General features: G+C 43.6%; 2 protein-coding genes and 1 pseudogene across 2 annotated transcripts; 1 reads left to right on the top strand and 2 right to left on the bottom strand.

The window, feature by feature from the left end:
• Window positions 1–2,982: 2,982 nt before the first annotated feature.
• On the bottom strand, window positions 2,983–160,708 carry LOC115465643 (annotated as a pseudogene).
• A 22,189-nt stretch (window positions 160,709–182,897) lies between these two features.
• Window positions 182,898–207,970, bottom strand: VSX1 (visual system homeobox 1). Its single transcript, XM_030194869.1, has 5 exons — window positions 207,583–207,970; window positions 206,541–206,619; window positions 195,936–196,059; window positions 183,342–183,522; window positions 182,898–183,157 (listed from the first exon to the last, which is right to left on the bottom strand). The coding sequence occupies exons 1-5, from the start codon at window positions 207,968–207,970 to the stop codon at window positions 182,898–182,900; spliced, it is 1,032 nt and encodes a 343-aa protein (XP_030050729.1).
• A 32,286-nt stretch (window positions 207,971–240,256) lies between these two features.
• Window positions 240,257–243,316, top strand: LOC115464503 (histone H3-like centromeric protein A). Its single transcript, XM_030194870.1, has 4 exons — window positions 240,257–240,465; window positions 241,499–241,623; window positions 241,728–241,805; window positions 242,052–243,316. Exons 1-4 carry the CDS (start codon window positions 240,315–240,317, stop codon window positions 242,184–242,186), a joined length of 489 nt encoding a protein of 162 aa, XP_030050730.1. The 5' UTR covers window positions 240,257–240,314; the 3' UTR covers window positions 242,187–243,316.
• The last annotated feature ends 27,776 nt before the right edge of the window (window positions 243,317–271,092 follow it).

The following is a 271,092-nucleotide window of genomic DNA, read 5'->3' on the forward strand; positions in this document are numbered from 1 at the left end:
CCAATGAGTGTCTGCCCCGCCCGCGCTCTCTCTGTAACACAAACTGTGAAGGAAAACACAGCAAAGCAGGAAATCAAATCGCTCTCTTTGTAACAGTGAAGGACTCAGAGGGGGGAGGGGAGAGAGGGCAGAAGCCCTCACTATCTCTGTAACACAAACACAGCACAGCAGTAAACTGAAGGACTCGACTCCCGGGGGGAGGGGACAGACAGCACAGGGGAAGGGAGAGAGGGCAGAGGGCAGGGACACACACACTCCCACATGCACACAGAAGAAAACCTTACTAGCGCCCATTTCATTTGCATCAGAAACGGGGCTTTTTTACTAGTTTATCGTAATGCATTATTTCTGTCAAATTGGACTTATAGACTGAATAGTATAATGATTAGGTGAAAAGTTACACATTCTGTTCTTTGGCAAAATGATAACCTGTGAAAGAGTCACCTGTTCCCCCCTCCCCCTCTTTGGCATTTTCTGTTCCATAACTGAATTCAAAGGGGCAGACGATCTGCAAACTCCAAGATGGAAACTGTACAAAGCAGATCGTAGATAAACCAAACAATATATTTATTGATATAGTAAAAATCAAAATAAAATATGCATACAGTGGATAGCCCGACACAGGCCGTGTTTCGCCCAACTGGGCTGCTTCAGGGGCTAGAAAAATGTTTCCTCACTACCAGTTTAGAGACTGTTCATATGATTTCAGTTGCTCTTTCCAAAGCATATCCCGTGCTTGGTAGTGAGGAAACATTTTTCTAGCCCCTGAAGCAGCCCAGTTGGGCGAAACACGGCCTGTGTCGGGCTATCCACTGTATGCATATTTTATTTTGATTTTTACTATATCAATAAATATATTGTTTGGTTTATCTACGATCTGCTTTGTACAGTTTCCATAACTGAATTGGCCTGTACTCAGGCTATGGCATCTTAAGTCTAGCGTAACCCTAGTAGCGCTCTAGAAATGTTAAGTAGTAGTAGTAGTAGTACATTCAAAATTACCTGGAGAGACTCCCTTTTATCACCATCTCTCCTCTACCATCTAGCTCAGCTATCTAAGCTACAGTAATCAGCCAAAGACAAGAAAACATGGTTTGAACCCAGTAAACATGCATCTTGAAACTGGCCACCGGATGGCAGCACTGCTCAAAAGCTTGGAGCTCCCATCTTCCCTGGGGGTATGGGTGGGGCTGGAATGAACTCTGCTTCTGTGGCTTTCTAAGCCTCACATCACTTTTTATAACCTTTATCACATACTGTCACTGTAAAGTGCTCAGAGGAGCCATGCTTGGAATTCTCACTGCTATACTACACAAGTCTAAAATAGACACAATTCAGCAAGGCTATACATTTATTGAGAGGCTGATTAATGTGACATGCACACACAACAACCAATTCTCGAAAGTGGGTGCTAGATTAGATGCCAAAAAATAGTGTGCTGTGGAAATTCTATAATGGCATTTGCGCACCCAGATTCCGTTATAGAATTCTAGTGTAAGTCTGCATTTACATGCCAACATTTAGGTGCAACCACATGCATGGTCTGTAACAGGCTAAAGCAGGGCTGCCGAGAGATAGAACTGGGCCTGAGGCAGGGCCGCCGCAGCCATCACCACCTCCCCCCACTCAGGCCGCAGGTGCCACCGCCCCCCACTTGGGCCACTGCCACCCCCCCAATCGGGCCACAGCTGCCACTGCCTTCCCCTCTCAGCCCATACCCACTAATGCCCCCCCCTCAAGCTGCAGCCGCCCTGCCCCCCTCCACTCGAGCTGCTACTGCCCCCTACCCCTTACCTTCCTGCGTCTGCTCCTCTCTCGGTCTGTCACTCTCCTGGTTCTGTGTGTCAGGATCGGGTTATCACATTAACGCAATCACCCGGATCCCAACACACTGGAGCAGGAGTGAGATAAACCCTGGAACCAGGCCCCCCCTTGGAAACCGGGCCCGGAGAATCTTGTCCCCCGTGCCCCTCTCTTGGCAGCCCTGGGCTAAAGTGCGCACGCCTAAATGTTGCCAATTACGCGCATAATTTACAGTACTTTATAAGTTTTGTGCAAACGTAATCTGCCCATGCCCTCCTTGCAGTTACTTGTCACAGAACTAGTGCGCTACCTGATAGAACAGTACCTAAATGCAGTTACGCATGTAACCGCCAATTTAGGTACCGTGCGGCACATAACTGCATCCATCGCATTGCGTGCCAAATCAGTGTGCAATTTTGTGTGACAGATTGTACAATTAGGAGGATATTTTCTCACTGGTCCTTATTATATTCATGATGAATTATATTGGTGCATTTTAGCCTTTTTAAATATGCAAATTGTGCGCACAACACAAAACTTCAGAGATTAGTATCTAATAAGATAATTTGATAAGATGATTCTAGGAAGCTTGAGGTATTTTTTCTAGTCTTGTGTAGTAAATTACTCATCAAAGTATACAAGATCTGATATAATCAAGAACAGTAGGTCTGAAAAACAAGAATATACTAGGACAAGTAGTAATTCTCATGTAGTCATCTACTTCCCCTAGTTTGTCACCTTAATGTATTCTTTCTAAAAATATAATCATGCAGGAGTACATCCAGAGTATTTCAGCCCACCTACCAAACTAATCCCTCCAGCAGCGCTAGTTTGTTCATATGCATAAAAAAAGAATTTGGGTTCAGTCCTACAGCTCAGGTCGTAGTGGTATGGATTTGGTTGGGTTCCTCCCAGTGGCGTAGCCACAGGTGGGCTTGGGTGGGCCAGGGCCCACCCATATATGGCTCAGGCCCACCCAACAGTAGCACGTGTTTAGTGGTAACTGGTGGGAATCCCAAGCTCGGCCAGCTGAAAATTTTCCCGATGGTAATGAAAACGCTACTCTCCATGGCACTGGCACCTGCGCATGCTCAGTTTTCAGTGCATGCCTGCTGCCAAGGTGGAAAGAAGTGTTTTCCCACCAGCTGAGATAATTTTTTTTTGGAGGGGGGGGAGGGAGAACACTTGGTGCCCATCTAATTCTTGCCTAGGCCCACCCAAAATCTGTTGTCTGGCTACGCCCCTGGTTCCTCCATCTGAGTTAGGCTTAATTACATCTTGGAGTTGACAAATTCAGGCCCACAGAGGAAGTCAAAAACTGACACTACTGTCATGGCTCCTCGATCAACAAAGATGTGGTCCAAGCACGAAGTCTTAGAAGGAGGCAGAGCTGAAGATGGAAAGCAGCGGAAAGAGAAAAACCAGCCAACCTTTCCATCTTCTCCCACACTGCCCAAAAAAGACAAAATTTGGAATCTTTCCCAATGAAACTAACTTGTACTACAAATATGCCCTCACCATCCAAAGTCAATAAAAGCTACATGTATGCCCTGTACTCAGGATAAAATTGCACAGGAACATCAATGATTTGTATGAACTATAGTTTTGTTTTTCCATATTTAAGGCTTGTGAAGTAAGAGAGACACAGAATCCTCCTGTTACGGAGCAGATTGATCACGTTTATATTTCTGAAAGGCCTCTAATATTTCTGCAACAACAGTAGGATCATCTAATGTCGTTATATCTCCCAGATCATCAGGCTCATCAATAATGACTTTCCTCAGCAATCTTCTCATAATTTTCCCAGAGCGCGTTTTAGGAAGTCGTTTTACTACCTGAGGAAGAAAAGAAAACACCAGAATAAGAAAATGAATGAGTGAAAAATGTAGAACGTGATGAAATGGAAATGTTAACTAAAATACATGGGGCCTAATATTCAGTGTTTTGCTGACCGCCGCCGGCATTATCCCTGGAAATTCAATGTCAGATCATGTTTGGGCTCCGGCATTGAATTTCTGGGTATATGTAGCCAGCGATAAAAGTGTGATATTCAGCACTTAACCAGCTATGGTGAACCACATAAAGATAGGTCTCACTTTTATGCGGTCCTATTAATGCGGTTGCCTTGGCCGTTAAGCGGAAGTTTATGCTCTTTTATATGTATATTGTGATTGTAAAACTATAAAATAAAGGTAAAAATAAAGATCATGGAAGCAAAATTCTAACCCGTGAAAAGAGCCATATGCTAGACTTGGTGTTCTGCAAAAGAGTAAATATTTTTGAGAAAGAGGCTGTTGGCATTGATATTACACCCTAGCATAGACAGATCATTTTCTAATAAAATATTCTATAGCCTAAAACAGATGGCTGGCCAGAGTTTGGAAGGAAATCTGAGACATGAGAAATTTAACTGCTGAGCGTTTCCTGGAGGCCTTAATCTAACCCTATGTGAATGAAAAGCTGACTACGGTGTCGGAATAGGTTGGCATCTTGAATCCACACTTAGCAATGGCATCTGAAAAAAACAATGTCCCCATAAAATGTTTTATGCACAAATGATCTTCTTGATTCTTCCCATAACTACAGGTCCTTAAGTGTCAAGGATGTAAACTGGAAATAAAAATATATCTCACCCAGATGAAGACAAGCTCAATGTAAAAAAAAAAAAAAAAAAAAAAACACATGGCAATATAACGCCAGAGCTTAACAGTAGTCAAAAACAATATTTCTCGCAATGCATTGAACAGGTTGCAAATTCAACCAAGCAGCTAGTCAAAATAGTAAATAGTCTACTGCAACCCCCACAACATAACCAGCCTTCCCAGTCACAACTGACCAGCTATGATTTTGCCACTTTCTTTGCCAGCAAATTAACGGTTTCCATCATGACCATTGCACAGTGGTGGCCCTACCAATAGGCCAACTGAGGCAGGGGCCTCAGGCGGCATTCTTTATGGAACGATATCTTCCCCCTTTCCTTCCTCAATTCCCTTCCCCAGCCTACTTTCTTTTTTTTATTTGTTTTTCAAAAGTTGGCGGTGGCAGTGATCTCCATATGCTGCCCTGCTGCTGGCATCAGCATTTCCTCTCTGACATAACTTCCTGTTTCCTCAGAAGTGGGGCGCAGTACAGAGGAGATGCCGGTGCTGGCAGTAGGGCAGCATATGGGAATCACTGCTGCCTTTTGAAAACAACAACAAAAATAGAAGGTAGGCTCAGGGAGGAGGGATGATTAACTCAGTAGTAAAGTCTCACATGGTAACCAGACAGTAATGATCTATGCGCGTCAAATGCTTAGCACATGCCCATTACGCACGTCCAAAAATAAACATTATTTTTGGACACGCATATTGGACGCGCACCAAAAATGAAATTTCCACAAGAGCCACACGATAACTCCATTTTGGCGGGCATAGACGCTTATGTGGCTTAGTAAAAGGGCCCCTATATCTTTGAAGTGTCTAAAAAATAAGTTGGTCCTCTAAAACATCATCACTATATATATCTATATCTATATCTATCTATATAAATATATAATTAGCAAGCCTCAAGTCAAGCCTTACCAGTAGCAGGTCCCTCACTTTGCAACTCACTCCCAGATAGGCTATGTCTAACTCAAGACTACCCCTATTTCAGGAAGCAGATGAAAACCTGGTTGTTTTGCCAAGCCTTTAATGCCTGTGACAACTAACTAGCCACACCTGGACTAGCTTGTCACACATGTTATAATTAAGACCAGTTCCACATAATTTTTTCAATTCAACATATAATTGCCTTAGTTTAGCTACCCCAGTATCTTTGTCCTACCCTTCTTATCTGATTACATGCCTGAACTGAACTTGCTCCCCTCCAGCTTCTTTCCCCTCCCTCTCAGCTGCATATTAAGATGTTTCATTGTATTGTACTGACACTGTGAGAATTATATCCATGTTATTTGAATGTTCTTCCATGCTGCCTATTAAGATGTTTTATATTATATCTATGTTATATGAATGTTCTTCTATGCTGCCTATTGTATTCTGTTGACATTTGTCATTGTTACAGAAATGTTCTACTGAGCTGTTTTAATATGCATATTTCTGATTCTTATGTTCAATGGTCCCACTTAGGTTATTCATACCTCTCACCTAATCGCCTTTCTGTTTGCCCAGTTTCACAGTTGTTTATTAAGTTCTTCGACCTTTATCACACAGCACTCTTAGTAGTTTATCATCAGCAGTTTCATTCATGATGCCGAAATTAAGTACGCTTTTTTCACACATTATCTTTTTTTTATTCTTTACGTAAACTCTTTTTACATCATAGTCATGAAATGACACTTTTATATTGATTCTAGCTCTGTTTTTATTTTGATGACGCTACACATTAATATTCAACAGCATGGAGGTAAGCAGAGCAGTGCTCCCTATTTAACCTTGTTTGCATCAATGTATGTTAATTTTTATGTTACAATTCTGCTCAACTGCACTATAAAACATTTATGTATCAAATAATTTGGGAATTCGCTAAATGTTTCATTCTTTTATATATTTTTATATATTATTCTTATTTTTGTACTGATTTGTTCATTACTTTTTAAATCTAACTGTTTTATATTTTATTTTCTTAGATTGAATATATGTTTTTTTTACTAGACCCCTGACACGGGCGCTTGGTCGCTGAAACATGGACCGTGTCAGGTCCAGCTAATAAAGAGCTTCCTTTGTCCTGTTCCTAAAGGTCCACTTCTTGCTTAGTTTTGGTTTTTGACTGTACTACAACTACTATTTAACATTTCTAAAGCGCTGCCAGGGTTCCGCAGCGCTGTACAATTTAACAAAGAAGGACAGTCCCTGCTCAAAGGAGCTTACAGTCATAAGGACAAAAATGCAGTCAATCAAATTGGGGCAATCTGGATTTCCTGTACTCAAAACCCTCTCTTTTTTGCTTTGAAAACAGCCATGGCCATGCAGTAAGATTGCTCTTACCGTGTGACCTTGAAAGGGGGAGCACTTACCACCATCCACTGAGGTGGTGGTAAGGGCTCCCGCACTAACCTGGCGGTAACCAGGTAGCACGCAGCGCCGTCTGATTACCACTGAGTTAGCGCTGCACTAAAAATTACAGCCCTATTTTCCCCAGCACGGGAAATGGTGCACACTGGGACTGGAACTACCGCCAGTGCCCGCATTGAGCCGGTGGTAGCTCCAGATTAGCGTGCGGTAAGCCTGCGTTGGACTTACTGCCACTTTGTAAAAGGGTCCCTCAATGTATTTTAGCCTTACATTTTGTCATTTTACTATTGTTACCTTTAGTAGGGCTGTACTAAATATTCAGATTGGATTTGGCCCCAAATAGTGACCCAAATATATTATATGTATTTGGCCAAATAGTGATTTAAATTCTAATACGAATAATCCAGGGCTTTACTGTGCTAAATCCTACTGCAATAAACACTTGATCTCTGATTTCACATTGCTTCTTTTATTATTTGTTATGTTGAAGCTCAATACCCATTATTCGTATTCTGTATTCGTATTCGGCCAAATAATATTTTTCATTATTCGTATTCCGCTGAACAGTAAAATGTAATTCGTAACAGCTCTCTACCTGTTAGCACAATGTAAGTAGCTTATGTCCAGCTATACCTGACTGTACATTGCCTTGAGTTAATTTCCTCATAAGGGTGGTTAATACATCCGTTTCTGTTCACTATTTTTTGGCTACTAATAAAAATCATTTAAACATACATACATAAAAATAGCCTGCTCGAGCCCTTTCTATAAATGTGTTTATCAAGAACCTCAAATGCATTGTGTAAGAACAGTATTTCAGTCCATGTTTGATCAGAACTTTGGCATATATCTTACAGCTGTATTCACAAAAGACTTACCAGAACATGATCAGGCATATTTTGCTATTTTGGAAGCAACTATCAACTTGAGCTGTTCTTTCACCATTTGTTCTGTGTGAGTTACATTATCTCTTATCACTATGAAGGCGAATGCAGCTGAAAGAGAAGTAACCAAACACATTACATAGTATTTCCATATAGTGCATAAAGACAATGAAACATTTCATCATTAACCAAATACTTAAGTTTTTATTTAAGACCATGGATGCAAGATTCATTGTAAGTACAAGTTTATACGCTCTTATATATTATGTATATTGTGATTGTACAACTATAAAAATAAAGATCATGGAAGCAAACGCTATATTCTATAACTATCTATATATATGGGCTAGATTCTATGGCCTGAAAATTCTGCGTGGGGAAAAAAATACACTTGGGCGTATTCTTTAAAGTACACCTAAATTTTATAAAATAGGTTTAAATTTCCATGCAGTATATAGAATACGCCAGGCAGCTCTCCACGCAACCAAATGCAGTCACGGCCATTTATGTCTTACATCTATGCAGATGATGTGCAGCTACTCATACCCAATGAACCTAACTTACCTACAGCCTTGAATAAACTGATTACCTGTCTAACATCAATTAAAGAATGGGCTAAACACAACAAACTTTACCTGAATCCAAGTAAAACCGAGCTTCTCTGGGTCCCTAACACAAGTGGATACAAACCTAACATCAAAATCCCTTTTAGGAAGTATGAACTCCCCCTCAAATCACAAGTCAGGAACCTTGGAATACAGTTAGATTCACACTTACACTGATTCCCCAAATCCAAGAAACCTTCAAGAGCTGCTTCTACTATTTGTGACAGCTACGCTGCCTCTTTCCTTACATCGAGAAGGTAAATCTTATCCCAGTTGTACATGCGATGATAACATCAAGACTGGATTACTACAATGCACTATACAATGGTCTGACTATAAAGAGCCTGCACCAGCTCCAGTTGATTCAGAATGCAGCAGCAAGACTCATAGAAGGTTGCAAGCGACGAGACCATATCACACCATTTTTGCAAAAACGTCATTGGCTACCAGTACAATACAGGGCAAAATTTAAAACTCTATGTCTGATCTTCAAGGTCCTGAAAGGAAATGGCCCTGAGTACCTGAAAAATAGGATGATACTCCACACACCGCCAAGGACACTAAGGTCCTCCCAAGGACTTTCACTAACCACACCCTCTCCAAAAGACATTACACGATGTGATACCTGCAAGCGAGCTTCTCCGGAGTAGCCCCCACACTCTGGAATGCACTGCCTGAAAGGCTGTGCTTAACACAAGACTATCTCTACTTCAGGAAGCAGGTGAAAGCTTGGCTCTTCAACCAGGCCTTTACTGGAAGAAGCAACTAACTCATTAGTCTCACTCACACACACAAGGAGTGACTCAGGCTGCATATACTGCAGCAGGACATGTTTATCCACTCCTACCCTAGCTCAGATATTTAACCATTTCTCTGACCTCATGTGCAACTTTCTTTAAATCAATCACCTTACTTTCTAACTCTCCCTACTTTCTTACCCTTCTATATGTTACATCTTTGCGTTATCCTTCGCTATCAATTATGTTCTATTACGTATTGTGTTGACATTGTAAATAGTATACCATGCCATTATTTTTGAATATTTTTACTGCTGTAATTGTCTATTGCTCATGTTTGCTCTATTCTTACTTGAGTGAATTCCTTCAAAAAGGCGGTAAATAAATAGTAATAATAATATTAGGCGTAAATCCTGATGCCTAAATGAGGTTAACAGTGAATGTGTTTTATAACAACGTGCATAGATTTTAGAAACACCCACACCCTCTATTCACCTATGCGACTTAGAATTTACATGAACCATGGTACAGAATACGCTTAGTGAGTTCTGCATGTAAATCTTAATTAATGCCAATTAGTTCTAATAATTGCTTGTTAACAACCAATTGACAGCGCTGATTAGCTAGTTAAACAATTAAGATATGTGCATTGTTATAGAATATGCTTCGATTTCTGCGTGGAAATTAAGGCATGATATATAGAATCAAGCAGTAAATACATTCCATCCAAAAAAAAAAAACCTCAGGTATGTTTTTCCACCAGTTTCTCAGATTATTCTTTGGAATTGTTTGGCTTGTGGTTTAGAGACACATGGATTCCTCAGAGTCAACATTCCTAGTCTGCCTATTCAGTTTTAGAAGAACAAATATCCTGGAATCTGATCTAGCTCATATACTGTGATGCTTCCAAACTAAACTGCAGCCAAAAAAAAAAAAAAAAAATCAGGAAACTAAGACATTTTCCTGGGAAAAATGCCAGAACAATAGCAGAATTATACACCCAGTGGTTTTCAAAGAGTTTATTCCAAACCACAGCCTCCTAGAGCCAGAAGCATGGTGCTACATTGCACAGCTTTTAGAAGCTGCTAGCTCAGGTAGAAGTGGTTTCTCAAACTCCATGATAACCTTTGAGTGGGTAATTTTGTAAAAGGCTGCCTAACGTGGGCAGCAATTCAGTGTCGTAGCCAGACTCAGTATTTTGGATGGACCCAGAATTAACTTAGATGGGCCCTTCCATGCCATGACCCCCATCCGGAGATATAAACAAATTATAGGTTTTTTTTCACCTACCCCTCCTCAGTGGCATCCCTGCATCTGCCCACCTGCCGCTGAACCCTGTTCCTCCCCAGTGTACCTTTCAGGCATCCCAGCAACTGCAGTGATTAATTGTTGCTGCCTGCGCTGGCCCCGCAGGCTTCCATCAGCCAGATCCCACCAGACAGGAAACAGGAAATGATGTCAGCGAGGGCAGGACCCTGAACTATCTCCATGATCCTATAAAAGTCGTAAAAAATTGTGCATGCAAATTTAGGCGCATTCCTAATTTGCGCAAGCAATTAAATAGAATAATGAGCCAATTAATGTCAATCATTGGCTTTTTAACAAGCAATTATTGGCACTAATTAGATTGAATTGGGACTTACGCAAGTAAAGTTAGGCACAGGAACTGCGCCTAAAATGTATGCATGGTCCAAAAAAGAGTGTGTGGAAATGGGAAGGTCATGGGCATTTTGAGGCTGAACTGGGGTGTGGTTTTGAGTTACATGCGCATTTTCATTGGTGTATGGCCACGCCTAAATTTTTCATCATTCTGGAGAAGGACTGCAGTTGGCTCATAGAATACCATTTAATCAGATACTTTTTGGTGCCAACTTTTTATATAGAATCTAGCCCTACAGGACTTATGCACGCCCTTATAGAATACATACTAACAAAATGTCCCAAACATTTGAATTTCCACCAGATTTTCTATAACTGCAATAACACCTCAGTTTATTCAATTTTTTATGGGGATCATCAGATCTAATGCATCTCACACCATATGAACAGCCTTGTTCTTTCTTCACAGAAAAAATGGTTGTGGTGCAAATCTTCATAAGATCACCCTTCTTTTCTAAATTTCTCTTTACTTTTGTTGTTATTTTACATATTTTAGTATCTAATTACCCAAATTAGTTTGAAATGGTAGTATTAAATGGTGTGACACCTTGTAACTCCAAAATTCCACAATCAGGATCGTTTCTAATAAATCAATAAGGAACCTCAAACCTCCTCATAGGGGACACACTGCAACATTAGCTTAGTCCACTATTTTAATGAAGGAGTAGAATACTATCACTGGTTCCAGTGAGGAGAAAGAAGAGAAAAAAAAAAAAACAACCGCAAAAACTCATAACTACATGAGAAAAACGGATGGCATAAAAACTCTCCTAAGGAGTTAAACAAGGTGAAACACCCCTCTTCCAACCAAGTGTACCTTGCATCCCCCCAAACACACTCATCAATTTAAAGCCTGGCCCCTAAACCTAGACCTGCTCGCCCAATTTTTCAAAGTGAACAAAATAAACAATGTCTTTAGGAAAATCGCAGGCTTATCTAACCCGCACAGTCTTTGCACAAGTCAGTTTTCCACAAAAACCAGTCACTTATCTGCTTGTTGATAACTCCAGGCTCGGTTAGTTTTGTAAATCCAGGCTGATGGTAATAAAAATGGAGAAGACATTAGTCCCTGACTAAGGAGTTTCACCTTGTTTCACTCCTTAGTCAGTGAAGGAGAAAGAGAGTTTTTATGCCATCCGTTTTTCTCATGTAGTTATGAGTTTTTGCAGTTGTTTTTTTTTTCTCTTCTTTCTCCTCACTGGAACCAGTGATAGTATTCTACTCCTTCATTAAAATAGTGGACTAAGCTAATGTTGCAGTGTGTCCCCTATGAGGAGGTTTGAGGTTCCTTATTGATTTATCAGAAACGATCCTGATTGTGGAATTTTGGAGTTACAAGGTGTCACACCATTTAATACTATCATTTCAAACTAATTTGGGTAATTAGAACTTAAATTAAGAAGGTTTGGAATTTCCCAGTTATTTATATAGAGTATTTTCTAACATATTTTAGTATGCCATGACTGTGCAGTATAACAGCATTGTTTTGCTATAACAAAAGTGCATTTTAGTACAAACTTATCTTTGAAAAACGGCAGCTTTCAAGCGCAGGAGAACCTCCGCCCTTATAGAATAGCACTTAGGGTGCTTATGCATGTAAGTGCTATGTTTCCTTGCACTTACACGTACAAAGGGAAACATAAATGCAGGCGCCTATTTATAGAATTGCCTCTCATGTTTGTACCTGAGGCAATGGAGGCTTACATGACTTGCCCAAGATCACAAGAAGCAGCAGTGGGATTGGAACCAGGTTTCCCTGGTTGTCAGCCCAGTGCTGTAACCACTAAGGCTAGTTCTCCACTCCAAGGCTTTTTTATGCACATAGAAGGGCTCTTATAAAATTACAACAAGGGTTATGTACATAGAAATATGCGTTTGACCAAGAAGGCATGTGCTTTTATGCAACTCATATGTAGATATGTTTGGGGTGGACAGTGGACAGAGTCGTGATATGAACATAAGAATAGTTATACTGGGTCAGACCAATGGGCAATCTAGCCCAGTATCCTGCTTCCAACAGTGGCCAATCCAGGTCACAAGTACCTGACAGAATCCCAAATAGCAACAACATTCCATGTTACCAATCCCAAGGCAAACAGTGGCTTCCCCATGTCTGTCTGAATAGCAGACTATGGACTTTTCCTCCAGGAACGTGTCCAAATGTTTTTAAAACCCAGATACGCTAACCGCTGTTACATCCTCCAGCAATGAGTTACAGAGCTTAACTAGTCTCTGAGTGAAAAAAATATTTCCTCCTATATGTTTTAAAAGTATTTCTATGTAACTTCATTGAGTGTCCCCTGGTTTTTGTACTTTTTGAAAGAGTGAAAAATTGATTCACTTTTACCCGTTCTACACCACTCAGGATTTTATAGACCCCAAACTCAGGATCATATAGACCTCATGTACACGCAAACATTAATCCCTACTCTTGAGTAAACATAAATGTCCAGACCAATGTTGGCATTATTCTTGCCATTATGGTGCTAGTATAATACAAAGACATATATGAACCAATATGTCTTCATAAAACAAGTGCCTGCTTGACTTTCACCCAAGGGTGGCCTTTGGTAAATGATCCTCTACAAACATACTTTTACCCACATGAACTTGAACTTTGGGAATTTCATTACAAAAACATTTCCAAGAGATCATATGATATGCTAGTTGGAGAAAGCAGAACTTGAGCTTCACTTTGGGGTCTCCTGTGGCCCATCTCAATTATCCCTTTCATCTTTCATTTAATCTCACTCTAAAGACAAAATCTGAAATGCATAGAAGTTTATGGACAAATTTGGTAAGATCTGATCCGGCAATCCAGCTTATTTTCGAAGGAAAAGGGTGCCCGTCTTCTGACACAAATCGGGAGATGGGCGCCCTTCTCCAAAGGGCGGCCAAATCGGCATAATCGAAAGCCAATTTTGGCCATCCTCAACTGCTTTCCGTCACAGGGATGGCCAAAGCTCAAGGGGGCGTGTCGGCAGTGTACTGAAGGCGGGACGGGGCGTGGTTAAGAGATGGCCGTCCTCGGCCCATAATGGAAAAAGAAGGGTGTCCCTGACGAGCCAAATTTACTTGGTCCCTTTTTGTTCACGACCAAGCCTTGAAAAGGTGCCCGAACTGACCAGATGGCCACCGGAGGGAATCAGGGATCACTCCTCTTACTCTCCAGTGGTCACCAACCCCCTCCCACCCAAAAAAAAATTAAAAAACATTTTTTTGCCAGCCTCTATGCCAGCCTCAAATGTCATACCCAGCTCCATCACAGCACTATGCAGGTCCCTGGAGCAGTTTTTAGTGGGTACTGCAGTGCACTTCAGGCAGGCGGACCCAGGGCCATCCCCCACCTACATGTTACACTTGTGGTGGTAAATGGGAGCCCTCCAAAACCCACCCGAAACCCACTGTACCCACATCTAGATGCCCCCCGTTATCCTTTAAGGACTATGGTAGTGTTGTACAGTTGTGGGTAGTGGGTTTTGGGGGGTTTTGGGGGGTTTTGGGAGGTTCAGCACACAAGGTAAGGGAGCTGTGCACCTGGGAGCAATTTGTGAAGTCCACTGCAGTGCCCCCTAGGGTGCCCGGTTGGTGTCCTGGCATGTGAGGGGGACCAGTGCACTACAAATGCTGGCTCCTCCCACGACCAAAGGGCTTGGATTTGGCCGGTTTTGAGATGGCCGCCCTTAGTTTCCATTATCGGCCATCTCTAAGGGCAGCCATCTCTAAGGTTGACCCAAATGTTGAGATTTGGCCGTCCGCGACCGTATTATTGAAACAAAAGATGGCCGCCCATCTTGTTTCGATAATATGGTCGGGGACGCTTTACGGGCCGTCCTTAGAGATGGGCGCCCTTATAGATGTTATCCCCCATGCAAAGAGGTAAATTGGAGGCCTGATCACGAGTCATGAAATTATGGAGGCTATTAAGTTACTACCCCGTACGAAAACACCAGCCTAGAGTTCTGTTGGAATTTTGTCAAATGTTTTCCCCAGTTTTAACTCCATACTTATCTGCAAGAGGGTTCAGCAGGTGGGTCCTTCTTAGAGGCAAAAATAATAGTAATCCTGAAGCCTGGTAAGGAATCCCGCTTCACTAAAAATTATAGGCCAATATCTCTAATCAATGTGGACTAAAATTATTGGAGAAAAATATAAATTCAAAACTAACAAATTACAGGGTCCTTTTACTAAGCTGCACTAATGGAATTAGCATGTGCTAACAGCACAAACTAAATGCTAAGAAGCCATTGTATACCTATGGTTTTCTTAGAATTTAGCATGTGCTATCATTAGCACGCACTAAATCCATTAGTGCACCTTAGTAAAAGAACCCCTACAATTGGAGGGCATATTGCATTTTTTAGACAAACTTGTACATTATGTACATTCCTTATTTATACAACACAATTTTGGTATCACATGAGTACCAGTATAGTTTTGTCTGTTTGGTTTATATTTTCGTATATACATTTATTATTTTGAAGATGATCTTATTTCATTAGTTTGCTTATAAAAATATCTTTTTATCATTGAGTATTAATAATTATTACTTTCATATTAATTTACATAATTTTATATATGGATATGTATTTGCTTTGTGCTTTGGGAACTTAAAGATTGGAGTTTAAAGGAGGAATTGTAGTTAGTGATAGGCATACATAGACAAATAGAGAGGGAGATGCAGTGTCAAAAGCTGCTGAGAAATCTAGCAGTACTAACATTGAGGCGAATCCCTTGTCTCGGTTTCTGTGAAGATCATCTAGCAGGGATACGAGGATCGTTTCTGTTCCATAACCGGGTCTGAATCCAGATTGACATGGATCTAGCCAGTTACTCTTTTCTAGCCATTCATTAAATTGAACACAGACTGCTTGTTCTATGAGTTTCCCTAGAAACAGGATGTGGATACTGGCCTGTAACTTTCAAGTTTGTCCTGGTCAAGGTTGTTTTCTTCAGCATAGGGCAAACCACTGCCCTTTTAATGCTGTTGGTAGTTGTCCATTAGAAAGAGAGGTGTTCACAATTTTTGTGGCGCCTTCTATAAGGCCTATACTTGCCTGTTGCACTATCTTTGATGGGAAGGGATCAAGGGAGCAGGTAGTTGGTCGAAGGTCTCTTAGGAGTTTGTCAAGGCTCTCCTCTGCTTGGTTGAATTGGCAGCCTGTGTAATGCATTGAGAGAAATACTGTTTTTTGGTTGCTGTTAAGGCTTGGCAGTACTTTGCCATGTGCTTCCTGCAGTTTAACCTGTCTTCATCCAGGTGAGATTTGCGACATTTCCTTTCCAGTTTTTGTCCTTCGCATTTAAGGATCCGAAGTTCTGGAGAAAACCAAGATGAGCGTTTGTGAGTGAGGCAAAAGACCTTTTTAGTGGTGCTGTTTTCTCTAAGGCAGGGGTGGGCAACTCCGGTCCTCGAGAGCCGCAGGCAGGTCAGGTTTTCAGGATATCCACAATGAATATGCAGCTTATAGATTTGCAAGCACTACCTCCATGGTATGCAAATCTATCTCATGCATATTCATTGTGTATATCCTGAAAACCTCACCTGCCTGCGGCTATCAAGGACCGGAGTTGCCCACCCCTGCTCTAAGGTATTGGCTAAGTGTGTATTCCAGATGTCAACTTGTTCTGACACTGTTGTGTTTCATCTATATGTGGATAGTCCAAGGCCTCTAGGAAATTCTCAGTGGTCAGCTTATTTTGTCTCTGATCTCCTTCCAAACTCTGGGAGGTGCCATTTGTTTCAGGTGGTCACTTAGAGAGAATTTAATTAGAAAATGGTCTGACCATGATAGGGGTGTTATTTCAATACTGTTATCCCAGAATTCTGGGATATCCACCCCTTTGTAGAATACCAGGTCTAGTATGTGACCCTTTTCATGGGTTGGAGAATTGATCACCTGTGTAAATCCTAGTGCTGACATCGTGTCCAGAAAGGCAACTGTGGTGGTATCTGGGGTTTTGATGTGTAGATTGAAGTCTCCCATGATCACCAACCTAAGGTAATTCAGGGTCACTTGAGTAATCAGGTCTAGGAGTTCTTGCACAGATAACATGTTGTTACGAGGTGCTCTGTATACCATGATCAGCCAGATTGGCTTCTCCTCTTCAAGTTGGATTAAAAGAGATTCTGATCCATGTAGCTGGGGGATGGATATTCTGTGCAGTTTGATTGTGTCCCAAATCAAGACTGCTACCCCTCCACCCTGTCTTCCTGGTCTTGGTTGATGTTAGATGTTGAAACCTGTTAGGCATAGTTCAGCCAGTGGTAAACCCCCACTTTCATCTATCCAGGTTTCACTTATTCCTAGGATGTCAAGATGCTGTTCGTTTATGGCATCATAGATCACCAAGGATTTCTTTGCAGCTGATCTGGCATTCACCAGTCCTATAGTTCCCAAGGGTGGTCTGGGGGTGCTGTAGGTAGCTTTGGTGTGACAATGAGGTGATCTTTTAAGTACTGTTATGTAGATGTTTGACCTCTTGCACATTTGCCTTCTCTGTGGTTTGTGTGGGTTATGGTTTCCTCTCCCACACACCACTGAGATGCTTGCATGACACATTTTTGGGTCAGAAGCTAGTTAGGCAAAATTTCACTGGGTGGTGCTGCAATCCACTCTTTGGGAGTACACCCTGTAGATCAGCAGTCTTCCTAGATGTCAATGCAGGGTTAAGGCTTTAATAGCCTGAAAGAACAGACCTTTTAAAGTTGTAAATTCAGACCAGGCCTGTGAGATCAAAGTCTTCCATCAAATAGAGAAACAAATGGCTGCACTTAGCACTTCTTTGTGAAATTCTTGGAGACAGTGCATAGGTTTCCTTTAGTTTTAAGGAATCTAAAAGATTCAGAGCTATAGAAGTAGATTATGTAGTTAAATTAAAATTTTTAACTCACGGATTGCAGGTATGAACTTTAGAGTTTCTGGTTCTGATATCCTTGGATGGTCTAATTGATGCAGGTTGCTATTGGCTTTTTCTTTATTGTCCCAGAGGAAGGCTAGATGTAAATAAGGATCCAGCTCCAATCTCAGTGCATGAGGAGAGTTATTTAGGGGAGATAAAATTTCCTTTCTCCAGCCAAAAATAAATGGAAGACGTTCGGAGTAAAATTGAGGACTGGTGCCTCAACACAGACTAAGCAGAAGTCAGTAAAAGTTTGGGTTGTAAATAAGCAGAAAATAAGCAGAAAATGTAGTTATTTATTCTAAGTTGCAGAGCCTGATGTGAACCCAGCCAGCCAGCTCAAACTCTTCTGCAGGTGTTGCAGTTCCCTATTTTAGTACTAATAGTAATCATTTCTATAGTGCTACTAGATGTATAGAGCACTGTACACATTATATGCAGCATTTTCTCTGTCCCTAGTGAGCTCTCAATCTGAGTTTTGTTTTTTTTGTACCTAGGACAATGGAGGGTTAAGGAGCTACAGTGGGAATTAAAGTTTTTTTGAACCCAGTTCCCCAGGATCTCAGTCCACTGCACTAACCATTAGGCTACTCCTAAGCCCTAGTAAGAACACAATACATAAGATTTTGGTTAATTCCCTTTGGAAGGGGAAAAGGCTCAAATCCCCTTTGCTTTATTAATTAAACCAAGGAGTAAGGAAGCTTTTAGATTTTCAGACCTACGATGGTACTGCACTGTAATTAGTTTACATCATATACAGTACATGATGGATACAAGGTACCTCTCATTACTCGGACTGACGGTTTGGAACATCTGACATGGGCAAGTGACACTTCAGGCATCCTTCATACTTTATCCCAACTATTACCAAAAGTAGTCATGTCTCACGTATTAATCAAATTTGCTAGATGGGCATGGTGTCAGCTGGGGAAAATATTGGGATGTAATGTAGAATGTACCCCTTTATTACCAATCAGAGAAAACCTGGAATTCCTACCTGAAAATCAGAGAATAAGGGTATAACCTTTTTGGCGATAATTCTTGAGGAAGAGGGTACTACTAAAACATTAATCAGCTACAAGAATTTTCTTTACCTGTAAGTCAGTACTTTTCATACATGCAGCTACAACAGGGGTTTTCAACCCAGTCCTGGGACACACCTTGCCAGTCAGGTTTTCATGAATCCACAATGAATATGCATGAGGCAGATTTGCATGCACTACCCCTCCACTGTATGTAAATTTATGTGAGACACACCTTGCCAGTCAGGTTTTCATGATATCCACAATGAATATGCATGAGGCAGATTTGCATGCACTACCCCTCCACTGTATGCAAATTTATGTGATGCATATTCATTGAGGATATCCTGAAAACCTGACTTGCTAGGTGTGTCTTGAGGACTGGGTTGAGAACCCCTGAGCTAAAACATTATACATCGGGCTGTCCAAAGCAGTGCTTACAGGAAGTGATTACCCAAGCCTGCCTAAACCTCCCCTGAGCTAAAACATTATTACTTCGGGCTTTCCAAAGCAGTGTTTACAGGAAGTGATTACCCAAGACAGACTGCCTAAACCTCATACGGGAGATTTCCATACCACTTTACAAGAGCTTGAAATGGAATATAATTTTGAGGGGCTAGCTATAAAACGGACAAGGTAGTGGTTACAGTGGACCAGATGAAGAAAGCTATAGATATCACAGATAATGTTTTATTGAGGGAACTACAATATAAACTGTTGGTCAGGGCTCATATACCTCTAGACTCAATTCTTTTGGAGTCAAATTCTTATGGACCTAACGGGGTTTGCTTACTGGAGCTGGGAGGGAGACAGGGGAGCTTGAGTGAAGGTCTTAATTTGTTTATGCAACAGGCAAACCTGTTAGTAGCCAAATGTATTTTGGTGAATTGGAGGAAGGAAAAGGCCCCTACAGTTGCCCAATGGTGAATATTATTTCAGATGATGATGATAATGGATAGAATAGTAACATAGTAAATGACAGCATATAAAGACCTGGATGGTCCATCCAGTCTGCCTAATAGTCACTCATTTTCAAGTCATGATTAAACCAACAATGAAAGTGATATAAAATACTTGATCATTGTCTTTCTTTGGTATTTCTGGTACATAGACCACTGAAGTCCTCCTGGCCTTTTTAGTTTCCAAGTACTGAAATTGCCGTCGAAGCCCTATCCAAATCCATCTTATCAATTGTGGGACACAGACCGTAAATGTCTGCCCAGCGCTGTCCTCATGTTCCAAATTACTGGAGTTTGTCGAAGCCCTCCCCAGCCCATCCTTAACCGGATTGCCATATACGGGACCCAGACATTTCCTCCAACCACCTTCAAAATGGGCCAAATTCCAGAAGAAATGGGAACCATTTTGGAGCTCATTTTCTCAGAGGCAGGAGTGTGTTACTTCTTTTAACTGAAGCTTAGCATGTGCGCTAACAGAACTATTACATACTAAATGCTAAGAAGCTTACAGGTATAAAATGGGCTTCTTAGCATGTAGCGTATGCTAAGCATTAGTAGAAGGGCCCCTTAATGTCTTAGTGTTGGATAATTTCTGTGACTAGCATTTCACTGTAAGATAGCAGATACTGTTCCATGGGTTTATGGGAGGGGTAGCGAAGAGGGAGGGGTTCGAGGATATACGAATATATCCTAACTTGAGGCAAACTAAATGATTGAAAGATGCATTTATTAAGTTACAGTTAGCAGGACACCTGCTAAAAGTTGCATACTGGTGTCTGCATGATAAGAACCAACACTTGAATTCTGCTCAATTTAAATTCATATGTATGTTAAGAACTGGTGATTACATTGCTCAGTTGTTGTATAATGTTACTGATGCACCTACAAAATAAGATTTTAAAAAAGCATAAATCTCTGTTTTGTAAATGCTTTTTTAAAAAAACATATCCCTTAGTTATACAAATATGTGTTGAACTTTTTCGGGATCTTGCCAGGTATTTGTGACCTGGATTGGTCACTGTTGAACACAAGATGCTGGGCTTGATGGACCTTTGGTCTGTCCCGGTGTGGCAATACTTATGTACTTATGGTTTGATAAAAAGTAGAAAGTAATTTTTTTCTTACTTAAAACATCTTTGAGTAAGCATGCAAAGGCTTTGCTGTTTGGGTTAAGTGTTAACAGCACCATTAGAACTTTTGTGTGGCGGCCTACAAGGGGAAAATGGCACCTTCCTGTCAGTCAGTATTCCAAGGCACCTGATGAAAAAGGATATTTAACTTTCAAGGGGTGAGATGAAGTCCCAAGGGCTATGGCCAGGCTAAACTCTCGGCATACTAGAAAGTTGCCTAGGATGACAACTAAGGGTTTGGGGGGAGGGGGAGGAGAGGGAGGTGACAAACAGCAGCTGCAGACAAAGCAAAACAATACACCTTGACAGCCACAAAAACTCAAAAACCATTAGTAAATAACTTTTACCTGCAGGAAAAATGGGTAGTTGTCAAATGGCTTAATTAGCCGGGTATATTGCTTGTGGAAACTGCCCTCATTTCCCCGGATTCTATATAGTGCAACTTGAATTGCGTGTGCAAATCCGGTCCTATTCTGGATTTGCACAACAATTTAATCAGCTTAACAAGCCAATTAGACCACATCTATAGATAAATGCGGTTGCACAGCAGGTATGCTTAGGGGTGGAGGTTGGGCAGAGCATGGGCAAAGTCACAACCTACATGCCTAACTTATTAAATATATGCATTCATACTAGAGAATTGCACGGGGACAGAAATCTTATCCATCCCCGCCCGTCCCTGCTAGAATCTCACCCATCCCCACCCATCCCCGCAAAAATTTAATCCATCCCAACCCGTCCCCGCAAGAATTTAACCCATCCCCACCCATCCCCGCAATAATTTAATGGTACATAAAAGAAAATTCTGGTTAGCTCCCTCAGTCTCTCTCTGGATTTGAGCCACATCACTGTAGGCAAGGAAGGAATGGAAGCTGAAACTTAGTACACTCTGGTGTGCACATGTAAGATTTGTCTCTGATTTCTGGCACTGTGTGCTGAGAGGTCACCACATGCACGCGCCAGTAGGTCAGGTGACATCCGATGCTCTTGCCTGTGTCAGAGCTGTGCATCAGCCCGGGAGCAAAGAGGATTAATTGTAACATAGTAAGTTACATCAAATAAAGACCTGAACGGTCCATCCAGTCTGCCCAATAGTCACACTCATTATCAATTCATGATTAAATCAACGAGTGTGATATTATATACTTTCTTTCGTGTTTCTGGAACATAGACCATAGAAGTCTATCTGGCCCTATACTTATGTTCCAGCTGCTGGAGTTCTTGCTGTAGCCCACTCCAGTCTATTTGTCTTCTCATTTGTGGGACACAGACCGTAAAAATCTGTCCAGCACTGTCCTTATGTTCCAGCCACTGAAGTTGCTGTCTAAGCCCTTTCTAGCCCATCCTAAACCAGACTGCCATATATTAGACACAGACCATACAAGTCTGCCCGGTATCGGCCCTAGTTAATCACAGCCAGAGTCGCCATCTAAGCGTCACTTGACACATCCACACACATGCAGCCATTTAAGGTTAGGATTTTTATAACTTCCATTTTCTAATTAGAGATCCTCTGTGTTCAACCAAGCCTTTTTGAATTCCATCATCATTTGTGTCTCTCCCACCTCCTTAACGGAAGACTTTCCACATTTGTGCTGTTAAAGCAAGGAAGAAGAGGAGGAGTAGGAGACAGCACTCAAGGTACTCGGTAGATGAGAGGCTGATGCAGTGCAGCATACACTTCCACAGGAACCCCGCAGAACTGCTTTCATCACCGTGGGCACCGGGAACCCTGCAGGACCTGCTTCTGTCCCCGTGGGAACCCTGCAGAACTACTTCCGTCCCTGCGGGAATCCCGCGGGATTCTCGCGAACCCCGTTCCCGTGCAGCTCTCTAATTCATACTTAAAGTATGCACCAACACTGACATTAGCTTTCAAGAAGGCTTAATGACTGCCCTGTCAATCTAGGCACAGTTTCTGCAAGATGGGTGCCCACGGCACTTATTTTCGAAGCATATGGATGTCTCAAAATGGCCAAATGGAAGTCCATATGCTTGAAACATACAAATCCCGATTCTGCAAAGGCAGAAAAGGTATGTCCAACACTGCAGTATGTCCAAACAGCAATTACCGAATGGTCCAAGCCTAAAAAGAAGGTTGTCCTAAGTTAGACCTGTTTCAGTCATGTCCAGGGTACAAAAAGATGCTCTGATTGAGCAGCTGACCACTGGAAGAATTAAGGCATGACACCTCCTTAATCCCCAGTGGTTGCTGTTTCTCTCCCTCTCCCCTGAAAATGAAACTGAGATACCAGGCTCCATGACAGCTTCAGGTATTATGGGCATTCTTAACAAAGCAGGAAGTACGTTTGAGGAGTAATCTAGTGGTTAGTACAGTGGGCTGTAAACCAAGGGACCAGGTTTAATCCCACTTTAACTCTTCATAGAATTAAAAGACCCATCCAGTCTGCCCATCCTCTGTAACCCCTAATTCTTACTGTTCCTAAGCGATCCCACATGCTTATCCCATGCCTTTTTAAATTTTGGAACAGTCCTTGACTCCACCACCTCCACCGGGAGATCATTCCACGCCTCCACCACCCTGTCTGTGAAATAATACTTCCTTAAGTTACTCCTAAGCCTATTCCCTCTTAACTTTGTCGTATGCCCCCCCCCCCCCATTCCAGAGCTCTCCTTCATTTGAAAAAGGCTCTCTTCCTGTACATAAATGCCCTTGAGATATTTAAATGTTTCTATCATGTCTCCTCTCTCCCTCCACTCTTCCAGCATATACATGTTGAGGTTCATAAGCCTATCCATATAATTTTTGCATTCAAGACCGCTTACTAATTTCGTAGCCGCCCTCTGGACCGACTCCATCCTGTTTATATCTTTCTGTAGGTGCGGTCTCCAGAACTGCACGCAGTACTCCAAATAAGGCATCACCAGAGACTTATACAACGGCACTATCACCTCCTTTTTCTTGCTGGTCATGCCTCTCTTTATGCACCCAAGCATCCTTCTGGCTTTGGCCGTCGCTTTTTCTACCTGTCTGAAAGCTTTAAGGTCGTCAGACACAATCACCCCCAAGTCCCACTCTTCCTTCACACACTGAAGCACTACACCCCCTATACTGTACCGTTCCCTCAGATTTCTGCAACCCAAGTGCATGACCCTGCATGTTTTGGGATTAAACCTTAGTTGCCAAATATCAGTCCATTCCTCTAGCTTTGCTAGGTCCTTCCTCATGTCATTCACACCCTCCAGGGTGTCCACTCTGTTGCAGAGTTTAGTATCATCCGCAAAGAGACAAACCTTCCACAATATCGCTCACAAAGACGTTAAAAAAAGCCAGCCCTAGGACCGATCCCTGTGGTTCTCCACCGACGACCTCCTTTTCCTCAGAGCAAGCTCCATTTACCACCACCCTCTGTCTCCTACCATTCAACCAATAGGCAGCCACTATGGATGGGATCCCCGAGGCTCTAAGATAGGGGTATCCTGAAAACCTGACTGTCAAGGGGGTACTCCAGGATTGATTTGGGAAACATTGCTATATACTCCTTCATAGTCCTATGCAGTCTGCCTATACATACCAACTAATAAGCTCTACAGCAGTGCTCCCTCAAAGCAGGGTACACGTGTGCAAACACAAATCATGAACCTGCCCACACAGCAAAACGTGGAGGCTCATTTTCAAAGCACATAGACTTACAAAGTATGGAACTTTGTAAGTCTATGTGCTTTGAAAATAAACATCTCGTGCACACAAGAAAATATTGAGACATTTTAATCAGTTAATAGAAAGCAGCACAGAGAAACTGAACTATTTGCAACTGGTGCTCTGCCAAGTTGGCTGTTAAGATCCCATCTATAGGGTGACGCTATAATATTAATCATAGATTGTTAAAATTTAATAATGACAGTGTCGCCAGCAAAGTTCTCCCTAAACTGTGTGATTCTGTTTTACAAAGCCCTGTTGAAAGGGTTTCTCTTTTCTGCCTGTTAAGAAGGTCTGTATATCACACCAATGTAAATAAATATGCCGTTCCCTCTTTACAGATTAACCCATGGTGCCTCTTTACTTTGTCAGCTCTGCAATTCTGTTGCTTTAATATTATCTTTAACAGATAAAGCCGCTCCTCCTCCCTTTCTCCCTATCCAGTTCCTCCTGAATACATTATAGCATGTCGCCATGACACCACTAAATCCAAGTCAATCTCCTCCATCACAGCCTCTAGATCCAGAACCTTATTTCCCATACTACGGGCTTCCTTTCCATTGAAAGAGATCCAGCTAATGTGCATTTATACCATAGAATTTAAATGTCTCTATTATATCTCCCCTTTCCCATGTTTTCTCCATGGTGTATATATTTAGGTCTTTTAAGTCTGTCCCCATAGGCTTTTTATTTTATTTATTTTCTTATCCACTTCTTTCCCCAACTCGCCTAAGCCCACACACACAGTGGCAGGTAACCCTGGAACTAGATTCAGCTCTCCAGAAAGAAACTGAGCAAATTAGTAACCCAATCACCAAGTACATCAGCAGCATGCTTTGAAACCCTTTCCCTACACAAACAGCAAGAAATTCTGTTACAAATCTGTGCCTGATGGAATACATTTTTTCCCATGCAATAATGAACCTTTTTATGGCCATCCAGTCCTGGCAAGCGCTTCACAAATGCCATCACATTAGTGTCTGATTTACAACCATGCTATGGTCTAGTTTCAATGGAATGCATTAAATAAAACCAACTGGTAGTAGTACTGGGCTTCCTTCCAGCAGTATATATAACGGGCAGTTTTTCAAGAACTACAGAATAATAGGGGAGAGAGAAGAATGGGCAGGGCCGCTGAGAGACTGGACCGGGCCTGGGACAAGGCTGCCCCCCCCACCCGAGGTCGCCGGGCACCCCCCTCCACTCGCCACCGGGCCCTCTGCACTGACCTTAAGCGCCTCACCTTCGAAAGCGCAGCAACAAGCAGCGGCAGACCACTCCTTCCTTCTGTGTCCCGCTCTCGCGGAAGTTACGTCAGGCGAGGGCGGGACACGGAAGGAAGGAGTGGTCTGCCACTGCTTGTTGCTGCGCTTTCGAAGGTGAGGCGCTTAAGTTCAATGCCAGGGAGCAACGGAGGGCGGGCGGGCCGGACTGCAGCGGCAGCGCCGGGCCGCCCCCGGAGGCCCGGGACTGGGGAATTTTGTCCCCCCTGTCCCCCCCCCCTCGGCGGCCCTGAGAATAGGCATTAGACACATGCATGCATACGCATTTTAAAGAACACCCTTAGAAAGGAATGTTCTATGGTTCATGAAGTAAATCTTTCCAAATCTTGTTTGCTCATAGGAGTAAAGACCTGCAATTGAAATAAAGCCAAAGATAACACATTTTGTATTGCTTTTTTTGTTTGCAAAGCAATACAGCACTCAAATCTTTTCAGATTTATACCTCATAGACACCGTTGCCAACTCTTACTGTCATGTTTTCAGCTTCACATACTGGGCTGGTATATCTCTCTTTTAGATAAGCCATCCTTGGCATCTTGAAAAGACTCTAGCAAGAAAACTCATGCAAGCCCTATGGCACCGCACAGGTTTCCATGATGAATGGAAGCCCCGTTAGGAGGGTGGTAAGAGCTCTCAGGAACCGCAATTAAGTTTATTATTGGAGTTACTGCTGCAGGGTAGGCTGCTCAAAAGGGCAACAGATTAGACAGATAAGCACACAGTGAAGGTGAAGGGGAGGTTCCTTTCACTGGCTTCTTTTGGGGACCTCCATCCTTACTCTCCCCCATTGCCTATGGTCATCCACAATTTAAATCTGGCCCTGTATATATCCTGACTCTTGGAAGATTTTTCCCCATTCAATCCAGTACAAGGTTATTAGGCTTCCTAAGTGAACCTTTAGCCTTATACCTCCTCAATTAACTTCTAGGTTTCTAGATCCTTCCCCACCCTTCTGAGATTATGATAGGCACCAATAGTTCCTTGAGTTTGTGTGACTATTAGGACCTATTGCTTTTCCACCCTCCAGAAGCTGCTGCCCTAGAGAACTGCCTGGATTGCTTAATGGTTAAACTGGCCCCTGACTGTAAAGGATCTAATCTCTAAGAATGACTGGGTGTAGTGGCACCACCAAGCTTTCAATAAAATGTCCCTCTCCAGTACAACTAATATGCTTTCAATCAACTTTTTTTGTTAAAAAATCAAAAGGCAGGGAAAAAAAAAAGAACCCTGATCAGATTTCCAAACCTGTGGTCATCCTGGCTCACGGCCTACTCTGCTGGTATATACTGGGTCTCTGCAATCTGGATTTAGGTTTTTCCTTTTGTTCTGTCTGTTGTAAAACAACTTATCTAATAAAAAAGAGTGAAACTAAAAACACAGGACTTTAGAAATTGCTGAAAAACATACATCAGCAAAGAAAGTACACAGATGTTCAAACAGGAAGGAAGTGGTGGTTAGAGCAGTGCAAAGAGGCTGCAGAAATTCAAATACAAACTACTGTATTCTGAGAGGATTAAGGATTTTCTGATTTTGCACCAACATTTACCCAAACAGAAACAGATTTTACAGGGATGTCAGATAAGCAAGCAACAGCTACAGCACTCCCATCATGCTCCTACCCCCCCTCAATACAGAACTGCTTCTACACTTCCCACAAAAAACAAGCGAGAGGCAGTTCTATAAAGAATACTGGAGTGTGGCATCCCACAGGGATCACCCCTTTCCCCTGTACTATACAACATGTTGATGGCTCAATTAGTGATTTGATTGCTCTCTGAGGGGTACAACACACATATATGTGCCGACGATGTGGCCATAACCATACCTTTTGATTCGTCACTACAGTTTATGGGGCTCATTTTCAAAAGAGAAGAATGTTCAAAAAGTGGCATAAATCTGCATTTAGATGTTCTTCTCACAAAAACATCCAAATTGGTATTTTCTAAACCAATTTTTAAATGTTTTTCTATGAAGTCCATCAGAAGTGCGTTCAAATCACAAAAGGGCGTGTCAGGGACGCTCCTAACACTCGGACGTTTTTCTGCCATAATGGAACAAAACAAAAACATCCAGGGCTATAAGGACATTTATGCGTAGACCTGTTTTATTAACAAATAATCCACAAAAAAGTGCCCTAAATGACCAGATGACCACTGGAGGGAAACAGGGATGACCTCCCCTTACTACACCAGTGGTCACTAACTCCCCCAGCCCCCCTAAAATGTGATTTAAAACATTAATAACCAGCCTCCATGCCAGCCTCAGATGTTATACTCAGGTCCATTAGAGCAGCAAGAAGTCCCTGGAGTAGTCTAGTGGTGGGTGCAATGCACAGTAGGCAGGTGGACCCAGGCCTATAGCTCCTGCTACCTGTTACACTTGTGGTGGAAACTGTGAGCCCTCCAAAACTCACCAGAAACTCACTGTACCCACATATAGGTTCTCCCTTCACCTATAAGGGCTATTGTAGTGGTGTACAGTTGGGGGTAGTGAGGTTTGGAGGGGTAAGCAGACAAGATAAGGGAGCAACGGTGAGATGTGTACCTGGGAGCATTTATTTGAAGTCCACTGCAGTGCCTCCTAGGATGCCCCATTGCTCTCCTGGGATGTATGTACGGTCAGTCTACTAAGAATGCTGGCTCCAGCCTCCTCCTACATCCCAATGATTTGATTTTGTGCGTTTTTCACTTGGACGTTTTTATTTCAAAAATGGACCAAAAAGATAAATGCACAGAGCACAAAAACATCTAGAAAATAGCCATTTTCAGAAAAAAAGAGAAACTTTTCTGTTTTGAAAATGGCTATATTCCCCACGTTAATTTTAGATGTCAAAGTTGTACTTAGATGTCATATTGAAAATGACCCTTCACATCCCAGGTAATAGAGGCTGGTATTAATATTCTTTCTAGTTGGGCAACTGCTTTCAAATTGAAACTAAATAATGGTAAACTAAATTTTTAGTATTGGGGAACTCCTACAAACCTTTCTTAGAAACCACTATAACAATTCAATGAATATCTTTTGAGCTAGAAAATCTGCTAAAGACTTGGTATTATCTTTGATGAGAACTTAACTCTTGAACCCCAAATTTGTTATTTTTTTTGTTACATTTGTACCCCGTGCTTTCCCACTCATGGCAGGCTCAATGCGGCTTACATGGGGCAATGGAGGGTTAAGTGACTTGCCCAGAGTCACAAGAACCTGCCTGTGCTGGGAATTGAACTCAGTTCCTCAGTTCCCCAGGACCAAAGTCCACCACCCTAACCACTAGGCCACTCCTCCATTCCAAATGAAATCATTTACAATGAAAGCTTTTAATACCCTGAGAAAATTAGATCTTTTTTCAACCAGTCGGCTTACAGGTTATTGGTACAATCTCTTGTTCTATCACTTTGGACTACTGCAGTGTTCTATATGTAGGTCTAGATGAAGGCCTTCTTAGGGCAGATCCAAGATGGCTGACAGTGCATGATTCAGGCTGGCTGCTCTGCTGTTCGTGTACCTGAACTTTACCCTTGTGCTGCTGGGATGCCGAAAAGGAGAGGGAAGGTTAGGGTATCCCTACCTTCCAGGCCAGGCTTCCATTATTTAGTTTGGGTTGCCTATCCAGGACCAAAATGGAGGTCTCCTCCCTGTTCTGCCAAGACAGAGGACATCAACGGGGCTTTAAGGGAGCATTTTGCTCAGCCCGCCTTGCGAATGCCTCCAAAGCCATTGGCCGCTAGCTCTCCTACTCCTCCCTCAAGTGTGGCCAAAGCATGGGCGGTACCCATGGAGAGCTACACAGGCCTCCAGACTGGAGCATCTGGTGTACTGGTTGGAGGTGATGGCAATGGTTTGATACACACAGGGGCTGCAGGGGTAGCTCTGATTGAGGCTGTGTTCCTGCAAGAAGTCCCTGTGGAGACTGGGCTAACTGTTGGTGGAACATCGGAGGAAGCTATACCAATGGCAGGGTTGGAGTCTGAGTCAGAGATCACCTTGGCTTCTATATTGAAGGCAATCAATACACTGTCACAAATTGTGAGTAGTCGGTTGAACCAAATGGTAAAATCTGCCAAGGTTGTGTTTGCACGGGTAGCGAAAGTGGAGAATTCGAGGAAAATTATTGGCATGGAAGGTTCTTTGAAAGAGAGTAAAGTCCTGCAGGCTGCATTAATTAAGACCTCTGTGGACACTAAATATAAGCTTGAGCAAATGGAAAATCAATTGATAGCATATAACCTTAGGTTTTTAAATTTTCCTAAGGTGAATTTAATGTCTTCAAGGGAACTATTTAAGAAGTATTTAGTGGAAGTGCTACAGCTTTCAAGTGACTCGATGAACACTATTAATAAGATCTATTACCTTCCTTTCAAAAAGAGACAAGTTATGAAACCTACAGATGTGTCACCTAATGCAGGTGTGGTTCCAGTTTCTCCAGATAGTCTGAATATTTCAGAATTTTTGGAAACATCTCAGGATTTGGTGGATACTCGCATGGATGGGCTAGTAACTCAGAACCCCAGCAGGGACAGCTAAAGAGAGGACCAGTGAAGGTGGAGGCCTCTGGGGCTGCACTAGGGGCCCAACAAGGATGAAGGCCTCCATTATGCGATCAGCACTAGGGGCCCAGCAAGAGAGAAGGTTCCCTAAGTGTGGCCAGTTCTAGGAGCCCAGTGAAGAAGGACAGCCGGTCCTCAGAGCTCAGGGAGAGCTTCCAGGAAGCCATAGTGGGAGCAGGCTTATCTAGCCTGGGATCCAGCACAGCAACCACCAAACCAAGAAGTCTCCTGCAGGAGAAATGAGATGAGGGGACTGGGAGAAGGTGGAACCTTAAGACACTCAACCACACCCATACTCTGTTTAACTAAGCAACAGAAAAGAGTTTACAGCTACTACCTTGGCAGCAAGACTGACAGGGTGTGGGCAGTGTGTGAAGGACTAAATAAAGTCAGCCCTGTTCACAGCAGTTCTTCGTTTTTAAAAATTTTTCCTGTGGAGAGAAGAGGGTAATCCCACCCACTAACGCTTTTCTTCCCCAGATATAGACACCAAGTGCCAAGTAAGTAAGGAACTGACAGAGACTGCCCTCAGGAGGCTACTACTACTTAACATTTCTAAAGCGCTACTAGGGTTACGCAGCGCTGTACAATTTAACATGGAAGGACAGTCCCTGCTCAAGGAGCTTACAATCTAAAAGACAGGTGTACAATCTAAAAGACAAGTGTAGAGTCAATCTGATAGGGCATACTATATTTCTCGAAAGGTTAGGTGCTGAAAGCAGCATTGAAGAGGTGAGTTTTAAGCAGAGATTTGAAGATGGGTAGGGAGGGGACTTGGCTTGGCGTAGGGGTTGAGGAAGATTGTTCCAGGCATAGGGTGAGGCAAGGCAGAATGAGCAGAGCCTGGAGTTGGCAGTGGTGGAGAAGGGTACTGAAAGGAGGGATTTGTCCTGAGAGCGGAGGATACGGGCGGGAACATAGGGGGAGATGAGGGTAGAGAGGTAGTGAGGAGCCGCAGACCGGGTGCATTTGTAGGTAAGGAGGAGAAGCTTGAATTGTTTGCGGTATCTGATCAGAAGCCAGTGAAGTGACTTGAGGAGAGGGGTGATATGAGTATATCGGTTCTGGCGGAATATAAGACGTGCGGCAGCGTTCTGAACGGATTGAAGGGGGGATAGAAGCTACAGTTAGGTTTGGCCCCGGAGCTCCCAGTAAGGTGGTCGTTACACGTGTATAACTTATTAAGCATGAAACATGAAATTTACATTCTCTGTGGCTGGCAAAAGTGTTGCACCTAAACTCAATACACATTTTTCCATGAGGTAGAAAACACGTGAACTCTCCCCAGCATTCTTAAAATTTTATCTAGGTCATGAATGAGGTCCACAATCTTAGCAACAAGCATGCACGTGACAAAGTGATCGACATACCCACCTTCTATCTACATGTATAGTGATCCAATCTCTAACTAAAATGAGCATCCTAATCCTTCCCTCTTAGCATGTCCTGGCTACAGGATCACTTCTTGTCTCATGAAGGTGATGCTCTCCTTTCAGATGATCTCTCTCCTCCAAGGCAGCACAGAGGTTGCCAGAGTGGAGGTGGGGCTTCTATGTCCCTGTAGGTCTCCTTTACATACTTCTCTTTCTGCCTCAGTTCCTCCAAACCTGCTACTCTAGCTTCCAGAGATCAGACATTCTATGAGAAACAAAAGTTATTTGCACTGAGTGCACACATACGACCACTAACCAACTAGGAGATAATCATATATGAGGCACTCAATGCGAAACACTGGCCAGCACCTATTTCATGCTGGTCTGCTCTTGCATGTTAGTACTGGTGAGTTGTTTACTTATTTAAAAGTTGCAAATGGAATAGGGACAGGGCCGTGCCAACACGGTAAGCGAGGTAAGCATGGCAGGGGGGCGCTTCCCTCTGGGGGGCACCGCCGCACCATGCTCACCTCACTCGCCCTCCCCCCAACATCCCTTTTCTTTTTTTTTCCTTTTTAAATGTACCTCCGTAGCGGTTCCGGCAGCGCAGCGTCAGTGAAGGAGGCGGCGCTCCCGACGTCGCTAGCCTTCCCTTCGCTGTGTTCCGCCTTCTTCTGACGTCATTTCTGACATCAGAAGGCAGAACACAGCGAAGGGAAGGCTAGCGACGTCGGAAGCGCCGCCTCCTTCACTGACGCTGCGCTGCCGGAACCGCCACGGAGGTAAATTTAAAAAGAAAAAAAAAGAAAAGGGATGTTGGGGGGGAGAGAAGAGGGCGGGCAGTTGAACAATGGGAGCGGGAGGGCAGGGGAGAGACGAGAGCATGGATGCGAGGGGGGGAGTCATGGAAGGGAGAGAGGGGAATTGCTGGAAAAGGATGAATGGAGGGGGCAGGGGACAGAGGAGCATGGATGGGCATGGATTGGGAGGGCAGGGCTCAGGGAGAGAGGGGAATTGCTGGAAAAGGATGAATGGAGGGGGCAGGGGACAGAGGAGCATGGATGGGAGGGCAGGGCTTAGGGAGAGAGGAGAAATTGCTGGACATAGAGGGGAGGGAAGAAAGATGAAGGAGATGAAATGAGGGAAAAGGAAGAGAGGAGAAAAACTGCACATGGATGAAGAAAATAGGCAGAAGCTGAGGACCAGAAATGAAGAAGAAAGGAGGAAAGGAAAGAAATAAATGGAAAGGAAGCCCTGGAAACGGAGTTAAGAGGACAGATAGCAGCAGAATCAGATACTGGGCCAGCATGATCAGAAAAAGAAAGTCACCAGACAACAAAGGTAGAAAAAAATCATTTTATTTTCATTTTAGTGTTTGGAATATGTCCACTTTGAGAATTTACATCTGCTATCTTATTTTGCAATGTATAGCAATTTGTTTCTAAGAATATTGCTGACAATTCCTGTCAGTGTGGCAAGTGGTGAGTGAACATTTTCACGGGGGGGGGGGGGGGGGGCGCCGCGCCGCGGCCAACTGATAGTCTGCAGGGGGGGCACCAACTGACAGTCTGCAGGGGGGCACCAGAGACCCTAGGCACGGCCCTGAGTAGGGATACCTGAACTAATATAATGAATGTTTTGGGGTTTTTTGTGCTTGTGTCTCATTGAACTGCAAATAATTTGTTATTTATGATAAATCACTTGCTGATGAAAATACTCTGTGGTAATAAATTTTCCTCCTGTACTCAACTGGGATAACTGGTGGTTACAAATTAAAAGATGTGCCTGGGGTAGGTGGGAGTTGGGGGGGAGAGAAGGTGGGAAAGAAGACTAAATTGAGGCCAAAGAATTTAAGACCCTCTAACCAATCTAATACCTATCTTTTAATGTTCTAGGGCTGTAACAACTAAGATTAAAGTACAGCAAAAAATATATGAAAAAAGTGAGGACCTGAACTTTAGAAGGGCTGTTTAGGCTGTCTGAAGTACCAACGCTTTCTAAATATCAATTTTATAGGAAGCCCAGTCTTTATATATATATATATATATATATATATATATATATATATATATATATATATGGGGAAGGGAGAGGAGAGATGGGTGAGGTGGCATTTTTTTTCTAGGACCATGGCAGCCCCTTTGAATCTCTCCCTGGGAGCATTTGCTCACATGCTAGCAGAAAAGTTAATATCATCTTTGGAGATGTTATCTGTCCAGGAGCAGCTTTGGAAATTTCCCACAGGCTATATTATTCATCTTGCACAATAATAAGCATCTCAGTCTGTACGCAATTGCATGCCATGCAGTTCATCATTACAGTACACACTAGGCTGAATGTTTTTGCGTTAAGCTGCATTATTGGCAAACAGCACACATTATTACCAATTTAAAAAGTGAATGGGCTGTGTCGGCATTAGCACATGGCAGGCACTACTGCAGCTTAGTAAACAGGGGGGTTAGTTTGGAAGAAAATTTCCATAATAAAGACCTAAATCACCATCTCCAAAATCCCTCTTGTGAGAATAAGAGCAATGGAGCCAATGTTCAGCAGGGATGGACCTAGAAGTTATCTGGGACCAGCACCAGTGCCTGGATAACTCTCTGGGCAAGTAGAACCACAGAAATAGAGAACCCATCTTACCCATATAGGTCCTGGTGCTGAATACTGGCTAGTACTCAGATAACTTAGGCAGACCCGAATACTCAGTACCAGTGCCCAGATTATATCCAGCACTGAATATCTGAGTCAAATTCAGTTTATGGCAGTCAGTGCCTTACAAATTGCTGACCACTGCCGGATGATTATTAGGCCCAACATTTTAAACCTTGGATGGGGTAAGGCAAAAAAAAAAAAGGATTTTCTTCCAATAGAAGCAGAGTTGACAACTTTGTTAAATTCCAGCCCAGCACTCACGAGCAGTTCTTCCTCATGACGCTGTTTAGGAACTGAAATTATCACAACTGAAAACCAATCTCCACCAGATTCTGTTATGCTCCATTACCTTCTCCTTTGATGTCATGAGGGAAACCAATTACAGCTGATTCGGGCACATCAGGATGTTCAGCCTTTAAAAAAATATATAAAGTGTTTCCATTAGGATCAAGAAGAGCACATGAAAGAGAGAGCTAAATTATAAAACCATACAATTGTATGCAACATATTGACTATCCCCCAACATTCAAAGCTATTTAACTGGCCAGAAATGGCCGCTGAAGAATTAAATAGCGTTTCAGCGTGAATATTCAGCGTGAGATAACTGGTCATCTCCGCTGAATATTCGTGATCAGCGTCAAAAAGTTAACTGGCAATATTCAGCGCTGATCGTCTAAGTTTAGCAGGCAAATCAGACTGCATAAATAGCAGTCCTACCTTTGCCCACTATTAACATAACCGTTTAGCCAGTTAAGTTAGCACCGGCCAAAAATCCCCCGGATATTCAATGCCAGTCACCGGAACCAGCCCGGAATTGAATCTCTGGGGTCAGCGCCAACTGTGGCACTTATGCAGGCTGCCTCCCGCCGGCTGAATATTGGCCACTATGTTTCTAAACAAAACCTGTGTTTATTGCTTTTCCCTTTTATTGTTCAACTAGTAAAAAAGGCCCATTTCTGTAGGCAAGGAAACGGGCCTTAGGCAGGCAATTCCCCCCCCCCCCCCGTGCTACGGCCCCCTCGAACCCCCCCCTTTCGCGAACCTGTCGTTCTCCCCCCCTGTGTCAGCGAAAACTGCCGCCACTGCCGCCGTTGTTGTGCTACCTTCTCTTCCCGTAGGTTCTTCAATCATCTTCTTAGAAAGTTTAACTCCGTGCGGAGACGCACGGAGTTAAACTTTCTAAGAAGATGATTGAAGAACCTACGGGAAGGGAAGGTAGCACAACAACGGCGGTGGCGGCAGTTTTCGGCGTTCCGGGGGGGGGGGCATCGACAGGTTCGCGGGAGGGGGTGGGTTTCGAGGGGGCCATAGCGCGGGGGGGTGACAGCTGATTCCGAGGCAGTAGGAGGAGTAGGGAAACACGCTGCGCGTGTTTCCCTACTCCTTCCCTTGCCTTGGAATCAGCTGTGTTGACGTCAGTGACGTCCGTGCGTGTCTGCCTCGCAGACCACTTGCAGCCAGGGAGCCACGGTCCCAAGCATAGAACGTTGGAGGTGAGAATTATTATATAGGATAGTACAAATCACCCATCACTTGTACATGGTTTCCTGCCACTGTAAAGCAAGTGTCATAACACACCGGTGTGTCACATCGAGCTGAGAGGTGTCACAAGAATTTGACAGAGACAGCAAGCTCATGTACCTGGAGGCTGGAAAGAGCACAAAATAGGGAGTCAAGTGCTTGAAATCCCCATCACTGCTTCCTTTTTATACTTTCCTTCCACTTTTGGTGATCACTGCTGCTGTTAGTCCAAGCAGAAAATGTCCACCTCTACTGCCACCAGCCTGGGCTGAAAATGCTACATCTTGTACCCTTCCCTGTGGTCGCAATCACTGCTGTTGGCCTAGCCCAGAAATGTGGAATCCTGCTCCCTCCCCCATGGCCAAGATTACTGCCACTGCTGTCTGCAGAGGAGGAGATGGTCTGAGACCCACCCCCCCCCCCCTCACCACACACACGCCTCCTTTTTTCCAATTGTGATCACTGGGTAGAGGAGGGGACTGATGGGGGAAGAGATGTCAAAAAAAAAAGAGAAAGGGGACAGGTAGCATGGGGGAGAAGGGTGAAATGAGTATGGGGTTAGGTAGCCTGGGAGAAGTTTTAAATAGATTGAGTGAGCCTGGGGGCAGCATAATAGGCTAAACTTGGGGAGCTTAAGAGAGAAGGGATGAGCCTGATCCAGTGCTGTCAATACATGAGGATGACCCTAACAAATTCATCCATAAGGGTGTGAGCACCTAAATGTGGAAGAGATGCATGTAACACAGCATTCTGTAAATCTATCTCCCATAGGGATACCAGTAAGCTTTCCTCAGAATCCTTACTAGGTAGTTATGCATTCACCCCTTCCTCCTTCATCAATCTCTCATTGGCAGACCAAGTGTGTTCCTGGAACTCTGAGATGCAGATGGCCTTTGACACTCTTGCTCCACTTGTCTCTTATGCCCCTTTGATCAATCGTATGCATATAGAAACAAGGTTCACTTCAGAACTGCGACAAATATAGCAACAGCTTTGTAGGTGGAACAAAAATGGCATCATGAGCCAACCTCCTCTCATCTCACCACACATAAAGCACTGGTATGTTCCTACAAGGCCACTCTTCTATCTCAAAAAAGGGACTACTGTTCTACTCAAATTTCTAGAGCTCCTATGCCATCTAAGTTTTACCAAATTCATCGGTCGCTTACAACCTTCTGTGCGCCTCAAAATCCCACTTACACAGTTCCTCTTCTTTGCCCTTGACACCAGCTTCATTATCATCCCCTTCTGCCACACATCAGACTGGTAATACTCATGTTTCTTCTGGCATTATTGAAGTGATGGCAACATTAGTCTTCCTTCATTTCCACAGCTCAGTAGACTTGTTCAGTCAATGAAACCTACTACAGCACCACATGACTCTCTTCCTTCTCACTTTGTCAAATGTTTCCGGCCTGCACTCTTTCCATACATCCACTCCATGGGGTGGTTGCTGACAGCTGGAAGTCTGCTTATGTTCGTTCCCAAACTAAGGACCCATCAAATTTTCACCCAATAGCTAACCTCAAATTTTTGGCCAGATTCACTGAGTCCATAGCTCACCAGAAAACTTCAGACCTGGTCTTTAAAAATCAGATCCTGCATTCACATCAAACTGACTTTTGTCTCAGTCACAGTATAGAAACTACTATGTTTGGTCTCACAACTTAAATTTGCTATCATATTGACAAGTTCCAATTTGTACTGTTGCTATCACTTGATCTTACAGCAGCATTTGACTCAGTGGATCACTCTATCCTACTCTCTCGTCTATGTCAGGCTCGGCTTCGGGGTACAGCTTATAGCTGGTTTAGTTCTTACCTCAATCACCGATTAAAATGTTTGTGAAAAATTAAAACTGAGTAACTTTAATTTCAGTAATGGCTTCTAAAAAAACATAAAGGAAATTCTGTTATGAGTAATTTTTCATTCCCTTATATTATATTTAACAATGAATACGCAAAATTACCATTGCATCTTCAATTTCTGCAGTCCCCAGACGATGGCCACTAATATTTATGACATCATCCATCCGGCCAGTTAACTGGTAATAGCCTTCTTTGGATCTATAAGCACCATCTCCAGTGAAATAATATCCTGTAACAAAAAAAAAGTATTAATCTCAAAACATGGTTACTTTAAATATGTTGTAAGGGAAAACAAAGATGGGCTAGTCTGGTAGCTCAGTAGCAGTACTGTCCAATATTCAATTCCCAACTTTTGTCTTCCACTCCCTGGATCAGTTAGGGTTGAGGATGCTACAGAAGCAGAATTTACAGCCCCTGGAGGAAAAGGGAGTCCCAGTCATCATGCACGTGGAGGATAATCTGTGATTCTCTTCATGAAGGCAATTAATAAATCCCAATAAATAAAAAAATTTAAATTAAATAAATAAGCAATGTTGCTGACCTGTAACAGATGTTTTCTGTAGACAGCAGGATTGATTAGGTTCACAAGTAGGTGATATCATCCAACAGGGCAGGGACAGAACTACTCTCCCACAGCTCAGCAGTTCAGAACATGTGTGGCTCTTCTCCCACAAAGAAGACTCCTCAGTTAGTTCCAAAGCTTAAAGTGGTAGGGTCTGTGTGCCTGATCAATCCTGCTGTCTATGGAAAATGTCAGCTTTGGAAATATCAATTTCTTACATCTTTTTATTTTGCTCAGCACAGGAAGAAACACTGCTTTTTCCATTGGAAGGCAGGACTGAGTTAGGCACACAAGTGGGTGACTTCTATGCTTAGGGAGGCTCATTTCGTTATACTCTTCCAACTATAAGAGCAGCCTACACTGACAGAACTTGAACACAGCCAAATTAAAAGGTCAATTAAGCCAGAACGGCTTGTCCAAAGGGACACTCTGATACTGAAAACTTAGTCCAGACAGTAATATGAAGTAGAAGTATGGTGTGAAGACCATCTGGAATTGTTGGTCTTAGAGCAAGCCACCAATGGGAACAGCAACAGTAGCTTTTGATGCTTCAACATAAAAGCCAAAAATGTCTGTTCTTGGTTGCGTCCTGTTGCAGAGGATAGGGCACTTCCTTAGCCATTTTCTGAATGAACCTCAGAATGATTGATTGATGCAATATTTGATAGACCGCCCGTCATCAAATTAGATAGCAGAGTAATTTTGGCGAAGTATCTAGATAGTTTGTTGAGGAGGAACTAAAGCTTGATCTAGAAAAGTCATGCTATCTCTAGGTGAGTAGGAGCCAGAATGTTTTGTCAATTGTGCTTTCTATTGATAGTGTTTTTTTGGGGGTAGGAAGGAGGCCGTAAAGAACTTGGGAGTGCTACTGGATAAGGATTTGCTACTAAATGATCAGATCACACCTGCGGTACTGGTATCTTTTGCTAGCTTGTGACTGCTTCAGCATATATGCCAGCCTTTAGATCATGGGAATATGATATTAATATATGCCCTCATTACATCCAGGTTAGATTACTGCAATAGTTTAAATTGCGGATGCTTAAGCATCAACTGAGGAGATTGAAACTAGTGCAGAATACTGCAGTGTGTTTGTCAATGAAAAAGAAACTGATGGATTCTATTTATCCAGTGCTGGCAGAGCTTCATTGGTTGCCATTGTGTTTTGGATCCAATTTAAAGTTTCAAGCTCAGTTCTGGAATAGCCCTATTTACTTGCAAGATTTGCTTCAACTGTATGAACTACCAAGAAGGTTGAGATCATCGAAGCATTTGTGGTATATTGTCCTAGAACATGTAATATGTTGGTAGTGAAGTTATGATTTCAGATGCATTTGCATATCTTTCAGGAAGAAGTTGAAAGCATGCTTTTTTTGGTAACTTTATTTTAATTTTCCTTTGCATACATCACATAAATTCCACATTACAACACATCTGTATCAATGAAAATGAGTATCCACCTATACCTATATATTCAGCTACTTTTTCATACCAAGCTACTAAATGGTGGAATTCAGGGGTGTGCTGGTAAATTTTTAACAATGGGCTCTCTCTCTGGGCATAGCCGTCCCTGAAATTTGAGGGGGGGGGGGGAATACATTCCTCTCTCTCCCCTCCCTTGTGCGGGCACGCTAGGCATACCTTTGCCAAGCCCCACCAGCCAATAAATGGACTGCCACCATTCTCTGCTGCTTGTTTCTGGCTCTGAACAGCATGATGGAACCTTCTTGCGCTTGCATGAAAAGTCCCAGCCTGATGCTCAGAGTCAGAAACAAGGAGCAGGGAGCAGCAGCAGTCTATTTACTTGGCTGGTGGGGCCAACATCACTGCCAGCAAAGTAAAAGAAAATTCAGGAGGGGGCCCAAGACCACATTTTGGGAGTCAGTTGTTAAAGTAGCCATGGGGAGGCCTACTTTAACAACCGGCTCCAAAAATTCTTAAAAACTTAACAAACGGCTCTTGTGAGCCCATGAGAGCCCGCTCCAGCACACCACTGGTGGAATTCCTAGCTACTAAATGGTGGAATTCCTTGTTGAAAAAATAAGATCCCAACATGATTGTTTTTTCATAAGTTTTTGAAATTTTTCCTTTTCAAAAAATTTCTGTCAATTGATCCTGGTGCCTAATCTCCCCCTTCCATTCTCCCTATTATACTTTATTATTGAATTGTTTATATATTTATGATTCTTTCCTTTTTGATATGTGTATATGTGTGGGTTTATGTATTTTGTTTCATATTTTGTAATGACTTCTTTTTAGCTTGTTAGCCACACTGAACTCGAAATGTGGGGTATAAATGTCATAAATAAACAAATATACACCACCATAAAGTGGCTTAAATATCACAATAGTACAGTGGTTCCCAAACCTGGTCCTGCAGGCATCCCACCCAGCCAGGTTTTCAGGATATCTACAATGAATATACATGAGAGAGATTTGCAAGCACTGCCTCCTCTGGTGCTATTTCCTGTTTTGTGTGGGCGGGGCATGTCACAGGGAAGGCCCCGAAGCAGCCAGGTTTGATCGTTGCAGTGTTGCTAGCAGAGGGGGGAATGAAGGGGAGACAGAAAAATACCAGCAACCCTGGCCCCTGGACATTGGCTGGAGTAAGGTGGCAGGGGAGGGGGTAAGGGTTGCATTGCTTGGGCTTTGGGCTGGCCTCTTATATGGGGCACCAATGCAGGCAACTCCTTGGCCACCAGCGTGAGGGGGGGGGCTTGAGAGGGGGATGGAGGGGCTGGTTCCCTGAGGCCCCTCATAACTACACCACAGCCAATCACACAGCAACTCTAAAACCTGTCTTTTTTTTTTCTTTGCACACAGCTAGAAAGACATATAGGTTGCTGAATATAATCTCATACCCAGGCTTGTTCAGTGCTTGTGTGTGAAAAAAAAGTAGAGGAGTGGCCTAGTGGTTAGAGCACCAGTCTTGACATCCAGAGGTGCTGCTCCTTGTGATCTCGGGCAAGTCACTTAACCCTCAATTGACTCAGGTACAAACTTAGATTGTGAGCCCTCCAAGGATAGGGAAACACCCAGTGTCCTTGAATGTAGCTTGAGCTACTACTGAAAAAGGTGTGAGCAAAATCCAAATAAATAAATAATATAAATAAATAAATAGTCATCTAATGTTCACTCTCTATTAAGTTACCAGAGCTTAGGGTACATGTAATCTGAGAATGCTATATTTAGAAGCAGAATTTCCAGTTAGTCATCCTGGACATTGGTCAAGTTGAAATTCTCTCCCTTAATGTACAACAGTGTGAAACTTCTCAGGAGAAAATGAAGTTTTAGTGGAAAGTTGTTCTCTCTAAATAATGGATGGCCCTTGTTCCTTCTCCTATTGGTTCTCATTGCTTCTCAGCCTTTTGTAAGTGTAGGTTCAGAGCTATAAGCTGAGGATGGGCCCTTATTAGCCTTTTTGGTTGGAACTGAGAAACTGTACAACACAGGGAAGTTAATACCTTATGTGGCAGCATGGCAAGCACAAATGACACGCACACACACCGGTTGCAAGCAAAAGTCAAAACATTACACAAAGGGACGATAATCATCTCAATTACTTCACAAGCTTAGTCCTTTTAATTAGGGTCTCTCTCTATATATATAGTCATAGGAAATACTCACCTGGCTCCTTGCCAGGCCCAAACACAGTGGTTTCCAATGCTGTCTAGGCATACACCAAAATCAGGTACCTCTATATATACTTCAAGGTTATCTCCTACTTTAGTAGGGCAAAAGTGAAATGCAGGGCATGGTAAGAGAAGTAACAGTGTTGGATTCGCTGGGAAAGAGTGATCATAACATCATCAAATTTGAGCTGATATCTGGAGTGAAGTCACTAAGGAAATCTACTGTAGCAGCATTTAGAAAGGGTGACTATGACAAAAAGAAGCTAAAAGGGTTGGCTGCAAAGGTTAGGATTTTAAAGCAGGCATGGACGTTGATTAAAAATATCATTGTGGAAGCCCAGACCATATGTATTCCACCTATTAGCAAAGATGGACAGAACAGTAAATGACAGCTAGCATGGTTAAAAGGTGAAGTGAAAGAGGCTACTAGAGCCAAAAGAGCATCCTTTAAAGAATGAAAAAGGATCTGAATGAAGAAAATAAGAAGCAACATAAGCACTGTCAAGCTAGATGCAAAGCATTGAAAAAGAAATCTAAAAGAGAATATGAAGAAAAAGTTGCCACGAGACAAGAACTTGTGGTCACACCATTTTCAGTTACAGCAGAAGCAGAAAGCCTGTGAGGGAATTTGTGGGACCGTTAGATCATGAAGGAGCAAAAGGGGCACAGAGGGAGGACAAGGCCATAGCAGACAGACTGAATTATTTGCTTCGGTTTTTACGGAAGAAGATGTAAGAGATCTACCTGTACTAGAAATGGTTTTCAAGGGTGACGATGCAGAGGAACTGAAAGAAATCTCGATGATCTTGGAAGACTTACTGAGCCAAATCAACAAGTTAGAGTGATAAATCACCTGGACCGAATGGTATACACCCCATGGTACTGAAAGAACTCAAACATGACATTGCTGATCTGTTAGTGATCTGTAACCTGTCATTAAAATCATCCGTAGTATCTGAAGATTGGAGGGTGCCTAATGTAACGCTGATATTTAAAAAGGGTTCCAAGGGTGATCCAGTGAGTCTGACGTCAGTGCCGGGAAAGAAAGTGGAAATTATTATAAAGAATAAAAAATTATGAAGCACATAGAGGGGCATAATCGAAAGGGACGCCCATGTTTTGCTGAGGACATCCTTGCAAAACGTCCCGGTGAAAGGGCGGGGAAATCTGTATTATCGAAACAAGATGGGCGTCCATCTTTCATTTCGATAATACGGTTGGGGACACCCAAATTTTGACATTTAAGTCGTCCCTAGACTTGGTCGTTTCTGATTTTCGCCGATAATGGAAACTAAGGACGCCCATCTCAGAAATGACCAAGTCCAAGCCCTTTGGTCATGGGAGTAGCCAGCATTCGTAGTGCACTGGTCCCCCTGACATGCCAGGACACCAAACGGGCACCCTAGGGGGCACTGCAGTGGACTTCAGAAATTGCTCCCTTACCTTGTGTGGTGAGCCCCCCCCAAAAAAAAACCAAAACCCACTACCCACAACTGTACACCACTACCATAACCCTTACGGGTGAAGGGGGCACCTAGATGTGGGTACAGTGGGTTTCTGGTGGGTTTCGGAGGGCTCACATTTACCACCACAAGTGTAACAGGTAGGGGGGATGGGCTTGGCCTGCCTGAAGTGCACTGCACCCACTAAAACTGCTCCAGGGACCTGCATACTGCTGCGATGGACCTGAGGCTGGCATAGAGGCTGGCACAAAATATTTTTAAAGTTGTTTTTTGAGGGTGGGTGGGGGTTAGTGATCATTGGGGGAGTAAGGGGAGGTGATCCCCGATTCTCTCCAGTGGTCATCTGGTCAGTTCGGGCACCTTTATGTGCCTTGGTGGTAAGAAAAACAGGACCAGGTAAAGTCGTCCAAATGCTCGTCAGGTACACCTTTTTTATCCATTATGGGTCAAGGATGCCCATGTGTTAGGCACGCCCAAGTCCTGCCTTCGCTACACCTCCGACACGCCCCCATGAACTTTGGTCGTTCCCATGACGGAAAGCAGTTGGGGACGCCCAAAATCAGCTTTCGATTATGCCGATTTGGGCGACCCTGTGAGAAGGACACCCATCTTCCGATTTGTGTCGAAAGATGGGTGTCCTTCTCTTTCGAAAATAAGCCTGATAAACATGGTTTAATGGGACAGAGTCAGAATGGGTTCAGCCAAGGGAAGTCTTGAATCACCAGTTTGCTTCATTTTTTTGAAGGCACGAATAAATGTGGTATAGAACAGGTAAAAGTGAATCGATTTTTCACTCTTTCAAAAAGTTCAATGACCAGGGGACACTCAATGAAATTAAATGGAAATACTTTTAAAACAAATAGGAGGTTAGCTTATCTGGGTTTAAAAAAAGTTTGGACAAGTTCCTGGAGGAAAGATCCATAGTTTGTTATTGAGATGGACATGGGGGAAGCCACTGCTTGCTCAGGGGTAGGCAGCATGGAATGTTGCCACTAACTGGGTTTATGCCATGTACTTGTGACCTGGATTGGCCACTGTTGGAAGCAGGATACTGGGCTCAATGGACCATTGGTCTGACCCAGTATGGCTACTCTTATATTCTTATGTTCCCTTTCTGCCATATCTTCAATCTGGCAGGGAACAGCAGCACTAATAGAGGGGCATAATCGAATGCGAACGCCCATGTGTAAAAATGTCCATCTCCGGAGACGGCTCCACGAAGAGGCGGAGCGAACCGTAAAATCGAAACGAGATGGCCGTCCATCTTTGACTTCAATTATACGGTTCGGCCCGCTGAAATTCCATCATTTGTGTCGACTCTAGAGATAGACGACACAAATGGTGAGATCGCTGGACCTAGAGATGGCCGTCCGCGGTTTTCATCGATAATCGAAACCGCTGCCGGCCATCTCAAAAACAGACCTAATCCAAGTCATTTGATCGTGGGAGGGGCCAGCATTTGTAGTGCGCTGGTCCCCCTGAGATGCCTCTATGCCAGCTTCAAATATCATACCTAGCTCCATGACAGCAGTATGCAGGTCCCCGGAGCAATTTTAGTTTAGTTGGTGCTGCGCGGGACCCATGCAGAGAGCAAAAATCGGAAGAAAAAAAAAACATGCAAGTGCAGTCAGGGACGTCCAAAAAAAAAAAACATGCAAGTGCAGTCAGGGACGTCCAAATTAAAACAATAGTAATAGGGGGATTCGAACCAGAGCAATTTTAGTTAGTTGGTGCTGTGCGGGACCCATGCAGAGAGCAAAAATCGGAAGAAAAAAAAAACATGCAAGTGCAGTCAAGGACGTCCAAAAAAAAATGTCCATCTCCGGAGACGGCTCCGCGAAGAGGCGGAGTGAACTGTAAAATCGAAACAAGATGGCCGTCCATCTTCGATTTCGATTATACGGTTCGGCCCGCTGAAATCCCATCATTTGTGTCGACTCTAGAGATAGACGACACAAATGGTGAGATTGCTGGACCTAGAGATGGCCGTCCGCGGTTTTCATCGATAATCGAAACCGCTGCCGGCCATCTCAAAAACGGACCTAATCCAAGCCATTTGATCGTGGGAGGGGCCAGCATTCGTAGCGCGCTGGTCCCCCTGAGATGCCTCTATGCCAGCTTCAAATATCATACCTAGCTCCATGACAGCAGTATGCAGGTCCCCGGAGCAATTTTAGTTTAGTTGGTGCTGCGCGGGACCCATGCAGAGAGCAAAAATCGGAAGAAAAAAAAAAACATGCAAGTGCAGTCAGGGACGTCCAAAAAAAAAAAACATGCAAGTGCAGTCAGGGACGTCCAAATTAAAACAATAGTAATAGGGGGATTCGAACCAGAGCAATTTTAGTTAGTTGGTGCTGTGCGGGACCCATGCAGAGAGCAAAAATCGGAAGAAAAAAAAAACATGCAAGTGCAGTCAAGGACGTCCAAAAAAAAATGTCCATCTCCGGAGACGGCTCCGCGAAGAGGCGGAGTGAACTGTAAAATCGAAACAAGATGGCCGTCCATCTTCGATTTCGATTATACGGTTCGGCCCGCTGAAATCCCATCATTTGTGTCGACTCTAGAGATAGACGACACAAATGGTGAGATTGCTGGACCTAGAGATGGCCGTCCGCGGTTTTCATCGATAATCGAAACCGCTGCCGGCCATCTCAAAAACGGACCTAATCCAAGCCATTTGATCGTGGGAGGGGCCAGCATTCGTAGCGCGCTGGTCCCCCTGAGATGCCTCTATGCCAGCTTCAAATATCATACCTAGCTCCATGACAGCAGTATGCAGGTCCCCGGAGCAATTTTAGTTTAGTTGGTGCTGCGCGGGACCCATGCAGACACCAAAAATCGGAAGAAAAAAAAAACATGCAAGTGCAGTCAGGGACGTCCAAAAAAAAAAAAACATGCAAGTGCAGTCAGGGACGTCCAAAAAAAAAAACATGCAAGCACAGTCAGGGACGTCCAAATTAAAACCATAGTAACAGTGGGATTTGAACCAGCCACCTTTTGATTACAAGACCTGTGCTCTAATCACTGCACCACTTATTCAGTTATCTAGACCTCCTTCCCTTTCCATTAAGTCCCTCCAAGTTTCTATCAGCCAATCACAGCTCATTTAGCTGACACTGATGTAAGGTAAATGAGCTGTGATTGGCTGACAGAAACTTGGAGGGACTTAATGGAAAGGGAAGGAATGTCTAAGTAACTGAATAAGTGGTGCAGTGGTTAGAGCACAGGTCTTGTAATCAGAAGGTGGCTGGGTTAAATCCCCCTATGACTATTGTTTTAATTTGGACATCCCTGACTGCACTTGCATGCTTTTTTTTCTTCCAATTTTTGCTCTCTGCATGGGTCCCGCGCAGCACCAACTAAACTAAAATTGCTCGGGGGACCTGCATACTGCTGTCATGGAGCTAGGTATGGTATTTGAGGCTGACATAGAGGCTGGAAAAAATATTTAAACAGTTTGTTTTTTAGGGTGGGAGGGGGTTAGTGACCACTGGGGGAGACAGGGGAGATCATCCCCGATTCCCTCCGGTGGTCATCTGGTCAGTTTGGGCACTTTTTGGAAGCTTGGTCGTGAAAAAAACAGGACCAACTTTGTGTGGACTAAATGCTTGTCGGGGACGTCTTGCTTCTTTCCATTATCAGGCGCGGAGGTCCATCTGTTAACCACGCCCCGGAACGCCCCCGTCCCGCCTTCGCTACAGTTTGGCCACGCCCCCGAGAATTTTGCCCGTCCCCGTGACGGAAAGCTGTTGGGGCCGTCCAAATTCAGCTTTCGATTATACCTGTTTTTGAGGCGAACGTCCATCTCCCGATTTGTGTCGGAAGATGGGCGTCCGTCTCTTTCAAAAATAAGTTAGATAGTCTACAATGAGAATGCAGGCATCTCCTGTCGAACTCTGAACCACATCAGATGGTCTTTAAATTTTGGAGCTCGAATTTTCTGTGCTCTAGCCAACACCATTTCCATGTGCTAAAAATTCAGCATTTTTGCAGGATCATTTGTGTTCTGCCCCTGGGCTGCAGGGGCTTTCCTGGCACCTTCTGGTAGTGGTAGGGAAATAAATATCTGCTCAAACATGGCAGTCAGAAAGCTCACCAGATTGCCTTTCTCCATCCTCTCTGGTACTCTCATAACCCTAATATTAATCTCTAGGATCTATTTTCCAAATCATCCAACTTCTGTATCAGAGTCTGTATCACCAAAGTTTGAGAGCCAGAATCTCGCTTTATTATAGCCATCTTGTCTTCTGTCTCAGATACTCTCAGCTCCATGTGATCCACTCTATCTGCCATCTCCTTTGGCTCAGTCCTTACTCCTCCTAATTCTTCTTGCTCCTAATTCTGCGGTGATCTCCTTTAAGGTACTCATTATCAAAATCAGGATCAGACATTAACAGAGGGCTGCTGCTCTTTGGTGAAGTGAGGTCTGCTTTCTGCAGCGCGCCACTCTCCTCTGCCTAGGGCTCACCCAATGCCACTGCACCATTTTGTAATGGAAAGCACTCCTGCATGGTCAGTTGCCGTGCAGTTTTCCCCATATTTATTGTCTGTGCTGGCATTTTAGTTGCTCTTCTCATTCTTTGTCTCATGAGCATACCAGCCTCAGGAAGACTCACATTTTTGTTCACCTAGGCAGCAAAAATATCTATTTTAGCAGCATGCACAGTGGGAGATTCCATGAGTCACGACCTTCCTTCAGCGCACTGTCACCAAAAGTCTCAGATATGCCAGTATTCTAGTCATTTACATGCATACTTGGCACCTAAATGGAGTTCTGCCAGCACCTATTTTTTTTTCACTGTGTAACACTGAAACTGTGTGCCGGCAGAAGTCCGCTCTCGCTCCCCCTGCGCCGTCAACCTGGCTACACTTCTGCTTTATAGAATTACCCCCTTACTGGTCCAAGGGAAGGCAACAGGGAGTTCTGCCTGATAGGCTTTTAACTTCTATTTCTGTGAACCATTTTAGAAAGAAATGGTAAAACAGCACAAGAAAAAAACCCCAAAACATTTAAGACAGGAACCCTGGAGTGTGGAGCTCCGGTAAAAGGCTGCAGCTGGGTAGGGGCCAGCTTGGTGTTGTCTTTTCCCCTGATTAATATCCCTCACCAAACTCATTCTGCTCAGTCACCGTGGCAACAGACCTCAGCTGGGGCCAAGTACCTTTCATAGGCCTGCAACCATAGTTCCTAAATCCTCTCTGAGGTGCTCTTATAGGGTTACCATATGGCTCCAGAAAAAGGAGGACAGATTGAGCCAGCCGGGTTTTACTTCCATTGCTTTCCATTGAAAGCAATGGAAGTAAAACCCGGCTGGCCCAATTACTTCCATTGAAAGCAATGGAAGTAAAACCCGGCTGGCTCAATCCGTCCTCCTTTTTCTGGAGCCATATGGTAACCATGCACAATGATGGGGACTCCCTCCTCCTCCAGGGGCTCTAAACATTTCCTCTGCAGCATTTTCTACAGATTTGTGGAGCAGAACATCAGACCCCGGAAATGAACCCAGGTCATTTGAACAGTAATGCACAGCACTGACACTGAACTACTGAGCTAGCACACATCACAAACTCTTTGAAAATAGCACATTTAACTACTCAATAAACTGCCTTAAGGGTGTGCTTGATGATGGATTGGAATGCTGACAGTAACACAGTAACAGTAAATGACATCAGATAAGCAGATAAAGATCAGTATGGTCCTTGCAATCTGACCAGAAAGATGGCCAAGGTTGCACCTGCTGCTCTGTGCAGGTTACCCCCCCCCCCCCCCCTATGTTCTCTTTCTTTTTTTTTCTTTTATTTGTATGCATGATTTGTTTTACTTTACATGGAAATAATCTGGTCGATATTCAGCAAGGGTAAACGTTTTTTTTAATGCTTACCGTCACCAGCTTAAATAAACCTGCATATTGAATACTATACCATGTGCAGGCACCAGCACTACGTATCTGGGCCTGACCACATAGGAAGAAACGAACAGGACTTAAGCAGTCACGGCTGATATTCAGTCAGGCACCCTTATAAGGGTATTTGACCAGGCCCTAAGCACCCTGTCCCCAATTCTGATCCCTCCAGAACAGCAACAGACATTCCACATCCAATCCCCCCTCCCACCCCCCTAGAATTGCAACAGAACCCCCCTTCCAATTCCCCCTCCCTCTATCCTACCCCAGTACCTCCCTCACTGCTGGTTCCAGGAGGTGGGGAGGGGGGGGGGGGGTCTGAACATATCAGGCCAGTACCCGTGTTATGCACATGCTGGCTGATATTCACTGCACTGTCCAGTTAAGTGCTGCTAAATATCGGCAGATAGCCAGCCCCAAGCAATTTAAGCCCCTCCTGCCCGCTTAAATCACTTTGAATATCGACCCCTATACTTTTACTCCATCCTCTTCCCATATAGGGATCCTTTGTATTTATCTCATTTCTTTTTTAATTCCTTCACCGTTTTTATCCCCACCGCCTCCTGTGGAACAACATACCATGCATCCACCACTTTTGCTGTGAATGTCTTGTAAGTTTATTTTATAGTTGTGTGTAATGGATTTTTAATGTGTGTACATTGCAGCAAGCATTATTCATAGATGCAATTAAGAAATACAATAAATGAAATGAAACAAAATATTGTGTTTCTGAGCAACTGCAGCATATGATATGATGCTACAGAACAGTTCTCTGAAACATTCGTGCATGATCTTTACACCTGGCACTTTTCTGCTCTACTCTTGGGGGAATTCTGTACAAAAATGCTGAAAATTCTACAAAGAGTTTTTAAAATACTGCACTTTGTAATTTTTGTTGTGTAAAAGTTTCCTATCATGAACCCCTCAGCTTTCTCCTTGCCATAACAGTCTCACTCCCCAATTAGCTTGACCCCCCCCCCCCCCCCCATTTAGACTTCAACTCCCCCCCAACTGCTGCCAGGTTCAATCCCCAGTATTCTCTGCCCCCTTTCCAAGGTGGATACCCCCAACTTTCTTTTCACTCCCTGGCCCCCAGAAAGATTTCTCTCCTCCCTCACTTCTCTTTCCATTCTTCAATTTTTCAAGCCCTGCCCTGGTACACACAGATCCCCATAGCTCTCTCTCAGGCTCCCCCAGCACACAAATATCCATAACTCTGTGACCACCCACACACACCTTCATACAGACCCATTGCTCTCTCTCCCTCCTCTGGCACTTCCCAATCTACCATTCTCTATCAATCACTACCCCTAAAACATCCCCTCCCCACAGCATATACCTCACATAGCACTCTCTCTCTCTCTCTCTCTCTCTCTCTCTCTCAATGACCAGCCCCTCCCCCCATAACTGAATCCATCCATATATTTCTCCAGCTTTCTCTCTTCTCCCTATGGCACTGGAAAAAATTCCATATTAGAAATATACTTTTAACACTAGTTATTAGGCTAGGATTCTAGGATGTGATTGGCCTCTGGCTTTTTACCAGATGTGCATTACTTCAGTGTTATAGACTCGAATAAAAGAGAGTATGTTGTTACCTGACACAAACTTTCAGGAAGAGAAAACATTTTAAGTCATTTGTATTTGAGTAGTAACCAGCTTATAACCCCAATAAATAATGGGCATTCAGATGGTCAAGAGGTGAAGGATAATATCATGGAAGGTATAAAACATATGTATGATGTCATTAGTAAACTAATCCATGTACCTGAAATAACAAATCTTTTTTAATGTATTCTTTTGATCCTTTGTATTCAAGATGCCAAATTCCCTATATAAGGGACCATCTAGTGATCAGAATTTAGAGCATACCTAGTCTAACATTAGGCACGTATGTTTTCATATATCGATATTGATTTTGTGTATATTTATTTACAGATTGACATCTCCATCTGCACATACTTCCCCACCTCCCTCCCCCTCAGCACAGAAATACCTCCCAGCCCCCTCCTCCCCGGGGCACAGACACCCAGATCCCCACCCAGCCCACTCCCTCTGTGGCACAGACACCCAGCTGTCTGTCCCTTCCATCCCTACCTCCAGATCTTTCTCCTCTCCCCCATCCTTACTCAATCTATTGCAGACACCCACTCTCTTTCCTTCTCCCTCACCCAACGCAGCATGTCTACTCAAGCATGAACCCCCTGCCCAGCGCTGATCCAAACAAGAAGAAGAGGAAGACAGCAGCTGAGAATCAAGCTATGTCTTCCCCCTCTGCTGCTTTGGCACTGAATGCAAAAACTTGGTGGATCCTCGCAGTTCAAATTTTGCATTCAGCACCAGGTGGCCTAGGAGCAGGATGCGGCATGATGTACAGTCGTTCTCCTCTTCCTCTGCTTGTGGTGTGTGTGCGCGTTGTGTTCATATGTTTCGTGGGTGCTGCAGGAGGGGGAGGGAGAGGGGGATAGGGTTTGGGGTGACAAGATGGCGGGGATGCCACAGAGTGAAGATGTGTGAGTTGCCACTGCGGTGTTATTCCTGTGCATAATTCTGCAAAGGAGGAGAATTCTGCCCTAATTCTGAAATACACAGTAGTGCAGAATTCCACCAGGAGTAATACTCAAGTTCCTGTAAAATAATCCTTTAAGGGGGCTGTGAGACCTCGGACAAGGGTTATGGGGTGGCCCTGGAATAACTCAGCCACACAAGGCATATAAAAGTGAAAGTAAATGTTTTTAATCACGTGAGTCCTGGGAGTTGTTGCCTCACAGGACAGGAACATCAGATGCAACAGTTTCTCTTATTTAGTAACAGTCTTCAGTAGGCCTCTGGCCAGCAGGCCAAGCAATCTGTGGCTGGTGGCCCCAAACACTGCCTGTAAGTTCTCAGGTCTTCTGGGAACTCCAGTCTGGCTCCAGCCAGACCTCAACAATGCTTGCATGTCTTAACAAGAAACAAAGTTGGCTTACCTCAGCCAGGACACAGCAGTTAAACGTATTCAGTGAAGGCATAGATTTGAGCTTCAGTTTTTCTTTCTTGGGCCTCCCTAACCTCAGCTTGGCCCTGTCTTTTAATCTCTCAGGTACTGATTCCGTCCCTTCCGGCTCACTTCCTCCCACGGCGGGATCAGTGCTCTTAATGTAGCCCAGGCTTGAATGGAACTTTTTTTTAAAGGTGAGGGGCAGAGTTCTTTAAACCCCCTCACAGGGGCAAATGTGGGCGCCAAAATAAAGGATGCTGATCGCAAATTCTATAACAGCATCTGGGCACCCAGATTCCATTACAGAATAGAATGTCTGCATTTGCATGCCAACATTTAGATGCTATCACTTGGTGTAGTGATAGAACAAGTAGAAGTGAATCAATTTTTTACTCATTCCAAATGTACAAAGACCAGGGGACACTTGATGAAGTTACATGGAAATACTTTTAAAACAAATAGGAGGAAATATGTTTTCACTCAGAGAACAGTTAAGCTCTGAAACTTGTTGCCAGAGGATGTGATAATGGATGTTAGTATAACTGGATTTTAACATGGTTTGGACAAGTTCCTGGAGGAAAAGTCCATAGTCTGTTGTTATTGTGATAGACATGGGGGAAACCACTGCTTGCCCTGGGATCGGTATCATGGAGGTGCTACTATTTGGGATTCTGCAAGGTATCTGTGACCTGTATTGTCCACTGTTGGAAACAGGATACTGGGCTGCATGGGGTCACATGACGTCCAAAGACATAATAATTTAAATGAGATTCTAGCTTCCATGGGTAACAGGTACAAAACTATCAAGATAAGGGTTATATGATTGGTTTCTTCACACCTATAACCAGCCTGGCAGCTGTATGAATCAACTGAAGCGCTAAGGTTACAGAATGAGGGGGGCTGACACATATATTTAACATACTGTGGTATCACCTGGTAAAGCAGTTACTGTTCTCACCTGGATAGGCTGTGAAATATGCTCTATATATCTTTGATGATCTCCATACAGAGTCCGGGCCATGCCAGGCCATGGCTGAGCAATGCACAGAGCACCAGAGACATCACCACCTTGTACAAGTTTCCCCTGTAGGTCAAGGCACATTAAAACACATCAAAACATCAACCTGAAACACCAAGGATCAGTAATCAGCATAGTTACTTCACAGGCTTAGTCCTTTTAATTAGAGTCCCTCTCTCTCAACATAGTCACAGAAAATACAGGGCTGGCTCCTAGCCAGGCCCAAACACAGTGGCTCCTAACATCATCTTGGGCCCCATCTGGGCATACATCAAAATCAGATACTCTCTGGATATACTTGAAGGTTATCTCCAATCTTGGCAGTCTTCCTTACACGTATAATTACCTCCCAGAGGCTGAGTTGAACACACACAATTTCCTACCCCATTTGTTCTATGTGTATTACAGTCGTAGGGTAGAGTGTTCCCTCCATGTTCCATGGTTGATCCTTCCCAAAAGATGACAATATCAGAATATATGTGAAACATAAAAGCATTCCACTGTTATTGTCAACCTTTGGTAATATCTGATCTGAAAAATGGATGAACACAACAACGACACTATTTTATCTCAAGATGGATTTTTAGAGGCATTATCTGGATAATGCTGCTGAAAATCCTCACTGACAGCCCCAGCATTCCCAGCACTATTTGGATGGTGCCAGGGTAGGCTGGGATGGTGCCAAGGTGAGCCAAAAGTTGTCAGAGTACCTCCAATATTCAGCACTAGTACCCAGATAGCTGTTTGGACAAGTTAGGACAGCAAAACAGGCACCGATGTGAGTGGTACATGGATTACTACCCTTAAGCAAGCAAAAGAAGGATGTAGTTTCCACAATGATGAAATGTAGATGAAAAGCAAGGAAAAACACCAAATGATGGAAAACGTTTTCATGCTATTCAGTCTTTATTTAAAACATGCAGAGTATGGCATAAAGAAGTCCATGGTGAATAACATTAATCCGTGGCACAAAAGATTGGACACTGCCGTGTTTCGGCACTAGGCCTGTGTCAGGGCTCGGCGGTACTACAACAGAACATCTAACAAACAAACCATGAGCTTAATACAAGTAATCAACTTAATGCCAAAACATATATATATATATATATATATATACATGAAAAATAATAAATAGGTAAATGCATAATAATCAAATCTTGCATACCACTAATATTTTTTTTTACATTTGTACCCCGCGCTTTCCCACTCATGGCAGGCTTAATGCAGTAAGCAATGGAGGGTTAAGTGACTTGCCCAGAGTCACAAAAAGCTGCCTGTGCTGGGAATCAAACTCAGTTCCTCAGGACCAACACCCACCACCCTAACCACTAGGCCACTCCTCCACTCTCCTTGTTTCACGGTCCAGTGCAGTTACATTCTAGGTGAGACAAAAGCCGATAATGTTAGCATTAGGTATGAGAACAATTAGAGACCATTGGTGTAATGAATGAGACCAAAAACATTATAGGAAAGGATAATGTATGATACTATGAAGTAGAAGTCACGGATTGTTATGAAGCCGTCCTTGGGAAGAGAAAGGTTTTTAGCCTCTTCCTGAAGCTAAGGTAGTTATTTTCTGTTCTGATGGCAATAAGTAGTGAGTTCCATATTTTAACTCTAAGTATAGGGAATAGAGAGGTAAAAATCTTCTGATTTCGAATTGTCTTTTGAAACGGTGACACTATCATCAGTTGTTCTTTCAGTCTGATAGACTGGACCAAACGTAATGAAGTGGTCTTAGTAGTTCAGAGGTGAAACCCTGTAAGATTTGAAAAACTAAACAAGCAGCTTTGAACCTGAGTCTTTCTGCTATGAGAAGCCAGTGCAGTTTGTTAAGATGAGTTGAAACACTAGTATGTCTATTCAATCTGTATATTAGTCTAGCAGCTGTATTCTGTACGATTTGCAGTTTTTTCTGATATTGACACTTAATACCAAGAATAGAATGTTACAGCAATCCAAGTAAGGTAGGACTAACATTTGGACTAGTAGTGCAAAGGCTTTTTGGTCGAAGGATGATCTGACTAGACGTAGCTGACTCATTTTGTTGAATAGTGTTTTCTTCCACAGCTGGTTAATATTGGAAGAGGAGTGAGTGAAGAATCAAGCAAGACCCCTAGTACTCTAGTTTCAAACTCAACTGTAAAGCTTTGACCACTGGACAAAGATATTAATGATGGGACCTCAACTCCCTGATTTTGGAACCACATGACCTTGGTTTTTTGCACATTCAATTTCAGTTTATTGGTCAGAGCCCAGGTGCTAACAGCAGTCATGCCATTCACCTCAGACTGAGTTGTATCTTTGTTTGATGCTGTCACTGGTAGGAGAAGCAGGATGTCATCTGTGTAGGATAATAGTAGTTCAGTAAGACCTGGGTGTATTGAGGCAAGGGATGACAAAAAGAGATTGAACAGGACAGGCAAGAGGAGATCCCCCTGCAGTTAGGAATAATATAATTTAACATATGCTTCGAGCCACCATTTGCTTTTGTGTGTTTCTGGGTTCTTGTTCTCAAAGTAGGGATTTGGGTGGGACTGGGATTTTTCCTTTACCTTATTTAAGTTGTGTAACCTTGTTGTTTTGGTAATGTTGTGTTTCTAATTACGCTATACTTAATAAAAAGTTTCTTTATTAATAATAACTGTAATGTGACAAAGAGAGGGGGAAACTATTAGTGGGATTTGAACCCACCACCTCTGGATTACAAGACCACAGCTCTAACCACTCAGCCACAACTGTACTTGTGTTTTTTTTGCTTTTATTAATAATAACAACATATAAACCATGCTAAAATACATATGCAATGAAAGTGTATAAAAAGGAACATATAAAGAGAATAATCATATAAAAAAATAAATAACATAGAGCCCATATTTAAACCAATGCATGTCACTGGGCTCATTATTTATTTATTAGGATTTATTTACTACCTTTTTGAAGCAATTCACTCAAGGCGGTGCACAGCAAGAATAAGTCAAACATAAGAAATAGACAATTAAGCAGTTGTTACATTTTTTCAAATTAAAAACGACATATGTTTTTGCTGTCCTCTTCCTTCTTCAGCATTATATTCATGTACGCCATTGCTTTGGTTTTTTTAGAATTCCCCCGACATTCTAGTCCATTCAATCTTTGTTTACCAGGGTCACAACTGTGAATTTGGGTAGATTCTCATTATCATTTAGATTCATGAGCACTTTTTATGCCCCTATTTATACCTAATGAGCCCACTGCATGCACTGGTTGCATATGGGACTAAATTCTATAAATAGTGCCTAAAAAATCGGCACCGACAAAATCTGCTTAAGCAGTATTCTATAGGTTGAGCCTAAAGTTCAGCGTGGTTTATAGAATTAAACGCTTAAGCGAAGAGGGCACACGGTAAAGTTATGTGCCGCCATTTGTACCAACGAAAATGTGATGCAAACGTCCGCATCTACATTTATGTGCAGAGCACCTATATGCTATAATTCACATGTAACTCAAAACCACACCCCCAATCCACCTGGAAGTGCCCATGACCCTCCTATTTCCACACCCCCTTTTTTGGCTATACGTAAATTTTAGGAGTGGAATCTGCCCTAACGCAAGTGTCAATTAAATCTATTAGTGCCAGTAATTGCTTGCTGAAAAGCCAATTTATTGGCACTAATTGGCTCGTTATTATATTAAATTGCACATACAAATCAGGGCCATTCCTATATATGCACACACTCAATTTTTGACGACTTTTATAGACTCAGGGGGATGGTCTCTACATTATTTATTTTTTATATGACTACTTTCTTTATATGTTCCTTATATACACTTTCGTTTTGTATTTTTAGCATGTTTCATATGTTAAATTATGTTATTATTATGTTAGTTTTTATTATGCATTTAGGGGCCCTTTTATGAGAGCACGGCAAGCCTACCGCTGGCTTTCAACGCACCATACTGCCGGGCTCCTAGGGGACCCCAGCACTAGATCCGAACCCCACCATCCCAGTGGTAGAAAATATTTTTGTATTTTCTAGCACCAGGCGCATGCCCAATGGTAATCGGGCAGCGCACACCGCTGGGCTACCATCGGTGCCCTTACCACCTCCTAAATAGGAGACGGTAAGGGCTCCCCTAGAAAATGGCCACATGGCAAGTGTTTAACTTACCGCAGATATTTCTTTCCTTTAAAGAAAAGCCTTTTACTAGCAATGGTAAAGGGGCCTCAGCGCACATCAAACCAGTGCACTGCCGCCACTGCCACTATAGGGCCCCTTTTACTGCCGCTTTATTTTTTCATGTATAGATAGATAGATAAATAGATAGATAGACATACAATTTGGCATTAAGTTGATTACTTGTATTAGCTCATGGCTTGTTTGTTGGATATTCTGTTGCCCTACCGCCGACCTCTGATGCAGGTCTAGTGCAGAAACATGGCTGTGTCCAGTCTTTTGTGCCATGGATTGATGTTATTCACCATTGTCAGGATACACCTAGCCACCGCCTGGGATTACCCCGTGGCCACTTAGAGGGTCTATCTCCAGCACATCTCAGGTCCCCCTGCACCTGCCACTTGTACTCTGCACTAGCACCCTCCTCCCACTGACTGGGTCATAACTGCCTCTGGGCGAGTCTCCCACTTTCAAATTATCCCCAGTGATTTCTAGGTTACAAGGGTCACATTCCCCAGGAAGCACTCACAGACCCAACACACAAACCACCAGGATTCTTTATCACTCCAGATAGGCAGAGGCAATAAACTGAAAATTGTTTGTCTTAAAATATTGAACAATTAACAGAAAAAGTGCAATCAGCAAACAAAAACAGGTAACTGAAATATGGATCAATTATAAAACTATCTAAACATTTGTACCTGGGAAGATCAAGACATATAAACTGTTCACAGAGCCTCAACAAACAGATCCTACTCTCTTTTCTTCCTGGCTAAGACTGGCAAAAGCTAGTACATTACAAATGAAATTGAACTCCTGGGCCAATCAGAGCCCAGAACAAGTTTGAAAGTATACTGCAGACAGCCTTTCCAAAAAGCTTAAACAAAGAAAACAGCCTTGGTTCTGCAGCAGCTTCAAAACATAAACATGAACCACCTTCTGGCCAAACTAGAGAAATACACTTCAGAAAATACCCAATACATTTTACAGGCTTCAAACACACTGTTCTGTCACAACCATTGACTTCTTTATGCCATACTCTGCATGTTTTAAATAAAGGCTAAATGGTGTGACAACATTTTCCATCATTTGGTGTTTTCCCTTGCTTTTCATCCACATGGATTACTTCCCAGTCTTATATCCAGGTATTCAGTGCCAATATGCAAGTAGGCCAGGCACTGAATACTGGAGGGGGGCGGGGGTTATAAGGACACAATGTAAGGTTTAAAGGTTGAGTCATTTTCTGCCACACTGAATATACTGGTGATTAACAAACACTACAGGAGCTCTATTATAAGTAATACCAACCATCTATCATCCCCTTCATATTCCATACTGTTATAACCCACTTTTCCTCTTAACATTTCTGCAGTGTTGCATTTTAAAGAATAAAAACACCATGTGTAAAGTGAGATTTACAAGAGCACTTTTCCAAAACTCAGTCCATCAAAAGCAGTTTTGAGAAAAGTAGGTAGCGGCTTTTGGACTGAATGAGTTTTACACAGAGTATTCAACACAAAGTAATTAAAAAATACCATGGATTTATTGAGTTTTGGCAAAGGAATAAAATACAGTAAATGAATCTTGCTTTTATGAACAAAATTAATCGCATAGCTCATAACTGCAAAAATGGACTGAGTTTTGAAAAGTGCTCTTCATATGTGTACAAACAATAGTTTTAGAAGGGGCTTTACTTATACACATATGTACCTGGCGTGCACAGATCTGAAGGAGGCAAGTTTGGGAGGACCTTAAATTTACATACACATTTTTCTATTTCACAACAGAAATAAGAACACTTATAAAGCTCCCTGTTGCCATTTACGGCTGCTCCGAGGAATAAGTAACCGTCAGCTTGCGGTCACTTGGGTTTGGAGGAGCAATTGAGGGGGGAATTTGGTTACCTTACAAGCTGTTCAAATGCACTAAAAACAACAAAAAAGAGAGTTTTGGACCTTTGATGCTCAACTGGCTCCCCCATGGAAATGCAGTTTTGCAAAAGCTAGTAAGTTGCTGACACCATGTGCAGGCAGGGAATTTTGCTACTTACCTATACAAAGCCTTGACTGAAGCTGCTCTTTTTTTTTAATCTATTGCTTATGTAAAATGGCTGTTCCCACTATATAATGCCACCTCATACATACGTTTTTCCTGTGGTCTTATATGTAGTCAGCAAATTATGAATGTCCCTACTTGTTTGATGTCATTTTTTTCAACCGCGATGGGGAAGGGAACTTGAGGGTGAATGTTCATGTTATTTTTTGTGATGCTGTTGTACCCCTACTTCAATCATTTCCACTGGAGACAAGACACCACATATGAATTTAAAATAAATAACCCTACATAACGTATAAAAAATTAGGCACTACATGGCTTTGAAAGGTGACAGTATTACGTGGAGGGGCATAATCGAACGCGAACGCCTATCTCCATGGGCGTCTATGTCCGAAAACGGTACGTGAAGAGGCGGGACAGACCGTATTTTCGATAAAATGGATTTTTTCAGCTGGGCGTTTGTTTTTTTTTGTGATAATGGAAACTAAAAACCCAGCTCAAAAACATCCTAATCCGAGCCATTTGGTCATGGGAGGGGCCAGGATTCGTAGTACAGTGGCCCCCCTGATATGCCAGGACACCAACTGGGCACCCTAGGCACCCTAGAGGTCAGTGCGGTGGACTTCAGAAAAAGCTCCCACATGCATAGCTCCCTTACCACGGGTGCTGAGCACCCAACCCCCCTCCCCCAAAACCCACTACCCACAATGTACAACACTACCATAGCTCTTAGGGGTGAAGGGGGCACCTACATGTGGGTACAGTGGGTTTTGGAGACCTCCCATTTACCAGCACAAGTGTTACAGGTAGGGGGGGATGGGCCTGGGTCCACCTGGCTGAAGTGCACTGCGGTACCCACTAAAAGTGCTCCAGGGACCTGCATACACGCAGGCCTCTAGGACTTGTTGCTGCTATATAACATTGGCACACCATTGACACCTGAAGACTAATTCTCCAAAAACGTCCTTTATTGGAATAAGCACGCTTACTCACAGTTAACTGCAGATCAGAGGTTGTGCCCCACTGGCAACGAGTCTCCCTGGTACTGAGATGAGCAGTAGATCAGAGCTTCAGAATGCTGTACAATGCCCTCTTTCAGCTACATTCAAGGGAAGAACTAAGTTCTGTAACGTGGCTAACACGTGAAGGGATCTAAAACTGGCTTACAAAAATGGCCACTATCTCATGGACTACTGGAAACAAAACAGGGCACACTCTGACCCAGTAAGCAGGGAAAAGCACCATGGGACTAGAGCCTACCAACTACCAACATCGTGAGCATTTGCCACAAGCTAGTGGAATCACGGAGCCCAATACTCTACACCCACATAACAGAAAAGGTGTCACACTCACCCGAGAGCCACATCAGAACCAGGGAAAGGCTGTCACAGGATAGAACACATTCTACTGTCATGGAGGTGGGTACGGCATTTGAGGCTAGCATAGAGGCTGGAAAAAAAGTTTTTAAAGTGTTTTTTTTTTGGTGGGAGGGGGTTAGTGACCACTGGGGGATCCAGGGAGGTCATCTCTCCTCGGCCGATAACCATGCCCCAGTTCCGCCTTCACCGCGCCTCCAACACGCCCCCGTCAACTTTACCCGTTTCCACGACAGATTGCAGTTGGAAACGCCCAAAATCGCTTTCGATTATACCGATTTGGGCGCCCACGGGAGAAAGACCCATCTCCCGATTTGGGTTGCAATATAGGCGTTTTTCTCTTTGATTATAAGCAGGATAGCGATCCAATACTGCTACTTTGGGACAGTAGTTGAAATCATCCATACTTGGGGGATTTATCCTGGAAATGAATCTATCAGCGAATACAGCTGAACTATACAAGATGTGAGGTGGTTTAGGGGTTCTTATACTAAGGTATGCTGAAAAGTGGCCTGCGCTGGTTCATTTTTCAGCGCACCTGCAAAAAAGGCCTTTTTTTGTGGCAGAAAATGGACATGCGGCAAAATGAAAATTGGCGCACGTCCATTTTGGGCCTGAAACCTTACCACCACCCATTGACTTAGCAGTAAGGTCTCACACGTTAACTGGGTGGTAATCATCAGCGCGCGTACAATACCGATTACCAGAAATTTTCTGGCACACGTAGTGGGTGCGCATAAAAATGAAATTACCACCCGGGCCACGCAGTAGCCGGGCGGTAGTTCCAAACTGGCATGTGTTGGGCACATGTAGGCACCTACACAGCTTAGTAAAAGGGCCCCTTAGTAACTGTGATAAATCAAAATGATTTTGACCCAACATGCCTTGCTTAAATGGGCTAATAATGCCACCTCACTCTTCTCTTTTAAATATAACTAGCTGTTCATAATAAGCTTAAAGGTTGCATTGCCAAAAACAGCAATAGACTTATTTGATAGCCAGTCTGAGGCAATTCTATTAATGGCTGCATGCAGTTACACCCTATGCTCGCACGCGCGTCACCCTAATTGGCAGATATGTAATCTACATAGTACTGCGTAAGTGCTATGATGTGTAACTGCAAAAAAGTTTTAGACAGGGACAGAGCATTAGTGGGCCATGGGTGTGGCACCGAGTGATGTGTGCAACTCGTAGAACACTATCAGTTGTGCGCGTTGCATGGTGACTTAGCTGCATCCATTTATACCAGTCATTGGCCTGGTGCCTTCACACCTAACTTTTAGTGCACCAAAGTGGGTTTACACTAGTATTCTATAACATGTAAGTGCCATTACAGAACTGGTATCAATTGTGCCCCCTTGTAGCACCTAAATGAAGGTGCTAGTCACTTATATATGCCCTATATACCACATGCATCCTTTATCTTATGTCCAACCAGAGAACTTACTTTTCAGACATGAGTACAGGCTTAATCCCAAAGAATGGTCTCATAGCCATAGCTGGCACAATCTCAGCCCCTTCCTCTGAAGGCCTCGGGGCAATACAGATCCCACCTGTTTCTGTAAGACATGAGGGAAGGCAAATTGAGATAGAGTCACAATCTCTTCCATATGGGTGAACATGACTTTACAGAATTACACCTACTGTGGTCAAACATCAGCATTTATACACTTCAAGATTGAACCTGTGTTATCAAACTAGAGATATTAATTTGGAAAATACAAAGATAGGGTGAATTCACATCAGAATATAGCTTGGCAGGTTGGTTCAGCTGTGCCTCACTGATTTTGTATCTCCAATGCATGGAAAGAGGAATACAATAAGAGTTAAAGCCCATCCTGCCAGAAGTCAAATATTTTTGGGAGAGAGAGAGACAGAGAGAACCCTTCCCAGAGTTTTCTCCCTTTTATGGTGGTGAAGCCACGCCCAGTGCATCCCAGGATTCACTGGGCAGGGCTGGGTGCCGCCATATTCAAGGCAGCGCTGGAAGAGTGTACTACTCCCTCCTCCAACACTAAGGTATGATGGGAGGGGAAGAGGGCCACTAGACCACCAGGTTTGGGGGACTTGGTTTGCAGCCCATTAGGCCAGGGGCGTAGCCAGACCTCGAGGTGGAAGGGGGCCAAAGGTGGGGGGGCACATTTTGGTCACCGCCCCACTGCTGCCCCCCTCCGCCGCCTCACCATCCCTCCTCCGCTGCCACTGCTGCTGCTGTGACATCTTGGCTGGCGGGGGTCCCTAACCCCTGCCAGCTGAAGACCGTCCAGCACTGGTCTCTGGCGCCACCACATTGCCTGCCCTGCTCGCTCTTCCCCTATGAAGTGCATCATGCACCATGTCATGTGGGGTCTTTAGTCCGAATAACAAAGCTCAACCTTTTCTGATTCCTAATTCTTTTTATCCTCCCCTTTTTACCACCATTTCTATTATTCTTCAGCCAAAGAAACTTAAAGTAGCATAAAATTAAGTAAAAAAAAAAAAAGGCAGTATTTACACACTGAATTAAAAGTGTCTATATTTAGCCAAAACATTCAAATGATTAAAAAAAAATCACAGTGCTTTTAACAAGAATGGATACAGACAGCATAGACACAGCAGACAGAAAGAGTACCAAAATATTTAAGAGTCTGGACCGCAACCTCTTTTAAATGAGACTTAAAATCTAAATGTATATCCTTGAGGAATGGAAAAACAGGAGATAGGATAAAGACATTTAAAGGAAGAAATGTACCAGAAACAAGTGTTTTTCAGTGGAAAGAATGTTATAGAACAGTTCATGATATGAGGTGCAAAGATTGAAGGACTCAGTTGTATCATAAGGGAGTACTTCTTAGAAAAAATAGTGGATGCATGGAATAGCCATCAGTGGTGACAGGGAAAAATTAAAGGAGATTTCAAGAAAGCATGGGAGAAGCAATGGGGATCCACAACTGAAAGGAAATGGTGATAAAATTAAAAATCCAATAGGCTCTGGGTAGATTTAGAGAATGACACAGGGACAAAGTCTGTTCCCGTCCCTGCCCCATCCCCCTGGGTTGTGACTCCATCCCCGCAGGTCCTGTCTCCGTCCCCGCCCCATCCCCGCAGGTCCTGTCTCCGTCCCCGCCCTGTACCCACAGGTTCTGTCCCCACCCCCGCTCCGTCCCCATAGGCTCCGCCCTCATCTGCAGAAGCCTCGAACAAGTATGATTTTTATATTTAACTGTGCAACTATTGTGTATAAATTACAAACAGAAAACAATAATAACAGTGAGCAGCTATAATAACCCTCCTCACCACCACCCTCTACCCTTCCAATCCCGACAATAGCTGATTTCTACTACCTCAAGGAATCCTAATCCACCCTGTTAAAATGTCCAGGGGTACATAATACAACCTGTTCTGTATGCCCTAGAGGAGAGAAATATGCCTATGGAGCACTGTTATGATTTTTTAATCTGTGGATGAATAAGAAGCCATCAACAAGATGTGCTGGTAGCAGGATGTACAGGATCCCCCATACAAATTTTGCTATTGGTGGCCAGGATGTTTGCTTGTTTTTCAAAAAATCAAAATATCGTTGTCTGCATCACTCAAACATAAATAACTGTCCAGTTCATTAACAGGCTTCAAAGTCAAAAGACACAGGGACAAAGTTTGTCCCTGTCCTCGTGGGCTCTGTCCACATGCCTGCCCTGTCTCCATGCCCGCCCTGTCGGCTTTGTCCCCATCCCCACCCTATCCCCATGGGATCTGTCCCCCCCGTCCCCGCAAGCTCTGTCCCTGTCCCCATCCCCGTGGTTACTGCGTGTCCCCGTCCCCATGTCATTCTCTAGTTAGATTATCAGGAAAGTAAAACAGGCAGACCAAATGAGTTTAGTGGTCTTTATCTACCGTCATATTTTGCCTTTAGTTTCCATTAGGCATATTTGTGGTACAAGATAGTAGAACATCTTAATCTAGCAGATTAGAAGATCTAAAACAAAGTAATTTACTAGGGGAAGGCCATGTGAAAGAAAGCTGATTGATTTCTTTAACTGGATAACCAGGGAAGCAGACCAAAAGACAGATCTGATCTACCTAGATATCAGGAGCTCCATTCCTTTCAAAGGCATTTGCACTGTTCTGCTTAGAATGCTTCTACGTAAACTTGGCCACCAAGGGGTAAATTTGAGGGATAAACTTACACATTTCCTGAGCAAAAAGCAACAGAGCAAGGCAGTAAATGTTGTTCACTAGGAGAAGGCAGTGACCAGCAGGGTGCCAAGTCTGGTTGAGTCCTGGTGCCAGTTCTTTTCAACTGTTCTGTACGAATGCTCCAGAAGAGTTAGAAGGAAAGGTATGTGTTTCTGCATATGGCATGAAGATCTAACAAGCACACGGAGAAGTGGTGAAGTGTGTGGCAGATAAGATTCAATGCAAATATGTTGCAAGTACTGAGAGCAAAAGCTGCCTCTGCTAGTGAGTGAGCTGAATTTGTGAGTATTGTTTTCCTGGGAAATTTTGGGCCCCTTTTACAATGTGGTAGTACCTGTACCGCTGCTTTGCCGCGCGTCATTTCGGCACTACCGCCGGGCTACCCAGCACGTACCATTTCCAGCACTTAAAAATTGATAAAGGGGATGGGATGACTTCCCTATGAGGGAAGGCTAAAGCATCTAGGGCTCTTCAGCTTGAAGAAAAGAAGGCTGAGGGGAGATATGATAGAGGTCTATAAAATAATGAGTGGAGTGGAACAGGTAGACGTGAATCATTTGTTTACTCTTTCCAAAATACTAGGACTAGGGGGCATGCGATAAAGTTACAAAGTAATAAATTTAATATGAATTGGAGAAAATGTTTCTTCACTCAACGTGTAATTAAACTGGAAATCATTGCCAGAGAATGTGGTAAAGGTGGTTAGCTTAGCGGGGTTTAAAAAAAGGTCTGGATGCTTTCTAAAAGAAAGGTCCATAGACCATTATTAAACTGACTTGGGGAAAATCCACTGCTTATTTCTAGAACAAGCAGCATAAAATGTATTGAACTTTTTGGGGATCTTGCCAGGTATTTGTGACCTGGATTGGCTATTGTTGGAAACAGGATGCTGGGCTTGATGGACTTTTGGTCTGTCCCGGTGTGGCAATATTTATGTACTTATGTACTTATTTTTTAGCACTGCGAGCTTACCTGGTGGATATCAGGCAGCCCTGCGCATTGCCCAGTTACTGCTCGGTTAGCGCGGGAACACTTACCACCTCCTACGTGGATGGCGGTAAAGGCTGTTCCGGGAAATGGCCGCACATGAACCAGCTCACTTACCGCAGGGCCATTTCCCTTTCCCAAAAAATACCCTTTTACCTGCTGCAGTGAAAGGGGGCTTCGGCACACAGCAAATCCATGCGCCGACACTACCACAGGGTCCTTTTTACCGCAGTTTGTGTCTTAAAGCTTGGAAGAAAAGAAGAGATGGTAGAGTAAATTGATTAATTCTGTGTGTTATTTTCTTAAAACAAAATAATGCTAGATTATTTCAATGTCTGACGACCTTAAAAATGGTTATTACAGGTGTGTAATTGTCATGAAAGAAAAACTAGTACACAGATACTGAAAGGAAGTTTGGATGGGCCCTGGTATAAGAGTTTGAGGAGACCAGCCTCCCCAAAACACGGTAAAGCTGGTTCAGGTTGACTGACGCAACAACTGGTCACTCTTGTTCTGCCTTTCCTTAGCTAGTCCTCCGGTACAGCCAGCAGCAGAAAATGTGCTTAATTGCACGTCATTCCCTGCAGCCACCATTCCTAAATCTTAGGGTGTAATTCGGGAGCAGGTTGCTTGGTGGCAGTGATTGCTCAATGCTCTCATATCTACTAAGCATAAGGTGATAAGACAGCTCCATGCCATTAGGCACAAAATAAGTCTTATCTAGGTTGACTCCCTTTTAGCTATGATCTTGCTATTCCAATTAAAAAAAAAAAAAAGTAGCACAACACATTAACAGATGCAACAAGGTAAACCAACATCTAGCTCAGGGGCTGATACTCAAAGCCATGCACAGATGGGCCAACAATGCAACAGTAATGTAAAGAAATGGCAAATTGAAGCTCGAAGCAAATCGTATGCAAATTTTATGCGCTGTTAAACTGTGTTGTTAAAACAAAAGTGGAGGGAGGAACATGCCTGGTGCATGCACACAAAGGTTTTAAGGTAATCGCGGCTGTTGTGTCCATTCCCAGACAAAAAATGGAAGTGTCAGCGGACACCTGCACTTTTTTTTCAAGTAAAAGCACACTTCCGCGCCTAAATATAAGCCTTGCAAAAATTCCATGTGCTAGTAGTATGTGTGAGGCTCATATTTAGGGGTCCTTTTACTAATGTGTGCTAACAGATTTAGTGCATGCTAACGATTAGCATGCACTAAATGATAAGACGCCCATAGGAACATAATGGGCTTCTTATTTAACACACTAATCATTAGCACACACTAAATCTGTTAGCACACCTTAGTAAAAGGACCCCTAAATATGAGCCTCACAAATATTACTAGCACATGGAATTTTTGCGAGGCTCATATTTAGGTACAGAAGTTTGCTTTTACTTCCAGTTTTGCTCGGTCATGTGCACATTTGTTAATTCCCGCCTGCCTTTACATAGTAACATAGTAAATGACGGCAGATAAGACCTGTACGGTCCATCCAGTCTGCCCAACATGATAAACTCATTTACATAAAACTTGTATGAGCCTCCTTCCACTTGTGAAAGAAGACAAAACCAGCAGTTCAATGTGAAAAATTGACAAGAAATCCACTCCTCAAAACCTTCAATGCAGCCCCTGAAGTGGCGAAAACTTTTCGGTGTTATAGGCCATCATTTCCTTCTGTGCATTGCAGCGCTCCCGTCCGTGCATTATGAAGGAATACTTACTAACCTCATTAACTACCATTTAAACACATTTCAATACAATCTGCAGCCATTATTATGGCTCACGTTAAAACCTGTGCTTGAGCCCTCTGAGCATTCGGCATAGAATACTGTGCACGCAAACCCTCGTTAACCGCTATTTACGCTCGTAGTAGTTTTGAGCATTGGCCCCTCAGACTGCTATCTGTTCATTCATAATCAAGACCTACTGACTTATGAACAAAACAAAGAAAACTTAATTGTGATTATTTCCAGGGGTACAACTGTAGTTTCATAAACCAATGGGTATAATTTTTGAAAAGAAGGGCGCCCATCTTCCGACACAAATCGGGAGATGGGCGTCCTTCTCTCAGAGTCGCCCAAATCGGCATAATCGAAAGCCGATTTTGGGCACCCTCAACTGCTTTCTGTCGCGGGACGGCCAAAGTTCACAGGGGCGTGTCGGCACCGTACCGAAGGCGGGACTGGGGCGTGATTAAGAGATGGGCATCCTCGGCCGATAATGGAAAAAAGAAGGGCGTCCCTGGCGAGCATTTGGCCGCTTTATTTGGTCCATTTTTTTTTCACAACCAAGCCTCGAAAAGGTGCCCAAACTGACCAGATGACCACCAGAGGGAATCAGGGATGACCTCCCCTTACTCCCCCAGTGGTCACCAACCCCCTCCACCCAAAAAAAAAATAAAAAAAACATTTTTTGCCAGCCTCTATGCCAGCCTCAAATGTCATCCAGCTCCACAGCACTATGCAGGTCCCTGGAGCAGTTTTTAGTGGGTGCAGTGCACTTCAGGCAGGCGGACCCAGGCCCATCCCCCCACCTGTTACACTTGTGGTGGTAAATATGAGCCCTTCAAAACCCACCAGAAACCCACTGTACCCACATCTAGGTGCCCCCCTTCACCTATAAGGGCTATGGTAGTGGTGTACAGTTGTGGGGAGTGGGTTTTGGGGGGGCTCAGCACACAAGGTAAGGGAGCTATGTACCTGGGAGTCCACTGCAGTGACCCTAGGGTGCTCGGTTGGTGTCCTGGCATGTCAGCGGGACCAGTGCACTACGAATGCTGGCTCCTCCCACACCAAAGGGCTTGTATTTGGTCATTTTTGAGATGGGCTTCCTCGGTTTCCATTATGGCCGAAAACCGGGGACATCTCAACATTGGTCGACCATCTCTAAGGTCAACCTAAGGTTGAGATTGGGCGTCCCCAACTGTATTATCGAAATGAAAGATGGATGCCCACTTATTTCGATAATACAAGTTACCCCCCCCTTCACCGGGACGTCCTTAGAGATGGGCGTCCCCGTTCGAAAATGCCCCTCTAGGTCTGTTTTATCCTTTAGAAATTGTTTTCAGCAAAAATTATTATTATTATTTTGTAGTTAACAAAACAGACCAGATATTTAAATGATTTTATTGGCCAGGAGAGGCATTATATGTGTTTTTACAAACCGTGCACATCCCCTGCACGTAACATGAATGGGGCCCTATACTGGTGTATTTTTACTAAGACGCGCTAATTGCAAGATTAGCGCATTTGTTTTTAATACTTTTTCTTTCTTTTTTGCAGGTTTTGTGCAGTAATAATGCCTGCAAGAACCTAACAAGAAAAGTCCTTAATATAAATGTATTAGTTTGGCAATTAGCATGTCTTAGAAAAATAACTAGTATAGTGCGTATATATGTGGGTGCCTTATAGCAGTTTATTTTTACACAGGATCACAATTTGCATGAGTTATATGTGTTTGTGCATTATGGGCTAGATTTTTAATGTGGAGCTTAAAAGATTGGCACAGAAAAAAACCCCACTTAAGCAGTATTCTATACGCTTAAGTGGAGAGGTAGTGCATAAATTTAGGAGCCGCCATTTGCACCAACAAAAAGGTGCAAATGCCCACGTATAAATTTACATGCAGAGCACCGTTTTCTATAATTACGCAACTCAAAACCATACTCTGATCTGCCCTGAAATGCCTATGACCCTCCCATTTCTGCACCTCCTTTCTGCAATATACGAGGCGCCTGTCAAGGTTTCATGTGACTTATTATTGATCAGTAAATGCTCCATCAATCGATATATTATAGAACATCTATTGATTGACCCCTGAAGAAGGCTGATACAGCCGAAACACGGACCGTGTTGGGTCCTAATAAAGGTTTTTCTGGAGCATCTTACCCTTGAGTGTGGTGACTGATCTGTTGACATTGGGCCCTCTCCACCCCCCTTTTTTTGTTGCATACTTACAAATACACACATTCATGTGTGCGTTATCTGTGGACATTTATGCCTGCTCCTGAGCTGATGTAAATGTCTGTGGCTTCACTTCAGCTGCAATTTATGCAGGATTTGTGGTTGTATTTTATAAAGATACATAAACATTTATACGTCTTTATAAAACAGGTCATACAAGTGCCTTCTTGTCCTCCCAACCTAGGCAATCTTTCTATAAAATTATCAAAAATAATTTACTTTGCAACTATGCCTCCACTCTATCCAACTACGGCCCAGGAAAACCTACACGCAGACCCCCAAAAATTCTGCTTATGGTGCCTTAAGTTGTGCGTGCTAATTTGGCCGCATAGCCAAATTGTGAGCACAACTTAATTAACAAGCCAATCAACGCTGATAATTGGTACTTAATTAGCAGCACTAATTGGCTTTAATTAGAATTAACACAACAACTTTCTAGGCGTATTCTATAACACAGTGCACATAAATTCTAATCTGCGCAGTCAAAAGGGGCGTGGCCATGGGCATGGAGTGGACGGGTTGTGGGCATTTCAAAAAATGATATTCTCTACTATAGAATATACCCGATCTGCGCCTAACTTAGCCTGGTTTTAGGTGGCCTAAATGGGTGCGCCTAAATTTTTAGTCGCAAGAACAGTGCATGAGCCTATTCTATAAACTATGCCTAACTTATAGAATCACACCAGCCATGTTTTTTGGCACTGATTTTTAAGGCACCATATATAGAATTCATCCCACATTGTGTAAAAGTAGGTTTGCTCTTTCCATGAGCTCACTTTCTGCATGTGTATACCTACCACGCAATGTTACAGGAGCCCTTTTTCACATGAAAATGACACTTTACATAGAAAATGCTTTTCACTGTGACCAACTTTTGTTACTGCAGCCTTTTGCAGTTCCTAGACAGGCATAACAGATTAGAAAACATAAGAACAGAACAGCTTAACTTATAATATCAACTAATCAGTAGGTTAGTGAGCAGCTGGAAATTACAATATTGCGCCAACACAGCAAGGATAAAATGCAAAAGATCACAATGCATGCAAGAACATTGTCTACCAGCAGTCATGTACTCCCATGATAAGAGTTTACCTGTTTGCCACCAGGTATCCACAAGGGTGCACCTGTTCTCTCCACCACTTTGTAAAACCATTCCCAGGCTTCATGGTTGATGGGCTCTCCCACTAAAACCAAAGTAAAGAAAGATTAAATACTACTACTACTTATCATTTATATAGCGCTACAAGGCATACGCAGCGCTGTACACCATACACAAAGATAGTCCCTGCTCAAAGAGCTTACAATCTAGATAAGACAGTACACAGACAGAACACTTAAGGGTAAGGGAATAGAGAGGTGAGGATAAAGGACAGGGCAAGTAAGTTAGGAAGCAGTGGTAAAGAAGTGGGTTTTCAGTTTTGATTTGAAAATGGCCAAAGACGGGGACAGACGCACAGGCTCGGAAGTCCATTCCAGGCGTGAGGTGCAGCGAGACAAAAGGAACGGAGTCTTGAATTAGCAGTACAGGAGAAAGGGATGGATAGACTCTTTACTGCTGCACCAGGAACACTGTGAATTTTTTTTAGATACTGGTCTGTCTCCTCACTACTCGTAGTGCTGAATATGGACATGGGTATCATTATGTATGATGTCTACAGCACCAATGAATGCAAACAGTGCTACATAATACATATGAGAGAAATCCCTTCTCTTTGTAGAGTTTACAATCTAGTTAAGACAATATACAGGACAAAAAAAGTGCTATGGGAATTTCAAGAATCAAGGAAATGGCAAGTCAACAAGGTTGTTTTAAGATTTATAAGGAGCCTCAGAAAGGTGGCTTTTAGACTGAATTTAAATAAGATCAGGGAAGCGTGGTGTATGAACTCAACAAGCTTTTTCCAAGCATGCAGTGCAGCAAGATGGGAAGCGCAAAGTTAGGAAGTTAGCAGTAAAGCAGAAGAGTGTAGAGAAGACTGATTTGTCTGATGAACAAAGTTCATGAGGAGTGATATAGGGAAAGGTGAGAGGGGAGAGTTAGTGAGGAACTTCAAAAAGTTGAATGAGAGAAGCCTTAACTAGATGTGGAAGCGATAGTGAGTCAAGGCAGTCCCTGAAAGAAGGGAATGGCTTGCATAAGGAGGTAAGGGGTGCAAAAGAGCAAGTTAAAAAAAACTCGACCACCCAAATGTGCCAACAAGCCATACAGTGTAATCAATGGCAAGATCTGACTTTCACAGATTACATATTCTGTTAACTGCACTTAGCAAAATGATTTTTCACAAATTTTAAGTCAAGCATTAGTGTTTCAAAAAGATACATATTTGGAAGATGAAAATCAGTGCTATACACAAGACCATAGGTGTTGCTTACCTGAGCCCAGAGTTCTTAGGCTAGACCGGTCGTACTTCTTTACCCAGCTGTCTTCATATTTCAGCAGCAAGCGGACAGCAGTGGGTGCACCATAAAACTGATTAATTTTCAACCGCTGACCATCTCCCAATATCGACCTGAAAACCCCCCAAATACATACAGTTAATCAGGTTATGGTAAAATGAAACAAACACTTTCAGTGTTAAACAGGGGAAAAAACCCACAGAAAATTAATACAATACAATTGTACCTTGCTTATATTCCACCATTACAACATAGCTGCTTCATTGTAGTTTTCCAAAAGAAAGCCAGTCATTACCAGGAAGTTGCAAACATTTAAAAAGATTATAAAATTGTACCTCCAAGATAAGAAAACCAATGCTGACTGGAAAATTACAAACTATTAAAAACCACTCTGAAATTATGCTTCCAAAAATAAGTGATAGTGTGACTTGGCAAGGCAGAATGGAACCCTCAGAAAACACACCAGACGGCAACGTAAGGCCAAAAAGGAAATCTTTATTACTATGTGCAAGGGAAACAAACAAGCCTGTTTCCTCACAGGTTCAATACTCTTCATGGAAGTCTCTTAAACACAGGCTCACTTTCAACAGTCCACCTCTGGTATGGCTACTGTCTTCCATATACAATGTGGTCATTACTCATTGTTCAGCAACCAAGGGATTATGAGCCTACCTTGACAGTCTTCTCTCTTACAAGCATTCAACTCTGGAATTCCTCACTCAGCATACAAGGTCTGGGCTAGGGCCACCCTTCTTCCCTGGAACTCCATCAGGTACCATAGCCTAAGTCAGATCACCTTATGAGGATTCTTTCCCTCAGGACCTCTCCTAGACCTCTTGCCTCGGGGCCTCTCTGATCCACTATGCTCCAGGGCATTTGACTACCTCCTGGCCTGAACCCCGCTCCTCAGACTCTGCCTCTGATATGTCAGGTTTAGTGCCACCTGCCACAAGGTGGCTGAACTGCAACCTCAGTGCGGGAGTGTTCCTAGGGACACCTGCCACTATACCACTCACTCCTCAATCTATGAAAATCATAATCTGAGTAGACCTAATGTCTATTGGTAAAGATGCCAAATTTTTGTTGCTTGATATAAGAATAAAGAGGTGAAAAACATGTTTATATTTTATATTTCCTGTTAGTGGAAAATGAGTATTAAACCTGACTCCCATTCTGTAATATTTTATGCAATAAAAGAAAGATTGATAATCCAGATGTTACAGTACACAATTTGGAGATTGTACGTGGCTCTATAGGTACCCAATGTCCAATCTAACTTCCAAGCACTACATAACAATCTAGCTGTAGTATTTTGTGATGTTTGTAATTGTTTTTTCAATTTCTCGGAGCACAGCACATAATAATGTTATAATAATCTAAATAGGAAAGGATAAGGTCCTGGATAATAATTTTAAAAAGGTCAAATAAGAAATACTTTATGTCTCGACATAATTGCTTAAGTTTCCAAAATACTATCCTGCTTAATGAGTTAATGTAAGCATCAAAGGATAGGGCTGAATCTAGAATAACTTTTTTAAATTGGTTTTATTAGGAAGTATATTATCTCTGAGGGTCAAACCATTATAGGTAGGAGTTTGAGGAGGAGCCTAGGCATAGCATTTTAGTGTTGTCTATATTCAACTTCAAACAATGCTCGGAAGCCCATCTTTCAACTGTGTCAATACATTCTCTTGCACTGTTAGATATAACATTTTTACCTGTAGACAACACTAGAACAAGCAGGGTACTGTCATTTGTGTAAGTGCAGAGGTTTACCTGTAGTTGAGTCAGAGCAGTTCCAAGAGAATTCAAAAAGATATTAAAAAGAATCGGAGAAAAGGGAGAACCTTGAGAAACTCCACAATTTAGTGTCTCTGACTTTTTCACTCTATAGCTTCTTTCTTTTAGAAAGCCTTTAAACCAATCAAGTACTCTTCCCAATTTCACCTAGCATCTGCATCATAAATGGGTGGCTCACCAGGTTAAATGTGGCTGATAAATCAAATTGTACAATTATGGCCTGGTGTCCCCTATTAAGGAAATTAACTCTATTGAGATCCATTTAGAAAGGATGGCTTTTACATGTGGAAATGCCCTGAACACGTAAATAGTGATTTTAGAAAGCTGCTATTTACCAGCAATTTCTATACATGTTGACTAAAGTTGCGCATAATTCTGGCTGTGCAGCTGAATTGCGCACATAACTTAATTAATGAGCCAATCACTACCGATAACTGGATCTTAATAAGCAATTAATGGCACTAATTAGCAATAACTAGAATTTACGCGCACTACTTGCTAAGCCAACGTTTTTCAACTGGTGTGCTGCAGCTGCTTCCCAGGTGTGATGCAGGGATCCCAGAGATATGCTGCATCTTCCACCCGCACTGCATGTGTCGTTCCCCCCCCCCCCCCCCCCCCGCCTGAACTGGCATCTTTTACCCCGTGCCCCCCCACCCGAATTGGCATCTTGTACCCGCACCCCCCACCCGAGCCAGCCTTTCACCCGCACTCCCCACCCGAACTGGCATCTTTCACCCGCACTCCCCTACTGAGATCCACCAACATTTTATTCCTTTCCTCCTCCCCCAATACTCTTCCAACCTTCTTATTAAGTACCAGCAGTGTCAGCGATCAAGGCAGGCCAATCCTGGAAGTTTTCTTTCTGCAGCTCCCACTGTCTCTGATGCAACTTCCTGTCCCCGCATAGGTGGGAACTGCAGAAAAGCTTCAGGGAGTGGCCTGCCTGGATCGCCGGTGCTGCTGGCATTGAATGAGAAGGTTGGAAGAGTGTCAGGGAGAGGAGGAAAGGCATAAAAATAGTTGCAGGACCTCGAGGGGCAGGTGGAAGATGCTGTTTCTCAGGAGCGGCGTGGGTGGAAGATGCCAACTCAGGGAGGGCACAGTGGAAGATGTCAGTTCTCGGTGGGTGGGCACAGGTGGAAGATGCCTGTTCTGGGGATGGAGGACACTGGTCTGGGTGGAAGATGCCTGAACTTACGGGGAAGAGAGGAAAAAAATGTTGCCCATCAACTGAGCAGAGCAGTACAGGGTGGGCAAGGAATAAAGATGCATGACCATGAGGCAGGGGGAGAGAGATGCTGCTGAGGGGGAGGTCCAATGGAGCAGAGAGATCAGTGAGAAAGAGAGTGGAAGAGAGGTTAGAGTAATGGAGGGAAGAAGAGAGAGATACTGAGGGTTGGGGGAGGCAGGTAAGCAGAGGGAAGAGTGGGAAGTCGCTGGACCCAAAGATGGAAGAGAAAAATCATGAGAGATGCCTGCCCTTGGATGAGGGGAAAGAGCTGGGCAGTAGAGGGGGCAAGGCAGAGGGGAGGGTGGGACAGGCTGCACATGAAGGGAAGAGAAAGGGAAAACAAGATAAATTTGAGGAGGTGGCAGAGAAATTGATGAAAGCTGAAAGCAAAAGATCAGTGCCAAACAGACTAAGACATTAGATGAGAAAAAAATGGAAAGGAGCATAGGCACCGGTATAAGAGGCTTGGGAGGCTAGCCTCCCCAGCCAGAAGTGCAGCAAGGGCGGGGCGGGTACAGCTCGTGAACATCTCCCTCCTGGCTCCCTCCCCCCCCCCCCTCCGACTGTGCACAACGTCCCGATCTTTACCCCCCCCCCCTGTCCCCCCCACTAGTGCGTGCTGCTCTCCCCCTCCACTCCTGTCACGTCGTCTTTCAATGAGGCTTCCTTCCTGTATCATCAGCAGCATCACATGATGTAAGCGCCGCTGCTTTCAGCCTGCCCCGAAACCTTCTCTGGACAGCATCCCTCCTACGCGGGAAGTTGTACAGAGAGTGCTTCCAGGGCAGGCTGAAAGCAACGGCACTTACATTATTGCTGCTGCTGCTGCTGCTATGGGATGGAAGCCTTGAAGTTGAAAGACGACGTGACAGGAGCGGAGGGGGAGAGCGATACGGTACCGCACTAGTGCCAGGGGGAGGGGAAGCGATACCAGACAGACAGACTGACCAAGGGAAAGGGGGGTGGAGAGAGGATGTGAGATGCCACATCTAAGGGAAGAGGGAGGAAGGAAAGCAATGGCAGGACATGGGAATGGGAAAAGGGGGTGGAGAAAGGAGTGATGGAAGCAAGAAGGGGAGGGAAGAGAAAGGTGGGATGCATGAGGGAGAGGAGAGATGCATGAGGACGCTGGAGGAGAGAGAGAGAAAGTGGAAAAGTGCAGGGGAGAGCAAGAGGGAGATGGGGAGAGAAAGAGGGGACATGGAAGAGAGCAGGGGAGAGCCAGAGAGAGATGGGGAGAGAAAAAGGGGACATGGAAGAGAGCAGGGGAAAGCCAGGGACATGGAAAAGAGCAGGGAAGAGCCAGAGAGAGATGGGGAGAGAAAGAGGGGCCATGGAAAAGAGCAGGGCCAGAGAGAATGCTGGATGGAAGAGGGGTACAGAGAGAGAGAGATTAGTGGAAAGATGGGGGGGAGAAAGAGGGACATGGGCAGGAGAGAGAGAAGCTGCTGGGAGATACTGGGGGAGACCCTAGCTGTCAGATGGAGAAATGCTGAATGAAAGGAGGGAGAAAGAGGGAAAAGCTGGAAGAGAGGGCAGAAAGAATACACTGGACGTAAGGGTAGGGAGGGAAAGAGGAAAGACACTGGAAGGATGGGGATAGAGAGGACATGCTGAATGGAAAAGGGTCAAGAGAGAGAACTGTTTAGAAGGAAGGAGATATAGAGGGAGACAATGGATGGAAGGAGAGGGAGACAATAGACAGAAGATTGGGAGAGGGTAATGGGTAGAAGGATGGAGAGAGAAAGAGGGATGACACTGGATGGAAGGGTAGGAGAGAAGAGGGAAGGTGCTGGACATGGATGGATGGATGGAGGAGGGGAGGGAAGAGAGGAGAATCTGGACATGGAGGAGTGGAGGGCAGGGAACAGAGGAAATGTTGGACAAGGATGAAAGGAAGGAAAACAAAGGAAGTACATGCATATGGATGGGGAGGGGAGAAATGCTGGATATGGATGGAGGGGAAAATTGCTGAATTTAAGGGCTGGATCGGAACACTTTGAGGGCAGATGCTGAAACTGGAAAAAGGATAGGGACAGGGCTACAGATGGTAGACAGGACGCATAAGGACACCAAGGATGCATAGGACAAGGATGGTGGACATGGTGAGAGAAAAATATCAAATGGAAAGAAGACACTGGGACCAAAGCGAATAGAAAAACTAAATGATCAGACAACAAAGGTTTAAAAAAGTATTTTATTCAGAATTTATTAACTGGAATGTGTCAGCTTTTGGAAATGTGCATCTGTGATATTTTGCATGTAAGTTTCAATTTTTTCTAGTATGCTGCATGCTGAGTTGACTTCTTGAGGTAACTTTCCAGTTTTGCCTTCATATCTGTTGTGTCATGTGTTTTTCATGTGTAATCAAGGTGCAGTATTCTACTAGTGTGTAGTATTTACAGCCCTTTTGGGGGGGGGGGGGTTTGTTTCACTAGTTTTAGAGCCCGGTGTAATTACAGTGCTGCCTTTCCACGCATAAGGTTGTAGCTTGTCCTGTCCTTGGAATTAGTGCTGTTATGGTTTGCTAAAGTTATGAGTATGTTTTTGCACAAGTTTGTGTATAGTGTTTTGCAGTGGAGAGATTGTGTATTGGCCTTACTGAGGTGGCACCAAAACACCAGAGCCTAAATCACGACACACTACCTCTTGAAGGATCTACATATAGTTGTTAATAAAAAGAGCTCATTGTGAACACTATCCACCCTAAAAGGGTGTTTTGTGGCTCTACATGAGAATTGTGATATTATGATCCCTTGTTTCATTTTCCATATGGGTGGTATATTGGTGTCTTAGGGTCTGCCTAGTGTTATGGTACAGCAAGGTTCTGAGTGTGTTTTTGCACAAATTTGTGCATAGTGTTTTACAGTTGAGCGATTGTGGTTAGTATATGCTTTGAGCAAACCACTTTATTCTTTGACATATGAAATATCTAATATCTAAATTTAATAAAAGGTATTAATTGTGACTTATTTTATTTATTTATTTTTTCTGTGTGTTATCAGACAATTATGGATTTAAGCTCCACCCATGGCTCCACCCCTAACCCCGCCTCCTTTAGCCTCCCCAAACAGTTGGGCCACCGACCGCCTATGGAAAGGAGGCCCTGGAAACAGAGTTAAGAGCACAGACAGAGGAAAGCAGAACCAAAGTCTGGGAACAAGATGATTGGAATAATAAATTTACCAAACCACAAAGGTAGGAAAATGATTTATTTTCAGTTTAGAGAATGAATTATGTTAGTGTTGAGCATTTACATCTGTCGGCTTTATTTTGCATGGTACATGAGGACATACTTGTGGTGTTGCAAAACATGTAGAGTCCACTATCTCTGCTTTCAGTTTTTGTCTGCATGTTTTTTGCGGTTCCCTATTTGTATCAGGTGAGAGTCATGTTTGCATCTACAACTGAGGTGAAAAATTCTGTGGTATATGGTGTCTGTGTAGGAATCTGTAACAGTCCGTCCTGCTCCAGCTTTCCAGTAGCAGGTACTGTAAGTATGTAAACCGCTTTTATAGTTGCAAAAACCTCAGAAAGGCGGATATCGTCCCATTTCCCTTTCCCTATTTGAGATTCTAGATGGAATGTTGCTACTATTGAGATTCTGTTGCTACTATTTGAGATCCTAAATGGAATGTTGCTATTCCACTAGCAATATTCCATGTAGAAGCCTGCCCTTGCAGATCAGCAACGTGGCATTGCTGATCTGCAAGGGCAGGCTTCTACATGGAATGTTGCTAGTGGAGGAGCAGCCTAGTGGTTAGTGCAGGACTCTGATTCTGGGACTGGGTTCAATTCCCACTACGCTCCTTGTGACTCTGGGCAAGTCACTTAACCCTCCTTGCCCCTGGTACAAAGTAAGTACCTGAATATATGTAAAGCGCTTTGAATGTAGTTGCAAAAACCTCAGAAAGGGGTATATCAAGTCTTATTTCCCTTCCCTAAATGTATTCTTGCTCATGTAAATGGCACCAATATGACTAAGGTATTCTGTAAGGGTGTGAGTAAGTGGTGTAGCTCATAAATGCAAGGGGGGTATTCTAGAGGTGAAGCATAGGAGGGACACATCAGGGCTGCCAGTTACACACACGTAGAGAATATGGTATATTACTCATGCCCTTGCCACATTAGGGAACCACAGTTACGCCAGGTATAGAGCATGTAAACATTAGGCATGCTTATGCTAGGTTAGACAGCAGCATTCTACACAGTGTCTGGAAAAAACGGACCCCTTATACAGTTTCAAAATACTTTGAAATTGTTTAAACTCCCCCCCCCCCCCCCATATTCAGCGCTATTTAAGTGAGCAGGAACAGCTCCCAGCTAGTTAAATAGCACTTAACGGCTATCCGTGAATATTCAGCTAAGAAAGGTGGTTATTTCACGCTGAAATTCATAGTCAGTTAGTGCAGTAGTGCACCCCAGTCAGTCAGGTTTTTGGATATCCACAATGAATATTCATGAGCGAGATTTGCACTGTTCATGACCCTCCTATGCTTCACCCTCAAGAATACCCCTTGCATTTATGAGCTATGCCACTTACTCGCACCCTTACAGAACAGCGCTTAGTCATGTTGCTCCCATTTATATGCACTTTACAGGCTGCAAAAAGGTGCTTTCCCATCACTCACTATCACAGCTCAGTAGGACATTTCTGGGATACATTTTGTAACTCTGCACTCAGTGATGCCAATGTAAGCAATCTATCCTTAAAGAAACACAGCCTTGGCTTTCACCAGAATAGATAGTGGTACATTGGATCCAACTTGAAATGCAATGTTTCCTCACCTGGATTAGGGTACAGCGGAGTGCTCTCAAACAAAACAGTAGTGGCTCCATTGCAGAGTGGGCCATATACAACATAGCTGTGCCCCGTGATCCAGCCAATATCTGCCACGCAGCAAAATATATCACCTTGCTTGTAGTCAAACACATACTGGAGAAAAAAAAACAGTCATAAAATATGAGCAAATCTATGTAACTTACAAACATAGAAACAGAGAAAAAAGTAGGCAGATAAAGACCATATGGCCTATCCAGTCTGCCCATCCATGCCATCTACTCTCCCTTAGAATCCTATGTACTTGTCCCAAGCTCGAATTCAGATACTGTTTTCTCCACTATTTCCGCCAGGAGGCTGTTCCACGAATTCACCACCCTTTCCGTGAAGAAGTATTTCCTCAGGTTACTTCTGAGTCTATTCCCTTTCACCATCATCTTAAGCCCCCTCATTCCACATAAAGGAACAATTAAGTTTTCTCCCCTCTGAAGAAAATGTGACTGTGGCGAAATGGTGAATTTTCCAGCATGTGAATTGTAAGAATATTTCATGAAGTGTATTTCTCTAGTTTGGCCAGCAGGTGGTGCATATTTTATGTTTAAAGCTGTTACAGAGAAATGACTGTTCCAACTTCTTTAGTTTAACACAAAGAGTAAGTAACCTGCAGTGATGTGGCCAGCTACTTTTAAAAAATGTTGTTCTGGGCTCTAATTGGCCCATGAGCGCAAATTCAGTCTGGAAATACTGGATTTTCCTCCAGTCTTGGTTTGGAAGTAGATAGAGAAAGACCACTTTACTGAGACCCTGTGAGCAGTTTATTCTGTAATCTGTGAGCAGATATATTCCTGTACTTCCCAGGCGCTCTCCAGGTAGTGGTCTAAGTTACAGGGTATGTAGCAAGCAGAACCAGGTGCAGAACGGGTGTATAGTCAGTCACATTAAAGGCTTGGGAGAAGAGCCAGGGTTTTACCTGCTTCCTGAAGTAGAGGTGCTCGCCTGGATGGGCCCCTATTTTGAACCTATTTTATCAGACAAAGGCACTTTTATCATATAAGCCCTAGATGCTGCAGAAATCACGGCTGAAAAGAAGCCACAGCCATTTCCACCTATTCGGCAGAAGGTGTAAATATTTGCACATGAGCGTAAACATTTTATAAAGTACGCACATAAATCATGATTCTGCCCCTGAATACGCTTACACTGAAATCACGAACATGCTTTTATAAATCATCCCCTGTACATATAGCGTGGCTGAATAGGCCAATAATTTGAAAGACTATGTTAGGTGCTTCAAATTATTTAGCAGATGTTCTGCTAAAAATGGACTTCAGTAACAACTGGGAGCCAGAAATCGCCATCATGGGCATATATGTAACAGAGTTTTATAAACTGAATTTCAGCAGGGAGAAAAGCTTTAGAGAATGGATTCTGTAGCAGAAACTCATTCCTACTGTGTGTTTCTAAACATTTTATAATTTTATCATGGCAGCAAAATGTAGGGTTTCATCTTCAGCTGATAGTTTTCGTTGCTTTAACTTCATCCTATTCTGTCCTATAAACAAACCCATCAGGAACCAAAAAACATTTCATGCTACAACAATGTTTGGCTTCTATCCCGAATACTATCACTATTTTCCGTTTAGCTACTGGACAGTGGCCAAAGTGAGACTCATTCATGCCAGGTCTGAATATGTTTCTTGCCTACTGCTGGCTGCATTCCCTGGCAGCTCACAATTGTCAACTCTTCGTCTGCAGATTGAAGACGGCAACATTTTAAAATCCAGAACCAAATTCTGGATTGAGCTTAATGTGGGAGAGATGTCCAGAGGGGAAAAAGTATGAAGGTTTATCGATGCCTCTAGAGGTCCATCTCTGATGGGTTTAGCGACATATCAAAAAGTTTAGAAACAAGGATCATGGTTTGACATGATGTCAGTCTGTGCTGCGATGAGTAATTTTTATTAAAAAAAAAAACTCACAACAGCAGGAAGCTGACTGACTGCAATTTTTGAAGTTTTCCTCTAGAATGGTAATAGCTCCATTAGAAACAGCAGCAGTGACGTAAATGTGGCCCAAACAGCTCTTGCCCCGAGACGTAATCTCTGCCTTGTCCCTGTTTTGGGCAGTGGCGTAGCTACATGGGGCCACGGGGGCCTGGGCCCCCCTACATTTCCTCTGGGCCCCTGGTTTTGCTGGCGTGGGGTTTTCAAGTTGTGCACACATTTGACAGCTCCAAGTCGCAAACAGTGACCGATGCTGAAAATGGGATCCATGCATCTCATTTGCAACCCTGTAATTTTCCCTCAGCACCCATATTTAATGGGAGCCACTGTGCATTGCCCCTCAGTCACAAAAAGGTACCTTAAATGACCAGATGACCATTGGATTAAGGCATGACCCCCCTTACTCCCCCAGTGGTCACTGACCCCCTCCCACCCCCCAAAGATGTGAAAGAAACAGTGCATACCAGCTTCTATGACAGTGTCAGATGTTATGGCCAGTCCTATTAGAGCAACAAGCAGGTCCCTGGAGTAGTCTAGTAGTCAGTGCAGTGCACTGTAGAGATGGGGGACCCAAGCTCATATCCCACTCTAACTGTTACACTTGTCATGGAAAGTGTGAACCCTCCAAAACCCACCAAAAACCTAATGTACCCACATATAGGTGGTACCTGCATCCATAAGGGCTACAGTTGGGTACAGTAGGTTTTTGGTGGGTTTGGAGAGCTCCCCATACAATTAAGGGGGTAATGGTGAGATGTGTACCTAGGACCTTTTATGTGATGTCCACTGCAGCACCCCCTAGGATGTCTCACTGCTCTGTTGCTATGTCTGTGTGGCCAGACTACTAAGAATGCTGGACCCCATACATCCCAATGGTTGTTTTTGTGTGCATTTCCCTTGGACTTTTTTTTTTTTTCCAAAAATGGTCACACAAGAAAAACACACTGAGCACAAAACATCTAGCAAATGGCCATTTTCCAAATAAAAAGAGAGACGTTTTCTAGATCAAAAATTGCTATGTTTGCCACTTGATTTTTGGACGTTTCAGCAAAATCGGATTTAGACGTCATATCGCTAATGCCCCTCTATAGCAATAAACTTGACGCTCTGAGAACTGTTAAAGAATAACTTTATTGCCTGTGATCCACTTCACTGCTTGTTTGGCCAGTTAAAGCCACCAGTATTCCCTAAATACCGTATGAGAAGACGACTAGGATTATGGTTTGTCCATTCAGACTAAGTCCCTGATTCACCATGGCTTTTATTCTCATTCTGTACCTGGAAGAACAAAACTCTATGAAGCAGCCCTAAATAAAAGATTTTCATCTGTATCTTTTTCTGAAAGGTCAAGCAAACTGATTAATAATTACTAATGCTTTATTTACTTGTAACTAATAAAAGTTTTCATTTATACAGAAGTCATTGACAGAGAACTATCCAAGAAACAGAATACCTGTTTTCACGTAAACTTTGAGAAGCAAAAATACACTTTTCTTTCTCCCCTGATAAAATTTAGATACCTTGTGGGTCAGAGAGGCATACAGTAGATACCCTGCCTGTGTGTGGACGATCCCTTTCGGCTGTCCTGTGCTGCCGATGTATACAGCATGAAAAGCATGTCTTCACTATTCATGCTCTCAGGTTCACAGGTAGGATCAGCCTTTTCCATTTCCTAAGGAGGTGTGGGAAGGGGAGGAGGATGGACAGGGGGGGGGGGAGGGAGAGAGAGAAAAGTATGCTCTTTAGTGTTAGTCAGGATACCTTAACTGTATGCATATTCCTGAAGAATTCAAATAAAAAACAGGAAAAAAATAATCTCATTTCCATATGAAGCACTGAGACTAACTGTGTGTATGTTTCAACATAGCCAGCATTTAAAAAATAGTACAACCACAAACACACACATAAAATATAAGTACACAGGTAGAGAAAGGCATCTAATTGAAATGAACAATACCCCTTCCACATAAACCTATTACTTCAAACTGTACGAATTTTACCACTCCAGTTATAATTAAGTGTATTTCTACCCTTATCCTACTCTGTATTGCTCACTACAAGCTGTAGTCCCATCCCCAGAGACTTATCAGCCTCATTGGGATTACTTCTCTCTTTATGCAACTATATATTCGTCCCAGGGTTGAATTCTCTTTTCCGGAACCTTATCAACTTCCTTGCACCCATGTTACTCTATTTTCCACTCTGTATATATTCCCGGAGTTGGTACTCTCCTCTACGGAACCTGTAAGCCACATTGAGCCTACTGCTATGCGGGAAATGTGGATACAAATCTAATAAATAAATAAATACATTACCATACCTTGTTTACCAGGCACAAAGGTTAATTCTATAACTTAGCGTATCTCACTGGAGACGCCATACGCCAAGCACCATTTCTATAACAGCATCTGTGCACCAGATGCTGTTATAGAATACTAGTGTCAACTCAAATTGAAATGCCAAAATTTACTCCAGCTCTTTGGAAGGTGTAAATGGGCGTGCCTATGCGCCACGTAAACTACGTAACTTGTAGCATTCTCTATGTTATCCATATGAGTTGGAGAAACACTCAAAGCTCGCTCATGCTCTACCTACGTATATGTCCTCTTGTACTCCACGCTATTGTGCTTAGTCACGACCTTAGAGAATGGCACCTAGTGCATTTAGAGGTGCCAAAATCGTAGGTACATACCTGACATGCGTAAATAGTGTATAAGTGTTAGTGCCACATTATAGAATTGCCCTAAAGGAGGACAGTTTTATAAAGCGGTGTTTGAGACCCTGAACGAGGGTTGGGGAGTGGGCCGTAAAATAACACAGTCAGACAAAAGGGTGAAATAAAATAAACATTTATTCAAAGGAAACCTCGGTCCTGTTCCTTTCACAGGGCCCGAGATATAGAGTAGGGAAACTCCTTCAGTTCAGTGCATTCAGTCTTAGCAGGCCTCTGGAAGTAGATCAAACAGCCTGTGACTGCCGGGGTTGTCACACCCCAAACGCAGCTGATAATTCTCAGTTCTCCAACAAGGTTCAGGTCTGGCTCCACCCAATGGGTTGGGAGTGTCAATGGGGATGGGTGGATCTGGATTGGGGGGTGGGAGTGTGATTGCAGGGAGGGGTGTGGAGTCTGGATTAGCCCTGCAACCCCTTTAATCTCTGGCCAGGGAGTATCGTGTCGCAGCTTTGAGGCCCGCTGCTCCCAGGCTGCTGGAATAATGCCGCTTGTGAGGTGCTCACATGAGAGTTAACACACAAAAAACATACAAAACAGATTGGCAATAAAGAAGAGAAATGATTTATTGGTAAATTACCCGATATGGCCACGTTTCACCCACAGACTTCGGCAAGGGTAAAGCTAAAAAGGGATATTGACAAACTTCCCTACTAGTTAAAAATGAAATTCAACAGCAAAAGCCCTTCTCTTCAAATGGACAGAATTTCCACTCCTCAGCTCCTCACACATTTGAGCTGAGGATTGGAATGCTGTCCGTTTGAAGAGAATGCTGTTGTTTGGATTTCATTTTTAACTTATAGGGGAAGTCTGTCAGCATCCCGTTTTAGTTTTACCCCTGACGCAGCCTGTGGGTGAAATGTGGTCACATCAGGTAATAGTACCAAAAAAATGCTTCTTTTCTTTATTATCGATCTGCTTTGTATGGTTTTTTCTGTGTTATCTGTCAGCAGCTCCTTGCCTCTTATTGTATATCTTTGGTCATATAGAGTTATTCATTTACCATAGGGGTCAGCAACCTGTGGTACCGAGATACAGCAGGTTGTTGAAACCTATGATAAATCAAAGTGCGGTAAAAGTTTGCCTTTTAGTGCTCCTTGATAACTTCCCCCTTATTGTCATTTATGCACATGTTCACATACTGGTACCAGGTAAATGACTAAAGTGTCAGCATTTACGTGCATACCTGCCCCTTAAATCTAGAATTACCCTGTGTGCTAGATTTACTAAATGGTACTATTGTGATGGCGCTTGTGAACACACATTAATGCATGTTATTTACCATATGTACTGGAACCTATTTACAAACAAACCGTTAATGGTGTTAGCACACTCTAACACAATAGCACACTTTTGTACATCTAGCTCTTTATGCAACGAGCCAACTAATTCACTGAAGATTTTCTCCCACTGTGTCTATAGCAAAAGTACTCAGCGGACAGGCCTCAGTGTTTGCATAAACAAATCACACACCCCCATCTGCAATGGTATGCCCCAGGTGTAAATAACAGCTATAAATTAGCTTTGTGCTTTACACCTAGAAGGTGCAATGAAAAGTATTTTGTTAAATGCATCTGAACCCAGGCCTACCTTTAAGCTTAATCTATAACATGGGCTTGCTCTTAACTGTAACTTTTATATGGCCTCACAATAGTAATCCAATATATATAACATTAACCACAAAAAGCAATGGTATGACACCCTGGGTTAATAAGAACACCCTCTCAGTCACTCATTCATGTCCCTTGTGCAACTGAAGGGAAGATTTTCATGTTCTAAAATGTATTATGATCTGTTTACAGATTAAGGTTTTATTGTGCCAAATGTGATTTAAATAAATATTGTACATTGAGTACTTTTTTGTAGCTGCAATGCTGCTGGATTAGAGAGCTGCATGGGAATGGTAATTGCAGGATTCCCACGGGTAGGGTTACCATATGGCTCCTGAAAAAGGAGGACACATTGATCCTGTCCGGATTTTACTTCTGTTGAAAGCAATTGAAGTAAAACCCAGACTGGCTCAATATGTCCTCTTTTTTTCTGGAGCCATATGGTAACCCTACCCACGGGTATGACTTCCAGAGCCAAAAGAATCCTGCGGGAATGGCAGAAGTCACTGTGGGGTTCCTGTGGAGATCATAGAGGTTGCCACGGGTTTCCAGAGAAGCTACTGGAGCCCCAGAATGAGGCTTGGAACACTGAGAGAGATTACTGGAGCTTTGGCTCCACTGCTGCTTAGAAATCAAGGCTTTGCTGTTCTGCAGCTATCATATATATGTTTGCTCTAAGCTATCTTGTCAAAAAGTTGGTGCCAAATGATTAATCTGAAATAGTTTGAGCCTTTAAGAATAATTGAATCTGCTCTAAGAATACATTCCCATCCCTAATTTACTTTGCATCCTTAGTGTTCGAAGTACCTGTGGTACGGGTGGGGATGGGATAGATTTTAGTGGTACAGACGAGGATGGGTGAAATCTCTGTCCCTGTGCAAACCTTTATTCTGGATTGAGTTGGAAAGCAGGGAGGGGGTGTGGGGCCTCATTTTTCAGAGAGCCAAAGAACAGCAGAAGTGTTCCCCTAACAACGGTCCACAACATAGCAACAAAAAGAAAGGGGGCAGACCAGTGGGTTCCAAAACAGGTGGGCTATTGAAAAACAATAAAATAACTCAACGCAATCCTGTGCTTTAGCAGGGCCACCGAGAGGGGGGGGGGGGGCAAATTCCCCGGCCCAGGCCTCCAAGGGGGGTCCAGCACCAGGATCTCTCTCTCTCTCCTGCTCCTTATGGGACCTGGGTGATCGCGTCCTGACAGGAGCAGGAGAGAAAACTCCAGAAGCTGGGGAGGACCTGAAGACACAGCAGGACCTCTTTGGATGGCAGGGGTCCCCCCCCCCCCCAGCAGAAGATCTTCCTCAAGCGCTGCTCCTCACTTGCATTGCCTGCCAAGCGGCTGTTTTCCCCTCAAGCTGCGCATGCTTGGTTTTGAAACCGAGCATGCGTGATGTAAGAGAAAAGCAGCCGCAGGGGGCAGGCAATGCAGCAGAGGGAAAAGCAGCACTGGAGGAAGGCCTATTCTGCTGGCAGGGCCTCGGGATCCCCACCAGCCAAGGTATTTGCAATTCTGGTCGTGGGTGGGAGGGCTGGGGCTGCGTCAGCGGTGGCAATCCTGGGTTGGCGGCAGCGCCGGCGATCCTGGGAGGGTGGCAGCAGCAGTGATCCTGGGGGGGGGGCAGCAGCCCTGCCCCAGGCCCGCTCAGTCTGTCGTAGCCCTGTTTTTCAGCGCCACGTGCGCCTTTTTCAGGAGTCAAATTTATTCTTATGGTCCCTGCTGCAGATAACTCAAGCTAAGCTTTAGTAAACAACCCCCTTAAAAGATCTACTGCTGCTCGGTTCTACACATGAACTACATGATAAGCTGTACATTCAGAACAAAGAACACACTGTTACACTGCACTAAAGATTGCTAGGTCTGAATGCACACTGTTGCTATAGAAGGTCAACATACCTCTTCAGAGGTATGTCAAGGCTGCCCATGTGGACTTTGTTGTCTGTCCTATGGGCTACAAAGACATGCTTGACCGTTGGACAGTTCTTCACGGCTTCATCCACAATCTGCTTCAGCTGTATGACCTGTCCTCCTCTGACTCCCTGGTTCTGGGTGATGATGGCTTTGCATTTAGCTAACAGGCAATGGGGAGACACATTAGTGGCATTTTCACTATCTACACATACAACATAGGCAACCATACTAAATGGGCCTATCCCTAGTCCCTGCCCCTGCTCCCCAATAAAATGCCTTTTCTCCATGAAATAAAGAAAAAATAAAAGAGAAATGTTGCTTGGACAAAAATCGGTTGCCAATTTAACTCAGAATAACAATATTATTGCAGTCTTGACTATATAACACTCAACTGTCTACAGTAAGATGCTGAATGAAATGTGGCCTAGTGGTTAGGTGGTTTTGGTCCTGAGGAACTGAGTTCAATTCACACTTCAGGCACAGGCAGCTCCTTGTGACTCTGGGCAAGTCACTTAACCCTCCATTGCCCCAGGTACAAATAAGTACCTGTATACAATTTGTAAGCCACATTGAGCCTGACATGAGTGGGAAAGCGTGGGTACAAATGTAATAAAAATAAAATAAAAAAACATTCCACTAAACCTAGTACCATACATGGCTTGCTGTACTGCAATTCTAGATTTGCTGCACTAGGTCTGAACCAATCTGAGGCACAAGAATTTTTCCCCATCTCCATGCGCACACCCAAATCCATGTTTACCCAAGGGATCCTTACAACCTCTGCCATACTGCTGAGGTTCTTTAAACGTCTTCGTCTTCCCCTCCCCCTCCCCCTCCCCCTATCTTTTCCATCACCAATTTATCTTGCTCTTCCTGAACATAAGATACATTTTCATAGTTCTCTTCAAGAGATAAGCAAAGGGTCTCCCAAAGCTACCTGGATGTTAATCATTGTTTATGAATGTTTCTTCCAGGAACTTGTCTGAACCTCTTTTGAATCTTGCTGTACATGTCGTCTTGACCACATCCACCGACAAAAGATTCTACAGTTTGTTTTCAGTCTACTGGTTGTTAATTTCATGGTGTATTCTCTTGTTTTAGTGTCCTATTTTTAACTGCTCTACCCACTCATGATTCCATAAACTTATCAAACACCTTTTCAGCTGTTTCTTTTCCAAACTAAGGGGCCCTTTTACTATGCCGCGTAAGCGTCTATGCACGCCCAACGCGTGACAAAATGGAGTTACTGCCCAACTACCACGTGGCTCTTGCAGTAATTTCATTTTTGGCGTACGTCCAAAATATTTTTCATTTTTGGGCATGCATAACAGACGCGCGTCAAGTGGCATTTGGCACGCATAGGTTTACTGCCTGGTTACCGCATGATCTTTACCACTAGATCAATGGCTGGCGGACCCAAAATGGACGCAAGGCAATTTTCATTTTGCCACACGTCCATTTTCGGCAAAAATTTTAAAAGGCCTTTTTTATAGGCAGCTAAAAAATGGATCAGCGCACACCCAAAACCTGTGCCTACACTACCGAAAGCCATTTCCAGCACGCCTTTGTAAAAGGACCCCTAAACAGCCCTAATCTGCTTAACTTTTATTCATAACAGGGGTTCTATCTCCTTTTACATTTTTGACACTATTCTCTGAATCTTTTCTAGTTCCATTATCCTTTTTCAGATGGGGCAACCAGAACTGCATGCAGTACTCAAGGCACAGTCACACCATAGGCTCAAACAGAGGCACAATGAAATTCTCCTGATGTGGAAGCCAGCGTTTTTCCTCCATTACGTTTTGAATAACATCTAACATTTTTTATGGCTGTGGCACACTGTGCTGAATATTAATATACTGCCCACAGTGATTCCAATAGCTTTTATGGATGCTGACTTCTAACTCAGAACTTACCATTTTGTACCTGTATTTGAAATCATTTTCCCCCATGGCACCACATTGCATTTGTCCACATTATATCTCATCTGCCATCTTACTCTCATAAGATCCTTCTATAATTCCTCACAATCCTCTATTGTTTGAATAATTTTGTGTCATCTGCAAATCTGCTGACCACAATTGTTGCTCCAATCACCAGATTATTTATGAATATGCTAAACAGCTCAGGTCTTAGTACAGACCCTTGAAGAACTGCACGACTGACCCTTTTCTAATTGGAAAACTACCCACTTAGCACTTCCCTCTGTTTCCTGTCTTTTACTCAGTTTCCAATCCACAATAGGGCACTGTCTCCTATCCACAAGATTTTAATTTCCTGAAGGACTTTATCAAATGCCTTCTGAAAATCTAAATACAAATGTATCAACCAGATCACTTTTATCTAGTTTGTTTACATTCAGCACCAATGTCAAGCTCACCACTCTGTTGCTCCCCAAATCACCCTTGGAGCCCATTTTAAAAACTGGCATTAGCCATCCTCCAATCATCAGATACTGTGACTGTTTTAAATGACAGGTTACATTACTAAGAACTCTAGGGTGAATATCGTCTAGTCCTGGTGATTTATTATAATTTATTTGTCAGTTTACTATATTGTGAGGAGCATTTTTTATATGATGTCTAAGTCGGGACTTTGGATGTTTGGCGCTATACAACCCAAATTTAAATAGGAAATATAAACATTTTCGAAATATCAAAATGTCTATCTTTTTTTTTTTTTTTTCAAAATGGCCATATGCAAGATGTATTTGTGCTCTGTGCGTTTATCTTTTTGGTCCATTTTTGAAAAAGAAAAAAAGACCAAGTGAAAAACGCACAAATCAAGCAACTGGGATGTACGAAGGGCCAGCATTCTTAGTAGACTGGCCACTCTGACATCCCAGGAGAGCAGTGGGGCACCCTAGGGCACACTGCTGTGGACTTCGTATAAAAGCTCTGCGGTACACATCCCACCATTACCCTCTCCAAAAACTACCAAAAAACCTACTGTACCCAGCTGTACACCACTACAATAGCCCTTATGGGTGAAGACGTCACCAATATGTGGGTACAGTAGGTTTCTGGTGAGTGTAGGAGGGCTCATACTTTCCACCATAAGTGTAACAGGTAGAGTGGGATATGGGCCTGAGTCCCCCTCTCTACAGTGCATTGCTCTGACCACTACACTACCCCAGGGACCTGCTTGCTGCTCTAATAGAACTGGCATAACATCTGAAGCTATCATACAGGCTGGTATGTACTGTTTTTATTCACATCTTTGGGGGTGGGAGGGGGTCAGTGACCACTGGGGGAGAAAGGGGGAAGGTCATCCCTAATTCCCTTTTTGTGCCTTATTTGTTCTAAAAATAGGTCTAGACCAAAACGTTGAAGTTGTAGCCTAGACATTTTTGTTTTGTTCCATTATGGCTGTAAAATGTCCAAGAGTTAGAACCCAAGCCCACCCTTATCCCACCCCTGACATGCCCTGATTTAGAAGCACTGCAAACAAACTGCATAGATAAACGTCTGCAACATAAGTTTTGAAAATACCGATTTGGACATTTTGAGAAGAAATGCGTCGAAATGCTGCTTTATGACACTTTTTGGACAGTTTTCTCTTTTGAAAATGAGCCGCTATATCTGTTAAATTTATAGTGACCAGGTTTAGTTGCTTGAATCATCACCATCAAAAAGATTTCTGTTTCGGGTATGACCCCAGTATTCTCCTCAGTATAGACCAATGCAAAGAATTCATTAAATGTTTTTGTTTTCATCTTATCCTTTCTGAGCACTTCCAATCTGCAGATGACACAATATTAGTCAAAGCTGTTGAACTGCAAATGGAGAAGTTGCAGGAGTACCCTGTAAGATTGGAAGACTGAGCATCAAATGGCAGATCAAATTAATATGAACAAGTGATGCATTTAGGGAAGAATATGGAGAAATTATGTCTTACCTGATAATTTTATTTCCTTTAATCTACCAAACCAGTCCAGAATGAAACGGGTTATGGCAATCCACCAGCAGGAGACAGAGAAAGAAAGTGATTTTCCCTTAAAAGGTATCGTGCAGCTAGAATGTTCAGTATTTCGAATAGCCAAGCAAAAGTGCTCATGACCCTCATGATGGCCAGTATAAGAAAATCTGAAATAAAATGTGGCAATCAGGTCACAGCTTGAAGAACTAGTGAGGGCATATACTCCACTTAGCTTGAAGAACTAGTGAGGCAAATACTCCACTGGCATACAGGTATTTCACTGATTTTGCATCCCATCTTTTGTAATTATATACCTATTACACAGGTACAAAATACAAAGATTCTAGGTGCATACGTAGATGAGTCACTTTCTTTCTGCCCCTGCCAACAGATTGATTAGGAAAATTCACTGAATCACCCCATTTCCTGATTCCTCAGCAATCAATACCCTTGTACATTCTTTTGTAATTAGTAGATTAGTAGGTTGCAAAGAGCAAATAATCAAGAAACTTCAGACAGCTCAGAACACTGCAGCTAGACTCATATTCGGTAAAACAAAATACGAAAGCGCTAAACCCCTACGAAAAAAGATGCACTGGCTTCCACTTAAAGAACGTATTATGTTCAAAATATGCACCCTAGTTCATAAAATTATTCATGGAGATGCACCAGCCTACATGTCAGACCTGATAGACCTACCACCCAGGAATGCTAAAAAATCATCCCGCACATTCCTCAATCTTCATTTCCCAAATTGTAAAGGTCTCAAATACAAACTAACACACGCGTCAACCTTTTCCTACCTGAGCACACAATTCTGGAATGCGCTGCTGCACAAATTAAAAACGACCTATGAATTAGCTAACTTCCGAGTTCTACTGAAGACTCATCTCTTTAATAAGGCATACACAATGATCAACAAATATAAACTCCTACATGCACATCCAAAACTGCCGCTTCTATGTCTACCTGCCAAAGCACTACCATGTTTTCTCACTATCATGGTACCCAAGATCCTTTAGCTACTACTAAATGTATATTTTCTTATATAACTCTTATATATTTCTTAAATATTTCTTAATATGTTTGCTTGTTAATACACTATCATGTTTTATCATTATCATGCTACCCAAAATCCTTCAGTTATTACTAAATGTATACTTTTTCATGTACTTCTGTTACACATGATGTATTGTAAGCCACATTGAGCCTGCAAAGAGGTGGGAAAATGTGGGATACAAATGCAACAAATAAATAAATAAATTTATACCTAGGTCTTAAAACTTAAGATATTAGAACACAGCTATAAAACTAATTACTGGTAAGAAAAAATTTGACCATGTCACCCACTTCTAAAAATCGTCCATTGGCTTCCACTGCACCACTGAATTATTTTCAAATTTTTGATACTGGTATACAAGATTCACCAAGCAGAAGAGCCGCCATATTTGTCTCGATTACTGATTCAATACACTACTCCAAGACAGCTTCAATCTTCTCCCAGAATTTACTAGTGATACCAACATTTTGTGAAATCATACATGAACGTACTAGGAAAGCCATATTTTCAGTACAGGGTCTAGAGCACTGGAATAGACTACCGCATTCTCTCTGAAATCAGACTTCCCTTCCAGGCTTCAAAGCAGAACTTAAGACATTTTTAGTCCCCGATGCTTTTTCCTAATGTTCTCTCAGGAGTGGCAGGGAATAGAGCCTGAATGGATTCAAAGCCCTACAGCATCTCCCTTTTTCTCTTTCCCTTCACCTGGCATATCAACATTGTAGTTCTTCCCCTTTTCCCCATATGCATCATGTGCTGTTATTATATTCATATCCTAATCCTTCTCACTATATGTTTAGTATGTAAGCTCTGTCGAGCAGGGACTGTCTCTTCATGTTCAAGTGTACAGCGCTGCATACATCTAGTAGCGCTATAGAAATGATAAGTAGTAGTAGTAAGTTGCCTAGACACAAACTTTGATAGGCAGGATAGTAAACCTCTTGATAAACTTGAAACTTTATTCAGGAGATGTGCAACATTTAGGCTATAGAAACAGGCAAGTAGAAGTAATAAGATCTGCAAATATGATCTTGCAGAACAAAACCCAATAAATACAATCAGGGCTTGAACTGAAGATTATGCATGCATTCTCAAAGCCCTGATGTTGGAGGCAGACTTGGACGTTGTTGCAATCACAGAGACATGGCTCAATGGTTCCCATGAATGGGATGCAAACATACCAGGCTATAATCTATTTAGGAAGGATAGAGAGGGTCGTAAAGGTGGAGGAGTAGCTCTATATGTGAGAAATGATATCACAGCAACCGAAATGACAGGGACCTGGGGTAAGGAAGAAGCGATATGGATCACCTTAAAAAGAGATGATAGAACCTCTGTACACGTGGGTGTTGTCTACAGACCTCCAACACAATTGGAAGAATTAGATAAAGACCTGATCGCAGATATTCAAAAGTTGGGAAAGAAGAGAGAGGTGCTGTTGCTGGGAGATTTCAATCTGCCGGATGTAGATTGGAAGGTTCCGTCTGCGGAATCGGAAAGAAGTAGAGAGATTGTGGATGCTTTCCAAAGTGCTCTGCTCAGACAAATGGTCAGGGAACCCACGAGGGAGGGAGCGACGCTGGATCTGGTGCTCACAAATGCGGATAGCGTGTCAAATGTCCGAGTGGGTGCCCACCTGGGCGGCAGTGACCATCAAACGGTTTGGTTTGATATGACGGCTGAAGAGGAGGGTTGCCACTCAAAACTCAAAGTCCTGGATTTCAAGCGTGCTGACTTTAGTAAAATGGGGGAATACCTAAGGAGGGAGCTGATGGGCTGGGAGGACGTACGAGAAGTGGAAGGACAGTGGTCCAGGCTGAAAGAAGCTATAAATAGGGCCACAAACCTTTATGTAAGGAAAGTAAATAAAAGCAAGAGAAAAAGGAAACCGCTATGGTTCTCCAAGCAAGTGGCTGAGAAAATAAAGGCAAAAGAGTTCGCATTCCAGAAATACAAAAAAACTCAAGACGAGGAACACGGGGAGGAATACCGGAGGAAACTGAAAGAAGCCAAGAGAGAGGTACGTCTGGCGAAAGCACAAGCGGAAGAACAAATGGCTAGAAAGGTAAGGAGGGGTGACAAAAATTTCTTCAGGTATATTAGTGAAAGGAGAATGACTAAAAGGGAATTGTGAGACTAAAAGATACTGCAAACCGCTATGTAGATAATGATGAAGAAAAGGCAAATTTGCTAATAGATACTTTTGTTCTGTTTTTACTGAAGAAAATCCGGGAGAAGGACCACGATGGACTGGCAAAAGTTCATTTGAGAATGAAGTGGATATAGCACCGTTTACGGAAGAGAGTGTGTATCAACAACTAGAAAAACTAAAGGTGGACAAAGCCATGGGACCGGATGGGATCCACCCCAGGCTATTGAGGGAGCTCAGAGAGGTTCTGGCGGGTCCTCTTAAAGATTTGTTTAATAAATCCTTAGAAATGGGAGAGGTTCTGAGGGATTGGAGAACGGCGGAGGTGGTCCCTCTTCACAAAAGTGGTGATAGGGAAGAAGCTGGAAACTACAGGCCGGTAAGCCTCACTTCGATTATTGGAAAAGTAATGGAAGCGATGCTGAAGGAAAGGATAGTGAATTTCCTGGAAGAAAATGAGTTGCAAGATCCAAGACAACATGGTTTTACCAAAGGGAAATCGTGCCAAACGAATCTCATTGAATTCTTTGATTGGGTGACCGGAGAATTGAACCGTGGACGTGCTATAGACGTAATCTACTTAGATTTCAGCAAGGCTTTTGACACGGTTCCCCACAGGAGGCTCTTAAATAAACTGGATGGGCTGAAGATAGGACCCAAAGTGGTGAACTGGATTAGGAACTGGTTGACGGACAGGCGCCAGAGGGTGGTGGTGAATGGAGTTCGCTCGGAGGAGGGAAAGGTGAGTAGTGGAGTGCCTCAGGGATCGGTTCTGGGGCCGATTCTGTTCAATATATTTGTGAGTGACATTGCCGAAGGGTTAGAAGGTAAAGTTTGCCTATTTGCGGATGATACTAAGATTTGTAACACAGTGGACACCCCAGAGGGAGTGGAAAACATGAAAAAGGATCTGAAAAAGCTAAAAGAATGGTCTAAGGTTTGGCAATTAAAATTCAATGTGAAGAAATGCAAAGTGATGCACTTAGGGAGTAGAAATCCAAGAGAGGCGGTGAGAGTCTGCTAGGTACGGATGGGGAGAGGGATCTTGGGGTGATAGTATCTGAGGATCTGAAGGCGATGAAACAGTGTGACAAGGCGGTGGCCATAGCTAGAAGGTTACTAGGCTGTATAGAGAGAGGTGTGACCAGCAGAAGAAAAGAGGTGTTGATGCCCCTGTACAAGTCGTTGGTGAGGCCCCACCTGGAGTATTGTGTTCAGTTTTGGAGGCCGTATCTTGCTAAGGATGTAAAAAGAATTGAAGCGGTGCAAAGAAAAGCTACGAGGATGGTATGGGATGTGCGTTACAAGACATATGAGGAGAGACTTGCGGACCTGAACATGTATACCCTGGAGAAAAGGAGGAACAGGGGTGATATGATACAGACGTTCAAATATTTGAAAGGTATTAATCCGCAAACGAACCTTTTCCGGAGATGGGAAGGCGGTAGAACGAGAGGGCATGAAATGAGATTGAAGGGGGGCAGACTCAAGAAGAATGTCAGGAAGTATTTTTTCATGGAGAGGGTGGTGGATGCTTGGAATGTCCTCCCGCGGGAGGTGGTGGAGATGAAAACGGTAACGGAATTCAAACATGCGTGGGATAAACATAAAGGAATCCTGTGCAGAAGAAAGGGATCCTCAGGAGCTTAGCCTAGAATGGGTGGCAGAGCTGGTGGTTGGGAGGCGGGGCTAGTGTGGGCAGACATATACAGTCTGTGCTGGGGCTGGTGGTTGGGAGGCGGGACTAGTGCTGGGCAGACTTATACGGTCTGTGCCGGGGCTGGTGGTTGGGCAGCGGGGATAGTGCTGGGCAGACTTATACGGTCTGTGCCAGAGCCGGTGGTGGGTGGCAGGGATAGTGCTGGGCAGACTTATACGGTCTGTGCCAGAGCTGGTGGTTGGGAGGCGGGGTTGGTGGTTGGGAGGCGGGGATAGTGCTGGGCAGACTTATACGGTCTGTGCCAGAGCCGGTGGTGGGTGGCAGGGATAGTGCTGGGCAGACTTATACGGTCTGTGCCAGAGCTGGTGGTTGGGAGGCGGGGTTGGTGGTTAGGAGGTAGGGATAGGGCTGGCCAGACTTATACGATCTGTGCACTGAAGAGGACAGTACAAATAAAAAAGTAGCACATATGAATTTATCTTCTTGGGCAGACTGGAGAATTCCTTTATTAAATGAAAGCGGAAAATCAAATTTCAATACATTACACTGTGCAGTTATAAAGCCAGCCCCTCTATACTTTTATACAAAAATGCAAATTTTACACAAAAAACCATCCCCCCCAACCCCCCCCAAACATTCAACTCAACTTCAAGCGTACATGCTTCCACCAAACCCCAAAGGTCTTTACCCCCACCTCCACCCGTTCCCATCGGGCCACTTCCTGGACAGCTCGGACAACGTCCCAGGAGACCTGCTCAGCAGACCTGCACTCCTGGCCCAGGGACACCCCGCAGCGAGCCATCCATAGGCAGTATCTGATGATAACTGAGATTAGAAAGGCGGTACCTGGCTCTAGCCGCCCCGTCTCCCCCTGCCTCCCATACACCCAGTCCGCATAGGTGTAGGACGTGAAGCTGGGGATGGCCAGCAAGGCAGCCACTCTCCGGCAAACCGCTATGGAGAATGGACACTCCTTCAGGAAGTGGTCCATGGTCTCCAGCCGGCCAGCACACTCCCCCCTCGGGCAGTCTCGGTCCTGCTGGTTCCTACACCGAAGGTTTGCCCTAACATACAACCTGCCATGTAGGGACAGCCAAGCAATGTCCCTGTACTTGTGTGGGATGCGTTTGGATGAAATAAACCGCAGGCCCTGCCTCAGCACGGGCTCCGGAGCATCCCTAAGAGCCAGGGGAGAGGAGAAGCGTTGGGAGCGAACCCGCTCCACCCAGATCTCCCTCTGTCCTGCCCTAACTTCCTCCCATGTAATGTCCCACAGCCGAACCAGCTTTACCAAAGATTTATAGTAGCCTACCCCCTCCGGGAACCCTTTCCGCAACCGTCCCACCCTACCTCCCCCCAACCAAGGACCCCAAAATCCCTCCCACCACTGGACAACACTGTGTACCCATCCTGGGGCATTCAGACCCCCCGCCCGCCCCAGGTTAAACTGGATGAAGAGGGAGGAGAATAGCAAGACTGGGTTTACCATTCCCACCCCCCCTTCCTCCCGCGACCGGTAAGTGAAATTACGTCGAACTGGGTTCATCCTGTTCCCCCACAGGAGTTGAAAGAACACGCTGTAAATTGCCGTGAAACAGCGTTCCGGCAGGAGACAGATGTAGCTCAGGAACAGGAACATGGGGACCACCTGGCTCTTCAGCAACCGGACCCGGTCCTCCATGGGCATCCGCCACCCCTTCCAGCGGTCCACCTTCTCCCTCGCCTCCGCTATCCTTTGTTCCCAATTTTCCCGCCCGTAATCCCCTCCCCCAAAATACACTCCCAAAACCCTCATTTTCTCTATCCCATCCGGGAACCCTCCACCTAAATTAAACCGCCGTCCCTCTGGCCCCACCCACAAGCTGGTGCTCTTGCCCAGGTTTACCCGAGACCCCGAAGCCTGGGAGTATGCTGCAAGGGTCTCCTGCAGCCTCCTCCCCTCCCTGCGATCCGCCACCCAGACGGTGATATCGTCCGCATAGGCGATGACTCGCAACACATTCCCTTTGCCTACTTCCACTCCTCTGAGCCCGTCCTCCCCCCCCCCCTTCCAGCCTCCTCACCAGGGGATCAATGGCGAAAGCGTACAGCAGGGGGCTCAACGGGCACCCCTGCCGCACCCCCGCCGAGATCCCCACCTCCGCCCCCCTCCATCCATTCACCAGGGGAAAGAATCGCGCCCCCGCATACAATAACTGAAGTTGCGCGATCCATTCCCCCGGGAATCCATAGTGGTCTAGGACCTTCCATAAAAAACCCCACTGCACTCGGTCGAAAGCCTTGTCCTGGTCCAAGGCCACGACCAGCCTGCCCTCTCCCACCCCGACTACGTTCCAGGCCCTCCCTCACCCAGGCCACTGCCTCTAGCACCCCCCTTCCCGGGACCCCACACCCCTGCGGGGCTGCCAGCACTTCCCCGGAGATCTTCCTCATGCGGGCAAGGAGCATGTGAGCGAAGATCTTCCGGTCGGTGTTCAGAAGTGCAATCGGCCGCCAATTTGCCACATCCTGGGGGTCCTTGCCTTTGCTAAGAAGGACCAAAGCTGATGCCCCCATCGACTCAGGCAAGGATCCCCCTGCTCGTGCCGCCTCCCAGATTGCCAACAAGACTGGTGCCAACTGATCCCTAAACTGCTGGTAGAACTCTGCCGGGAGTCCGTCTGGCCCCGGCGCCGTCCTGCGCCGCAAGGCCCCAATGGCCTCCTGTACCTCCCGCAGCGTCCACGGCCGCAGCAAGGCCCGAAGATGAGGCCCCCCCTTACCCACCCCTGGGGTTTCCTCAATGTACCTCGCCATGGCCTCCTCCCCCAACCGTTGGTCCAAAAAGGCCCGCCCAAAGTGGGTCCCCACCACCTGCAAGATACCTTCCCTAGACTGCTGGAGCGTCCCCCCTCATCCCTTAACCCCTCTACCACCCTCCTCTCCCTTCTTTCCTTACAGCAGTCATAAGGGTTCGGGCTGAGCAGCTTCCCGAAGTCCCGCTCATAGACAAGGGAAGAGTACCGATTGTATTGTACCCGTTCCACCTCCTGCTGCAAGGCCTCAATGTCCTCCCTCTTCCCTCCCCTGGAAATCAAATTGTCCCTTCGCTTCCTCAGAGCAGTTCCTAGCCGGGTGACCTCCCTCCCCTGCCTCCTCGCCTGACGGAGAAAGAACCCCCTGGTGCGGTGTTTCAAAACTTCCCACCAGTCCCCTAGGGAAGGGAAGACACCCTGAATGGATACCTGGTCTGCCAGAAACTCCAAATACTCCTGGTACAACACCCCCTCCCTCAACCATTTCTGATTTAAACGCCACAATCCTTTCCCCAATCCGTGAATCCCCCCTCCCCCCAGCTCGACCAGCACCATCTTGTGGTCTGAGAAATCAACCTCTACCACCCTTGGTGCCTTCCCACACGCCCCTCCCCGAACTAAAAACCGGTCGATTCTACTTCTACAAGTGCCCCGGGCAAAAGTGAAACCCTGCGTCCCACCACCAAACTCTATGTGCGCGTCCACCAATCCCGCTCCCTTCATGATCCCTGCTAGCCGTACCCCATCGTAACCTACTTGCGCCGCCCTCCTCCCCCTATCCTCCTTCCTCAGGACTGTGTTAAAATCCCCCCCCCCCAAAACTAGCTGCCGTGAGGTGTAAAGGTACGGCCGAATTTTCCCAAACAGTGCTGCCCTTCCCCGTTTGCTTTGCGGCCCGTAGATGTTAATCACCCGCAAAGCCACCCCCCCGCAATCTCACATCTAACACCAGACACCTCCCAATTCCCAGCTCCACCACCCTCTGGATCTCTACTTTAAATGTTTTGAAGAGGATGCCTATCCCCCCATACCGTTCCCCTGCCAGACCCCAAATAGAGGGCCCCCATCTCCAGGCCTGCTTTGCCCGCCGAACCTCCTCCAGCGTTCGCAGCCTGGTCTCCTGCAGAAGAAAACAGTCCACCGCCACGGCAGAGAGGCCATCGAACGCCAAGCATCTCGCCCTCTGGGAGGCGACACTAGCCACATTAAGTGTGGCGAATGTTAACAGCAGTCCAGCCATCATTGTGCCGTTCCATACCCCCCGCCCTCCTGGCTACCTTCCCTCTGCTCCATACTACCTCCAGGGATCCCTTCCCCTTCACCCTCCCCTTCCTCGTCCGCCCAGTCCCGGACCCCTAGCTCAAAAAGCCCCCCCCCTTTCCTTACTTTCTTCCTCCCCTTCTTCCTCTTTTCTTCGCCCACCTCCCTCCCTTCTTGGGAGTCGTCCACTGACCCTCCCCCCCCTGCCTCCTCTCCCGCCCCTTCTGCCCCTTCTTCGACCCCCTCCATCAATCCTGCCTCCAGCCCATCCTCCCTCTCCTCTCTTGCCTTCATCCCTGCCTCCTGTCCTACCCTCCTTTTCTCCCCACCCTCCCTTCAGCCCCCCCCAATCTGCCCCCCACCTCCCCGACCTCCTCCACTACCATTTCCTCCTCTTCGTCCCTCAAAACCTTCTCCCTCTTCTTCTTCTTCCTTTTACCCGCTGTTCCCTTTCCAGCGTCTGCCATGCTTTCCAATCCATCCTGCCGGCTCATCCCATCCTCTCCTTCCTCTCCTGCCAGTTCGTCACCCCCTTCCTCATCTTCCAATCCCCTAAATCTGTTCTCTACTTCTATCCCCATTCCTGCCTCCCCTCCCCCTTCCTCCCGTACCCCCGTCACCTTCCGTTGTTTTTTTGACACCCGCGTCCAACCCTCATCTGCCCCGTCCTGCCGCTTCCGCCCTTCCCCAACCCTTCCCCACCTCCCACTCCCTGTCCCTCCGCAGCTCCTTTCCCCCCCACCCCGGGAACCTGATCTCGCCCTACATTCACTCCCCCCCTCTCCCTCTGAACTGGACCGCCCCCTCCCATGTCCTCCTCTCCCCCGTTATGGGAGGCCCAAGGGCAAGCTCTGAATGCATGCCCCAGACCCCCACACAAATTACACCGGATAGATGCACAAGACTCCGTAGGATGCTCCTTAGACCCGCACTTCCCACACTGCCGTACTGGGCACGACATACTAAAATGTCTGAATGACCCGCACTTGTGACATTGCCGCGGCTGCCCCTTGTAAAAGCAGAGGATCCGATCCCTGCCAATGAACGCCGCGGAGGGAATGTGCTGGGTCACGTGTCCTGCCTGCTTCAGCCTAACCTGCGCACACCATCCTCCCGCCCACACCCTACTGGGGTCAGGGAGTTTGGACAAGGGGGTACGCAATTCTGCGTACCGCTGTAGCCAGAAGGCCAGGTCCGCCCCTGAAATGGATTCATTTCGGACCAGCAGGGTTACCTGCACCAGGTCAGGTCTGCTGATCGGTACGGCCCTAAAGTTTCTCCAATCCCCTTTCCCCCTTACCCCCTCGTATTTCTCCCAGAAGACCTCCATGCCTCGCTGGGTCAGAAAACTAACATCATACTCTGGGATATTCACCGGGTGGATACAGGCATAGAGGTCCTCTGGGAGAAATCCTAAACCCAAGACCAACTTCAGGGCCTCATCCCTACTTGGCATCCCCCCCTCCCCCACCCACCTTAACTGAATCACATTCCTCCTTTTGGGAACCTGGCCCCCCCACCCTCCCCCCCATCCTTCCCCAATGCTTCCTGCCCCCCCATTCCCCCTGCGCCCGCCCCTCCCACCTACTACCGCCGCAAAGGATGGAGCACCCCCCCACCGTCCCCCTCCTCCATCTCCTGCACTGAGACCCCCCTGCTCCTGCTGCGCCGTACCCCCCCTCTCTCTCTTGCCTCCCCTCTCAGCCTCCCTCCCTTCTCTCCCTTCTGTCAGCAGACTTTGCACATCCCCTGCCTTCACAGTGTGCTTCTGTACCATTTCCCCTGCAGCAAAAAACCTGCCATTGTCCCCTTCAAAACGTTCGCTAGAGACAGTGAGAGCAGGTTCCCCTAAATACTTGTTCCCCTCCCAATGCCCCTGACCCCCTCCCCCGCCCACCGAGCCAACCCTCCCCTCCCGGCCCGAACACTCCCCCCTGGCTCGCACCCCTGCAGCCTGGCCAACTGCAAAGTCAAAGGTACCAGTCAAGTTTCCTTCTGGCGCACACTGCAAGGCAAACACCTCCCGCTCCTCCCCCCCTCCTTCCCCCCCGGAACCTGCTCTCTGTGCTGGGTCCCTCCTTGCAACGTGCTGCTCCAGCTTTCCCTGTGCGGGCCCGCTGTTTTCCTGGGAACTGGTCTCCCCTCTGGCGTCCTGCTTCGTTGGGACTTCCTGCTCTGCCGTTTTGCAAAGTAAGAGTGGCTTCCCGCACTCCAGCACCACTCGCTCTCCCAAACATGGGAATCCTCCTGCGCTGTAGCATTCTCCTCTGCGGCCATCCCTGCTCCTCCAGCCCGATTGGCTGGCGCCTCCTGCTCCAATGTGCTGGGCGGGCATGGCATCCCGCCACCCGGCAGCGCAGTTCCTTGCCATTCTGAACCTTTATGTGGGGAACACTGTGTGGCCTCCTGTGCTTTCTCTATGGAAAACCACTCCTTGTCTTCACCTGCTTTTCTTCCTGCATTCTCCTTTAAGAGGCAGCTCCCTGCAGGAACATCTCCACTTTCAGTCCTTAGCCCTGCTGCAGGCTGATTGGCTGGAACATCCTGCTCCTCAGAGCTTTGTGGGTGAGGCCTCCCAGGCATTTTTTCCTTGCCGTCTGCTTTTACTACAGGCAATGGGAACAGGACAACCTCCTCTTCTCCAGGTAAGTTCTCTGTTTCAACTTCCACCACCACTTCTGTGGAAAAAGGTCTCTCTCCTGAAATTGCAGCCTCTGTTTCAACAATGTGAAAAGTCTTAGTGTTTAAGTTTTTTTCCTGTTCTGTTCTCCCACACTCAGGTGCTCTCAATGAGGCTTCCACAGCCCCACCTTCAGTCCTGCTTACTCCAGAAGCTGCCTGCAGAGGCCCTGACTGACTAGCAAGGTATTGCATGAATTTCAATGTATTTTGGGTGCTAGTTCCTGGCAGCTCCCCTGATGCTTCAATGTTCTGGGGTCCAAAGCCTGGGCTGATTCCTTCCTGCTCTGTTTGTTGCTTCCACTGTACCGAGGCTGACGGGGCCTGTCCCCCCGAGGCCATCCTGTCTCTGTTGATATAGAGTTCTCTCAGAGGATTTCCAGGGCCTTTCCTCAGGGCCCTCAGCAGCTGTTCTTTTCTCTGGAGAAGCCTAAGCAGCCTGGTTTCCTCTTTCATATAGGTTTTGCGATGCTCTGCTGGGGCCAGCTTGCTCAGGGCTTTTGCCATTTTGACTCGCTTCCCCAGGTCCACCACCTCCTTCTCCGTACTTTTAATTCTCTTCACCACTTTAATTATGCCACTGGCCGGGTCCTCTGGATCCTGGCAGTAGTCCACAAGCTCTTCCTCCTCTAGATCGTCACTATCCTCACTGCTTTCCTCCTCCACCTCCGGCAGGGCCTCTTGACAGATCTCCATTACCACTCTTTCCTTCTCAGACCAGCTCTTCTCTAGGGTCTCCGCCAGCTCTCTCTCCCCCTCACCTGCTGGACGTCGTGCGGCCGCGAGGGGGGTACCAGTCCGGCTTCCTCCCTTGGAGTCTGGCCCTCTTCTATCCACAGGGCTCCTTTCCCTCCTCCCTGCGGCACTGCAAGGGAGGAGACCGCTTTTCCTGACCCTCTGGTCCCTGAGCCCAAGAGGCCCCATGGCCTGGGCCTGTCCTGGGGAACGCTCCCCAGAGGCCCTCCACATCCTTGGGGAGGGAGTTAGGCCTCACTCTCCTCCCACTGGAAGTCTGCAGAGCTCTCTGAAACACCTCCTTCCACCTCAGCAGACTGGATGGACCGTGCAGGTCTTTTTCTGCCGTCATCTACTATGTTACTAAATGGTAAGATTGAAAGGCAAGAGAAAGAAACATCACTGAACCCTTCTTATTGAAATCTTACTTACTTTGCCTTGGATCAAAAGCCATTGCTTACGCATATAGTCATGGCTCCTTGTGTATAGAAGTGGTTGAGGCGAGTGAAAAACATGGAGACTTCTGAAAAGGCTGATGGCCAAAAATGACTTTACCACCTAAAGTAAAAAGGAGTGAGCGTGGCAGCAGCCTCAAACATGCAGGCATAGAAGGTGTCCAAACAGGCAAAAACAGAAGGCGATGCTGAAAAGAAAGACAAGGAATTTCCTGTCATACAGTTGGCTGCAATGAGAGGTGAAAGGCAAGTGGCTGCTGTTGAATGACATATAGTGTTACAGCCACTGAAGCATACAGGTGGCTATTATGTCCGAAGGGAAAGTTCTCACAGTGTCTGCTGCCACTTAGCAAACAGCATATCTGAAAGCCTGTGAGTAGGTGCTGTACCTGGTAACATGTCTGTGGCTGCTGTCCTTGGTGGTAAGCCTATGGCTGCTGGAATTGAAGCCATGCCTGTGCATGAGACATGCTAAGCAAGTGAATGTTGCATCCAAAGCAATGCCCAAGAGGTGAGGAAACCGTAAACATGGTTGTGACCAGTACAGCCCCGAGGACACTTATCCAAAGCAATACCTGAGAATGGTGCTTTTGCAGACACATCTGAGGATGGTATATCCGAAGCTACCTGTGTATTATGCAGGCAGATGTTCCATGAGAGAACTGAAGTCCCATAGGTAACAGATGTGCTTGAGAACAGCATAACCAGAGCTCCATACAGGTGTAGACACATGTCGCGTAAAACAGCTAATCCTTGGAAGAAGATATACTGTTACTTCATGGACCTACGATAGATGTTCAATCACAGAAGGTGCTACAACAAAGCAGTTCAGCTGTAGCACATATTCCCAAGCTGCAGATGAAAATAACTCACCACCTGACACTCAGGAGGTAAAATGAATGCTGCAGGTAAACAAGCATATAGCCAGAAACATTGTCACACAGCAATGGGCAGTGAAGAACATTAGCCATACTGGGTAAGGCCAATGGTTGATCTAGCCCAGTATCCTGTTTTCCAAACAGTGGCCAAGCCAGGTCACAAGAACCTGGCAGAAACCCAATTAGTAGCAACATTCAATGCTACCAATCCTAGGGCAAGCAGCTGCTTCCCCATGTCTATCTCAATAGCAAACTATGGACTCTTCCGCCAGGAACTTGTCCAAACCTGTTTTAAAAACAGATACGCTAACCGCTGTTACCATGTCCTCCAGCAAAGAGTTCCAAAGCTTAACTATTCGTTTAGTGAAAATAATATTTTCTCCAATTTGTTTTAAAAGTGTCCCCTAGTCTATGTACTTTTGCAACAAGTAAAAAATCATATCTCCCCTCATCCGTCTCTTTTCCAAGCTGAAGAGCCCTAACCTCTTTAGCCTTTCCTCATATGAGAGGAGTTTAATCCCCTTTATCATTTTGGTCACTCTGCTTTGAATCTTTTCTAATTCTGCTATATCTTTTATGAGATACAGCAACCAGAACTGAACGCAATACTCAAGGTGCGGTCGCACTGTGGAGCGATACAGAGGCATTATAGTGTTTTTTGGTCTTATTCACCATCCCTTTCCTAATAATTCCTAGCATCCTGTTTACTTTTTTGACCGCTGTTGCACACTGAACAGAAGATTTCAGCGTATTATCTACAACAAATCCTAGATCTTTTTCTTGAGTGCTGACCCCCAAGGTGGACCCTAGCATCAGGTAACTATGGCTATTCTTTCAACGTGCATCACCTTGCTTTGTCCACATTAAATTTCACCTGCCATTTGGATGCCCAGTCTTCCAATTTCCTAAGGTTTTCCTGCAATATTTCACAGTCTGCACATGTTTTAACAACCTTGAATAGTTTTGTGTCATCTGCAAATTTAATCACCTCACTTGTCATTCTCATTTCCAGGATGCTGCTACTGGAAAACAGAACAGGGGGCTACCACCAAGGAAGATGCTGGCACCATTGAGTAGTGAGGACTGAAGTGACTAGAGGGCGGAAGTGGAGATTGTCATTACATCTCACAGGAAGTGGCAGAAGAGGTCTGCATCTGGAAGAATAGAGGATTAGTTGTAGGAGAAAGTTAGTGCCATCGTAAAGTACCAAAAAATGCTTCCTCTGTGGAGCACAAGGTAGTTGGCATGACTGAGCCCTAAGACAGCTGGTCAAGCACAGCTGAAAAATCAGCTCTTTCCTCTTCTTTTTTTTTTTTTAACTGTAGCATATATTAGTTCTAGACCCAACAGGGTATAAGAACTCCTAGATTACTCCTTTAGTTAGACACTGCAAATGCCTCATAATTTACTGCTTCCAGGCGGAGGATGCCCTACACACTGTTCCAAAGTTATTTGACCAAACATCCTAGAAGGAATGTGTCCTGAAGCTGCACAGAACATTGCCGGAGTACACAGCATAGACAGGTGTAAGCAGTAGTTAGAAACAAGAGCAACTTCCCATTAAGCAGCTGGAACTCTAAGTTGAAGTAACAGAATAAAACCAAAGAAGGCAGAGAAACCTGATGAAGGCAAAACTAATAGAAAGGAGACATGCTTGCAACATAAATGGGCTGACAAACTTAGGCTTAAGCAAGAGAATCCCTCAATTGAATAGTGAGAAACATGAGATGCTAATAAAAATAGGACGCTGCCAATTCGAGCTGAGAAGAAACAAACAGAATAAAAACCAGCTCCCTCAGTTGCATGAGTAACAAGAGTAGTAAAACTTAGTAAAATGCCTAACCTTGCTGATCAAAGAGAAAAAATCAGGGAGAAACTTACACAATTACTCCCCAACAGTACAGGCAATAAACATATATGAACTTCTATACGACATGACATATAATAGAAGAACCACAGCTTCTTGTTCCTTTTTTTTTTTCTTTTTTGACCCCAGAAAATGGAAGCAGGAATAGTTTAGCTGAATTTAAACTAAGCTAGTTGCGGCAAAGGCAGATCAGAGAATTAAGTCATTCCTGAAGTGAGAAAAGAACTGAAGCTCTCAGGGGAGTAATTCAACTGTTGAATATAATATACTTGAGTCTACCTCAGAAAAGACAAGAGGAGTAGAAAAAAATAGTATACTCCACAACAAGAAATAAGGGGTCCTTTTAAAAAGGCGTGCTAAAAAAGGCTTATAGTAGTGTAGGCGCGGATTTTGGGTGGGCGCCGATCCATTTTTTAGCGCGCTCATAAAAAAGGCCTCTTTATTTTTTTTGCCGAAAATGGACGTGCGGCAAAATGTAAATTGTCGCCCGTCCATTTTGGGTCTGAGACCTTACCGCCAGCCATTGACCTAGCAATAAAGAATCTGGGCGATAATGACCTACGTGTGTCAAATGCCACTTGGTGCGTGTCCGTTACGCCAGAAAAATAAAAAATATTTTTCAGAAGCGCATAGCAGACGCACGCCAAAATTGAAATTACCGCAAGGGCCACACGGTAACCGGGTGGTAACTCCAATTTAGCACACGTTCAGCGTGCGTGGGCGCCTACGAGGCTTAGTAAAAGGGTCCCTTAGTCTTTAGAAAATAGGCTGAGGGAGCTTACGTTAGGAATACCTAATCTCCCTTTAACTAGTGTCCTGCAACAGAAAAAAATGTAGAAAGGATAGCCGGCCATACGTTTAGGAGGTTACAGTATACAAAAAAGGGAAGGCGGGAAAGGAAAACAAAGTGCAACTTCTGTTTCGCTGGATACAGTTAGGCCTTATTTGCAAACCCTCAACTCACAGAAAACAGCACAAAATAATTAAGGCACCATCAGTGAGTATAAGACCTGCCAGAAAATGGTAGGGGTCCGGTGTGTAATAGCTGACTGCCGAGTGACACCATTTGGAACCCACAATCAAAAAGAATAAAACACTTCCCAAGGCGCGGAAAGCCCCAGTTTCTGAAGGAAAACTGTGGACAATAAAAAATAAAAGGACCACTTACCTCAGCGTGAAAATAAATCAAGACTGCATACTTGCCAAGGATGATGCCACCCAGAAGGTTATAAAACCCATAACATGAAGCCTCATTCACTTCATATTGCTGTCACCCAGCAAAAGCTGGAGCTCAAGGAGGGAGGGAAGAGAGCCAGCACCACTGAGTATCACCCTAGCTGGGAGATGAGGGACTTAGCACCATCGAGTGTTATCATAACTCAGGTACCATCCTCAGTCAAGAAAACAAGCTGAAATCTACCAGCAGAGACCTACAGCTCAACTGATACCCAGAACAAACTGGGGCAGGAGCTGACAGAATAGAAGCAATAAGGAGCTGCACGATCCATCCACTATCTGCTTGGAGACAGAGAAAACTACTGAACATTCTAGCTGCATAATACCCTTTCAAGGAAAATCACTTGGAACTACTTTTTTTTCTGTCTCCTTCTGCTGGTGGATGGACATAACCCATTTTTTCTGGACTGGTCTGGTACAGATGAAAAAGAAATCTAATCATAGCTACATAGTGGTAGCTTCCACATCAGAAGTCACCACCAGGAAAGAATATAGCATCATTGTGGACAATAAGATGAAATCTGCTCAGTGTGTGGTGGTAACAAGCAAAAGAACAAACAGAATGTTAGGCATTATTAGGGAAGGAACAGAGAATAAAATAAGATATCGTAATGTCTCTGTGTAACTAGATAATGGGACAGCACCTTGAGTACTGTGTGCAAATCTGGTCACTGTATCTCAAAAAAGATATAATAGAGTCCCGGTTAACCAACTTTTGGTTATCCGCCCACCCTCCTGAACAGCAGCCACCTCCCCGGTATCGCCCATCCCCAGCATCAACCTTCCCTGAACTTCCCCACCTGCCTCCCCAATATCGCCCCCCCCCCCCCCAACAGCTCCCTGACCAAGGTAGGTTCTCCCTATGGTCTACTTTTTCACGCCCTGGTCGTCCAGCGTTGAGTTCAGGGCAGGAGCATCTTCCCTCTCTCTTGCCCGTGCGGGCTCCACTCTGAAAATAGTTGCCATAATCTCTAGCGACAGCCTCGTGAGACTGCCGCCAGAACTCATGCAAGCCATTTTCAAACTGCAGCCCTCATGGGCAAGAGCGAGGGGGAATGCTCCTGCCCTGAACTCACTGCTGGACCCTTAGTCAGGCACCTGGGGAAGTGGCCAGGGGGGGGGGAAATATCATGAAAGAGCAGCCAATACTGGGGAGGTGGATGTAATGTGTCTCCATTATCCGACTTTTCAGTTATCTGACAATTATTTTTATATTTATATTATAGACCCCTGACGCAGGCCTTTACGGCTGAAACACGATTCGTGTTGGATTGTTTTTATTGATTTGAATAAAAACCTTGTTTTGGAAGACACCAACTGTGAGAGGACATTTTTTGGATTCACTGTTTGTACGTTCAATTAGGAATACCACCATTTCCAGGTATGAGGTAAGAGAGATTAACTACTTCATATAACGAAAAATATCAACTCAAATGCTCACCATCATTGATTCTTCCCACTAAAGACGTTGCACTAAACCCAGCAAATACAATAGTATGAACTGCACCAATTCTGGCACAAGCCAGCATGGCAGCCACAGCCAGTGGAGAAACAGCCATGTAGATGGCCACCCTGTCACCTTTCTGCACTCCATATTTCTTCAAAGTGTTGGCGAGACGGCACGTTGTCTCCAGAAGTTCCCTGCATCATAGAAAAGGATATACATGTTGACTTACATTGAATTGCATGAAGTGGAATTTTACATTTCAGTTAATAACATTTACAAAATTTACCACTATTTCATAACAAATACATACATGTGTTACCATTACATATCTTCTAGGGAACTGTAATATTCTTGCACAAATGTCAAATTTCTCTTTAAAGGGCAAAATGTATCAAAAAATGTTATGATGCAAGAGACTACTAACAATAATGAAATGGGGGTAGAATGGTCAAAATGGATTTAATACGTAAGAAGAGTCAAACCACATTATTTGCTGAATAGCAGGAAGGTTTCCCACTATTGTGTTGCTTTCCTTTAGCAAAACCACAATGTTTGCTTCCCTTTTATTCTTCTTCTTGGATATGATGACATGGGTGTACCACATTACAAGACAGGACTCTAGGGAGCATATAAGTCAACTGGAATGCCAAACATGAGTATCTGCAGATTCAACATCCCAACAAAGAAATTATCTTCAAGGTCTCCAGAGGATGAAACCCTCTTAAGGATTACATAATATACATATATATTCACTCGTGCCCAGAAACCACAACAAACATTCAAGAGACATGAGTTCCTTCTTACAAGTCTTGCTGGGCACATCACTAACCCTCTCATCCTATAACAGGTCACATAAATTGAAGCATCATTTGAGCACTTAAATTTATAAAATACTGCCATTTATGCAAGCAATGCACCTAACCAGTATTCTAGAATTACATGCTAAGATGCCTTAGTGTGTAATTGTCAGGGGGGGTGTTCACAAGTAAGGGACATAATCAGGGAAAACATTTACGCACTTGGGGCTTCTTTTACTAAACTCTAGGAATGCCCCCAATATGCCCATAACTCTCCTATTTCTGCGCCCCCCTTTTTGGACTCGTGCAAAACATTTAGGCGCAGATCTGCAACCTAAATTTACGCACGTACATTTCAATTAAATCTGCTTACTGCCAATAATTAGCTCTTCTTATAGAATTCGGGGGTAAGTGCCTTTATAGAATAGACTCACTACCTGCTTAATTTTGGTGCCTAAATGGTAGAACCCTGTTATAGAACTGCCTCTACAATGGCTTTGCTGTATAATATCTATACCAAATGTGTACAAGGCGACCACTATAACAGAAGTACGACAGGAAGGAAAAAGAAAAACTCATACTGGCCACACATCACCCAGGATATAAAGGTGTTCACCCTTCGCTTAGTTTCCAATATATGCAAATATATCTCATGCATTATCTGCTGTGGCTAGCCTGATGACCTCATAGTTGTGGGTTTCCCAAGACAGCTTTGGGAAGCTTTTGCTTAAGCACTAGGACTAATGATGGTAAAGTAATATGCAGACACTTCAGGTGAAGATAACACCCTTGCAAAACAAGCTGCATTAGGGCCTTACATTGAATGAATTGCTCCTTAATGCAACTTAAAGAGCTCTAATGCAGCATGTCTTGACCTATCCAGCAGGGGCGTAGCCAGACAACAGATTTTGGGTGGGCCTAAGCAAGAAGTAGGTGGGCACCAAGTGTTCTCTCCCCCCTCCCCCCCCCCCCCCCCCCCACCCAAAAAATGATCTGAGCTGGCAGAAAAATGCTTCTTTCCACTTTGGCAGTCTGCAGCAGGCATGCGCTGAAAACTGAGCATGCACAGGTGCTGGTATCATGGGCAGTAGCGTTTTCATTGCCATCAGGAGGAAGTCTTCAACTGGCAGAGCTTGGGATCCCCACCAGCTACCGCTAAACGTGTGCTACTGTTAGGTGGGCCTGAGCCCTAAGTGGGTGGGCCCCTGCCCACCAAGGCCCACCTGTGGTTACGCCACTGCTATCTGGACAATGTCTCAGCTGTCATGGGTAATATTCAGAGCCACTATCCGGACAGTGCCGCAGCTGTCAGAGGAAATATTCAGCAGCACTGTCCAGACAGTGCCACAGCTGTGAGCATTAATATTCAACGGTACAATGTCATAAGTACATAAGTATTGCCACCAAGCCCAGCATCCTGTTTCCAACATTGGCCAATCCAGGTCACAATATACCTGGCAAGATCCCCAAAAAAGTACAAAACATTTTATACTGCCTATCCCAGAAATAGTAGATTTTCCCCAAGTCCATTCAATAACGGTCTATGGACTTTTCCTTTAGGAAGCCATCCAAACCTTTTTAAAACTCCACTAAGCTAACCGCTTTTATCACATTCTTTGGCAACGAATTCCAGAGTTTAATTACACGTTGAGAGAAGAAAAATTTTCTCCGATTTGTTTTAAATTTACAACATTGTAGCTTCATCGCATGCCCCCTAGTCCTAGTATTTTTGGAAAGCGTAAACAGACGCTTCACGTCTACCTGTTCAACTCCACTCATTATTTTATAGACCTCTATCATATCTCCCCTCAGCCGCCTTTTCTCCAAGCTGAACAGCCCTAGCCGCTTTAGCCTTTCCTCATAGGGAAGTCGTCCCATCCCCTTTATCATTTTTGTTGCCCTTCTCTGCACCTTTTCTAATTCCACTATATCTTTTTTGAGATGTGGCTACCAGAATTGAACACAATATTCAAGGTGCGGTCACACCATGGAGCGATACAAAAGCATTATAACATCCTCATTTTTGTTTTCCATTCCTTTCCTAATAATACCTAACATTCTATTTGCTTTCCTAGCCGCAGCAGCACACTGAGCAGAAGGTTTCAACGTATCATCAACGACGACACCTAGATCCCTTTCTTGGTCAATAGGATAACGAACCAATTAGTGACAATATTTGGCTTTTTAACAAGCAATTATTGGCACCAATTGGATTTAACTGGATGTTACGCATGGAAAGTTAGGCACGGGCTATGTGCCTAAAATTTACGTGTGGTCCAAAAAAGGGGGGTGGAAAGGGGACATCATGGGTGTTTTGGGACAGAACGGGGGCATGGTTTTGAGTGCACTGCTCGCGTGCCAGAGGACTCTGGGGTGGGGGGTGGGGGTTATATTTTCCTTGCAGGGTGGCCGTCCGATTCCCGGGCCGATGCGGACATCGGCCCACACGTGAGAACAATCAGCCTGCTGTCCTCGGAGAATACCTGCTACAGGTATGTATCTTCGCTTTATCTTGTTGGGCAGACTGGATGGACCATACAGGTCTTTATCTGCCGTCATTTACTATGTAATGCGTTTGGGCAACTTAACAAGATGCGTTTAGAAATTGCTTTGAATCAAGCCTGAGGCACCCAGCATGATGTATCTTTCTGCTGCATTTTCTTGATTTCATACTGCACTGCTTGGTACTTGAGAATCTTCTCTCTCTCGGAGTCCTTCCACTCTGATCTTACATACTGGAAAAGGAAATTCAAACAGCTTCTGCTTGTGATCTGATTTGGAATAGCATGAAAGGAATTTAGTCATCTCCTTTTCGAACCAAGGCATCAATATCCTGAGCAATGTGGCCACTGACAGTCTGTGTATGAAGAGATTCCTAAGTGCAGACAGAAGGTCTCTTTTGTGTTTAGAAGTGGGCTAACACAACATACAGATTAACCGTGAAGTCCATTTTTAATAAGAATATAAATGGTTTAAACAAATCTTATGGACTCGCCTAAAATCCAATTCAAATAATATGCTTATCAATGCTCTGAGTTTGGGATTTAATGTATATTCATCTTGGACTGGAGACACATGGTATGAATCAAAGTCAGTCACTCAGGGTTGCAATGCACAAAGGTCCCCAGAAAGAACCGCTTGCTATTTCCACCTCTGTAAAAATTATTGAGGTGGAAATAGCAAGTGATTCTCAAAAGAAATCGCATGCAAATGAGCTCCTCGCAAAAACAGCGAGCAGCTCGGTAGAGGGAAAGCAGATTACTAAGCTGCACATGCGCAGAACAGTCAATCACTAAGCATGGCTGCTCTGCGCATGCTCGGAACAGTGTGTGCTACCCATGTCTTTCATACACATATACAAACTGCATGTATAAAAGCTGTGTGCAGCCTCTCCATATTCCTGCATCATAGAATAAAATAGGACGAGTCAAGTCAAATGGCAGTCGCTGTTTCACACCGCTGAGCTGCTGGGTATAATTTTAAAAGGCTGAGCCCATCGTGGCAGTATGGAGCTTGGAAGGCCAATGCAGAGGCTGAGAAATAGCAGTAGCTGAAGGGAGCTGCTTTTCTCCCCCACAGACTCTCAGAGCCACTCCCGAGTTGGCTGTGCTATGTGGAGCTACGAAAGAGAGCCCAGCCACACAAAAGTGATAAGATTCCACTGATTACAGCTGCTCCAGACCTTCCGGTAAATGTTGCTCGCTAAAGGGGGCTGTGCATCCCACGGAATGCATACTTAAATATTAATCATTTCATTTGCATGCTTTTGCATACGATTCCCATTGGCTGCCACTGCGGATGGAAAAGAACCCGTAGAACCCCTTTGTGCATCGCCCGCCAAATACCGTGCTCGCTAAACCGGCTGGAGCCGGTAAAAAACGAACAATGCTGGCCCAGTAACTTTTGTGCATCAAGCCCTCAGTTTGCTATCATAGGAGAACCACTCAGGAAAGAAAATATTTCTATTAAATAGAGGCTATATATTACCAATGGTAATAGTATGACTGATGTGATGTGTACAATTGATATAATTAATTGTTTCTGTCCTCTTTGGTATGGAAGTTTTTGTTAGTGCTGTCCTATCTTAAAATGGATTTCTTAATTTTATAACTTGGAATTTCATTGTGTTATTTGTATATCTTTAAGATGTAAACCGTTCTGATTTGCTACGCAATAAGTGATGGTATAGTAAATAAATAAGCGATAAACAACAATGTACCTGTGTTTAAATTAAGTTCATGCTCAGCTGTACACACTTTAACAGAAGGCTCATATTGCTCCCAGAAATAACACTTGATATACATTTGTATCCACTGCTACGTTCCATAAGAGACAATTGAACACTGTAAAATATTTTTACAGTAATTCCTAATCTCAATTGTATCTGCATGCTAACATTACGCTGGGCTATATTCAATCGGCAGCAGTCAGCGTTTCTTTAACACTGACTGCCGCTGATGAAATTAGACCTGGACAGTCAGTACCAAAGGATGGTGCTAGCAACCTCACCCTGCTTAGGGCCTGCCAGTGAAACTGTCACACTCGCTGCTTATGAGAAGCAGGAACAAGAGAGAGAGTTTAATTGCCGGGCCATATCAGTGCCCCTACATTGAATATCTAGGTCTTTAGAAGTGCCTGGCAGATATATGGGTACAACCAATATTCAGTGCCATACTTGCATAGCTAACCAGGCAAAGTTAGATCTGCCTTTTGTGTGGTCCAACTTGCTCAGTTAGATGTATGTATGGCCCGGAATATTGCCGATGCCTGTATAACTCCAGGCTCTGCTCTGACTCCACCCTCAGTCTGCCCTGGCATTAACTGGACAATGTTGTGGCAGTCAGAGCCAATATTCATTGGCATTGTCCACTTAAGTGCAGCTGAATATTGGCAAAAAGCAATCTCAGTATGGTTTAAGATATCAGGAGCTGCTGTTTCCTGCTTAAATGCCTTTGAATATCTACCCCAAGGTTTATAGGATTAAGAGACTGTAAAATAGTCTACAGGATGCTGCGCCCCTCTCCCTTAATAGCACTCCCTCACAGAGCCACCTTAAACCTCATAGTCCTGCCCAAGGAGGAAAAGACATGGAAGGGAGGAACCAGAAGGGCATGGTCCAGGAAGTATATAAGCTGAAGCCATAGCTAGGTTAAGGGGCCCAGAGGGAAGCAGTGACATCCTATGGTTGTGTCTCCACCACTTGTATGTGAACTGCCACTGCTACAGTCAGGTAGGCCAAGCTCCACTGGGAACCTTGCAAATTTTGTATTTTGACCTAAGTAATTGCTAGAGACTTCCCTGATAACTTGGAGGAACCAGGCCAGGGACAAGTAAAATGTGCTGCTGGACTAAGAGGCCATAAGGTACACAGTGAGAGTCCTGAAGGAGCAGGCCACACGAGGACATTGTTATATTTTATGTTGCTTTTTTCCTCCTACCTGTGAACAGAACAGGTCCCTTGACCTACCAGCTTTAATAAATGCTCTTTCCCTTTACCTGCAACTACTGTGTGAATCTGTCTCACTTGGGCACTGGGCTCGCCCTCGTTCACATCACCACAGAGACAAACTAATAAGGCAGTATCTTATTCATTCCTGCTGAGTCCTCACCAGACCTCTTACACCACCTAAACATCTCCCATCACTCACTCCCATCAGGGAACTTAGGTAACCTAAAGCAAAGCAAAACCAAACACCCTGACACCTTTACCATTTTGACACCTCAGTGGTAAAATACCAAATCCTACACTGATCAGCAAGAAGAGCTCCAGGTCCTAGCAGTAATTGTTCTGTATACAGTATCTTATCAGTGAAAATATGAAAAATGGCAAATGAGCCTCTTCAAACATAAATGCCATTACACCCGCCTTTGACTCAAGCCACCCTGTACAAAAGGTACAATAAACAAATTCCCCTGGACACTTCTCTCAAGCAGAACTGTCAATTTACAGAGATATGAACACACTGGTATGTATGCATCCTGCCAAATGATTAGCACTTTTGGAAGAGGATGCCGTCACATGTTGTATTCATGCCATTACAGAAGCTACTGGAATAGCTCTTAAGATAAACAGGACTGGCAAACATTTTCAAAGCACTTAAACTTACAAAGTTCCACAGGTTACTATGAAAAGTTGTAAGTCTGCTTTGAAAATATGCATCATATATATATCACAGCTAGTAAAATGGCCAAAAGGGAGACGACATTTTGAGGGCTCTTAAACTTTTTGTGCTAACTGGTAAGTTTTCTAAATATTTTTCTACCCCAATCACATGGCCTGGGGCAGCTCTAATTGGTGCAGCACATGCAGCAGAGAATGAAATCCACAGAAAAATGGGAGTCTAAAGCTGAGTGCATTCAGTCTCTCTTCACAACTGAATGAGCTTTTGTGTTCTCTTTATGAATGTTCATTTCGCTCAGCTTAGCTGAAATTTTTTCAGACCCTCTGACATACTCTAGATGAACCAGAACCAGATGAACGAGAAAGGATTAAGCAGTAAAAGTGAGGCGTTATGAGGAAATGTGTGGTGAGAGAGTTTGAATAAGGAACCTGCGTGTTTAAATAAATATGCTCTCTTGCAGACATTAGTCGGTGGACGCCACGGACCCTAATGCTGGAGTCGAAACCTTGGCCAAAGTCGGCTGTGGGCAGCGAGTAGAGACTGAGCAGCTGCAGAGATAAGTTTCTTTCCCATCACTAGAAGTCTGGATAAAGTTGAATTAAGTGCAACTTACATGAAAGAATTACTTTATAGTAACGAATAACGGGACGTTTTTCAGACTGTGATGAATGAATGGGGCTCCCTAAGGTTGATTAACTGATTGACAAAGGAGTACCTGATTACGTTTTGAGGCTTTTCCTCCTTTTGAGGAGACATCACCATATCATGAACCAATAAGTAGAGATCAGTTTGAGTTGATACTCTAGAGTGTGTCATATCCCCAACAGCTGTGGCATCACAGTTTGGCCAGGAGGCAAAAATAACTATTGCATACTTCCCTATTGCTGAATTCATGAAGCTGCTCATTGCTTAATTAGTTCCCACTGAAGTAGTTAGCCAATGAGTGTGAAAATGTCGTTTCTAGGTTCTTTGAGGTGGCCACTGAGAATTTCATGAATTGAACACTTCCTCCTTTCATAGATGAATAGCACCAATGCTCTTCAAAGCATTAGTGCACAGACCTCTAAGATTCTACTCTATGTGGGTCGCAAAGATCTCCAGTGGCTCTAATAAAATGATTGTAACAGGGGTGTAGCAAGACCTTGAGGTGGGAGGGGCCAGAGCCCAAGGTGGGGGGCACATTTTGGTCGCCGGCCCCCCACCGCCGCCGCCGCAAATACCTCATGTCCGGCCTGCTCCTTTTAGTGAAACTGAGCATGCCTGACGTGAGGGGAAGAGAGAGCAGGGCAGGCAATATGCACCTATACATAGGCGGCCAGAAAGCACTTTTCTTTTATAGGTGGTACATATGAAAATAGATTAAACATTAACTATAACCATAACCACAACCTGATTGGCGCATGTTTCTATACAGGAAAGTAGGTGCCTATGTTCCTTCATAAGCACATAGGGACGGGCCCTTAACGGGCGACAGAACGGACGTGAAGGTGTGCATCTAGGTTCTGAAGCTAAACATGTAACTCAGAGTAGTCTATAAGTTACACGTATAAATGTGCATCCTGCCATGCTCTGCCCAGACCGCCCATGTGTCCACCCACCTGCAAACTATGTGCTATGAGAAATATGTGCATAGGCACAGATTAGTGCTCGGGAACACTTGGCATTTAGGAGCGTATGTGCACACAAACGCATAAATACATTATTCTAATCATTTAAGAATGCAATCGGCAAATAAATGTTAGCACCTACTTTATAGAATTTACCCCCACCCGCACCCAATCTGCTTGCCACTGTTGTTCTTGTGTTCATATAAAGATAACTTTATCTTACAGAATAATTTGGTAGGAATGAGACAGTCTCGTAAAGACAAGAGGCAGAACTCACCAGCTCCCGCAGAATATTAATTTTTTCGTGATTTTTTTGTTGTTGGGATTCATTAACTGCTTTTATAAAAAGGTCCATCTAAGGCAGTGTACAGCAGGTACAGCTTGACATATAATTTTGTTAACTGAGTAACAATAGTAAAATGACCATAATCTAAGCAAAAATACAATCAATGAGGTAAACTTGGAGATGGCAAATTGAATCCTAATATAACACTAACTTGATACAATATCAGAAATATAAACATTTAACAGCACTGTAACACAATCACATAATAGAAATATGATAAATGTGAACAGAATACAAATGGTACCATAATTATGTGTCTGGCAGATTGTTTTATGGGAACAAACTGTAATTTCAACATCAATTTATTCACACCTTTCTGCAGGCAAATTCCACACCCAAGGCGTGTTACAACAGAACTCATAACTACAAGGAGAAATGTTGGCAGTAGCTTTATTTCACATTAGATTCATTGTCCAAGACACTCAGGGGTCCTTTTACAAAGCTGCAGCAGAAGGGGGCCTGCGCTGGCATCGAGGCCCCCTATCACTGCAGCAGGTAACAGGCAGGTTGTTGTTTTTTTAAACCCATTTCGGGTGGGACCACTTACCACAACCCGCTGAGGTGGTGGTAAGGGCTCCCGAGCTACCCCAGTGGTAACTGGGCAGCGCGCAGCACTGCCCGATTACTGATGGGTACACACTGGCACTACAAAAATAAAAATATTGCTGTGTAGCATCAGAAATGGTGTGCATTGGGGGTGGGAACTACTGCCAGGCTGCTGCTGTAGCCCGGCGGTACTTCCCTTTTAGCGAGCGGTAAACCCGCGTTGGTCTTACCACCGCTTTGTAAAAGGGCCCCGCAAAACATGATCATAAACTGCAATCTAATTCCAACTGAACTGATGAGCAAGCATTCGACAAAACAGTGTGACAAGGCGGTGGCCGTAGCCAGAAGGTTGCTAGGCTGTATAGAGAGAGGTGTGACCAGCAGAAGAAAAGAGGTGTTGATGCCCCTGTATAAGTCGTTGGTGAGGCCCCACCTGGAGTATTGTGTTCAGTTCTGGAGGCCGTACCTTGCCAAGGATGTAAAAAAAAATGGAAGCGGTGCAAAGAAAAGCTACGAGAATGGTATGGGATTTGCGCTACAAGACGTATGAGGAGAGACTTGCGGACCTGAACATGTATACCCTGGAGGAAAGGAGAAACAGGGGTGATATGATACAGACGTTCAAATATTTGAAAGGTATAAATCCGCAAACGAACCTTTTCCGGAGATGGGAGGGCGGTAGAATGAAAGGACATGATATGAGAGTGAAGGGGGGCAGACTCAAGAAAAATGTCAGGAAATATTTTTTCACGGAGAGAGTGGTAGATACTTGGAATGCCCTCCCGCAGGAGGTGGTGGAGATGAAACGGTAGCAGAATTCAAGCATGCGTGGGATAAACATAAAGGAATCCTGTGCAGAAGGAATGGATCCTCAGAAGCTTAGCCGAGATTGGGAGGCAGGGCTGGTGTTTGGGTGATGGGGCTAGTTCTGGGCAAGACTTCTACGGTCTGTGTCCTGAAAATGGCAAATACAAATCCAGGTAAGGTATACACAAGAAGTAGCACATGTGAGTTTATCTTGTTGGGCAGACTAGATGGACCGTGCAGGTCTTTTTCTGCCGTCATCTACTATGTATGTTACAATCTCAGCCGGTATGATGTAACAACTACCTGTTGTTTGTGGAAGATGAACTTTCAAACATGATAAAGGGGATAGGACGACTTCCCTATGAGGAAAGGCTAAAGCGGCTAGGGCTCTTCAGCTTGAAGAAAAGATGGCTGAAAGGGAGATATGATAGAGGTTTATAAAATAATGAGCAGAGTGGAATGGATAGGCGTGAATCGCTTGTTTACTCTTTCCAAAAATACTAGAACTAGGGGGCACGCAATGAAGCTACAAAGTAGTAAATTTAAAATATTTCTTCGCTTAACGTGTAATTAAACTCTGGAATTCGTTGCCAGATAATATAGTAAAAGCAGTTAGCTTAGCAGGGTTTTTAAAAAGGGTTGGATAGCTTCCTAAAAGAAAAGTCTGTAAGCCATTATTAAAACAGATGGGGAAAATCCACTGCTTATTTCTAGGATAAGCAGCATACAATGTATTGTACTGTTTGGGATCTTGCCAGGTACTTGTAACCTGGATTGGCCACTGTTGGAAATAGGATGCTGGGCTTGATGGACCATCGTTCTGTCCCAGTATGGCAATACTTATGTACTTATTATACTTTCAATACGTTCTGTTACAGCTTTGTTTTGTTTTTCTTAGTGCACATGGTACTCCAGTGCCGCTCCTATGTTTTGTAAGCAGGTTTTGTTTTAGTACAATACAAGAGTTGGTCAAACATAGGCACCATGAGCACTGATGTTATATGTGACACTTTTTGGCCACACCCCTATTGTCCTACAAAAATTGGATTTGTTCCAGACGGAACCACAAATTTCTACACTGCATCTGCTGAACAATGTTCTCACTGAGAGCCATCCGGTGGTAAAGCTGATACAGACCACTATAAGACCAGTGGAGCTGCCCTGATCTGAACTGCTTGATTGTTTTTTGAAAGATCAAAGGGAATCTCAATGGGAGAACAGGAAATGAAGAACTATGAATCATTCCACCAAGTTTTAGTTCCAGGCCAGCCATCACAGCACTACCGTTGACTGTTCAGTAAGGGAGCCTCTATGACCCTTATTATACCAGGGGCCGATACAGAAAGCTAGCATGGAAATGTGGGCTAGTGAGGCATCTGCATGCAGTTTTAGGATTGTATGATTCAGAGAAGTTAACACTGCCGATTTCCGTGTAGGACACTGGCGCATAGCATGTAAAGACGAATGGTAGGGAAAGGGGATGGGATTTGATATACTACCTTTCTGTAGTTAAAATCAAAGTGGTTTACATATTGTATACAGGTGCTTATTTTGTACCTGGGGCAATGGAGGGTTAAGTGACTTGCCCAGAGTCACAAGGAGCTGCAGTGGAAATCGAACCTGGTTTTATTAACCACCTTTATAAAGAGATTCACCCAAGGCGGTGTACAGTCTCAGGCCACTAACTATTATAGGCTACTGCTTCACTGCATTGGGGTCATTAGATATTTGGCCCCAGCACAGAGAAGCAGAAGTACGCAGATCACTTTAAGGTAAGCACAACACTAGAACTTGGACACTAGGTCTGAAGAGGCGTAGGAGGGTAGCTCATTCTTCTGCAGTATGGTCAAAGGATTTAATGCCAGTTTTCTTTTTGCGGCGAGCCCAACAAAGCCCATAACTTATAAGACAGAATGCATGGTGATGGTTCTGCACACAGGTCTGCGCAGTAAAAAATCATTACTGCACATGACCTGGAATGTGGTTCTGCTCATAAATATCGACATTGTAAAAATTTTAAGTGCAAGAAATTTTGGGGAGGCTGATATTTATCCGTAGCATAACAGCACGTATGCAGATGTTTGCAGACACTTTCGTTTTACATAATAACATAGTAGATGACAGCAGATAAAGACCGGTATGGTCCATCCAGTCTGCACAACAAGATAACTCATAGTATAAAGTATGAGATATGTTTTTTATTCAGAGAAAAAACAAAAAAAGTACAAATGAGCCCTCAAGACTGGGGCAATGAAGAATCCTTTAATGTGATAGACACGACACAGGCTGTGTTTCGGCGCCAACTGCACCTGCCTCAAGGGTCAAGTTAGTACTCTCAGCAAATGCAAAAAGTAAAATCCAAAAAAGGGGTCATTCAAACCTCATTACGGAAAAATAGGCAGTAACATACATAAAGCACGCCCATACACGTGATGACTTAAGCCAGAAGTATAAATACAAGTTTGTGGGAGAGTGAAACAGAGAATCCTCCACAAAGAGGGAGTGATGGTTTTTAGCTGGATGATGTTGGAGTTTAAAGTCATCAGAAATTGTCTGACGGTACAAGATGAAGTGGTTTGCCTGACTGTTGCAGAACGTTCAATAAAGTTGAATTGCATAAAGCAAAACTTTGGAGTACAGCGTGGTTCTTTGGAGCGGAGGGGAGGATGTTTGCTCTCCTGGACTGGTAAAGCCCACTGAAAAAGCCCCACTTAGTTCCCCAATACCACAGATCTCTGTTCCGGACCTTGACCCACTCCCAAGCTCGACTATTGGAATTTAAGAACACTATAACATAGGTCTGTGAGCTGGGGTTGAGAAAGGACTTCTGGCCCTTGGGAACTAAGCTAGTGGCTGGGCAGCGAGATCCAGGTTACACCCAGAATATCTGAAGCTGTCATAGATCTTGGATTCCTCTTTCAGTTTCACTTTCAGGGGAGAGGGAGGGGGACAGCAACCACTGGGGAGATTAAGGAGGTGTCATGCCTTAATCTCTCCAGTGGTCAGCTGCTCAATCAGAGCACCTTTTTGTATCCTGGACATGACTGAAGCAGATCTAACTTAGGACGTCCTCTTTAGGCTTGGACGTTTCTTCCCATTTGGTAATCGCTGTTGGACATCCTGATTTTGGGCCATCCATAGTCCCACCCAATACGTGCCTAAACCATGCCCCCTTGCTATTTGGATGTACTGAACGCCCCTTTTCTGCCTTTGCAAAATTGGGATTTGGACGTTTCAAGCACACGGATATCCATATACTTCAAAAATATGCTCCATAGTGTCACTGAGTATCATTAGAATGTGACAGACTGAGCAAGGGTTGGGCGCGAGGCCTCCACCATAAACACAGTCACACAAAGGATTAAAAGAAAAACAAAAACTCTATTAACATTCAACAAAGTGATCTGAAGCCTGTTCACTTTACAAACCTGGTTAACTTGAAAAATAAAGTGTCTTGAAAGTCAGTTATAATCTTCACACTGGCCTGCCAGGCCTCAAAATCATGAGTATGCAATTGCCTTCAGTATTAAACAAACCAAGGCCTGGCTCCGGACTGGCCAAAAGATCAGGACTTTCACTAGGTTCCAAAATAAAGCTTTCACTATCTTAGCCAGTCTTCTGTTATCTGACATATTGGTTGTGAAAGTATATGCTGGAGGACTGCTCCTGTCTTCCCTGAACCTCCATGGCTTGTCTCTGCCCCTGAAGTTTTATCTGGCCTGCTTGAACCATACCCTCTCTAAAGAGCAAGGCTTCTTAAGTGACCCTGTGTGACAGAGTTGTTAACAGAAACTGGCAACTTCCTATACACAATGACCAGGCAGTACAGGGGGCAGAGAAAAAGCAGGGGGGGTGGCTTGAAAGGGGGTCTACCAGAGTCCAGCAGACCCCCCCCTTGCAAGCCCCCCCCCCGCAACTGAAAAACCTCCCTGGTGGTCTAGTGACTTCCCACCCCTTCCACTACATAATCCCTAGTGTTCCCAGTAGACCCCAATCCTCCCACCTCCCCCCCCCCCCCCCCCCCCCCACAGCAAGAATGGCCCTAGTGGTCTAGCAACCCCTTCTCCTCCTCCTTCCACAACTTATACAACAGAAAGCATGATTATGGTTCTGCAAACAGGTCCACGCAGTAAAACAATGTTACTGCACATGACCTGGAATGTGGTTCTGCACATAAATATCAGCACTGTAAGAATGGCCCTGGTGGTCTAGTGACCCCCTCCCCTCTTGACCTCCGCACTACAAGAACGGCCCTGGTGGTCTAACAACCTCCTCCCCTCCCCGTACCTTGAAAAAGATGGAGGCAGGAGGGCAGGAGCAACACCTACTCCCTCCTGCCTCTGGGCCAGCACTGCGCAAAATGGAGGCACCCCCTAGGGTGCCCCACTGCTCTGCTGGGATATCTGTGTGACCAGTCTACTAAGAATGCTGGCCCTCATATGTCCCACTGGCTTATTTTTGTGCATTTTTCCTTGGACTTTTTTTTTCCCCCCGAAAATGGTCACAAAAATAAATGAAACCAAAAGATAGAAACTATTCTGATTTAAAAAATCGCTATGTTCGTCACTTGATTTTTGGACATTTTCAGTAAAATATCCAAAATCGGATTTAGACATCATATTGAAACTGTCCCTTCACGTCACACTGAATTTACCTACTCCTTCCCATTTTGCCCTAATTTCATTATGTATTGGGTTAATCAGCATATCAGTTTATATTGGTAATTTTGTTTAGGAATCATTATCTTTTACACACCTTTTTTGGCCTTTAATACACATGTAAAGGTCCTTCATTTAATTTCAATTTATAGGTCATGAATTTTTCATGGTTAATGTAGTGTTTTCAGAACTTATGAACCACTATTTGTTTACAACAAATCATAATTATTTTTACTGTTACTATCCATGAGTTATTATGGTTTGTTTGTTTTTTCTTATGTGCAGCTTTTGTATTAGTGTTTTAGAAGTCATGAGCTATGTTTTTAAAACCTTTTTAGATCTTATGAATTATTTATCATAGTTTGTATATTGGATTTGAGTTTTATATTTATTTATGAATTCATTTATTCTTGTGATATTCATGTCATTTAAAAATTTTGTTGTCATTATTATATATGTATCTTCCACTTATAGTATTTGTGACTCCCGACACAGGCCTAATTGCCAAAACACAGCCGTGTTGAGTCACCTCATTTTTTGTGCTACGGACTTCTGTTGGAAACTACAGTACTAATTAAAGATTTTAATTTACTTTCTTTGGATTGGACATCTCCTTGATACTTTTCCCTAGAAGATCAATACATCTATTGGGAACACTGAGCAAGCCAAATTACTACAGATTGTTACACTGAAAATTGAAACCTGGCCTCAGTCACATGTGCAGAACTCAGATTCCAAACAGAAAATAAGTGACCACACATTAAAAATAGAAATGCGTAGATAAAAATTAAACTGAAATCCCAAAAAGTCAGACCATGCACGTAGTACAAAAATAGAAAGAGATGCATTTCCCCCTGTACTGTGTAAAATATCAAGATTGGCAGATGTCAGGTATGGTGTTAGGGTAAAGGCTACTAGTCTCCTCCTTTGGACTTTCTCTGCTGAAGATAAGCCCAGATGAAGAGAAAATGAATCAAAACATTTTTGCCATATGCATAACCCTAACGTATTATTATTTCTAAGCCTTCAGTCAGCAAAATCTTACTGCTTAAAAATAGTATCTGAAGTTTGCCAGGCTTTTCAATTAATCTCTAACTAAAGCAACATTTCTAAAGAAAGCAATCACTGTACTACCAATAAAACAAGAATGAAAGTCACACAAAGAAAGCCTCCTGCTGTTGCTTTTATCACTGATAACCGCCCTTAGTGCAGGAGGTTCTGAATAATAGCCAAAAGTCTGGTGTTGCCTCACACACAACATGTACATGCTGTACTGGGCACGCTGATGCAAAACACAACCTTGCATAAAACATATGCGGCACCTATGTATCAAACCGCCATACCAAAAAAAGCACTAAATGTAAAAAGGCATTGTTAAAGCATTAATTAAAACCAGATTGGAAGCCGCTAATTAAAAACAATTGCATGCTATTAGATCAGATTTTAACCCTCAGAATTTAAGAGATATTTCACAAGCCAACTCAGTTATTATAACTCTCTGTTCTCAGGGATCTCAGTAACATTACAGCATAGACTGCAGTTACTGCAAAATACAGCTGCCAGATTGATTTGGGGGATGAGAAAATATGATGACGTGTCTCCCTTATTGGTAAATTGCATTGGTTGCCTGTTAAAGAATGCACTGAATTTAAAAAAAAACATGTTCCAAACAGTTCAGAACACTGCTGCAAGACTCATCATGAGAGAGCGACGCTTTGCACATGCCGAACCATTACGGTTCAAATTACACTGGCTGCCTGTTCAGGAGCGTATTGCCTTTAAACTCTGCTCCTTGACCCATAAAATTATCTATGGGTTTGCCCCGGAGTATATGTACCCCTTGATCGACCTCCTGCCCAGGAATGCCAACCCTGCTGCTCGTTCCTTCCTCCACCTTCACTTCCCAAACTGTAAAGGTGTCAAGTACAAGAGGATCTTCGCCTCGTCTTTCCGCTATTGGAGTCCTAAGCACTGGAATGCTCTCCCGCAACACCTTACTTTATACCGCTGCTTGATGCACCCTCCCTGGCTCCTACCCTGCTAGTTCACCCTGTTAGATGCTTCTCCCCCTGCATACTCCTTGTATACTCTTCTAAGTTTTCCTATTCTGTATTTTATTTAATGTTTGTAAGCCACATTGTGCCTGCATGAGTGGGAAAATGTGGGATATAAGTGAACACTAAATAAATAAATAAATAAGATATTGAATAGTATGAGATCAACTTATCTTACCCAGTTCATTTCATATCTGATGAAAAGACAGAAGACTCACCAGCTTATAATCGAACGAGAATAACGCCCAAGTTCCGACCTAAATCGGGAGATGGGCGTTCTTCTCACAAAAACAAATAAAGCGGCATAATCGAAAGCCGAACTTTGGACGCTTTCAACTGCACTCCGTCGCGGATGCGGACAAAGTTGACGGGGGAGTGTCGGAGGCGTGGTGAAGGCGGAACTGGGGCGTGGTTATCACCCGAACAGAGATGGGCGCCCTTCGCCGATAATGGATGCGTTTGTAGCTAGAATTTAGGGCACTTTTCCTGGACCCTGTTTTTTGACGAATAAGGCCCCAAAAAGTGCCCTAAATGACCAGATGACCCCCAGAGGGAGTCGGGGATGACCTCCCCTGACTCCCCCAGTGGTCACTAACCCCCTCCCACCACAACAAATGATGTTTCACAACTTTTTACTTTCACCCTCAAATGTCATACCCACCTCCCTGGCAGCAGTATGCAGGTCCCTGGAACAGTTGTTAGGGGGTGCAGTGGACGTCAGGCAGGTGGACCCAGGCCCATCCCCCCCTACCTGTTACAATTGTGCTGCTTAATGCTACTAGTCGTCCAACCCCCCCAAACCCCCTGTACCCACATGTAGGTGCCCCCCTTCACCGCTTAGGGCTATAGTACTGGTGTAGACTTGTGGGCAGTGGGTTTTGAGGGGGATTTGGGGGGCTCAACACCCAAGGGAAGGGTGCTATGCACCTGGGAGCTCTTTTACATTTTTTTTTGTTTTTGTAAAAGTGCCCCCTAGGGTGCCCGGTTGGTGTCCTGGCATGTGAGGGGGACCAGTGCACTATGAATCCTGGCCCCTCCCACGAACAAATGCCTTGCATTTATTCGTTTTTGAGCTGGGCGATTTCATTTTCCATTATCGGTGAAAAGCAAAAACGCCCAGCTCACACCTTGGCGAATAAAGCATGGGCGTCTATTTTTTTTAAAAAATACGGTTCACTCCGCCCCTTCACGGACCCGTTCTCGGAGATTAACGCCCATGGAGATAGGCGTTTCTGGTCGATTATGCCCCTCTCAGTCATCCACTGAAATGGCTTTGAGTTACCCAGTTATGAAGAAGATCCATTTGAAACATATTTTGGACCATTCTTTGTTGTACCAAGGGGCTAAAGTTTGGAATGCTCTCCCACTGCAGATTAGAATAATGATATCTCACCCTCTTTTTTTGTAAAGCTCTAAAAACATATTTTTGAAATTTTTTAAAGATTTAATTAATTAGGTATTCGAGTTTATGTAATTCTCAACTATATGAAGTTGAGGGGCCCTTTTACTAAGCCGCGTAAGCATCTACGCACACCCAATGTGGGCCAAAATGGAGTTACCGCCCGACTACCGAGTGACTCTTGCGGTAATTTAAATTATGGCGCGCGTCCGATATGCAAGTCTGAAAAATATTTTTTATTTTCGGGCGTGCGTAACAGATACGTGCCAAGTGGCATTTGATGCGCGTAGGTCATTACCACCCAGATTCTTTACCGCTAGGTCAATGGCTGGTGGTAAGGTCTCAGACCCAAAATGGACGCACTGCAATTTTCATTTTGCTGCACGTCCATTTTCGGCAACAAAAAAAAAGGCCTTTTTTTACAGGTGTGCTAAAAAATGCACATCCAAAACCCACACCTACACTACTGCAAGACATTTTTCAGCGTGCCTTTGTAAAAAGGACCCCTGAGTTCTTAACTGCAATCCGCTCAGAGTCCGTTGGAATAGGGCAGAACATAAATCCGTGGAATAGAACAGAAAACAAGTTGAACTGCAGCAGAACCCTACACAGACTACAGACTAGCAGAATATCTCAACTCAGTAACGTACAATGAGAGATCCTCACCAAATGCAAAATACGTGACCACAAATGAGACCACAATGGTGATGGGATTTAAAAAGGAGCAGGATATACAAAGAGGATCCCTAAATCGTAAAAGGATGGTAACAAGCACTGGGCACTTCAACTCATAATAGCAATGAAATTACTTTTTTTACCTTTTATGAAGATGGGTGGAGGGTTTACCTGCCGTTACAGCCCTAAATATATTATGGTTATATTACTGAGCACACTAGATGGCTGTTTCAGTCTTTATCTGCAGTCTACTAGGTTATTATATTATCAGTGTAGATTAGATTTAAGAGGGAGGATAAAATACAGGAGGTAAAACTGTGAGGGGTGCCTTTAAAAAATTCCTCTTTGCAAAATGTACTAGAATTACCCAACTGGTTTTTATAGGCATAATATAGAACTACAGCACATATTGAGCTTTAGATATTGCTCTTGTGTAATATTTTATGTTATATACTGATACAAACGAATCTAGTTATCTTTTATCTAGTTATCTGATATCTTTTCTCTTAAAGAAATGAAACTGGAAACTATTCAAAGAAATACTAAGAAAAATGACCCCGATTCTCCAAAATTCGACTTGATTCCAACATGTATTTGCAGAGCTATTTAAAATGGATCTGCATTCCATGACAAACTGTAAGACCACGCACCTGACTTGCTTATCATAATTGGTATTATCATAGTTTCCAAGCCCTGCACTGCTCACAACCATTGTGCTGATGATCAGAAGCCCCATGCTGTTCCAAACAGCTCTCTATAATTAGCGCCAGAACAGCGTGGGGCAATAACGCCACTATGATCAGAGCTAATAGCATGCAAATTTAGGCACACTATTAGCTCTGATCATAGGGGTAAAGTGCAGGAGGACTGTGCCTGAACAGTCAAAAGCCCAGACCTGTCAAGCGCAAGAGATTGAGGTCCGTGGGACCCCCAGAACTCCCAATCACTGAGGCCGTGGTGGCCTAATGCCCCCCCCCCCAGATAGCAACATGGTGGCTGGAGGTCCAGCGGAGCTCCAGTCCACCCAACCCCCCCCCCCCCCCCCCCGATATGAGGGCATGGAGAGCTGGAGATCTGGCTACAGCCCCCTAACTCCCCCCAATACCCAAAAAGAAATCCCTGGTGGTCCAGTGGCCAATCCTACCCCCACCCGCCACCTGCCTGGTGGTCCAGCGGCCCCCAACTCCCCCCATACCTTAAATGGTGGAGAAAGGAGGAGTACTCCCTCCTTCTTCAAGCACCACCTCCAAAATGGCAGTGCCCTGCCCAGTGCATCCCTTATATGGTAGGGAAGCCCTGCCTAGTGCCGTCCTAGCTTTATGCGGTGCTCCATAGCTGGTTAATGCTGAATATCACACTTAGGGGCCCTTTTACTAAGCTGCAGTAAAAACTGGCTTGTGCTAGTGTGGGCGAGTGAAATTGGTGCCCGTTGGGCCATTATTTACCGCTGTGGGTAAAAAGCCATTTTTTAAATGGGGCAGTAAATGGCCGTGCGCTAATATTAAAAGTAATGCATGGCTATTTACCGCCTAAGCTCCGCCACCTAGTTATTTGGCGGTAAGTGCTCACTCACTATTTGTGCAGTAATCAGGTAGCAAGCAGCAATATGGTTGCACTGCCAATTACCGCCAAGAATGCCCCCACGGTATTATTTTCTACCGCAGAAAACAGCATGCACCAACTTCAGAATGACCGCCAGGTGCCCGTGCTAACCCTGTGGTAGTGTCAATTTGGCATGCACTACCCGCAACTTAGTAAAAGGGCCCCTTAACCGGCTATGGTGTGGCTGGCTCCACAATCCCGGATATTCAGTGCCAAAGCCCATGCACGGCGCAGCACTGAATGTTTAGGCATAATACCGGCGGCAGTCAGCAAAATGCTCAGTGCTGCCAACTGAAGGGAAATGGGACTTGATATACTGCCTTTCTGAGGGTTTTTGCAACTATATTCAAAGCAGTTTACATATATTCAGGTACTTATTTTTGTACCAGGGGCAATGGAGGGTTAAGTGACTTGCCCAGAATCACAAGGAGCTGCAGTGGGAATTGAACCCAGTTCCCCAGAATCAGAGTCCACTGCACTAACCACTAGGCTACTCCTCCACTCCTGAATGTTGGGCCCCTCATGTTTCAGTGACAGCACAAAGCATACTTTCATGTACACCAGGCCTCTTTTACAAAGCAAAAGTAAGCCCAGCACGATCTTACCGCTCACTAAAAAAGAAGTACCGCCGGGCTACCACAGCAGCCTGGCAGTAGTTCCCAACCCCAGTGCACATCATATCCGGCGCTACAAAAATATTTTTATTTTTGTAGCGCCAGTGTGTACCTGGCGGTAAGCAGGAAGTTCCGCGTGTTGCCCAATTACCACCGAGTTAGCGCAAGAGCGCTTACCACCACCTCGATGGGTCGGTGGTAAGGGCTCCCCCCCCCCAAATGGCCTTGTACCGCATGGCCCTTCATGCGTCCGTTGGCATACTGAACGGAGTAATTCTTGATCGGTGGTTCTGATGCAGCAGTGGCGAAACGGAGGCCAATGTTGACCAATGTGGAGCCTCAGAGAAGATTAGTATTTCTCAAGTTAAGTATCTCCTCTATTTATCAACATAAGAAAAGGCTCAGTAAATTAGCAAGTATATTTCCTGAATTTAAGGTTTTCAAGTTGATGTTTTGATAAGAAGGCAGGCTAAGAACACCAGGAGGTTTTTGCAGATGATGAAGAAGCCTTAGCCCTTTACCCGCCTCCTTAGTGGGATAAAGGTGCTTCGCGAGGATTTTTTCCTCCTGATATACTCCTTCATTTGCTTACTATATTACCTGTTTCCAAGTGTTATACTAAAAGGGTTCTCTTGTATATGGAAACTTGCTCCCTGATATTACTTTAGTTCATGTACCGCATGGCCATTTCTTGAAGAAAAAAAAACAAACCTACCTATTATCCACTGCGGTAAAAGGGGGCCTCAGCGCATGTCAAAAACATTTGCCGATGCTATCGTAGGCCCCCTTTTTCCACAGCTTGGTAAAAGGGGCCCACCAAGCGTAGAGATTCCCTGGGAGGAGTCTGAGCAGACCTGCAATGTACCTACAGTGGTGGAAATAAGTATTTGATCCCTTGCTGATTTTGTAAGTTTGCCCACTGACAAAGACATGAGCAGCCCATAATTGAAGGGTAGGTTATTGGTAACAGTGAGAGATAGCACATCACAAATTAAATCCGGAAAATCACATTGTGGAAAGTATATGAATTTATTTGCATTCTGCAGAGGGAAATAAGTATTTAATCCCTCTGGCAAACAAGACCTAATACTTGGTGGCAAAACTCTTGTTGGCAAGCACAGCGGTCAGACGTCTTCTGTAGTTGATGATGAGGTTTGCACACATGTCAGGAGGAATTTTGGTCCACTCCTCTTTGCAGATCATCTCTAAATCATTAAGAGTTCTGGGCTGTCGCTTGGCAACTCGCAGCTTCAGCTCCCTCCATAAGTTTTCAATGGGATTAAGGTCTGGTGACTGGCTAGGCCACTCCATGACCCTAATGTGCTTCTTCCTGAGCCACTCCTTTGTTGCCTTGGCTGTATGTTTTGGGTCATTGTCGTGCTGGAAGACCCAGCCACGACCCATTTTTAAGGCCCTGGCAGAGGGAAGGAGGTTGTCACTCAGAATTGTACGGTACATGGCCCCATCCATTCTCCCATTGATGCGGTGAAGTAGTCCTGTGCCCTTAGCAGAGAAACACCCCCAAAACATAACATTTCCACCTCCATGCTTGACAGTGGGGACGGTGTTCTTTGGGTCATAGGCAGCATTTCTCTTCCTCCAAACACGGCGAGTTGAGTTCATGCCAAAGAGCTCAATTTTTGTCTCATCTGACCACAGCACCTTTTCCCAATCACTCTCGGCATCATCCAGGTGTTCACTGGCAAACTTCAGACGGGCCGTCACATGTGCCTTCCGGAGCAGGGGGACCTTGCGGGCACTGCAGGATTGCAATCCGTTATGTCGTAATGTGTTACCAATGGTTTTCGTGGTGACAGTGGTCCCAGCTGCCTTGAGATCATTGACAAGTTCCCCCCTTGTAGTTGTAGGCTGATTTCTAACCTTCCTCATGATCAAGGATACCCCACGAGGTGAGATTTTGCGTGGAGCCCCAGATCTTTGTCGATTGACAGTCATTTTGTACTTCTTCCATTTTCTTACTATGGCACCAACAGTTGTCTCCTTCTCGCCCAGCGTCTTACTGATGGTTTTGTAGCCCATTCCAGCCTTGTGCAGGTGTATGATCTTGTCCCTGACATCCTTAGACAGCTCCTTGCTCTTGGCCATTTTGTAGAGGTTAGAGTCTGACTGGTTCACTGAGTCTGTGGACAGGTGTCTTTCATACAGGGGACCATTGCCGACAGCTGTCTGTCATGCAGGTAACGAGTTGATTTGGAGCATCTACCTGGTCTGTAGGGGCCAGATCTCTTACTGGTTGGTGGGGGATCAAATACTTATTTCCCTCTGCAGAATGCAAATAAATTCATATACTTTCCACAATGTGATTTTCCGGATTTAATTTGTGATGTGCTATCTCTCACTGTTACCAATAACCTACCCTTCAATTATGGGCTGCTCATGTCTTTGTCAGTGGGCAAACTTACAAAATCAGCAAGGGATCAAATACTTATTTCCACCACTGTACATATTTAATACAATACCAGCGTACATGAATAGAGTATGTGCAAATATTTATGCCTGCTCCGGAGCCAGTATAAAATGTATACATGGGCGACTACATGTTACAGGGGCTGGTTCCAGGTGCCTGTTTTCTAAGTCACGTGGAGGGGCATGTTCAAAAGGATGTTCAAGTCAGAATAGAGACATCTAGTGCATTACATCCAAAACAGACGTACATCTCACATGTATTTTCCAACAGGAAATTTTGCAGGATCTTAAACAGTTACAGAGTTCTAAACCCATCAAAAACCACCACATGTTGGTTTTCTGAATTGCATCATTCATTTGACTCTAAACTCTCCTTTGAACAGCAAATCGCTCAGGTTATCAAATCTGGTTTCCTATCACTGTGTCGCCTCCATTCCATCAGAGGTCTCTTGGATTTTCCCTCTCTACACACACTTATTCATGCACATTTCTGATTCCTAGATTAGATTATTGCAATGTCGTATATGCTGGTATCACTAAAGCTCAACTCAGCCATCTCCAAACTCTACATAATGCACCAGCACATCTGCTCTGTAAGACCAAGAAATTGGACTCTGCTTTCTTGCTTTTGAGCAAACTTCACTGACTCCCTATTGACTTTCATGTCCACTTCAAACTATTATGCCTTACACACGTCTCTCCATCTGAACACACTGCTTTATCTCTCGTCTCTCACAACCCCATACACTCCGAATCATGCTCTGTTATGAATCTACGCGAAACTCAGTTTTTCTTTCTGGCTCCCAAACTTTGGAATGATTTACCTTCTATACTAAGAGCAGAAATATCTTTCATCAATTTAAGACTCTATCGAAAACTCACTTTTTTAATTTAAGATTTGTGTCACAGACATTGCATTTTACTGATCTCTTACTCTTTTTTCTGACTATTCTTTGTTGTGCTTGAGTATTTCCTATCAAAGTTATGGAGTTCTTTTCTCTGATTTTATTGTTGTATTGTACACCACTTTGATCTTCATAGCCAGTAATAGCGGTATATCAAATCCCAATAAACATAAACATAGATGAATGTCCAGCATGAATTGCCATTTTATAAAGTGGAACGTCCAACATATAAACAGCAAAACAGCAGGGACAAAGATGTCTTTCTAGCGGCATTCATAGAAGAATGCCCTCACACAAATCCCTGAGGAATAGCCTACTGGTTAGTGCAGTGGACATTAAACCAAAGGGACCCAGGTTCAAATCCCACTTTAACTTTTTGGATTTTTTTTTTAATTGTGAGCCCTCCAGGATCAGAAAAATACATACTATACCCGAATGTACACTACTTCTATAGCCTTTAGGCTTGCAGGTGGCTTATATATTTAGATACAGTAGATGTTTTTTTCTGTTTCTGGAGGGCTCACAATTTAAAATAAAAATAAAAGGCTAAACTGGGATTTGAAACTGGGTCCCTTAAGTCCACTGCACTAACCTTTTGACTACTCCTCAAATCTGCATGATGCTCTGTTCAGAATGCCCATAATACTTGAAGCTGCCATAGAGCTTGGTATTCCTTTCCAGTTTCATTTTCACAGGCAAGGGGTCAGCAACCACTGGGGGGGATTAAGGAGGTGTCATGCCTTAATCCCCTCCAGTGGCCAGCTGCTCAATCAAAGCATCTTTTAGTATTCTAGACATCACTGAAACCTTCTTTTTAGACTAGGACGTTTCTTCCTATTCTGTAATCGCTGTTGGACTTCCTGTTTTTGGGGCCTCCCTAGTCTTGCCCACAACATGTGCCCCTTGCTGTTTAGATGTACTGCAGTAGTGGACATCTCTTTTCTGCCTTTGCAAAATCGGGATTTGGACGTTTCAAGCACAAGGATGTCCATTTTGGCATTTTGAGATCCCAACTTAAACATGTGCCAAAATAGGGTTAAAACAGGTCCCCTTTTGGACTTTATATGCACCCTGGTATAAAATCAGGCTGACTATAAACAGAAGCAAAATTGGAGAGAAGCTATCAGTAAATTCAGATAAGAGCCCTGAGGCTCATGACGTTAATGCTGGCAAAGATTAATGTGAAAGCTTCACAATCACATTATCCCTTTCGTTTATGCTAGAGCCTGACACTGAAAAGCTGCACCCAGCCCTTTAGCAAAACCGAAGCTTTGACCATTGCACAGAATGGGGTAACAGGTTTCAAAACCAAAACCGAAAACTAAAGGACAGAACAATGCAACTTCTGAAACCAGGTTTTTCAGATGTACACTGCTGGAGGGATAGTGGCGGAATCCCAGAAAATTCTTCTTGTAGCATTCTTCCTACTGAAAGACCCTTCTGCTTAGACACTCGCACCATTACAGATCTTAAATCAGAGTATGCTGCTGTGCTAAATCTTCCTTAGAAGCTTGCACAACATTCACACGTATATATAAAGCATGAACAGCTAAAAAGTAGTTGTGGGAAAGGAGATTTAAGCAAAGAACACAGATTGTGGCCATAATTTCAAAAAAAAAAAAAAAAATTACATAAAACAAACACATTAATATTTTCAGAAATTTAACTCACATTGCTGCTTGAATTCTGTCAGACTAAAATTAGCGGTAAGGTCTCACGTGTTAACCAGGCGGTAATGTTCAACGCGTGTTCAAATGCCGATTACCACCCGCAAGCCAGAAAATAAAATATTTTCTGACAAATGTAAAAAATGAAATTACCGTCCTGGCCACGTGGTAGCCGGGCGGTAACTTGGAATTTACACGTGTTGGGCTCGTGAAGGTGCTTACTCAGCTTAGTAAAAGGGCCCCTCGGTGGTCTAGTGAGCCACCCCACTCATCCAATCTGGCCCCTGCCCTCCCCTCCCACACAAATTCCCTGGGAATCTAGTAGCCACCCCCAGTACCAACAAGCCCCCCAGACCCATACCTAAAAGAGACAGGAGCCATGCCCACTCCCTCCTGCCTCTGGTGCTGCTCTCTCCAAAATGGCGGCGCCTGACCAACATGGTGCATCCTTGGATGCACTGAGCAGGGCCAGTCTACCATATAAGATATATTAATGTGAATTAGCATGTGTTACTGGTTAACATATGTTAGCAAATGAGGCCAGAAATCACTCTTGCCCACTCCGTAACAGTGAGGTGCAGCCCAAAATAGCCAGTCCAAGACACCCATTGCACATAGGTATGCCTTTTATTAATATACAGAAGCCCCATTCACCAGTGAATCATAAATCTGCTATCATAATCCTTCTTCAAAGCTTAACATGTTTTTCAACTACAGCTATTGGACCAAAAAAGATTTAAACTTTGATAGCAAAGTTTGGAAACATTCCATGAGAAGACTCGTTTTACCAGGACCAGACAAAACTAGCTCCCTCTTTGTAGGTAGTACTGTTTAAGCTTTGGAACACAAAATATATTTCTGTTCAGCAAATAAAAATATGTAGGATTTGGAAACATAATTATTTTTCATTAATGAATATCAAACAAAATTATCGAGTCAGAGCTTAGAAAAATTTATGGTAGAAAGATATTTGATGACATTGGTGAAAATTTAAAAAAGTAGAATCTTGTTTACAAAATATTACTGAATGGTCCTGCATATTTCAGAAATGCTGGTCAAAAAATACATGGAATACTAGTATAAGCCTTGGTTGCTTGAACATCAGGGTGGGTCACTTATTTGGGCCAGAATTTGAAGGTCAAGGTTGGGACTAGCAAAGTTAGGAGGCCAACAGGCACCATAATCCACATCTCTGCACTCCACAATTAGGGGCTGCTGAATGAGAAAACTACCATAGCCTGCAGTGCGTGGTTAATGAGCCACTGTATGTAAAAAGGGCTTCTCTGCCAAAGTTTAGTCCTGTGGTAGATATCAGCGCACAGTATATTAAAATGTAAGATAAAGAGCACATTAGTTACCCCACAGAAATGCAGGGCTATGCGCTGATATCTAGCATGGGGCACAACACCAGAAACCTACCTCCAAATCTGAGGTGGCGTTTTAGGAACCAAGGGATATTTTCTTTTCTTGCGTTTTACTGTTTTTAAATGTTTTATTTTGTCCTTTTTTAATGGGGTTTTTTAGGGGACTTTGCTCCTTTATTATTATATTCCTTGCTGTCCTCTCCCCCAGGGCAATCTTCTTACTATTCCATATTTCTTACCACCTCCCTTCTAGTGTTGACACTCTTTCTCCTTGTCTTTCACTTCCTGTAGACATTGACTCCCCTCCCCTCCCCCCATAACATGTATAGAATGTTTGTATGTTTGGGAAGCTCGCCAGGTGCCCTTGGCCTGGATTGGCCGCTGTTGTGGACAGGATGCTGGGCTCGATGGACCCTTGGTCTTTTCCCAGTGTAGCATTACTTATGTACTTATACTATGTAAACTGCTTTGAACCTAGTTGCAAAAACCACAAAGGTGATATATCAAGCCACAGTCCCCCAACACACATATGTTTCCCCATACAGTTTTAATTAAAGCCAAACAAATTCTTTATCTGCAGAAACTCCTGGCCCTCCTCCAACAAAGGATGCCGAGGGGAGATATGATAGAAACATTTAAATACGTCTGTGGCATAAATGTACAGGAGGCAAGTCTCTTTCAGTTGAAAGCAAGCTATGGAATGAGGGGGCATAGGATTAAGGTGAAAGCTGACAGACTCAGAAGTAACCTGAGGAAATACTTCTTCTTGGAAAGGTGGTGAATTCATGGAACAGCCTCCCAGTGAAAGTGGTGAGGATGAATTAGCCCGACTAAGTTAAAGAATGGCGCTATAACTTGGCTGAGCCCTTCCAGAAAAAGAAGTACTTCTGAGAATTATCAATGGAATGTTGGGCAGGTGAGGAGGTTTTAGGTGTGGGGGAAGGTGATTGGATGAAGTAGGAGTACAGAAGTTTGAGCGGGAAAGTAGCTGAAGGGAGTAGTCAGCTGAAGAGAAAAAAGTCTTGTGAAATTTTCTATTTAAATTAAGTATTAAAACTGACCACCCACCCACCACATAGGTTTTGGATGGTTAGAGAGTTTTAGGGTCTTGTATTAATGTAGGTTTTGTCGCAGCTTAAGAGTTTGTGATAGAAGTTAGAAGTGATTGGTGATTGTTAGAAGTAAGGCATGTGCGATACCACCGTGCTTTTAGGTTAAAACAAAGGGGGTTTGAAAAATAATTTAAATTATTTGCAGTCTTGCGTTACTGTAGGCTGTGAAGAGATGAGTTATGTATTGAATGTATGGACTAGTATGACACCGTCTGGTCCTATTCAGTTATTTATGTTAATTTATTCTTAAAAGTTTTATTTATAATTAGGGTTACCATATTTGCCCTAAGAAAAAAGAGGACACATGCCCTGCCCCGTCACACCCACTTCAGACCCCTGCCCCACCCCCTGCCCCCTGTGCAAGACTTCTATGGAAGTCTTGCGAGGCTGCCGCTTGAACTGCTTATGAGCCCAATTAGTGTATAGTGGAAGTCTTCTCTGGGTATCAATGAATGGCTGCTCATCCTGGCTTTTATCCAGGGGTTGAACACAGCGAGGAGTGGACAACCAGCATATATATTTCCACGTACTCAACCCCTCTTGCATCATTCCCATTCCCTCCCCCCCCCCCCCCCAATCCACAAAAGTCTCCCAATTACTCATCTTGAGTGCACTAGTCGGTTGGTGGTGTTGCATTGGCGAGGGAGAGGGTGCACAGCACAGCAGGGCAGCGGAGAATTCCACAGAATGGCCCTCTCTTGGGTCTTCTCTTTGTCATCTGGTACTCCAAGAACCAAGATTAACTTGGGCTGGCTTCTGGCAGGCAGGCTAAGAGTCACAGTGCAGGATTCAGGATTTGCAGCTGTGCTGTTGGCTGCTGTAGCTTGCTTGCTTCCTCTCTCATCTTCTTCGACGATTCTGATCCAGGCCGGGGCAGGAGGAGTCAGGGACTGTCAGACCCGAGTCATATCACTCAGCACCAGAGTGCCAAGCATCACATACATACACATTCTTTTTGTAGAACACTGACTGGGGTTAGAGTCTGGACCAATACTTTCTGTCATAAAACTGTTTTTGCTTTTTATTACCTCAGTGCTGCACAGCTGAACAGTGTGGTCTTTTCAGGAAAGAGAGTAGTTAAAGAAGGCAAGCCAACCTCCGCAGGAGTGGAGGAGTAGCCTAATGGTTAGTGCAGTGGGCTTTGATCATGGGGAACTGAGTTTGATTCCCACTGCAGCTCCTTGTGACTCTGGGCAAGTCACTTAACCCTCCATTGCCCCTGGTACTTTGTAGTTGCAAAAACCACAGAAAGGTGGTATATCAAGTCCCATTTCCCTTTCCCTTATATTCTTTGTGTGCGGCGTGCGCCCAGTCTATTGCACATGCATGCACGGCATTAGGCAGGCAGTGTGAGCTCTGGTGAATATTTGCAAAAGCCTCACTGAGGGCTAGATGCACTAACTCCATGTAAAGAGCCCTTTCCGTACTGATCCCTTAGCGAATCGGTAAGGAAAGGGCATGCATGATGGAAATCGCATGCAAATGAGCTGCTCGCTGTTAGCTCATTTACACACGATTTCCTTCCTAAGGAGGGGAAGCCAGTCGGCCAGCTGAGCATGCGCAGAGCAGCCAATCATTATGCTGGCTGCTCTGCGCATGCCAAAGACGTCCTTCACAAAAAAAAGGACGTCCCTGCCGAGCACCTGGACGTTTTCCTTCAGCATTTGTGATGGGCGTCCTTCTCGGACATGTTTTTCTTACGTGCCTGAAATGACCAAGGTTCTCTCAACATTCTCTGTCCCCTCCAAGGTTGTTTTCAGCTTGCGTCCCCCCCCTCAAGGATCGGGACGTGCGCGGACGTCCAAATCAAAACTATTTGGACATCCCTCCCTCCAGGTCTCTCTCAGCCAATCACAGTGTGTTTAGCTGTCACCGGTATCAGCTAAACGCGCCGTGGTTGGCTGAGAGAGACCTCGAGGGAGGGACATCCAAATAGTTTTGATTTGGACGTCCTCACATGTCCCGATCCTGGGGGGGGGGGGGGGCGTAAGCTGAAAACAACCTTGGAGGGGACGGAGAATGTTGAGAGAACCTCCATGGCTGTGGTCATTTCAAGCACGTAAGAAAAACACGTCTGAGAAGGATGCCCCTCACAAAAGCTGAAGGAAAAAAAAAAAGGACGTCCCTGACAAGCACGGATGTTTTTACTTCAGCTTTTGTGATGGGCGCCCTCCTCTGCATATTCCCGCTCAGCAGCCCCAATGAGAGGTGCAGACCTCCCGTTAGGTTTTCCACAGTGCATGGAGTCGGAAAACGGCTGAGCATCTGCTAATTAGCTCATTATAATAACCTGTAGATCATTTGCATTCCGTTTTTGTTAGCTGCTACTGTGACAGGAAAATGGCTCGGGGAACCCGTTTGTGAATGTCCCGGTTTACTACTTGCGCACTAAACTGGCTAGAACCAGTTTAAAAACCACGTTGCTGGCTCGTTAAGTTTAGTGCATCTAGCCCTGAAACCTTACCATCTGGAAAAAGAAAACGTTAGTTCCCTGCAGTGGAGGAAGGTGGTTTCCTTGTGTGGTGTGGGATTTTTGGGAAGCTTTAATTAAGACGAACACTGCTGTGCTGCGCTGATAAGAAAACAAAAAAACAGTGTGAGGGGGAGACAGAGGAATTACGATCGCGGAGATGAGTGACAGTCTGTCTGCTGCTGTGCTGCAGCCTGCCTGTTGAACTTGAAAAAACTTAACTGGTAAACTTTCTGGACAAGTTGCAGCCGCAGATAGCAGCGCACGGCTCTTCTGTCAGTCTCAGGCAGCTCTCTCTCTTCTTCTTGATTCCTCCATCTCTTCAAGCTTTGCTCACCTTAGTAACATTACCGGCAACCTGGCTCTGAGGCTCAATGGCTCAGCAGACATCAGTGATGATCATATCTGGATTCATGGATGTGGTCAATCAAACAAGTGGTGAGACAGTGTGGTGCACGCACACACGCACCATGTCTTGGCCCTTTGCCGTCGTCCGGTCCCCACTCCCGACCTACTGCATTGTCCTCCTGCTGTTGTGCTTCGAGTTCGAGCTCCTTTTTGCCCACCAGCCAGCCGCCACCTGACGCGTGCACTGCACGAGGACCTTGAGTGCATGGTGACACTGCTGGTGCAGCAGGTCCCAGCGCAAGACAAGTAGATCAGCTGATCAGGCTGGCTGGCACACACACAGACACTGCTGCCTGCCGGCGTCGGCCCGTGCACAGGTCATGGTCATGTGACCCGAACTGAGAAGAAACCCGGACAAACAGAGAAAACTTGGAAACCCGCTCGGACTCCAGACGGAGCCCTCAAAAAAAGGACATGCCCAGTTACTGCAGGGTTAGCAAGGGAGTTCTCTTACCGCATGGCCATGTGTGTCTGGGATCTTTTTACCCGCTGCGGTACAAAGGGCCCTGGCGCACAGGAAATACGGTCACCCACCCCTAGCACAGGGCCCTTTTTCCCGCAGCTTGGTAAAAGGACCCCTCAGTACTTACATGATAGATTTGCTCTAACTTCCAAAACAAGGGTCCTATCTATGAAAAAATAGTTCCTTAAATATTACAGTGGGTCGTAGAACTTTAATACACCTATTGGAAAAACTGAACTAGCCAAATTACTACGGACCGCTCCATAAAAAAATTCATGCAAACAGAATACCTGGCCTCGGTCAAAGACACAGATACCAAATACAGAATAGAAACTAGAAATAGAGGTACAAAGACAAAAATTACACTGAAACCCCAAGAAGCGACCTTGTATGTAGAGCAACATCAGTCAAACAGAAAGCGATGCATTTCACCTTCTATTGTGAAAAACAAAGACAGCAAATGTCAGGGATGGTGTTGGGGGAAGGGGGGTCCAATCAGGGCAACTACCCCCCCCCCCCCCCCCCCAGCCAGAGAGGGCCCCAAGCCTACCTGAAGCTGAAGAATACATAACCTGGTATTGGGTCTTGGGGTCTCCTCCCAAATTTCTTCCCTGGCCCCCAGCTCTGACAGGTGTACATCCCAAAACATTCTAATCTCTAAATAGAAAGTACAGTGATACCTCGGTTTTCGTCGATAATCCATCCGAAAACAATTGGCGAAAACTGAGGCAATTATTTCCATATGAATCAATGAGCAGGAGAACGCATGGGTCACACTTTGTTTTCACAAAATTAGCAGCGAGGTCACGTGGGCACGCCAACGAAATCCAAGGCAACCGACGAAATTCGCAGAAAAAATTGATGAAAACCGAAACCGACCACAACAGAAGTCAACGAAAACCAAGTAATTACTGTAAAAAAAATGTTTTCCTTTGATTTCTGGTTATTTCATTTTTCTTATTGTGTTGATCCTAGTCTCTGGTTTCTGCTTTTTATGTCTTCTCTTAACTCTCTTGCTAGAGTCTCATTTCTTCTTGCTCCACATCCTTTCCTCTGTCCAACATCTCCCCTGTGTATCCATATCCTTCTCCCCATAACTAGCATTGCCCCCTGTGTTCCTATCCCCCTTGTCCAGCATCACCCCTCTGTGTTCCTATCCTCCCTTGTCCAGCATCACCCCTCTGTGTTCCTATCCTCCCTTGTCCAGCATCTCCCCTCTGTGTCTATATCACCTTCCTCATGTCCATCTTCTCCTCTTTATTTTCCTGTCCCCCCCCCCTTAACACAGTCCACCATCTTTTATCCTTCCACACCCCCGTGTGGTGAAGCATCTTCTCGTCTCTCTCCTCTCCAGTGCCCCCCACTTCCAGTTTCTGGCTGGTTAAATAGCACTGAATATCAGGGGATATGTGACCACTAGCTGAGTCCTCCTGCTACTGCAGTGTGTCTCATCTTCACTATAAAAAAAAAAAAAGCTTTTCCATTGCCAGTTTTAAAAGTGTGCTGGCAGCCGGCCTGGCCACACAAAAACCAGCCTGACCAGCTGAAACCCGACCAATTGGTATCAACTGTCCATGAAGTGGTTTAAACCAGCAAACATGGGATCCCCATGCAAATCCACCCATAACACACTGGAAACAATTACTCTACCAACAGACAAGTTTTTCTATGGCACAATAAACAGAATGTTCACTGTAAGAGTAATTTTATAACAGACTCTGCTAAAACAGTGCAGTAACAATAAGTTACACCAAAACGTACATACACACATTTACACCTGTTCTTGAGTACATACAATTTTCCCGGCTTATTTTCTGCACATAAAGGGCAATTGTATAAATCTAGGTACCTGCGTTTATGCGCCCCCTGCGTGTGTAAATGTATAGAACATGATCACTTATATGCATTAAGTGCTAGCACTATTCTGAAAGGGAGAATGTGGTAACAGTGGTTAGCGTATCTGGGTTTAAAAAAGGTTTGGACAAATTCCTAGAGGAAAAGTCCATAGTCTGCTATTGAGACAGACATGGCAAGCAACAGCTTGCCCTGGGATTTGTAGTATGGAGTGTTACCACGATTTGGGTTTCTGCCAGGTACTTGTGACCTGGTTTTCCAAACAGGATACTGGGCTAGATGGACCATTGGTCTCATCCAGTATGGCTACTCTTATGTTCTAAGTGACACAGGGCTAGATTCTATATATTGCGCTTGAAAATTCCAACCAGAAAAAAATTACACTTATGTGTATTCTCTAAGAATTTTATACAATAGGCTTACATTTCCACATGGTATACAGAATATGACAAACGCTTCTCCATGTGACCAAATTTAGTCATGGCCACTTACACCATGTTTTACTTGGCTTAAATCTTGATGCCTAAATTAGGCGCAGAGTCAGTGTATACTATAACACTCACACCCCCTTTTCAACTATGCAACTTAGAAGTTACATACACCACATTATAGAATAGGCTTAGCGAGTTCTGCGCATAAATCTGAATTGCCAATTAGTGCTGATAATTGCTTGTTAACATCCAGTTGACAGCACTGATTAGCTAGTTAACCAAGTTACGAGCATTGTTATAGAACATGCTACAATTTCTGCGCGGAAATTAAGGTGCAATATGTAGAATACGGCAGTTAATGGGTAAATGCAAGGGGGGAGCATAAGCTTAGGCAGAGCAAGGAATGGGCAGGACTCCCACTTACGCCAATACTGAAAGTTATGCATGCCCCCCCCCCCCCCCCCGATGCATTTATGCACCTGCTGCTGTGCCATCACTATGGCTGGTATAATCGGGAAATCATAAACGAAAGGCCTGTGGATACCAGGTTATGCCTAGATGCCATTATAGACTAGGCTATTACCACACGTCCTCAGAGCACCTAAAGAGAGGTGCCCAGTTATAGACTTGTCCCCATAGTTTATGAAATATTTGCATACATCCAAACTGCCCACACTCCACTCCTAGGAACATTTCCACCTAAGTCAGATTATCCTACGTACAAAGAGTCAGAACTGTATGCGTAAAAAATTATCTACATATACCCCAGGTAATTCTGGAAAAAGCAATTTCTGCAGGTGCAAAATGTATTTTAAAATCCTCCCCCCCCCCCCCCCCCCCAGTGCCGAAAGTAATCTGCAGGCCAGAAATACCTGTATGTGATTTTCACCTCTGTTCCTGGCTCATCTCGTTCCCAGATCAAAGCCACTCTGTCTGGACTCTGGTGGGCATGCTGGTCTAAGCAATTTACTGCAAGAAAGAAACAGTAAGAGGAAATTCTTTAAAAGATTCTTAGACTGTTTTACATCTCCTCTCTTGCAGCGGATAGAAAGAATAAAAAGTCAAACATACTTTGCTTTGTGCTTAGTACCAATTACATCCTGGACATGTGCTGTGAAACTTTGCCAACTTCAAAAAAATTTTAAGTGAAATTTTGTGATATACAGGGCTTGGAGGGCTGGACTATTAACTCCCAGCAAACCCAAGCTGTACAGAAGGATTGCAAATACATTAAGGGCCTCTTTTATCAAGCTGCGCTAGCTGCTCCCGGTGCGGTAAAGCAGACAAAGACCATTCGCTTATAAATGATAAAAGAAACCCTTAGAAAATTAAGATGCCAATCAAAAATGTTCAGATGCCAGGAAATGTTTTCCTTTCCACTTTTCTCATTTTATTTCTATGTTTGTTGTTGTTGTGATTTTACTTGTTTGTTGTTCCACTGTCATTTGTTTTGTCTAGTTCTAATTTAGGAGGTCATTTACTAATGTTTAGTATGTGTTAATGCCATTTTTGCAGCAGATAACATGCGATAATAGCATTAATGTTTGCTATTTCTAAATGACCCCCATAATTTCAAGTTTACAATTTACCTTTCCTATTAAAAAATGAGCAGGCAAGGTTACTGAGTAACACGTTAAAAAATGTAACTGTGAAATGAATACAATAGGCAACAAATCAAATCAAACAAAACAAAAACCTACAAAATAATGCACAATACATGGGTAAAAAAAAACTGAATGAGGATCATATTTACTAAGCTGCTTTAAGCAGCTAGGATGGGTTTTACTGAGCATTAAAGGCCAGATTCTATACATTTATTTGGATTTTGCTCACACCTTTTTCAGTAGCAGCTCAAAGTGAGTTACATTCAGGTACACTGGGTATTTCCCTGCCCCTGGAGGACTCACAATCTAATTTTGTACCTGAAGCAATGGAAGGTTAAGTGACTTGCTCAGGATCGCAATGAGCAGCAGTAGGATTTGAAATGGGCACCTCTGGATGTCAGACTGGTGCTCTAACCATTAGGCCACTCCTCCACTCAAAATTAGGCACAAAAACCACAAATGTGGAAAGAACACCAGAATCCCACGGGTATGCTCACAGCAGAAAAACAGGACGTGTGGGAGATGGATCAAGGCACTTCGAACACACACCAAGGAGCAGCCAATATGAAATCAAAATTTTTATTGATGATTCTTAATGATGACTTTACATGCTACCATGTTTTGGCACAAACGTTCCTGCCTCAGGAATCTCTTAAGTATTGTAAAAATAACAGTCAGAAATGAATCTGTCTTCAGTTCTGAAAATGATGAGTAGCCTAGTGGTTAGTGCAGTGGACTTTGATCCTGGGGAACTGGGTTCGATTCCCACTGCAGCTCCTTGTGATTCTGAGCAAATCACCTAACCCTCCATTGCCCCAAGTATCTGTATATACTATGTAAACCACTTTGAGTGTAGTTGCACAAACCACAAAAAGGCAGTATATCAAGTCCCAAATTCATACACTCACGTCTATACTTATACATATTTGTAACATAGCTGTGACCCCTGAAGAAGGCATATAGCCGAAACACAGACCATGTCGGGTCCAGGTGACACATGTGACTCTTTGAGGAAGATAAAATTTGGAAGATTATTGACTTCTGTGACCTCAGTAAAAGCTACACAAAATCCCTCCACTGCCAGATACTGTGAAGTAACACAAAAACCAGCAAATATGATACTCAGAAACTATGTAGGAAGCAGAACCTATTATCAGCAGACCTACAACATTTCCATTTGGGACTGGTGGCAACAGTTATCAATGGGGGTAGTGGAGAAGCAGAAACAGGGACCAGTTATGGAGTTTTCAACTACCTGAATCTCTGCTCTCCCTAGCTTTCAGAAATGCACAGGCTTGGTGTTTAGGCAAATTTTTGGTGACACCTCCCACCTCTTGGTGACACACATAGGGGCTCATTTTCAAACCACTTAGACTTACATTACATAGAGGGGCATTTTCGATATCACATCTAAGTCCAACTTTGGACATTTTGCTAAAAACATTTAACACTCAAGTGGGGAATATAGTCATTTTTAAAACAGAAAAATGTTTATCTTTTTTTTTTTTTTTCAAAAATGGCTGGTTTTGTGCTCTGTGCATTTTCCTTTTTGCTCCATTTTCGGGAAAAAAAAGTCCAAATGAAAAATGCACAAAATGAAGCCATTGGGATGTAGGAGGAGCCAGCAGTAGGCTGGCCACACAGATATACTACTACTACTACTAACATTTGTATAGCGCTACGAGGCATACGCAGCGCTGAACATGAGACACACAGAGACAGTCCCTGCTCAAAGAGCTTACAATCTAGACATCCCAGAAGAGCAACAGAGCACCCTAGGGGGCACTGCAGCAGACTTCAAATAAATACTCCCAGGTACACATCTCACCATTGCTCCCTTATCTTATCTGTCGAGCCCCCCCAAAACCCACTACCCCCAACTGTACACCACTACAATAGCCCTTATGGGTGAAAGGGGCACCTATATGTAGGTACAGTGGGTTTCTGGTGAGTTCTAAAGGGCTGACAGTTTCCACCACAAGTGTAATAGGTAGAGGGAGGTATGGGCCTGGGTCCACCTGTCTACAGTGCACTGCACACACCGCTACACTACTCCAGGGACCTGCATGCTGCTCTAATGGACCTGAGTATATCATCTGAGGCTGGTATAGAGGCTGGTAAGTAATGGTTTTAATCACATTTGTGGAGGGGATGGGAGGGGGTTAGGGGGTTAGTGACCACTGGGAGAGTAAGGGGAGGTCATCCCTGATTACCTCCAGTGGTCATCTGGTCATTTAGGGCCCTTTTTAAAGGTTTGTTCATTAATAAAGCAGGACTAGACCAAAACATCCAACTTACAGCCCTGGATGTTTTTGTTTTGTTCCATTATGGCAGAAAAATGTCCAAGTGTTAGGAATGCCCAGATCCTGCCCTTAACACACCCCTGACATGCTCCCTTGTGAACGCTCTTCTGACGGAGGTCATAGAAAAACATCTAAAAATTGGTTTTGTGAGGAAAACATCTAAATGCAGATTTATGCCACTTTTTGGACGTTTTTCTCTTTTGAAAATCAGCCTCATAATAACCTATCGAACTTTGTACATCTAAGTGCTTTGAAAATACACTTCTGAGTGTCCCGACATACTGGTTTAGAACCACTGCTCTAGTATCAGAGCAGAACCTAAACATGATTACATTCCTTCTGAGATTCTGCTAGGTCAGCACAAGAGAGGAGGAAATTAATTAATTAATTTATTTATTTATTTTATTTGTTTCCCACATTTTCCCACCTATTTGCAGGCTCATTATTCTTTTGCAATGCATCAAGAATCTTCTGATCTTGGTGCAGTATTTTTTCCCCAAGCTAACCTTGTAAATCTATGCTTCATCCTTCTCCTTCATCAGCTCACAATTATGGAATTCTTTGCCAAAAGCTATAAAAAACCATTCACAACCATCTAAATTTCAGAAAATCTCTAAAGACTTTGTTATTTGGAAAAGCTTACCCCAAGGACTCAACATGTGTCTCCACTACTTGATTCATAACAATATAATGACAATTTTGGACACATCTACCCTTCCCTTCCCTTCTCTCCCCTGATTTCCCTGTTCCTTTCGTTTCTTCCCCATCCTCTCCTTTATTTCTTATGTAGGTTTCATGATGTATTAGCTTAATTTACTGCATTGGCGTCCGCCTTTGCAGTGTGATGTAAGCCACATTGGGCCTGACACAGTTGGGAAAATGTGGGGAATAAATGAGATAATAAATAAATAAATATTATGAAATGATCTGAAGCGTGTTTCTTTGTCCTGAATCAGCTCAGATTTTTTTCTAGATTAGATTTTTTTTTCTCTAGTTTATCCACTCCAATTTTCTTGCCATCTTCTTCACCTTCTATTAAAGAATTATTCCTTACTGTAAGCATATTCTACGTATCTTTCATGTTCCTAGATGATTTTCTTGGGGTTTTTTCATTTGCATGTTTTACCTGAATTTCTTGTACTTGTATGAAAAAAAAAAAAGACTGCAGCTAAACAAAGAAAGTTAGGGTCTCTTTTACCAAACCGAACTAGTGATTCCTGCACGGCAATGCCGATGAAGCCCATTGAAAGTGCTAGCACGGTTTGGTAAAAGAGACCCTTAGTCCCTTGGGCTGTGCAAGGAAAGATATATGGGATAAGTGTGTATTCACCTTTTATTGAATATAAAGGGTTTTTTGAGGGGGTTTTTTACTTTCTTTTTGATTTTACATTTGAGCCACGCTCATTAACCATTTGGAAAATAAATTCCGTTTCTGATGACAAAGAAAAAAAAACAAAGAGACAGTATTTCTCTAGACTTCCAGAACTTTGTCACACCCCCATTGTCTCCTCTCTTGGAAAATGCCTATCAGGAAGCCTCTTTGAGAGTCTTAAAATTTGTAACCTTTGCCTTTAACAAACAGTACAACACCTATCTCAAGGCAAACAAAGTCAGGTTTCCTTTCCACCTTGAACTGTATAAGCTAGTGGTTTCAAGGTGAAGTACAGGCTAGTACAGGTTGACACCAGTCACCTAGACATTATGTAATAGCAAAGTCAGGTGATGCAACAAGGACAAAGCATTTATTAACATCGTGTTTCTCAAGGTCAATCTTAAAAGGCCTGCTTTGCCCTGTCAGAAAAGAGAATGCCCCCTTCCTCAGGCCTAACCTTATGCTCATGAAATAATGGGTAGAACAACTATTCTCGAGGAGGATGGGGTTAAATAAATTGCACCTTTCATTCCAAAAGGATTTAAAAGCAAGTTAGAAACAAATATGCAGCCACCTCTGAGATGTCTCGGCAACTGACATAAGCATTTCATAGCAACCAGTCAAGGAGAAAAGGAACTTCTATTACTAATACTATGTCGAGACTTTGATGTACAATAAGATGTCTTTATTCCACTGAACTCTTTAGAAAAAGTTCCGTACATGTGCAAATTCACCTTTAATTAGCTGAACAATTACTGAACAGTTACCTACCTACACATAATTGTTACAATGGCAACATTTAAACTGCACTGCCATGTGTACGGAGGCTTTTGAAACTGGACAGACAGACAGGACAAAAAGAGACAAGGATTAGAACCCAGGATAACTAACATATATTCCTCTAAAGGTTATATTTTCTAAAGTGTTGGTTCATCCTTTTGGCAGTCAGAAAGGAGACTGAGGTGAACAGCTCAGTGACATGGGACATGATACAGACGTTCAAATATTTGAAAGGTATTAATCCGGAAACAAACCTTTTCTGGAGAACATGAATTGAGGTTGAAGGGGGACAGATTCAGGAGTAATGTCAGGAAATATTTTTTCACGGAAAGGGTGGTAGATACTTGGAATGCGGTAATGGAATTCAAACATACATGGGATAAACACAAAGGAATCCTGTTTAGAAGGAATGGATCTACAGAATCTTAGAGGAGATTGGGTGGCAACGCCGGTAATTGGGAAGCAAAACCGGTGATGGGCAGACTTCTATGGTCTATGCCCTGATCGTAACTGAATAGATATAGATGGGATGGAGTGTAAATTTTAAGGGGCTTCGATGTTAGCTTCAGAACTTTTAGTACAAGAACAGTGCTGGGAAGACTTATATGGTCTGTGCCCTGAGAAAGGCAAGGACAAATCAAACTCTGGTAAACATATAAAATATCACATACCATGTAAAATGAGTTTATCTTGTTGGGCAGACTGGATGGACCGTTCAGGTCTTTATCTGCCATCATTTACTATGTTACTATGTAACAGCTATTCAGGAAGGCTGGAAGATACAAAATTTGCCATTCAGAGCCAAAGCAAATCTACTCAGGAGACCACATATAACAAATAGTGCAGAAATAGGCATTTAATAGAGAATTTTGAATCCATTATGCTCTGAGCTAATGCATTAACTGCCTCATTATCCCTTACTGAATATGCACAGCTCCTGTGGCAATATTTCCCTACATAAAAAAGTGGGGAATCCATACTTTGGGCTCCTTTTACTAAGGTCCATTAATGGATTTAGTGCACGTTAAATGCTAAGAATTTCCTAGGAATAAAATGAACTGCATGGGACTTAGCGCATGCTAATTCGTTAGCGCACCTTAGTAAAAGAAGTGCTTAGCTTGTTCTGTTCATAGTAACATAGTAAACATAGTAGATGACGGCAGAAAAAGACCTGCACGGTCCACCCAGTCTGCCCAACAAGATAAACTCACGTGTCATTTTTTGTGTATACCTTACCTTGATTTGTACCTGTCTTTTTCAGGGCACAGACCATATAAGTCTGCCCAGCACTATCCCCACCTCCCAACCACCCGCTAGGGTACGGCTCCCCAACAAACCTGGTATGTTTGGCAGAGAGGGGGGGAGAGGGAGGGGGGAACAATGTGTTGCCCCTCCCAGTCCACCCCTGGGTGCCCCCAAACCTGGAAGGCTGGCTACGCCCTGCTAGGATCCCATAGCCAGTCAGATTTTCAGGATATCCACAATGGGAGGGTAAGTTTATAAACCATTTTCATACATAACTGTTCTCATAAAATTAGGTCATATTTAAAAGTACGGGCAGTACAGCTTCTTAGCTCCCAACCCGGACCATCGAACACACGCCCCGCTGCTGCCTATGAGTTAATTCGATGGATAACAGCAACAGTATTTACAGGGCCGGCTGAACCATTGGACCAGGTGAGGCACTGGTTCAGGGTGCTGGCAATTAAGGGCACCAAAATACCCAGCCTCTGACCTCATCTGGTCTAAAGTTTAAGCCCTTTCTCCCCCTCCCCCCAGGACCTGTCTCTCTGTCTCCCCTCCCCATGGGTCCATCACTGCTCCCTCTCCTCATTACCCCACAGTCCTGTAAAGTTTATATTCATTGCAATAGTAGCAGCAGGACATCCCACATACAGAAAATTGCATCAGAGGAAGCAGGACGCGGCAGAGGAAAGACCCAGAGGCCCGCCGAAGGCAGCCTGTCATACTGCTGCTGTTGCTGCCTGCAACTGATGTAAACTTTACAGGACCACCTGGGAGTGAGAGAGGGGAGGGAGCAGCGCCAGGCCTGTGGGGAGGGGAGACTGAGGAGGGGGACAGAGACCAGACCAGGAGTGGTGGAGAGAGATACTGGCCCAAGGGAGGGAGAGATGCCAGACTTGCAGGAGAGAGGGGGGGAGGGGGGGATGCCAAAAGCAAAGCGATGCAATTGGTGGTGGTGGGGGGGGGGGGGGGCACTGCCAAAGCAAGTCGGCTCAGGGTGATACTGTCCCTTCAGCTGGCCCTGGGTGTTTGATCAAGGAATTGACAAACTTCTAGTGTTTTTGAATGACTCCATTTTTTTCTGAAAGAAATTTGAATTGCTTTAGTGGAGGGGGTGCATCTGGTTGTGGCTCCTGCACTGCATTTTCATTTATTGGCAAACTTTCCAATGCTGAGGTGCCTTCTGAGGTTTGGGTCATCAGAGATCGAGTGGCCTATCAACATTCAACATAAGAAGCATTGGTATTAAAAGATTCACAATTAAAATTTCACTAATAATAAAAGGGCCCTTTTACTAAAGGGAGGTAGGGCTACCGTGCGAGTAGTGCATGCCAAATCAGCACTACCGCAAGGTGAGCTAACGCATCCCGCTTATTGCTGTGATCAGCACATGCTGATCAGGGCCGCCGAAAGGGGGGGGCAAATTCCCCCGGGCATGGCATCCAGGGGGGCCCAGCACCGGGGTCTGTCTCTCTCTTGCTCCTGTAGGGTCCCAGGTGATTGCGTTAACGTGATAATCCGGCCCCCTTGGAGCCCATGAAGGAGCAGACATGCTGATACAGAAGGTAGGGGGTGAGGGACGATGGCAGCGAGCAAGCGAAGGGTGGTGGCAGCAACTGCATCCCAAGTGCGGGGGCAGCGGCTGCAACCCTAGTGGGGTGGGCGGAGGCGGCCTGCACCAGGCCTGGCTCTGTCTCTCAGCAGCTTGCTGAACCCAGCAGTAGAAAATAGAAATTAGTTTCTAGCACAGGAGATGGTGAGTAGGCGTGCCCTGCGCTAATCAGGTAGGGCAGGCACATTACCACGTACTACCCAATTAGTGTGTGAGAGTCCTTACCGCCACCTGACGATAATGGCCATGCGCTAATGGGGAAATTAGCATGTGGCCATTAAAAAAAGACAACTGCTGACATTTTTCAGCCGTGCTTGAAAATGGCCGGAGCACACAGCAAACCAACGCACTAATCAGAGCGCCGGCCACTTTCTAGCGTGCCTTAGTAAATAGGACCCCAAAGTGCTCAGAGTAATTATGTAATAATTTCTATCTTGCTGAACAATGTTCTTCTTTACTGGGATCATATCCAGTTCAAAGAAGCAGAAAACATGGAGGAGGCTGCCGTAATGGGTTGAAACCTTCTTTGAAGGTGCTCCAGCACAGAGGCAGTAACGGACTTGGTGTGTGGGATGCTCTCTAGATAGCATTTCAAACCAGCAGTGAAGGCAAAACAGCATGAAGAGACAATGTATCTCTCTGTAAGGAGCCCATTAGAGTTTGAAAAGGCTTCAGAAGCATGGTGATCTTTTCTAGATTTGCCCACTCACAGGCCAGAAATGTTTCATTTACATCATTTTTTTGCAATAATAATCGCCAGTGTTGTTCAGAGTACTAGGTCAAAGTACTTAAGTAAAAAATAAATGTATATTTTAATAGTTAAGTAAAAGTACAATGAAGAACGTATTAAAAAATGTACTTAAGAAAAAGTAAAAAAGTTACTACCTAATATAATACTTTGAGTAAAAAGTAAAACTACCTTAACTACAATGAATGCAACTGTTGTTAACATTTTTATGACATCAATTTTATTGCTCTACAATTTAATCTACTTTGCTTTAAGTAAAACTAAATTTTGAAAATAGCTGTCACTCACGTGAGTGCACTTGTGAGTTATTAATCCACAACAGCTAAAAAGATGTTCAACAACTGCATTATCAGGAAGTGCATTGTTCAGTCTCTTAAAAAGTTCCTTCAGATCAGGCCTGGCCACAATATTACTGATGCCTTTTAACTGGGTCTACAGGTATTGATCAAAGGAATTTCTAAAACACTTGACTTCCTTATAGCAAAGAACGCTTTATCATCATTGTTCACCGACTAAATATAAAGGCAAATAAGGGAAGGGAAATTATATACTGCCTTTCTGAGGTTTTTGCAATACATTCAAAGCAGTTTACATATATTCAGGTACTTATTTTGTACCAAGGGCAATGGAGGGTTATGTGACTTGCCCAGAGTCACAAGGAGCTGCAGTGGGAATTGAACCCAGTTCTCCAGAATCAGAGTCCACTGCACTAACCACTAGGCTGCTCCTCCACTAGCAACATTCCATGTAGAAGCCTGCCCTTGCAGATCAGCAATGCAGCCTGCGCGGCCACGTTGCTGATCTGCAAGGGCAGGCTTCTACATGGAATGTTGCTAGTGGATTAGCAACATTCCATGTAGAATCCCAAATAGTAGCAACAGAATCTCAACATTCCATGTAGAATCTCAAATAGTAGCAACATTCCAGAATCTCAAATAGTAGCAACAGCAACATTCCATGTTGAATCTCAAATATGGAAATGGGACTTGATATACCACCTTTCTGAGGTTTTTGCAACTACATTCAAAGCGGTTTACATATAATCAGGTACTTATTTTGTACCAGGGGCAATGGAGGGTTAAGTGACTTGACCAGAGTCACAAGGAGCTGCAGTGGGGATTGAACTCAGTTCCCCAGGATCAAAGTCCACTGCACTAACCACTAGGCTACTCCTTTTTAAACTGGATCCTTATATCTATCAAACTACAAATTCGCGATATCCAGTCCACAATTAATAGAACTTCTTTTCAGAACATCCAAGTCAGAACATTCAAAGCTTTTAATCTTCAGATCATATCATAGATATTTCCCCAGAACCTCAGTGATGTTAATCGCTACCAATTTCAGGCTTTAGCGATATATACAACATCCATATCTTCACCGATTCTTTTTATATACATAACCTCCTCTTATAGTTAGCAAAAAATCTCAAATTAACTTATCATCATTGTTGTCATTATCATCTGAATTAGTAGTAGTGCTAAATTCATCACTTGCATCTTCATCTTTGTTATCATTTTCATGCTGTCCAATTACAGAGAAAGCTTTCACAAAGTTGAAATCGTTGTTGTCCTATTTTTCATCTGATGACAAACTCTGAGTATCTTCAATAATGTCAAATGTATGGAAACTCTTCAGTCTTAAGGTCAGACAAGCAGACTACCAATCCAGTGGACTGTCACGCCAATATACAATTTTTCATGGGGTGTCCAGCAGTCTGTTGTGATAGACATGTCTTCACAAAGAAATGCTACCAGCTTCATCTCCACTTCAAAGTGGCCCAACCTATCACTTTTCTATTTGGCTGGGGATTAGTAACCAGTTCAACAAGCACAGGCAACTCTACTGTTCTCATAGGCTGTATTCCCTGAACACCAAAAGTTAAGCTGGAGTGGAGGAGTGGCCTAGCAATTAGAGTACCAGTCTTGAAATCCAGAGGTGGCCAGTTCAAATCCCACTGCTGCTCCTTGTGATCTTGGGCAAGTCACTTAACCCTCCATTGCCTTAGGTACAAACTTAGATTGTGAGCCCTCCTGTGACAGAGACATATCCAGTGTACCTGAATGTAACTCACCTTAAGCTACTACTGAAAAAGATGTGAGCAAAATCTAAATAAATAAAATAAGATGACACAATCCACTGTTTGTGTGACAAGGTTTGCAACTGCAAAATCCTACTCCAGGTTTGCTGTTTACTGAGGAATCATCATTTAGGTCTCCCTGCCACTTTTACTTTTAACTGAAAGCATAAGAATTAACTAGGTAATTATTAACTAGTAAAATTATTACTTCGATAAAAGTAACAGATTTTTCCTGCACTTCTTTACAAGCAAAAGTAACAAACTTTTTTTACTTAACTAGTTACATTTACTTAATTGCTTAATCAGTTAGAAGGTGCTGTTCCAGAGGCATATTTTCAAAGCACTTAGACTTACAAAGTTATGTAGAGGGACATTTTCAATATGACGTCTAAGTCCGACTTTAGACGTTTTGCAAAAAATTTCCAAAATCTGAATAAGAAGTTTAATTTCCAAAAAGACCCTATTTTTCAACCTCTACTGGACTTATGCATATGCAAATGAGGCCCCAACCAACTGCCCCTCAGGGTACTAGACACTTGCACAGTTGCACTTAGGAAGGAAGGAAATTGGAACACCTGCATATTAGCACTATTCTTCCTGGGATAAAAAAGCACTACATAGGATCAGTGACAAAAATGCATCCATATGTCCAAACTCCTCTCCAGCAGAAACCTAGTGTACTTTTTTATTTTTTTAATCTGTTTATATCAAGAAGTTGTGTTTATTATGGAAGTTCTGAAAGGCCGCTTCACTACAGGCAGAAAAGGTACATCCTTAAAATAACTCAGCTCCTGTTCTACGGGATCATCTGGCTATCACATGGCTGCCTCTTGGACTCACATCAGAGCAGCTGGCTGTGAATCCAGTACATTAAGTTCAAATGCATAACTAATGAAAGAAGTTACTGCTCTCTATGACTTAACAACAGAACAAAGTGACAAAGAATACAGACCAGGCTTCATGAAACAAGTTGCACTTCTGATTGGAAAAGGTCATGTTTGTAGTAACATATTCCACCTTTATATGGCTTTTTTTAAATGAGGGGACATTATATTCATTGGTGGAGACCAGTGGTTTAGCCACGGGGGGGGGGGGGACACATTAGGGCCTGGGCCCCCTCTGCTTTCATGGCTGGAGGAGATGCCAAGCCCTGGCAGCCGAAGATGGCTCTTGCACTTAATTCAGCAGGCGCATTTCGGTCAGAGCCAGCCTTAGCAGTGGAAGCGCTCCTGCTAAATTAAGTGTCGCCCGTTCAGCACAGGTGCAACAAATGCAAAATGTGAAAAATTGCAGGAAGGAAATTGGAAGACTGGGTATCGAAATGGCAGATTAAATTTAATGTGGACAAATGCAAAGTGATGCACAAAAGGTTAGGGCTCTTCAGCTTGAAAAACAGACAGCTGAGGGGAGATCTGTCTGAGGTCTACAAGTCCTGAGTGGTGCAGGAGAGAGTAGAAGTGAAACGATTTTTTTACTCTTTCAAAAAGTACAAAGACTAGGGGACAATGAAGTTACATGAAATTACTTTTAAAACAAATAGGAGAAAAATATTTTTTCCACTCAATAAATAGTTGAGCTCTGAATTCTTTGCTGGAGGATGTAGTAACAGCAGTTATTTTATTTATTTATGTATTTTATTGCATTTATATCCCACATTTTCCCACCTATTTGCAGGCTCAATGTGGCTTACATAGTTTGATGTGGCATTGTCATACAGATACAATTAGTGATGTGCTAAGATTAAATAAGGGAGAAAGAAGGAAGGTGTTAGGCGGGTAAGTAAAGACGTAAGTTAGCGTATCAGTGTTTAAAAAAGGTTTGGACAAGTTCCTGGAGGAAGAAAGCTATTGAGACAGACAAGGGGGAAGCCACTGCTTGCCCTATGATTGGTAGCATAGAATGTAGCATGGAGTGGCCTAGGGGTTAGAGCACCAGTACATCCAGAGGTGCCTGCTTCAAATCCCACTGTTGCTCCTGTTGTGATCTTCTTGGGCAAATCACAACCCTCCACTGCCTCAGGTGCAAACTTAGATTGTGAGCCCTCAAAGGGACAGAGAAATACCCAGTGTACCTAAATGTAACTCACCTTGAGCTACCACTGAAAAAGGTGTGAGCAAACTCCAAATAAATAAATAAAATATTTGGGTTTCTGCCAGGTACTTGAGAACTAGATTTGCCACTGTTGAAACATGATACTGGGCTAGATGGATTTTATTGCAGCTTTGGCTGGAGAGGGAAGGGAGAGAGAATATCGGGTCCCCTCAGTCCACTTTTGGGAACCTCCAAAAATGGACTTCTGGTTAGCCCCTAGCTAGAGACAATAACATCACCCTTGTTTCACGTGTTCATTTCTGAAGTTTTTCTGAATAGAACCATCAGCACACTAGCATGCATATATACTAACTCTGAACAGCAAGTTGAGCTTCCTACTTTTTGTTCGCCTGAAAATAGCGAATTCGATCATATCCGAGTTTATTTTTCCAACTGCTACTACATAACTAAAATTACTTTTTACTACTTCGCCTCCGATTGGCGAAACGATTGTCATGCATTGCCAGAACGAAACGCCACGTTACACTAACAGCTGGCCATACAACTACATTCCAGACTCCCCAGATGGTCTGGCAACAGAAACTTTCGATTCGGAAGCATCGCCTTCCCATTTCAAAAAGTGAAAGGGGGTGAAGCAACTCTTAAGTAACTCGCCAGACGCTTCAACCTCACCGCGCACCTCCCCCCTACTCCTGGGAAAAGCCATGTGGCCAGCAAGACGGCGCGTCAGCTCATGAGAGAGGCAACGCCCTGTTCCTTAAGACTAACCTCCTTGCTTTGCGCCAATCAGAGTGCGGAAAGGAGCCCAACCCCCTTTACGCCTAGGAAAGCGCGCGCCCAGCTGGCTGCCAGCGAAAGCAGCGGAGTTGCAATAGCTTTACTTTCAGTCGTCTTCTGTTTGTATCTACGGAACATATATATATGTTCGTGATCAATAAAGAACGCCCGAATTGCATGTCAAACACTGTTTAAAAAAAAGCATAACTTTAAGTGTCCTCCCTTAGTGCCTCCCAGGGAAAATTGATCCCGCATGTGATATTTTTAGCATGACCAAGAATGGGGTTTTGCCTGAGAGTTAGATAAGCTGCTCCATGAATAATGCTCAGGGCGTGAGCTAGAAAGACCTCATTTTGTCCAGGACATAACGTTTTCTCTACTACTTGGTATGTTTACAATGTTCATACACGATGCAACAAAGGCAACTACTTTAAATGATTCTGCAAAGACTTGGATTTCGTTTTCCTTGGGTGAAAAGCTTTCGCGAAGCTGCAACCTGCAGAAGTATCAAGGAACGCGCGATCAGATCAAAGTAAAGTTAAGATAGGTCCTGTTGCTTGAAAATCCGTCTATAGTAGCATCTTTCAATAAGTCCCACCCCGTCACAAAAGAAGTGACTTACCTGCTACGTTTAGCTGCCCCCCGAGAAACCAGTTCACTCTGCCTCGGCTGAGGTCGCAGTCTTGCACGGTCTGGTAAGGCTTCATCCAGCGTAGGCGCTCCCTAGCTAGGGCGCCCCAGAAGGTGTCCGGATCTCTGATGGAGATCTCCTGGAGCTCTTGGTAAGTCCTCACCTGAGGGAAAGCCACGGACTCGGGCATGTAAGCGTGCACGTCCCAGGTGGAGGAGCTCCGGCCGTGGATGCCCCTGGTGAGTCTGCAGGGTGTTCTGCGGGGCAGCAGCCCGGGCCGCTGGTGCAGCAGTAGCTGCAGCAGTTTCCTGTAGCCTCCCTCGCTCAGCTTTGCAGCCATGTCTCAGTCGCGCGCTCTCTCCAGAGGATCCCGAACGAGCCGTGGTTTACCTTTCGCTCTCTCCAAGGGGAGGCAGAATGCGATCGCACCTTCCTTCACTGTCTTCTGCTTTTGCCGCCCCGCGACCAAGCTGCACAACAGTAAACAGTAATAATAGTTCCCCGGAAAAGAGCGGCCAGAGCAGTGTCGGGGCTTCCCCCTGCTGGGGATAGTCCAGACGTGTAAGGTGGGATCCTCTGTTCCTATCCTCGTGTTGTTTACGTGGAGCGTCTGCCGCCCGAGGTATTTCTAATGATCTGGTGCAATCAATGGTACATTGTTTAGCTCAACGCTGCTTGCAAGAGCTGTGGTTTGCTAGTCAGTTCCTTCTCGCGTAACTTTTGTTCGTGATTGGGCTCTATTTTATTTATTTATTTATTTATTAGGATTTCTTTACCGCCTTTTTGAAGGAAATCACTCAGCGGTGAAAGACTTTTTCTCTCGCTTTCTCTCTTCTGGACTGGTTTAACGCCTGCCTTTTTTTTCTTTTCTGCGTTTATAAATTAATTATTGTTTTCCATCATTGGTCAATGATTAGACATGCATCCAGACACTTCCAACCTATGCTGATGCTTTTGTGCCCAATATAAAATGTTAATCCTGAAGGGTTGGGAGCATGTATAGGTGTTAAACTGTCAGCGCTATAACACCCAAAATACATTTTTTTAAAAGAGAGAGAGAGAGAAGAGAGGCTGTCCAATGGCACCAGAAAAGACTCCTTTAAAAATAAAAAAAAAACCTGACTACCAAATATTTTAAAATTAAACGTACCTTTAATAAGGCACAACCATCAAAACAAATGTACAGAGAGAGCACTTTTAAAAACCGGACATGGGCCGATACTCAAAGCTAACCGGGCTTGTAACCTTTCGTTTAGACTGGTTTTAGGCAGTTTAGCATGAACATTATTGTGAGCCTAAAGCAAAAAGGTTTTGGTGCTGCTTTTTTACCATTTACAAAAGCAGCGACCAAATATTTATTTATTTATTTATTGCATTTGTATCCCACATTTTCCCACCTCATTGCAGGCCCAATGTGGCTTACAATACATCATGAATGGTGGAAATATATTAGAGAATAGACATTTAGTGTTACAGAAGGATCATTGGGCAACATGATAGTGATGAAACATGATAGTAGTATAACAAGCAGATATTATAAGACAGTTCTGAATATATGTGGAGGAGTTGTGTATGTTCACATTGGTTGATCTTTGTGGTATGCCTTGTTAAAGAGATGGGTCTTCAGCAATTTGCGGAAGTTCATTAGTTCGTCAATCATTTTTAAGTTGCGCGGTAATGCGTTCCATATTCTATTCAACTGAGCTCATTAGCAGGGCCGGTCTTAGGCACGGGCAACAGGGGCAGTCGCACAGGGCCTAGCGCTCCCAGGGGCCCCATGGTGGCCTTAGCATCTCCTTCTCGCTCCCTGCTTCTGCCGCACCTCTATGGCAGCTTCAGATGTTAGAACCAGGTCTATTAGAGCAGCATGCAGGTCCCTGGAGTAGTGTAGTGGTCAGTGCAGTTCACCATGGTGTGGGAGACTCTGATCCCTATTTCCCTCTACCTGTCACATTTGTGGTGGAAACTGTGAGCCTTCCAAAAGCCCGGTTTAACACCCTACGGCCTACCGGAGTAAGTCTGGCCCCAGCCTAGTGAGTGAGGAGTGACTAAGAACTTGCTGTTTTGTGGCCCTGGACTTAGGTGTTGACCTGCGAAGAGCTAGCTGGTGCCCAAAATTGTATGGTGCAACCAGCATTACACAGCTGAAACAAAAAAGCTGACATGAATGAACTTTTCTTTGGGGGGGGGGTGTTTTTAGTTTAGTTGGGGGGGGTTGTTGTTGCTGTATTTTTTTGCTTTAAAACAGCACAACATGGATGGTGTTTTCAGCACACACCCATACTTGTTTATTAGAAAATGCAATTTATTTATTTAAAACATTTATATTCCACATGGTCCATAGTTGCCAACAGATTACAATAAAACATACATAATAAAAGGCGCAGGACCACAGCTCTGCTGCAGTGGCGTACCAAGGGGGGGCGGTGGGGGCGGTCCACTCCGGGTGCACGCCACTGGGGGAGTGCCGCGCGCCTGTCGGCTCTTCGTTTTCATGCTCTCTTTGCCCTGGAACAGGTTACTTCCTGTTCCGGGGCAGAGGGAGCATGACAACGAAGAGCCGGCAGGCACGCGGCCCCCCCCCCCCCAGTGGCGTGCACCCGGGGGGGGTTCTTTCGCCGGGGGATCGAGGGTTCTTTCGCCGGGGGGGGCATCACGCTGTTCCGGGGGGGCGCTGCACCCGGGGGGCGGCACGCATCGGCAATCCGCCCCGGGTGTCAGCCCCCCTAGGAACGCCACTGCTCTGCTCATATATGAAGCTGTAGACCATCCGAAATATTTGAGCACTAAAAACAAATGGACGAACGACTGTAGGAACAAATCTCGCAAGAGCAGAGCTGTGGTCCTGCGCCTCCATCTAGAGCTTACTGTTTGACCCCTGATGTAGGCACTTGCATGCGTCGAAACACGGCCCGTGTCGGGTCCTTTCTTTATTTTCATCAATAAAAGACTGTTGGATTATATCTCCAGTGGTGATTCGCCTTTGGTCAGCCTCTACTTTTGCCTGCTGTGATTCGTCGTCGTAGAGGGATCCCCTGCTTTGTTCTTTGGTTCCTGGTACAACACGATGAAATAAACAGAACAAATCTTACAAGACAATAATACCTGAGAACTAATCCTCTTCAAACATCTTAATATTGATGTGACAAGGCTAGCACCTGGGGCCCCATAGTGAGGCAGCTAAACCCAGAACTACGGTCCCCAGAAGCCCTTGCAAGAAGGAGAGAGGAGGGTAGCCCCAAAAGGGTGGAACGGATTTCCAACCCCAGCAGGGGGAGCAATGGCTCAGTGCAGGGTGAGCCAGTTACTCTCTTCCCCACTAGAGGGAGAAGGAGAGATGAAGCTCAGTTCCCTTGGCTTTGTCACCAGTATATAATTCCCCCCAGCTGTGAGAGGGGGAGGGCAGATTTCCTGGAGGCTCCCAGTCACCAGAAGGGAGAGGAGACTGATTGGGAGAGAGAATCCATGGAATACATGGAAGAGGGAAAGAGCCTGCCACTGGAGCTTCCCCAGGGGGAAAAGCAAGCTACCACGGAGTGGGAGAATACCAGTGCTGCCCTGTCCAGCACATGAAGGCAGTGTGGGAGGCCACAGAGGTTGCGGTGCTGTGAGGTGGGAGGAAAACTGCCAGCCCTGTTCATTACAGAGTCCCCTCTGTGCTGTGAAGAGGACAGGTGAATCAAGTATTGGTTTCATTTGAAGAGACTGTTAATGAAGATGTTTGAGCTATTGTGCTGTATAGAAAAGCAGGCTGAACTGTTACTGAGCCCTTCTGAGGGGGAGGAGAAGGTGGTGCCCATGAAGTCGGCCTGAACTGTTGAGGAACTGAATGTTTGCTGGGGTTTTGAACCCGGCCTGAACTTCTTCTTTTTGGGAACTGCATTATGATTTTGGGTGTGGAACTGAACTGAGAATAAAACACTTTGGCCCTGAATCCAAATGTCAGCCTTGTTCTTTATCGGAAACCTGTGAGCCTAACAGGGCTGCCAGCACCAACCCAGTAGACCCTTTTACAATATCACAAATGAAAATCTAGCTTACCCAAATGCCTCTTGAAATAAAATATAAAAAAAGCATTGATCTGCTTTCTAAAAATAAGATAAGACTCCAATTTACATAATTCAACTGGCAAAGCATTCCATAAAGTAGGTCCGAAATACCTGAAAAATAGATGATCGAAGACCTAGTGCCAGGGAAAACATGGGAGACTATTATAAAGAATAAAATTACGGAACACATAGACAAACATGGTTTAATGGGACAGAGCATGGGTTCAGCCAAGGAAAGTCTTGCCTCACCAGTTTGCTTCATTTCTTTGAAGGCATAAATAAACATGTGGATAAAGGTGAGCTGATTGATGTAGTGTGTCTGGATTTTCAGAACGTTTTCGACAAAGTTCCTCATGAGAGACTCCTGAGAAAATGTAAAAAGTATGGGATAGGAGGCAATGTCCTCCATGGAGGAGGGTTAATAGTGGAGTGCCTCAGCGATTGTACTGGGACCGATGCTATTTAACATATTTATAAATGATCTGGAAAACAGAACGACGAGTGAGGTGATTAAATTTGCAGATGACACAAAACTATTCAAAGTTGTTAAAACACATGTGGATTGTGAAAAATTGCAGGAAGACCTTAGGAAACTGGAAGACTGGGCATCCACATGGCAGATGAAATTTAGGGCCCTCTTTACTAAGCCACTCTGTAGGCGCGCAAGCTTTATAGCGCGCACTAAAAATTAGCGTTTACTAACAATAGAGACACCCATATTCTTATGGGTGTCTATCATTAGCGCATGCTAAAAAGTTTGCACGCCTACAATGCGGCTTAGTAAACAGGGCCCAGAATTTAATGTGAACAAATGTAAAGTGATGTACATTGGGAAGAATAATCTGAATCATAGTGCGCTTTCTAGATTTCCCGCATTTACACACCAACCACCCATATCACATTAAAACCCTCCAGGAGACATACACTCCCTACTCTCCCTCATCCTCTCAGACCCATCCAACACTCACAGTTCCCCCTAGTGAACTGAATTTATGCTAATCCAAGGGCAGTGGAACAGCTTTTTGTTTGGATGGGCCAAACAAATCAATCTCTGGCCTGCCCCCAATGTCTCTAGGTGTTGATGTTATATTGGGCAAAATATTGGTCAGGCCATGGCCCCAGTGGTCCACGCCATTCTGCTGCCTAACTGCTAACCAATACACATTCCTAACAGATATCCATTCCTGACTGTCATGTTTTGCCTATTTAGTTTTAAACATATATTAAAATTAGAATTTATGCCTTTTTTCAATTGTAGCTCAAGGTGACATATTCCGATTGAGTAGGAATTATAACTGGTGTAAGGACATGATGGGGATGATACTCAGAAGCACTTATGTGGTTCACTCCCACTGAAGGGATTGACTTCTAGAGTGGAAGAACAGAAAACGCTATGGACGTAGCAAAAAACAATCAAGAGAGTAGTGAGGAAAAATAGAACTTCCAAGGTGTACTTCAAGAATAAATTCTGTATATGACATATTTTTGACCCTCTCGTGTTCTTGGGAGTGGCATTTTTCCACACTATTCCCTTGATTGTTTTCACTCCCACTGAAAACATGTGGTTTGGTTCAGAAATCTGGGCCTGCCAAATGGATAACATTAAGCTGGGCATCCTACTGTCCAGCCAACAGTTATCCATCTAGGAGGGGGAGGGGAATCAAATCTTCATTCAGTTGGTATCTGGATCAATTTATCAGCTTAGGGTTTTATATAAATAGCAGTCCTAAATTAAACAGATAAGTTATTTGTTCAAGTTTAGGACCACATATTTTATGATTCAACTATAAGGGCCCAAGCCGGGGCTCAGGAGATGGTCCAGACAAGCACAAATAGGAGTGAGAGGGAATTTGAGACCGAGGTAGAATGGCAGGCAGACTGGGAGCAGGAGCCAGAACAGCAAACAGATGGCAGGCAGGTAAAACAAAGAACAAAGTCACAGCGAAGGAGACAAAAAAGATGATGCTAAAAAAAACCTCAAAAAAGTTCACAGCAAAAGTTTATTGAAACGATCTGCACTCGACATCAGTCGTGTTTCGGCCACTCCAGCCTGCCTCAGGAGTCCCTGTATGTTGTTGTTACAATAATTGCAGGAAGATGACAAAGTCTTCTGGGAATATGCAGCTAGCAAACTTAAAAGCTGTGAATAGACAAAACTTCTTTCTTCAAGTGTACGCCGTCTAAACAGTGCAAGCATCACTTCAGAGTCATCAAAAAACACCAGGATCAGAAAAGAAAGACAATTGAACAGCAGATAAGAAAGCAGTATTTAGCGGGTAGCAAGAGTGAAAAATCAAAGCTGGATACTTGTTAGACCAGCGAGGGTGTGCTGGGCTGTCTTCCTCATCTATGGTAGACACAGCCCTTGGTGGTCCAATAGGCTTCCTCCCGGGGGGGGGGGGGGGGGGGGGGAGGGACAGGTACCTTCTACCACCTCAACTGGAGGGGTTCAGGTTGCAAGGGTCACTTTGGAACTTCTTCCTGCACAAGGAATTGGAGAAAAGTGATCCGTTGTGGTAAAGGCCCCTGAAAATGACTGGAAGGTTGAGTTATAGTAATCCTTCATGCTTCTGTTTTCTGCTGTGCCACTGTCCAGGGATATGAAGAGAAGGAGTTGTCAGATGGTAAGAAAGGTGATTTGTTTCATTATCAGGGAGAGGACATATATTTTATTGGAGTTAGACAGGGGCTAGGGAAGCTCAAGGACCACTGGGGGGCTAGGAGTAGAGTGTGGCTAGAGGACAACTGGGGCAAAGAAAAGTGTTTAGGTGGAATATAAATTAAAAAAATAAAATTTAAAAAAGGGGTGGGATGAGAAGGAACCCTGAATACTAGTGGTCCACTCAAGGGATAGAGAGTGTATGGGGGAATAATTTTGAGAGTGGTATGGGTATGGAGGACCACAAGAAGTAGAGAGAAAGGGGTAAGAATGTGGTTTTACTTTTAACAGCTGTGGTGGGTAGGGTTCTAGAGGACTGTGAGATATTGTAGGGGCTCAAGGTCACTGGGGAAGGGTTAAGGGTGAACCTGGGGGAGGAGCAAGGATCACTTAATGGATGATATGGATGGAAGTTGGGAATAGAGGACCACCAGGAGAGAGGACAGAAAGAGAGTTGACTGAGCACTGAGAGACACATGACCACTAGGGGAATCAAGGTGAGGTTGTGAGAATCAAAGGTCATGGGAATAGGGGAGGGGAAAAGAGAAAATGTGATTGCTTGACCCGTGTGCTAAAATGCCTTGTTAAAGCACTGTTTCTAATGAATTATCTTAAAACATTTATGAATGTTTAAAATTAATCCAGGTAGACTTCCACGGCAATCATTACTTATCAAGAGGTCTAAGAGATAGCATCCATCAATAGATCTCTGGGGATGAACTTTATTTTAAAATGTCAGGCTTACTGAACAACAAATCATAGTAACATAGTAGATGATGGCAGATAACCTGTACAGTCCACTCAGTCTGCCCAACAAGATAAACTCATATCATAAGGTATGATGTGATACTACATATGTATACTTGATCTTGATTTGTCCTTGCCATTTTCAGAGCAGAGAGAGATCACAGAAATCTGCCCAGCACTGGCCTTATTCTCAAACTACTGAAGCTGTCATCGAAGCCCCACTGCAGCCCATTCAAATCTGCCCAGCCACGAGCAGGGCGCAGGCTGTAGATGTCTGCCCGGCCCTGGCTTTGCTTCCCAATTACTGGAGTTGTAGTCTGTCAAGTAACCTGAAAGTAATATCAGTTCTGTATTATCTTGTATTTCTTTAATACCTTCTTGCCATGCACTTATTGATATAGAAATGTTAGGAAGATCCCCATAAAAACATGATACTGAAGCGCCACACAGTGTTGAGAATGGGAAATTATGGATTTCTTGTCTCATAGAGAATTCCATGTAGATGGAGGAATCTCTGGGATCAAATGTTTTCTTGTCCCCCCCCCCCCCCCCCCCTCACACACACACACACACTGGAACAAATCCAGAAGCATACTAATCTCTACTAAGAGAGAGCTTTTTTCCTCCTAGCAGTGCATTGTGAATTTTCTATTTATACTTCTGCATACAAGCTGGCAATACAATGAGCATGTGGACCCTTCATGTCTTTCACAGGAAGCAACAGACTCACATATTTGAACCTGCTCTCACACAGACATGTGCACACTCCATACATGTTTGTGTGTGGTAAGATTGTATTACACAAGTGTGTATGTGGAAAAGGAAATACAGATTCCAAGGTCTGTGAGAAAGGAACAGTTGGCAGTGTGGCTGATAAGAGCCCATCTTGCTGATTATAGAATACCTCATAGCCACCCTGCCTCTGGTTTCTCCCTGTGCTTGGAGGGATATGAGCCCATTTCTTCCAGTTCTGCCTGTCTTTTCTGCTTACTGAAACACATCATTATTCCTGTAGCCCAATGTTCTACTCCTGCTCACTGCCTTTTCACCATACAAGATAAGAGATTGATGGGAGCCCATCTCTGTCACTCTGAGCAGGCAACAGATCTCCCATTTCCCTTTTTCTGTTTGTTTTTTCCCGTCCTTTCTCCCATCTTGTTGAGTCCACAAACATTTTCTGAATGTATCATGAGCCTATGTTGAACTGCCAGCTTGTAAGTTTGGAGAGTTGCCACAATTTGGGTTTCAGCCAGGAACCTGTGACCTGGTTTGGCCACTGTTTGGAAAACAGGATACTGGGCTAGATGGACCATTGGTGTGACCCAGTATGGCTACTCTTATGTATGTAGTGTGAGGTAAGGGAGCAGTAGAAGAGTAGAGATGGAGGCAGACTGTGGGAGGGCGAGAAAGGAAGCAATTAAAATTATTGAACACATAGACAAACATTTTTTGAGGGCACGAATAAACGTGTGGAGAAAGATGAGCCAGTTGATGTAGAGTATCTAGATTTTCAGAAAATGTTTGTCAAAGTCCCTCATGAGAGACTCCTGAGAAAATTAAAAAGCGTAGGATAGGAGACAACTGGTTAAAAGATAGGAAACAGAGACTAGGGTTTAACGGCCAGCTCTTTCAATGGAAGAAGGCGAAGTACCCCAGGGACTGGTGTTTTTCAATATATTTATAAATGATCTGGAAATGGGAATGAAGCATGAGATGATTAAATCTGCAAACGACACAAAACTATTCAAGGTTGTTAAATCACATGTGCACTATGAGAAGTTGCAGGAGGAATTTAGGAAATTTAATGTGGACAAGTACAAAGTGATGCATAACGGGAAGAATAATCCAAATCATAGCTACTTAATGCCAGATTCTACATTAGGAGTCACCACCCAAGAAAAAGATTTAGGTGCTAACGTGGAGAATATGTTGAAATATTCTGCCTAGTGTTTGGTGGTGGCCAAAATAAAAAAGCAAACGATGCTGGAATTATTAGGAAAGGAATAGAAATTAAGACAAAGAATATTCTAATGCCTCTGTATCACTCCATGGTGTGACCTCACCTTGAGTATAGTGTGCAATTCCGGTTGCTGCATCTCAAAAAAGATATAGGGGCTCATTTTCTTTCCTGTGTGATATTGTAGTTCCTTTCATTGTCTGTTGTTTTAATACTGTACACCACTTCTGTATTTCTTAAGAAAGGCAGTATATCAAGCCTCTATTAAAAATTAAACATTATTAAACATTAAACCTTTTAAAAGCACTTAGATCATATATGGGGCATATTTTCAAAGCACTTGGACTTACAAAGTTACATAATAACCTATGGAACTTTGTTAGTCCAAGTCCTTTGGAAAATACACCTCAAAGCGGAATTAGAAAAGGTACAGAGGATGACAAAAATGATGAAGGGGATGGGACAACTTCCCTATGAGGAAAGGTTAAAGAGATTAGGGCTCTTCAGCTTGGAAAAGAGATGGCTTAGGGGCGATAAGATAGAGGTCTTCAAAATCCTGAGTGGAGTAGAATGGGTAAAGATTAGTCACTCTTTCAAAAAGAGTGACTAATTGGAGACACCCAATAGTTACATGGTAATACTTTTAAAACAAATAGGAGAAAATATTTTTTCATTCAAATAAGCTCTGGAACTCGTTGCCAGAGAATGTGGTTAAACAAGTTCCTGGAGGAAAAGCCCATAAACTGCTACTAAGGTAGACAGGGAGATAGCCACTACTCGTCCCTGGGGTCCGTAGTATGGAATCTTGCTAGTCTTTGGGATTCTGCCAGCTACTTGTGACCTGGATTGGCCACTTTTGGAAGCAGGATACTAGGCTAGATGGACCTTCAGTCTGACCCACTATGGCAAATCTTATGTTCTTATGAAGCAACAAGGAAGACAGGTGACAAGAGATGAGAGAGTTAGGTTGTGGTGAGGAAGGTAGAACGGAGAAGCTCGAGACAGATGGGGAAAGCTTGAATGGTGGTGGGAGGAGGTTTGGGAGACAGATAGCCAAGGCTAGATTGACACTATAGGTGTGACAGCTTCCTGGCCTGCTGCATTCTTCACAGCCTCACAATCTGCTTTTGACATATCTCCAAGTTCTAGATCAACGTATAATTTTGGTCTGACCTTAACTGTAATATTTTTGTCCTAATCATTGATTATAGTTATTAACTATTATGATTAATGACTAGAAATTAAATATACACAAACACCTTTAATTATTGATCTGTAATAAATAATGTGACAAAACAAAATATAGGAGCAGAAACAGAAAAATCCAGATTACTAAAGTACTTTCAGAAACATATTGATCAGCAAATTTTTAAGTACCTGTGTATTTTTCAGCCCGCACTGATCTTTGAACACAAGCTAGCTCCATAATTTGTATCTGAAGATGAGGTGGTTGGTGCAGATTAAAAGTATGTGAATGTTTTAAATTGTCACAAGTGGAAATGCAAAGTACATTTTTAAAATGGAATTTCCTCTGGCACGTTATCAGGTTTATTTTCGAAAGAGAAGGACGCCCATCTTTCGACACAAATCGGAAGATGGGCGTCCTTCTCACAGGATCGCCCAAATCGGCATAATCGAAAGCCGATTTTGGGCATCCCCAACTGCTTTCCGTCACCGGGATGCCCATCTTGTTTCGATAATACAGGTTTCCCCGCCACCTTTGCCGGGACATTTTGCGAGGACGTCCTCAGCAAAACTTGGGTGTCCCTTTCGATTATGCCCCTCCACGTCTACAAATACTGTATCTCTTTTTACTTTTCACAATGTTGGTAGATTCAACCAATCTACCTGCCTAATAACCCTTGCTTTTTAACCATGGAGTTCTCGACAGAGGCTTTAAAAATCTATAGAGGGAACAGCAATTTTAGAAAGTGTGGTGAGATTTCAACATTTGTTTTCCCTGCATTTAGCTTTTTAAAATCGCTGCTCCCTCTGTAATAAAGGAACTTAAATATTCTTACACCTATTATACAAGAGGCTCTACGCTTGGCAGAGCCTCTTGTAAAATAGTATGGCAGTTCTCCATGCCTTGGCTTGGACTCTTCAGGGCCGGTCTTAGGCCGAGGCGGCCGCATAGGGCCCCGCGCTTAGGGGGGCCCCGCGCGGCATGCCTCAGTCAGCCTCTTCCCAGGGCCAGTCCGACTCCGACATGGACCATAAGCATGGCTGGAAGGCGCCATCGTGCCATGCTTACCGCCACTGTCCGCCCTGGCGCCCTTTTCTTCTCCCCCCCAACCAAGGATTTTTCTTTTAAATTTACCCTCCATTGCCGGAATCCCACAGCAGCGTCCTGCGTGCGTCACTGAAAGCGCTCCTCTCCTCCCGAGTCCCCCCGACGTCTCTAGCAGAATGCAGCTCTTCCTGATTCGTTCATTCTCAGTGTCCCGCCCTCGAGGGCGGGACACTGAGAATGAACGAATCAGGAAGAGCTTCTGTGTTCTGCTAGAGACATCGGGGGGACTCAGGAGGGAAGGAGCGCTTTCAGTGAAGCACGCTGCTGTGGGATGCCGGTGACGGAGGGTAAATTTAAAAGAAAAATCCTTGGTTGGGGGGAGAAGAAAAGGGCGCCAGGGCGGACGGGCAGGCAGTTGAACATGGGAGCGGGAGGGCAAGGGAGAGAGGACCTGGGCATGGATGGCAGGGCTCAGGGAGAGAGGGGAATTGCTGGATAGGGATGATGAATGGAGGGGGCAGGGTCCAGAGAGGAGCATGGATGGGAGGGGAGGGCAGGGCTCATGGAGAGAGGGGAATTGCTGGATAGGGATGATGAATGGAGGGGGCAGGGGCCAGAGAGGAGCATGGATGGGAGGGGAGGGCAGGGCTCATGGAGAGAGGGGAATTGCTGGATAGGGATGAATGGAGGGGGCAGGGGCCAGAGAGGAGCATGGATGGGAGGGCAGGGCTCAGGGAGAGAGGGGAATTGCTGGATAGGGATGATGAATGGAGGGGGCAGGGGCCAGAGAGGAGCATGGATGGGAGGGGAGGGCAGGGCTCATGGAGAGAGGTGAATTGCTGGATAGGGATGAATGGAGGGGGCAGGGGACAGAGAGGAGCATGGATGGGAGGGCAGGGCTCAGGGAGAGAGGGGAATTGCTGGATAGGGATGAATGGAGGGGGCAGGGGCCAGAGAGGAGCATGGATGGGAGGGCAGGGCTCAGGGAGAGAGGGGAATTACTGGATAGGGATGATGAATGGAGGGGGCAGGGGCCAGAGAGGAGCATGGATGGGAGGGCAGGGCTCAGGGAGAGAGGGGAATTGCTGGATAGGGATGATAAATGGAGGGGGCAGGGGCCAGAGAGGAGCATGGATGGGAGGGCAGGGCTCATGGAGAGAGGGGAATTGCTGGATAGGGATGAATGGAGGGGGCAGGGGCCAGAGAGGAGCATGGATGGGAGGGCAGGGCTCAGGGAGAGAGGGGAATTGCTGGATAGGGATGATGAATGGAGGGGGCAGGGGCCAGAGAGGAGCATGGATGGGAGGGGAGGGCAGGGCTCATGGAGAGAGGGGAATTGCTGGATAGGGATGAATGGAGGGGGCAGGGGCCAGAGAGGAGCATGGATGGGAGGGCAGGGCTCAGGGAGAGAGGGGAATTGCTGGATAGGGATGATGAATGGAGGGGGCAGGGGCCAGAGAGGAGCATGGATGGGAGGGGAGGGCAGGGCTCATGGAGAGAGGTGAATTGCTGGATAGGGATGAATGGAGGGGGCAGGGGACAGAGAGGAGCATGGATGGGAGGGCAGGGCTCAGGGAGAGAGGGGAATTGCTGGATAGGGATGAATGGACGGAGCAGGGGCCAGAGAGGAGCATGGATGGGAGGGCAGGGCTCAGGGAGAGAGGGGAATTGCTGGATAGGGATGATAAATGGAGGGGGCAGGGGCCAGAGAGGAGCATGGATGGGAGGGCAGGGCTCATGGAGAGAGGGGGATTGCTGGATAGGGATGAATGGAGGGGGCAGGGGCCAGAGAGGAGCATGGATGGGAGGGCAGGGCTCAGGGAGAGAGGGGAATTGCTGGATAGGGATGATGAATGGAGGGGGCAGGGGCCAGAGAGGAGCATGGATGGGAGGGGAGGGCAGGGCTCATGGAGAGAGGGGAATTGCTGGATAGGGATGAATGGAGGGGGCAGGGGCCAGAGAGGAGCATGGATGGGAGGGCAGGGCTCAGGGAGAGAGGGGAATTGCTGGATAGGGATGATGAATGGAGGGGGCAGGGGCCAGAGAGGAGCATGGATGGGAGGGGAGGGCAGGGCTCATGGAGAGAGGTGAATTGCTGGATAGGGATGAATGGAGGGGGCAGGGGACAGAGAGGAGCATGGATGGGAGGGCAGGGCTCAGGGAGAGAGGGGAATTGCTGGATAGGGATGAATGGACGGAGCAGGGGCCAGAGAGGAGCATGGATGGGATGGGAGGGCAGGGCCCAGGGAGAGAGGAGAAATTGCTGGACATGGAGGGCAGGGGAGAGAGGAGAAATGTTGGGCAGGAATGGAGGGAAGGAAAGACAAAGGAAGGAGATGCACATGGATGGAGGGGAAGGGATATAGGAGAAATGCTGGACATGGATGTAGGGGAGGGGAGGAAAGTAGATGTACATGGAAGGAGGGGAGTGAGGAGAAATGCTGGGTATGCATGGAGGGGAAATTGCTGAATTTAAGGGCTGGATCGGAACACTTTGAAGGCAGATGCTGAAACTGGAGAAAGGATAGGGACAGGGCTACAGATGGTAGACAGGACACATAAGGACACAGGAGGATGGTGGACATGGTGAGAGAAAAAATATCAAATGGAAAGAAGACACTGCATAAAACAGAAGACACTGGGACCAAAGCGAATAGAAAAAACAAATGATCAGACAACAAAGGTAGAAAAAAGTATTTTATTCAGAATTTATTAATTGGAATATGTCAGCTTTTGGAAATGTGCATCTGTGATATTTTGCATGTAAGTTTCAATTTTTCTAGTATTGCTGCATGCTGAGTCTGATTTCTTGAGGTAACTTTTCAGTTCCGTATTTTGCCTTCATATCTGTTGTGTCATGTGTGATCAAGGTGCAGTATCCTGCTAGCGTGTAGCATTTGCAGCCCTTTTTGTTTTGTTTTTTTTCACGAGGTAGGGCTCATGGAGAGAGGTGTGTACTGGTGTTTTAGAGCCTGGTTTAATTACAGTTCTGCCTTTCCACGCATAAGGTTGTTCTCGTCCTGTCCATGGAATTAGTGCTGTTATGGTTTGGTAAGGTTATGAGTGTGTTTTTGCACAAGTTTGTGTATAGTGTTTTGCAGTGGAGAGATTGTGTGTCTGCACCTCTGACCCCCCCCCCCCCCCCCCCCCCCCCAGGGTTATGAGAATTGGAACTACTTGTAGTGGACTTGAACTGAATAATTTCGGGGGGGGGGGGGTCATGATAGCATTGTGCTTATTATTTCAATCAGTTTTTCTGTACAAGTTTAGCTTCATTTGTCTTTATTTGAAATTTCATAAATAAAAAATTTTCTAAAAATTGAATGATATTATCAATGGAGTGGAGCTGGAGTGGGAGCGGGGCTAGGATGGGGTGGGGCTAGGATGGGGCCCCACCAAATTGGTCTGCATAGGACCCCACACTTGCTAAGACCGGCCCTGTCTTCATGTACTATCTAAACTCTGCCTGCATATGAATTATTTGCTTAAGTCTTTACTGAGGAAGATGTAATGAAATTCAAAGCAGAACTTTTAGACACAGCTATTTAGGTGCCGCCATTTGGCATACCAATTTGGGCACCTACACATATTGGCACAGAACTTTTAGGTGCCAAAAAGCGGGTATCTAAAAGTCCTGGAAGCACAGAGGAGGGGCTGAGGCATTGTCTCACCCTCATCCTTACTGCACTGCTCTGGGCCTCTACCCAGCATGGAAGGTTGGTAGAGCGGCCCTGCCTCACAGCTTTTATTTATCTCTGCTAAGCAGCCTAGCTCGCCAGGTCTCCATATGTCAGTGCTGCCGAGGGGCAGGACCATGACATGCTGGTGTTCAGAACCCTCTCCATTGGTCACTGCTGCCAAGGGGTGGGGCCATGACATGCCTGAACTCAGAGCTATCTCCTTTGGTCAGTGCTGCTGAGAAAGGACACCATGACCTGAGCTCAGAGCCCTCACCATTGGTCAGGATTGCTGAGCTTGGGTGCATGATGCAGATTGTGAGAAATTGCAGGAGAACCTTGCAAGACTGGACAACTGGGCATCCAGATGGCAGATAAAATTTAATGTGGACAAATGCAATGTAATGCACAATAGGAAGAATAACTCAAATTATAGCTATATGATACTCCATTCCATATTCAGAGTCACCACCCAGGAAAAGGATAAAGGCATCCTTGTGAACAATATGCTGAAATCTTCTGCTCAATGTGTGCTAGTGACCAAAAGAACAAACAGAATATTGATAATTATTAGGTAAGGAATAGAAAATAAAACAGAATATCATATTGCCTCTGTATTGGTCCAGGGTGCAATCACAACTTGAATCCTGTATCTCAAAAATATGTAAAGGAAATAGGACAAGAATAAAGAAATGTGATCAAAATGATAAAGGGTATGGACGACTCTCATATGAAGAAAGGCTAAAGAGGTTAGAGGGAGGTTCAGAGGCATAGCCAGACAGCAGATTTTGGGTGGGCCTAGTCAAGAAGTGGGTGGGCACCAAATGTTCTCTCCCCCACCCCCACATCAAAAAAATATCTCAGCTGATGGGAAAATGCTTCTCTCCAGTCTCCACCTTGGTAGTCTGCTGAAAACTGAGCATGCGAAGGTGCCAGTATTGTGGAGAGCAGCATTTTCATTACCATGTGCTACTGTTGGATGGGCCTGAGCCCTACGTGGGTGGGCCCCGGCCCACCCAGGCCCACCTGTGGCTACGCCACTGGGGAGGTTAGAGGTTCTGTAGCTTGGAGAAGATGGCTGAAGGGAAGTATAACAGAGATCTATAAAATCCCGAGTGGAGTGTAACAGGTAACCACAAATTGATTGCTTACTATTTCAAAAAGTACAAAGACTAGTGGACATGCATGAAGTTGCAAAACAGTACATTTAAAAACAAATCATATAAAATATTTTCTTACTCAGGGCCTCTTTTATCAAGCCGTGCTAGCAGTTTCCACGTGGCAATGCCGACATAGCCCATTCAAGTGAATGGGCTTTGTCGGCATTGCCGCACCGTGAGCCATTAGCGCAGCTTGATAAAAGATGCCCTCAATGTGTAATTAAGTTCTGGAACTCATTGGCAGAGGGTGTAGTAAAAACAGTTAGTGTAGCTGAGTTTTTAAAAAGTTTGGACAAATTCCTGGAAAAAAAGTCAATAGACTGTTTTTAAGGTAGACATGGGGAAAACCTCTGCTTATCCCTGGGAGTAATTAGCATGGAGTCTTGCTATTTTGGGGGATCCTGCAAGATACTTGTGACCGGGATTGGCCATTGTGGTTAACATGACACTGGGCTCGATGGATCTTTGACTCTCTTTCCTAAACAGATACCACCCTCTTTTTACGGAAAGACAAATTCTACTGAAGCTTCTTTCCCTACTTTCCACAAGTCCTGCATTGTACGTACTTAGGTCAACACGTTCAGTTCACATCTCATGAAAATGCTCCTGTTTCATGCACAGAAATATAGTTACACATTGGTTTGTTTTACAATATCAAATGTTTAAAAAGTTCTTAGAGAGTTTAAAGGTGCTGTCTTTTAAGCTGGACAAATCGACGTGGTCTGTTATCCTGCCATTTCAGATTCAGATTTCCAGCAGAGGTTATAAGTTCCAAAAAACAGGCAGAGTCTAAGTGCACATGGGATTGTTCTGTCCTCTGACAGCCTTGCGCTAGTTTATAATGTGATTCTAAAATGTGTGTAATGCTTTTACTGTTAATCTCATTTCTAAGGACTTTCACTGCTGCAGTTTCTTCTGCAAAGATATGTGAGCAAGGCATTGTGTGTAATGTAGTTCACAGGCAATGCAACTGTAAAGGGTTGGAAAAAATAAAAAATAAGAGTATGTCCCCTTTAAAAGGGGTTTTACCTGGGTTTAGAATGTTGGAGGCTTGTGCTGGTGGCTTGTGCTGGGAAGTGGGTTCTAAACCTTACAGTTGGCAGTTGGGAGGTAGGTGTGAAGCTGACAGGACCTGTGGAAGTGGTCTCTGGTCAGCTGGGAGTAAAATCCTGTGTTAACTGGGCTTATAGAGTGTGGAAGTGCTTAGAGCACATTTGGATGAGTGACTGAGTTAGAGAATTAACTTTAAAGCCTCTCGTGTTGTTTATTGGCTTTTAGAGGGAGACTGGTGCTGGGGCTTTAATGAAGCTTTAATATACAGCAGTTTAATAGTTCATACTACAGTAAAGCCCGTTAAGCTGTGTGTGTAACAGGCTCATAGTGTGGTGACAGGTGGGGCTGAGATCTGGATGCCAAAGCTGGAAATTGAGCAGCGCAGCTCTGGAAGGGAACCCACCTGTGTAAATGATTTGAGGTGGTGATTAAACCTTATACTGCTGCTCAAGCTGTGTCTGGATGTTTTTTTTTTAAATGGGACTCTTGAGTAATTCCTTTTGAGCCTCCTCTGTGGGCGGCGTATACGGTTGACCTCATTAATTTCTGTGTTTGAAAATTTTGATGTTGAGAATATAAAATATTCTTAAATATTAAGTTTTCCTAATGAATTATCCTGTGGGAGGGTTAGCATAGGGACCAACAATTATTCATTTTTTTTATATTTGGGGAAGTTAGTGGTGAAAGTGCTAAGATTAGGGATAAACTAAATTTTAAGAGGGTTGCATTAGGTACAAGGTAGGGTTTTCCTTCTTTTCATTTGTTAAAGCATAGAGTAGTAGGTGTTCAAGTTCCGGGATCCTGCCCTCTGGCAGAATCTAACCGAAGTGCTGAGGCGGCTGATCATCTCAGGAGGAGCAGCACCAGATCTTCAAGTGCACCAACGTCAAGAAAGACCAAAGGTTTGGCATTCAAGAGAGTTCAACAGGAATAGCTAAGTACATGCATCACGGTCTGCAGCATTTCAGGACACCTCATTAATAATTCTAAATAACAATAAAGTTAAGCCACAGATATACTTAACTGATTGGGTTTGATGAAGGCTGGGATAAATGGGAATTCATAGCTGGTAGCACACAAGTTTGTCTGCAATTTAAAAGGGGAAGAAATGCAGTTTACTTCTGTTTATTATTAAAACATATTTTAAGCTGTTTGCATTTACAATTTGTATTTACGTACAAAATTTATTGCAAGTAATTTATGGAACCGTCTGATGCAATAAATTTTGTTAATTTAATCCCCTATTTAGTGTGTAATGTAATCATATTTTCTTTTCAAAATTGGAACAACAAAGGAAACTCCTCTGTCATCCTGAATTGCACACTACTTAACCTTTATAACATAGAGTTTCCTTATTTTCTCTTTACTGGGTCATTAAAAAAAATCTGGGAGCATTGTTGATGGGAGGGAGTAGAACAGGGCTAAATGATTATATTTTTCTTTACTTGGGAAAGCTAGTTAGGGAAATAAGTTTTAAAAATATAGAGAGAAATAAGTTAAAAATTATTTTTTTTAAAGAGAAATTGATTTACTGAATTAGTCAGGGACAGGGTTAGCAAGGTGATATCTAATCGATAACAGAGCTAGCCAGTTCCATTTTCAGCTACAACCTAGCCAGTTAGGTTCTGGCTAAAACATCCCCTACATATTCAGCTGTAGGCAAACGCTTAGGCACTGCCTGTTCAACATGTATGTTTCAATGAATCCCTAAGTGACATATTTAGATTTCTCTATTTACTTGCGGGGGGGGGGGGGGGGTTCAGATTCAGAATAAGAAAACAATTAATGTGGTGCCAGAGTTCGCACACCCTGTTGACCAGCTCTTTGTAACAGCTCCTTTGGCAAAAATAATAGCTACCAAACTTTTCCTGTAGCGGGTTAAGATTCTTTCTATTCTTGCATGTGGATTTCTTTTGCACACTTCCTTGCAAAACTGTTCTAGTTCAGAAATATTTTTATGTTCCTGTATCACATGATTGAGATCTCACTACAAATTTTCATTTTTTTTAAATATATTTTGCTCACACCTTTTTCAGTAGTAGCTCAAGGTGAGTTACATTCAGGTACTCTGGGTATTTCTCTGTCCCAGGAGGGCTCACAATCTAAGTTTGTACCTGAGGCAATGGAGGGTTAAGTGACTTGCCCAAGATCACAAGGAGCAGCAGTGGGATTTGAACCGGCCACCTCTGGATTGCAAAACCAGTGCTCTAACCACTAGGCCACTCCTTCAAAACCATTCCCAAACATCTCTCTTTCTTTACTTACACTATTTCATAGTTGATTTGGCGGTATGTTTTGGATGATTGTCTTGCTAAAATATCTAACCTCTTTTCAGCTTCATTTCCTTCACTTTGGGGCCCTTTTACTAAGCCATGTAGGTAGGCGCCTATGCGCACCCAGTACACGCCAATTTGGAGTTGCTACCATGTGGCCCGCGCAGTAATTTCATTTTTTTTATGCGCATCCGAACAATAATTTTTATTTTTTGAAGCGCAGCAAAAACGGGTGGTAATCAGCATTTAGTAACATAGTAACATAGTAGATGACGGCAGAAAAAGACCCGCACGGTCCATCCAGTCTCTCCAACAAGATAAACTCATGTGTATACCTTACCTTGATTTGTACCTGTCTTTTTCAGGGCACAGACCGTATAAGTCTGCCCAGCACTATTCCCCGCCTCCCAACCACCAGTCCCGCCTCCCACTACCGGATCTGGCACAGACCGTATAAGTCTGCCCACCACTATCTTCGCATCCCCACCATCAACCCCTTTTCCCCCCACCGGCTCCACCACCCAATTTCGGCTAAGCTTCTGAGGATCCACAGTAATGTGCGTAGACCATTACTGCCCAGTTACCGCATGAGACTTTACCGCTGTCAATGGGTGGCGGTAAGATCTCTGACCCAAAATGGACGTGCACCAATTTTTATTTTGCCACACGTCTATTTTCGGCAAAATTTGTAAAAAGGCATTTTTTACAGGCACCCTGAAAATAGATCTGTATGCACCCAAAACACGCGCCTAAACTAGCTCAGGCCATTTTTCAGCACACCTTAGTAAAAGGTCCCCTTTGTCTTGGCCTTTAGCTTCTAGGATATGTTGATCATTTTTTAGAATACATTCTTCTCTCAACTCATGCAATATTTCCTTTGCCACTGGATAACAAACAACCCCAAAGCATAACAGATCCAGCCCTGTGTTTAACAGTTGGCAAAGTTGTGATGGAAAATATTAAGAATATCTTTTCAGTCGTGCTTTAATCGATAATACATTTTTAAAATCTTCTGTCTTTGATCAAAAGTGACTTTCCTGGTATATCTCAAAGAACAGGCTGGAATGTAAGGCACATCTTAAGAACAATGTATGAGATAAGGCACACTCAAGAACAATGTATAAGATAAAGCACATCTTAAGAACAGGTTGGAATGCCTCTGAAGCCAGCTTGTGCAGGAGGGAGGTGGGGTATGTTTGAGGTTCGGTAGATAAGCCACCTGGCCAGTGGTTTGTTTACCTGAACTGAGAGCATATGACTGAATCCTCACGTACCTGGATACGTTTTAATAAAAAGGGGGCTTTTTGCAGCAGAGCCTTGGGGCTTATTCTTTGGATGGACGCATCGTGCAGAAAAGACTTGTTCCTGGTCTGGAGACTTTGGGCTTTTCACTGCAACGGGACCCCCAGCTGATGAGATAAGGGCCTGAATGAGGTAATTCCTGACCAGTGATAATGTATGTATTATATCTTTCTTATTTTACTTTTCTATAGCCTTCCTTTAGTAATGTACTCAATTAGTGTGTGTATTTCTTAATCATTGTGATGCAGTAACAATAATGACTTATACACTCTCCAATTAAAGTGCAAATAAAGAGTTTCATTTACCCAATACGAATCTAAAAGAATCTGTAGTAATTTATTCTGTGAGCAGTCTGTGGTGATCAAGTGAGCAGGCTGCAAATACCAACGCAATACATTAGTTGGCGCTTGTGAGCAGGATTCGTAGAGGGGAATGGAATTTTTTAAGCAAAAAATTGGAAAGAATAAAGTGGAGAGTGTTAAATCCCAGGATGGGATGTAGTACCATATGATATAATAGCCACTGAGTGGTCAAAATTGCAGGTTTGTGTGAGGAGTGGGACTCCTGTTTAAAGGGGTCAGAACCCTTAGGTATGGTTTGATGTATGCAAAAAATTAAGAAAGAATGGGGGAAGGAACAATATTCTGTCGGAAGGCTTGGATGGATTCTGTTAACCACTTATCAGAAAATCCATCAGAACCATGATGAACAGCATAGGAAAATTGCAGAATTAGAGCGACAAATGTGTGACTTGCGTAGTCAAAATGTAATGCTTAATTGTCAAAATAAATTGTTAGCTGATAAGCTGGATATATATCAGGCTGAAAATACCAAAGCAATACAAAAGTGTCCTTCAAATAGTTTATACTTTTGTGGCTGAACAATTCAATTTTTATATCATCAGTCCAAATCACTTTGTTTCAAAACATTTCAAGCTTATCAAGATTTCTTTTGCATACTCTAGATAATGACTTTTATGATGACATCATAGAAAAGGTTTCCTTCTGACAACTTTCCCAAGTAGATCATTGTTGGATAAGCAATACTGTTCTCTATTCCAGTAGACCATTTCCAATGTTGGCTAGACTTTTCAGCAGGCTATAGTATTTGTGGTGATCTTCTTTGGGTTCTGTTGTGCAAACCTGACCAGTTTGGGGAAGTTCTGAGATTTTTTTTTTTTTGCTTTTCAGGTCTTGCCTTGACTTTAACAGTTCTGTGTAACTTTCATTCTTAATCATTGTTCTGACAGTTGAACTTGGTAACTGTAAGCCTTTAGAAATCTTTTCTATAGTCTTCCCTTGCTTTGTAAAAAGTGAAATATCTTCATCTTCAAATGCTAGGACTGCTGTTTAAAGAATCCCTGGGTTGTTGAAAGTAGACAGTCACAACTTAAGAGGTTGGAAGGGTCAAAATATTTATTGAACTTCAGAAGTGCCTTTTGTTGATTAACTGAAGAATCTAACAAGTCAATCAACTTTGTAGATCGTATTATTTTTTTCTTAAAAGTTGTTAATAATGAATTAACTGTTAGTGTGTCCAAACTTCTGTACAGCCCATATTCATTTTATTATTATTTTTGATCTGTTAAAACCAGTAAATAAATAACAATTATGTATTAATATTTACAGAATATCATGTTTAACTTTGGACCATGTAAAAATCGTGTTCACTTCTGTATATTTAGTGATTCATTGAATCATAAAATTCAGGGGTGCCTAAACCTTTTTATACAGCTATAGCTGGCTATAAACATAGCCAGTTAGATGTTCACTGAGCCTCCTTAGTGTTCACAGTCCTTTAATTCTGTGTCAATGTCTCCATTAAAACATTGCCTCAAAGTGGTTTTTTTCTCTTGTTTTGCAGTGCTTGAGAGATCAATAGCACTGTCTTCTGAATTGTCCATTCTATTTGTTTTTCTCTTTGAGCTCCCATGAGGTTCTGCTTTCTTGTTTTCCTCATTGGAACATTCACACCTGTAGCTTTCTGTCACTCCTTCCTTTTCTCCCTTCTTTGTAATGTTTATGGATTTTTTGTGCATTCCTTAAAATCAGAAAAAAAAACCCAACAAGGAAGCAAACACATTTTAGGTTAAATTTGATATAAGCTTAAAAGTAGGATTTCAAATTTCATGTATTAAATTTTCAGTATGGAACTATGTGAATGTTCTCTCTGTTAGAATTTTTTTAAAATTAATATTATTATAGGATCTCTGTTATGTCCTTACCAAGCAGCCAGGGGGCACAGGAACCCATCAGTCCACTTTTGGCTGAGTTGATGATAGATTCAGGCAGAGGGATAGAGTGTCTCACCATTGCTCCATAGAGACCATATTCTGCCATAACACTGCTCCTGCCCCAGCATTTCTCATGTTTCCTCCACTTGGCTCGTCGGTTCTGAAACCAGACCTGTTTGAAAAGACCGAGTAGTCCATGAGTTAAATTAAGGGGGTTTTATCCAGTAAATTATAGTCACAAGGCCTTTTACTAATACCATTCAGATGAATTCTTTTGGAGGATGTGCCAAATAAAGTTACACATCCCCGTATTCTATATATGATGACTAGAGTTCCGCGTGCAAATCACCACATATAGCCGATTTATGCGCACAAGTTAATTGAGTAACTGGCCAGTCAGCGCTGATAATGGCCAAGACGCTAATTTTCCAATGAACGTGGCCAATACCTCATGAGCCCTTACCGCTATTTACTAGGCGTTAAGTGTTCCTGCGCTAATCGAGCTGCACATGGCAATTTGCCTGTGCTACTTGATTGGTGCAGGGCATGCCTACTCTGCCTCCAAATACCCCTGCGCTAAAAAATAAAACCTATTTTATAGTACGTGGGTAGCATGCACCGATTCCAAAACTACTGCGGGATGCCTTTTAGCAGGCGGAAAGCAGATGTTACTGCTTACTGCCGCTTAGTAAAAGGGCCCCTAAATGTTACTTCCCTTAATTACTGCTGCAACTTTACTGTACATGCATTCTTATATTCTGCATTACCCATATGGATTTTCCCCCAAATTCTATATATGGCGCCTTAAGTTGTGTGCGCTAATTTGGCCACACAGCCAAACTGCATGCACAGCTTAATTGATTAACAAGCCAATCAGCTCCTATAATTAGTACTTAACCAATTAGTGGCACAAATTGGCTTTAATTAGAATGAATGCGCACATTTTTCTAGGTGTATTCTATAAAGCAGTGTGCGAAAATTCTAATGAGCACAGTCAAAAAGGAAGCATGGGATGGGCGGGTTGTGGGTGCTTCAGAAAACTATGCGCACTATTATAGAATACACCCGATCTGCGCCTAACTTAGGCACAGGTATTTAGGCCAAGTTTTAGGTGACCTAAATGGGTGCCCCTAAATTTTAGTCACAAGAATGGCACGTGATCATATTCTATAAACTATGGCTAACTTTAGGAGTAGTTTATAGAATCACACTAACCATGTGGTTTTATGGCGCCAATTTTTAAGGCACCATATATAGAATCCCCCCCTTTATGCGGATTACACAAAAAACAAAAACCAGCAGTATCTGGTGAGTAACAAGCTCAGTACAAAGACAAATAAAAATAGTATGGCAACTAATAATTATATATTGATTAACAAGCCAATCAGCTCCTATAATTAGTACTTAACCAATTAGTGGCACAAATTGGCTTTAATTAGAATTATCTTGCCAATTTTTGCTATTGTATAATGTAATTTTATTGTAACTTTGTTAGCCACATTGAGCCCACATAAACTGGGAAAATGTGGGATACAAGTGGACATAAATATTCCTACTTCAAAAAATCATAATTAATCAACCAATATGTAGAAAATTCTTTAAAAGATAGGTTTTTAATGCCTTTCTGAACAGTAAACAACTTTGGGTCAATCTAATCTCTAGATTCCAGATTAGTGGATCTTGATAACAAACACAAGAAGTATAACGAAGGGCTTCTTTTACAAAGCAGCGCCACTGATTAGCATTCGCTGAATGCGAAGAAGTCCAAGTGAATTGAATGAGCTTCCTCGTATTCAGCGCATGGTGATCGGTAGTGCCACTTTGTAAAAAGAGCCCTAAGTCTGTTTTTTTGTCCTGTATGATTGGGAAAATGCAATTCTAAGGCATCCTATAGATTATATTTATTAACACAGATCTTCAAGGGGCCCTTTTACCAAGCTATGGTTGGAACTACTGCTGGCAGCCGCATTGGGCCGGCAGTAGTTCCAGGTTGCCATGCGGCAATCCTTTAAAAAAAGGGTCCCTAAATGCTTTACTTTATTATGTTACAATTCATCTAATGGTTAATTCAATCATTCAACATGAACATCTGACTTGCAATTTTTTTTTTTATAAAGGGCACCTACCTTCTGCGACGGAAATGGGAACTTAATTATATTTTATTTGAAAAAAAAAACGTTTCCAAAAAGAAGCACCTACACTTATGCTGACTCTTGGCTCCTACAAATGTCCCAGTTTATTTATTTTATAACATATACATGTAAGCCCAAACTTTCTGCAGTTAGGCTGACTACACAATACTATCTGTGTGCATATAAACACTAACAAAAAAAGCAACACTGGGCCTTCAAGACTGAGACAACAGGAGTATTTTATTGACAAATGACCTGACACGGGCCGTGTTTCGACATTAAACAACGCCGAAACACAGCCCGTGTCGGGTCATTTGTCAATAAAATACTCCTGTTGTCTCAGTCTTGAAGGCCCAGTGTTGCTTTTTTTGTTTGTGTACTTTCTATGTATGCTGTTTACCCTCTCTGTCCAGTTTGTGCATATAAACACCTACATAATACCATATACTCAGGGACAGTCTTAGCAATTGCAGGGCCCTGTGCAGACCAGTTCAGCGGGCCCCTCACCCACCCATGCCTGCCACCATAAGCCATAATTTAAAAGGAAATTTAGAGGAGTCACGTGATGCAGTAGAGGGAGAGAGACGTGTTTCTCTCGGCTCTCTGAGGCCCTGAAGTCCTCCAGGAGAAAAATCAATCGTTTATAACCCCACACTATTGGAAATACGGTTTGTGCCTGTCTCTTACCAACTGAAGGACAAATATATAGAGACATCTGGGAGGAAAATGGCTAGTAAGGGCCCGAAGTGGGAGAAGGAAAAGCCCAAAGGGGGAGAAGATGGCGTGGAACAACAGAAGGCGCCGGAAGGGCAAAAACATTCTTCAGAACAGCTGCTTCAGATTGCGGAGGTAGTAGAAAGGGCGCTGGAGACAAAACTGGATCGCCTTTCAGCACAATTCTCAAAATTTGAGACGCTTTTGGCAGAGACCACGCATCGGACTGGAGAGCTGGGAGCGTCGGGTGTCCGGACTTGAAGACGCCGCTCCCCTCATAACCTCCCAGCTTCAGCAGTTAACAAAAACGATTGAGGGGTTTACCGAGAAACTAGTCGACCTCGAGAACAGGTCCCGTTGAGGGAACCTTCGCCTGGTTGGTTTCCCAGAATCTGTGAGTGACTCGATCCTGGGATCGGTGGTAGAGCGCTGGCTGGAATCAGAATTCACTACGTCGGATCATGCGGGACCTCTCTGCTTGGAGAGAGTGCACCGCGTGGGGAGGAAACAAGATGGCCACGCGAGCCCCCGAGTAGTAATACTGAAAATACATAACTACCTGCATAAGGCAGAGATTTTACGCGGATACAGATTAAAGAGAAATGAAACGAAGTTTGAAGGACACCTGATCCGCATCTTTCAAGATTTTTTTGGCGCAGCTACAGGAGCGGAGGAAGCAGTTTACACCGCTTTGCTGCCGTTTGTATGCAGTGCAGGCAAATTTTATGCTTATATACCCAGCGATATTAAAGATTAAGTACGATGGAAAATGGAAGACCTTTGAGAAGGTGGCTGACGCGGTGAGTCTAGTCACGGAGCTGGAGAAATGTGGTGGAACTAATAATAAGAACAATGTGGACAGTGGAGAGTGATCTCTCTGCAAGGTACTAATCAGAGTTTCAGAGTTTAAAGCAAAGAGTCGCATTATGTTTGTTAAATGTGGGGATAACTGAATACAATATAGTGTCTTGTGGGGGGGGTGGAGGGCCTCTTGCATTGCTAGTGACTCAACCCATTAGTTTGGGAGTGTGCATGATGTTTCAGGGGAGTGAGGAGGGGGAGTAAGAGGTAGGGGGGATAGTAAGGGGGGCAGGGGTCTTATAGAGGGAAAGGGAGAGAGTAATGGGACAAAGGGAGGGTGCAGAGAGTGGGTGGTTATGACAAAGAAAATAGTATATGGTTGGGGGAGGTATGAGCACAGGTGGATGCAAGGTTTACTACTGTGGCACATGGGAGCTAAGAGGTTGAGAAAGAACAAGAACATAGGGAAGCCCCGAGGAGATGGGCTGGGCTCCAAGGGGGTAAATAGTTTAAAACCGTTGATGTATAGTTGTTTGGGGTTGTATAATGAGTAAAATAATAAAGCGTATTGTTTCATGGAATGTATCTGGGATTTCATCCCCTGTGAAAAGAACTAAAATATTGACACAACTGAAGCGTCATAAAGTGGACATAGCGTGCCTTCAGGAAACGAAGCTGTCCGATGAGGAGCATGAGAAACTGTATAGGCAGTGGGTGGGTGAGTGCTTTTACTCATCAGCCGGAGGTGGCCGCAGGGGGGTTGCTATTCTGATTAAAAAGAGCTTACCGTGCCAGACTAAATTGGTTCATAAAGATAAAGATGGGAGGCTCCTGTTACTGTATATTACGCTCCATGGGCAATCCTTCTATTTATGTGCAGTATATGGTCCGAATGATTATTCTCCACGTTTCTTTGAGGAATTAATGGCGTTAGCATTTCGCTACGCAGACGCACCATGGGTGTGGGGTGGAGATTTTAATTGGGTAATGGACCCAGATGTGGACCGGACAGGTAGACCAACCAGCAGAGAATCGGGTGGGCAAAGAGGTTTACCACATATGTGTCAGACCTTAAACTTGTTAGATGTTTGGCGTATCCTAAATCCTACCGCGTGAGACTATACACACCTTTCTAAAGCACACAAAACCTGGTCTAGGATTATGTATTAATATCTCAAGCATGGTTTTTTAAGGCACAAGGGGCTGGTATAGATCTAATAGCAGTTTCGGACCATGCATTGGTCTGGTTAGATCTAGAGGTTGGGGATCGGGGAGGACAGGGGGGTTTATGGAGGTTCCCCGCCTACCTTTACAAAGATGACAAGTTTCGGGAGCATTTAGCCCAACTTTGGGACCAATACATAACAGAGAATGAGAGTCCTGATATATCATCCACCACACTATGGGAGGCGTCCAAAGCAGTATTTTTTTTTTAATTTTTTTATTTATGATTTTACAATTTTACATCCATTTCAAAAATGTAATAGATACAGAAAATATATTTTAACATACTATCGTCCAAGCAGTATTATGAGGGGGGATTATTGCTTATGTCTGTGCACGGGCGAAACAGCAGTCAGCAGCCATACTGCACTTGGAAAGGGAATATAGGAAAGCAAAACGCTTGCATATACAGCACCCCACACAGCAAAATTATGACTTCATGTCTGCTACATTGGCGGCACTAAATACAGTTATACATGAGCGCACAAAAAAGTATTTACTATATCAGAAACTGAACTTTCAGAAGTTCGGAAATAAGTCCGGGAAATTATTGGCAAATATTGCACGGCAGCACGCAGCGAGTCGTTTGATCCCGGAGTTGTTGGGTAGGGATGGGAGGAGAGTAAACGCTCCTGAGGGCATAACTCAAATATTTCATGACTATTTTACTAAGCTCTACGCGGGGGAGGACCAGGGGGAGGGACCCTCGGTAACTGATTATTTAGAAGACGCGGGTCTCCCTAAATTGTCCCCGATGGCTCAAGAAATTTTATCTCAACCGTTCTCAGGACGGGAAATCCAAAAGGTGATAAAGGCTCTCCCGCAGGGCTCAGCGCCAGGGCCCGATGGCTCTCCAGTGAGTATTATAAGATGTTACCACCTAAGTTCTGTGGTCCCTTATCGAATTTTATGAAGAGGCGGTACTGTATTGGTTCCTTCCCCCAGCAGGTTAATTCAGCATTAATAACTTTGATCCCCAGCCAGGGAAGCCAAGAAATCAGGTTACCTCATATAGACCCATCTCCTTCTTGAATGTGGATCTTAAGATATTGGCTAGAGCACTGGCAGAAAGGCTAGTGCCTTACTTGCCAGCTCTAATCGGTGATCCACAAGCCGGGTTGTGAGAGGTCGGCACTCCACATTAAATGTCCGAAAACCTATTGTTATCGTAGCACACTGTCAGGTCAGCGGGAGCACCATTACTCTTGGCAAGTTTAGACGCTGAAAAGGCGTTTGATAAGGTCCATTGGGGATATTTGTTTGATGTAGTGAGATATGGTTTTATCAGGCGGTTAGGGCAATGTATACGGGTCCCACGGCACGGTTGCTGGTTAATTCGATGATTTCCCCCCCCCCCCCCATTCACTGTACAAATAGGAACTAGGCAAGGTTGCCCGCTCTCCCCGCTGCTGTTCCTTTTATATCTGGAACCGTTGCTGCGGAGTATTATGAAGGACCCAGATATTGTGGGAGTGAATCTTCCTTCGCACCTGGTGAAGATTTTGGCATACGCGGACGACCTTCTGTTAACGCTCACATCGCCTAGGATCTCCCTGACGCACCTGTTGTTTGTAGTGGGATGAATTTGGTTTCTATTCTGGTTTTAGACTTAATTTGCAGAAATCGGAGGCGTTGCCCAGTGGTTTGGAGATGATGGAGCAGTGGGGGGATGCCTTCCCCTTAAAATAGACTACTGACCATATTACTTACCTAGGGGTTAAAATTCCTATGGATCTGGCGACTCTATATCAATTGAACATAGACCCATTGAAAGCAAAGACAACTGTCTCCCACTGTCTCTTTTGGGACGAGTGGCATTGTTTAACATGCTACTTTTCCCAATGTGGGTATACGCGTTCCAGATGCTGCCCTTGTATTTGTCACCTGCGGATGAACGATGGTTACATAAAAAAATAAATTGGTTTCTCTGGCAGGGGAAGCGACCCCGAATGAGTATAACAAGAGTGCAACTTCCAAGATCAAAAGGAGGGTTGGGTCTATTAAACCTGCGGCTGATTTCCATATCTGGCTGTTTGAGGCACCTGTCTGACTGGTTTCGCGAAACCTCCTTTTTCTCATACACCTCATCAGAACTACAACTGTTTGGCTCTACCCATTTTGCGAGTTGGTTGGGGGGTGGAAGAGGGGGTAAGGTTAAGCTGGGGCCCACAAGATATATTGTAGGGCCTTTAAAGCAAACTTGGAGATGGGTGACTAGATTTCTCTCCCTAAATAGAGCGATTTCACCGCTGTTGCCTATTAGGGGCAACCCAGACTTCCCGGTAGGTAGTTCCTCAGTGACCTTCCAGAGGTGGGTGGCCCAGGGTATATACTGTATTACCTGTTTCATGTGTTAACAGAAAAAGGTGAGATTAAATCTTTGGACGAGATTTGCTCTGAATTTCATCTGATACATAGAGACGCTTTTGCCTATTATCAGCTGTGCCATTACATTAAATCATTGCCTCAACAATACCTGACAGCAGAAGTTCTGGACAAATTTAATGATTGGTGGGACTGGAGGCTACACTGCGAGTGCCACTGCGCTATTTCCATGCTACTCTTAGAGACTTTGCAAATAGTTTTGATTTCTCATCAGTATCACAGCAGTGGAGTGCAGATCTGGGTATCACACTAACATCTGATCAACTGAAAGAACAGTGGCAGCTGATCGTAAAAATTACTGAAAATGTGTCATGGCAGGAGATACAAATGAAATTCTTGTTGAGACTTCATATTTCACCTCATAGAGCATGGAAGGCAATGCTGAGGAGTAATAGTGCCCGTGACAAATGTACGACTTTGGGGCCCGTCTGGGGCATATGTTCTGGTCTTGCCCTTTGGTGCAACAATTCTGGATAGCGGTGGCCTCGCAGATTTCACGATATTGGAGTGTGGTCTGGAGAATCTCTCCGGGGCACCTGTTTGGTCAATTCCCAGAAGGTAACCGCCTGCCGGCAAGGATGAGGGCATTCCTTCAGTGCGCACTGCTTATGGGAAAAAGATCAATTCTGCTGTTATGGAGAAGTGAAGAAGCGCCCACAGTGGCTCAATGGAGAGCAGCATTAATGCAAATGTGTTTATTGGAAAAAAGAGGCATTAAGGATTTGGCGTCTAAACAAGGAACTGTTTTCTGCGAAACATGGGCTCCTTTCTGGGATACACTCACCCCAGTAGCCCGAAGTAGAATCCTGAACTTATAAGGGGAGTTTCGGGAAGGATAGATAGGTATAGTTGGGGGGGGAGGGGGAGGGAGAGGGGGAATAAAAACTCAAAAAGGAAAAAACCGGCTGTTATATAACTGTTTGTTGAGATGGTTGCATGTTATGCATAATGTTGATTTTTTTTTTTTTTTGCTGCCAGTGTGAAATGGCAATCAATCTGTATACTGGATGACCTGTTAATAAAAATTATATTAAAAAAAAAAAAGGAGGTTTAGAGCTCTCGGAACCCCACCTCAGCCCGTACCTTGGTATGCATCCAGGGCCGGTCTTAAGGCGAGGTGACCGAGGCGGCCGCATAGGCCCTCGCGCTCAGGGGGGCCCTGCGCAGCGCACCTGAGGTCACCCCGCCCCAACCGCCCGAGCTCCAGTCCTCCCTCCGAACAGCGCGCGACGGCGGCATGGTGGGGGCGGTCCACCCCGGATGTCAGCGGGTGGGGGGTGCTCCGCTCCCACTGCTCCCACCCTGTCCTGCCTTTAGAAAAACAATTTCAAAGCGCCGGAGTGACAGGCAGCGCCTCGCGCGTCTGCCCTGCTACTAAAAATCTCTTTGACGTCGTTGGGCCTTCTCACATTGAGTCCCCCCCTCCTCTGAGGTAACTTCCAATTACCGCGAGGGCAGGCAGGACTCAATGTGAGAAGGCCCAACAACGTCGAAGAGATTTTTAGTAGCAGGGCAGACGCGAGGTGCTGCCTGTCACTCTGGCGCTTCGAAATTGTTTTTTTAAAGGCAGTGAGGGTGGTGGGCGGCAGGAGAATGGAGTTGGTAGGTGGGTCGGGGGGGACTCAGATGGGAGAAGGGTGTATAGGGTGGGGGTTCTCAGGTGGGGGAAGGGTGGGGAGGGGGTTCTCAAATGGGAAGGAGACTGAGGTGGAGAGGGGGTTCTTGGATGGGAGAAGAGGACGGGTGGGGAGGGGACTGGGGTTCTTGGATGGGAGAAGGGGACTGAGGTGGGGAGGGGGGTCACGGATGGGAGAAGGAGACTGGGGAGGGGGTTCTTAGATGGGAGAAGGGGACTGGCACTGGGGTCTGAGAAGGGGCCATATGGGAAAATGGGGCCATGCCTGGGGCTGGTGGGGAAAATGGGGCATGCGTGGGTCAGGTGGGAGAATGGTTCTGAAAAGGGGGGCCCTAATACAAGGCATGTGGATGAAGGGGCTGGAACTGGGGGCTGAAAAGGAGGGTAGGTGGGATAAGGGGGCTAGTACTGGGACTGGAGGCTGAAAAGGGGCAGGGGCTGGGACTGGGGGCTGAAAAGGGGACAGGGAGAAGTGGCTGGGGGGGGGGGCTGAAGCTCAGGACTGGTGGGAGAAAAAGGCTGGGGCTGAAACAGGGGACTGGTGGGATAGTGGGGCTGGAACTGGGGGCTGAAAAAAGGGGTGGAAAGAGGGGCAGATCCTGGATGGGGGAGCGAGAGGGAGGTCAAACCCTGGATGGATGGGAGAGGGAGGGCAAATTGTGGATTGAAGGGGCAGAGAGAAAGGGAAGACAGTGGATGGAAGGGATAGAAAGGGCAGACAGTGAATGGATGGGGGAGAGAGAAAGGGCAGACAGGGACAGATGGTGGATGGATCATGGAAGGGGCAGAGATAGAGGGCAGATGTGGATGGAAGGGGCAGGGAGAGAGGGCAGACATTGGATGGAGGGAACAGCAGAGAGGGCAGACACTGGATGGCAGAGAGAGACCGAAGACAGATGCTGGATGGAAGGAAGACAGTGAAAAGAAGGTGAGGAAAGCGGAAACCAGAGACAACAAACTGTAAATAAAATATATAGTTTCATTTTTTTGCTCTAGGATAAAGTAGTATTGTAGATGTGTTAATAAATGTTTATAATAGAACATGTAAACAAGGTAATCTTTTTATTGGACTAATTTTAATACATTTTGGCTAACTTTCGGAGAACAAAACCCCCTTCCTCAGGTCAGGATAGGATACTGTAACAGTACTATACTATATTGACCTGAGGAAGGATGTTTTGGCCTCTGAAAGCTAAATCTATTAGTCCAATAAAATTGTATTATTTTATATTCTATATTTGTTTTATTTCTATTTGTTAATTTGTAAAGTGGTGATTGGTATTTGTTAGGGGTTTTTTTCAAATTTACATTTGCTGTCTTTATATTTTGCACAGTACTAGGGGACATTTTCTGTTTCTGTGGTGTTGCATTGTATGCAGAGTCTGGCATCTTGGGGGTTCAGTTTAATTTTTGTCTAAATAGAAAGTTTAAATATTACTACTTATTCTATAGTGGATTAGGGTGTATCTGTGTTTGTGAAAAAGACATGGCTTTCAGTTGGCATTGACTGTGCAGGATCAACGATCTGTACTATTCTGTCTGTTTTCATTTTACAATAGGTGAATTGATGTTCTAGTGCTCACTGTAGTGTTTTAAGATGTTTTCCTTTTCTTTGTGTGATTCGTAGAAATGACTGCTTATGGTATGGAAGAATTGCGCTACAGGTCCTGTGTGTTTTGTATTCTCGGCATACCTAGTACTGGATTTTGGAGGGGGGTGTTAAAAAATGACCAGGAGGGAGGGAGGGGGGCCTTGGAGCTGGGAGCCCTAGTGGGGGAAGCCCTGGAGCTGGGGACCTTGGAGCTCGGAGGGAGTAGCCCGGGAGCTCGGAGGGAGGGGTGGCCGGCCCTGGAGCTAGGGTGGGGGTGGAGCTAGGTGGGGCGGAGTTAGGATGGGGGCAGGGCTAGGGTGGGGCCCCATCAAATTGGTCTGCATAGGGCCCCGCACTTGCTAAGACCGGCCTTATATGCATCCACCACATTTCAGTAGAGAGCAGCAACAATTTTCATATCCTGTCACCTGCTGAGCCCAAAACCTCCTTGCTGCCGCATCCCGCTCGTGCGGAAGCAGGAATTGACATCAAAAGGGGGCGGGACGCAGCAGCAAGAAGGCTCTGGGCTCGGCAGTTGACAGAATATGAAATTCGATGCCGCTGCCTGATGCTGTCTACTGAAATGTGGATGCACATTAAGGTATGGAGCAGGGAGGTGTTCCGAGGCAGGAGGACAGACATGCCAGAGCACCAGGCCCTGTGCGACTGCCCCTGTCTCCTCTGCCTAAGACCGGCCCTGCATATACTCCCACACACGCCCTGCGATCTCCTAAACATAGGAGTGGCCTAGTGGTTAGGGTGGTGGACTTTGGTCCTGGGGAACTGAGTTCGATTCCCAGCACAGGCAGCTCCTTGTGACTCTGGGCAAGTCACTTAACCCTCCATTGCCTACCGCATTGAGCCTGCCATGAGTGGGAAAACGCGGGGTACAAATGTAACAAAAAAAAAAAAAAAGGCTGATCATTCCTAGTCCTACTAGACCCTGGTAGGAGCCACGAGGGCACATGCTTTCTTATATCCCTCAGTGAGTACGTTTTTGCGTGTGAGGGTTGGGAAGTAGTGTGGCCTCTGCTCTTTTGGGAGACAGTACTACTGCCCCTAGCACTCACACTACTCATGGCTCCTACAAATGTCCCAGTGTATTGTGTGTATGCCCAAACTCTGTGCAGTTAGGCTGGCTACGCAGTACTATCTGTGTGCATATAAACACACACATAATACCAAATACTCCCACACACACCAGGGGCGTAGCCAGACACCCAATTTTGGGTGGGCCTGGGCCCAAGATGGGTGGGCAGAAGAACTCCGCCCTGTCCCACAAGTGATTTGGTCTCTCCCTCTCTCGCCTGCATGCCATATGGTCTCTCAAACATCCCCCTCCCCCCATACCTTTTAAATAGCAGATTTTCACTGGCAGCAAGCAGCAAATAATACACACTGCTCATGTTGGCTCCACAGCCTTCCCTCTAATGCAACTTCTTGTTTCCACATAGGCGGGAATACATCAGAGGGAAGGCTGGTATGCAGGAAGGACAGGAACTTTCGGCTGGTGGGGTTTGGGAATCCCTACCAAACACTTCATAGGTGTGCTGCTACTGGGTGGGCCTGAGCCCTAAGTACACCCTTGGCTACACCACTGACACACACACCCTGCAATCTCCTAAAGATAATAGGCAGGTCATTCCTAGTCTTACTAGAGCCCGGTGGGAGTCCTCGAGGGCACGTGCTTTCTTTGTTCTTGCGCCTGCATTGTGGAATTCCCTTCCATAATTTCTCCAGCTGGCCACTTCTTATCTTTCTTTTCGTAAAGCTTTGAAAACCTATATATATGAACTTGCTTTGGGGATTTGAGAATAGTTTGTTCCTATGGTGGGAAATTGCTTTTAAGTTTAGATGACTTATTTTTTGTTCCATATAAATGATATAGTAAGGTCTAGAACACAGGAGTATGGGGGTGTATCCTTTGTGTGTTTGTCCTTTCCTATTTAATCAGTGGTGTTCCTTTTCTATTTCCTGAATTTTTGTATATGTGAAAGTGCCTCTATTTGCTTACGAGATAGGCGGTATACGAAATTAATAAACGGTAAAACACCGTTTTACCCTCAGAAACGGCTTATAAATTACCTTCGTACTCAGCTCACCTGTATCCTGTCTTCAGGGAGTTCAGTCTTGAGTGCCAGCATTTCTCTGGTATACACATCTGGGTAATGGGCTTCACTGAAAGCTCTCTCCAGTTCCTCTAACTGGTGAGCTGTAAATACCGTTCTGGAAAGGCAAAGTGTAAAAGGCAATCCATTAGAAGTACGGGAAATTGTCTTTACTGTAATAATTTAGGCTGTATGTTGATTAAAATTTTAATCATGATTAATCACGCGGTTAAACATATGTTGTTTATTGATATTTTTCCCGTCTACAGCTCCTTGTGACTGAGCAAGTCACTTAACTCTCCATTGCTCAGAGTTGCAAAGAGCTGCAGACTGGAAAAAAATAAACAAATTACATACCAAAAGATAAGAAACAAAAATACAAATTGACAAATTACACAGAATCTAAAACAGCATGCAGAATAGCTATAAACAGCCTTATAGTTTTCACAGCCTACTTCAGAAATGCAGCCCTAGAATACATTAAAACAAACCATAAATAAAAGCAGAATCAGAGATCAAGGACTCAGGGCCACCAGGTAAATACCCCTCCCGCAGGCCCGTGCGCTGCCCCCCAGGTCCACATACTTGACCTGACCTTGCCTGGAACCCGGATTATGCCTTTGCTGCCTGATCTGACCTTGCCTGGAACCTGGATTATGCCTGTTTGCTGCCTGCCTGACCTTGCCTGGAACCCGGATTACGCCTGGTTGCCAATTGACCTGACCTTGCCTAGAATCTAGAGTTCACCTACGTGCCATCTGATCTGACCTTGCCTGAAACCTGGTTCTTGTTATCTGCTGTGGCCTTGACCTATCTGCACGTCCCTTGCCCTGCTCTAGGTAACCCAACCCAGCCGCCCTTCTTGAGGACCCTCTATGTCCTGTCAACTGCCTGCACCTAAGGGCTTAACCTCTGGGAAACGGTGGTTGGTCCAGGTGAGGACCCCAGAGGCGAAGTCGGCCACCAGTTACCGGCTTCCGGTGTCAACATCAGGGCTCACCCCTCTCAGTGCTATGGAAGTGCGACAATACGTTTGCACATATGAACATAAATGCCAATATTCCATCTAAGCATAATCCCCTGGATTCTATATAGCGTGACCGAAATTGCGTGCACAAATTTGGTCATATTTTGGATTTGTGCATGCAATTTAATTACTTAACAAGTGAATGTTCAGAAATGGAAAACAATAACATTAACCTCTCTCACAATATGCTAATATATCATATTAACACAACCTAAGTGATTAATGTACTTAAGTAATGTGCTAGACTTCTACAAATCTAAATGTTGTAACCACCTTTTCAGCAATATGTAAGCCACATTGAACCTGCCATATGGTGGGAAAATGTGGGGAAACAAATGCAATAATTAAATCAGCACTGATAAATACCACTTAACAAGCAATTATTGATACTAATTGGCACCCAACTTGCTAGGCATATTCTGTAAAGTGGTGTATGTAAATTCTAATGAGAGCTGCTAAAAGGGGGATGTGGCCATGGGTGTAGAATGAGCAGACCTTAGGCATTCTGAAAATCTACGTGCATAGTTATCGAAAACGCCTGCTCTGCGCCTAACTTAAGTACCAGTATTTACACCAAGTTTTACTTGGCGTAAGTGAATGCACCTAGAGTTAGGCACAGGTATAGCTGCTAAGCAAATTCTATAAACTAGCTAGGCGTATTCTATACACTGCGCCTAAATCTAGGCACAGTTTACAGAATATGCCTAGGCGGAAATATTTTCAGCCGCCATATATAGAATCTAGCCCAATATGCAGTGGGTATACACATACATGGAGCATGGGCAGAGTGCACAATTAAGCATGTAACTTACAGATCACTATAAATTATGCACATATCACCAAAACTTAGAAATACACATTTACATCAGCTCTATGGCATAAATATCCACGCCCAAGGTCATACCGTCATATATACCCTGTTAAGCTACTACAGTACAGTCTTGATCATTCGACCTTCAGTAATCCGACCATCCAGCATATCCAACAGACTCCCCCCCCCCCCCCCAAGTGATGTTATCACATGTATTTGTTTTAGAACAATTTTTGAAAATCGGGAAATCTATGCCTTTGTTCATGCATTGTTTGAGGGGTTTATGCAGTGTTTTCAGTATTATCTGATTTTTCAGTTATCTGACAATGGGTCAATCCTGTTTAGGTCAGATAATTGAGACTGTACTTATTCGAAAAAAGGAAAGTAAGTACCTACATTCCTGTATAGAATAGGCACCTACCAGGCATCATTTGGGTGCCTCATTATAGATACACAGTTATAAAATTAACCCAGATTGTGTAAAATTAGGTGCAAAGCACTGATAACGAAGGCAAAGAGAGACTATGAAAAGATTGCCTTGGAGACAAAGACACATAATAAAAAAAAAAATTAGGTATATGAACCCTGCTGCAGATAACGCAAGCTAAACTTTAATACAAGACCCCCTAAATGATTTCTTTGTTTCAGTCTTCAATGAGGAAGATGTGGGAGAGATAACTGTTTCAGAAATGGTATTTAATGGTGATGAATACGAGGAACTGAAACAAATTTCTGTAAACCCCTGAAAGATGTAATAAGGCAATTTGACAACCTAAAGAGTAGCAAATCACCTGGACCAGATGGTATACATCCCAGAGTACTGATAAAACTCACAAAAATGAACTTGCAGAGCTATTGTTAATATATAATTTTTTTCTTTAAAATCAAGCATGATATTGGAAGATTAAAGGGAGGTCAATGCAATGGCAATTATTTTTTAAAGGGTTTCAAAGATGACTCTGGTAATTATAGACCAGTGAGCCTGATGTCAGTGCCAAGTAATATGGTAGAGACTACAAAATTACTGAACATATACACAGACATAGATTAATGGGGCAAAGCCACCATGGATTTAGCCAAAGGAAATCTTGCCTCAACAATCTGCTACATTTCTTTGAAGGGGTGAATAGATATGAGGATAAAGATGAGACAGTTGATATTGTGTATCTGGATTTTCAGAACCTGAGGAAATTTAAAAGTTATAGGGTAAGAGTCTATGTTCTATTATGGATTAAGAACTGGTTAAAAGATAGAAAATGGTCAGTATTCTCAATGGAGAAAGATAGATAGTAGGGTTCCTCAGGCATCTGTGCTGGGACCATTGCTTTTTAACATATTTATAAATGATCTGAAAATGGGAACAACAAATAGGTGATTAAATTTACTGACAACACAAAGTTATTCAAAGTTGTTAAATCACAAAAGAACTGGGAAACATTGCAAGCAGTGGCGTAGCTATGTGGGGCCATGGGGGCCTGGGCCCCCATAGATTTGGCCCTGGACCCCCCTGCCGATGACCCTCTCGACCCCCCCTCCTGCCACCAACCCGCTGTCGCCATCGTCTACCTTTGCTGGCGGGGGACCCCAACCCCCGCCAGCCGATGTCCTCTTCTTCTGGCGCAAGGCTTAGTTCTGTTTCTGAGTCTGACGTCCTGCACGTTGTATGTGCAGCATGTCAGACTCAGAAACAGAACGAAGCCTTGCGCTGGAAGAAGAGGACCTCGGCTGGCCGGGGTTGGGGTCCCCCGCCAGCAAAGGTAGGCGACGGTGGCGAGAGAGGGTTGGCGGTGGGAGAGGGGGTCGAGAGGGTCGTTGGCGGGGGGGGGGTCAAAGTTGGTGGGGGGGTCGGCAATGGCGGGGGGGCTAAAATGTGCCCCCACACCTTAGGCTCTGGACCCCCCCTCCCACCGAAGTCTGGCTACGCCCCTGATTGCAAGAGGATGGAGAAGGGGGAGTTGCAATATGTCCTCCAGATTCTGTAAAGGTCACCCAAATTTGCGGACCAAATTGGGTGCGATTCTGAGATCTGGCCGCACACAAACGACTTAATGAGCTGTTAATCAGTTACTGACGTTAATTTCCATGAATCTAGATTTGCGCACAGATCTGCCTATGCACTATCCTATAACAGCACACGTCCAAAGTGTCTCATTCACAACCCCAAAGGGGGCATGGGCAGTCAGGGGCATTACAAAAATTTCAGTGCAGTGTTATAGAATACTGGGATTATGTGTCCAACTTGCCCACCAGAATTTACAACAGGTTTCAGCAGCCCTATATGCATATTTTGTAACATATTTGAATAAATGTACAGAGTAGACACACATATCTATAGATTGTTCAAAGCAGGTCTAAATTTGTGTGTTGGCTTTTGCACACTACAGGGGTTAGTTCTGAGTGCCTATTTTATAAAAACACATAGGCCGGGTCAATCAACCACTATTCCTCGGTTTATCAGCCTTAACGTCCTGAAAATTTTCTTTAGAGGCAATTTGGAGTGTGGTCAAGCTCTATCAAGTTTTAATTCCCTGAACCTTAAACTTCAAGAGCAAAAATTGAAGAGCTAAGTTTTGGAAGGTAAAGTATAAAATTTACAGTCAGTAATTGAGGACTCTAAGGTACATATATCTATGGTGCAGGAAGTGAATAAAGTTTTAACTACAGAAACCTCCTGACATGAATTCATGTTTCACCCAGCTGCTTCAGAGAAAAGGCTCCAGAAATGTCCGACAGCTTCCTAACTGTACAAATATTCACCAGGCATCCAGCACCATTTTTGTTGGAGCAAGGAAATGCAGAATGTGTGCTGAAGAGTTGTGAAGCTAGGTAGCAGGTGGACATCACTGAAGCCTTTCTCTTGATGCATTTGGGAGAAACATGAATTCATATGGGGAGGTTTTCCAAAAATTCAGATAAGTTCATGTATATCTTAGAAAAAAAACAATTTTATTAGAAACAAATTAGGAAATAATGTAAACTGGATCTATGAAAAAGCTGTGATGATTCATTTCTTGTCATAAGTACATAAGTACTGTATATGTACATAAGTATTGCCATACTGGGCCAGATCAAAAGCCCAGCATCCTATTTCCAACAGTGGCCAATCCAGGTTACAAGTACCTGGCAAGATCCCAAAACAGTACGATACATTTTATGCTGCTTATCCTAGAAATAACAATGGATTTTCCCCAAGTCCGTTTTAATAATGGCTTAAGGACTTTTCTTTTAGGAAACTATCCAAACCATTTTTAAACCCCACTAAGCTAATTGCTTTTACTACATTCTCTGGCAACGAATTCCAGAGTTTAATTTCACATTGAGTGAAGAAGTATTTTCTCTGCTTTGTTTTAAATTTACTACTTTGTAGCTTCATTGCATGCCCCTTAGTCCTTGTATTTTTGGAATGAGTAAACAAGCAATTCATGTCTACCCGTTCCACTCCATTCATTATTTTATAGACCTCTATCATATCTCCCCTCAGCCATCTTTTCTCCAAGCTGAAGAGCTGTAGCTGCTTTAGCCTTTCCTCATAGGGAAGTTATCCCATCCCCTTCATCATTTTTGTCACCCTTCTCTGTACCTTTTCTAATTCCACTATATTTTTTTTGAGATGCGGCGACCAGAATTGCATACAATATTCAAGGTGCAGTCGCACCATGGAGCGATACAAAGGTCTTATAACGTCCTCATTTTTGTTTTCCATTCCTTTCCTAATTATACCTAACATTCTATTTTTTTTCTTAGCTGCCGCCGCCATACACTGAGCAGAGGATTTCATCATATCATCAACGATGACGCCTAGATCCTTTTCATGGTTGGTGACTCCTAACGTGGAACCTTGTATGATGTAGCTATAATTCGGGTTCCTCTTTCCCACATGCATCACTTTGCACTTGCTCACATTAAATGTCATCTGCCATTTAGACGCCCAGTCTCCCAGTCTCGTAAGGTCCTCTTGTAATTTGTCACAAACCTCCCGCGATTTAACAACTTTGAATAACTTTGTGTCATCAGCAAATTTAATTACCTCACTAGTTACTCCCATCTGTAGGTCATTTATAAATAAGTTAAAAGGCAGCAGTCCCAGCACAGACCCCTGGGGAACCCCACTAACTACCCTTCTCCATTGAGAATACTGACCATTTAACCCTACTCTCTGTTTTCTATCTTTTAACCAGTTTTTAATCCACAATAGAACACTACCTCCTATCCCATGACTCTCCACTTTCCTCTGGAGTCTTTCATGAGGTACTTTGTCAAACGCCTTCTGAAAATCCAGATACAGAATATCAACCGGCTCACCTTTATCCACATGTTTGTTCACCTTTTCAAAGAAATGTAGTAGATTGGTGAGGCAAGATTTCCCTTCACTAAACCCATGTTGACTTTGTATCATTAATCCATGCTTTTGAATATGCTCTGTCATTTTGTTCTTAATAATAATCTCAACCATTTTGCCCGGCACCTACGTCAGACTTACTGGTCTATAATTTCCCGGATCTCCTCTGGAACCTTTTTTAAAAAATCGGTGTTACATTGGCCACCCTCCAATGTTCCGGTACCACGCTCGATATTCTAACAATAGCTCCGCAAGTTCATTTTTCAGTTCTATCAGTACTCTGGGATGAATACCATCCGGTCCAGGAGATCTGCTACTCTTCAGTTTGTAGATTGATTAGGTTGATTTGCCTTTATTAAACAGTCATCTTTTTGGAATTCTCACATGGGCACAATGGGGACAATTCTATAAAGGGGTGCCTTAATTTAGATGCTCCTGAGGCCGTATGCTATGTACTTACTCTTTAACAGAACCTAGGAGCCCTGGTATCTGCATGCCTAACATTTAGGTGCCTGCAGTTAACACCAGCTATAGAGCTTGGGTAAGTGTGGATGCCTAAATGTGACAGGGGCACAAGTAACTTACAATATTCTGTAAGTTATGGGCTAGATTCAGAAAATGACAACTCAAATATCAACACAAAAAAATGGTATTCCTTGTTATTCTATAATATTGAGTACCAATTTCAGCGCTGAGATTTGGGTGCCATGAGTAATGTCTGCTGAAACCAGGTGTAATTCCCGGTGCCCAATTTGGGTGCACATCCCTGGTATTCTTCAACACTGCATGCAAATTTCAGGAATGCTCCTGATCTGCCCATGTACTACCTATGGCCATGCTCCCTTTTATGTTGTACACTATCAAATTTGGGCACACATTGTTATAGAATTGCACATAGCAAAATGTGTGCCCAATTCCAAACTGGTGCTGATTAGTTCCAATTAGCACCCAAGTACTAGTTCCTTAGCCAATTTAGTTGTGTGCAAATCTTGAATCGGAACCCAATTTTGGTCACCATATATAGCATCTGGGGGTATATACATAAATGGGAGCCCCAAGTCCCACCTATACTCCACCCCCACCCCAAATATATGCTATGTAAGTTCAGCAGGTATTTGCAGAATAGTGCTTAGGAATCCTGATAGCATGTATGCACATAGGGAAATGGGACTTGATATACTGCCTTTCTGAGGTTTTTTTTGCAACTAAATTCAAAGCGGTTTACATATATTCAGGTACTTATTTTGAACCAGGGGCAATGGAGGGTTAAGTGACTTGCCCAGAATCACAAGGAGCTGCAGTAGGAATTGAACCCAGTTCCCCAGAATCAGAGTCCACTGCACTAACCATTAGGCTACTCCTCCACTAGCAACATTCCATGTAGAAGCCTGCCCTTGCAGATCAGCAATGCGGCCGCGCTTCTGTTTCTGTGAGTCTGATGTCCTCCTGCACATACGTGCAGGATGTCAGACTCACAGAAACAGAAGCCTGCACGGCCACATTGCTGATCTGCAAGGGCAGGCTTCTACCTGGAATGCTGCTAGTGGAATAGCAATATTCCATGTAGAATCTCAAATAGTAGCAACAGAATCTCAACATTCCGTGTAGAATCTCAAATAGTAGCAACATTCCAGAATCTCAAATAGTAGCAACAGCAACATTCCATGTTAAATCTCAAATAGGGAAATGGAAATGGGACTTGATATACCACCTTTCTGAGGTTTTTGCAACTACATTCAAAGCGGTTTACATATATTCAGGTACTTATTTTGTACCAGGGGCAATGGAGGGCTAAGTGACTTGCCCAGAGTCAGAAGGAGCTGCAGTGGGAATCGAACTCAGTTCCCCAGGATCAAAGTCCACTGCACTAACCATTAGGCTCCTCCTCCACTCTTGCTAGTGCTAGTATTCTAAACATTTATATGTGCAATATATGCATAAATGTGGGCACCAAGGTTATAGAATTGCACTTCACAGGCCTGATTTTATTACAGGATGCTAATCTCACATATGCTTGAATTCTGATATTGGTTTGTCTCCTGTAACCAGGCATCTAGATTAGTGTTTCCCAAGTCAATCCTGGAGTAACCCCTTTGCATTAGGCTTTTGGGACATCCACAATGAATATGCATGAAAATGATTTGAAAGCACTGCTTTCATTATATGCAAATCTCTTTCACGCATATTCATTGTGGATTTCATGAAAACCTGATTGGTAAGGGGGTACTCCAGGTCCAGACTTGGGAAACAGAGTCTTCACATTCTTTATGAAGCTCTTTCCCTTCAGCTTCATATGACCATTTCTTGTCCTTATTACAAAGGGTGTGAATTTTCATTATATTTGATTTACTATACACTAAGGGACCCTTTCACTACAACATGCTAAGTGGTTAGCACAGGTTTTAATGCCCACTGTTAACACATAGCCATGTGCAGGCCTCTAAGACTTGTTGCTATAAGTCCTATATCCTGCCGTACAACCTTGGCACACCAGTTCACACCTGGAGACTCTATCTCTCTGAAAAAGTCCTTTATTGAATATCAATGTTTACTCACAGTTAACTGCAGATCAGAGGTTCTGCCCCACTGGCACAGAGTCTCCGTGGTACTGAGATTAGCAGTAGCTCAGAGCTGGCAGAATGGTGTACAATGCCCTCTTTCAGCAACATACAAGGTAAAAACTAAGTGCACTAACCAAGGGTAACACAAGAAAGGGTTCTGAACTGTCTTACAAGATGGCAACTACCTCATGACTAGAGGGAATAAAACAGGGGACGCTCTGACCCAGTAAGGAGGGGGGAAACCCACCAATGGGAACAGAGCTTACCAACTGGCAACAGCTTAACCAATCATTTAACAGTTCTAAACAGACAGGCAAGTGGAATCATATTGCCCTATAACTACACCCACCATAATGCATTGTTGCTGTGACTCTGCAGTGAGCATAACAGAAAAAGTGTCACACTCACCCCAGAGCCACATCACAACCAAGGAAATGCTGTCAGAGGACAGAACAAGCCATGCAAATAACAATCAATACACACAAAAAAACCCTGCACTAACTGATAAGTGTGGGATGAAGTTGTGACTGGGTGGAGAATGGGCAGAGGTTGGGTGTGGACTGCATTTTGTGGTTAGCACACGATGATTAGCACAGGCCTGTCAAATGTACAGTTGGTGTTGGGTACATCTATGTTAATCATGCTTGACATTAATGCAGGGTAGGGAACTTGTCTGTGCAGTAACTGCAATGAAAATGTGGGACACACCCCCAACAACTACTACTACTACTACTTATCATTTCTATAGCGCTACCGGACGTACGCAGCGCTTCACACTTGAACATGGAGAGACAATCCCTGCTCAGTAGAGCTTACAATCTAATTATGATAATACCACAAGGCCTTTTCAATTACCTTGTGCTAGATTTTTCACTATCTAAGCATAATCCCTAAAAATGCAAAAATTTACTGCACTTTAGTAAATGAATCCCTAAGATTTTTAGGGCCCTGTTTACTAAGGTGCGCTAGTTTTTTTTAGCGCACGCTAATGCTAGAGACACCCATGTATTCCTATGGGTGTCTCTAGCATTAGCACGCTCATAGCACAGTTTAGTAAACAGGGTCCTCAGGACTTCTTTTTTATAAAGCTGCACTAGCAATTCCTGTGTGGTAAATGAGAGGACTCTCATAGGAATTGAACCGACTTCCTCTCATTTGCCGCACCGAGAGTTGGTAGTGCGGCTTTGTAAAAGTGCCTACTAAAGTTTTGCATGCACCAGCATTTTAGTACATTCTGGTTTTAATATGTGTTAAAGTGAAATAGCATGCACTGTTTCATTTTAATGCATGGTAAAACTCAACCATGAACAGTAAAATGTATTGACACCAAACAAAATGAAAAATACAAAGAAATGAAAATCAAAACTAAAATTTTCTGCCTGCATACCCCCAGTCCTCTAATCTGTAAAACTCCAACTTTATTCTTTATTATTTCTACATTCTATTGGAGCAGCTGCTGAGATGCCCTTCCTGCTTATGGTTGTGTTTTCTCTTTAAAGAAATTTGAAATACAAACGGTGGTGATTTTAGTCCTATGTATTTTAGTGTTCTGAGTGTTATATTGATATTATTTTTAGATAGGTCATATTTGATAATTTATGTAGCTATTATTTCTTAAGCTTATTACTCCGAGGCAGAGAAGGGGTGCCATATTATTTCATCAACTGTAAGTCTTGTTCAAAGAAAATCAACAAAGTATTTGGGTGGAGAAGTAACCCTTCAAAAAGAAATTTTAAACTGAAAGCTTGAATTTAAACATTAGGCTTAAATCTACCAGCTGCTTTATTGCCCCTCCCCAATTTTATTCAAGCATCAACCAACTTAATTTCAGTAATTTCATTTCACAATATTTGTCTTATACCTGTGCCGTCTTTTCTTTCGTTTTGTGTGAGCATTGGGCGTTTTCACTTCGTTCCTGTCGCCGGACACGCTGTCTTCCTCTGCTGAAAACGAAATACAACAAAATCAACATTATTCTATATGTCAAACGGAAAATATAGAACCTTTAAAGGGTTTAAAATAAATAGATTGAAACAGCTAAATTACATATTTGATTGCATATATTCGATCTGTTATATTTTTAATAACTCTATTTTAAAATAAGTTTTTATTTGAATCCAAAACCGCAAAAAAAAAAAAAAAAAAAAAAAAAAGCTCAATTCTCAACTGAGACAAATCAATCAGGCAACGTTCTTTATGAATTTCTCTCAACTCTATGAACAAAAAGAGTGTCCATCCGTAACTTCATCAGGTAGCACCAGAATAAGCAAGGACCAGCGTGAAAGTATAAATTTGAGTTCAATCTGAGCCACGAAGGTCACATCTCCTGTGGCCTGCCGAGAGAGCGCGGAGATCTTTTTCAGCACCAGCCAGCACTCCGCGCAAATGGACAGCTCCTGAAGCAAAAACGCTAGGTTAAAAAAACAAACAAACAAACCAACCTACAACTTCGCAGAAAGACAATACACGCTTCCAACTTTCCTCTTTTACTTAAACTCTTGTCATGACCTGAATCTTAGTTACACTAGCATCTCCGGATCAAACTGTACAAATTTCTTTATTTTATTCCACTCATTAAAAGTCAAGAAAACCAAAGGGGCTAGTTTACAAGTTTGCAATAAGGACAGCAAATCTCAGAAATATCATCTGGTTGACTAATATAGACTATTTCTTTGAAAAATGTATATATACGTTTTAACATAATGGTAATGTAAAATCCAGTGCAAACGAATTGTATATTAATGGGATTAGCTTTGGAGTGCAATATTTTCAATTTAACCTATGGAAGATTAAAGCAATTTCCAGATACTGTTAAATTGGAGGGAAGAGGGCAAAAAGATGAACTAACTACCAGGATACATATTAAACAAGAAACAAAAGAGCGCAAAATCGGGGAAAGTTACCAGAAACGTTGTCCTTGGGTTTTTCGGGGTTGTGGATATACTGGTGGTCGGCCCTGGGATGGAGAAAAGGGATGTGTGATGGCAGGAGACAAGGCGTTCCGGGTGGCTGCTGAGCAGCAAAACCGCAAAGAAACCCCAACCCTAAAGGCAAGGAGCCGCTATCCAAGGAAACCCCACTGAGTCCGGTTCCAGGACCTTCACAGACAGAACCTGCCACGGAGGCTGCTGGAGGCTGCAATTCTGCCTCCAGACCCAGCAGATCACTTATAGCGAAACCTTTGCACCTCAGAGCAGGTCTATTCATTCTGACTGGTTTCTCATTTCCAGGGCTTGAAACCGGGATCTTCCCTTTTGATTTCCCATCAGAGACCTCCTCTCTTCCAGTCATGATTCCGTTCGGGGCCTACTTTCTCGTTTGTTTGGCAAATACGCCTATGGATTGAAGAGGTGAGAGCTCGCCTACAGCTTTTTATCTTCCATCCCTCCAATCCTCAAGCCAATCAGCTTTAGCGACTGCCCTGCCGGTCCAGTGGCCCGTACTTTTCCTAGTTTCTAGAGGATTAATTGCCACCAATTTTCCTGCAATCCGATAATGCCCTTCACTCCCTCCTTTGGCTCCACTCCCCCCCCCCCCCCCCACCCCAGATATCTCCCTTGTGATCACTTTTCTGTGTAAATGACAGATTTCACTTAACTTTACATCTGTCGAAGAGACCTTTTGTCTTGTTATGAACGGCACAAATCACTCTCTAACGCACCAAGTTAAGCCCTGCCTTTAATTCCCGCCTGATTGACTCTGACAAAGCCTCCGCTGCCCAAGTGAATGCATAAAAAAAATCGAGGAGATCCTTCAGCTTCTTTTCCATGTATAATTTAAGGAAGCGCGAAAAAACTGAATTTGAAGTATCCACTTGCCACTAGTTGATCTGATGTGGCCTGAAGACCTTCGCGGTTGTAATCGTTTGAACAGACTTCACTTGAACTCATGATTAGGAAATGAAAACCAGTCATTTTTAAACAGAAATGGGGGCAATCCCTGCTGGCCGTGACATATTCCTGAAAAGATTACCAAGCTTCACTTTCACGTGTCAATCGAAATGAAATCCATTAACAATGAATTAAGTGAATTAACATCTTCCGTTCTCTAAAGCACCCACGATCCATCTTTGGGATCCTGCAAGTAAGGGGAGTAAAATCTAGACGTTAGTTTTAACACTTGCTACCCTAAAATTAGAGCAACTGGACTGCTGTCCATGTATACCTAACCTCAGAGGAACGGATCCAAGCGTACTTGATGGCAATAACCTGTCAATTCATCTATTTAGAATTCCTGTAAAAACACGTCTTACAGTAAAAATCTGAATACTCTCTAGCCCCTTTGAAATCACCACTTGAACTGAAATCCTGTTGAATCACTAAACGTACCTTTGCGGGTCTTTTACTAAGGCGCGCTCACGTTTTTGGCGCATGCTAAATGTTAGAGACACCAATGCATTCCTATGGGCCAGTGGCGTAGGAAGGGGGGCGGTGGGGCAGTCCGCCCCGGGTGCACGCCGCTGGGGGGTGTCAGCTCCGCTGGTTCCCTGTTCCCTCTGCCCCGGAACAGGTTACTTCCTGTTCCGGGGCAGAGAGAGCAGGGAACCAGCGGAGCCGACGCAGCTCCCAGCGACGAGCACTCGGGTGCGGATCGGCCCTCTCGCCCTCCCCTCGCTTCCTAATTCAAGTAAGAATGTGCTCCAGAGGGGGGAGGGTGCGCGCCGAAAGGGGGGCGCTGTGCTGCACCCGGGGGGGGGGTGTGCAGCGGCGACCCGCCCTGGGTGTCAGCCGCCCTCGCTACGGCATTGCTATGGGCGTCTCTTAACATTTAGCACACCAATTTTAGCACATGCCAAAAACTGTGCCTTAGTAAAAGACTCTCTTTGTTAGCTATAGGGAATTTCCTATGAGAAATCATATGTTCCACATGCAAGAAGGTAACCTTCATGTGCTGTAAAGTCTTCTCACCTTAGCTTCTAACCTTAAGGATGTCCTAATGGGGTTTCAAGGACAAAAAAAAAAGTAGAGGTTGACCAAGAGACAATACAACACAGAAGATGGTATATCTTGAGCTGATTACTTTTTCTCTTTATTTATCTTTACCGGAATCATATTGTGACCCCTGAGGCAGGTGTTTCTCAACGCTGAAACACGACCGTGTAGGGTCCTTTATGTCCAAGCGGCAAATAAAGCATCATTTAGAGCAGCATCTTCTGTGTTGGATTGTCCCTTGGTCAGATTCTACTTTTTTTTTTTTTTAAATCCTTGTACTGTATGGTAGAGGTTCCTCCTGTTTGTCTAATGGGGTTTCAATCATTTATTTATCTGGATTGCAATTCCCTGCTTCCTCTGTTTATCACAACGATTTACAAACAGCTTACAGCAACTGCTTTAGAGCAGATCACTTTTTGATTTGGTCCTTTTCTGCTAAACATACAGATTAAACAAGAGCCTTCTGATAAAGATAATTATAAGAGGACTAGTATTAACTTTACATTATTAAAGAAAGACCGAAATCTCCTTTTGCAAGCTGTTCCTAGGATTAGGAAAATAATAACTTTCATTTAGGATAATTGTAATTTCAGTGGCTTGGGTTTTATAATTTGCCTTTGAGTATTTGGGATTGTTCATGAACCTAGCTATAGATGGAATTTGCTCATGAAGGGTTTAATTATTCAGGTGCTGCAATAGCTAAAGACAAAAGTATGTGGTTAGGGAACTGTTGACAAGATTGTCAATCACTTTGGCTGCATCCAACAATAGCTGTGTATAGCGAATCGCCAAGCTGGATTTCAGATTCTCAGCATTTACAAGTTAATGTTTCAGAAACATTGACCACTTTTGGGATAGATGCCCCCCCACCCTGACGGTTCATTTCTGTCTGCCAGATTACTTGCAAGTTTCCAAAAGCAGCAGAGAAATAGGAGTAATGTTACTGACATCTAGATGGATGTAAGACAAAGTATGCAGAGCCTTGTTTCTCAAGACTACACAGGTACCAGAACAATAACCTGAATTTGGGTCTAGTAAATAATTCTTCCTAAATCATTACCCTGCGGGCAAACTGACATGTCCTGCATAGATTACAAAAAAAAAAGAAAGGAAAGATTTTGCAACTAAAGTATTTTATTTCCTTACATGTGCGACCCCATTTTAGAGAGATCTTAGAAGTAGGAATTGAGACATGAGGGTGAATGTGTCTCAAGTTTCACCAGTATTTTAGAACAGAATCTGCTGACTTTGAGCATGCTCTGAAATACAGAAGTGGATGTTCATGAAAGATGCATTTTAGAAAAATAAACGTATAATATTGATAGGTTCAAAGTCAGCACACATAACCTGTGATGGTGTCAGGATAATACCAGATTATATCCCGCCCATTTACAAATCTGGGTGTCTTACAAATGTGCATGCATACTAAGAAACAAATTACAGCATTTAACAAAACACCATACCATTACAATATCTATGCAGTCATAAATTCAAGTAAAAACCTGTTGAAATAAAATCACTTTTAACTGTTTCCGAAATGTAAGCAAGGATTCACTCAGACATAAATTTAACACTGATGTGTTCCATAATGATGGACCCGCAACCATGAACAATGAATGTCTGTATTCTTCCAGTCTAATATGCCTAAAAGTAGGGACCTCTAAAAGATGCTGATCACATGATCTCAAGGCACGGATGGGTGTGTAAATCTTTAAGGTGGCAGCAAGACAAGAAAGAGTTTTGTCAAGAAGAACTGTCCTGATACAGCCCATTACTATCTGTACACTAAAGGGGCAGAGGGAGAGAAGAGTGAAAACAGCTACAACAATTTGAGGACCACATTATTTGTACATTCAGTGCCACTGGCTCTTTGAATGGTGCTGCTGAATATATATATTAGTGTAAACACTGACAACAGTGTTTGTATACAGCCACTGTCACCACTGAATATTGAACCCACTGTACCTAAAAATAGATTGAGAGCCAAAGATTTAACCTGACCTTAACTGTTTACAGTGGAAATAAATGATCTGGAACTCATATTTAAGTAAGAATATTTTGAATTAAGTTCTTCCCACTTTATATTTTTCCTAAAGAAACTGCAAGCTTTTTTTCCTTCTCTTCTTCCTCTGTTTATTGTTTATTTTCATGTTCATTTTTGTCAGTTTTTCAGTTTTGTAAGCATGACCGGGAGACTTTCACTTCTGATACAACGAGAACATCTCATGTAGTAATTAGAAGCAGTAATCCGACCCCTTCCCACAATAAATTTCCTGGATGCCCAGATATTAGTGGATAAACCCCTAATTTTGGACATTGCAGTGGAATCAGCTTTGTTACAGCAGTTTATGTTAAGGCTGAGCTCCTGGGGATGATAAAGCTTTAGATATGCAAATGGATAAATCATTTGAAAAGTTATAGATGAAGTGCATCTAATTTTTCCTAATCGTTTTATAGAATCACAAAAGCTGCTGTCATAAAAAAAGAGGTTAAATCTATGCCAAAAATGGCATTTTAGGATTTCATGTACACCCAGATATGAACAGTGTTGTGTACCCAGGGATGGAATATGGGGCCTCCTTCAGCCATTTTTCATAATCATCAGTTAAAGGGTATCTTGATACCTGCTCATCGGATAAGATTTATCTGGGATTAACCTAATCAGTAAATGTTTCTCTGCTCATTATTTTTCAGAAAGATTTTTGAATCTATTATCTTAAAGAGCATAGCCATTAAAGCATTAGTTTTGTTCTTATTTTGCTAGTTGCCAGTCACCAGCTACTCTATGTGGGTCTTGTCACATAGCAGACAAGCCGAGAGTTTGCTCTCCCCTAGACTGACTTCCAATGATGCATGCCCAGATGATCAAAAGCAAACATGGGTGCTAGAGGCCAATGGCGCCATACTAGCGCCCGTGTTTGCTCCTGCCTGATGATCAGAGCTGGTAAGCATGTGTAACAACGTGCTCACCGGCTCTGATCGCTAATTGCATGCAAATGCATGCAAACGAGGATCTCCCGCATTCCTCCCTCATGATCAACAGACCTGTAAAACATAAGCCCGCCCCCCCCAAACACAAGGCCTGGAGATCCAGTGGACCTCCTGGCCCCCACCCACCCAACCCCCAAACACTAAAGACCTAGTGGTACAGTGGGACCGCTAGCTGCACCCCCTCCCCCCCCCCCCGACAGAGGAGAGCCCACGGCTCAGCCCAGCCAGACCCAACCCTAGGACCCCTCCACCCACTCCAATAGAAGAGACCAGCAGCAGGTCAAGAGAGTAATCCAGGTACAGGTAAAGTCAATAGGCAGGCGGCAGGCAAGAGAGTAATCCAGGTACAGGCAAAGTCAGCAATGGGAAATCACTGGATGTGGATGAGAGGGGAGGACAGGGGCAAAGGAGAATCACTGGACATAGATGGGAGGGGAGGGCAGAGGAGAATCGCTGGACATGGATGGGTGGGGAGGGCAGGGGAGAGAGGAGAGTTGCTGGACATGGATGGATGGTGGTGAGGGCAGGAGAAATGCTGGACATGGATGGAGGTGAGGGAAGACAGGAAGGAGATGCATATGGATGGAGGAGAGAGGAGAATTTCTGGATATGGATGGAGGAGAAGGGAGAGTTGAAATACTGGATATGGATGGAGGTGAGGGAAGAGAGAGGATGTGAGATGAAGTGAGATGAACATGGATGGAGGGGAGGAGAGAGAGGAGAAATGCTGGACATGGATGGAGAAGAGGGAAAAGAGAGGAAGGAGATGCATATGGATGGAGGGGAGAGAAGAAAGAGGAAGGAGATACATACTAATGGAGATGAGGGAATAGGAAAAGAGGAGAAAAACTGCACATGGCTGGAGCAGATAGCAGCAGAATCAGAGACTGGGACCAACGTGATCATAAAAACAAAGTCACAAGACAACAAAGGTAGAAAAAATCATTTTATTTTCATTTTAGTGTTTGGAATATGTCCAATTTGAGAATTTACATCTGCTGTTTATTTTGCAATGTATAGCAATGTTCTGTTTTTCTGGTATTGTGCTGCATGCAGAATCTGTATGCTAATTTGGTTTGTGCCATTTTGGGTATACTGGAGCTGTAACAGCTTGCAGAAATTATTTATAATGAAAAAAAAACAATGTATTTTTCTTTTGTACTGGCGTAATATTTCAACGATTACTGTTTATATGCGCCATGGCTGGTAAAAGGATGTGGCTAAATGTGCCAACATTGTCCAGTTCAGCACACTATTAGCAGCCAAGTTCATACAAAGTTGATTATGTTCAGTAGAAAATAAATCTGTTGGCTCAGGCTGCTTGCTATCTGAATATTCAATCACTGTTTCATTATTGCTACCAAGTATTACATATTAAGGGGATTCGTTTTAATTCATTTATCTAGTCCTTACGTGCACATGGTTTTGCTTTTTAAACCCAAAGGTTTCCTAGTATAGCATTTTTCATGTTTGAATTAGTTTTTGTATACAAGTTTTGCTTGATTTGTCTTTATTTGAAATAAAAGAAAATGTTTAAAACATATCTTGTCAACAAGGGGCTGGGGGGTCCCAGCGAACTGGTCTGCACAGGGCCCCGCAATTGCTAAGACCGGCCCTGGTTACCATATCCTCTGACAATGAGTTCCAGAGCTTAAGTATTCTTTGAGTGAAAAAATATTTCCTCCTATTTTCAAAGTATTTCTATGTAATTTCATTGAGTGTCCCATGGTCTTTGTACTTTTTGAAACAGTGAAAAATCGATTTACTTTTACACGTTCTGCTCCACTCAGGATTTTGTAGACCTCAATCATATCCTCCCTCAAATGTCTCTTTTCCAAGCTGAAGAGGCCTAACTTCTTTAGACTTTCCTCATATGGGAGGAGTTCCATCCCCTTTATCATTTTGGTTGCTCTTCTTTGAACATTTTCTAATTCCACAATATCTTTTTTGAGATATGGCAACCAGAACTGAACACCATACTCAAGGTGAGGTTGCACCATGGAGCGGTACAGAGGCATTATACTATTCTTGGTCTTATTTTACATCCTTTCCTAATAATTCCTAGCGTCCTGTTTGCATTTTTGGCCACCACTGCACACTGGGCAGAAGATTTCAGCGTATTGTCTACAATGACACCTAGGTCTTTTTCTTCAGTGCTGACTCCTAAGGTGGACCCCAGCATTAGATAACTATGATTTGGATTATTCTTCTCACTGTGCATCACTTTGCATTTGTCCACATTAAATTTCATCTGCCATTTGGATGTCCAGCCTTCCGGTTTCCTAAGGTTTTCCTGCAATTTTTCACCATCCGTATATGCTTTGATAACTTTGAATAGTTTTGTGTCATCTCTAAATTTAAACACCTCACTCATCATTCCAATTTCTCATTTATAAATATGTTAAATAGCACCAGTCCCAGTTCAGATCCCTGTGGCACTCCACTATTCACCTGCCTCCTTTGAGGAAAATGGCCATTTCATTTAATTCATTCTAAATGAGGAAATCAGGGTCCTGTAACTCACTCTTACTTCACCCTCATGATAGGGCATGACCGTTTCTGTCACAAATGAAAATCTTGCATACTCTCCCTATTGGTAAGATGCTGGATTTTGAGAGCAAAAAGATCCTATGCTTTCAGGATTACTCATTTAAAGTGTCTACACTGTGCAGGGACGAGTTCATGCCAATTTACTCTAGCCTTCACAAAAAAGGTGAGATTCACTCTCTTATATCCTACGCAATTAAGAGTGACTATTAATTGGAACACACAAGTTTTTACATCAATCCATTCAGCCAAAGAGTTCTTGGCATGCTTGAACACTGAGTAATTCCTCCCCCCCCCCCCCCTCGCCCACACCTCCAGTTCACCTTGGTGCTGGACTAGACGCCTAGAAGCTACCTCTGTGATTCTGCTGCAATGATTCACCCTGTGCTCTGATTACTTCTAACTGTTGAGGGGGGCACAGATTATATCTTCATTGTTGGACATGATTTGTTCTTATTCCACATTACAGCAAAGGATTACAATGGTGCACTGGAGTACTGAAGAATTGGTATATTTTAGAGATCGTATTTGTGCAGTGGATACCATTCCTGGGGGTTCACTGTTGTGGACCCTAGTGAAGATTTCTGGAAGGGATTGTGGTCCTGCAAAAGGTCCAGCTATACAAATTGAAGTCTATTTCTGTTTGGGACTTGCAGGCCTTCAGTTAGAGCTCTGGACTTTGAGTGTTTGGACTATATGACATTTCAAAGGCTGCTACAAATGGAGTTCCTTGTTATATAAAACCTGGTGGTCTATATTTGAATACTACTTATGTTTGAGGCTATGATCCCTAGAGTGGAATTTTGAAATGGACTGTAGATAAAGGGGCTGCTCATCTGTTTTTGGTGCTGTCTATTGACTCTTATACCCAGGAGTTGACAATTCCATGGAGTATTTCTGAATGCATAGCTCTGACCAGATGCTATGGGACTGTATGTGGAGCTAACCTGAGAAAACCAAAGACTCTAGGACTCTATGGTTTAATGTTATCCATCCCCGCCCCCCATCTGTTTAATTTATAATGTTTTCCTTCCTCTTGGGGTTCCCTGTTGACATGGAATCGTCTTCAATTGGGTTAATGTTGGTAATTCTGGTTATCAGTGTGAATTTGGAGTTGGTTTGAATCAGTGCATGGGAGTGGAGTTCAGATGGGCCGGGGCATCAGTAGTGATCTTGCTTCCTTATATGGAGGCATTAAGGGTGATTAATGGGGAGGGGTGGTAATAAGAAAGGGTAGGAGTGTTAGGGGGGTAGTGGTAGGATTCTTAGGGGATAGGAGGTTTGGTATAAGGATTGGTTGTGCTATATAGAAAAGGGCTGGATTGAGGGAAGGTTGGGAGCTGGGACAATTCTCCTATAGATATTGTATTTTACACTCTTTCTAGTCTCAAAGTCATGGATATAACTTGATCTATGGCGAACTTTGTATCTTGGAAATTGGTAACAAGCGTGAACAGCTTTTCTTTAGGAGACACATCTTGCATCTGTGGAACATTGAAAATTAAAATTAAGGTGAGTGGCCAATATTATTGAAGCACCAGCCATGGGGGAAAAAAGCTGGCGTGGTGATACTGATATGTAAAGGCAAAGACTTGTTTACATATAAGTTTATAGTAGATAACATGGGAAGATTTATCATAGCACATGTTACACTAGACTATTAACAGATGGTCTTTTATGCACCTAATGCATATGAAAAAGGTTTTTTTTACCAATCTATAGTGAAGCATTTCCAAGCTTTTGAGGGGACACCTCTCTTAATGGCTGGTGACTTCAATACAGCACATGACCTCACCAAAAATAAATCTTCCAGCTCCACTCAAGATAAATTTAATCCAACCAGAGGAATCCCTCTGCTGTATGTAGTGGATGTATAGAAGGTACTTGATTGGGAAAATACCCATTTCTCTAGGGCCCATTCCACATTGTCGCAAACTGATTACATTTGTGTCAAGGAATATATTTAATAATGTTCAATCAGCTTGCATAAAGCCATTTGAAATATCTGATCATGCCCTAATATGGGTGGAATTAGAGGTGGGAGACTCATAGCAGGGGGAGGGGCAGGGGTTGGTAGTGGAAGATCTCACAAACCTTATATTATGACTCTAAATGTCATTAGGTTTTGCTGCAAAAATGGAAAATTGGAAATGGGGAAAATCATATGGTAATTGGCAACATGGGGACTAGGGATGCTGAATTTATAAAAGTAAATCCAGCCAGTTTACTTCATCATCCCCATGATTGGCTCTTGGAGAGATGCAACTTCAGACCTCTTAGTTTTGCAAGGGCTTATATGGCATCCTTGCATTTCGATTTTCTGCTTCATATCCAACAAATAAATGTATTACCCTTTTTGAAAACTAGCATTTTGCTACAACCTTTAAGGACAATGTGGCAGGAAATGGCACGGTTATACCAGCAAAGTCCCATGTGTAATGATCTCCTTCCCATAAGGGAGAATTCTGATTTTAAATTTGTTCTGGGATGATGGTTGGTTTATGTCATTTCAAGAGCTCCAACAATGGGTGCCCACCAGGTCAGGGGAGGCTTTTGCTTACAGGCAAATAATAAAAATTGTTCAACCCAGCCTCCTTTCTCATTATGAAAAGAGAGGTGTGGTAGCCGTGTTAGTCCACTCTTAAAGGTTATCAATAGAAATCAAACAAAATAAAACATGGAAAATAAAATAAAATGATACCTTTTTTATTGGACATTACTTAATACATTTCTTGATTAGCTTTCGAAGGCTGCCCTTCGTCAGATTGGAAATAAGCAAATGTGGTAGATGACAGTATATTTATAAGTGAAACATCAAAGCATTTCATTGACAGTCTAACAGGGTGGGGGTGGGTAAGAGGTATGCATGGGAACATCAAAGCATTGCATTGATAATCTAACAGGATGGGTGTGGATAGGAGAGAGGAGGGTGATAAACAGAGAAATACAACTTTATGGTCTTTAATGGGCTAGAAAACCCAGATCCTTGTTAAGTCCTGTCTGTTGAGTGTCAAAATATTCAATCATTCTGACTTCAAAGGTCTTACGTTCCTGTATTGTTTTAAAGTTACCTTTCAGGATTCTTACTATGAAATCACTGGTACAGTGTCCTGGTCTTGTAAAGTGGGTCTGACTGGCACCAGCCTTCTTCATGTGATGTCTATGTAAATTAAATCTTGTCAGGCCAGATGCTTAAGACAAGATTTAATTTACATAGACATCACATGAAGAACACTGGTGCCAGTCAGACCTCCACCCCTGAGGGGATTGTGGGGAAAAATTGTATACTGAAAAATTGGACACAAGAAGAGCCTCCCTGGAGGAATATGTTTCATGTCTTATGATGTTAGAGTGGTAGTGGGAGGAGGTGAGGTGGTCACTTAAGTGGAAGAAACAAATCTTAAGGATCTGGGGCCCCTACATGTAAATTCTCTCCTCAACAGCACATAGTTTGGTATTAAATAAACTAGGGAGAATCACAACATTCCACATAGAGCCTACGTGAATAATTCTTACTAATTGTTTGTCAGAATGATATGTAGTACAGGATGAAGGGAAACAGATGGGTTATTAGGGAGAAGATAGGGGAATTTGGGACAAGATACAGGGTTGGACTAGACTTGATTATTCTCCAAGTATAAGGAACAAACCTTCACAGTTCTTGGATTTCTAGATTAGGGGAGGGAGGGCTGAAGGTAGTGGGTATTCGGGTATTTCTAGGAGGGAGGGAGTTTGGAGGGGTGACTGTGTGATTGGTGGTTGTCTCCTAAGTGTTTGCAGAGACATGTTAGAGATGTGATTTTGTAAAAGCCAAGGATGATAGGGTTGCAGCTTCCCTACTATTAGATGGGATGATACTTGGGTAGGGGGATATGTGGGGGAGGGACTAAAACTGATGAAAGTCATGACTTTTGGATGATGTTCTTGGGGATGTTGTAGCAACAGGGCTCATATTTGTTATAGTATTTTGTGGTCAGTTGTTTGTTTGTAATTTTCAAACTGAAAGTTACACAGGGAGGTTTGAATGATGGGGACAGACGTCAGATTGCCAGGGGGAAGGAGAGAGAAACAGACAGGCTGGGAGTCTTCAGCAGGGAATCCCACTAACACAGCAAGGGTGCACTGCTGGGTGGGCCTGAGCCCAGATTGGGTGGGCCCCTGCCCACCTGTGGCTACTGAACTGGTACTGGGTAACTCCCAGCGGCCACCAAGTACCTGGGTATTTAGTTCCAAAACCCGGATAAGGGCCAGCTCTGGATATCTAGGTCTAATTTGACCAGTGGTGGCCAGAGTTTAAAAAGGGGTTAGACGGTTTCCTAAAGGACAAGTCCATAAACCACTACTAAATAGATGGGAAAAATCCACAATTCCAGGAATAACATGTATAGAATGTTTGTACGTTTAGGAAGTTTGCCAGGTGCCCTTGGCCTGGATTGGCCGCTGTCGTGGACAGGATACTGGGCTCAATGGACCTTTGGTCTTTTCCCAGTGTGGCATTACTTATGTACTTATGTAATGTTTTAAAAAAACAAAGACCACCGTCAGCTGAATATTGACTGGAAAGTTTATTATTTTTCTCAAGGTGATTCATGCTTCTTGAAAAAGTTATGAATTTGGGTAGCTGAAGAATACAGAAGCTAGCTTTAGGTTGGCAGGTTATTGCTTGGGCTGCTTATATCTCATTATCGCTAATTGATATAACCAAATGACCTCAGTCCATGGGAGTGCCTAAAATGATTTGGGTAGATTTAGGTTAGAGACACCAAACTGTGAATAGCCACAAAATTCACTGAAAGACTGTCATTTTTCATTAGCTCCACAAAGGAGATAATATTTTATTGCAGTATGCTTGTCTGGTTACTTTAGCTTATTATGTTTTGATCTCTGCTCCAAAATGTGCTAATTATACAGGAAATTAAGTCAATTAGAGGGAACATCTCATTAAATCAACAAATGCCTACAAGAAGGAAAATTATGACTGTGAGAGTTTTAACCGGCTATTCAGGTTGGCAGATTCATTAACTGAGAATTTCTGAAGCAAAAGGGCAATCTTTTAAAATGTTCTGTTCCAACCACTTACATGGAGAAATTCCCAAATACTAGAATAAATATTGTTTTGTTTGAAATTCGAACAGTTTGCCATGTTTATTGTCCATTGTCATAACTGCTAATGTATTCTAGCGATAACTGAATACAGACATTCATCAGTCAAAGTTAGCTCTTGAATAACTATTTTAAAAATGTCAAATCAGCCAACATCTTACTGCTTAAGTCCTATGGACTCATTCAGTATGACATAAGAAAACAGACACTTTTGTTCATATGAAAAGTGTAGCCATTAACATTTTCTGTGGAGAGGCTGTAAAGTAAGTCATAAAAATATTTTTTAAATTCTGCTCCACTTCCTGACAACCCCACTTCAGAAGATTTTTCAATTACAAATGCATATTGTTCAAAATTATTATATTTCATACTCACTACATTGTATTCCTTATCTGTATACGTTCCATGTTGTTTTTGTTAGTTAAAGACGGGTTCTACAAAATTGCAAAAACACAAGTTTTACAGAGGGCAGATTGCATCCATGCACAACATTCCAAGATGGCCGCGAACTAGGTGGGCACGGAGCCGCTGCTCCAGAGACCCCGGACTGAAAAGCGGCAGAGAGGGGGCCATTCAACCCACCCTCGGAGCCAGAAACGGAGGACCGAGTCAGCTGCCACCCCCTGCACCTTGTGGGCTTCTTCCGAGCCGACCGGCGCTGGTGCCAATCACAATCCCAGTGAGGCCGACAAGCTGCCCGACCGGGACCTCAGCATCTGCCGGCGACTCACTCCTACCTGGAAAGGAACAGAGCGGAGAACACAGTGGTCGACTGCGGATTCTTCCCAGCCACGGGGTGTGCCTCCCAGTCGAGGGCTCTGCATTATTATGCTGGAAGCCGACCACAGATCCCCCCTAGCCACGAACTCGGCGCTCCAGCAAATTCCTCCCAACGAAGAGTAACTACCAAACACGATGCGCAGTGCTGCCCGAGTGTGACACCAAAGCCCACCCACAGCATAATTTCACCGGATGATAGCAACGTGAGGGCCGCCAGCGGTGTGTGGCTGCGGAGCCGGAGATGAGGACGAGAGGAGCAGCCCGACGGCAACCTCATGGCGCCACAGGCGGAACGCGGTCAGACTCAACAGGCCCACGCCACCCACTACGGCCGTAGGATCTTATGACTACACATTACCACTTCAAAGGGTCATCTACTCGTCCCACAAACTTGGAGTGCGTGGAGAAAATAGACTGTTCCAGATAAGTGAATTTGCTGCTGACTGTAGCTCTGTGATTTTTATTTTCTTTTGCAATGGACACAGAATGCTGTAAGCTTACATGCTTTGTTCAAGCTTGAACTATCATTAAGATTTAATTTCAGTTGTGGATTTGCCTAAACTTAATAATATTTTCTGAGTTCATTAACTTTGGTGCATGTACTTGAAAAAGGGGTTTGCTTTCTGTTTCAATCAGTAGAGTGTAGGGTAGATTTCCTCCAAAATTTGGGAGTCTATGATACTGACCCTTTCCCTCCTTCTTTCTTTCAAAACTGACTGATGATACTAACTTAACCCCATGTAAGATAATGGTTATAGCAATAGTTGGTGTACAAATCCCTACCAGTAGATCTGAGGTCTTTGTTGTTTAAAGCTACATTTAATTAGAGCAAGTGAATAAGACACAAAGCTCAAACTGTTTTAGGTTAGTTTTGTCAATTTACATATAGACAAGCCAGATCCGTAGTAAATAAAACAACAATAATAACAGACTGGATCACATCAGCGAAACTTGATCTACTCTTCGTCACTGAAACCTGGATCCATAATCAGGAGGACCCTATCATCTTAAACCTCTGTCCTCCAGGATATAAAATCACTCACTGGACCAGAAAAGGAAAGAGAGGAGGGGGCATAGCGCTTATATACCGATCTCACCTCACTATTGAAACCACTGCCGAATCTATAACAACCCACCTCAAAATAGCCTCAATCAGAATCCACCATAAAACCCTGCTTGACCATCTAAATTGCGCCCTATTCTACAGACCACCGTGCAATTGGAATGAAAGCCAGGCGGACTTCATGGACTTCGTATCAAATACATATGTGTATCCAACTCCAATACACTAGTATTAGGAAACATTAACCTTCACCTTGAAGACCCAAACTCTACCAACGCACGAGAATGCAAGGACTTCCTTCAATTATGTGATCTCGCATGGCCACACATGCAAACAACCCATGCGAAGGGTCAAACTCCAGACCTCATCTCATACAAACTGTCCACTGATCAGAACCTAATCATAACACAAACTAGATGGACAGAAACACCATGGACCAACCATTACAAACTAAACCTGTCCCTAAAATGATGAAAAAGGGGTTCTCTACACACATGAGAACACACAATCCACACCACGAGAGGCCAAATAGACCCGGATACTTTCTGGCAACAGATATACAACGACGATTGGACAGCACAAACGGACTCCATATACTACCTCTCAGAATGGGATAAAAGATGTAGACACATATTAAACGAAATAGCACCCCTACAAACAAGAACTTCACGTAGACACAACTCGATACCGTGGTTCAATGAAGAATTGAAAAAATTAAAAACACAAACAAGGAAACTGGAACGCGCATGGAAAAAAATAAAAGACGAACACACACTCAACGCATGGAAACAACTACAAAAGAAATACAAATATGCAATAAGAAAGACCAAAAGGTCGTACTACAAAACTAAAATTGGGCCAGACTACAAAAACACGAAGAAACTATACCATCTCTTGAACAAACTACTCATCGCCAGTCATCACAACCAACACTGACATCCCATCTGCATACAATCTTGCTAAATATTTCAATGAAAAAATCGCAAATTGACGCAAAACCCTACCTCAGAAGAACACAGACATAGAAAACGTCATCAATGGTCTAGACCCAACCCCTGGTGAATACCCTGCGGACTGAATATGGTCAAATTTCGCTCTCCTCAGCACCGACACAGTTACCCAGATGATTAAAAAATACTCCAACAGATCACCACTATCACCGATCCTTTTCAACCTCATGATGACCCCACTAGCCAAGGCCTTATCCGCCCAAGGCCTAAACCCGTTTATCTATGCTGATGATGTTACATTATACATCCCCTACAAACATGATCTGGCAGAAATCACCAACGAAATCAAGCTCAGCTTAAACATCATGAACTCATGGGCAAATGCATTCCAATTAAAACTCAATACAGAAAAAACACACTGTCTCATCATATCATCCCAATACAATACATACAAACCCACAATCATTAACACCCGAGGATACACCCTCCCTATCTCAGACAGCCTCAAAATTCTCGGAGTAACAATCGACCGTAACCTCTCACTTGAGACCCAAGCAAAATCCACTATAAAGAAAATGTTTTTCTCAATGTGGAAACTCAAACGTGTGAAATCATTCTTCTCAAGGGAAATATTTCATAACCTGATACAGTCAATGGTACTAAGCCACGCAGACTACTGCAATGGAATCTACGCGGGTTGCAAGGATCAAATCATAAAGAAACTCCAGACGCCCAAAACACAGAAGCTAGGCTCATATTTGGAAAAACGTGTTTTGATAGCGCCAAACCACTCCGAGAAAAACTGCATTGGCTACCAATCAAAGAATGTATCACTTTCAAAATCTGCACGATTGTTCATAAAATTATCTACGGCGAGGCACCGGGATACATGACAGATCTCATCGACCTGCCAACCAGAAACACCACAAAATCAGCACGATCATACCTAAACCTCCACTACCCAAGCAGTAAAGGACTCAAATACAAATCCACCTATGCATCCAGCTTTTTCCTACTCAAGTGCACAACTATGGAACACACCGCCAAAGGCAGTGAAAACTACGCTCGACCACCTAAAGTTCTGGAAAGTACTAAAAACAGACCTGTTCAGAAAAGCATACCCCACCGACCCAACATAAAAAATACCTGGATACCTGCGACACAACGTAACCAAAGATTGTAATGACACATCCTAACTCTTCCTCACCTTCTCAATTTCCCCCCAAATGTACCTAACATACATGTAACTCATTCTACTACAATCTCACCTGTATTCGTTCATACCTTGTATTTGTTCAGACCGGAATCAGCTAACGCCGTTAACGGTACTATGTAAGCCACATTGAGCCTGCAAAAAGGTGGGAAAATGTGGGTTACAAATGTAACAAATAAATAAATAAAAATAAATCTAACTGGATCGTGGGAAAAGAAACAGACCACACCATTTATGCAGTCAGACAATAATGTAACACCTTATCTCCCCTGGCTTTTAAAATTTTTGTTATTGGAGTTGACAAAGTAGGCATCATACAAGGTAACTTTGTATAGGTTGTGGATGCGTAAAAACAGATGTCTAACTCAGAATGTTCAAAAGTGGCAATGTACGTATTTAACAAAAGGCTAAGTGAATGCAGACCCCAGTATATATGCATAGATATGTAAATGGCCCCCAGCACTATCTATATGTGTAATAACCATGATACATACCTAAATTCTTCCCCTCTGGCCTTGACTGTCTACACATGCATGTCTGCAGTCCCCAAAGTGTACAAGGTCCCTATGGATTAAAACAAAAAAAAAAACTAATAAAGATGGTTGCCATCTAGGAAATACATGTTTCTAAGGAGGAGATCCTCCAGTTTACCAGCCTTGTAATTAGGAAGAAGGAAGTCCTCTACTTCCTGGGTCTTCAAAATGTGAATACACAGTTTTTAGTAGCATACTTCCACCTGTCCTATAAGTGATCTTGCTTTCTTATACAATGAAGTCTACACATCTGCATGTTGCAGCCTGTGGGCACTACTTAATCTTACCTAATCTAATCCATTGCTTATATACTGCACAAATCCCAGCAAGAGGTTCAAGGTGGTTTACAGAACAGGGGTCTACATTGGTGGGGAGGGAAAGTATGGAGGGGAGAAGGGGGAAAAAGGGAGAGCGAGCAATGGGGAAGGGATACATAAAAGTTAAATTTTGTAGAGCAATAGGGTTTTCAGTTTTTTCCAGAAGTGCATGTAGTGCGGTTCGGAGCAGATCGTGATTGGTAAAGAGTTCCAATCGGAGGTGGTGCAATAAGTGAACAGGGAATTAACCTAGTGTTTGTATTAATTTGAGTGAACTTCAGGAGCAAGCCGTCACAAAGTCTTGGAGAAGAGTTGGATCAGTAGTTCTGATGTGTTACCATGTAGCACCTGAAAAATTAGGCAGACTGATTCGAAGGTGATGCAGGCTCTGATTTTTAGCCAGTGTAGTTCTTTTAGATGTCTGGAAACACTTTCATACTTCCTTATTTGGAAAATCAGCCGCACTGCAGTGTTCTGAATGAGTTGAAGCTTCGATAGAAGTTTGTTGTTCAATCCAATGTACAGGGAATTGCAGTAGTCTCGATTTGACAGAACCAACATCTGGACCAGAACTTAGAATTGGGGTCTTTGAGTAGAATCTTAGTAGCCTCAGTTGGCGCATACGGAAGAAGTATTTTTTTTCATACCTGGTTCCATCACTATGTGATGGGCAAGTGAGCAACCAAGGAGGAGAGTGGCTATGTAAAGATAGGCTTCTTCTTCTTCAGCTCAGAGGCCACTGAATGCTGGTCACTCGTCCAGGACTCATTTCCTCAACCATATCCTTGGAACAAACCCAGTCAACCAGATTTTCAACATTTAAGCTTTTGGGACAAAAAAGCACCACTCTTCTTAAGTTAAAAAAGCTGTTCCTGAGGTTCTCCATACATCCACCATGTCAGCCCCGCTGGTTCAACACTGGGTGGAAAAAGCTCATGATGTATCTGAACTTAGATGGAGAACTCTTGATGTGATAGAGCTAGGATGGGAGGGGGAGATAGTGCTAAGATATTGAATTTTAAGGAATAACGTTGGATATTTAATTTAGACAATGTAGCCCCTTGGGGGTTGAATAACCAATTGGAATGGAGTTCCTTGTTATGACATAAATTAGTGAAGAGATCAGATAGATTAAAGCATAGTAGACGGTGATTGGTGGGAATTGTGGGCAGTATTATTTAAAACGTGGAAAGGTGTGCACCACTCTTGGAACGAGAAACTTTAGGATGGCGTACTAATCAGTGAGTAGATATATATAGCTTACAATGAAGCATATATGTGATGTAGGAATTTAAAGGATAGACTCTAATACACAACTTCTTCTTATTTTAGCTGATTTGACCCTGACGCAGCTACTGCGAAACATGCCGCATGTTGGTCGTTTTGAATAATGGACTTATGGATAATACTAAACTGTTATCAGTTAGCAGCCACCAAGAAAAGCTAAATGTTTTAAAATTCAATTTTTTTTGGAAGATTAAAGGATTATAAATTAAAGAATAAATGTTGAGGAAGGATGGTTAGTGGACCAATGAGGAGCCAATGCGCATTTGAGTTGGGAGCATTTGTGTCTTCTGACAAATGAAGCGCTGCCATAATAACATACATTGTGCTTTTTTTTTTTGTTACATTTGTACCCCGCACTTTCCCACTCATGGCAGGCTCAATGTGGCAGGCAATGGAGGGTTAAGTGACTTGCCCAGAGTCACAAGGAGCTGCCTGTGCCAGGAATCAAACTCAGTTCCTCAGGACCAAAGTCCACCACCCTAACCACTAGGCCACTCCTCCACTACAAGAGACATAATGAATAGTGTGACAGGTAACAGAGCCTTCCACAGGACAGCCATGAAGTCAGAGGGGATAAAGTCCTGGCTGAGCTGCAGTTTAAAGGAAGAATCTTAGAGGAAATTCTGGTAGGGACCCCCAGGCACTATTCCATCTAAGCTGACTGATAGTCCTCCAACTATATTGCTACCAGTGTAGGGTAGTGCTCAATATTGTGTTTCCAATCATTAGGGACAGGCAGATTCCCTGGAGTCCTGTAGAGCTTGCCTGTCCTTCACTATTGGAAATATAGGGAAGATATTGTACTAGGAATGGTTGAAAATTGATGGCGGTGGGCAGATCCTTTGATTACTATACTTAGATATTTAGCCTCCGCCTGGTGAATTGATACTATAATAGCCCATACATTAAATTCTCCAATACTTTTTGCATTCCAAGCACCCATCCTTCTGAAAAACCCAATTATTGTAAGCCTGAGAGATACTCTATACTTGAATGCAAAAAAGATGATGCCATGATGGATAATTTATATCAAATTCTATCATAGTGAATATCTTCTATCAAATCCGGCAGCCATATGAGCCAGCCACAATGTCATGTGCAGATACCTGGATACTATATAGTGGTTAGTGGAGATAACAGACCCTTGAGCATCAGAAAATTAAACTCAACAAACCTACAATATAATGCATTACCCAACAAACTGGCACTGAACATAAAACCAATACACATCTATAACTATGGGTACCTAGAACCATTACCAATGTATGGCATGTTCCAAGCATATATCGCATCAAGGACTTACATATAATTCCTGCTTTCCTTGATAGCGCACTTCATTTAATTTTATAATTTTTTCCTACAGAAGGTTTGGGTACTGTACCACCTAAGTTGCCCCATCCCCTCTCTCCTCTATGTCAAACAGACACACACACATGGATTGGAAATAATTCCCTGAGCTCTGCTCCACATGCTTTTCCTACTTGCTATAGTATTGCTGTAGCTTTCTTGCGATGAGATGACCAAACTGTACACAATACCCAAGGTACAATCACACCCTGGATTGATGCAGAGACATGTTAATATTCTCTATTTTGTTTTCCAGTCCTTTCTGAATAATTTCTACCATTCTGTTTACCATTCTGGATATCACCACCCTGTGAGTTGAGGATTACAATCGGGCTTATTTTCGAAAGAGAAGGACGCCCATCTTTTGACACAAATCGCAAGATGGGCGTCCTTCTCACAGGGTCACCCAAATCGGTATAATGGAAAGGCGATTTTGGGCGTCCCCAACTGCTTTCCATCGCAGGGACAACCAAAGTTCCCAGGGGCGTGTCGGAGGCATAGTGAAGGCGGGACATGGGCGTGCCTAACACATGGGCGTCCTCGACCCATAATGGAAAAAAAAGGGCGTCCCTGAAGAACACTTGGACGACTTTACCTGGTCCTTTTTTTCTTACGACCAAACCACAAAAAGGTGCCCGAACTGACCAGATGACCACCGGAGGGAATCTGGGATGACCTCCCCTTACTCCCCCAGTGGTCACTAACCCCCTCCTACCCTCAAAAAAATTTTAAATATTTTTTGCCAGCCTCTATGCCAGCCTCAAATATCATACCCAGCTCCATGACAGCAGTATGCAGGTCCCTGGAGCAGTTTTAGTGGGTGCAGTGCACTTCAGGCAGGCGGACCCAGGCCCATCCCCCCCACCTGTTACACTTGTGGTGGTAAATGTGAGCCCTTCAAAACCTACTAGAAACCCACTGTATCCACATCTAGGTGCCCCCTTTCACCCATAAGGGCTATGGTAGTGGTGTACAGTTGTGGGGAGTGGATTTTGGGGGGGCTCAGCACACAAGGGAGCTATGTACCTGGGAGCAATTTGTGAAGTCCACTGCAGTGCCCCCTAGGGTGCCCGGTTGGTGTCCTGGCATGTGAGGGGAACCAGTGCACTACGAATGTTGGCTCGTCCCACAACCAAAGGGCTTGCATTTGGTCATTTCTGAGATGGGCGTCCTTAGTTTCCATTATCGCTGAAAATCAGAAATGACCAAGTCTAAGGACAACCTCAATTTCAAGATTTGGGTGTCCCCGACCGTATTATCGAAACGAAAGATGGACGCGCATCTTGTTTCGATAATATGGGTTTCCCCACCCCTTCTGGGACGTCCTACGAGGATGTCCTCAGGAAAACTTGGGCGCCCCTTTCGATTATGCTCCTCAATGTGTTTGCCACAAAGATACCAAGATGTTTTTGTTATGTGGTATCTTCTAACATGGAATCCATCATTCTATATGCATAGTTAGGGGTGTTCCTCTATGTGTATCAATTTGCAGTTGTCCATCTTCAATTTCATCTGCCATCTAAAATATCCAATTCTCATTCTCATGCATTTCCTCACAATCCGCTCATATGAGCTTTGAATAATTTTATGTCACTACAGATTTGATCTTTTTGCCAGATCATTTATGTAAATACTAAACACTGCTGGTCCCACTTTATCAGATTAATAAACCTGAAGTTATCTGATTTAATTCTCCCAGTATATGTGAGTCACGTAAATATTGCTAACTTTCACTTTCCCTGACCCTAATCAAAAAAATAAATTAAAGATTGATAATGAAATCCCATTAATTGTTGATTTTTCTGCAGTTAGTACTTGCTAAGTTACAATTAACAACATTGTTTCAGAACAAACATTGTGTTCAGTGCACTTATAATCAGCTTTACCCACTTTTCTAATCAGAATGCAACACATTTCCAGCAGAATTCTTTTTATTTTTCCAAGACAAAAAATGTTAATTTGTTATTGTCTTTAAGTTACTAAAATTGATATAGTATTGTAAACTTCATAGGGGAAGTGACTGAAATGTCAGGTGCAATGCAAGGTACTGAACTACTGAATAGATTTCAGCCTATTTTCCCAAGTTCCATATTATAACAATGTTCATCATAATGGATTTTGACCCACTGCATTTGTTCATCATAATTATCCTTTAATACTCTTATAAATGAAATTTCAGCTTATCTTCCATTAATTCTAAGGACATCTAAAGCACTAATGCAACAAACAAAAGCTATTGACAAAGTGTTTAACCCTTTTTGGGACTTTCTGCTTTTCTGAAGCATGAAGGATGGATTTCCAAGACTGCAGAAGCTATTGCAGTTCTGCAACTGAACTCTGTTGGTTGCTGGTGTTTTGATAGACTGATATATACAAAACAAGTAATGGACCTAGGAGTGATCATAACTTATGATCACAGGGTTGATGATCAGTGCAACAAGAGAATGTTGAAAACCAGAAGATCGCTAAGCAAAAAGTACAATCTGTGGAAAATAGGTGATAATAGTAACACAACACAGATATGGAGCGACCTCAACTAAAGTACTGGGTCCAGTTCTAGAAGTTGCATGTCCTGCTCTCCAAAAGGACATAAACCAGGAAATTCCTAAGGAAGGCTACCATAATGGCTCAGGTGCTATATCATAAGTGCTATAAAGAAAAACAAGGAATAAAATGGCAATAATTTTATAACAGAGGATCTAGACTGTGAAGGCACATAGGCGTATATGTTGTGCCTATTCTATAAAGGAAATACATGTGCTTATATACCTTTATAGAACTGCATCCCCAAAAGCTCCCACACTAAGATACTCAAACAGGTATTTTATAACATGTATGTGAATCATTCAACACAGTAGATCAGTAGTAGGTAAAAATGATTTTTTTATTGTAGAATATCACCACAACCAAACATGCGACACAGACCATGTTTCACCCATAGGGGCTGCATCAGGGGCTATAAAATAATAAACATCAAAATTACAAATATAAAAACATAAATACAAAATGAAAACTAGAAAACCATTACATGTAAAAACTCAGATATATATGTGTAACATATATATGCTCCCGGGAATGCCTATACCATGATATGAATCAGTAGCACATATTTTTATGCATACATTCCCCTGGGCAATGTTAAAAGCACCTTTTATTGCATGTAAAACACTGTTTTAAAGTGCAAATAAAATTATAAAACTACTAGGACTGCAGGAAGATGAAGAAACGTAATCGTAATTAATCGCACGATTAAAAGATGCCTACCAGCATCTTATTTCTGCTTCTCCCTCCCTCATCTATGCCCCCCTGGTCCAATATCTCTCCCTCTCCCCTCTCCCCTCTCCCCTCTATGGGCACCATCTCCCTTCTTTGTTCCATCCCCTATAAAAGATATGTCACCTATACGTGCAATATGCAACAGCGTCTGCCCTCTCTTTCTCTATTCACATTTCCACCCAATGTCTGCCCTCTCCTTTTCTGCACCCTACCCCCTTCTCCCATCTACATCTGCCCTCTCTTCTCCTGAAGAAACAAAAAACAAAGGAGGGCTCACGTGTTGCCAGGAGTAGAGAAGGCAGACAGTTTCAGCAGTCTGGGTCTTCCCTGAGGTGAGTCCTCCATGCTGGGTGGCCTGGGGGTGAAAAAAGGCTGAAGGAACTGGCATCGAGGCGACTGAAGGACAGTGACTCTAAGAGCTGCATCACTGGCATTGCACAGAACACCCAATGTGTAGTCTTGAGCATCTGCGCATTCTCAAGGCAGGCCGACTCCAGCCCCCACCGAACTTCCTATTTTAAATTCTAAATCACCCAACCTCAATCCCTGATCCTTCAGCTCCTGCAGGAACTGTTGTACTAATGGCTCCTTACATAATACAAAAAGGAGTGGGGAAAAAAGGCAACTCTGCCATGACCCACGCTCTAATGGAAAATGAGCAGACACTAATCCATTAATCAAAACTCTCGCTGTGGGGTTACTATACAATACTTGAATCCAATTCATGATATGACCCTCAAAGCCAAATATATCCAGCACACACAAGAAATATTTCCAAAACACAGAATCAAATGCTTTCTCAATGTTTGATAAGAGCACAAACACTGTGTCTCTTGAATCACAATTATAAGGCTGTGCACATTAGAAATAGCATTTCTACCAGATACAAAGCCCACTTGTGATGGACTTACTAAGGGAGAAGAGTAGCCAATCTATTTGCTATCACTTTGGCATAAATTTTTGTATCCACATTTATTAAAGAAATCGGCCTGTAGGACTCCACCAAACCAGGATTCCTCCCCAGCTTAGGTATATGTGTGAGAAAAGCTTTGTTAGAAGATTCAGGGAGGGACCCCCTCTCAGACAAGTCCCCAAAGCCCGTAACTGAAGTGGAAATCACTTGATGCCCCAGCGTTTTGTAAAATTCTATTGGCAAACCATCTGGTCCTGGATTCTTGTGAGTTCCCACCTGTCCTATGGCTTGTGTAATTTCTGACCCAGTCCACGGAGCATTAAGTTTAAACAAAGGTTCTGGAGACAATCTAGGTAGATGCATTTGATGGAAAAAAGATGCCTTATGTGTTGCATTATCAAGGTGAGCCCTGTAAAAATTTATTTTTATTTGTTGCATTTATATCCCACATTTTCCCACCTTTTTGCAGGCTCAATGTGGCTTACATAGTACCGTAAACGGCGTTACCCGATTCCGATATGAACAAATACAGGTACGAACAATACAGGTGAAATTGTGGTAGAATGGGTTACATGTATGGTAAATACAATTGGGAGAACTTAGAGAGGGAGAGGAAACGTTAGGATATGTAAGTCTGAAATATCTGATTAATTTGTAAATTTGTGACATTTCTGTTGCCCCGTCTGAACAAGAGAAATAAAATGAGTCCCCTCCACTGCCCACATTAATTTGGCCAAACAGGCACCTGATTTATTAACAAAATGAAAACAATTTTGTTTGCCAGAAAGTAAAGTACTGAGTGTTCGACAGTGAAAGAGTTCATTCAAATGACGTTGTATGGTCAAGAATTGTTCTTTAGTACTGGCAGTCATGGCCTTTGCTAATGTACTCTTTGCATATTGGAGCTCCCTTGTGTAAAGAAAGAGTGTGTTTAAACCTGTAAAATGTATTGGATTTCTTTCTGCATTAATTATGTCTTAATTATTAATTATCAACAGCAGCCGGGATCTAAGGGCAGCCAGGGCCCTAAGCCACATGGTTTGTACATGGTTCCTGTTCTTCTAGTTCTACCTTTTGACTGAAGGTTTTCCCACCATCTGTACATTTAGATAGTCTCTCTCCCGTGTCAGATCCCTTTGGCAATGTATCTGCTAGGAGGTCAGGTATGGGTTCACTATCCTGATACTCTTCTGGTGGGCTTCACACAGCTAGTACCATGGCTATGCAATTTGCATAGGCATTTAACATATTTACATGAAAGGTACGTTGCCTTCAAGGTCTCATCAGCTGACCAATAATGTAGCTAAAGCCACCTGCAGGTAACTACCACCCAGGCAACTGAGAGGAGATTTGCACCAGGTCATAAAGGACATCTGCCAAGAAGCCTGTCCCGGATTCCAAATGAGCCACTTCAGGAGTTAAGATGGACTTGGGGAAAATCCACTGCTTATTTCTAGGATAAGCAGCATAAAATGTATTGTAATGTTTTGGGATCTTGCCAGGTACTTATAACCTGGATTGGCCACTGTTGGAAACAGGATTTATTTATTTATTTGCTGCATTTATACCCCACATTTTCCCACCTATTTGCAAGCTCAATGTGGCTTACAATATAATACAGCAATCACATTAATGGGATAAGGAAATCTGAATATAACAAATAAGATAACAAATAAGGTGCATGAGAATATGAGAGGATGCTGGGCTTGATGGACCTTTGGTATGTCCCAGTATGGCAATGCTTCTGGCAATTGCTGCACCCACCACAACAGTACACGGGCAACATAGCCACCACAAACAACTTCCTGGATCCCTATGGCTGAGACAAAGGCCTGCTTGAGGAGCTGCTCCACTTTTCTGTCACAATATTGCAATTTAGCTGAAACACTCCCATACAGGAAATTACAATAATCTAACAGTGATGGCAAAATAGCCTGAGACAGGGTCCGAAAATTACGCAGAGTGATGCTCTGATTGCATTAAGTTGTCTACGCTTAAAGAAAAATTTTCTACTGAGTGCATTAATCTATGCAACATAGATAAATTAGTATCTAAAATTATCCCTAATACTTTGGACAAGTTCTCAATCACCAATTTTTTTTTCTAGTTAGCAACAGAAAATTCTTGCACAGAGATCTATCTACATCTTCAAACCATAGAATTTATGTTCAAACGCTTATCTATCCACAGATGAGATATGGTGCTGTAGAGAAACCAGTGTATCACTCAGATTTTCCAAAACAGGGCATAGCAGAAAGATGTCACTGGCATACAATAAAACAAGTGTCTCGGAACCGTCAAATAAAAACACTGAGTGATGTTTAGATGTTAAATAATAGTGGAGAAAGTGGGGAGCCCTGTGGCACCCCACAACCCAAAATCCAAGATGACATACTATACTTCCCTTTTACTCGATAGGTTCTAAATCTAAGGAATTGCTCAAACCACTTCAACCGTAGAAATAAAAGGTTCACTGTGGGTGAACCAAAGTCCAACAACTGTAAATGCAAGGTCTCAGCTTAAAATTTCTTTAATGGAAGAGAAGCGATGCGTTTCTTAATGGCGATGAGGGATACATGAAGGAGTATCAGCTGTAAAGCACTGTTCCCTTGCAGAGAAGCACGGTCTCAGCGCAAGCATGGCTTTGTTGCAGCGTGTGAAGCTGGAAAGAGAAGAGAAGCCAAATAATTCTTAACAAAAATGTGATGACATCATCTATGGTCTGTCGTATATGCTGGATGGTCGGATTAGCAAGACTGAACTGTATTCAATTTTTAAGAAACTTCTAGAATAGACATTATACAAGCTCAAAGACATAGAAAAATTTTCCATCCAGAATACACTTTTCATAGGCCTTTTAATTACCAATCAAACAAGATTAAGTCAAACCCAACTATAACCATACAGCTAAAAACAAAAGATAAGAGAAAGAAATTACACAGATCGCACCCAAATACCCCCAACTCCACATATGTAACTAGACAAAAAGTAGGAAAGGGAAGGGAAGTCTGAGGACACAAAAGGGGCATGATTGGAAAGAGGTTAGGTGTAACCAAATAGTTGAGCAGATGAAGGATGTACATCTAAGTCTTGATTTTGATTTGATATATTGACTTGATATACCGCTTAATATGTTGTTTTAAAGTGGTTTACATAAAAAAAATATTAACATACAGTATGAACTTCAATAGATATAACATGATGTATACAAAACAAAACAAACATTCTCATAAAAATAAGCAAACTAAACCAAAAGTGTTCATTAAAATCAGATTAACCAATAATCAAACTAAAAATTTCACAGACCCAAGAATCTCCAAAAGTGGTTTCAAAAATCCAGGATTTCAAAACCTTACAAAAACCAAGGTAGCTCAACATGCCACTAACATTAGCAGGCAAAGAATTCCACAAAGATGGTCCCACATAGCATAAAGCTTTTATCCTAGTGGATGTCAAATGATGGAAGTTGAAGCAAGCAACAAAGAGACGAAAGCAAAAAGCACTGATCTTCCTGCACAGTCAGTTTGTCAGAGAGAGATTTTGGAACTCCCATACAAACAGCCTTGAAAACAAAGCATGACAGGTTGAATGTTATCCTGGCTGCAACAGGCAACCACTGCAAATCTTTCAAAATTGGAGTGATATGATCGCATCTTTTTCCATTGACAATTAAACAACTGGTTGTATCTGGTTGTATACTGTACTAAATTACTCCTGGGGGAATTCTGCACTTCTGTGCAATGCAGAATTCGCGCAGTATTCCCCACCTCTGCAGACTGCATAGAATTCTGACTTTCCCAAACACAAATCCATGCAATCTGCTTTTTTGCTTTACAGCATGGTAGAGATGGTTTTCTGGCTGCCTTCCTGCACAAGCACCCTCCATCACAGCAAGAGGAGGCGCAACCCAGCTGCACACTGGGTTGCTCCCTGCCCTCTGCTGTCTTGGTCCCCGGTGGTTTATGCACAAAGGCCCGTACAGCTCAAAGGAACAACAGGGCCTGGGACAGCAGAGGGACAGGAAGCAGCCCAATGCACCACCAGGCAGCTCTTCCTCGTGCCATACTGAAGCTGGTGAGGGTGCAGGGAAGGATGGAAGAGAGGCCCGGAGCATATGTGGAGCCTGTAAAAAAAAAGATGAATGAGGCATGGCAGGCTGGAATAAAGGTAGCTTGTGTGTGTATGGAGGGAGAGGGCTGGAGGTGGCTGGTGTGTGTATGGAGGAAGGGGGCTGGAATAAAGATGGATGGAGATGACTGAGGGGACTGGAGCATGGGGGGGCTGTGAAAAAAGGTAAATGAGGCATGTGGGGGGACTGTAAAAAAGGTGGCTTGTGTGTGTGCAGGGAGGGAGGCTGGAATAAAGATGGATCGATGGAGTGAGTGGGGGGACTGTGAAAAAAGGTTGATGAGGCATGTGGGAAGATGGAAAAAAATGTGGCTTAACCAATTGCTATCACGGTTCAGAAGTTGAACGGGCAGCAACAAAGAAGATTACATCGCAGTATTTAGTCTCCTGCTTGGTGAAACGGGTCCCTGTTGGGACCAGGATTTTACTGCTAAGTTCAAATCTTTGTTCCCCCTTATAAGGGGCTACTTTATTGTCACTATTTTTTAGATGAAATTTGTTTGCACCACAACAAATTGTTTTTCACTTAAACAATATACATTAAAAAATGGTTCACGGGTATGGTTGGGAGTTTTTATGACCAATAATAGAAGCTGTGAACTGTGGCTTGGATGCTTTGAATTTTATTGGCATCCATAAGGGTACCAGTCATCTAAGGTCTTTCCCCCCACCTTTTCCCTATGGTGCCATATCAACAGAGGTTTTTTTTCTCACTCTTTAGTTTAAATTGAGTTTGGAACAAGAAATTTGCAAATAAAGTGCAGAATTTTGAGATTTTTGCACAGAACTTTACTTTTTTTGGCATAATTTTCAATGTTTTTGTGCAGAATCCCCCTGGAGTAACTAATTGTAGACTTTTTAAACTTGTTTTAGTAAGTCCTTGAAACAACGAATTGTAGTAGTCAAGTCTGTTGTTACAAATGAATGAACTACCTTGGTTACATGTGATCTACTCAGAAAAGGTTTTAGTTGGCAAATCAATCTTATCTGAAAATAACATGATCTCACAACATGTCCAATATATCTGTCAAACTTCAAGGAACTGTCACAATTAAACCCTAATATACCAATCTCTTCCTTAACAGTAAGCGGTTTACCTTGCAGCATTGGACCAACAGTCAGTAATCTGGATTTGTGTTAGCCACATTACTAAATATTTTTCAGCATTTAAAATCAGTTATGATCTTTCGAACACTCATCTAGCAAAATAAAGTTTATGATTAAGATCAGACATAACCTGACATTGTTCCCCTTGCATAAAAACTAATATCTGAATATTGTCTGCAAAAAAATGTAAAGCATATCCCCAACTCTCAAGACGTGTATGTACAAATTAAAAAGCATGGACAAAGCAATGAACCCTGTGGTATTCCTCTTTTCAAGTCCCTCATAATTCCAACAAACTGATTAGAGAAATAGGACTTGAAACACTCTAAATACAGTGGAACAAATCCCCACCTCATACAGCAATTCAAGTAGTTTTAAATGGGAGACAGTATCAAAGGCAGAACTAGAGAGCTGCATGGGGACGGGGTTTGCGGGAATCCCGCGGAACCCGCGGGATTCCCGCGGGGACAGAGGCAGTTCCTGCGGGGTTCCCGCGGGGATGGAAGCAGTTCTGTGGGGTTCCCGCGGGGACGGAGGCAGTTCCTGCGGGATTCCCACGGGGATGGAAGCAGTTCTGCAGGCTTCCCGTGGAAGTGTAAGCTGCACCTGCACGTGCCTCTCATCTACCGAATACCAATTTCTTTGAGTGCTGTCTCCTCCTCTTCTTCCTTGCTTTAACAGCATAAATGTGGAAAGTCTTCCATTAAGGAGGTGGTAGAGTCACAAATGATGACGGAATTCAAAAAGGCGTGGGATGAACACAGAGGATCTCTAATTAGAAAACGGAAGTTATATAAAAGCTAACCTTAAATGGCTGCATGTGTGTGGATGTGTCAAGTGATGCTTAGATGGCGACTCTGGCTGTGATGAACTAGGGCTGATACCTGGCAGACTTGTATGGTCTTTGTCTCATACATGGCAATCTGGTGTAGGATGGGCTGGAAAGGGCTTAGACAGCAACTGCAGTGGCTGGAACATGAGGACAGTTCTGGACAGACTTTTACGGTCTGTGTCCCACAAATGAGAACATGAATAGGCTGGAGTGGGCTTCGATGGCAACTCCAGCAGTTGGAACATAAGGATGGGGCCAGATAGACTTCTGTGGTCTTTGTTCCAGAAACACGAAAGACCATAATCAAGTATATAATATCACACTCGTTGATTTAATGATGAATTGATCATGAGTGTGACTATTGGGCAGAGTCGATGGACCGTTCAGGTCTATTTGCTGTCACTTACTATGTTACTATTAATCCTCTTTGCTCTCAGACTGGTGCACAGACCTCAGCTCTGACACATGCACGAGAATCAGATGTCACCTGACCTACTGGCGCGTGCATGTGGCGACCTCTCAGCACACACTGCCAGTGAATCAGCGACAAATCTTACATGTGCGCACCAGAGTGTTCCAAGTTCCAACTTCCGTTCCTTTCTTGCCTACAATGCTGTGGGCTCAAATCCAGAGAGAGACTGAGGGAGCTGACTGGAATTTTCTTTTATGTACCATTAAATTCTTACAGGGATGGGTGGGCATGGGTTAAATTTTTACGGGGATGGGTTAAATTCTTGCGGGGATGGGTGGGGACGGGTTGGGATGGTTTAAATTTTTGCAGGGATGGGTGGGGATGGGTAAGATTCCAGTGGGGACGGGTAAGATTCCAACAGGGACTGGCGGGGATGGGTAAGATTTCTGTCCCCGTGCAACTCTCTAGGCAGAACCTAGATCATAGCTGCATCCAAAGGGCATCGAACACTGATCACTAAAACATCATCAATCACAGAGAGCAAAAAGGATTCTGTGCTATGTTGAGGCCTACAGCCTAATTGATTCCTTGTAAGATTTGTCTTTGCTCAACAATGTCACATAACTGCTTCAGTACTATTTTTTGAAACAATTTAAGGGCCCTTTTAGAAAAGCGCAGCAAACCTACCACAGGCTTGCCACATTCGGCGGCCAATTCGGCACTACCACCAGTCTACAGCAAGAGCCCAGGGGTAGTGCCTGCCCTCACCTAGAGTGCCATTTCTGGCACCTCAAAAATTTAATTTTAAATTGAGTGCCGGGGGGGGGGGGGGGCATGCCTGATGGTAATTGCTGCCCACTTAACTGCTGCCCACTTAACACTGGGCTACCGTGGGAGCCCTTACTGCCTCCTAAATAATACTTTCTATAAAAGAACGATGCTCAGAGGGGGAAGGGGGGAAGAAGAAACAGCAGCCAATGTTGTAAAATCTGCGGTTGCTGTTACCAGGCCAGAACCGTGATTTCACCCAGGGAAAGGCAAAACTCTGTAGTACCAGGTCCCAAGAACCATCCTTCTTGCTGTCCTTTCCGCATTCTATAATGTTGTCTTGCTCTTATTGTTGTTATATGATGACGTGTTTGCCCCCTTTCGTTTTAATGGCTTGTTATATTATTTTAGCAAGACCTATACGCACAGTCAGACCAACAGTTGGTTTAATTTGAATCCAGAGCTGCCAAGTTACCCATTCCAGGAGGGATCCTCTTCGGCCGGTCCTGGTTTTAAACTTACATCCCAAAGCAGTGTGGGACTTGTAGTCCATGATTCTATCAATTGAAATCAGTGCTGCAGGTACCATAATGCACCAGGATGAGGTTTGGCAGAAATCCAGGACCGGCCCAACAGTCTCCCTCCTGAAATGGGTAACTTGGCAGCTCTGAATCATAAACAAAAACAGCGAAGATGACACTCAAACCAAATACAGAAGAAACCTGAGTGTCATCTTCGCTGTTTTTGTTTATTGTTGTTTTTGCGAAGACAGGTTTCTTCTGTATTTGGTACAGCTCTGAATCATAGGCATACACCGCTCGCTTCTCGGTTGGTGCCACAAGTCTTTGCCTTCGCCGGTAATAAGGAGGTTTAGGGAGTAAAAGATCCCCTAACTAGTTCTTTTACATAAAGGGAAGTGACGTTTAAGTAAGGAGGTGCGTGCAGCGCGCGGGCGGGCAGTTTGAATGAAGATTTGATTATTACAGATAGAGACAGCGGGACAGCTCTGTGTGCGCAGGCGCGGTGTTAAATGAGGGAAGTGGATCCCAAGTGAGATACATTTCGATGCGGCTTGGTAATCACGGGCCGTCTCTGCCCTTGTCGTTGTTGGCTGAGCCGTGACATCACTGCCAAACCATGACACGGGAGCCAGGCCCCAGTACGAGCAGCAATCCGGGCCCCAGCACGAGTGGGACCTCGAGGCCCAGTACCAGCAGGAGAAAGACTCAGCCTCCCAGGAGGGTAACCGTACCTAGGAGCCCTCCGCCCTCTCCAGCGCGACATCCGAGTAAGAAGGAGAAGGGAGCGAGCCTTTGTGCTGTATATTAGAGACCCCTCTGCTCCATGCTAGTGTCACATTGATACATACAAGGATACACAGCACTAATAGGTGAAGAGCAGAGCTTTTTCAGAGCCTCATGCAGATTTCACACTGATGCACATAAAGCAAGTACAGCACTGATGGTTCAAGAGATTTTTTTTAGCAGAGCCCCATAGGCTTGCACTAATATAATAAACCAGAAATGCTGTATGGACAGCTGAAGAGCAGAGTTGATGTTATGATTTATGGGCAGCGCTTGGAGCCTAACCTGTGTTATTTGAATGGCATGGGGTAGTGACCAGGGGAGAAGGGTGTGAGAATCGTATAATAAGGGAACAGGAGTACTACCATCTGCTTAAATGACGACTATGGAGGTCTGTGCCCTGTGATCTCATCAGCAGGGTTGTAACTTCACTGCTGCCTGGGATGCATGGAGCTATGAGATGGGAGTTGGGCTCCAGAATGAGCAGGAAGGAAGTATGAGGTGGGAGTTGGGTCACAGAATGAGCTGGAACGTGGGACTGAGCTCCCGTGCCCACTGGTGGAAAAGCTATATTTTGAGGAAAATGATCATGAGCAGGAGCTATCTACTTTTCCTGCAAGCCTTATCATACTGTGCTATCCTGCTTAAGGAAAAGATGGAGGGGGAAAGCAAGGTGTATGCTTTTGTGCCAACTAGCATCCTATACAAACATCACACTGGTAGATGCAGAGCATGAATGGACAGCTGAAATGTGGATCTTTATCAGAGTCTTGGGCAGGTGCCACTTGTAAAGTGAGATTACTGTCTGCAGAAGGCTTAGGAAGACATGTGAAGTAAATGGCCAATTTGTGGGGGCACAAAAACAACTTTGTAACTGGAGGAGTCAAAAAATCAATCTCCAGTCCTTCCCCCAAGTTCTCTAATTTCTAGTGACATGTTGGGCAAAATATTGGTGGGCCCATGGCACATCGCATTCCGCTGCTTATATGTAAGAAAATCCTTTACCTGTATTTTCAGGTCCCCGGAGGCCCAGAGCACCAGTAAGGCGGAGATATCGCCCTGGTACTCGAGCATTAATGGAGATTCGACAATACCAGAAATCCACAGAACTTCTTATCCGAAAATTACCCTTCAGCAGGCTGGTAGGAGACATGCTTTCTGGTTTTCTGTGGTCATGGGTGATGGTGGATATTGTCTTATGCATAGCGTGTTTCTGCCTCATACTGACCCTTTTAATCTCTTTCAGGTGCGAGAGATCTGCCTCTCCTTTACTCGGGGCTACGACTATAAATGGCAATCTATGGCCCTGCTGGCCCTGCAGGAGGTAAGAGGGTTGCTGCAAGAATAGGATTGGTGGAGGGGGCTCTGGATCCATGCCAAGTGGGCTAAATGTGTCATTGAATATCCAGCACTGTTTTCTTCCTCTTTTGGATCATAGATAGTGGTAACTGTAATGGTTAATTTTTTTTTTTCACTGGTGCCTAGTTCTACCATTCCTGCCCTTACCCTATTGAGATACTGATGCAATAAGCACCCCAGCTGTCATGCTTTCTTTCTCCTCTTTCCACAGGCTGCAGAAGCCTTCTTGGTCCGTCTCTTTGAAGATGCCTATTTATGTACTATCCATGCTAAGCGAGTCACACTATTCGTTCAGGACATTCAGCTGGCCCGGCGCATCCGCGGCATCAGTGAGGGTCTTGGCTGATATTCAACTGTCTGCAGCAGGTGTACTCTCTTTCTGAATATATGGAGATATCTGCTGCTGGAGCATGTAAATTGCCTCATTAATGGGTTGTGAATCCGTTCACTCTTCATCAGATCCCTGACCACTACCTTCACAACCCAAAGCTGCTAGTTTATAAATGACTGTCAAAAGTTGTCCCTTGTGTGTGACTATTCCTGAGGCTCCAAGCTTAGATCTTTTTGCATTGGCCTGGTTGAAAGTTATGTAATGTTGGTACTTCCCTGTGTTCCATATAGTGGCACTGGAATACAGAAGTTAGGATGGTATGCATAAGGGAAGGGGGAGTTATTTTATTGAATGATACATATATCATTGGAGATCATGAAATCTTGTGCCATCTACGCAGGGCAAAAAAATCATCCTGAGCTTTGTTCCAAAGCCAATCTGTAGTAGCTGCAGGTAACAGAAATTGTTTTTGCACTTATGTTGGGGCTTTTATCAGTGAAGTGGGAAGCTTTAAAGATTTCCCAGAGGTTTTTAGCACTGGCTCAGCCTGCCAATCTTATTGAAAATGATATAGAGAGTTTAACTATACTTATTTCTTAAATAATTGTTTGCCGCCTTGTGCTCTCCATGGAGTATGTGGGGACACCTGCCCACTGAAAACTTTCTGTTTCACAGTGCATTTTTAACTAGAGCCGAGAGACCCTGCCTGTGAAGTTTTGAATCACTCACATTTCCCATGCAGATTCCTGTAAGAGTACAGTGGTTGAAATCCCTTTCTGATTAAGGCCTAAGGTTCTCTCCTCTCCCCCCTTCCCTACATTTTTATATCTATAAATGTCTGTTATATGTAGAAATCACTCAGAATCATGTGATTGCCTGGAACATTTGTATACTCTACAGATGCCTAGGATCACATGAACTCTACACTCCTCTTAAGATCCCAATGCAGAATTATGTGATCTGTCTGCCTCAAAGCTCTCAAACTGTCCCGACCCCCAAGATGAATGCTTTGACTCTGCCCTTACCTGTACACAGAAGTTGTGCTTCATGAGCACATTCTTTTCCCTTCCCTCAGTCTGAGTTTGTCTCCCATCTAACACCAGAAGAATGTCTCCTCAATCATCCTCAAATAGTTGGAATTTTTACTTGGCCTATTCTCTTTTAAATTTTGTATTTTATTTTATAATTTGTATTTTAAACAAGTATAAAATAATATTGTTTACACTGTTGTTTTGTATAGAATTTTATAAATAAAGATGAAATTTGGTTGAAATGGTCACTATCGTTTTTAATTGTCTGCATGAAAACTGGCTTATATTGTATCTGATCAGTGAAAACACATCCTGAGCTTTGTGATCCAGTGCTGCTCTGCAGTAACTGAGTGCAAACTACAGGTAGATGAGACATGTTTTGGGTGTTTGGTTTGAATTTTTGGAATCTGACAAAATGGCAATGCTTATATTGTCCAAATTTCAAAACATTTGGTTAATGAAGTGTATCTGGTCCTTTTGGAAGTGGGGATTGGGGGGGGGGGGGGGGGGGAGAGGCTGGCGTGCATAGCTCTAAGGGTCCTGAGGGGAAGGAAGGAAAGTGAGACATCTTTAAGGTCCTAGCTCAGTGGACCTTTTTTCCCCTCTTTAGTATCTCTCACATACAGGCAAGTTTTCAAATGCCAAGGTTCACTCCAGAAGTCTGCTGAGTAAAAATAGCCTTGACTGGGTGAATTAGAATTTTTCATTTTGCTCATCTGTTGAGAATTCACAAGTATACAGAAAAAATAAATGTAGAAAAAACATAGAATTTGAAATACTCATTTAAAGTTGAACTTCTTATGTGCTGTTCTTCTGGTCACTTTGCTTCCTTGAGATCTTCATCAGACATCTCTTCCACATTTCTCCAGCAATTTATCTACAAAAACCATTTCACAAGACACTGTCTCAGTGGGTTCCCTGACTCCACAGGAAATTTCAGATTGGAATATCTATCACTCTTATTTTTAGTTAAGCACTAACTTGTAAGCCTTCAGCTCACCACTTCACATTGTAACCCTCCCCCCCCCCCCCCCCCCCCCCCCATGCTCCTTCGATCATAGGTTGAAGGCACTTCCAGCTGCATATTCTGTCCACTAGTGAATCTCCACACTGGTCATAGCCTAAATGCAGACTTCCCATCAACTTTTTAACAGGCAGAAATCCAGCAGCACTCTCACTTTGTCCAGGGCTAGTCCAAAAACCAGGAATCAGTCTCAGGAAGCCTATGCTTCTGCTGCTTTTGAGTCCTAACCACTGCTCACTTGCCTGTATTTTTGTATCCCCTCCTCTTTAATTCCCCTTACCCATTATTTGTTCTGTCTGTTACCTGTCTTATTTAGATTGTGAGCTCTTTGAGCAGGGACTGTCTTTATGTGTATGGTGTACAGCGCTGCGTAAGCCTTGTAGCGTTATAGACGTGTTGAGTAGTAGTAGTCTGAGGAAGAACATAACTGTTTTCATTTGGCGGAGAGAGATTATGTGCCTGCAGGAGCTGGAGGATGCCCAGAGAGGTCATTTGGCCCATACCCATGAGTGCACCATAAAATGGAGTACTCAATTCTTGTAAGTAGGAAGGGCTCCAATGAATGGCCAGGCCACACCTTTTTCTTTTCTCTACAAATGTGTGCATCCCTTTCCCTACTTATAAGGACATCAGAAAAAAAACCCTCAATATATATTAATCTCGTATACATATACATGCTAAGGGAGTTTTGCAGAAAAAATTTACTTAATGCATATCAATAATTTTATCAACTGCTCAAATGTGAGGTACCTGTGAGTAGAACAGTTTGTACTGGCAAAAGAATGTGGGCCATCTAGTGGCCAGAAACTGGAAGCACATTATAACAATATTGCTTACCTGTAACAGATGTTTTCTGTAGACTGCAGGATTAATAAGGCACAATGTCCCACCCTTGCAAAATCAGGAAATTATATCAGAGGAAGGCGGGACACTGTGAGAGAAGGGAAGGCTTGAGGCGAGCCTGCTTCTTTCACTGCCGCTTTGACTTTGATTTAAAATAAAACAGATTTAAACAGGGTGGCAGGAACAAAAAGGGGGCTGTCGCGGGAGCTGAGGACGGGCAGATGGAGACTGGGAGATGGAACTGCATGCCACCGGAGGCAGTAAGCAAGGCCTGTGGCACCCTCCAGAGGTCGGCTTCCCCGTGCTTACTGCGCTTACCAGGTTGCGCCGGCCTGGCAAGACCTCCCTTGGTTGAATCCATGCTGACAATTTTAATGATAGGTTAAAGATCACTAGCAGCAGATCAGCAATTTCATGTTTGAGTTCTTTCAATAACTTGAGGCGTATACCATCTGGTCTAAGTGATTTATCACTCTTTAACTTGTCAATTTGACTTAGTACATCTTCCAAATTCACCAATATTTCTTTCAGTTACTCCGCATCATCACCCCTGAAAACCATTTCCAGTATAGGTAGATCTCTTACATCATCTACCGTAAAGACCGAAGCAAAGAATTCATTCAGTCTCTCCACTATAACTTTGTCCTCCCTGAGTGCTCCTTTTTCTCCTTCCTGATCTAACAGTCCCACAAATTCCTCACAGGCTTCCTGCTTCTGAGATACCTGAGAAAAGTGGCAAGTTGTTCTTCATACTCTCTTTTATCCTTCTTTATCAATGCTTTTCATCTGGCTTGACAGTTTATGTTGCTTCTTATTTTCTTCATTCGGATTCTTTTTCCATTCTTGATGAATGCTCTTTTGGCTCCAATAATCTGTTTCGCCTCACCTTTTTACCACGCTGGTTGTCATTTACTCTTTTTTCCATCTTTGTTAATATGTGGAATACATATAGTCTGGGCTTCCATAATGGTATTTTCAAACAACATCCACACCTGATTTACTACTACTACTTATCATTTCTCTAGCGCTACTAAAGTCCTAACCTTTGAGACAGATCTTTTCAGCTTCTTATTAACCATTTTCCTAACTTTGTCATAGTCACCCTTTCGAAAATTAAAAGCTGCTACAGTAGATTTCCTTAGTGACTTCACTCCAGATATCAGCTCAGATTTGATCATGTTATAATCACTGTTTCCCAGTGGATCCAACACAGTTACCTCTAGTACTATGACCCACATTCCACTAAGGATTAGATCCAAAATAGCTCCCCCTCTCATTGGTTCCTGACCAGTTGCGCCAAGAAGCAGTCATTTATTACATCTAGAAATTTTACTTCCCTAGCACTCCCTGATGTAACATTTATCCAATCAATGTTAGGATAATTGAAGCCACCCATTATTATAATGTTGCCCAGTTTGTCAGCTTTTCTAATGCCTGTAAACATATTTTCATCTGTTTGTTCGTTTTGTCCTGGCAGACGGTAGTACAGCCCTACTAATATATTCCTTCCCTTCACACCTGGAATTTCTAACCATAAAGATTCCACACTGCTATCTGTGTCATGTAGAATGTTTATTTTGCTGGACTCGATTCCCTCTTTAACATGTAGTGCAACCCCCCCCCCCTCCAATTTGATCCACTCTATCATTGTGATATAATTTGTATTCTGCTAACACAGTGTCCCATTGATTGTCCTCCTTCCACCAGGTCTCTGAAATGCCTATTATATCTACCTCTTCATTTAGTGCTATATACTCCAATTCTATCTTATTTTTAAGGCTTCTAGCATTTGTATATAGACACTATAAATTGTCTTTTTTTTCCTTGCATCTACAGGCTACTTTGAAGTTAATGGGTATAATTTGCATCCTTTACTTTGTTCTCCCATTGAACACTCCTGGCTTTTTTTCACCATTATTGAAACTTCTCTTTTATGTTTTTATTTTGATTTTGCTCACACCTTTTTCAGTAGTAGCTCAAGGTGAGTTACATTCAGGTACACTGGATATTTCTCTGTCCCAGGAGGGCTCACAATCTAAGTTTATACCTGAGGCAATGGAGGGTTAAGTGACTTGCCCAAGATCACAATCTGTATCGGGATTCCCTAAAAATCTTGTTTCAATAGTATCCTTCAAGGATACTCCACACTGAACCATGCGCTCCTGGGTGACAGTCAGCACCCCCCCCCCCCCCATTTTAGTTTAAAAGCTGCTCTATCTCCTTTTTAAATGTTAGCGCCAGCAGCCTGGTTCCATCCCAATTAAGGTACAGCCCATCCTTTCGGACCAGGCTCCCCCTTCCCCAGAATGTTTTCCACTTCCTAGCAAATCTAAATCCCTCATTCCTGCACCATCATCTCAACCACGTATTGAGATTTAGCTCTACGTGGAATGGGAAGCAATTCTGAAAATGCTACCCTGGAGGATCTGGATTTCAGCTTTCTACAAAGGAGAGGTAGTGAACAAGTCAGTTATTATATATGATTTGATGACTGATTTAAAACTGGATATGCTTTTCATTACTCAATCAAAGCTTCCATTCCAGGGCTATATTGTTCATTCTATTTTCTGCCACCTGGTTGTGAGTTATATGGATCTCCTAGGATAGAGAAACAAGGTGGTGCAGCGGCATCCATTGTTAAAACATATTATGGCTGGAAACGGTTAGCAATTGAGATCCCAAATGGGATTGAAAGATTATTGTTAGGTTTAGAAGGATTATTTTTTCCGCATGGCCATATGGGGGGGGGAGTACTTACCGCCACCCACTGAAGTGACGGTAAGGGCTTCCAAGGAGCCCGGCGGTAACCGAGAGTGTATGGTACTGCCTGATTACTGCCGGGCTAGCGCTGCACTAGAAATTATGGAATAATTTCCCGTTGTGCAAGAAATAGTGTGTGCGCAATGTGCAACTACTGCCGGTGGCTGCATTGGGCCGGTGGTAGTTCTGGGTTGCCATGCGACAAGCCCGTTCCCACGCGGCAACTCTTTAGTTAAAGGGCCCCTAAGTTACACATGCAACTGCCCTTATTCTAAAACTTGCTTCCATAACTTTGCACACTAATTGCAAAGTTTGGCATGCAACTTTATAGAATTAGTGGGTGAATGCTGCATGTTTGCTTATCTCCTATTTGGTGAGCTCATATGTGTCTACTCAATGCAAAGAGCTTCTAGCACTTAGGGAAGGGGTCCGATCCCTGGAGGTTAGAGTAGTGGAAGAGCTGAGGCAGACAGAGAGGTATATAGAGGAGGACTACAGTCTGGCAACCTCTTTGCTGCTATGGAGGAGGAAGGTCACCTAAAGGGACAGTATGACCTTGGAGAGGCAGGAAGTGATCCTGCAACCAGGACCTGCCCTCCAGGGGATGCAGTATCCTGTCTTCAGGGATTTCTGCCCAGAAGGGAAGGGTTAGGACATCTGTTTTATTTGGAAATTCAATCATTAAACATATAGATAGCTGGGTGGCTGGTAGAATTGAGGATTGCTTGGTCTCTTAACTGCCTGGTGCAAATGTGGCAGATCTCACACCACTGCCCTCGTTTGCCTGCGCCACCCAGCGATTCTCCTCTCTCCCCTGATTACCTCCGTCGAAGCAGCCACGTCCTTGAAAGCCCTGCCCGTGTCTAGCCTTCCCTTTGTGAGTTCGTTCCCTAAGAGTCCCGCCTTCTGATGTCATTTCCTCTTTCTGCGAGGGCGGGACTCTGACGGAACGAACTTGAAGGGAAGGCTAGAGACGGTCAGGGCTTTCAATAATGTGGCCACTTCGATGGAGGTAATCAGGGGACAGAGGAGAATCACTGGGTATGGATGGCTGGAGGGGAGCAGGGGAGAGAAGAGAATCACTGGGTATGGGTGGCTGGTGGGGGCAGAGGAGAGAAGAGAATCGCTGGGTATGGGTGGCTGGAGGGAGACAGGGGAGAGAAGAGAATCGCTGGGTATGGATGGATAGAGGGGGGCAGGGGAGAGAAGAGAATTGCTGGGTATGGATGGATAGAGGGGGGCAGGGGAGAGAAGAGAATTGCTGGGTATAAATGGATAGAGGGAGCAGAGGAGAGAAGAGAATCGCTGGGGATGGATGGATGGAGGGGGGCAGGGGAGAAGAGAGTTGCTGGACATGGGTGGATGGAGGGGAGAGCAGGGGAGAGGAGGGTTGCTGGACATGGATGGAGGAGAGGGAAGGGAGAGAAAAAATGCTGGACATGGATGGAGGGGAGGGATGAGATGAGGGAAAAGGAAGAGGAGAAAAACTGCACATGGATGAAGAAAATAGGCAGAAGCTGGATCCACTGGACAGTCAAGTCTGCGGAGGACCCAGCTTTTGCTCATGGATGTAGGGCAAGAAATGAAGAAGAAAGGCGGAAAGTAAAGAAATAAATGGAAAGGAAGCCCTGGAAACGGAGTTAAGAGGACAGATAGCAGCAGAATCAGATGCTGGGCCAGCATGATCAGAAAAACAAAGTCACCAGACAACAAAGTTAGAAAAAAATCATTTTATTTTCATTATAGTGTTTGGAATATGTCCACTTTGAGAATCAGGTGCTCAAAATTAAAAGTTTATATTTATTTACTTATTTATGGCATTTTATCCCACATTAAACATGAATTAGATTGGAACCTGGGATCATTTAATTTTTTTTCCTGGAGTAATGCATTGTCGCCCCCACCCCCCCCCCCCCCAAGGCTCTCTCCCCGGCTATTCCAGCTCTGCAATTTGGTGGGGGGGGGGGGGCACAGAGGTGGATGGGGGACGCAGAGGTGGACCGGGAGAGAGCCTGTTGTTAAACATTTACCAGCACACCACTGGGAACAGGGCAACATTCTGGGAAAGGGGGAGCCTAGTCCAAAAAGATGGATTCCACCTTAACCAGGATGGAACCAGCCTGGTGACACTAACATTTAAAAAAGGAGATAAACTATAATCTGGGGAGAAAGCAACAGTCACTCAGAAGCACCTGGTTCAGAGTGAGGAATCATTGAAGGATACTATCAAAACAGGGAAGGTGGACATTCTGATAGGTTGCAACAAAGTCAAAAGTAAGTCAGGAGCTTTTAATGGAGCAAAGTAAAGATGGGAAATTATCCTTGTCTGCTGCTAAATAGCTTGTGGATAAAAACAAAAAAAACACACATTTGGAAATGTCTGTACACAAATGCAATCATCCTAAATAATAAGATGGGAGAGTTAAATATATAGCATTAATGAAGAGGTAGATATAAAGACATCTCAGAAACCTGGTAGGAGGAGGATAACCAGATACAGTATTACCAGAGTAAAAATGATATCACAATGATAGGAGGGGGAGTGGCACAATATGTTAAAGATGGAATTGAGACTAACACTAAAAATTCAGCAAGCAACAGTAGCAAGGAATTCTTATGGATAGAGGATAATTCTACACACTGTCAAAACATCTAGCATAGATGTGTTTTAGAAAAGTTTCTGGAGGAAAAATCTGTAAACAATTATTAAGGGTGGAAGTTATCAATGTGGGCTGCCATTAAGATATGTTATTTTACCACTAACTTCTGCTATTTTAGCACAGGTCTTATTTTTTTGCAATGAGACCTAGTCACTAATAACTGGAGTTAACAGTAGAACAACACATCTTTAACGTTAGCCTACATTGATAACATCCCCCCTTAATTGGTAGACGTGGGGAAAGCTGCTACGTATCATTGGGATTGTCAGGAAGACACTAAGGAGGGCTTGAAGCAGAGCCAGTCCAGAAGTTTAGGATGGGAGGTCTAATCATCAACCACCTAGTGATCTGGATCAAGAAAAGGCTATCAGAACCTAGGTGTTTGGCCTTGAGGGCTATCAGGCATTGGCTAGAGCTCAGTTGAAAAAGGTTGCTGGGAAGCAGAGAACTATTCACAATAAGCCAAATGTTAACCAGCCTGCTTGCTATTGAGCCTCCTATACCGTAACTCGTTGTCAAGTTTCTCTCCTCCATGGTGACTCCAGTTCAAAGCCTGCAGTTCCTGCCCACTTCCAGATTCACTCCAGCCTTGTGACCTGCTGATTCCAGTTTCATGTCTGCAGTCCTAGTTTGCTTTCCAGTCTCTGCTCCAGCAGTGGAACCTGCTTCAATGTATGCTGTGACTTTATTTTCCACTTCTGCTCTTGCTAACTGCAAGTTCTGGCTGCAGCTGTTGCCACCTGCTCCACACAATAAATACTCAAAAGGCAATAACCTGACAGGCAGTGAGTAACGAGGAATGGATCTGCTCTTCAGGGCCTGATGTATGTGAATTGTGGCCCCTAAGTTGTAAAATGTAAGAGGCCCCCTCCATTAAGTAGGAAGCAAATTTTAGGTTTAATAGTTTTCCATGCTAGTGATGTGTGAGGCCTTTTGTAATTTTAGTCCTAAGCTTTAGCTTTTCTAGTTTATACATAAATCTGGACTGGCCCTGCTGTTTTTTTGAATTCTGCTATTTCCTACCAACCAAGACTGGCCACTGTTGGAGATAGGATATTGGGTTGATGCATCTTTGACCTGATCCATCATGGCTTATGTTATGTTCTTATGATAGAAGAATCTTACATAGTAAATAACGACAGATAAAGAGCTGAACAGTCCATCCAGTCTGCCCACTCTTTGAAGATAGTCCTGCTGGATTCTGAGACTGCTGGTGTTAGCATTTAACTTAGGTTAGTAAAAGAGCCCCTAAGTTACTTCTTCAAGCATGTTATTTAAAAAGCAGGAGAGTCTCATTTTTGGCAGAGTTGTGCTAAATGGATGTCGTGTTACAGAGAGTACAAAGACTTAAGGCATATCAAAGAACTGAATTAAACAGGAAACTTAAAAAGCATTGATAATCGTGAGCAGTACTGTTAATGCAGCAAGTGGAAAACTATGTCAATTAATATGCTAAACTCAACAATAAATTGTCTATTTTTAAGGAAAGGATAATATATGCCAAAAGCCATAGAAAAATTACCAGGTAGGACAATTTATTTGTCTGTGTTTTGAGTTTACAAGTATAGTTAGGCTCTGAAATCACAAGAAAAAACTCCCTTGTACTTGGTCAGTGCTATCAGAGTTCCAGCTCCACACTGCAATATAGTACAAGCGCAAACTTGTCTAACGAAAAGCACACATGAATGTTATGTTTATTCTGTTTGTTCTCCCTACCTAAAAAATAAAATTTCTGCAAACTCGCTAGATGATTTTATTTAGGTTTCTTCATTTAAAAAAAAGAGGCCCTTTTTATCACTGTAACCAGTTCATTCATGGCATGATTTCCAAATTGCCAATTTACAAATCAATTGCTCCAAACAATATGTGCTGCAGGTAGTCCCAGTATTGAGGCAATGTGCAATGGCTGGTAATGGGCAGTTGAACTGCTTTCTTGGAGGACAATAGGCTTGCTCAAGTGTGCAACTATTTGAGGGAAGCTGTCCCGCCCACCACGGGTGGCTACAGTCTGTGCTGTCTGTGACCAGCTGCTGTGCTCTGTCAAAAGTCTCCAGGAATCATGTGCATAGAACAAAGCCTGTCCTTTTTACAGCCCCCTTGTAGCCCAGAAAGACGCACAGAAATCAACAACATATGGGTCTTTGGGGGGTTTTACTCATTTAACAAACATTATTTTCCTGACAAAACAAAAAATATTTCGGTGCCTTAAATCGTCCAAGTCACTAAATGAAATCCCCCCAGGCAGCAGGACGCGGGCACTAATTGGCTTGTCTCATAGATTTTTCTGCAAAACTCTCAAAAGAAGCAGATTGGCCCATTTTTCAGGCTAATGATTGCTAATTGCAGTAATGAATAGAAGGCTTGAGTGGCTGATCACTATAGTTTAGCAAGTTTTATTCACCAGTACAATATGGTATTGGGGGGGGGGGGGGGGTTGGGGTTGTGTGCAAAACTGATGGCTTTAAATGAATTGCAAATGTCATAATGCGCGTGCTTCCTAGTTACATTATTGTTCTAGTGTTTATTTTAAACATTAAATGCTTCACAAACAACAGCACAATCCTATTACGTATACCACTTCAGTGCTCTAAACAGATTTTTTTCATAGGTTGATTCCCACCTTGGGGCAGTATTGACTATATAAGTGTTCCATCAGATTTAAGCAAAATTAGGGGTCCTTTTACTAAGGTGCACTAACAGATTTAGTGTGTGCTAAATGATAAAGACGCCCATAGGAATATAAAGAGCTTCTTAATATTTTGTGCAGGCTAATCATTAGCACGTGCTAAATCTGTTAGCACAACTTAGTAAAAGGCCACCTTAATGTCACAGGTCAATATTGCATCTTACTATATAGTACTAACTCTTCAACCAGACTTTTAATGGAAGAAGTAACGAACTTGCTAGTCACACACAAGGACTAACACTGGCTGCACATACTATAGCAGGCCTTGCTTATCCACTCCTACTCTAGCTAGGATTATTTATTTATTGGGATTTATTAACCACCTTTACAAACAGATTCACCCAAGATGATGTACAGCAGGTCCAGTTTATCATAAAAATTGCAATTTTGTTAACATCGTAACGAGTGGACTTTGGTCCTAGGGAACTGAGTTCAATTGCCACTTCAGGCACAGGCAGCTCTTTGTGACTCTGGGCAAGTCACTTAACCCTCCATTGCCCCATGTAAGCCACATCGAGCCTGCCATGAGTGGGAAAAACGCGGGGTACAAATGTAACAAACAAAATGACAAAATTTAAACATAAATACAGTAAATGAGGTAAACTTGGAAATATGTCAGTGCAATACAATACCATAATAGACAGCATGATTTATGTTCATCCACCTTTCCGACTTCATGTCCAACTTTCTTTAAATTAGTCCCCTTATTTTCCAACTCCTGTTACTCTCTTATCTACTTATATGTTCCATGTTTGCTTACACCCTATCCTGATTATTAAAATGTTTTATTGCGTTTTGTGTTGATGTTGTAATGGAGCATGTTATGCCATACCTTGTACTGTTATTTGACTATTTTTACTGCAGTACTATTGCCTATGTTTGACTTATTCTTGCTGTACACCGCCTTGAATGAATTTCTTCAAAAGGTGAAAAAGAAAATAAGATGATACCTTTTTTATTGGACATAACTTAATACATTTCTTGATACATCAAGAAATGTATTAAGTTATGTCCAATAAAAAATTTCTTGATGTATCAAGAAATGTATTAAGTTATGTCCAATAAAAAAGGTATCATCTTATTTTCTTTTCCATGTTTTATTTTGTTTGATTTCTATTGATAACCTTAAGAGTGGACTAACACGGCTACCACACTCCTCTATTCAAAAGGTGGTAAATAAATCCTAATAAATACATAACCAAAACTTGTTATTATAATAACCATTAAGGAGGGAAGTTATCAACAGTTTGGAAACAAGATGGCTGAAGGGAGATGTGATAGAGGTCTACAAAATACCGAGTGGTGTAGAACGGGTAAACATAAATCGATTTTTATACTCTTTCAAAAAGTACAAAGACTAGGGGACACTCAAGGAAGTTATATGGTACTACTTTTAAAACGAACAGGAGGAAATATTTTTTCACTCAACAAATGGTTAAGCTCTGGAACTCATTGCCAGAGGATGTGGTATCAGCAGTAAGTGTATCTAGGTTTAAAAAAGGTTTGGACAAGTTCCTAGAGGAAACGTCCATAGTCTGCTATTGAGATAGACATGGGGAAAGCCACTGCTTGTCCCTGGGATCTGTACTTGTGACCTGAATTGGCCACTTGGAAGCAGGATTCTGGGCCAGATGGACCATTGGTCTGACCCAGTATGATTATTCTTATAATCTTATGTAACATGGTAAAATAACCCGATTTAACTGTAGCCCATGTTGATAACTCCCCCCCTAAAAGTATATGAAAAATAAACCAGCATGTACTGAGCTGAGTAGGTCTTTAGGACCATAAAGTAGCACTGCCTTAAGCAGAGTGTAGGGTTTAAACATATTGTATATGTAAGGCCAGTGTGTTTTTTCTAGCGTAAAAGGTGCCGGTACTGCCAAGCCACCCTTCAGGGGTAGAGTGATCACTTAGGGACCCCCCTCACAACAGCCAGGCCCCCTGCAACCAATCACAGAATCTATGATAAGGAAGAATTGGTATGTAGGACCTGAGCTCTTTCATGAAAACTGGAGGACCATAGGTCAATTTTAGCAGACAATGAAAAAGGTGCTGATACTTAGTACCCCCTCAAAAAAAAAAAAAGCCCTGTATTAGAAACCTCACTAAGGAGTATGTTTCTGCAGAAGGAACATGCTAGACAGATGAATGCAACATTTGTTACTACAATGAACTCTCTATACCTGACTGCTTAAAGTACTCTTACTCATGAACTTTAATGCAATACCACTCTGTATTTCTCATTCTGATAATCGCAATCGCCAGTACGGCATAATGTAAGCCACATTGAGCCTGTAAATAGGTGGGAAAATGTGGGATACAAATAAATAAATAATGATTCAATCCAACTTTTATGTTAATGAGTGACCCGTAAGGTTTCCAGAAGTCTTGAGATGCAGAAGTTGTGGAGAGATCAAGAGAGGAGTTTTTCTACCTTCTCTCTCCTGAATTAGATCTGCAGCCCAAATACCTTGATATTAATTTGTGGAGTAACTACTAACCCAATGCTAGGGACTGGTGAAGTCATTCACTCATTTGTTTTTTGGGGTTTTTTTTTGGAAGGAATGTTGTTTTACCCATTCCTTTCTAGTGAAAGAGGAGAGAGGCTGCCCAAAAACTAAACAAAAGCTTTATTTTCTCATGGTTTTTGTTCCATGCAGCATCAAAAAGATTGGGGGTACTAAACAGAATATATTACCCTTTCCTGGACATAGTGAAAGTGCTCAGTACCCACCGGCATCCACACAGCTGGCTTCTATACTTTGCAGCAAGGAACCTATTTAGTTACTGTATATGGAAGTAAGAAGTTTTATTTTTTTGTGGTGTTTTGTAACTTCATCGAAGAGGCTCAGTACCACTTTGGCAGAAATATTTTGGAGGTGTAAACACCTCATCAGTGCCACGTTGAGATGAGACAAGAGCTACTCTTTTGGTGCTCATCCAGGGAATCCAGCAAAGTCGGTACCATCTTGGTAGCCTGAGGAGGAAAGGAATAGAGTTAATAGTCAAGATCAAGCAGTGGATCGCAAGTACTGAAGGCAATCCTAAGTAGAAAGGTGGAACCTTATCATCTACTCAGGAAAAACTAACATCTAGAAGGGATCTCAGGGAATGCTTCAAGGAAGAACTGTTTTATTTATTAAACGTCTTCACAGTGAAAAACCTTCATTTGTGTTTTGTTGTTTCATTATATAGCATTTTGATTCAGGGCATGCTAATTTGATTTAGTGCACACTTGTTCCTTTTACTATATACTAAATTGTTTAGCATGCACTAAACAAAACAAACAGCATGTCCCTACTGTGGATAATAGATGATACACCGAAGAAATGGACCAGTTGCCAAGTCACTTAGTTGAGAAAATTCCTCAGTAAAGTTTATTGTGAGGACTCCTTACTGGGAGACTTCAAGAAGTCTGCCAATGCCTAGGGCTATAAAGAATCCTTCCTCCTTATTGGGAGAACCACATCAAGGTAGAGAGGAGGGAATCAGGACTCAGTTTTGGTATCAAAGACAGCACTACGAGGAAGTTACACATGGAGGACGAGATTCTACATATGGCACCTAAAAAAATCGGTGCTGAAATCAGTGCCGACTAAGCGTATTCTATAATCGGTGCCTAGATTTAGGCACCGATTATAGAATATATTCTGTTCCTATTTCAGCACCTAAATCTACGTGCATCCATTTACACTAACAAAAACTTGATGCTAGGGTAGGAGGCTGGGCTATGGCTCCACTGCCCCCAAGGGTGTTAAGAGGCAGTCCTTTTCCAGGTGCAAGAAGGCCCAAGGATTCTGGGACTGCACTGTCCAGGCATTCCCAGCATTTGCAGTGATATTTAGTGTATATGTTATCACAGGTGCTCGAGCCCTTTGCACACAGTAATCTGCATGAAAATGAGGCGCTAACAGCTTTTTAACATTGGCATTAGTTTTGAGAATTGGCCCCTAGAAGACATTGATACCTTGGACCGGCTCTAACCTCCTGTGTTGGGGTTGTCTGAGAGATGCCTGAAGGAAAAGCGCAGGACCCGTCCTTGAATATCTACTACTACTACTACTATTTAGCATTTATATAGCGCTACAAAGCATACACAGCTCTGCACAAACATAGAAGAAAGACAGTCCCTGCTCAAAGAGCTTACAATCTAATAGACAATAATAAATAAATAAATATATAATTGAATCAGCCAGAACGTACTCAACTCTTCACTTCCCAAGTTGTAAAAACCCGAGGTATAAATCAACATACGCATCAAGTTTCTCCTACGTATGCACACAGCTCTGGAATACACTACCAAAACGCCTGAAATCCACGAATAATCATCTTGAATTCTGAAAAAAACCTAAAGACTCACCTTTTCAAGAAGGCAAACCCCACAGATCTGACAAATACCGAATAATGTAATATGACAATTTAATCAGGAAATGGACAGTACTCAACCCCGACACATGATCACTCCCTAGCATTTCGATTGAGATGAACCACCCCAACCTATTTACTGATATTTCTTTACTGTATTTGTTCACACCAAAGTCTGCAACCACCTCTCCGGAACTATGTAAGCCACTTTGAGGCTATTAACAAGTGGGAAAAAGTGGGATACAAATGTAACAAATAAATAAATATAGCAGTAAAAAAACATTTATGATTATTGTTCTTCAAAGAGAAAATCTAATAACTTTTGTTAACACTTTACCTTCAATAGATACTGCAATTTTGCTTTTCTAATAGCGCCTGCATTAGCTTTTAGTTATTATGAGGCCCTTTTACAAAGGTGCGCCAACAGTTTTAGTGTTAGCGCACTAGTGCTAAATGCTAGAGACAACCATAGAAATATATTGGGCATCTCTAACATCGTGTGCTTATTTTTAGCACGCACTAAAAACACTAGCACACCTTTGTAAAAGGACCCCTATGTTCTTACTGGGTTTTTTTGTAAATTATTATGCTTGTCTTTAGTAGGTGCTGAAATATTGGACTTTTTAGATTTTACACTCAGTTATCATCTGTGCTCCTGTCTCTTCCCTAGCTGCAGGTCTTGTGTGTGTCCAGTACAGGCATCTGGACTCCTGTATTGCACTTGTTTATGCATGGACTTGCACATGCACTGTATATTCTCACACTTACTGCCTTGAAATATGTAAATGTACAACCTTTCTATGCCCTGTAGCTTTATTTTACTGTTACTGCAATTTTGAAAATGGGATTTTCCCTTTTAACCAATTTGAATGTAATTTCTTAAAGCATTTTTTGTGTGTGAGTCATATTCTACAAGTGGAAATGACTTTTATAAAAAAATGTTGACGTATATGTATGTGTAAGTACACATCAATGTTTTCTCTAAGCTGTGCAATCTTACACCTTCTCTGTAGAAGCTGTGTACCAGTCCTAGCCTGTTGCACAGCAGTTGCACGGCAACCTACCCCATCTCCCTCCTGTTTCAGCGTGCTTGTCTGACATTGCTGTCTGGATATCTCAACGCCACCTGAAATTAAATATGACCAAAACCGAGCTTCTCATTTTCCCCCCCAAACCCACCTCCCCGCTCCACCCATTTTCTATTTCTGTCTCCTCAGCTCGAAACCTTGGGGTCATCTTTGACTCTTCTCACTCCTTCTCTGCTCATATCCAGCAGATTGCCAAGACCTGTCGTTTCTTTCTTTACAACATCCGTAAAATCCGCCCCTTTCTTTCCGAGCACTCTACCAAAACCCTCATCCACACCCTTGTCACCTCTCGTTTAGACTACTACAATCTGCTTCTTGCTGGCCTCCCACTTAGTCACCTCTCCCCCCTCCAGTCGGTTCAAAACTCTGCTGCCCGTCTCGTCTTCCGCCAGGGTCGCTTTACTCATACTACCCCTCTCCTCAAGACCCTTCACTGGCTCCCTATCCGTTTTCGCATCCTGTTCAAACTTCTTCTACTAACCTATAAATGTACTCACTCTGCAGCTCCCCAGTATCTCTTCACACTCGTCCTTCCCTACACCCCTTCCCGTGCACTCCGCTCCATGGATAAATCCTTCTTATCTGTTCCCTTCTCCACTACTGCCAACTCCAGACTTCGCGCCTTCTGTCTCGCTGCACCCTACGCCTGGACTAAACTTCCTGAGCCCCTACGTCTTGCCCCATCCTTGGCCACCTTTAAATCTAGACTGAAAGCCCACCTCTTTAACATTGCTTTTGACTCGTAACCACTTGTAACCACTCGCCTCCACCTACCCTCCTCTCTTCCTTCCCATTCACATTAATTGATTTGATTTGCTTACTTTATTTATTTTTTGTCTATTAGATTGTAAGCTCTTTGAGCAGGGACTGTCTTTCTTCTATGTTTGTGCAGCGCTGCGTACGCCTTGTAGCGCTATAGAAATGCTAAATAGTAGTAGTAGTAGTACTGTTGCCACTCTGGCTGCTGCTGCTGCAGACCAGCGGCAAAACAAAGGCAGTCACCACAGGGCTGCTGGTCCCTGCCCTTCTGACATCGCTTCCTGCTCTGGGGGCCAGATCTGACAGCCGCAAATCTGGACAGTGCGGCCTGCAGTGTCGGCACTTTGTTTCGCTGCTGCTCGTCTTAAAGCAGTAGCATTGGCGGGGGTGAGCTCAGATGCTGGAAGGAAAGGTCAGAGAGACGGGCCAGATGCTGAAAAGAAGGGGGAGAGAGGGGACAGATGCTGAAAGGAATGGGGGGCAGCTTCGGGCTTTTAAATATTTCTTTTATTATGATTTTATATGGGGAATAAAGTTGGACTTTTGATCATCAACCTGCTGCCTTGCTGTCCATTTTGTGTTCAAATCATCTTTATTAATGTTTTCACATAGCAATATAACATAACAACTGGCATTATAATATACAATTAAAGAAAGTGTTCTGCTCTTGCTTAAGGGTACAATCATAAAGGTATATGAGACTGATTTAACAGTAGGGGACAAAATCCCGTTAAAGCCGTTAGGAATTATGCAAGCAAAACTGATCAATAAGGTCCCAGACTTTAAGAAAATTGGCAATGTTATTCCAATAGGGTCCAAGACTTAAGAAAATTGGCAATGTTACTCGATTTTTCAGCAATCTTAGCTTCATATTGTAAATAAGACAGTGTTCCACCAAAAAGAGAAAGAAACTTTAGTATTACCTTTAGTATTATCTTTCCATTCCAATATAACTGTTTTAATAGCTATAGCTAATAAAATATCTAATAGTTTATTTTGAGTTTGAGACAAATTGAATTGACAACCAAGGGATCTTAATACAGTCACCCAAAATTCAGATTTGATCTGAATGTGTAATAGCTTTGAAATCCTGTCCCAAACCTGATTCCAAAATAATTGTAAGTTTGGACACAAAAATAATGTGGTCAAATGTACTTAACATAGAATTATAGGACCGACACAAATTAGATTAAGCACTACTTAATCTCGTTAATCTAACAGGTATCCAAGTAGCTTTATGCATAAAAATATGTAATGATTGCATTTTGGGTGCTGAAGCCAGTGGTCTATTAACATTTGCCCAAATGTCAGACCATTGTTGACTGGTCAGGGAGACTGAGAGCATCAGACCAGTAATTTTGTGATCATATAAAGATAGAAAACATGAGTAATATTTAGAGGCAGTATTATCTCTAAGTAATGCTTCAGAGAAAATAGTATAGATATCCAGGGTAACGACACATCACTAGAACACAAAAAGGCACCCAAGGGTGATCTAAATTGTAAATACCGATAAAATTGTGTATTGGGGATTGAGAATTTGGTGGGTATACAGAAAAATGACATCAAATGAGTCCCATCCATCAAATCTACTACTACTACTAATCATTTCTATAGCGCTACAAGACATACACAGCACTGTACGCTTGAACATGAAGAGACAGCCCCTGCTCGACAGCGCTTACAATCTAATTAGGACAGACAAACATGACAAATAAGAGATGGGGGAATTACAAAGGTGTGCATGATAAAATACGGGTACTGAACAAGTGAGTAAGGGTTAAGAGTTAAAATCACCTCTACATTGAATACAGCCCCTCGATAAGAATATAAGAACAGCCATACTGGTTTAGACCAATGGTCCATCCAGCCCAGCATTCAGCTTCCAGCAGTGGGTAATCCAGGTCACAGTACTTGTGTAATATAGGGGTAGTTTTTAAAATTTTTATTACCTGGAGGGTGTTAGTTGGGGCTGTCGGAAAGACCAGGGGCTGAGGTGTCTAGCGTGGGCTGTGGAAGTTCCCCTGGCTGGGGGGTGATGCCCAGATGTGGTCGCCGGTTGAGGGACGCTGAGGGGGGGGGGGGGGGGGGCATGCCGTTGCTTTTCGCGGTCCGGGGACGTTTGGGGCCATCCTTGGCTGTCTCGATGTTGCCCAGGCTTCCCGGGGGTCTTTGGGCCTGTTTTGGGCCGGTTGCAGCAGGCGACAGTGGTCCAGGGAAGCCTGGGGTTTTCTGGGGCGTTTCGATGGGCCCTGGCTCTCTAGGCGTCCTCGCGGCTGTTTTGGGCCGGATTGAGGGAGGTCCGGTGGGCAACGGGCCGAGAGCACCATCAAAACGCGTCCAGCCGCGAAGGCGCACTGGACGCGAATGACGATTTTAAGGTAGGAACCCAGCAGAAAAATGGCTGGCTTGTGGCGATGAAACTACAGTGTAGTAAATTTAAAACAAATCGGAGAGAATTTTTCTTCACCCAACGTGTGGTTGGGCTCTGGAATTCGTTGCCGGAGAGAGTGGTGAAGGCGGTTGGCTTGGCAGAGTTTAAAGAGGGGTTGGACGGTTTCCTAAAGGACAAGTCCATAAACCGCTACTAAACGGACTTGGAAAAATCCAAAATTCCAGGAATAACATGTATAGAATGTTTGTACATTTGGGAAGCTTGCCAGGTGCCCTTGGCCTGGATTGGCCGCTGTCGTGGACAGGATGCTGGGCTCGATGGACCCTTGGTCTTTTCCCAGTATGGCATTACTTATGTACTAGCCTGCCGGGAGGGGGGGGAGCACTGTAGGGCTATTTCCCTGTGAGCCTCACTCTGCTGCTCTCAGCCTGTGTATACAACTATGTCAAGATGGAGTCTGTGAACTAAGACCCTGCACTTCAGTGACCAAGCAGATTCAACTTTCTGTTTGTGGCATAACTCTGCTTGTGGTAAATAACTGGCAGGTCTGAAAAAAAACTCAAGGATATGCAGTGGGCTACCTTACCCTTGCACCTCCCTGATGAGCTACAGGGGGTAAGGCCATGGTGCCAGCGAGTCTGATGAGAGACAGGAATGCATACCACAATGTAACAACTGAAAGATCAAAAAAAGGTTTGTCTTGCTCAGGGAAGGAGCTGGACAAGATCCTGATTGGTTGCTGTCTGGTCACCTGGGAATCAGGGGCCAGAGAGCGAAAACCAGAAAGAGAAGTACAAAGAGGACAGACAGAAGAAGAAAGAAAAGAAGAAAGGGAGAATTTGTCTGGTTCTACTGGAAGAAGGGTAGCTGAAAAGAAGACCAGCGAGACCTGAAGTGGTCCACAACCTTGTGAACTGACCATCTGAAGAAAGTACCTATTGGTTCAGCTCTACCGGCCAGAGAGACTGTAATCCTGCATGCTGCAGAGAGCCTGTGTTGTTTCCTAAGACGGGGACTCGCTGTGGAAAACAGCTGGAGTCTAAAGGGAAAAACCTGTGTCCACTTCATCTGAGAGACCACCTAGAGTCGGCTCGGTGAGGATTACAGAGATTTATTTCCTATAGTCGGGGATTAGCTAGTGGGTTCTTACCTCAGCAAAGGCGGGTTAGTCAGAACTTTGTGATCAGGAAGATGTGCTGCTAACTGTATTACTTCATGACCTAGTCAGTATTACTAATCAGGATTGTGTAATAACCTAGTAACCAGTGATATCAGTGTTTTAGTTAGACAATACATTCTACAGTTGCTTATCAGCATAAGGGAGCTACAATTGTACAGCTGAGCTATAGTGTAGGGTGTATTATTCTATTTTCTTACCTATATAATAAATTAATATATTTCACAGCAGTGACTTTACTTTTATTCCAGCTCTCTCTAACAGAAGAAAAGTTCTGGTGTAGGCCCAGAACAGCCAGGTTCCTTTATAATATATACCCCTGGACAGAGCTAGGAAGTTGGTTTAGCCAGACTCCTGTAAACGGAACCTGGGAATTACTCATTGGGTAGCTTTGCCCAGAAGAGTTATTCATCTATAAATGCTTACAGCACGTAGCATGCGCGCGTCTCTGGAGCTCTGGTCGGGCCTCATTGAAGCCTAGGGCTCGATTTTTGAGCTGCCCGACTGGAGTTCCAGAGGATTTCGCGATTTTTTTTTTTTTTTTTTTTTACTTTTAGCTCCATTTTTGGAAGAGGACCCGTGGGACATGAATCGTTGGTGGTCGTCACGTTAAGGGACTTTCAGGAATAAGGTAAGGGGTCTGTTGCTCCAAAATTTTATTTAGTTTTCTTTAAATTTGTGAGTTTTGGGACTTTTGGTTCTAGGAAGGAAAGGGTTAATTTAATTTTAATTTTTTTTTTTTTTTTAGTTTTGGGTTTTGGGAATTTTATTAATATTTTCTGGGGGGTTTAAAATTGTAAAATAAAATTTTAAACAGTGGTTTCACAGTGGGGGCTAAAAAGGAGGTCTCGTTTGGGGTTTAAAATGTTAATTTCGACGGTGCAGGTACAGGATGGGTTAATTTAATTTTTGATATTTGTTTTAATTTAATTCGGGATTTTAAAAGGGGTTTTCTGGGAGATAATTGTGGGGCGGTCATTAAAAATAATTTAATTTAAAAAGTAAAGCCATAGTATGGCGGGCATGCTAGAGCAGATTTCAGTGAATTTGGTATGTTTTGGTGTACGTTTGGCTTTAAAAATGCAATAGTTTTTTTTCCATTAATACTTATGGGAAAGGAATACCGTAAATAAAATGGAGTTTCAGTTGGGTAAGGTAAAATTCCATGATGCAGTGAAAAAAACAGGGATCTAAAAGAGAGGGTAGGGAGGGGGGGGGGGGGGGGGAAGTATATAAAATTTTGATGATGGTCTGTTCAATACTTATATGTGATGTTCCATTGTACTGTTGAAGTTTTATATTTTATGGTATCTGTTATACCATGTTTATTTCCTCATCAATAAAAATGTTGAAACATAAAAATAGGGATCTAAAGAAGCATTTTCATTGGATGAGAGGGTCAGGTGTCCAAGCAGAGGGACGGTTGGCTTGGCAATGGCTGGAAGGACAGTTGCTGAGAGGAGTTGAAGCTGCTGGTGTGAGAGGGTGTGCAGGGCTGAATGGTAGTGACCAAATAGGGAGAAGTAAGATTAAAATGTATTGAATGGAAGTTTTGGGTGTTGGAAGAAATGTGTGACTTTAATCTAAAAGTAGCGTTCTGAAAAGAGAGTACCTTATTTCATGGTGCAAGAAAGTTACAGTGTGGCAGGGCTGAACTTAATTGAAAGGAAAACAGTAACAAACATAGTTCCAGACTTGTCACTGGCAATTGTGAACACAATGGTTATTTTAATTTCAGTTGTTAGAGGGACAACTGTATGCTTGATAATAGTAAAGGGGAATAGGGAATAAATAATATGGTGTTCTGTGAGATGGAATGTTGGGTGAAGGACTGTCTGTGAAATGCTGAATGAGAAACAGTGCAGCAGTGTGATGTCTTAACTCCTGTGAAGATAGGGAACTAAAGTAAGTGCAGGCCTGGAAGATAAATTTTATTTTTATTTTTTTTACATAGTTGACTTGGCCACAGTTTTTCTATTGATTAATTTAAATGCCATATAGAATAGCTTATTCTATAGGATTAGGGAGATAGGTTATTGCCTCCTGCTTTATTTCGTTAAGTAAGGTATAAGGTGAAGAAGAAAATCCTGAAGAGCAGGCTTCTGAGAAGTTTCCTGGGCCCCCACGCAAGAAAGGCTTCGTTCTCCACTGTCTAAGGGACCGAATAAAATTTTCCACAGCTAAGTGATTTTTGGATAATTTCTAACAGGAAGGAAACACTTACCTGATGATTCATTGTTGTTCAAGATCCTGTTCAGTGAAGATCCTGTAAAACATAATTGATTCACAAAGAATCAGATTCTTTATATACAAAGCAAAGGCTAAAGGTTCAACAAGAATATAACTACATATTGTTATTAAAGAGAAATATACTTATCTGATGTCAGTCGGTTATCTGGTATTGGAAATTGTCCTGTAGAAAAAAAATGGTATGAAAGTAATTCTGTTAATTTCACGGTGGTATATTTATACACTGGATTTTAGGAGAAAGAAGTGGTTAGTACACTAATATTCTAGCTGTTTTAAATATCTTACTATATAAATGAAGAGTGACTGATGTTCTGTGCATGCGCGGCACGTCACAGATCACTCCCGAGTCCCACCACTGTCGTTTACAGGAGCTACCCCGACAAGCTGCGAGAGCGCTTCTTAACCTCGCCCCTGTTTCCCCTCCCCTCATCCGGAGGCGGGGGGCTGCCGAGGGGAAACCCATGTCAATGCGGAAGCAGAGTAACAAGGTGTGCGCAGACTGCAGCGTGCCCGGAGAGGCTGTAGGCAGCAGCAGTGGTTCTCGCTCCTTATACTTGCTCCTGTCAGCGCTCCGATTTCTGCCTGCAGCACTAAAGATGAAGAAGTCGGAAGGCTGAGAGGAGCAGGTATAAGAAGAAAGCGAGAACGTGGACTGGGGGGGGGGGGGTAAAAGGAAGAGAGAGAAAGGGGACCACGGGGAGGGGTAAGGGATTCAGGAGAGCAGGAAAAATTACTGGTAGAAGGAGGGCAGAGAGAGAGATGTTTGAAAGGGACAGATGCTGGGAATAGGGGATGAAAAAAACAAGGGAAACTGTGGTCATGGAGTGGAAGGGAGAAATGGTGATCATGGAGGGCAGGGGATAGCTGATGCCAATGGAGGGGAAGTAAAGGGAAAAGAGGAGAAAATAGGAGGAGACTGATCGGGAAGGGGAGAAATGGTGCTCCATGGAGGGGAAGGGACCTGGAGAGAAGAGAGCCAGGAGGAGATGGTCATACACACTCACACTCTCTCTCTCACACACACACAGACAAATATTACAACAATAAGGGAATTACATTTCACAAATAAAAAATGCTGCCCATTTTAATGGGCTAAATGGCTTGTTTATATATATACTAGGAAAAAATGCCCGTTTCTGAGTGCAATGAAACGGGCGCTAGCAAGGGGCCCCCTCCCTCCGTCCCTCGGAGCTACTTGCGTTACTTGTTTGGGGGTTCGCGTTGGCCTCGCGTTTCGGCCCTCGAGTGTTATAGCTCCGCCCTCGACGTCATGACGTTTTGACGCGAGGGCGGTGCAGACACTCCAGGGCATACCGGATATCTCGGGCGCCTCAACTTCCGTGGAGGCTTCAGAACGTTGGGGTTGCCTTTTATATAGAGAGATAAAAGGTATTGCATAACATCTTGTGTTTAGTTCTTTAAAAATCTGGAAAAATCTTACAATTAGTTTTATTTCCTCTCTCATTCTTTGAGGGTGAGAGACGTGGATAGTGAATTGTAAACTTCTCTGGCCCGGAGGATATGATCCTGGAAAATCTGGTATTGCTATAAATAGCAGATAATCGGACTGCCAGCTCAAACTGTGGGACGCAAGGGGGGGGTGGCTACACTTGGCAAAAAAACACAGTTTGTATCACCATTCCATGCTACCAATCTAGGGCAAGCAGTGGCTTTCCCCATGTCCATCTCAATAACAGGTAATGGACTTTTCCTCCAGGAACTTATCCAAACCTTTTTTTAAACCCAGCTACATTAACCGCCGTTACCACATCCTCCGGAAATGAGTTCCAAAGCTTAACTAGTCTTTGAGTGAAAAAGTATTTCTTCCTATTTGTTTTAAAAGTATTTCCATGCAATTTCATTGAGTGTACCCCTGATCTTTGTACATTTTGAATGACAGAAAAACCCAATTCACATCTACTCATTCCACCTCCACCGATTCCATTCCAATCAGGATTTTGCTGTCTATTTTCCAAGCTGAAAAGCCCTAACCTCTTTAGCCTTTCCTCATATGGGTCAGTTCCATCCCTTCTATCATTTTGGTCACTCTTCTTTGAACCTTTTCTAATTCCGCTATATCTTTTTTGAGATACTCAAGGTGAGGTTGCACCATGGAGCAATACAGAGGCATTATAATATTTTTGGTCTTATTTTGCATCCCTCTCCTAATAATTCCTAGCATCCCATTTGCTTTTTTTGGCCGCCGCCGCCGCACACTGGGCTGAAAATTTCTGCATATTGTCTACAATGACACCTAGGACTTTTTTCTTGACTGACTCCTAAAATGGACCCTAGCATTAGATAACTATGATTTGGATTATTCTTCCCAATGTGCATCACTTTGCACTTGTCTACATTAAATTTTTCCCCTCCTTCCTTCCTCCATATTAGCATATTCATATGTAGATATATATAATTCTCACCTCCAACGTTCTATGAAGCCTCCACAAGAGCTGCATGGTGGTGAAACCCAAATTTGCCCATGCCTGTTTGCTCCGCCCCCACGTCAAACGCGATGACGTCAAGGGCGGAGCAATCACACTCAACCAATCGTATCGCCGCTCATAGCCCTACCTCCCTCCCGGGACCGATCTCTGTCTTCTTCCTTGGCAGCTCTGTGTGCGTCCACAAAACCTTACAAACCAGGCAACAAGCACTGCAACACCGCCTACTCCAGAAGCAAGCCCGGCTCTCACTCTCTTTGTCAAACGTTCATTCCCTCCCGTAAACACAGCAATTCCCAAAGCCAACAACCGGCCCACAGCTGAGGCTTCAAAACTGAAGGGAAGCGACAAACGCTGGCCTGTGAAACAAAAACAATGCCCTCCAGGCCTCTGCTTCTGTGCTTGCATATTGGACAAAAAAAAAAAAAAAAACCTCTTCTCCTACAACCCTGTGCTCTCTCTGGGGAAACAGGTACAATTAGCAACACTTTTCAAGCACATCTTTTTTCCCACCGAGATGCAAAGCTTTCTTTTTCTTTTTTACCTATTATGCATATGGGGGAAAGGGGGGGGGGGGGCTGACACCTGACAGCAGGGGCACCAGAAGGGGGGGGAGGGTTCCTGCGAACACACAGAGGGAGGAGGGGAGGTTTCTCTCACATACACACAGTGTCTCTCTCACTCTCTCTCCACCACACACTCTGTCTCTCACTGTATCACATTCACACACACACACTCTCTCTCTCACAGACACACTGGCACCCACACTCTCTCTCTCTAACACACATACACTCGCACATTCACTCTCTCTCACACACACACTCTCTCTCTCAAACATACACACACCGAGGAAAACCTTGCTAGCGCCCGTTTCATTTCTCTCAGAAACGGGCCTTTTTTCTAGTATATATATATATTCATTCACATATATGCAAATGAATATGCTAATATGCTCCAACCCATCTTTGCCCCCCCCCCCCCAAATAAAACAAACTACGCCCATGATTTAGATGCCCAGTCTTCCAGTTTCCTAAGGTCTTCCTGCAATTCTTCACAATCTGCATGCGTTTTGACAACTTCGAATAGTTTTGTGTCATCCGCAAATTTAATCACCTCACTCATTCCAATTTCCAGATCATTTATAAATATGTTAAATAGCACCGATCTCAGTATAGATCCCTGCAGCAGGCTGAGCTAAGTTTTGGTAAAAAAACAAAAACAAAACCCAAGTAAACCAACCAATGCAAATTTAAAAAAAATGAATAAAATAACTCCCGGTGTATTAACACTTACGGCTTTTGTAGCAAACAGTACCGCACAACAAGTTCTCATAGTCATTGCTTCAATAATTCAGCCTAGGCTGCCCAGCCGCACTCTGGTCTCTCTCTCTCCCTATCTGTGCTGCTGATACCAACTACCAACCAGACCTCCACAAGGTAGCGTAGCAGCGGCACGTGGAAATCGCCACACGCATGCGCCAGTAGATCAGGTGACCTCTGATGCTGTTGGTAATGTTGTGGATGTCTGTTTGCCCTTGGTCATCTTAAATCTTCTCGCTCGGTATAAGCTTCGCTGTATCAGCACGACAGAAAGCAAGTGCGGCAAACCTGAATATATATCACATGGAAAAAGCTGTTTATGATTACAATCACATCAGCACGCCATATTGATGAGTTTTAAGCACTGCCACATACTCAAATATTGCATACTAAGACTCTCCTTCGATCACACCCACAATTTCTTCCTAAGGCGGTATCTCCATTTTATTTAAATCAATCCGGGACCGGAACACTTTCGCACATGCTGCGTTCTCCTCTGACGCAACTTCCTATTTCCCGGTAAGGCGGGATGTAGAAAGTCAAGGAGGTTTGTGTAGCGTAAGGAGAGTGAAGGAAACAGGAGCCGAGATGACGTCAAAAAGTTGAAGCCACTTAAGTAAACCTTTGTTTTCTCTTCCCCTCGCAGTCGTCATCTAGTACACTCAAAACAAAGCAGGCAAACCTATGAGCTGCTGCATCTTCGTTGTCCTGGTAGCATTTTTATTTAATCTCATATTTAAAAAAAATGCTGGCTTGTGCAGCATACGGATCTATACAGAGGAAGTATTGATTTCATCGGTTAGAGTACTAATTTGTTCTACATTAAGTCGTGTCATTTGGAGGGGTTGGCTATAGGTACTCCCTGTATTCGTGCAGAGATGTTTTCACCTAGTAAAGGGCCATCAAAACAGACATAATCTTATGAGAATCAGGTACTTAACAATCAGACTTACAACATTGTTGAAGCTGGGAGCATTTAACATCTTTTTTTCTTGTGCCTATATCAAAATAAAAAGATGGCATGTGGGAACTTGCTCCTTTTTGTTTTGTGGAATGCAGTAGCATATTATAAAAATGCACTTGCTTTTTAAAATTATTACTACTATTTCACAGATATGTATTGAATAATGAGGTAGGGGCTTCCTTCATGCAGAAGTTCTGAAAGGACAGACTTTTAAATGCTCAACTGGGTATTTTTATTTATTTGTTGCATTTGTATCTCACATTTTCCCACCTATTTGCAGGCTCAATGTGGCTTACATAGTACCATAAAGGCATTCGCCAATCCGGTAGAACCAGTTACAATGTGATATTGTGGTCGAATATGGTGCACATGTTTCAGATACAAAGGGGTCGAAGAGAGGAAGGTTGTAAAGTGTCCATTTCGAGCTTTGGTTTTGCTGTGTTCCAGTTACAGTGGGGGTTGAGGAGAGGAAGGTTATGAAGTGTCCATTTCGAGCTTGGATTTGCTGTGTTGCGGGGTGTAGGTGTTTATGTTGTGTCAGTGAGATATATGGCAATCTCATCTTTGTTAAATGTTTCAGACATATCCATGTATTTGCTCTCGTGATATAACTGAATTCTATTATTCTGTCTCACTGTATTTCCAAATGTAAGCCACATTGACCTCGAGTTTGCTTGGGATAATGTGGGATATAAATGTAAAAAACAAAACAAAAAAAAACCTTTATCCTCCATCTTTTAAGACACTGCCTATCCAGCTAGATGGTGCTGGCATAATGAAAGCAAGTTTGGTCCAGTTAAGTAACTCAAAATTACCTGTTGCTTAGCTGGGCTCTAGTATTACTGTATTGAAAATGCTACCATACCATGCCTCTGTGGTTATGTTCCACTAATAAGTTAAACAATTAACTGGCTATCTTGAAAGGATTATATAACCTTTGGATGCATGACTAGGGACACAAACATACACTTATTTATTCAATATCACAATTACTACTACTACTTAACATTTCTAAAGCGCTACTAGGGTTACGCAGCACTGTACAGTTTAACATAGGACAGTCCCTGCTCAAGGAGCTTACAATCTAAAGGACAAATGTACAGTCAGTCAAATAGGGGCAGTCAAATTGGGGCCAATTCCTCATGTACAGCCA

Source organism: Microcaecilia unicolor, chromosome 3, assembly GCF_901765095.1.
Source record: "Microcaecilia unicolor chromosome 3, aMicUni1.1, whole genome shotgun sequence".
NCBI classification, from domain to species: Eukaryota; Metazoa; Chordata; class Amphibia; order Gymnophiona; family Siphonopidae; genus Microcaecilia; species Microcaecilia unicolor.

Bases quoted from the DNA above. Each gene is read 5' to 3' on its own strand.
- VSX1 (XM_030194869.1), bottom strand. From the start codon at position 207,970: ATGACTGGAAGAGAGGAGGTCTCTGATGGGAAATCAAAAGGGAAGATC. The intron at 206,620-207,582 runs GTAACTTTCCCC...CGTTTTCAGCAG, and splicing joins ACCCAAGGACAACGTTTCTG to AGGAAGACAGCGTGTCCGGC. The intron at 196,060-206,540 runs GTATAAGACAAA...TTGCCTTTCCAG, and splicing joins CGAAAGAAAAGACGGCACAG to AACGGTATTTACAGCTCACC.
- LOC115464503 (XM_030194870.1), top strand. From the start codon at position 240,315: ATGACACGGGAGCCAGGCCCCAGTACGAGCAGCAATCCGGGCCCCAGC. The intron at 240,466-241,498 runs GTAAGAAGGAGA...CTGTATTTTCAG, and splicing joins CTCTCCAGCGCGACATCCGA to GTCCCCGGAGGCCCAGAGCA. The intron at 241,624-241,727 runs GTAGGAGACATG...AATCTCTTTCAG, and splicing joins AATTACCCTTCAGCAGGCTG to GTGCGAGAGATCTGCCTCTC.